This window comes from Pholcus phalangioides, unplaced genomic scaffold (genome assembly GCF_987345545.1).
Source record: "Pholcus phalangioides strain wild (caught in Gottingen) unplaced genomic scaffold, Ppha-v1.0 ptg000022l_1, whole genome shotgun sequence".
NCBI lineage: Eukaryota > Metazoa > Arthropoda > Arachnida > Araneae > Pholcidae > Pholcus > Pholcus phalangioides.
Window position 1 is genome coordinate 11688529 of NW_028301615.1, and position 267092 is coordinate 11955620.

Genomic DNA, 267092 nt, shown 5'->3' on the forward strand with positions numbered 1-267092 from the left:
AGAAATGAAAATATGTATTGAAAATTTTAATTTCATTTGCCAGAGCCCATAAAAAGGGACAATTTCCCTGTTAAATTTCTTCGTATCATGGTCCAATATTTTTCAGTCAGCAAGCATGTTTGTTGACATACAAGAATACCACAATGAATGTATGAAACAGTATAGCTTTTTAGAGTTTTCAAACACGTGGCCATTTTGCATTTGCCATCGAGTAGCGACTGAATCTCTCTTGTTCATGTGTCCCGTAGAAGGAATCTATGGAATCCTTTCTATTATACAGCAATATAGTTCCATTTTAAATAGGACTCGAAAATGTGCCCTCGTTTGTACCGCACTTATTGAAAATGAGATGAAGAGTTTTCAGAATCCATTCATCAGAAGCTGTGTAATCCCCTAAATCTGATTCTCCACCTCTAAAATCAAATCAAATATCTTATAGACAATTTCAGAATAGTACGTCCCTCCATCAATCATGTAAGTCATATTATGAACTTCAAAAAATTTCTTTTATATATATATTTTTCGAATCCACTTTCTGTCTGAGCTGAAAGAATTTGAAATGCCGATTGCTTATCGCTCTATATTCGGATTCCACGAAAGGATACCTACTCCCTTCCGCGTATATTCCTCTCATATTCAATATACAATATGCATTACCAAATCTTAGTCATAGACACAGAACCGCTCGGTAAAAAGTGCCTTTTGTTGCTGTTGTATGAGTTGTGGTGTAATTGATCGTAGTACTGACGCAAATTACAGGTTTTGGTTTTTTGCTACCCCGCTGCCTTCCGAGCATGTTCCAATGTTTTTTTTTTTTTTCTTCTCTTTTTTTTTAGAAGCCCGGTGTCAGTCGATCGACTCTGTAATTCATTAATCAAAATTTGGTTTCCCGTAGGGTGATTATCGATACGATTAATAAGATTCAATTACTAAAAGATGTAAGGGGGTTTCTTTTTTGGATGTCAGGCATCTTCTTTTTTATATATATATGAGAAAATAAATATTTGACCATTCTGAACGAATAAAATTTTATTCTTAAAAATTTCTGCAACTTATCGATTTAAACTATATTGCTCGAAGAAATGTCTAAAACGGAAATAAATTTTTTAATGTATTTCCTTTACTTGGTTCCCATAATGGCATGTTTATGGCATTGATTGATGGGAGAAAACTTGGAACAAGATACTAGAGTTCGTGGCGAGTGTGTTCGGGTAATAAATTGATCGGTTTAAAAGCCGATCAGTTATTCATTGCTCTGTCAAACAACTCTGTTATACTTGTGCACTTATATACACGTTCGGTATCCTATATGACTTTTTAAATCTAATCGATTTTTGATGCAACAAATGTGAAAGTTTGAGAAATCTGCAGTACTGCGCTGAATTAGTACCTTTGTTATATAATACAGTACAGTATGCAATTATAATCATTCACGGAATTTTTATCCCATCACGAAAAAAGAAAGAAAAAAAAAATCAATGAAAATAAAAAGAAATCAGTTTTCATCCGAAACCATCCACATAGGCTAGAGAACTAGAGAACAAGGTCCCAACCGGGGGTGCGAGATGGGAAAGAACATGATGACTGATTATTCAGAAAAATTAAAATGAGGTAAAAATCGAATTTTTTAGTTCCTAAAAAAATGTGAATCATACCAATATTTTGACGCCTCATTTTCTTCTGACTTCTGCTCACAGAAATGTGTCATACGAATTTTGTGTTGTAAAAGCTTCGTTTTCGATTAGCGAATTTACTATTTGTTTCCCGTATTTTGGTTCAGAAAAAATATTAGCATGTTGCGCTTAGATTTGATACTGTCGTGAATATGACTCAGGAAAAAAGTCAAATAATTCAGGTAAGTGTCAAAGAAACATTAATTTATAGTTGTTGTAGCGGGAATCAATATAAGTGAATTCAATGAATATTTTTTTCTTCCAAATGTTAGAAATAGTAAATTTTTTTAGTTTCGTTTTTAAATTAATTTTCAAAGAAAATGAAGCCAAAATTCAATGTTAGGGCTGTTCAAGTATTACGTCAGCAAATTTTTAGCCATTTTTCACCCCCCCCCTTGGAGGAGTACATGGGGGGAGGGAGGATAGGAGGGCATGACCCCACCCCGACTATCAAAAATTTATTTTTTTAATGCAAAAAATATTTTTGTTAATTAAAATTTCGGAAGAAAATACCTTTATATGTTATTGTAATCAATTTCTGTAAATTTCAATGCTATTTGAAGAACTCCAAATTTATTTTTAAGAAATTCATTGCAACCCACCCTCTAAGCCATATATAAAAGGGTGGGTGACGACGTAAGCATCATCCACACCCCCCCCCCTCCCCCCTTGTCAAAAGTCAGGAAATCGGTAACCCCCCGATGCTGACGTAATACTTGAATTAACCCTTAGCCGTAGCCGAAAAGACAGTAAACAATAAATAAAAGAATTCACAGAAATTAATCATTGGATAATTAATAGTTAATCAACTGCAGAAAAAAAACCCCGAATTTTCCAACCGATAAAAAAATGTATTATCCAAAGTAGGCTGCGAGAAGGAAAAAAGGTTGGGAACCACTACTCTAGAGAAAAACTCCTCCCTACAGCACCACAACAAGGAGTTGTCCCTTACTAAACGATACTGGTGTCCCCTTGTCGAAGCAGTCGATTGACGGTGTATAAATAACTCGTAGTTCATCCTATCCATTCCGTTGAAAAATTTAAACACTTCGATCATATCCCCCTCCCCCGACACCTGCGTTCTTCCAGTGGAGGCATATTAAAGAAATCAAGTCTCTTTTCATAGCTCAAGCCTTGTGTATTAACAAGAGCACGCGTAGATCTTCTCTGCATCTCCCCTCCCCCAACCAAGTCTATGTTCCTCTGTAAGTAGGTTCTCCAAAATCTTACGGCACACTCCAGTCCAGGACGAACTAAGCCTCGGAAAAGCGAAAGAATGAATTTAGGAGAACGCGAAGAGACCTTTTAAGAATAAAACCGAGCATTCTATGAGATTTTTTGGCCACCGCTGAGCAATGTTCAGAAAACCTAAGCCGCTCGTCAATTAGAATGCAATGAATTTAGGCATCAGCAGGAAAACATTCATATTGCAACTCTAACATATTCGTATGTTTAAACGTTCACCTAAAACGACCAGCTAATGTAGATTCGTGATTGCAACTTGAATAGGATGCTTTCATTGAATCACCGATCAATAACAAGCAAGCATGAAATTGGGCACAAGTATCAAGCCCTTTTGGGTGTTCCGGTGAAAAAGTGCTAAGGTTTCGCTCCCGCGAAAAACAGGCTAAGATGCCGCCTGCCTTACGGGACCCATTTTTGGAAACGTCGCAGTATGTGGCCAGACGGTGAGTCCTGTGAGACGGGCCGCAACGTACGACCTCTGATCGGGAACTGCCAGGACTAATGAGAGGAGGAAGGACCCACAACAGCTATCTGATGCAGGGTTTTTTCACTTTCAGGCGTGGATCCAAAGGTGAGTGGTCTTACTCCCTTCCTCCTCCAAACCAAGCATTAATATTAGAAATAGTATAGTTCCGAATGACTTTTACACCCATTAATTGCCCCCTGCTCGTGTTTGATGGAATTTTTTAGAGCAGGCATCTTCAGCCACTTGTTTGAGAGCATAGCTCTGCTTATTGTAGAAAACTGAGAGGATTCAATTCTTGTGCGCGTTTTTGTGTACTCACGAGGTATAAAGTCAAGTCGACACATTAAATACCTCCTTCAAAATGATTCGAGTTTGAGCGTTATCTCAGAGTTGCAATACGACTGTTGTTTTTTCCAGTGATGGGCATATATGGTACTCTCAACGGGAAAAGTTTGAAGAGCTTTTGTAGAGGATACTATTGACTTTAAATTGACCGATATCACGTCAAGTCAATCTATTAAGGATGCCATTTTAACCAGTAAACCAATATCTCATCCTCGAGCTCTACTTAAAGCCATAGTTTATTTAGAAATACCCGTCTTTTGTTTTCGAACTAGTGACCAAAGAGACTGTCTGTCGATCTATTTCTCACCCTGAACATTAATGAGAAATGAAAGATACTGTAAGGACACTATAAGAATACTATATAATAAGGATATTAGTTTATTTTTTTTTCCGTTACAGAAGTGCCAACATAATAGCTCAACAAAAAAAGAGGGAGAGGAGAAGAAGAAAAAAATGTATGTATCACATGAAATCGACGTGCTTGCCGAGTTATGCAAAGCCAATTAAGTGATTAGTGTATTTATTCTGTTTTATATAGAGACCTTTCTCAAGCCTCGAGTGTCATATTTCAAAAAGGAACACCGATCGAAATAAAAGGCTAAGGCAAATAAATACCCTTCCGTACAATGAAGCTGAAACCTATTCATTTTGATGAGAAAATGTAATTAGTAAATGAAGCTGTTTTTTCTCGGGGGATACCATTTTTTTAATTAACCACGATCTCGGTAAACGAAAAGGGGAAAAAAATACTACGATTGATGTAAAAGGAATAATAAAAAAAAAGAATTGTAGGAAGATTATAATGAGGATTTCGTGAGCATATAAATACGAACTTGTTTACCGACAATCACGTTGCACGCCTTCATTTCTACTGAAGAGAAAATGATGATAATAATGCGAACAATCCACGGTAAATCTGGATCAAGCGCATTTTCTATTACGAATGTCAGGTGCAGGTAAACGTTGGCCTTGATGTTATTAGAATGGCCAGACATCGAGTTGGACAAAAGAACAGCCGTTGATTCAACGTCGTCTCGACATTATCTCTACTTCGATCGCAGCAGCAGCTTAAATTGTTTGACATCGCAGAATTTTAACACCAAGTCAAGCATGAAAATGTCAAGCTCACAAAAAAGCCAAGCATATTATGGAGTTCTCTTCGTCTACTCCAGGAAAGGAGGGAGGGGACAAATCTTCAATTTTTCTTGAGTGGCAAGCACCGTCTATGCCCATCTTCGGAAAAAGAGCACCCATATGGCAATTCTAACATATGCTCGAACTCAGATCCGCATTGACATAGGCGGATATAGACTTGGAAGTCTGGGGAGGGCACGGTCATTATTTCTGGGGGAGGGGCACGATGATGATGATGTAAATTCATATATGCACCATTAGATCAGTCAACTTCACCTTTGATGCCGTATCTCCGCCCATGCGCATTGAAAACACTGCTCAACAAAAAAGAAATTTTTTAATATCCTTAAGAAAATTTTAATGATTTTAGGGTATATTGGACTGCTGATTTCAAAACTGATGTTGGTTTAGCCGAATTGGCACTAGTTTATGAGATAATGATACTCTCATCAATGTGATTTGTATGCTGCTTACGTATCACTATCGAAATTTAATTTTCACTTTATCTCAAAAACTAGAGCTAATCTACCAAAACCAGTCCCAGATTCGAAATCAGCGCCCCAAAATCACCCTAAAATATCTTCGAGAACAGAATCAGTGTTGAGCAGTGTGATTAATTTTTGAATGTTGAATTAGATGTTTGATTTTGAGGCGTCCCGGACATTTAAAATCTATCTCAAGCATCGAGTCTTCTTGGAGGAGCTCCAGTGGATAATGCGTTGCTCGCAAGCAAAAGATTGAAGCATAGTTAAGGGAGCTGGCTTCAAGTCTAACTATAATATGCGAAACATTTGATTGAGTAACATAACAAAATAAAACAAGAGTTCCAGGGGTTCCAGGAGAGCAGGGACATGTGCATAGATTCGGTACAATGTAAACAACCAACAGCATAGACCCGGATGGCTCTGACTTGGAGATTTCTGTGGTGTTGCCACAAGGAGAAAAGTAAACAAATTATCAAATTATATATGCTGGTGGTGTAACACCACATTACTCCTTCCCTCTAATGAACAAAAGAGAGCGATATATAACGACAACGAAGTTTGACTGAAACGTGTCTGCCGTGGAAGCATTGGTTCATCGAAGTTAGCCACTGTCGTGGAAAAATGGACCCTTTCCTTTGGATGAGACGCCTGTTTGTCATCAGGAGCTCCAGTGAGTTGAGGTGTGTTGTAGTCAGAGTTTAATTTGGCGTTCACTATATGAGATGTAATACTTCTCTGTCCTTTTGATGGGAATTCTCATTGGCTTAGATTTTATGAACATTGTTCAGGTCGTCAAAAAATCGAATAGACTGCTCAGTTTTATTCTTAACAAAATGTCTTCGCGTTCTCCTAAAGTGATCCTTCCACTTTTCAGGGGCTTAGTTCGTCCTGGACTTGAGTATGCTGTACGGTTTTGGAGAACATACTTGCAGAGAGACAGAGTTGATTGAGGGGGTACTGACAAGGGATACAGGTGCTCTTCACTGAATCATTATTATTTATGTCTCTCAAGGCCACAAATCGCCAATGCCAGGAAATTGATGTCTACTGCCAAGTCACAAAAATGTGAATAACTAAATAACTAACTAACTAATAACTAACAATGAGCAAAAATGTGAATAACTAAAAAGAAGTATATGTTTGAAAAATCTTGTGAGATGAATACAGTATTTGTATGATTATAAATTTTTTATGATAGTCATAATAATATCATAATATAATTTATAAGCCATGAAAATATTCTTAATTCTTGATTTTAAAATTAAAGTTTGCCTGTGTGGTTGAAAATAAAAGGAAAAAAGCAGAACTTTTTGTAAAAAAAATGTCCTAACGACTCAAAATTATGGGAATGCCTCATTAAACACGGGTCACATGGTCACCCACTTTTTTCAATTTTCTGGCCAGCGAGTGGCAGAAATATCTGATAGCATATCTGACCGGAGGACTAAAAAGGTGGTTTGTCAGATCTATTCTAACCTCCCGGGTAAAAAAATTATCAGCAGTATATAAACCGCATATAGAGAAATTCCTCCGAACGTAGGCCTGTCATTCGCGGATTAGTAAAATACAGTGTTTTAAATTTTCGGAGACTTTTTTTCGGAAAACTTTCATATTTCAGTTTATTTCAGTTCTCAAAGAAAAACCATTTGTATTGAAACATCATATTCTGCAATCTTTTGACTGATATTTCTATAGCCATATGAATATTTAAATTTTATTGTACTACGTATTATGCAAGAAAGAAGTATTAAACAGGATATAAATGCCTGTGCAAATTTGGAATTCAAAAAAAAAAGGTGATAATCAAGTCTCAAGTTTCCGTGCAAACATTCATTTCTTAGATTCTTTCTCTCCATTGTGATAAAACAGGCATTTCAGACATCCAATAAACAGCTATATAAAAGTTTTCAATTACGTCTGGGTGTCTATAATATGTGACTGTGTGCCAATTCAATCATCTCCTGCCTCTTTCTTGCAGTCTTCATTATTTATTTTCTTTTACATAACTCTGCGTAATTGCTCAATAACAGTATATAACGCCATTTCACCCCTAACTCCAATTATGCCGCGACGGCATTTGTGTACATGTGAACAAAAATTGTGATATTAAGAAAAAAGCCAATTTTAAACATCGTGAAAACTTCGCCTCGTATATTATATCGCTGCCGGGGAATTGAACTTCCAAATTCGCAGATGGATACGTACGCGGAACAGACATGTTTATGAACTCGGCGAATAAGCTGAATCAAAACACCTCTGACCTTCGATATACGGATCCAAAATGAAGAACTGGTCATTGTATTTATTGAATTCCTCCGGTATCGAAAGAAGAATGGGCAGAAATCAATTCACACCAATGGTGTGATTGAATTTTACTCCGTCCCGAAAAGAGTAATCAAACAATAAAAATTCAATTATTAAAAATGGAACTTATTTTTTGACGCACATCTTAATCAATTCATCCGTTATTTAACAGCATCCTGGTCAAAAAACTAAGCGAATCACTTGGAATATAAACTTGAGAACCTGTCCTGTTCTCCAATGTCATAATTCTATCTGTTTTGGAAAAACGCACTTCCTGGTTGTACCGTTGATTCAACTATTTTATGCTTAGAATTTCTCATGTACCAAATTTAAGAGCAAGCTATTCAATAATAATAGCCTTTTAAAGTGAACGTACACTATGTTATACCGAGCAGGTCCTTTTAATTCATCTTCAGAGAGGAAACTGAAAATAAATAATAAACACCCCGTAATTATTATACGTGCTAGGCTAAAACAACAGCCCATGGCACGCGGGTCAAATGTGGCCCGCCGTCCATTTTGAGGAAATGGCTACTTTACATATAATAACGATTAAATTACCAAAACAAAAATATCGTTAAAGAAGAACCCACTGAAATCTGTACTGCTTTATTTAAAACTGTGAGAGACTTTCCAGAATCGATAGTGATGCTATGCGTTAAATACATTGAAAGGGCCGCTGTAATGAATTCGGGGGACCTGGAGCCCTTTTTGAAACCTATGATTTCATATACAGTAAAAGACCGTTGTAACGAATATGGCTTATAATGAGAATCCGGATATAACGAGTGATTTACAGGTGATTGTCAAAGAGCTAATGTTGCAATAAACATCCGCTTATAACGAGAATTCCGTTATAACGATGACTTTTCCCGTGATTGTGAGCTGTCGTTATAACAGACTTCTACTGTATTTCGAGAAGCAAAATTCAGCATCCCAAAGAAAAACATAATTACGGAATTTACAGAAATGCTGAAAAATACCTTAATGAAAGAAATAATTTCGTAATTAATGAAAATTTAAAATTATTGAAAAATAATTTCAGAATTAATAAAAGAAATAAAATTAATATAGAATAATTAATTAAAAAATCTTAATCGGTGAAAGAAGCTGTATGAAAAAAAATAAAAACTATATGAAATTTTTTTAATGAAAAAGAGCAATCATTTTTTCAGAGAAAATAACAGTATTTAATAATTTCGGGATCCCTGTTTAATAACAGGTAATATGTTTATAACCTGTTTAATAGCACTGCATAATTTGATGGAACGCGGACTTCGTGGAAAGTTTAAATTTGGCCCGCAATGTCTGAAAGGTTGAAGACCCCTGGGCTAAAATTTATTTTTTTCGAGGGAAAATATATATATTTTTAAAACTAAGATTTTTAATTAATAATTTCCTGATCGTTAGTTGACAACCCTATTGGTAAAAAACGCCCTGCGACCCCACAACCTGGTAAAGTGATTGATGATCATATGTGTAATAACGGAGTCTAGTGCGGCTTGATAAAACATAGAAACTCAGGTTGGCTTATGCCATCTTTGTGTGAATTGTGACGTCAGTATTATCGCTACAGCCAATCTGTGTTACCCTATTCTGCTCATTTTCAACGATTAGACATAATTTTGAACAAAAACCTGGTTTAGCCGTTCTAAGATGGAGGACGATGAGTCGGGTCAGTTACATAAGCATCTTAGGGAAGAGACTTCCTTTCTTTTTGACCGAGCACAACTCCAGTCTATCGCCAAGGGCAATTCACTACCGAATGAGTTGTGCCATACGTGTGCACCTAACAGTTTGAGTACGCGTGTAGTATGAATTTCTGCAACCATCTATTTCTCAAGCTATGAGTAAAGTGTAATGTTTGGATATATGTAGGCTTTTTTGTTGCTCTCTGTGGCGACACTTTATAACGGAGAGATCAGCTCGCATTCGCACCTCGAAATGGTGAACCATAGAAACCCAACTCGATCGACCCCCACTGTGCTGTTGCTGAGATTCGAACCCAGGTCCTCGTGATGCGAGTCCGTCACCATAACCACACGACTTTAGAATAGGCAAAATTTCGGCAAGTACAATGCATATAGGGAAAGGGTGGTGTGAGTGGTCATGAGGGAGGGAAAATTTACTCCATTCTCTCTCATCGTCCCGTCCCCCCATCTGAAGTCAACGCGATTCTAGAATATGCACTATTGGAACTTTTGTGTGTCAATACAGTCGTCCCGGATAACGTTATAAACGGATATCCCGCTAAAATGGATGAAACCTCCACCACTGATATTTCTCCCATGGAGGCAATGTCAAAGTTTCCCGCTTACTATGATAAGTTCAACGACTCTCCCCCGCTTAATCGAATATTACGCTTCTCACGTCAACTGTTAATACACATCAACCACTATACACATAATGTTCTCATTGAATGAAACATTTTTGGAATTAATGGAAAATATGTTACTGGGTTTAAGATAAATACATTTGAGAGCAGGTACTGACCTCTAAGAATTGTATTCAAGTTGTTCTTAATACGTATATTTAACTATTTTATTTTTATTCTCTGTTGAGCCAATAGACGGCGCTAACTTTTCTGACGAAAAGTAAAAATCTAGAATATTGTGATCATTGTAATTAAATACAATTTTCATGTCATTGTTTTCATGTCTGATTTGTTCGAGAAGCTTCATTAGCACTGTTTCTTCATCCGTTTTGAATTTACAAACTTGAATATACAAACTATAATAATGTCGTAAAATGGCAATCGAATTGTTCCCCTTAAAATTGGATACCCCGCTTAATCGGATATTGTGTGTTGAAATCGTTGATATCCGATTAAGCGGGGCCGACTGTATTTGCTTCTAGATCGTCTTAATGACTTCAAATGCACGTCACTCAGAAAAATTTTAGCTTTTTTTTCACATCTATATGTTCCACCCACCCCGAGTAAAACTATTGAATTGTGAAAAATGGAATGAATTATTGGGGGAAATATAAATTGATTAAAAAAAATTAATATTGAAGAATGAGCTTCTTCAATGATTTAGGGGACCTTTGTGTTTGGCTCACGGATGAACGCGGGCCTGGGCTACGTTGTTCCACCTATTAAAACGCCATTGCTTGTCCTGTCTCATTATAATGCTATAGAAGTAGTCATAAATGCATTTACAATTAAATTTTCAATGCTTCCGCAAACAAAGATATTTTTGATCGGTTTGGATGGAAATTAATCGATTTCGTTCTGGATGAAAAGAATGATTTTTGATCAGATGTTACCTTACGCAGAAAACGGATAATTTGCATAATTATTCGCACAATAACAATAATGGCCACTCGAATGAGCATATTAATTGCCATCGAACTGCCGTCGGACTCATTCCAAGGAAATAACTGTCTATAAATAATATGAAAGAGCCAAAGAAAATAAAATGCAAGTGAAGGGAGCCACAAATTTTTTTTCCCACGTGATGATGGGGTGGTGTCTTGAGGGTGGGGGCGTTGCCACAGAGTTGTTGTGTTTCTTTAGTAGTAGACTGGCTGACCCAGCACGACCTGACCCTTCGCATACTAGTCGTGACCCCGTTGGGCACCTTTTTTGTGGACGCATCTTCTCACAGAGAGAGAGAGAGAGAGCGACCCTGCGAGGCACATTCTTTCTCGAACGCATGACACTTTACTGTGGAACATGAAGATGGAACTCTCTCTGTCTCTGTCTCTTTTATTCTACAATATTTCCATATTTATCTGTAGCCTTCGTATTGATGCATTATTCAAGCATATGTGCACGTCACTCTTGTGTTATACGAATATCTTAAATTTGGGTTGAATCGATCCTTGATACCAGAAGTTAGGAAGTTAATTTTAAAACGAGATATTCTCATATTTGTGGGAGATAGAGGAAAAAAAAAAGAGTGATATTTTTTCTTCTTGTTTCGAATAAAAAATGTTTTCTAGCACTTTCAAGACAAGAGTGGAACCTTCATTTATAGCCAATATCAGGTGGTGTAAACTCTAGGGTTGCAAATTTTTCCCGGGGAAGAGGCAAGAACTTCCGTAATTTTAAAATCACTCAGTAAAAATGTTTCCTTCCTAAGTGCAATTCACGAGACAAACTTAGAGGTTATATCAGACTCCTAAACAAACATTTTCGGTCACAGAATGTGCGGTCGAATCAGCTACCGGAATAGCAAAGGCGTTAAAGGGTGTTTTTAAAGAGTGCAGAACAGCACTTCATCAGAAGCAAATACAATATTTTTCTGACGGTTGTGCTGCAATAAGTGCATTCAACCATTCGAAGTTGCAGGCTATTGGAATGTGATAGGTCTTCTCGCAAATTCTATCACAAGTCATTATACCGCTCGATCATTGTTTGGCGCACATAGCCTTGATGGTCCTTACGCCAATAAAAAACAAACTACAAGACACTCTCAATTTTTATTTTTTTGCAGGATCTCTTGCCAATGGATTCTACACAAGAGCTATTTTGGTGAGTTCAATGGGAATTGAATTGGCCCACTAGCTTTTCATCAATTAGGCTCAAAAACATTATAGCTCGAAAATATTTTAAACCTACATTGTAATGCTGGAAAAATGTGCAAAAAGTATTAGACAAAAGTTTCCCTTTAATATAGAAATACAGTCGGCCCCGCTTAATATGATAATTTCAATTACTTTTTCCCGCTTAATCAAGTATTATGCTTCACACATCAACTGTTAATGCACACACTACCACTATACACATAATGTTTTTATTGAATGAAACATTTGGAAAATATGTTACTAAGTTAAGATTTAAAGAATAAAAACAAATTTGAGAGTAGGTGCTGGTCATTTTTGACCCCCCCCCCCCCTCCCGTCGGCAATAGTCAGCAGCGTTTCGTCAGCTCTGCCCCTTACTTCATAACGCATATTGGTGGGATCAGAGACGTACGCGGGAGGACGGGGCATAGGAGGGTTCGGGCCCTCCCCCCTCCCCGAAAATCAAAATTTATTTTTTAATGCAGAAAATATTTTGAAAAGTTTAAAATTGCGAAAGAGAAAATACCTATATATATATGTTATTATAATCAATTTCTGTCAAGTTCAATGATATTTGAAGGCAAAGAACTCTCAAAATTTCTTTTTAAGAAATTCATTGCGACCCACCCTCTAAGTGATATATCACCCACCTCACCACCTTTGGCCAGCGAACCAAATGTGGCCTGCACCCTAAAACCTAATTTTGTGAAAATTAACTAAGTGGCACACTTACAGATTGTGGCACATTTCAGATCACTCAAGTAGGCCCATGGCACATTCACAGATCACTTAAGTGACCCTTGACACAATTCCAGAACACTTAAGTGATCTGTGGCACATTTAAAGATCGTTTGAGCATGATCGTTGTAGCATGTGGCGCAGTTGTAAAGCACTTAAGCTGCTCCCAGTGCGGTTGTAAATCACTCAAGTTACCAGCTGCACATTCCCAGGTTACTTAAGTGGTCCGAGGCATAATTGGATCACTTGAGTGATGTGTGGCACAGCTCCAGAGCACTTAAGCGGCCCGAACATATTGCCAGGTTACTTGGATCCGGGAAACATTTAGAGATCACTAAAAGAAGGGGACTTATCAATAGGGAAAATGTTAGTTCATGTACCCACAAACTAGCGAAAGGTTTTGCTCGTTTTTAGCGTACCGAGTAAAATTTCATTAATTTCATTTCATTTGGATATTTTGATGTGGGATTTATTCGAAAATCTTTATTAATATTGATCATTCATCGATTCTCAATATACAAATTGTACTAACATTGTAAAATGACAGTCTACTTGTTCCCCCACATAATCGGATACCCAGCTTAAATCAGATATTGTGTGTTAGAATCACTGATATCCGATTAAGCGGGGCCAACCGTAATGGTATTTTTGGGCTGAATACTCATAAATAATAAATTAAACGAGTATGTTTAGATTGAGTTCCAAGGAGTTTCGGTTTCTTTTTTTTTTTTTTTTTTGCATCCCGAAACTTTCAGTGACCTACGTACCTAATTAATACAAGTTCCTACCCATAAAAAATTTGAAAAATGTCTTAAATAAATATAAAAAATGAAGAGAGATAGTCTCTTGACGTGCAACTGCTTTAACATGTTCACATCATCTTCACACGTGAGTCTCCCTCGTCTTCACCCTCACGAGACAAGGGGCGTGTGAGACTTGTGGCTTCTCGTCACATCTTTTCATCGTCACGGCAATTTGATCAGGTAAAAAGAAAATGTGTTATTTATCCCTTTGATTCTATTTTTTACCCTCCGCGATTGCTTTAACAAGCCAATTGTGTGTCTTTCTTTAGCCGGACACCCTCGCCTTACCATTGTTCTTCATTTTACAAGATCAATGGACATTGAGAAGAAATGATCGTTTTCTTTTCTCTCGCTAACCCCGTCTCAGTACCAAAAAATCAACCTCTCTCGTAAACAAGAAGTTGGTTAACTTTTTTTAAATTTTTTTCATTCCGAACAACTGTTACAAATGTTTTTTGCTAATAGGCTTGATTACAGTTGCTGAACGTATGTGTTACGATAAATGTGATAAATCCGGTTATTATGCACAATAACATGTTACTATATAATATAATAGCCAGTTTTTATGCATAATCGCCGACTATTTTCGTCGGAGACTATTCATAACACCCAAGTGACGCTCAGTGGGGTGTTCTGCGGAAAACATGGCCGAAATCTTTACTCGCCTTGAAATACGTTGCATATTCTTGAACGTGTGGGCGCGGTAGCCCGGTCGATAAGATACTCGCCTAAAGTACCAAAGGATGTTTAGAGGTGTCGCGAGTTCGATACCCGGTTCGTCCTTGTCAGAAAACTTTCCTGACACAGGGGTACAACAAAAAAACGGCGACTTGACCGCAGCAAAAAATTGCTACCGCAGGGAGTTCCCCCATCGAGGGGTTAGCGCACCAACCTCTCGACGAGTATAAAAAACAAGCCTGCCGTTCGGAATCGGCAATAAATTGTAGGTCCCGGTCTAATTAGCCCTCGTGTGCAGAAAATGACCGTGGTGCGACAAAAATGATCAAATGATCTTGAACGTGTTTGGAACAAGAAATATGCTTTTTTAACGGCAGCGTGCAGATTATGGGATAAAGGGATTTTAAGAAAGCGAAATGAATAAAAAATGATGTGTTTGTGTTATGGTCATTGATAGAATTGCGAAAAAAACATAGCATGGATATGTTCATGATATATCCCATCGTAGCTTATATAATATTTGAATTGGTAACATGTTAGAATACCGCCGACATGGCATTAAAAAACCTATAATAACAAAAGTTCTGCATAAAAAAAAATTAATAAAGAATTCGAAAAGATTTTGCATTTAAAAAAAGAAGTAAAAACAGGAAGTCACAAAGCAAAAAACGGATTTTAAGCGCAGAAAGTAGTTTGTAATGCATGGAAAAATATTTGTGGTCTTGGTGTGAAATCAGTCACAACTATTAATGTATATCTTAATAATATCATCATCATAATTATGATTTATTAACAGTATCACTCAAATAGTCAAAACTAGTTTCGTGTTATTGAAGACGTTTTGCGGTAATCTTACTTTTTTCTTTCTTCGCTGCTTATCCATGCTCTAGGTATGAATGGACCAGAAAAAATTAATAATTTATGCAGCACATCTTGAGAATTTTTGCAAGAAATTTTTTCGAATTTATTTAAGTTTTTGAGGCATTTGTGTGTGTGTGTGTGTGTTGTTTCCTTAATGAATCAGTTGTTTTCCTTCTTTTTGTTCTCGTATTACTTTAAGCAAATTCTGATATGTTTGCGCCATCGATTCCTTGTGCGTACTTCGCAGAAAATAAGAACGTTTGTTTAGACCAGTCGAGATTTGCAATTTGTTCTTTTTGGCGTTTTCTGAGCATCTCTTAGTTTTAAATGCTTTATTTAAGAATTTGAAACTTCGTTTTGTGTTAATATTTTAAGCGATTTTATAAATCGATGCATTTTCTGCTTAAAATTTGAGCTACGATCCTTTATAAATATTTCGGTCAAATCTCTTTTTTTTTAAGAGTGAAGCACTTAGAATTTGAAACTAAAAAGAAAATCTGAAACATGTATTGCAGTTTTCAATTTTAAAGCTCTGATCAATAATTTGCCATTTTTGAAAAAAAACTTTTTTAATTCAAATCTATTCTGCATTCATTTAGGTAAGTCTCCATGGCTATGGTATGTTGAACAAAAATCGCTGCGGAGTAACAGATATCAGCAGCTAATTTCACTTTTTTAATAAACTAAACATGCTGAAGTATGTTGAGAAATAAATTTCAAGGTGACATATCAGGACATTTTTTTTCTACCTCTACTCGTGGCGGTAAAAATTGGTGAATTTGATGTCGACTGCATCAAATTCACCAGGTGCGCTTGAGTATTATGTATAATCATTGGTAAAGTGCTTAAAAAATTTTATTTTTCAAATTTCAGTGTAATGCATAATCGCCGGTAAAAATGATAAATTTATCAAACTTACCGAGATGATTGGCGATTATGCATAACAACTGGATTGATCACATTTACCATGCATTACACCATTTGTCTCTAATGAAGTGTCACGCACATAAGTAGTTAAAAACGTTTTGTGGCCATGTGAATTATCAATCCACTGTCATGAATGGCAATAAACGCCAGAACTTTGCCACTGGACTTATCCCGTTGCCGAGATCTTTTCCAGCCCAGCTTCGTGGCAGAGTCCGGAACACTTTATTTTGTGTCAATAAAAAAAAAATATAGCATACAAGATTTTTAAATGGCAACCCTCGCGCCAGCCAATATCATTTCGCCGATGGAGAGAGAGGGGGAGAGAGAGAGAGAGAAAGAGAATAAGAATAATAATATCCCGATATAGCGTTTCGATACGGCTGTTGGCCACCTTCTCGTCCACCTGAAGAATAAATGTGACCACGGCAGTCAGTGACCAGAGAGAGACCACCTTCCACACACCCGCTTCGGTAAACAATGGAGAGGGCAACCGTTCGGGTTGTGGGAAAGGGCCATGTAAGGCCCCGCTCTGCAAACGCCATCGTCAACTTATCACTCTTCACTACGTTTCAAATGGAACAACAAGTTGTCTGATCTCCGTCCGGAGGTCAAAGGCGCGGTTTCTCGACTCTGATGAAGGAAAGAATAATGTCCTGTCCCTATCTTTCTTCGTCCTCTTTTTATTTGGTACTTGTGATGATCATGAATGTAGGAAGTTGACTTTTCTCTAGTCACGTTAGTAAACAGCAATTGGGAAAAGCTTACAGCATAAAATTCATCGATGCTCATTCTGCATTAGGTAATACAATCAAACCTCATTAATGGGTCACTCATGGGAAAGCAAAAATATCAACTCGAAAGCGGAGTGACCCGATAAACGGAGTAAGTCATTCCTCACTACTTCCTATACCCCCATTGATGCATTCATGTGCACAAAACCACATATTAGTACTTCAAATGTGTCCATTCATGTAAATTTATTAATTTAAGTTTAACTACAGTGAAACCTCGATATAACGATACTCCGCGGACTTAAAAAAAAATATCGTTGTAGAGGGATTACTGTTCTCTCTCGTAATATCGAGAGGCAGCAATTTAACATTTTAGTATATATATGGACATTCCCAAACGAGACGTCAATAGCTTAAGTAGATGTTTAATAGTTTTAATGCAAATTGCACTTATGACCGATGCCCTTTTAGTGAGAGTTGCACCGCTGACCAGTTAGTTATTATAACATAAACCACAATTCTCACCTAGTCTAGCACATCCATATTTGTTATGGGCATCTTTTCTTCAACAGCCCTCTGTTGTGGTCTTGTATTTGTATTTGCTGTGTTGGATTGCTGTTGCACATACGTCAATCCTCATAATATTTTGTATATGCCTCAACGGGCGGGACAGTACTGCTACGCATTCTGCCGAAAAAACGAGCCGAAAAAATATCATTGTGAGCAGCGTTTCTCATAGTGTGCTTTGCGGCTCTTAGGGGCGTCGCCAACTTTTGTCAGAGGCGTAAGCTGGAGATTTTGATTTGTGTGCCTATTCATGCTTTGAAGTGATTCTTTTACGAGTGAAAATATTTACTAAACTGTACTGGGCAAGGGAGCCACGGTTGACAAAAATTTGAGAACCACTGTTGTAAAGGGATTTTGAGTATCGTTGTACAGAGTTTCACTGTACATTAATTTATATTATTCAACTCTACTATGCCTTCCATTCCAAAATCGTAAAATTCCGCAAAATGCCAAGGTAGGTTCATTTTGATTGCAGTAGACTTTTAATATTTTTCTGTTTAAAAACTACCCCAATAATAATAATAGTTTAAGTACATCAAAATGTATTGAAAAAAAAATAAAAATAGCATTAAATTTTTACCAGTACTTATTAATTAAAATTACAATTGAAACTACACACTGTTTACTAAAAAACACAAAGAACTTAAAACTAATTTGCTTGCATTTTTTCGAAGATTTTGAATGGATACGCTCTGGTATTCTGTTCCTAATGATTCGAGAGGAAAAAAGTTGAACATTGGGATCGTACTTTCTGAGCCCTCAAAACGCATGCTTAAACCTGGGTATGGTCTGGAGGCCCAAGGTGCAGAGAGGGAAATCGTATTAATGAGACTAAAAAATTCTATAACAACGTACAAGGTTCTAAATTATCAGTGACCAACTTTTGCACTTTGGTAGGATGATGCATGAACATGAAAATCGAAGGTCCATGTCGCCGGGCTTCTTTCTATCTTGGAGCCGGGTGGTTGAATTGAACAACCAAGCCTTCCTTATACAGGGTGATTCTAAATTCATAGGACGAACTTCGAGAGGTGATATCAGACCCTTAAACAAGCATTTTTGGTCATAGAATGCGCGGTCGAATCGCAATAGCGAAGGTGGTAGACGTTATTTTAAACAGAGTGCCCTTATATTAAAGTCACCAAAAGATCAAATATCATATTTTTCTGTCGGGTTCACTGCAATAAATGCAATCAACCATTCGAGGGGTATTGCAATGTGATAGGCCTTCTCATGGTGCAACTTGGGTAATGCAAATTCTACCACAAGTCATTATACCGCTTGTTTGATCGTTGTTTCGCGAAGCGAAAGTTTAGCAAGGTTAGCGTAACGTAACCTTGATGGTCCTTGCACCAATAAAAAACAAACTACAATACAATCTGAAGGTGCATATGCATCCTTGAATGGTTAAGGGCACATATCGCAGCAAATCCGTTGGGAATATCCACCTGATATTGCGTCACCCTGTGAAAAAAAAATCGTATTGGCTAAGATATTTAAGATTCGCTGTATACAGAAGGATGCTTATTGGAATTCGTACGGATGAATAGTACTGCATATGTTATAAAGATTGTAGCAGGGATCAAAATAATTAAAGGATACACGGAAAACTGGCTATATATAGAGATGCTGATTTTTTGGAAAGAAAAATTCATCTCTACCTCCACGGGCATTCAAATCCTCGTCTCTAATATGTCGGACGAGTGCTCTGCCACTAAGCTATGGGTGCAGGTAAAATATTTCTCCCTTGGAGCGTATATATGCTGAACGGTGCGTGCGATAAACACTCGCAATGAGCAGCTAATTGTTCGTAAATGGCATCAAGACCATCGGATAGCGACATATATGTTCAGAAAGATGCATATCAGTGTTCAGCATATATACTCTCCAAGGAACAAGTATTCCACTTGCTTTCACAGCTTAGTAGAAGAGCACTCGTCTGGCATATGAGAGACCCTGGGTCAGATTCCCTCGTGGGGGCATAGATGACTTTTTTCCCCCAAAAACCAGCATCCCCATATATAGTCAGTTTTCCGTATATCTTGCACTAACAAGAGTGGAGAGAACATCTTTCTATGCATAGCAAAATAATTATTTAATTTGGATGTCGCTGACCTCCCATGTTGCTCGTACGAATGATAACGTTTGAACGAATCGTTTCGTGATTTGAAGCAAAGGTGAATTTTTTTGCTGGCCGACCGAAAAAACGAATTCAAATTCGTCAGACCACGCCACAGTTCCTGGTAATTCGCATGCTATCGTGACTCTATAAATCATCTCGATTATATAACGGCGCTGTCCCTTCTCGATCTATCTGGCAGAAACGACCCAAAGTTTCTGCTCTATCCCTTGCCCTTATCCAACAAGTAAGTGCACACACATTGCGTGTTCACCCTCCCCTTTTATTTTGTTCTCTTTCTTTTTATGAATGATTGGCTTCTTTCCTAGGAAAACCATCTCGTGACCATGTGAAGCTCTCGCTTTTCTTCTCCCCGAACTGAAAAAAACAGCACCGATTGGGATAGTCTATGCATATTTGAGGGGTGGGGCCCTTCATTGCGAATGCACATTGGGTCGGCCGAAGGGATTCATTAAATGTATTCATCAATTTCAAATGCTAAATATACATTCTACAAACCTTTCATGTTATTCCGTAGCTACGAAGAAATGAATACTTACTTTCGCATTAGTTTTGGCAATACAGTACCGACGCTTGATGCACGAATATTGATATGGGAGAAAAATAAGAAAGATTACCACTGAATATCATTCAAAACATAAGTATGATTGTATATACATGTTGTGATGCATTATACAAAATTTAATTTCCGCCAAATTACAATCGGAAGATGGTCTCAACCGAATACTACCCTATTTTTCCACACATTTAAGTTATCCGACTGCGTTCAGAACGTCATTTTGAAAGAAAAAAATATTTTTTATTTTATTTTTATGAAAGCCCCATTTTTTTTTTGTGATTCCAAAGCAGTCCTTGTTTTGTTTATATGACGCTTAGAACCAGAAGTTAAGTCCACTTCAGTGTTGCGTTTTTAAGTACAATTAATAAAAACTTGAAATTTTGTTTTAGGGAAGAAGGCTATTTTTTTTTTTTTTAATTAATAATAACGTGATCTTAACGTATTCAAAAGGGATCAGCATGATCCGTCTAGGGAATTTGTTACTGTTAGTAGACGTCCATGCCCGAACCGGGATTCGAACCCAGATCGGCTAGTTCCCTAACCACTCGACTGACTGACGGCGACATTTTTTACATTTTACTTAAGTAGGAAACATGATTTATAAAAATCTATTGAGTATTACGAAATTATAATATGATATTCTGCGTATATTGTCAAGGTTTGTACCGAAATCTGAGGTCTATCACATATATTTGTCCAATTACAGTGTTTTATACACGATGAATGGAATTTCAAAAAATTCACACGTACATCAAAAGATTTGGATTTAACTTCCGAGCATATCATACAATCCTTTAAATTTGGTTTTGCACAACCTGCATTTAGTTTTTATAAAAATTAAAATTTTGTAAATTTTTTATTAACATATTATTTTTATTCGAAAAGCATTTAAAATGATGGTGACATTATTTGAAACATTTGTTCTAATTGAAAAGTTTTCTCTAAACCCAACGGTTCAGGATATAGCGATTGGTCAACGACAAAAGTGGACTCCTTGTAAACTTCTGCGTCTTTCTCTTTCTCTATTGCCTTATTTTTTTCCTGGGAGGTTGTATTAGAAATAAATTTTTAAAAAAAAGAATGTCTTCAAAGTTTCATTCATGGCGTATAGGTGTGAGTAGAAACGCCAATTTTTCTACTCTACAAAAACGCGTGCGCGTGTGGTCATCACCACCTTCCATTCTTTAAGATTGCTGATGAATGTAATTTTCACATATGGATTATACGCTACTGTGGGCTACAGAAGCCCGGGGGGGGGGGGGTCAGCTCAAGTGCAGAGGGGCTTCCTGATAATGAGATCCAATTAAGAATTTCGAGATTAAGCTCGTGAATTGGTAGGCAGAGACATTTCTAGTCATTTGGGGAGCCTTAGAAAATTTTTTTCCCGGGGACATATGCTTTTAAGACGGCCGTATTTTTTATTTTTCTCAAAGTAGTGAAATTCACAGTCTCGTAGGTTATATGCCGTGTACGTCTAGATGTGTAGTCAGTACTTTGGATGGGACAAACATCCCAGTAGATCTCCTGAAATCGGTTTTTGATGACAGAAAAAAAAATAGGAGAGTTAAAAATGGGTTCTTCTGTCACTGTAAAAAAAACTAAGATAAAAAAATTGTTATTCTTAGTCTGAGATTGTCACACTGAAATATCGAGATCCATCCATACAGTTTTTTTATGAAAAGTTTCACGAAAAGTTTTATCAACGTTCAGAGTAATTGCCAAGTTTTGAGTGGTTAAGCTTACCTAAATGTTCTGATTTCTTGGTCCGATTCATTTCATCTCATTTACACTCACATCTGTTAATTCGCTAATATCTGTTTATTATATTTATTGACTTTTTTGTTGAGTGTCAAGAGATTTTAATTTTATATCTTTGTGAGAAAAAGCCTTTTTAATTTAATTATAAAATTATAAAATATCAACCATAGTTATCATTAATGAATTTCCATCAGTTTTGCTCGAGAGAATCATTACTTCACAATTAATATTTCCAATTTCTATGTAGTGGCATTACTGCATTCGTAAATCTCATTTCCATAAAAACGGTTTGCATTTTTCTTATTTTGAACGGAATTTAACGAATAGTGCACGTACTCTGCGTAACCATATGCCATAATCTGTAGTTATTAATAAATAATAATTATCTGAAAACTACATTTTTTACCATTCGCCCCTCTGAAAATTAAATATTTTTTAGTGAGCCCCTAATTTCATCGCCATGTGTGCTCGTATGGGATATATGGTCAGGGTGCCCTCTACTTTAAAACACGCTGTCGGTCCCGCTTAATCGGATATCAACGATTCCAGCGCACGATATCCGATTAAAGGGGCTATCCGATTATGCGGGAAACAATTCAATTGTCGTATCAAAAACAGTTAGTATAGTTTTTATATTGAAAACTAATGAAGGATCAATATTGATAAAGCTTCTCGAATAAATCAAACATCAAGAATGAAATGAAAATTTTATTTAATTACAATGTGTGATCACACAATACCTAAAATTTTTACTTTTCATATGGAGAGTTATCGCCCTGTATTTGCTTAACAGACAACAAAAATAAAAGAGTTAAATGTACGTATTAAAGACAACTTAAATACCTGGAGGCCAATATCTTGTAACATATTTTCCATTAATTCCAAGTGTTCAATAAAAACATTGTGTGTATAGTGGTTGATGCGTAAACCCATTTTTGACTGACGTTGCATTTGCGCGTAAGGCCGGTATTACACTATAAAAGTTTGATAAAATCCCTTGTATAAAACTCATTAAATTCAACCAATAAAGTTCATAGGTTACATTCGAGCAAATGAAACTGATAATCTTATTGGTGGCATTTTACAAGTTTTATGAAATTACTTTTATCAAACTTTTATAGTGTAATCCCGGCCTAACACTCTTTGTTTAAAAAAAATTTTACATACTTTTCATTCAATTTTTTTTACAGATGAAACATGATTTTTTATTATTTTTCGAAAATTAAATTTCCAGAAATTTTATTTCGACTTTCGACCTGAATTTGTTTTCCCTGACCATAAACAGAAATAAATTTTTTAAAAATAGAAAAAAAAATTTTCCTCAAATTAATTTCTCATGGTCCAAAATTATAATTATCAATTATTTTGATTAAACTAAGATAATTAATTTACATTGATTAGAAAGTTAATTAATTGAAAACTTACATTAATTACAAAGAAATACCTGCTAAATTGATGTCCAATTTTGCGAAACTTAAAAAATATATTTATTTAAGTAGCCAGTCATCAAAATAAAACAATTGTGCGATTTTTGTGAGACGAATTGTAAGATCGGTCAAAAATGGGTTAACAGTTGACGTGTGAAGCGTAATATTTGATTTAGAGGGGAAAAGCCGTTCAAATCATATCATATTAAGCGGGGAACTTCAACATTGTCTCTCTCTAGGAGAAATTTTGGTGCCGGAGAATTTTATCCGTTTATAAGCGGGATATTTTCACACATTTATTCGTTATCCGATTGAAAGGGGCCGACTGTTCTGTATGCTGACTTCCTAATCGTCTGGTACGAGAGAGTTCTAAATCATTAGAAATTTTCTCTGAAGACATTTGTTTTGTTCACATCTCGAATTGGTGCTATTCTCCTCTGCCGACGTGTTAAAAAAATGGCTTAACTGTCCTTTCATACCCAGAATAAAATTAGCTGTTCTGTTCTTTTGGAAATTGTTAATCATACATATAAATTAGATATATTAAAATTCCATTCAGGTTTTCGAGAAATTAATATAGACTTTTTTAAAACAAGGATCTTACCTTTTTCTATAAGAGCTATCCTGTTGCCAAATCCCATCTTTACGAATCGAGCTCTTCGCGGAAAACAACCCCATCAAAATATTCGAGGACCCGGAATGATGACTCCCGGAAATGATGTCTAGCCATAAGGATATGCAAATAAGGTAAAAAGACGCGAGTAAATAGGAGTGGCCTTATGGTTTTTCCCACCTCCCATTTGCATTTTATTTGAAAAAAAAACTATTTAGTGAAAAAAGTATTGCTTATTTTTGAGTAAGTTGATATTATTTTCCACCGAAGGAAAAGTTTTGGAAAATTCTGAAGGCTACTGCGTGTGTTTTCAATCATCATTTTTCATTGTGACAGTGTTACCCGAAAAAAAAATTTTTAAGAGTAATTTCACTCCTCTACAAAATTTTAAAGTTTGTAAAAAAAAGGGGTATTTTTTTTAGAATGAAAAACAAATAAATTATAACTATTGACAAAAAAAAAAAAAAAAAAACTGAAATTTGAAGGAGAAAAATTGAGTTTTGATGCTTAAATCACGCATTTAGATGCGTATTGACGAACTCTGGGTGTGTGTTTGTGATAAGGTTGATATGTTTTTATAAGCTGCTTACACACACACACCTTAATTATCGACGAATAAAATTTTCACATGTGGACAGAAGCGGATTTTGGTCGGTTCGGGACCAAGACGCAGAAGAAAATATTGGGCCCATACATTAGAAAAAGTGTAAAGTTGGGGTTTTTCGGGGTCCGGTGCACCCGCCGTTAAACCCGCCTCTGCATGTGGATTTATATGCAGGAAATAACGTCACGGAATTTTTTCATTCAATGCGAACAATATGATGATAACGTGATCAAGATCGTATTAATGAGTTCAAGGGTTAGCCCAATTTAAGCATATAAATTTTGTTTTTGCTTTACAATGAAAATTCCCAAGAATTCGGAGACGCCACTGAAAGCGATTTTGGAATCTTATCGAAGAGTTCTTCCTGATTCGAGCCCCTCCGCCTCGTTGTTACGGCGATGGGCGTTTCGACTGGAAACCAACCACCTTCGAAGTAGTTACGAGCGAACGCACGGCATCAATGCCTCCACCCCAGTAAGCAAGCAAGCAGCAGCGCCTGCCTCATCAGACCCGACCAGCAGCTACTTTGCTACGAGTCCCGTAACCGCGAGGACGACTCTCTCTCTCTCCCTTGCTTTTTGGCACCAAAACCTTTTTTTTTTATTCTTTTCTTTCTTTTTTTTACTCTGTTGTTTGTTTTCCTTCCTGTCGGTGGTGGAGCGCACCTGAATCCGATGCCGTCACCGGGACGTACACTTGCCGGCTCTAGTAACAGCGGATTAGTTTGAAAGATGTCGGCCGATCTGTGTTGGATTTTACAAGCAAAAGTTAGTGTGAACTGACCGATCAACGACTCTTGTTATTGACAAGTGGACGAGTGCAAATATATTGATATTTATATTGCATCCCCGTGTTTCATCACCGTGAACTCAAATTTCCAACGACGTAGCGCATGGTGCTGGTAAGAAACATTCTTTTATATACTCTTAAATCGTAATTGTATGTTTTATGTTTTAATTTACATCGTGTGAAAAAAATATATTATTTGATACGTGAAATACCCGTGTGTAGCTCTTCTCGTGTACCGTCAGATTTTGATTGGAATGTTGAACGCTTATAATTCATTAATCTTCGACATAACGAGTGCGTTTGAAGAAGAATGCTCTCTTCAAACAAATTTCAAGTTTGAAGAAATTTCATTTATGCTCTTGCACGACGTCAGAATATATTCGCGTCTATTTTCATATATGTTCATATCTGTTACAGTATTGAAATAAATTGGGTGAGATTATAATCACCAGTTATTACGCATAATCACCGACCACTTTGGTACGCTTAAAATATTATGCGAATTTGTCACATTTACCGGTGATGATGTGCAATCTCAAGTTCGTATTGGTAAATGTGATAAATCTTTACAGAATTTCAAATTTACATCATGTACAGACTTTAGTCTAGTATGACAAATTTTATAAGTTCTCGGATATGATAAATTTTATAGGTTGTTTATACTTTTATCGGATTTTTGTGCACATGTTGATACATGTGAAGAAAGTCAACATTGCAAGACTGATAATTTTTTTCTTTCTAACTTCTTTATACTTATTTAAATTTAATTTTTATGGTATATCACGTGTATTACGCCTATCACGTGCTGGACAAATTGGTGAATGGTTGAATTTAATTGATATTTCCGAATGATTTTTCCATATCTATCAAACTTACCAACCTCATTTGGGAATTCGATAAAAGCAAAATTCATTATCACCGGTAAGAGCGATAATGTAATCAAATTTATCAAACTTACTGATATGATCGGTGATTATGTGTAGTAACCGGCAATTTTTCACAATCACTGATTTATCATGTTTACTATAACATATGGAGGTTACACAGTATTCATATGAACAAAAGCATTTGGGGGAATTAAAATCACCACACTAGGCAGTGCTGTGTTATCGCCATGCTATATTGACGCAGTGGCCTCGGAGTCGGGGTGCTGGAACACCAACAGCAATTAGTGGCACGGGTCTGAGCATCTCCCAGAATTGATTCAGAAATCGAAGTTTCCTATAGGAAGCTCAGAACGAGCACCCATAGGTTCTAAACACTTCCGACACGTCGTCCTTCTTAACGGGTAGACCCAGAACCCATCTTGACCCAGGAATCTAAGTTTCATTCCGTCTGAGTATTTATTTTTATTTATTTCTATTCATCTGCCCATATTTTTGAGTGTGTGCCGAATGGATTTATTTACCCTCAGCATTTTTGTTGGATCGGTGGATCAAAGAGGCTCGAAAAATGTTTGGTCCTCGAGTCTATGAACTCGTCAAGCCATGGGACTAGATGCAGTGGTATTCGAACTGTCCATATTATGATATTATAGCGTAGGTTTTAGTGCCAATTACTCTAACTCTAAGACCACAATTTTGCTCAATTGCCAAACGATTTGAATAGAAAAAAAGAAAGAGAGAAAAGTAATAAATGACTTAATAACAAAAATAATAATAAAGAAAAATGAATAAGTGAAATAAATAAAAAAATTAAATTAAGGAACGAAAAGAAATATTATCAGAAAGTAAAACCCATAACAAACATCGATGTCCACAATACGAAATACAGCAACCCGAACTTAATAATAAGAGGGAAAATAACCAGAAATAAGTAAAACAATTGAAGAAAAGAACTCACATAAAAATATGGTTTTCATGTTGTCATCATCTAGGTATGGAGAGCGTCTCCATCTTATTCACCATAAATATTATATTCCTTTATTAAACATTTTTTTTATGGTAGACTTTGTATTAGAAAGTTTTTTTTTGCATTCAGCAATGTTTTTACGACCTTGAGGAGAGGGGGAACCCCTTTGCGGCACCACAACCTGGAATTATCCCCTAATCGGCAGATGCTGTTCTGGTGTCCCCGTGAAAGCAATCGTTTGACGGTGTACTAATTATCATATAAGTAATTTTTATCAATAATTTACATGCATATTTAAAATCAATTTAAAGAATATATATATATTTGTGATTAATTTTCTTCTTTTTGAGTAAAATAAAATTGTTCTGGGGAAAATAATGTCTTTGCAAGTCAGTGTCTGAAGTTTGAGAAATGTGTAATGTGGCCGGAGACTTCGTAAAGATGATATAGTGGACCGTAACAAATATATTTTATAAATGCAGCTGGTCAAGTCTAGAAGAGAGCAATTAAAAATATATATAATTTTATTTATTTTGCGACTGACTGAATTTCAATAGTCCATTTGAGTATTTCTTCGTAGCGTCATCTTATGAACACATGATACGAATTTTCATGAATAAATGAGACGTAAAACTCTCTGTAGAGAAATATGTTTCAAGGTAGATTTGTGTTTTTACGTTTGTTTAAAAGAAAGCGAACATTAACGTCAATCAAATGCAGTAATTTATCTCATCCAGTAATTTTATATATCTGTTGAATTCTGATATTTCCACTTTCATTTCCTGTGAATAATGAATCATTTTCAGAAATAATGATAGGAGAAGGGTACTTTGTGTGACGGGGAATGAATATGATCCCTTCAAAAAGAATGAAATAATATATTATATCCGATAATATATATATATATATATATATATATATATTATAACGATGTACTGCAAAATCAGCTCAATTTGCCGCAAAATATTTTACAGATAAATTACGTAAGAATTATTTAGTAATCAAGATAACGATTTCCCACCGATATGTTACGGTGCTTAAGAGTCAATCTCCATTTCCTAATCTCATTTCCTAAGGCTGGCCACGATGATATGAAATATGTAAATTCTTTTCGCGTTATATCATAGTTTCCCAAACTTTTTGTTCCATCCCCCGTTTCTTCAATTTTTCCTTCTCTTTCATCGCCCCTCTTTCATAGCCACCCCATAGAATCCTATACTATACCCAAAGTTTCAATCCCCCTCCCGGATCATTTCATTGCTCCCGGGGGGTATTACCTACTTTGGGATACACTGGTTTATATCGTAGTTTTTGGAACCAAATGTACAGTATCTCATTTCCAGAAAGCGAACTAACGGTGTCATATGAAAAAAAAAGTATTTTAGTTTTTTTATAATGGGGCGTATGAACTATTCAAGAATCGATTCATCAGAATCAAAATTATTGATGTCATCTGTGTAAGCCAGTGTTTCTCAAGTGGGGCTCCCTGTTATCATGAATATTAATGAAATCATTAGCCTTTGTCAGTGGACAGTTTAGTTACAGTAGGCACGTTCTTCAGGCCTTTTTCGGTATAGGGGACTCCCCACACAAAATATAGATATAATTTCAAAGGTTCCACTGGAATTTTTTTAGAGTAAAAAAGTTGAGAAACGCTGCTCTTTGGGATACTTCATCAATCAATCGATCGGTTTACCGTCTCATTTCTTTTAATTAAAATCCTCTGATTTCCTAACAACTGAATTTGCAAAAGACATGATATATTTAATCCGGTAATTAAAATATTAATGAAGCGTTTAATCGAGGAGTTTCCTCACAAATTACAATCGAAGCCTTCCGAAAGTGCATCGTTGAAAAAACAGCTGGTATTTCCTAATCTCTTGGAATTTCCTTTCCATTTAGAAACTTTGCTACTTTGCTTGCTGCCACGGCGGGTGAGGTATCGTTGAACTTGTCTTGAAGAGAGTCATCCATATCATAGGGAATTTGTCAATATTCACTGTCTACACGGATTTCAGTTTTATTGAAAAACAGAAGACTATAAGACACTAGCATTGTAAGGCTTTTAACATTTATTTCCATTTGAAAGGACTCGCAGTTCATAGGCCACAACTACGACAGATAACAGAATGGACCGAAAAAGTTTTTTTTCCAAAAATATCGTGCGGAATCTCTATAAGGGTTGCAGGTCTTTATCAGTTTCCACCACATAATATACGTGTGATCTTTGTGTATGTAATGATACACCAGGAGTCTATTTGCTCTAATAAGTCTACGAAATATTTGTGAGATAAAAAACTCGCTTATTTAATGTGTCACTGTTTTTTTTTGTAAGTTTCCCCGATTTAGATTTCTGTAATAAAAGATGCATTTTTGTGTAGAAACATCCTTCATGTAGATTCAGTTTTACTTTTACTCTTTGACAGTTCTTAGAGAAAGAGGTTAAAATTCTTTACACGCACACACAATTTTCTAACCAATAAACTCGCAAAAGACATCTATATTATGAATATGAAAAAAAAAACATATTTTCTCTGAAAAAAAATTCTGGAACATAAAGTATCACAAATACAAAGACCGCAACAGGTTGGCTAAAAAAAAATATGCCCATAAAAATATCGATGACAAATACAGTATATCTAAAACACCGAAATCCAAAATAATAACAATTATCACGGCAAAAATAATAATTAGGATAAAATATAATACACTGCCCATAAAGAATTATGGTTGTCTTATCTAAGTATGGATAACTTCTCGATTAATCCCAATATGAATATCGCTTTTCTTTTCAAATGTGTCAATTCTGGTGGAATCAACGACACCAGGGGATAAGCTATTTCATTCATTCACAACCCTGTTAGAGAAAAACTCCCTGCAACACGACAACCCTTACCAAACAGTGCTTTACTTTACTTTAACAAGGCCCAGACTCTATTGCCAATTAGCAATTTCAGCCATCGCCCACGAAGAGCAACGAGACCATGTCGAACTTTTTCAAAGACAAAATTTACAGGTATAAAATATGATCTCAATAAATTTAAAATCGTCGATACAATCGACAACCCAAGACGTTACAAGACAAAATCGTTACTGTTCAAGTCCTCTTGGGAGACAGAGCAGGGATCATGTTCTGGTCTGGTGTGTGGTGTGTAAAAATTCTAAACACGTCGATCATATCCCACCCGAGTTCTACTGCAAGCACATTTAAAAAAATCGCTCTTCTCGACCGATTTCTATCACCATAAAGAAATAACGGAGAGAGGAAACATTTCAAAATCATTACCGGTGTATTCCAAATTTATAGAATAAACATTTTTTATGACATTCACCATAAAAAAGTTTTAGAAACACTTTATTAACCGAAAATGCTCAGATCTTTATAATACTCAAGTACGGGGTGATTATAAAAAAAACTATCCCGACATATGGGCCCCTAACTATCATACCATTCACAGAAACTGAATGAAATTTTGGCATAAGGTATTTTGAGGTATGCGCTCAAGAATGATATGGAAAACAAGTGTCACTCTAACAGTTACGGTTACAGTGAGAAAATTTCGAAAATATCAAATGGCAACACCAAGTTTTTTTGTATTGGAATGCGATCTCCATACTGAAAAACACTAAATAGCGTTAGAATGGCACCTGTAGCACGAAAATCCCCGGAGCTAGGCAAGGAAAAAGTAAAAAGGACTTTGCCGTGCACCAGAGCATTAATGTTTGTTTCATTCGTCACACCGTTTCTTCGGCTGAGATCCCAGCCTGATTAGTCCTCCACAAGGTCATGTGGAAAACACAATAAAATTCTTTATTTTATGCTGCTTCTCTGTCCTTATTGGTTGTCATCACTTTTAGTCTATCTACCGCCGGTGATTTTCGTGCTACAGTTGCCGTTCGAACGCTATTTAGGGTTTCTCACAATGGAGATCACATTCCAATACAAAAAACTTGGTGTTGCCATTTGATATTTTCGAAATTTTCTCACTGTAACCGTAACTGTTAGAGTGGCACTGTTGTTTTCCATATTATTCTTGAGCGCATACCTCAAAATACCTTATGCCAAAATTTCATTCAGTTTCTGTGAATGGTATGATAGTTAGGGGCCCATAATGTCGGGATAGTTTTTTTATAATCACCCTGCACATCCGAAATGACACGATTCCAGCTCTTCTTCAGCAAAATAAACTCCATATGCAAAATTTAGTGAAGAACCTGATTATGCATTTTATATAAGCAATGTTTTGTCTCTCACCAAAGAAAAACTGAATCTCAAAGCTGCATTGCCCCATCATTTCTCATCCCCTCAGGAATCAAGCTGACCCGATAAACTAAAAATGGTCGAGAATCATTCTACATTATCTAATATACGTATTTTGAAAATTATGTCAATTTTCCTGACCCTAAATGCGTTGAAGCACTTAAATTTTAAAGATATTGTCGCTCAAGATTGCGTTTAGTGGTTGAGGCTTCAAACTACTGACATCATTTTGGTAAATGGTTCGGGTTTTTCAATCACAGAGAATTTTATAGTTTTCGCGTAATGGTCATAAAATTTGCTTTAATCTGTCATTTATAATGTTAACAAAATAGCAGAAAATAATAGAAATAAATAAATAAAAATGATCAGAGAAAAATTCGAGAGTTAGAGGAAAAGCGTGTTGCGACGTGACTTTCTGAAGAAGAAAAAGAAGCGATCGAATCTTTTCTTAATTTGTCAGTTTTCTGAATAAATCGATAATAAAGTACTTTGACGTTATCTACTAGTAGCATCAAAAGTTCAGAATGATTTTATCAAAGGCTTTTGAGCAAAAAAAACTTCAGAAATTTGCCTCCTATTCTTCTTCTTCTTCGAGAGAGAGAGAATTATAGCTATAAAAAGTATTTTTTTTCTTACAGCATTTAGCTATTTTTAGTACTCCCCGGATTCCGTTATTTTTAGAATTTAACTTCCTCGGAATCAAAACTATATATTTAAGGAACTTATTTTTTAAAAAGGATTTTGTGTGTGTGTGTGTGAGAGAGAGAGAGAGAGAGGAGAGATATATATATATTTCCACTTTTTTCCGCAATGCACTTTTCAATAGTTTCTGAATCTTTTTGGATGAGATTTATTGCATTGTATGCAACACTGTTTATTCAAACGGTAATATTTTTGGTTAAAACCTCAATGTAAAGTTAGTCGTACCAAAAGGGATTTTTGGTAGAAAAAGGGATTTCATAGCAGAAATTTTTCGGTATTTTTCATTCAAATGGGAACTTAACAATGCAGTCTTCCTATTTACGTTAAGGGATATTTTTTTTTTCTTTTAAAACGGCACATTTTTCAAAAACGCTTTCAAAGTCGCATTCTACACTAGAACCTGTCGATAGCGGGCACCCATGGGACCGAAAATCCACTAACGAGGAGTGTCCGTTAATGAATAGTAAAATACATTGGGTCCCATCGATGTAATTCAAGAAAACGTTCGTTAGTGGAGTTCTCCGCTAACGGGAGTGTCCATTGTACAAGGGTCCACTGAAAATGATCGTGTTTCTTAAGGATCGGTCCCACGAGAGTGGGCTAGGGGACCCTTGGTAAGATAATTAAAGTTAATAAAAGTCTAAAGATAATAAAAGTCTTTGTTGAACATAACAGCAAAAACCACAGCCGGCGTGAAGCAATCCCTACTTGTTCGGTTATTCACAAAGGAAGACGCTCGTTCCGCTGCCTTTGTATTGAAAGCCATAAAAATTATTGCTTCCCCGAGGCCCGAGACGATCGCGAATCCTGACAAAGACTTTTATTATCTTTAACTTTAATCATCTTACCAAGGGTTCCCTAGCCCACTTTCGTGGGACTGAGGCCTTATGTTTCTCACAAGAGAGTAATAAAGATATCTTCCTTGTCTAGGTGAAACCTTCTGGAATCAACGAGTGGAGTAGAAATTTTCAATTTTTCTGACTTAACCAGGTTCAGTTTTGATCGACAGAGTAATATTTTCACTAATTTCTTTTCAAAACGGAGCATTTCCAAAATTTAAATGTAGGTAATCCCCTTGATTGTTGATCGAGAAGTACAATATTTAAAGATTTTTGTACCACTCTGGTTTGCTGCCACCTTTTGGGCCATTTCCCACTATTGTAAAGCAGTCCATTGCGGGTAAAAAGGTTTTTTTTACTTCTACTATAAATTTAGTAATTGTGGGAATGTTCCCTTTTGACAATAAGGTCCTCATTTGACTTTTGACGGTATCTTTGACGTAAAGAATTTGAAGGAAGTGAGATAAAAAAAAAAAGGAAAATAATGTGGTGAGAGAGATGTATGGTCACATAGCCTTAAAGTTATTGGAAATATTGTGGGATTGCTCAAAAACCTAATATTTCTACGGGTATGCTACAAATATTGAGAAGTGGGACTTGAACACATGAGCCCAATATAAGCTTGCACATATGTCTGGTCATCATGGTGCATGTACAGGCAAACAATCCCAATGCGGTATATAATGCAGAATTTGTTTTGGGTGATCAAAGAAAAATGACGCTTCAAAAATAGGTAATTTTTACTGATATACCAAAAAAGCATGTCACTCAATGAAAATCGATCCGTACAGTTTTTTCCGGCAATGTTTTTTTCACCGAATATTCGTGGACCGTATTTTAAGAATGTTAGGACAGGGGGTTTTCAATGCATGGCCACTAGTGATCCACCGAGCTCTTTTGCTAATATGTCTATGTTAGTATACCTAAGTGACCCATAGACTCACACACACACATCAAAATGATTGATTCATATAAAAAATAAACTCTATGGACTTAGAAGTATTTTCAGAACTCTCTTTGATCATCATTCCTTCCATTTTTTTGTTCAAACTATATCTGGTGCTTGAAGTGCAACTCTTTTGATCACCCATATTAACTCATACTCCACGAAAATACTGAAAATACAGGGTGGACACATTTTAAAAATTAATCACAACTCAACCAATTGACATAAAAAGGGGGGCAGTTTGCATTACAGTTGGCCCACTGCACTTACCATGACTTTGAGTTTTCTTTTTTTAATTGATTAAAAAAAGTTCAAATTTCACCCGCAATGACGCTGTAAAACGAAAAAATACGTATGGAAAAAAAAAACGAATAAAATACAACACAAACAGTGCATAATCGATGTTTATGAAATTTTCGTTATAAATAATCCCATTTAATTGAATTACGTTAAAACTATCACATTTCAATATGAGTGCCCTTTCTAGCTCGGGCTACATCTAAACGGGTGAACGGGTGCTCAAGTTGAAATATGGTAGTTTTATGCAACGCGCAAATTGTCGTAAACATTAATTATGCACTGTTTGTTTTAGTACATTTAATGTATTATGTCGATTATGTATAATGTATTATGTTTTTAAATTTATCAAAAGTATATATAAACATGAAATTTGGTCAGTGGTTTTACTTCATGACGTACTCACAAAGAAGGGGTTTTTCAAAATTCCATCCCTAAAGGAGGGTCATAGGGGGTGTATAGGTTATATGCCGTCATCACAGAGCTGATACCGCTGAAACTATAAATATGGAATTCGGTTAGTATTTTTATTTTGTAATGTAGGGACTCACTGGAAAGGGATTTTCCAAAATTCAACCCCCCAAGGGAGTTTAAAGGTTATATGGAACAATATGTGGATCATCGCTGAGCCGAAATCGCTGAAGCTATAAATATGAAATTTTGTCAGTCGTTTTATTTGATGGTGTGATACTTAGTGAATCTTCACTAAGGTTTCAAATTTCAACCCCCAAAGAAATCATAGCTGGGTTCAAGGGCAACATATAGAAATCAGGACGAGCCGAAACCTCTGCAGCTAGAAATATGAAATTTGGTCAGTAGTTTCATTTGAAAAAGATTTGAACAAGAATTGAAAAAAATATCGTTGTAGAAGGATTTATCATTATATCGACTATCGTTCTAGCGAAATTTCACCGTACATGCACTTGCTGAAAACGCCTAGAATTTTCGAGACTTACTAATGGTAACGAATGAATTGGAGAAATCGAAGGATTGTGACGTGACAAGCGGTTTCACACGTTTACTTGAATTAGAAAGCATCAAATTTGTAGTTTTTTAGTTGTAACATTAAGAATATCATTACAACAATCATTGAACAAGTGATTGATTCGAATTTCTAATGAAAAATTTGCTTGAGATAAGATGAAAAGTGAAAATAAGATTTTCATCTTGAGGTTGCAATGCTATTTTGTCGAGTTTTGTTGATGTGTCATCGAAGGTGGGTCTAAAATTTTGGAAGACAGACCCAATTTTTTTTAATCGCTTTACGAGAAGGGAGCATGTGCACAAACGGACACGGACAAAAGGACTTCTCAGACAAGGGTGGAGGGAATCTTAACGGATGGTTATTCCTCGACAGAGGGATAAGGCAAGGAGGAGTCTACTCAACAATAGGGACAGGTGTTGCCGTCCAAAACCACCCCATGTATGCATAGAGATACGTATACATGCTCATGCGCATACGAAGGCTGGGCTCGTGCAACAGATGGTGAGAGCTCTTTTCTGTTATGGGGGGGGGGGGGCTCCACCACCAACTCCTGCTCAGGTAGGCTCACATCTGCGCCTCAGCTCAGAAGATGAAGCTGATCCTGAAAGATGCAACGGTATTCATTGTAAGCAACGATGCGTGCTTGAGCGTCGCTATTGAAGGACTCCTCCCTTTTCCTGAGCATCCCTCGTTTCTTTTCATAACTGTTTCCGTATAAAAGACGGCAAAAAAAAAAATCTTTTCGTGCATTAGCTAAGACGTTAGGCGAGCCCATGCTTTATCGGGGGTGGTGGAACAAGTTCGGTATCTCGATATAGCATATGCCACAGCCCCGTACAATGTAAAAAAAAAATCATACGTACACACCCGGTAGACGTAAAGAAATCGGTGCCCGCGATTGTGACTGACGTTGTGGTGTAATTGTATGAAAGCTGTACGGATGCATTTATATCAGGCGTGTTAGGCAATCACTCAGAATTACTCCCTGACCTTGCCTTTGAGGGCTACGCTGGGTTGGGGAAGTTCGGTCGAGACTAGCAGCCCCACCCAAGTACATTTACAGCATTTTTACTATGCTAAAAGTGTTGAAACATTGAATTTAAAAACAACTACTTTTCCAATATATTTACCCAAAAGTTAAAAAACATTCAAGAGAGATTTTGCTTCAAAGAATGCGCAGAAGTCACTTGTAGCACTTGTCAGCTTTTTCTCAACACAAAACACCAAGAAATTATACATTTTTCTGGATATTATGCCGAAGTGAACTCGGAAAGAAAAATCTTTCAACATATTCTACTACTAGCTTTACTTGAGCGCTTCACGTCACGTTGCATGGAGGCAGGGTCGTGTCTCCGGTGGTGTATATGATAGAGCGTTTGCCAATAGAGTTGCCACGGAGTTTACGTTTGCAAGAGAAATGATGGACGTGGGTTTTACCCGCATTTACATATACAATGCTATTTTCCCCAATTTTCCTTAGTGTTTCGAATTCCAATATCCCAGTAAATATTGCACTTAGAAAAGTGTAATTTTTTTTTTGGCATCAGGAGAGACGGCAACAACTTTCTAATTGGGTTTTTGAAGACATGTTGTCCTTGTAAGAAGTTAATTGTTTTTTTATTTTAATAACTATACAACCCCTTTGCAATATGAATGGCGTGTATCTGGTCTTATCAGATATACGTCAAATATCTACACATTATTTGGATACTTTTATAACTGGAAGCACGCCTCTAGAATCAACGGTTTGACAGTAAAATGTCATTCACCCTGTTACCTATGCACCCTGTATAGTCTATAGCATAGTTTCCCAAACTTTTTGTTTCATCACCCCCTTCTTCAGAAATGTTTTCATCTCATCACTCCCCAACTCAAGCGAACCCATAGGGTCCCATGTTATACCCGTAGCTTCTATCACCCCCCCCCCCCACACTTGGACCATTTTGGGAAACACTAGTATACAGAACGTAGGAGTAAATCCATATCATACAAAAATAAATCATTATTGCCCCCCCCCCAATTAGAAGAAAAATGACGTATGAAAAATTATTACAGCTCTTTAAACTAATTATTGCATTAATAGTAACAGTAAATGTCCAATTACATGTAAAATGGGATCTTGAACCTCTCAATTGATACATCGTGCTGCGTAGTAACTTCAGATCCAGATCAGTGATGTGTGGATGAAACACCTTTGTCAAATAATACAGATTTCAAACATAAAAGATTATAAAAGATGGAATATAAAAAAAAAGATTTATATCAGAAGGATAGATTATGTGCCTTGAAAATTAATGAGAGAGCGCGAATTCTATTCCCCTTTCCCCCTTGTTACGATTTTTTTTTATTTCATTTATTTTTTTTTTTTTTTTGTGTAGAAGAAAAATACGCATAAATATTGCTTGAAATAGAGAAGATTTACATTGTGAAATTTGCTGCCACGTATCAAATCAAAACTATTTGTGATCGATTGTTTAAGTAAAGTTGACTGTCGGTAACGTCAGTTGCTTCATACTAACATACCGTTTTAAAACGGTATAGAGCATGAAAACTATTAGGATAGTATACAGTAATATGTGGTATAAGATACTATATATATTTTTTTTTTCGACGTACCAATAAAAATTTTATACGTCAAAGTACGTGTTACTACGTTTTTATAGTTGATGCAAAATCACTTTTTATAAGCACCGCCGGCAAACGTTATACAGTTGAGCTTGGTTAGACTATTTTGCTGTCTCAAGGAGACAGTAAAATAGTTCGAGTTATCCAATTCATCCATGTAAGATAACCAGACTTTCATAAAAAACCTCTTAATATAAAATGTATTGAATACTATAACTTTCTATGCCGATTTTCACGTTTTCTTTTTTATTTTCAAAGACGCTTACTTGAACTTTCCAAATCAAGAATTTTAAGATTTTTTTCATGTCGTTTTGTTTGGTGAATTATAAATTTTCACCCGCTGCGTTTTGTATAAGCTCCCTACTTCCCGCCATTGGTGATTTTTCAGCTATTTTAGCGATAGTTGGCAACTTTACTTGCCTTTGACAACTTGGAATAAAACTTCTATAGCGATGTAAAAGCGAAAGGGTCATAAGAGTGAAAGTCTGTGAGGGAAAGAAAACTATCACAAAAAGTGTGAAACGATTTCTTTTTCCTGAAAACCCATTCCGTAAAATAACTGATTTTGTGATGAAGTTCCGAGAAGCATAAGGGTTTACGGTGTCCATTCAAACATTTTTTTTTCTCTTCGCATTTTCTGTCAAATATTGTAAAATATGTAATTTAATTGTAAACTCTAATTTGTATAGTATTATTGAAATTGACTGGGGACAAATAAATTATGTTATGTTATGTTGTTGTGGTGGTGGTGGAGGGGGATGTCAGTAGACATTCGGCCATGTAAGAAAATAAAATTGTTGGGCGAGTGGTTTGAACGGTTTTTGTCGGAAAAACACAGTTTATTACTTTTCCCTACCCCCTCCCCGTGACGCTGCACCCCATGGCCACACGAGAGTATATTTCACACGAGAATTCAAGTTTTATGATGTCATAGTGCCAGCTTCTAATTGGCTGCACTGTCCATCTAGAACGGAGTGAAAGGTTACTCAGTTAGAGGTTCTACGTTAATCGTTAGAGGTTCTTCTGCATATTAACGTGGAGGTGCGTCTGGTTGTTCTGTCTATCTAGAACAGTGATTCCCAACGTGGGCGTTAACACCCCCTTGGGGGCAGTGGGAAGTTCCGGGGGGGCGGTAGAAGCTACGGGTATAACATATGATCCTATGATTTAGATTGCGTTGGGGGGCGATGGGAGAAAAAAATTCTTAAGGAGGGGGCAAAATGGAATAGATCAATTTCCCAACATTTTTTGTCCCACCCCTCGCCCCCCTCTTCAGAATTTTTTTCTCCCATCGCTCCCAACGCAGTCTAACCCATAGGATCATATGTTATACCCGTAGGTTCTACCGCCCCCCCCCCCCGGGGGGGGGCGTTAACGCCCACATTGGGAACCACGTTCTAGAGCAGCCCGTTTTTTTGCCCATGGCCCCCTTTGAAGCATATTTTTTTCTCGTGGCTCCCCTGCCTTACCCAGAGTCTTCGACCCTCATCTAGAAGCAAGATCCTTTATACGTATTGAATTGATTTTTGATTTTTTTCAGTGAATAATTTATACTGAATGAAAATTTCGCAAATGAGATTGGACTCCAGACCACTGGCATAGATTATATTGAGCTCTCCGCTAATCCAGGACCATCTCAACATCATGCCCCCCCCCCCCCTAGACAAAGTAATGCTATGGTAGTACCATACTTAGCTGGAAATAAACAGCCTACATATATCCTACTTATTTTCAAAATTTATTGCTCTATACAAAATATCATAAGGTGGGGTCACTTATGGACATGAGACCCCCGGGCATGACTCCTCGCAAAAGTGGGACTGACAGAGCTGTAGCCCGGGGCCTGATATGGTTTTCATCATTTTTTTTGTTTTTCACACTGTAAATTTAATATAGAGGAGGGGTCTGTGAAAAATCTAGCCGAGGGCCCACGAAAAACCCTATCCTAGGGAACCTTCTGCAAAATATAGTCGCTGAGGCCCGGGTAGGTCCATGTCCTAAGACGGCCCTGGTTTTGTGGGTGGTTTTGTTGGATTCAGTAAGTGCATAATCACTAACAAACAAGCATTATTTCTTCACACCTTAATTTTTCTTTTCAGCTTTCTGCAGCCCTCCAAACCCCCTGCCATGGCCCCTTTCTAAATTTTCTTCCGTGGCACCCTCGAAGTATCCCAGTACCACTAGGGGGCCATATGGCCCCCTGTTGAGAACCACTGTTCTAGAGCATAGTTCCCTAAACTTTCTGTTCCATCGCCCCCCTTCTTCAGAATTTTTTTCCCTCATCCTGCCCGACTCAAGCGAACCCATAGGATCCTATGTTATACTCGTAGTTTCTATTCCCCCGGACAGTTTCATCGCCCACTGAAAGGATGATATTGCCCACTTAGGTAAACATTGATCTTTCTAGAGCGCTTCACTTTTTCTTTTTCCTCTTTTTTCTTACTCTCCACTCCTGTACTTATATTTCAGTCCCGATAAAAAGCCCCTCCCCCCCGACTTATAGCCAACTTCGATTATCCAGAAATTTTAGTGAACAAATCCACCACACATGGGATTATTAAGGCATTTAATTAAATTCAATATTTTCCATGTTCAATTTTAAATAATTAAAATTTAAATTGAATTGGGTTGAATCTAGTCATGCCAAACCTAAAGTCTCACTTCTATTACGCGAGATTCTCACGCGGTTTACTGTAATTGATAACTTTATTTGCCTATGAAATTTGTTTGGCCAATGCCACTTGTACTTGACAATTTTCTGGAGATAATTTTGTGATATCCCGTATGGATCCCGATTTCTATTTCCCTTATTTGTATGAAGGTAATATGGTCAGCATACATAATTATTGTGTGTGCGTATTGATATTGTTCTACCGAAACACCTTTGATGGACCACATCTGGCCTACGGGCCGTATAGTTTGCCCATCACTACTATAAACATTTTAGAAAATCTTCAGGTTGATTTGGAGAATTAATTTTTTAATTAATTAATTAATTAAATTAATTTTTTCTAACATCGCCGTAGTCTCTGCAAATAGTAGAGACCTCTGTTACTTTCTTAATTTCGTTTTTGTCCTTTTCATGAGAAGCTTTAACGTGACTTTTTATTTTCTATATTTTACCGTATTCTAAGTACATAGCAGCAAATGCATTTGCCATGGGCAAGTGCTTATAAAATAGTCATCCAGAATATGCGTAACTGGTAGCGAAATCATTGCTCCTTACTTCGAAGGTAAAAACGGGGGGGGGGGGAGAGGGCATTTATATTTACTTACTTTACTTAAAACGTTTTTCCCTCAATCAATGCTGTTCTGTCCCAAAGTTCCTCCGTTTTTCAAATTCGAATATTGCTGTGAATATTGCTCTTAGAAACATGGATTTTATTTTTCTTGCGGGCATCAGGAGATCAGGAGAGACAGGGCAGCAACTTCCTAATTGGAAGTTAGAGCACAGGGAGACCTTATAAAAATTTAGATTTTTTATTTTGTTACACGCTGTATTTTCAAAACTGGTATAGGGTAATTTTTGAGGATTTTTTTTTATATTATAACAAGAAGAATCGTACGCAGTGGGGTGCACAGGAGGTCCCCCACAAGCCGAACAAAATTAGAAAAGAAAATTAGTATTTCAGAAAAAAAATTAATATATGTTTTTATCGGAAGGAAATACCTTGTAAATGCTATTTTAACCAATATCTGTTAATTTAAATTTTTTTAAGGGTGATAACTCGAAATTTCGCGAGAAGAAAAACTTTGTACTCCTTTCTCCCCCCCCCCCCCCCCCGAAAAAGAAAAGCTTTTGTGCCTCTCCAAAGGTCGATTCTGCTTGCGCCTCTGATAACAAGTATAATATAACGAGCAATTTTATATCGTATTTAGCCCTTTATTAGCTTCAAAGTCCTCTTTTTTGAGCCCTTTGGATAAAGATATTCAGTGTCATATCCGATTCCTTTTTCTTATTTCAAATGGGTTCAGACCCTCTCATTTCGGATAAGAGAAGTCCTATGATTAATTCAACGTCATGAGAAATAGTCCAACCAATTATAGAAATATATGTTTTTCATTTCAGAAGTCTCATTTCCATGTTCCGAACTTCCGATTAAAATACAGTATTTGCTATAGATAACTAGCATATAATTTATAAGATCGAAACTGAGGATCAAACTAGGATTCCCCCACCATTAAGAACTCTTGTAAGATGCCCCGTAATTGATAGTAAAAAAATGTCAGTACTAACAAAGTAAAGATTGATTTCTTTTTCGTTTATTCTGTCTTGAATTTTTCTACCTTTCGTCTTACGGTAGATGAAGAGTGATGACCCGAAAGACGTACTCCGAAAAGCATCGTCTCATTTCTTTTATACTTCTTTTTCCACAAGCAACAATATTTGAGAAATGCCAGCGCAACAGGGTCACGCCATCACGTGTATTTAGAATGTAATGCATTCGTAAAGGAAATTGAAATAATGTCCGAAACGAGATTGATAAGATGAATTGGTGTCTCATCGGCCAGTTAATGCGAATCTTTCTTTTTAAAAAAAAAGGAAATACGTAGTAATAATAAATTAATAACAGATATTTCTAAGGAACGCGAAGTAAGAGAAATTAGCAATCTCAATTTAAGGAAGAAAAATTTTTTGCACGAGATTTGGGTTTTTGTTTTGGTTTCTTTACCCTCGTGTTACCCTTTTCTTCGTGAGGCGGATTCTTATTTAAAGAGGCAACAACAATCTCCAGACTCACGTCGTAGTGTGTTTCGGTAATTACTTAAACTGGTAAAAAGAAGAAGAAAATACTTTTTTTTTTTTTCCTGCTATTTCCCATTTTGCTGTTTAGCTGTTCCTCGTACATATTTTTTTGCAGCTTTTGTGATCTGCAGGTCGCGAATTCACAAGCCGCAATTATTTTCCTCTGAAAGAAGCCGCCTTTCTTGTAAAAGTTTTTCCGAACGCAAAATAGTCGCTGGCCTCTTATCCGCTTTCTCTCAAAAAATGTGCCAAAGATCTCTAATTGCTCGATCTTCTTTTGGCCAACAGAAAAGTGGTCCCGAACCGGCCAAAATTTGAGCTCTCTCTCTGTGTAGTTTTTTTTTTAATTGCTATGTCACGAAATCTTATGAGATGGAAAAAGGAGCCGTAAGTACAGCAGGATACGTCATTGATGTTGACGGCCGACACTCTTTTTCTTTTTGGTTTGCTACTTAGGCAGCGATATTTTAAAGTTCGGAGTGATTCAGCTAATAAAAGAAAAATCCGCTAACTGTATATTTTTGTAATAATCTGCTGTTCGAAATTATCTCTTTCGAAGTCGTATTTTCGTCTTTCAAGTAGTTATTACTCTGTCTTAAGAGAAACCGCGAATGAATATTTTAAAAAAGAATTATCAGCCATCATCTGTTAAATCGATGTCATGTTCCCGTTTGGGTTGTTTATCATTTCGGTGATTTTTGGTTTAGCGCGATTGTTTTTCGTTTTACTTGGATTTTGCCTTGAAAAATGATGCATCGTGTGTTTTGTTCTTTTTCCCATTGAACTTGTAAAAAGTAAATTTTTCCATTGAATTACTTCATATCCCTTTTCTACGAATCTAAATTCAAAGCCAACTTCGAGTTTCATATTACACGCAATTTTATTCAGCGGGATTTTTTCAGTGAAAATTGCTCAATGGATGCCGGGATCACCTTTAGGTCAGGGCTTGACAAGTAGAGAAAAAAAATTCAGGCACCAGTCAGATTTTTCTTTCAGGAGCCAAACAATTCCGCGGAAAGAAGTGCAAAATACATTCTTTCCCCCCCCCCCCCAGACTTTTCAAGGTTTTGGTGACCTTTTTGGTTGACACACTGACACGTGTTCCGAATATTTTCAGAGAGAGCAAGTAGGCCTTCAACAATATGCAACACGAAAATTTCGGGAATTTGTCATTTTCACTTCAAACTATGGAAGACAGATGGCAGCACTGATGACAGAACACTAATCACATAAAACTCTGGCAACATGAATACGTTAGGACATGCTCGTGCATGTATCAATTCGTTAGAAATTCCACAGAAATATATTTAGGCGTCTTACGTAGCTTGCCACGTCGTATCACTTCCAAGAAGACGACCAGCCTGACATGTAGGTGCTATTTTCACTTGCAGATGGTGAGGCCAAAACACCACCAAGACAATCGCTAAATGATATGGCTGCTGCATAGAAATCATTTTTTACATGATGAACTTTCTAAGTCAACAATTTCTAAGTAAAAAATGGTAAAATCAAAAACTTTGATTATCAGTATCCCGGCGAAAGATTTTCAAATACTGAATCGGTAAGTTTCTTTGGAAAAAACAGAGCGAGGTTTTACCGATTCAGGGCCACACATTAAATATTTTTAATTTTATATTGCTTCCTATATTCTTACTTGGGACAGAAGGGCTGCAAATATCTCAGCTGAATTTCGTTCTTTCCCTGACCATTTTTCATATTCTACTTAAATGCTATGTCAAATATGTGTTTAGTATCAGTCGGGTAGAAGTTTTTATTTCTTTAGGACAGGGTTCTCACACACACAATCTTTGGAAGCCTAGCCCACGGCCCAGTCGATTTGTTTTTGGCTTGACTAATAGAAAATGAATGGGTAAAAATTAAACGGTGAACCCGACGGTTGAGAAACACTGCTTTAGGGCACTGTTGGTAAAACACCGTATATATACAGGGTGTCCTGTAAGTGCTAGCACGGCTTTTCTCTCATGAACCGTCCGTCGTAGAAGTATGATACAATTTAATGCTCAACAGGAGTTCCAAAATTACCCTGTACCAGTTTTGAGAGTGAAAATACAGTGTTTCACAAAACAAAAAAATTCGCAATTTTTTTATGGCACCCGCCACTCCCCCCCCCCCCCGTTCCAACTTTCAATTAAAAAGCTGTTACCCTGTATCTCCTGATGCCAATATTCACAGAGATATTCGAGTTTGAAAAATGGAGGAAATTTGAGAAAGAAAGGCGTTAAATGCGGGTAAAACAGTTTTTCCGCATTTAACTCTGTGCTTTCTCAAACTCCCTCCGTTTTTCGAATTCGAATATCTCCCTCGCGTTTCTACGTCATCTTAGCTCGTTACAGCGTCATAGAAATGAAAAATTTAATTCACGTGCAGATCTTGAAAGATTCAATAAAGGTTGTTTTACTGTACCGATTGAATTCATTCCAGTATGGAAATGAAGTTCTTATTTTTATAGATTTTTTCCTTTTTATGGAATAACTGTTAAACAAAGCTTTTGGACGTATCCAGTCGTCGATTTTGATTGTCACGAGTGAAAATTGTTCTGTTGAATGCGAATTTTCTTTGTGAATTCGTGAATAACGTAACATTAATTTCCCGCATATAATCCGCAGAAGGACTCACTTTCACTGCTTTGCGAGAAAAAAAATGTCATCGTACAATCCTCAGTGGCGTGTATTGTGCATATGCATCATAGTGAATTTTTTAGGAATAGAAATTCTTTTTGTAGGAGGAAGTAGTTTTTTTTTTCGCTCAACATCTTTCAAAAGATATGTTTTATAAATTAATTTTTAAAAAATGTTTATTTCTATATATATATTCAAACTTCACGAGAAAAAAAACTGCAAATAGTAGGGAGCGGTAACACTGAGCTATTCCGATTTTTCATATGAATTATCTACGTATTTATTGTACGCAGAGAAATACGGTATTTTAACCTGCCTGAAAGCTTTGTTAGACAAAGCGGTGTTTATTTTCTTATTATGAGAGAATTGGTATTAGAAGCTGCGATGACTTTTTCAACTTATTTTAAATGAAGAAGTTTTATTGATGAAGTTATAGTGATGTTTATTTATGTGATAGCTGATGATATTGCTCTTGTGTCAAAAGTTCATCCTTCATACTAATATTTCGGTTAGTAATAATTAGAGCCCGGAGGTTTAGGCAAAATGCCATAAATGCCTTTTTTCTTTGCCTATTTTAAAATTATTTTAGTAAAACTGGTTTTTTTTAATTATCGGGCCATAAATGTTTATTTAAACATAGTTTTAAGTTCATTAGTGAATTTGAGACGCCATAATGTATAAAACTTGGATATTTTGAGCATTGAGAACTTCAAAAGAATTGAAGTTCTACCCTTTTTAAAATTTTCTAACTCTCGGTATTATTTATCGTCAGAAAGTCCCCCTCCGCTTTAACACCCACTTATACGTAAATAAGTGATCTGAGATAATGGTTTTACCATCCAATAACTTAGCTTTGACCGGATGGCGTTAGACGTGAATGATTTTGTTTCAGATCAACAAAGCCCGTGTTAGAAAAAAAAGCAGAGGAAAATTAATTTTTTTTCTCCACATGCTTCACCACGTCTCTCTCAGGCATTGGACTGCGCGTTGTATATGTATAGCTGACCGATGACTGTCCCAAGAGATCATGAATTGACGTCACGGCTCACACAAGGCGGGGTAGGACCAGACAGGGCTCTGGGAGCCCATGTTGTTTTGATTTTATACTTTTACACCATTAATACTCTGCAAACAACCTCGGCTATTTATTAAACATACATATTTAGTATTGGATAAAATTGAACAGAGTCGCTCTCAGGGGCTGTGTGACAGATGCGACCACACAGGGCCCCGCACGTGAAGGGTGTCCCGCATACGAGGTAATATAAAAAATAAAATAAAAATTTCCCATAAAAATAGAACAAGACAGCCATGTTTCAACTATAGAAATGGTAATGATTATTCATAATAATAGAACAAATAAACGAAGATTATTTCTAACTCGAAGGAGCCCCACAGATCATTTTCTTCACCGGCTCCGCGTCTGATAGTGGTGGTCCTGAAATTGGCCTGATCCTCAGGGTCTACTAATATTTTATTTCGGGATGGAATCAATTTAACTTGGATAATACTGCAGTTATTATAAACTATAATTGAAACAATAGACGGATTAAGTGCAATCGATTTTTCAGCTAGTTTTAGGACTCCTAATATACCTTAATTTTTAGTTATTTTTCTTCCTTCCAAAAATTATAAGTGCCTTTTTTCCACTAATTTTCGTGTCTTTAGTGCCTATTTCGACCATTTTTAGTGTCTATACTTCCGGTCTCTAGTAACTAAGATAATGTTCAAAAATTTTCCAAGTTCACCCTTAAGTATGAGATTAGAATTTTAACTATTTCGCGGCACCAGGAGCGAATCCAGTGAGGAAGGAAACGATCGCCCTCCCCTCAATAGCAGAATAATATGGGAGAGGTTTGCTTTTCCCGTAAAATACGGAAAGATCACAACGCGAATATATTCAATAAAACTCTCCACTTAGACACATAGCCCAGGAATCGTGTAACCTATGTTGGATCGTTTCAAAACAGTGTTTGGAACTTGGGAATCACTGCCTTGTTTACTGCATTTCTTTTAGAATATATCTCCGATCCACGATACTTTCGCAGGCCGAGAACACTATATATATATATAATATACAGGGTGATTCAAAACTCAACATACAAACTTTTAGGGGAGGTAGAAAACACAAAATGGAAAACAGAATCACATAGGACCGTATGACCGAAAACCCCCAACCTGATCAGCGGGGGAATAAACGAAGATGCAGAAATGACTAGCCAATAATGAGTGGGGAAAACTATTTATTTAGCGATACTTTTACACGAGGACAGTACGTGTACACGTTAAGTTTCGCAACAAGTGCTCAAAGTTCTTATCATCCACAGTTATGCACGCAATGAAACTTTGAAAGAGTTTTTCCACCCATTATTGACTTGTGATTTCGGCATCTTCGTTTATCCTCCAGCTCATCAGGTTGGGGGTTTCCGGTCATACATTCCTATGCGATTCTATTTTGTTGTTTTTGTGTTTTCTACCTCCCCTAAAAGTTTGAACGTTGCGTTTTGAATCAGCCTGTGTACATATATTGTTACGAACTATAGATGATACGACCAGAGCTATAAATAGTGAGGCGATCACAAGAGGAGAGATTCCAGATTAGAGAGACTGGATGAAAAGTCAGTTGTAACTGAACTTTGCGAGAAAGTTTTTTGCTCTCTGATTATCTTGTAAATACGTGTATATAAATTGCTGTTCTGTAAATAAATCTGTGTTTGTTTGTCGAACCGCTTCTTGGTTTGCAATCTCGAAGTCTTATGATAGGGAAAAATTATCCGGAACAATATATTGTTCCGGTTAATTTTTAATATAGGCTATATGTACTTTTTTTTTTAACATATAGAATATGACACCGACTCTGTGGGTCTTTTCCAGGATGTAAGAACATTTTACGGAGAGGAAAAATAAAAAAATAAACGTCAAAACTGTCAACCGTTTGGAAGAAGTCACTGGTCTGCAATCTTCACCTAGAAGTTGCCCTTTGTTTAAGACGTACAAAGCATAGGTGCGGGCTATTTGAGCCCGTCCTCCTAATAAATTTTGTGAGGGGCTGTGCCCCTCCCTAATAATTAATGAATATACTACCATACAGACGATTGTATAAGAGACGAATGCTAATTTTCAGCCCCCCACCCAAATGCTTTTTTTTTCATGTCGGCGCCTCTGGTACAAAGCGATAGACATCCATGTCCGGTAGAGTGCAACTTCAAGTCTGATCCAGACTTATGCAGTAAATTTCTGTGTTACAGATTATATGCATAGTCGCTCTTTAGCTCTGATTTGCCTTATACCCGTATTTAAAAGGATGCTATTCTGACACGAAAGCAGTGAATGAGTAAAAAATCGCACTTTGAATTCGATTGCACAACCACTCTACTGGATACAGAAAGCAATAAGATATATTAGATGGGTGTGGACTCGTCTTCATTTCATCCTTCAGTGAAATTTTCCTTCCTGTTGGGCTTAATGCGAGAATCTCGAAGGTTAAAAAGGGATGGGGTGATAATCGGGTTGTGAGGTTTTTCTTTTTTACTAGATGGGCATTGCGAAATATAGCTAGTAGTAATTCTACTCTAACCATCATTGTTCATCGTCATGTAAAAAAATAGTACATAAATAGGCCTACAGTGGTTATAAGAGAATATATGAGACATTGATCGGCGCCTAAGCAGCTTGCCTTTCATCAATCCTTTCGTGTCTCCGGGGCAAGAGGCGACTCGGGTTATTTTGAAATCTTGTTAAAACATCGATAAAAAAGAAGTCGACTTTCCGTGACCGAAAAAAAAAGGCAGTACCGAGGCCACCGTGAGAAATATTTATGTATATATTTTATTTTTAAAATTGATGAAGTGCCATTATGTAAATTTAAGATCGAAGCAAGGAAATGTTACGATCCCGCCACAGGCGCGAATCGTACCTGCGCATTACCTGTTGTTGCTAAAGATGTTGGCCCACCCCCGCCAAAGAATCGAACCTCGTGAGGATTTTATCGGCTTCAAAACCTGTAATTACTTCATCAAGGCAAAGAACGAAACGACAATTAGAGTTGAGAAGAGAAAAAATACAAGATGTGGAAGAACCGAATTCCAAAACTTGTTTTCATTGATTATAGAGTTTTTCTTTTAACATTAAAAAAAAAGTCATTTTGTTTCCCTTTCTGTAGCTATGCATTGCTTCGGCACTTTTTTCGAAGACCGAATCCAGGTTCTTGGTTCGAGGACCTTGTGCAGTAACATGCTATTACTAAATTTGTCCTATAACCATAAACAAGCATTTAACAAACGAAAATGTATCAAGAGATTGTCATTATCTTGAACATTAGAGTCAATGATTATTAGATTAAATTCGTCATTTACAAGGGTTCAACAAATTAAACCCATTTGAGTGAAGACGAATGAAAAATATTTCTTATGGTGTAGGAGAGAGAGAGAGAGAAGAGGAGAATATATATATACTAAACAGAGCACACAATCGATTTATAAGGAAAGCAGAACGCATAGCCATTCAGATAGACATCTGACGTCTTGAGGCGAAGTCAGATAATGTTCGTGAATCCTGTGAAACTTGGTTAAATTACTACAATGACAGATTAGGCAAACTGCAAAAGCCATCATGACTGAACGACCCCACGTGATGTTATTTTTTTGCACACGCGAAGTGCTTGTTGTCATTACGTCGTTCTAATATCTAGTGTCTCATTAGAGCGGTTTTCGAAGGTAGAACAAGTGTATCCCTAATATTGCTGCCCCGTGGAAGATGAAATTTATTAGGGTGGGTAGAAGCTACAGATACAACATGTGATCCTATGGGGTTTTTTTCTGGGATTAATTACGACTAGACGGTTGAAGAACTGCTCTAATTGAATGAGCCCAGGTTGATAAAATATTCGCTTGAAGTAAAGGGATGTTTAGAGATGTCGCGAGTTTGATCCCCTATTTGTCCTTGTCAGAAAATGTCTTTACACGGAGGTACAATAGAAACGGTGGCAACATAACCACAGAAAAGATTGCTACCGCAGGGATTGGTGTGTTAACTACCAAGGAGGTTAGCACACTAATCTCTCGGTCAATAAAATAAAAAAAAGCAAAATGACGAACCTCTGCTATTCGGAATCAGCAATAAATTGTAGATTCCGGTGTAATTAGCGATCGTGTGCAAAAAATGTCTGTATTGCGACAAAAATTATCAAATGGTCTAAACTAGTGACGGGCAAACTTTTTTAGCAGCGGGACTGCACTTGTGGTGGCCGAGTGGTTCATAGTGACGGGCTCTAGTCTATATTACTTCCAGTAGAACAAGGGAACTCTAGTTCCCTTATGGTTTGCTCTGCCACACCATCAGACATACCTTTTCGTCTACTACTACACCAAACACCAATTCTGGCCGCGCTATATTGTATAGAAAGTTAAGAAACACTATATATTCTCGCTATATTGCAATTTATTGCCATTAGTGAGGTGGAAGTGAAGGTGCTGTCTATCGGTGGTTGCCTCGAGTTCGTTAGGGAAAATATATTATCTATATCCTCCCTTGGGTTCGAACCCGGGACCCTGACAACAACCTTCACGATGGTAGACGAGCATCTTACCACCATGCCACTCGGGCACTACCTTTTCGTCTGTCTCAGTAAATTCATTCATTTGGGAGGGGGGGGGGAATTAACCACCAACCATTTCATTGGTTAACCCCTTGACTGCCATGACGTACTCATAAGTCCTCTCATTTAGATATTTAGTGACGAGGACGTACGCGTAATTCTTCAAATAAAATGCCCGAGTGTTTAGACCTGATTAATCGATGATATGCAATTCAAATAACATACGGTCCTGGTCGAAAGTACGTTGTATTTATGTATAAGTATGATATTAAAAAAATTTAAACATATTGCGATGCCGTAAGACGTTTGAAAATAATGTTGCGGAAACATTTTCTCCCCACACAGCCACACACCTGAGATATATAGCCTAGGAGAGAAGGGATTAAGATCTCATGAATGGTGATACAGATAACCACCAGATAAAAGCGTTTGCGGAGTATACGCCACAATGGCAGGAAATTTTAGCAGTTTGATTTAAATCACGACCAAAAGGGGGAAAAATTAAGATTTTTTTTTCTTGATATACTAATTATTTTGTTGTGTTAATGTGAATTTGTTGTTTCAGCGCGAAGATATTCTTGCGGGTGATCGAAGACTCGTTCCTTATCCAATCCTGGCTACTTTGGCGCTTCCTCACTTCTCGCCAGGTGCGCCTCATCAGCCCATCATCTTACAGGCGATGACCTCCAAAGAGGTAAGTTTCTCTTCCTCACAAACCGCTATTTTCAAAACATCACATTCTCTTTCCCTCCGACAGTTTAGCACCAAATCGTATATAAGTTAGTACAAGGAAAAACATTTACGTTTTGAAAACCAAAAAATAATTTCACAATAAACAGGCGATTTCAAATTCGCGAAGCATTTGCTATCAATCATCGTTCGTAACGAGAAATATGTTTCTTCATTTGAAAAACCAGTGTGGAGAGAGCGGTAATCTGAGTGTGTATGATGTGACGGAGTAGTTGCATTGACCGATTTCTGAGTACTGTTAACAAACAAGTACTGTAACGTTGTGGAAATTTGAGGATTCCCCCCCCCCCCGGTAATAAGCTCACTTATAGGGCCCGCACGTACTCACATATCAATCACACGCCTTGCTCTGGACAAGGTGTGCGACTTAAGCAAACTTCAGGAAGGGAGATGAGCTGGAAAATATTCTTTGGCACGAGCTACAACTTACATGTTTAGAATCGTCGTAAGTTCCAGCATAATGGTGCTCGTCTTGAGCTTCATGCAGAAAATTTTGATTACTTAATCACTTCTGGTGATTCACCTATTGATCGGCCCCACGCTAAAAACATACTGTGCACATTCGAGCATCTACAGCACTCTCCGTCTTCACTATCGATGTTGATTTCACTCGTGTTTATCTATATTTTTGATTGTATCTCAACTTCTGCGATTAATCAGACGAACTCAAACTCCATTTCGCTTTCATCTTTATACTGTGAAGGATAACATAGAAGTGGCCAATGCTTTTATTGCTTTATCAGGGAAAATTATTTTACTAAACTGGAAACTTTAACATTGTCTTTATTAAGAAGTTATGGGTTACGTAAGGTTTTTTCCCCTATTCGTTCATCCGTTACTCGATTAAACGGAACTGATTGTACCTCTGTTTTACTCATTTATCTAACGAAAAGAGCAAAATTTTGGGATTCTCAGGGAAGACAATGATTTTTCTTAATTTGACACTGACTGTGGAGTCGTAAAAGAATTAGACAAAATCAATGCATATCTTAACGGTCCTTTCTTGGTCTTAGTACTTGAAAGGTGATCAGCAACTCCTTGATTTTACCACCGAATTCTGATTTCTCAAGGAAGTGCTATTTGTGGAATTACGAGCAGTACATGCTCCCGCCTGCCATGCCTTCAGCATCAAAATTCAGAACGAAAATACAGTATGCTTACAAGACTCAGGCTCTTCTCTTTTAATCCTTTCATGTGGGTCATGAGTTCTATATTTCCCACTCATATCCTTCTTGTTATACTCATTCCTTATCTTTCTTCTTCCTCTTGCTTCTCTTTTTGGAAAGGGTAGGTGATTTCATTCTTCGACGAGTGAACAAAAGAAACAACGATTTCCACCAGTTCACATATATTAATAAGCTTATGAAAACTATTTCCATAAATGGTAAAGAATTGTAATAATCGTAAAAAAACCAATTGTTTGAAAGGGGAAAATGTCCGTGAAAAAAGGGTTGAACAAGATACAAACAGTAAGCACAGGGGCGTACGCAGGATTGACTTTTGGAGGGGGCACAAAGAATTTCCAGAGATTTTTGAGTTACTAACCTTCAAAAAGCATTTTAAATTAATTGAGATTCATTAATATGGTATATAAAGGTGTGTTTTCTTTCAATATTTTAATTCTTTTACAAAATATTAAAAAAAATTGGGGGGCCTCCTGGCGTACGCCTCTGAGTACGCACGTGTATGACAAAAGGGAGTGAAAGTATTAAAATTAAGCATGAAGGAAAGTGATAATTTTTATAGAGTATGTGAAAGGGAAGGAAATGTCGGAATCGTGAAATATAGCATTTTCATGAAAGTAAAAAGAGAAAGATTTTGACTAAACGACCGACGTAATATAGAAATGAATACTATCGGCAGTCAGCGCTTAAATTACATCAGGCAGAAAGAATTACCAATGAGATTAGGATGGAAACGCTAATCCTCAAAGAGACCGCCCCGAATAATTCTTAAACAAAAAAATAGAATGTGGAAAGAAATTTCTCAGAACTAAAATATCATTAAGTGTGGTGTGTGTGTGTTTCTTCCAGACTGGAATGATGACGTTGCCAGTGTATATTACATACATACATGTGCAGTGACATTAATTCCTTTGATGATTTCATTTCTTTTTAATCCTTCGTGGGAATTTTATGACGAGCCCTCTGCGGTCGTTTCATAATAATTAGGAGATCTGAAACATTTTCGAACCGTAGTTAACAGTTTATTAACTCGGCGGACGCATTACTTCCCTAATTATCACTTTAGCCTGAAGTAAGGAAATCTCTTCTCTTCTCTATTTTCATAATTATGCTTAAAAAAACGGAACAGTGTAGTGAACTCAATAAAACAGAAAGTTCTACTCCTATACATAGGGGAATTCGGGATCAAGCTTTTATGCCTTTATCATCATTTATCTGCCTTAACGTTGTTGGTTACGAAGCAAATAACTGGAATCCCGATGACATGCGATACTACCTTACGCCACTTCTTTTGACTTACACCGTCGAATCGAACAATTAAATTGATTTGAGCGTATGGAATAAGGTTTCCGACTCCACAAACGGAAAGTTTTTCCCCGCCTGGTGTCTCGTTGTTTGGATTTCGACAGCGTTACGTCTATTTATAAAGTATAGGTGGGCTACGTTCGGAGACACCCACAACACAACCATTATACACACTGAGGGGCAATTTTATTATGACTGCCTGACAGTTTTAAGCAAATGAGCTATGACGTCACACTGTTCTGTTATTTCGGGCATGTAAACATAAGCCCATGTCCATACTCATACAATAAATCGTTCGATTTGTCTAGTGACAAGTCGCAGAACACGTGTTGCGCGATTTTGTATATGAGTGTGGACGTGTTCTGCGACTTAGACTTGCGACTTTTCATAGATAAAAGTCGCAGAATATCCAATTTGTCGCGGAACACATGTTCTGCGACTTTGTATATGAGTGTGGGCGTACCCTCAAGCTTTCCAGTGCAGATGCGGTCGCGGTTTATAATGTTTCTAATTACATTTTTAATTGGATTGCTTTATTTTTGAAATGTATCACATCCATATTTGTTATGCGCATCTTTTTCTCAGCCACCTCGCTGGGCATTTTGCCTGTTGTGATGTTGTTGTATTTGTATTTGAATGTTTCTAGGGTACCGAAAAAAACTTTAAAAGAAAAAAAATAATTTTGATCAACTCTGTGCCGTAAAAAGCTGCAAATCATTTGTAATTTCGCAGAATATTTTACTTGCTTTGTGCAATACTTTTATGTATTTTGGCGTAAAAATAGCATGTATATTTACGAAGAAAAATGTTTTTTATATGTTGTGAAACTACAACAACTACAAACTAAAAAAATCGTGGTCAATGCCGTCCGTCTGTGGATGTTTACCTTTTTATTTCTCTGGCCACGATGTTTTAGCCGTTCTGACGATGACCGCATTTAATTCATTTAACACAATAGTTTTTGTTACTAATAAAGCATGTTATTTTTCTACAATATGCCTGATCAATGTAATTCAGCCTAAGGCTCCCACCGCTTCGTAAAAATACAACATTATAAAAAAAATTCCAATTCGCATTGCATGTTTCTTTTCTTATAACGTGTAGTTTTCAATTAATTTTTATGAAATTTAACAAAAATTTGACACTACACATGAGACACAAAAGTAAAGAAATCTAAAACAATGAGACTTTAGTATTCGATGAGGTGTATGAAAATTTCAAGTAAATGTTATTTTTAATCGCGAATACGCAGAAAACGTCAATTTTATTTTCTCATAATTTGGTTTCCAAATATATACTGCAACCTATATAAAAATTTCAGTTGAATAACGTGAAGTTGCACTATATATTTGGAAACCAAATTAAGAGAAAATAAAGTTGACGTTTTTCTGCAAATGCGTGATTAAAAAGCATCTACTTAAAAAATGATCATATTTTATCGAATACTATATCCTTACATTTTAAATTTCTTTACAGTATAGTTCACATAAAGTGTCAAATTTTCTGAAAGTTTCGTAAAAATAAGAAAACTCCGCATATTTTAATAAACAGAAGAAGCATTTATATCTTCGTGAATGAACATGATATTTTCACGAAAATGCGTACAAATATTACTCACAACAGGAAAAATATTCTGTGAAAGTTGAAAATCATTTGTAGCATTTTTATGGTACAGGATTGATCAAATATCTCTTTTTCTGTTTTAATTTTTTTGTCCGTCCTCTAAAAGCATTCGTGACCGAAATTGCACTGGAAAGTGCGAGTTCGAGTATTATGTTTACATGTCCGATATTACAGAACAGTGTGACGTGTCATAACTTATCTGCTTGAAATTGGCACGTGGTCATAATAAAGTGACCGCTGAGTGTATAAGAACATTTTTCCTCGGTCTGTGTCTATAGATATGCGATTTGGATAAAACAAACGCAGAGGCTTCTCAACGGGTGAGCCAAAGGAGGCCAGAGTACAAATTATCGAAGACTCCTTCATATATGAGATTTTTTCAGATCAAAAGAACCCAAAACGTAACGAACTTATAAGATGGTCCCATAGGCACTCATTTATATTTATCGTGAAAGTTTGTACTTCGCAGAAAATTAGCAAAAGGTGTTTTCCCCGGTTGATGACGTAAGATACGATTAACTTTTAGCTGCGGCGCGATGCCCCGAGTCATTATTTCCTGTGATTAGTCTAGGTTGATAGCACAATAATAACTTTTTTTTTTGCGTCTGTGACTTCATTTACGGTTTTGAAGTTAAAGATGTGTTCTCGTTAAAAATAACGGGAGCAGCGATGGGTCACCGTATGGACATCAACATCCAATCAGGAAGTTCAGGAATCGGCTCGGCTCATGAAAAATTTCTTTCTATCCTTTTTAAAATGGATGAAAAACACTTCTCTTTCTAAATAAACTTTATTCCGCCCACACACACATACACAACTATCGATTTTTCGATGGATTTAGGTTTCGTTTCGGACGGAACGTGAGATAATTATCCGTTGTAGTATTACTGATTCGTGAAATGAAAAAGGAAAAATGCGTGCGTGTGTAATATGTAAACGACGTGAGAGGGAGGAATTAGGACGTCGTCGCATTGATTGTGGTTGTGGGAGCATTTTTTTTCCTACGGCCTGTGGCCAAATATGAATTAAGTACACGTATTCGTGGACCTCTTTCTCCGTCTACATTGGTGGTCTCGCGTTTAGCTTCTTTTGAAGTTATCTTTTTGCTTAAATCTCTGTTAACTTGCTGAAAATTATGTTACAAATGACAAGCGATTTTCGTTATCGGTGTAAACACGAGTTATGCATACCGTTGTTTGTGTTCGTTTACTTTTTTTTCCCCTAAAAATGAAAAGGAAGAATAAAAATTATTATTATCAGTGTGTTCTAATCGTGTCGTAAAATGCGATTTAGAAAGCAATGCGCGACTCCTTCGAATGTGGCACACATATTTATTTCCTAGTGTAGATAAAACAAAAAATTCAGTTTGAATCAGAATGCAAGAAAACGTGCGAGTTTTATAAAGGTCGCGAAAGCAATTAACCAATTTTTTTTATCATTTATTTTTCCAGAATTGTCAGTTTCTTAATTTCCCGTACATTCATATGCAACTTTTCCAGTTGATTTTTATTGAGTTTGGAAAAGAATAGTTGGTTTTCTACATCGATGTTTGCTGAAGAAAGAAACCTTCCGGATATAATTCTGTGCTCAGATGGCAAAATGTTATGTCACTTCTTCCAAAAAATTGAGTATTTGACATTCCAGAGTCTCGTTAGTTAATGTTTAGAAGGTGGCAAAATGTCCATCGTATCTGTTTCTTTCAGTTTATGAATAAAACAATTGAGATAAATTGTTATAAGTCATTTTTATTTGCTTCGTCATTGCACACAAAGCAATTCCTAAAAATTATTCAAAATATTTTGATGAAATTTCTTAACAGTGTTCCAGAAAAACTAGGGACTCGGCTATTTTTTATGGATTTTCTTATTTTATACTGAATTATGATAAAAATCACTCATGCTTTATAAAAACCTGTGCTATAAAAAAACGCCTCGAAGGTAGTCAGTCGCTTTTAAAAAATTTCATAATAAAATAATGACAAAAAAATATTGTGTAATAACCATCCCGTGGGATTTCGACTGCTGGAATTCTGACCAATTTGTACGAGAATGTGGAAAATTATTTTATTTCGCCCCGTCCCTTTGTAAAACAAAAACGTTACAGCCTATATGTCTGTCGCGTTCAGAAGTTACAAAGCTCAGGAAAAAGGCAAGCACTTATGGAGAAAACTTTTCGTAAGCATTCTGAAGTACAGATAAAGAACAAAAAAGAAAGAATAATCGGCTGGACATTGATTGAAAAGGTGAAGTTTTCGTCCACGTCAGTGAAGAAGTTTCCGTAAAGAGACAAAAATTCTTCTCCTACATTCGGCAGTTTCGATTGGACGACGGTCCAATGAACTCTTGTATCAACGTTGGACATACAATTATTTTCCATTAGTGAGAAGACAATTGCATTGTTATTATTATTATTTCTAGAAAAGTTTACCGAATTCGAAGCAGTCAAAGCTGGAAAATGTTTCCACTAATCGTTCACATTAGCGGGAAGAGATAAAGAAGTGCATACATTCCTCGCAACACTTATATTGTCTGAGAAAAAGACAAAACTGAAAATGTGTTTATGGAAAAATATAATAGCTCTCCAAGAGCACGTTTCATTTATACGGTGGAACCTCGTTTATACGACATTGTTGAGGCAGGGTCAGAACGTCGTACGAATGCGTAAGTCGTGCATAATTCGGCTATATAATCCGCCATAATAATATTTGCCATATAATTCGGCTCTCTTGGGAGGGATGACCACCCTCCCCCTCCTTCCTTCTGGATCAGTGCCTGACCCTAGGTTCTAGAGATCGATTTTATTTATTAAACTTTTGTATATTATAAATTTACTTTTGAATGCATTCAGCTCATTAAGTAGAAAAGGTCTCGCTCCTAAATGAGGGTGGGGTAAGACAGAGGGGGGGGGGGCACGAGAAGAAAATGGAGTCTAAAAGGGAGCTATAAAAATGTTGAGAAGCACTGCTCTAACCAATAAGTCGTTCAACAGCGTATAAGGAAGTACCCAGCTGGCATTATAGACATAAATACTTCTTTTAAATAAAAAAACTAACTAAGCTAACATAATTTCTTAAGCGTTTTAACACGTTAACACGGGAAAAGAGAACCAACGCGTAACACGTCAGATCGCCATCATAAAACTGACTGACACCTCTGACTCGAAAGATCAAATAAATCCTATAACTAGTCTCAAAATCCCACCTATTTATTGTCGTCCAGCCAAAAGAAAGTAATAAAAAAATTGTTCTTTTGTAGCTAAAAACACCGCCAAGCATCCCTTTATTCAGTAGCTAGAAATCTGGTTTGTTATATATGTGTATCGTACCTATGGTACACGCATACGTGTATAAATTTAAGAAAGAAGTCTTTCAAAAGGTATAGAAGCAATCGCCGGCTACCGTTGACGGCTAAATCCTTTGCTCCTAGACTAACTCACAATAGTATCAGGAAAAATAAAGGTTGCAAATGTTCACGAGAGAGCTAACAATGACATCCACATAATAATAATAATGAGGGGAAAAAACCACAAGCGAGAGAAGAAATAATAATAATAATAAAAAATGAAACAAGGAGAGAGACTCTTTTAATATACTTTTCTTAGAAGTGTGCGTGTGTGAAAATGGGGTGGGTTCCCCCCCCCCCCCCTCACACCCATCATTTCTTTCTCGTATTGTTATTATCGTGATGTAAACCTTACGGCGCCACCGTTTCTTCCAACATTGAAAAGTAGACAGGTAAGCGCAGTGTGTCAAATATGATGCTAGAACGTAAAAATCATCCATGGTCATGATTGAATATGTTTATTCTAGCCGTGTGATTATAGCGCTGAATGTACGTCTTGTTCGAATCCCGATAAGACGCATACGCATAACATTCGATATCGATTTCAAATACCTTATGCGCAATAAAATTACAGTACCCTGGCTAGAAATGACCAAAAACTAATCCATGGGCACCATGGTCCCCACATCCGAGAGCAGAGCCCCTAGGCTAGGATCTTTGGCAGGCCCCTAAGCCAGACTTTTCATGGGCCCTTCTATAATGAATTTATATCATGAAAAAAAAATTATTATAATTATTCCGGGCCTCGGGGCTGGAGACCTGTCAGCCTCACCTTTGTGGGAGGGGGCATGATGGGCACCATATCCTTGAGAAAGGGGCGCTCTTAAGCAAGGATTTTTGGCAAGTTCAGACTAGTGGGGACCCTTGCATTGATTTTTTTCATGCGGAAGTTTAAAAATGAAGTTAAAAAATTACCAGCCCTGTCAGCCTCGCAATGCCATGGGACCTAGGGGAGGATCTAGAAAGGGCAATGAAGGGGGATTGCCCCTCCCAAGAACCAGAAATGGGATGTAGCATAATGGCTCTATCCCTTAAATTGCGTGATTCACCGTTCGCCCTTTACTCTCACTACTGCGCCTTCTCGGACACATAGACTTGAGCCCAATAGGTAGCAGCATACGGGAGTGGTATGTAAAACTATCCAAATAATATATTTCTTGATCAACATTCAAGGGAGTTATCTACATTTAAATTTTGCTCCGTTTTAAAAGAAAATTAGTGGAAATGTTACATTTTCATTAAAATTGGAGCTTTTTAAGACTGAAAAATTGGACGCCACCGTTGATTCCAGAAAGTTTCACCTAGCCATGTAAGGTATATATCTCCTTACTTCTCTCTCTCGTGAATAACATAAACAACACTATCATTTTAACAGTGGAACCTCCCATATCGGACAGTCCCGTTAGCAGACGCCTCTACCAACGGACACTTTTTAATTATGTACACGGGACGCAATGTATTTTATTATCCATTATCGGACACTCCTCGTTAGTAGACAAAGTTTTTGGTTTAGCGAGCACCATGGTGCTCACTGAAGCACACGTGTGCTTGAGTTATATATTCATTTTAATCAAACACGCAATTCAGGGAGAATTCAAATATGAATATTATCGTAATTTTCAGTTAAAAAGTGAATGCATTGTCAGAATTGTGTTCTCTTCTGCTGATGACGGTGGTGCATAAATATGCTCGTGGCCTGAAAACGGTCGAAGACCGTCGCGCCAAATAATGCGAATTCCGTTTTGTCTGAACTCCGCCATTTCCATCGTTATCATCATCATCTCTCTCTGTACGTTGCCATCTGGGGATATTCGCTGAATTGGGAAGTTGTCCATTGCACAGTCCCGTCCAATGTTCATAAATGCTTTAAGAACGGGAAATATCATTGCTTCTGTTGCGTAGTTGTCTAGCGCAGTGTTTCTTAACTTTTTTATAGCTCATGGGGGGCCATTTTTGGGCCATATTTTCTTCTCGTATTCTCTCCGTCTCATCCAGGGCCCCGAACCCTCATCCGAGACCCTTTCCACTTACCGAATTGAATTTAATCAAGCCTAACTTTATCTTAAACAAAAGTTTTATGAGTAAGATCGATCTATGAGGCCCCGGACCAAGCGCGGATCCAGAAGGTGAATGATTATCTCTCCCAACAGCCGAATTAGATGTGGAAAATAGGTCTGCTTAAAATATTAGGATGAACCTATAATTGACGCTCCCACCACATCACCCTGGGTCTACGCCAGTTCAGTGAGTTCAGTGAGCTTCCTTCTGAGGGGGATTTTGTGCATGGCCGTCTCAACATCATGGGTCTCGGGCAAAGTGACGTTCTGGAGGGGGCACATACTTAGCTGGAAGTAACAGCTTACATAGTTACATTCGATCTCAGATCTCATCATGTAACCCCCCAAAAAGTCTTCCGTTAAAAAAGTTCCCCGTTAAAAAGTCTCGCCACAGAACCGCAAGTGGTGAAGGTTCTAATTCTTCACAGAGAGCTGTGAGGAATTAGAGCTTTCAAATGAAATATGGTCGGTGAAAATGTTACTATTAACATAGTTCCAATAGAACTGTCGCAATTCCAATAGAACTCCACTTGCGCCAAGAACTACAGGTTTGCCTACAACGCGATAAAATCTTCAATCATTACACTTCACTCACAGTTAGAAAAATTTATGGCAGATGACAGCACTACACTTAACAAACATTACACAGAAACAAACTTCACGTTAGATTTACTACCTGTATATCCCCATTTTAACATGTACCAATTCGTTAGAAGTTCCGCAGAGGAATATGGACGAGGTGCATGTGTGGTTTAGTAGTAGTAGCCACCCACCCCCCCCCTCTCCCCGTATGAACCTCGGGCCATGCCCACAAGGTCCCGTGGGTTTTGTGGACAGTTCTATTGGAACTATGTTAATAGTAACATTTTCACCGACCATATTTCATTTGAAAGCTCTAATTCTTCACAGAGAGCTGTGAAGAATTAGAACCTTCACCACTTGCGGCTCCCCCTTTCATCTGATTCTCACCGTGTGTACTCCCAAAAGCGAGCCATATGGTCCCAGGTTGAGAACCACTGGTGTACAGAACTGATTGAGAGGGTACGGTGGTTCGCTTTTCCACCTTTGGCATGTCGAATTTTCCTTCCAAAGCAGGTTGAAGGTCTATTGTAGTCTACACGATGAACCCTGATCATGTGATAACCATGACTCCCAAAAAATATATGATTATTTCATGTAAAGAATGAATCAAGAATTGCCGTTCCGTAAAGCGTTACATTATATACGCCAGATTGTGCACCGGGTTTTTGTCTCAGTATCTTAAATTCTGGATTAATAACCGGCCTTGTCAAAACTGACGGACTCGTAAAAATTATAGACCGTTATTTCAATGAGTCGAACCGATTATGAAATTAGAGCCTTCATTTTCTTCTCTTGTCGGATCAATAAAATATAAATGTAATATAAAAATATAGTTGTTTTTCCTCTAATAACTCGTCCCTTTGCTGCACTGAACTTGAGCGATTTATGGTTTCACGTCTTGCGAATCGCGTTCTTGATATCGTAGTATTTTTTTTTTTTTGTTTAATATACATATATAGTATTTGTATCGTTCTTTATATCGTGGAGCGTACGTTCGAGTGATGAAGTGTTTGAGGAAACTTACTTTCATATTCCTCACACCCAGCGAACTCCCACCGAGTCTAAAATACAAAAGCTCAATAAACCACGCAATATGAACGCTGGTGCCACGAAAGACTTTCGCCTTCAAAGATGTCAAGGCTAATCACGATTGGGCAGATGCTCGTTTATTACGGTTTACTTCTCCACGGGGGTTCTCAGCATCATCTCGTCCGTCGGGCCCCTCCCTCATTTCTATGATGGCACAAGAAATGCTCGTGAGGGGGTGTTTGCGAGGAAAACATCCCAAAGAAAAATAATAGTAATATTCTCCTTCTCCAGTAAAATAAAGAATGTGCTGTAATCACGACTGCTTTTTACCACAGCTCGCACGTAACTAACTGCCGAGCGAGTGCAGCAGCAGCAAGTGTAACCGGGCGCGTTCGAAACTCTGCCAAGCCGCAATTAACCTATGAATTGCGCAGGTGAACGAACAAGTGAATTTGTACCGATTTCAAACGCGGTGAGTGAGTGAAACACATGATAGGGTAAGGGTTTCCGCTTTTTGGTGTGGTGTCTTTCCCGAGCTTCTAAAATCAGAACGCGCCTTCTCTCCATGCTCTATTCCATATCTGTCGCTCGTGGGCTATTTTGTTACTTATCTACTGCGGTCCCTACATACATGTTCTGTGCCCCCAGCATAGCAGTCTCTCTCAATCGTAAATATGTTACACTTTTTTTCTCTGAGATCATGGCAGTCTCTGTGTAATGGCAACCATAATTGAATAAGTGTTTTTCTGTGGCCCTTGCAATATGTTGCTATGTTAACGGCTATTCTTCCGCTTCAACTCACTCCCATGGGGTAACCAATACCTCCAAGAGATGTCTATATCTATCTATAATAGATATTGAATTATACAACAGCAGGGAATCGCTTGACGATAAGCCCGAGTTATTATCGGTTCGTCCATGTCCGTGTTGCTCGTGAACAATATGGAAGCTCAATTTTTTAGTCAAATTTTGTATTCAAGAATATTAATATAGATAATACACGATTAAACACCCCTATTGAATTTGCAATCTAGTATCAAAATTACGCTGAATCCTTTGACCTTTGTTTCAATGTTAACGAGGAATGTCATGCATGCATACATACAGGCTAACAAGATATCTTGTTGCGGTAGTAGATGCTCTTTTTCCAACGATAAGCATAGACTAGGGGGTGTCCAAATTTTTTGAGTCGAGATCACCAGAGTCGCATAGACAAGTGGCCTCCAAAATTATAGGTGTAGCACATATTTACTGACAAATCAAACATCTTCGACCTTATATGCATTGTTCCCATAATTATGGTTTTTGCGCTTGCTCCTCGTGCCGAATTCGAGCCCTGGAGAGCGCCGTCTATACTCATCAGTAGTAGAAGAGCACCCATCTGAGCAATATCTGTTCGAACTCTAATCGGCATAATGCTAATTCTTGAATGGGGCGTATAATTGTGATATACATTCATATCTTGCGAGTAATAAATCGAAAACAAACATCGAACATATTTATGTTCTCTTGAGTAACTGGGTTGGGAATGCTTGTGATGATGGTTCTCGTGACTCGTAGTTGTTGAAGCGTATTACTACGCTATAGTGCTGAACAAAAAGAGGGTAGGGTATCTGAAGTCGATGAGATGCTGCTCGGTCACCGTATCAAAAGATGTCCAGAGGTGTTACGAGTTGAAGTTGTTTACACGCGTCAAGTATTTTACTATTTAACTGAAATTCAAGTCACCAAGTGCTGAAAAAAACTACTCCAACGCAGGGGTGATCAAGTAGTTAGTCAATGTTCATTGGATAATACGCATGGCCCCTACTTAATTTAAAAAAATAGAATCCGGGTCATTGGATATATATATTTTAATTTATTTACTCTTTCGTCTAAACAACCAAACTGTGTGTAAACAGTCCTCAACGGCACTCATACATTTTACATACATTAGCTGACGACTTAAAATTTAGTCAACCACTAAATTACTCGACGCGTTTAAACGGGCCTTCAAGACACCCACTCAAAAAAAAAAAAAAAATATATATATATATATATATATATATATATATAGGCTATGTATATGTATATATATGTATTACTAAATAGCCATATAAAGTCGGAAGTTCTCGCGTCTTCCCCGAAAAACTTCGGCGCCTCATAGTTTAGAAACTACTGAGCCATAAAATTCACACTAGCAACAGAACATCTTGACAAGTTGAGACTTTGTTCTTAGAGTTGAGTTCTTTGTTCGGGCGGGACGTCGCAGTGCTCTCGAAATGATTCATATGCAATTCACATTACCACAACACTGAGAAAATTAACAAACCCGATAGCGAGGAAACACCATAATGTTTCTTGTTAAAAAACATTGCGGAATCATCATGATGAATGCTGCGATGTTTTACTCTTTTTATGGTCATTTTATGTAATGAATCTTCTGAACCGACCTCACACACATTGAAAGAAAAGGGTGAGGCAATGCTTTTTTAATATTGCCTCAATTATGAGCTATAAAAATGTCTCTGAGCTACTTTTACTTTTTTTGAAAGTCTGAAATCGGTTGTTATAAATGTAGTGGTGATGTATGATATCAATCTTCCATGCCCATTAACAAATGTTCCTATGATTTGGCGATTCCGAATGTTCGCACTTCTATTTTCGTTACGTTCGAGCTTTTGAAATCCGAAGAGGTGCAAACAAGAAAATTGTCGGGCATTGTGGGTGAAAAGGACTTGTTTACGTCGTCGTGTAATCACAGCCGCCCTTAGAGGTGTGCGACAGGTGCGGTGGCGCCGCACCGGCCTCCGCGGTTGGGCAGGGGGGGAATACGCACTTACGGTAATAGAAGTGGGGAAAAAAATTCATATATCAAAAAAAAATAATTTTATATAGCAGGCAAGTTTTGTCTGACCATCAATTGATTTGATTATGGAATTTTCATCAATTCTGGGATTTTTTCTATCGTCAATTCTGGATTTTTTCTCTTTAATTATTCTGAATTTTCAGCATTTCCGTATATTCTGTGTCAATGCATGAGTCTTTAGATGCCGATTCCTCTTCTCCCTACAAAATATATAAAATCGGGGATAAGGAGCCCCGAAATTGTTTTCGCACTAGGCCCCGCGTCTGATATGGGCGGCCTGCGTGTACCAAGGCGAGGTGCGATAATTTGAATAACTTTTGTCAGGTCGGGTTCAAAGCAGCCGCGAACCTAATAATAATAGTAATAAATAAATAAAATCGGCGAAAATTGGATAACTACTGCGTTAGGGCGCATTCAGCGGCGCATCACCATCTAAAAATTTTTTTTATGTTCATTTTGTTCTCATTTTCATGCCTATCTCGTGTGCTACAATGGTTTTTTATTTTTATTTCTATTATTATTATTATTATTACTATTATTTTTATTTTCATTTCCATTCGGCCATTTCTTTTCTCTTTCGATTCATTCTTTAAAGAAAAGGTCCCCAATAGGTTCCGCCTTTACAAGTTCGCACAAAGACCGCTTTCATGTTCTCCCTAATTATTCTGTCAATAAACTAATCTAAATCCACACGATTCATCCGCCCCTTTGACGTTCTATTCAAAAGATTGAGATGAAGTCTTCTTCAAAAAGTTCTGTGCAAACAAGATTCCTTTTCTTTTTATATATATATATATTTTCTTTCCTCCTTTTCTTTTAGCCCCTCGTCTGGCCATTTTTTTGCACGTGAAAAATCTCGTAGCAATTACGGATGATCGCCTAATTGGTTGTTAAACAGTTCCCACCGTACGCATTCATTGAGAGCCTGTTGAACAGTTATGGAACCGAGTTCTATTCTATTCAATTTCGATGTTATTTCTTAAGCGGATTCGTACGAAATGCTCGTCAATTCAAACACGTTGTTGGCCACTCACTTCTTCGCCGCTTGTAAGAAATGCATCAGGACTTGCGTCATTACGAGTGATGATTTGTTTGAAAAGTCATCGATTGACGGCGTTAAAAAAAAAAAATACGATTAATTCGGTGTCGAATATTTTTTCATTTATCGACATGAAGGAATCAACACGCAGGAGGGGGGGACCTTCCTGGTACCATGGTATTGTGATCATTGCTCAAACTACCAATAATTAAAATAAAAAGCATTTCTATCAAATAGTATTTTTTTTTACACGGAAAATAAAATTTTCGACAGAAAATAGAGATCATCAGGGATATACAATTTATTCAGTCCGCGGGCCAGATATTGTTGCCACTCGTGGACCAGAAACCGAAATATATACAACGACCATATGACCCGTAATTTGCGGGACATTCCTGTAATTTTGATCGTCCTGACTTTCCTATATGTCCCATTTTCCCGGTTTTTAACGAATCTTACTTCAATTCCTTTTTTTTACTGAAATCACGGATTGAGATAAAATTGTATTATGATAATTATAGCTCGAATTATCATACTTAATTAATTTTGTGAATTGCATTTCAATCAATTTTGAGTTGCAGCAGACCTTTATTTCCTGCCATTGGTGGTTTTTCAGCAATTTCAACGATAGTTGGCGCATTTGACAATTTCTGTGGCTAATTAACAACATTACTTTCCCTTGACAATTTTTTTGGCTGTAATTCAAAACTTTACTTTCCCTTGGCAATTTTTTGGGCTATAATTCGCAACTTTTTACCAACTTCGAAAATTTTTTTAGGTATATTTAACAACTTTGCATATTTTTGACAATTTCATTGGTGATAATTATGGTGAATGATTTTTTCGGTGATGGCCCGTATGGATCCAGAGATTTCCCGTATTTTTATGAGAGAAATATACTCAGACTTTCACTACTGATAACTTTTTTACCAGAACACCTTTTTCGGAGAGGGGGCCGGATGAACCCCTTGGCGGGCTGGATATTGTGCACCCCTGCTGAACATCAACGGTGCTAAACCTTTTGAAGTAGTGTGCGGGGCCATTGAGTGATTTCAAAAACTGTCGACGGCCACTCAAAATATTTACTAATCTGTCGCTGGTTACTTGAGTGATTTGCAGTGATTTCGTGGGACACTTAGTGATTTAGACAAACGTTCAAGTTCCGCAATCGAATAAGAAAATTTATGATTTCGAAATTTTTTTTACATTACATACAGACTGAGTCAGAAAACATGGGAAAAACTTTAAGAGGTGGTAGTACACACAAAAACAAACAAACAAACAAAAATAATGAAAAAATTAAAGAAATATTATTTGCAGTTGCATTTTTTTTTTCTGTGTGTACTATTTTTTCTGTGTTCTGTGTTTTTTCTATGTTCCTGTGTTGTCTCACTATCACCTCTTAAAGAGTTTTCCCATCTTTCCTGAATCACCCTGTATAGATTGCATGGCTGAACATTTTAAAACTAAAGACAACATTTTTTTTAACACGGAGGGTGATGCTCTCTGGATGATGATGCAATTTTAATAACAGACTACTTGGAATCCAGAGTGGAAGTTAGAATAGAAGAGCGCCACAATGTTGGATAACTACTATCTTAATCATCATTACATAAAAAAAAGGCAAAAGAATACAAGTATGAAAAATCACTCAGTTTATGTTTACAAAAGTAGGTACGAGATCGTGAGCATGTTTGAATAAGTTGTACATCATACATGCTTAACCCTTTAATTTTCACTACGTAAAACAACATCGTTCGTGTGTGTGTGTGTGGTTTTTTTTTTTTTTTTTGCAAAATCTTTATTTCTACATGCTCCATGACAAGAAGTCGTATTACATGTATTGTACGGACTGAAATACATATATATATTTTTTCCTCCGACAAATAGAGCGTATAAAATACGTGTATACATATATATATTGAGTATAATATGTGAACACAAATTAATAGTGATTATATAACATATGGGACATTAATAAAAATATATACAATATTTACAAAAATAAAAAGTGTGTGTGTGTGTGTGTTAGGGACCATTCAAGTATTACGTCAGAAAATGTTTAGTCATTTTTGAACCTCCCCCCCCCCCCTTGTCAGCAAAATTTCGTCACCTCCGCCCCCCTACCTCCTAACACATATTGGTGGGATCAGAGACGTACACGGAAGGGGGGGGGGTAGGAAGGCTCGTGCCCCAGACGACCAAAAATTTATTTTTCTAATGCAAAAAATATTTTTTAAACGAATTAAAATTTTTTGGAACAAAATACCTTGATATGTTAATATAATCGATTTCTGTCAATTTCAATGCTATTTGAAGGCTAAGAAGTCAAAATTCATTTTTAAGAAATTCATTGCGACCCACCCTCTAAGCCATATATGGTATACCCTTCGCCCGCGGACCAAATATGGCCCCGGGGGTTATCTGACGTGGCACGCCACCTCAAACATAATTTTGTAAAAATAAACTAAGTGTCACATTTACAGATCAATTAGGTCACCCATGGCACAGTTCTAGATCATTTAAGCCATCCGTGGCATATTTCCAGATCACTCAAGTAGACCCGTGGCACATTCACAGATTACTTAAGGGACCCGCGACACAGTTCCAGAACACTTAAGCGATCCGTGGCACATTTAGAGATTCCTTGAGTGGCATGTGGCAGAGTTTTAGAGCACTTAAGCGGCCCCATTGCGGTTCTACATCACTCGAGTTACCCACGGTACATTCCTAGATTGCTTAAGTGTGATCCGTGTCATAATTACGTAACACTTGAATGATGCGTGGCACACTTCGAGAGTACTTAAGCGGCCCGGACACATTTCCAGATGTGATTTGGATCCGCGAAACATATTTTTCAATAGGAAGAATGTTAGTTCAGGTGCCCACAAACTAGCGTAAGTTTTTTCTCGTTCTGGCACACCGAGTAAGATGCCATTAAGAATATTTCATATTTTTATGAAGGGTGGTTGATGACGTAAGCATTTCATCCAAACCTCCCTCTCTTATCATCAAAAGTTAGCAAATCGGAATCCTCCCGATGCTGGCATAATACTTGAATGACCTCTTACTGAATTATTTGAGTGGCCTGCAACATAATCGGGATCAAGTTTAATTTTTGTTATGATTCTTATTTGACTTAATTAATTCAAATTAGCGTAGATATTTCACTGCATTGAATATATTTTTTTCCTTTTTTTCACTCAGGCTGAATGTCCTCCGATCCAAATGGAACCAGTGGACTTATCAGTGAATAAAAAATCCACTTACAGCAGCAGCAACAATAGCGGCTCCAGCATCCCTAGTTCCCCTTCGCATAGTCCGAGGCTAGGGCTGGCGTTTCCTTCACCAGCCAGCTCTCCATCTTCCTGTATAGACCTGCGCCTCAATTCCAACAACACTAGCAATAGCAGCAATAGTAGCGGCCACAACAACAACCACCGCAATTTGACCATCGGAATTCAAAGCTCTTTTGCTGATGGTATGTGAGTTATTTTCATGATTTGAATTACACATTTCTCTTAGTTATTTATCTACCAGTGAGATGCATACCGCTTCTTTTTACACAATAAGCTGTACTATCACGATGTTATCTTATTTGACGATGTTATCTTATTTGACGATGTTATCTTATTTGATGATGTTATCTTATTTGGTTCTTATTCTTCTAAACTTATCCAAATAATTCATTTTCTGCCTTTTTCCTTGTAAATCCCATAATTCATCTTTTTATGCTGTCCTGTACTGTCTTCCCAGGCCTTTTTATTGTTTTGTTTTCAAATTGCTTTAAAGCAGAAGTTCCCAACCGAAGCCTCGTGCGCGGGACGGACCTAAGTATTTTGCGGTCCGGTGCAAAAACCGCTTTGAGGGCCCCCCCCCCCTTGAAACGGGGTTTCCAATTTCCCCAGTGACAGACACTTCAAAGTTGAGGCTAGAGATCCGACTATCTGCCCAGGGTGCAACTAGATACTCATTCAGCCGAGCGAACATGCATTATGCCTCGTGCAATTTAGAACAATTTTTAAAGATGAATTTAGCGCCTCCACTGGTTCAACGCCCGAGGCACTGTATCCCCTGGCATCCTTCTCGTGGCTTTGAGGGGAGGGTGAAAACCTGAGGCCAGAGGGTTCGATGTCTAGATTTTATAGGTATGAGCACAATTTTAAGCTATTTGCTTTGATAACATTACGTCAAACATTCAGAACGTTAAATTCAAAATGTAATCAAAGTATTTTTATTCCGTTTTTTGTTTTTATGACTCCTAAAATTTAGCGGCCCGGTGTGGCCGCACCCTTCGCCCCTGCCTAAGTCCGGCCCTGCTCGTGTGTGTGTGCGGCCCAACAAACAATTTCAAACTAACGCGATAATGTCTTATGATGTAGTTTCGGGCACATTTTTGAAGTGCTTTTTGTCACCAAAGGTAGGAGGTAAGAGAGAGCTTGACCATTTTTTTTTCTCATAACGATAAATCAGCTATCGTGTGAATTACTACTGTTTTTAAAACAGCTTTTTTCTTTCTTTCGAAGCAACTTAGGAAAGCCAAAAGGTTGGATTAATAGGGTTTTGGATTATAATGCTCCACGCTGGACGTGATTCTGTGGAAGAAATCATTGGCCGGATATAAAATTACGCGATTTCGTTCCTTATTAGACTATACTTACGTTAGAAAGTATCTGAATTTCTAACTAAGATTATAGACCATTGCGCATTTTATCTACAGCTTTTTTTTCCTTCTGCGGTCGGAATAGTTTCTTTTCATAATTTACAAAAAATAATTTTCCCAAAAACAAAAATTGTTTATACAAGAGTGACTAAAAAAATTCTTATAAAAGCCATAACCTACGAAACCCCTTCTATTTCTTAGGATTTTATTAATGTTGATACAATCCACACCACCAGAACGCTAACACCAAAATCTAATGGAGATTAAGGCAAGCATAATAAATGAAGGCTGGAGGACCTTCTGGAAGTGAATTTCGTGCGAGAATCGGAAGGTGGAAGGCGTATAAAACTCTCTGAAAAGTGTACTCAACTTCTTTTCTTTTCTCCACTAAAAATTAACAAAGAATATATTATCGGGAAATTCGTAGAGAGGGTTTCTTTCACGTGGCAGGATGAAATGTAATGATTTCCTGAACATTGTCAGGTTGTTGTAACTCAACACCGACTCAGAGTATAAAACTTGTTATAATATTCAGAGTCCTCCTCTGAAAACGACTGTGAAACTTCTTCCAAAGGTGTTTTCGTGAATCATTTTCAATACTTGAAAGGATTTCCTCTCTTCGATCCTCCTTAATTCAACCCTGAATGCGTGTCTGACTGTCTGTGTCTGCTTTTTATATATATATATATATATATATATATATATATATATATATATATATATATATATATATATATATATATATATATATATATATATATATATTCGTTTGTTGTCTTTGCCATTATTAACCACAGAAGCCGGACCATCTTGCAAGTTCTCTCTCTGAAACCCTTTTGTTTGTATGACACGAGGTCATATCGGAAAAAGACAAACATTTTTTTTTTCTTTTTTTCTGGAATATATTATTCCATCTTATTTTATTGCGGGAGGAATATTTTTCTTTACGTTTTTTCTTGCTATCGCAACTCGTAGCATTCATTGACGTGTCCGACTCCTCGTTCTTCGTGATCTTTTTTTAGTGCATCCTTCTTCTTTTTTTCATTTTATTTTATTTACATACGGTATATCTGAGGTTCTATTTCTCCCTCTTTCTCGGACGCTATTGTTGTGGTCTTTAGTGTGAAACGATGTCGGCGAATTTATTATTTACGTTTCCTGTGTGAATGTGGCTGAGATTTTAGCCCCGTGGGTCTGGCTCATTCATTCGAGTTTTCCATCCACTACATCTCGAAACCTTGATAACCCTTGGTAGCTTTGTCATTTGTTCACCTCTCATGTGGGGAAAAAAACGGAGTTGTCTCATTTCCACACGTCTCGTCTCACCAAACGGTACTTATGGTCATCGCTCTTACAACCGAGATTTTTTTCAGATATAGTTGTCAATCGCTTATTGTTATCAGAAACCCGGAGTCCCGATGCGATCACATTAAGTGGCGTGCACTGTATTTATTAAGTGCTCATACTATGTTTAATCATTCATTGTTTTGCAAATTTTTTGGCGTTTCTCTAACCTTCTCACCGGCATTGACGGAATATCTCGCTTTCATAAAAACATTTTTTTCCATCAATGACAAGCCCAGATAATTTGTAAAGCTGATTGTTTTCTCAGTGAAAAGCATTTTCCTATCCCCCTTACTTTTTTTCTCCACCTACTAAAATTAGGAAGACGGTCTATTTCATAGAAAAAAATATATGGCGCTATACGGGTGGTTAAGTGATTTCTTTCTGCCGATTGTTAAAGAGTTAATTAATTTTTTTGATAATTCTTATTACATTAATGACAATTTTTTTGATATATAATTCTGTATTAATGATAGTATAATATACTGCATGAGCCTGTATTGAACCAGAACGTACATTTTCAACGTACGATCGTGAAACAGAAACTAATTTTATTCCTGACTTTTATTGTTTATCTGTATGGATCTTGTACAGTAATGCACAGTGTTCCTTCTTTATAAATTATATAAGAATACACATACCCGAACCCCGCTGTGGGATTTGAAGTATCGATAAATTCTTACTGGGAGTGAAGACGTTGCTCGCGTGAGCATTTTCGGTCGTGCAACGACCTGGACATCGGCCGTCTTTCATTTTAATGCGATAGTGCAGAAATGTATATATATATATTATACCTCCTCCGCGAGTCTTTTTAATTGGGAAAAATTGCGCGATAACGATCTCATATGTCCACTGCCCGTTCGTTACATTTTATAGCGTATATAACATTCGGGCCGGGACAGAAAATGACAATATTGTTGACTCCTCGAACGACCGGTTTGTAATTTACTGCGGTGGCAATACGCTGTCCACGTGCCCAACTAGGACATAAACGATGATTTACTCCCTGATCGTTAATTTTAAAATCTGTCCTTGTATAAAAAGAGAATTGTCCTTTAATGGCGGTGACATAAGGACGTGAAGTGTGTGTGTGTGTGTGTGTGTGTGTGTGTGTGTGTGTGTGTGTGTGTGTGCGTGCGTGCGTGCGCGCGCGCGCGCGCACAGAAGGGATATATAGAAAATCCCTTCGAATCAAGAAAAAAACAATAAGGTAGGATTCTTGGACTGAAGAATATCAATAATAAAGTCATATAAGAAAAGTTAATCACTGTAAGTTCTTGCAATATATAACCCACACATATAATTCTTTTTCCACATTGAGAAAGGGAATTACCCTGTAGTCAGCATATGCAAATGTCTCGTAGCAATCTGTATCACCACGAACTAAATTTTAAGGAAAGGAATGTTGGCCATACTTTTTTAGAAAAAGTATAATATTCTCCTATTCATATTATGTGTGCGTTATCCCATTATATTTAGAAACGAATTTTTATTGTAGTGTGGTTAAAATACTCTTCAATAAGAAACTTAGATGCTTTTTGTAACGTATAATCCATGGCTTTTTCGTAGAAATCACGGTACAAACTTAACACTCGAAACATGCAATCAATCATACTAGTATCTCCGAAGAGCCAATTCAAATACAGTAGCTTACCTGTATAAAATAATGCTATAAAACCCAGTATGCTATAATTCAATCAATTTTGAATTGAAAATCTGCAAATGTAAACCAGCCAAAGAACGATGTTCGGACCTTATCTTATCTAAGGCCAGGATTACACTATAAAAGTTTGATAAAAGATGTTTTATAGAGCTTGAAAAAACTAACCAATAAGCCTATTGGTTACATTACATTTGTTCGAATGTAACCGATATGCCGATGGTTGAATTTTTCATGTTGTATTTAAGAGCTTTTATTAAACTTTTATAGTGTAATAATACCCGGCCTTACACCGGGATTACACTATAAAAGTGGGTTCAACATGCATGGTGTGACCCAAGGGGCCTAGATTCCTACAGTGCAGGGGTTCACAAATTTTTGTCTCTCTTGCCCAATTATCTACAGCTCATCTGCTGGCCCCCGGAGTAGTATATGGTTGATATTTTCCCTTATAAAAGAACCGCTTCAAAGCATAAACAATAATTACAAATCAATATCTCCAGCTCGCCGTGACGCTCCTAGGAGCAGTGACGCACACTATGAGAAACACTGCTATAGTGTGTAACGGAAAGATCCTTGGATAAGCAAATTAATTCTATGACAGTGCTGTAATCTCGAATGAAATAGTTCACAAATTGTAGAAAAGGTGCAGTATCTTCGACTCACAAAAAATTCATCTTTTCTCCCTAAATGGTCTCTCCTCCTTTTTTAAAAATTATTTTTATACTTTTTTTCACTTCAGACAAAATGTCTCTCTCCCGTAGATGTGCCTCTTCTTTTCTGTGTGTGTGTATTGTATGTACGGTCTGCGCTTATACGTGATGGTGCTTCTCTGCCTCCCCTCAAATGTTAGTTTATCTGGAAGCAGCAGGGCTTAAAAATTTTCGGCGTGTCTCGCCGGTTAACGGTGCATAAATCTTAGCGCTGAGCCCACGCGATAAAAGGAGACAGTCGTCAAAGCAAAAAAAAAAAAAAAACGCATACTACCTGAGATGTGAGGGGCGAATTCCCTCTCTTTATGTCGTAATGAATAGCTCCATGTCCAGGTGTGCAAGAGGCTCTGTCATAGGGTGTGCGGCGGAGAAACCTACCTTGAAGAAACCCGTAGCGAGAGTGTTGGGCGCATTTCATCACGCTGATAACTCCATATTTTTCGTTATCCTCTCGGCCGGATAACTGCTGTACGTGTGATTAATTATGCTTGTCTTTTTACTATTAAAGTAGACAAGAGTCTGACATGTCCCGTATACATATGCGTTCACGTGGCTCAAGTCCATTTGTTCGAATTCATAGAGGAGGCCCATCTTCTTACTGATATTCACGAAAAGAGAGATTAGACCTCTCCGACTGAAGCTGTTGCGTAGGTGTTTGTGAATTCCGTTACGTAGTTACTCTACAAATTGAATATGTATCATCGTTTCTCTACCTACAAAATTTTGGAATTCCGAAGCTGATACAAGGATTCCATGCGCATATTTTATCTAAATTCAAAATATAATGCGAAAATAATGTCCTTCTTTTCGGTGAAACCTCGATATAACGATACTCTGTCGACCAAGAAAAAATATCGTCCTAGAGGGGTTATCGTTATATCGAGAGGTAGCATTATCATCAGTCACCGCCAAATTTAAGTTGTTGTTTGCATCTCTCCTGGATTAGCGTTGTTAGTACCACCACAAAATGCATTTGTTAGTATTCATTCACATCGCCGCAGAGAGCTACATGCTTACAACGGTATACTATTCAATCATTACACTTCGTGCATAGTTGGAAAATTTGATGGCAGATGGCAGCACTACACATAACAAACATTACACGGAAACAAATTTCACGGAAGGTTCTCTACACGCGCACACACACACACACACACACACATTCCAACATGTACCAATTCGTTAGAAGTTCCGCAGAGGAATATGGATGAGGTGTATGTCTGGTTTAGTAGTATTCATTCACAACAAAAAATTCTAATTGACTCGTTGATTAATAAAATTCAGTTAGTTGTTTAACACTATTAAGTCGGTTACCGAACACCTCTTATGTTTACTACGCAGAAAATAGCTTCACGGTGACTTTATAAACCCTTTCGGAGCGTAGATACTATACCGATGTTATTAACATTCTCGAAAAAACAAAAATTGGGGAGGAACTTTAAAAAACATTTATGGTGATTTTGAATTAACTATAAAAAATGTCGTTCTAGAGCAGTTTCAAAATCTCAAAATATCTTTGTAAAGAAATTTATCGTAGGGCGCGGTAACCCAGGTCGGTAAGATACTCGCCTAAAGTACCAAAGGATGCTTAGAGGTGTCGTGAGTTCGATACCCGGTTCGTCCTTGTCAGAAAACTTTCCTGTCACAAAGGTACAACAGAACGGCGACTTGACCGCAGAAAAATATTGCTACCGCAGGGAGTACCCAATCGAGGGGTTAGCGCACCAACCCATCGATAGTATAGAAACGATCCTGCCGTTCGGAATCGGCAATAAATTGTAGGTCCCGGTCTAATTATCCCTCGTGTGCAGAAAATGACCGTGGTGCGACAAAAATGATGAAATTTATCGTAGTATGACATGAATGTCGCTCTCCACTTGTTAATACAAGATATACAGAAGACTGGATGTTGTGAAGATATTTATTATTTTTTTTAGATGTTAATTTTTTAAGGAAGGCAATCGAGGGACCCGGGTTCGACTCCCGGTAGAGGCAGAGATGAGTTTTTTCCTTCCTTAAAAAATTAACATCTAAAAAAAATAATAAATATCTTCACAACATCCAGTCTTCTGTATATCTTTTATCGTAGTAAATTATATCGTTGTATATCCAGAGGATTTTATTAGAGACTATATTCGATTCCAAACAAGATTTGAAAAATATCTTTAGTATCTCGTTATAGTGAGATCCATTGACTGCATTTTGCTGACGAACCGTTGATCCCAGAAGCATACTTTGAATTGGAAAAAATATTCAAATAACGTGTAAACTTCAGATACGTCATTCATATTGCAAGAGGTTGTTATTAAACGGTAGGGGTTGATAGAACACCATGCGAAGTATAGAATGAACTTAAGGAGGTTTTTAACAGCTCGAAGATATATTTAGGAAAGAGAGAAAATTCAACTGTCCTTATACGGGGAATCGAACCCACGTCCTCTTACTCATCCGGTATTACTTACTCACTCGGTCACTCCAATGTTACTCACTACTTCACCAAACACCAACTCTGGCCATATCGCTATATTGCAATTTAACACCATTAATGAGATGGATTGGAAATGAAGGTGCTGTCTAGCCTCACGTTCGTTAGAGAAAATATCTTATCTATATCCTCTTTTGGGTTCGAACCCGGGACCGTGACAGTATCTCACCACCACGCCACTCGGGCATATCGCATAGCAATGTTACTCATTAACTCACACATTCAGTCACTAATTTCCTCAATTGGTCAATCAGTCGGGCACTCACACAGTGGTGACGCACTTTTGTCGGTGAATTGTTTGTTGATGAATATTCCCAGTGGTGGTTTTTCCGCCGGTGAATTTTCCCGTCGGTGAATTGCGTGATGGTGTATTTTCCGTAAATCCGTTATCTCAATCTGCTTCTGGGCTATGTCGAAAAAAAAAAAAAGCTGAACTTGGTAAGTGAACAAAATCATGATATTAATTTTATTAATCGCGTAATAACAAGCAATTTGATATTTAAAAAAAATGTTTGGAAGAAATTTAATCGAATATTGTGTATGAGTTATTGGGTTCTTCTTCAAAGCAAAAATCTGGTCCATAAAATCACAGTCAGGAGCAACAAAAGAAAGGGACGGCACTCCTTTTTCAGTTACTTCGAGGAGAAACTTGAAAAAAAAAAAAAAATTCCACTAAAAGGTGTTTTAGCTTTTTTTGAAAATATACGCTATAAAGTAGGAAACGTGAAAAACGGGGCAAGACTCCCCTCTTTTCTTAGAAAAATGGGAGCTTAGATGAAAGAAGACGGAGAAACGAATCGCCTCATAATGTTCCTGCTGGTGATTTTGCACCGGGGCGAGGTTTTGATTTCACGTTGTTACTTTTTCATCATAACCCACCGTTTTTATTCATTTCTTCTCATTCCACCCCATAAGAAAAAATGAAATAGGAAGGTGACTCCCCCCTTCCATCCTGCTGCTGCTGTTGTTGTGTGTTGTGGTTTGCTCTGCCCCACCCATTATAAAGTCATATATACGTATGTACATAGTATTGCCGACGCAAATCTTCCCACCCAGAAATCGCGGGTCAACACGAGAATAATAATACGTACCACCACCACTGAAAATATAATGTCTGGTCCCCGCGATATCGTTTTTATTTGACGACATCCATCGTTATAATTTTACGATCACAGGCCTCTTACAGAGCAAGCATGATTCCTATGAAATGCATTCGCACGAATGATCGGATTTTCGAGAGAATGACATTTCTTTAATGTTCCTCCAGCCGAGGCTACTGTTGAAACGTCGTTACTCAAAATTAGTTTTTGATTTATTTGTCGCAATAAAATAAAACGGTATCTCGGTCGTTTTTTTTAAATAGGAGTGCCACTTAATTAGGATTTAGATGAACAATTTGCGAATGGTCTTTTTCCTTTCTTTCTTTCTTTTTTTTGCTCACCTGTTTATCTGTTGATCGTTAAAAAAGTTCGTCGCATGTCATTTCATGTCGGGAAACTTCGCAAACAAATGTGTTTTACATACCAGAGTTTTTTGTTTTTCTTTTCCAACGTATTGATAAATTCTGTTAAATTTTTATCACCATCATAAACTTTGTACACGTTAACGCATTCCCGTTGATGAAATTTTGTTCTCGGAAAAGAATCAAATACTGTAGGTCCTTCCTCCCTAAAGGAAACAGTCAGTTGACCAACCGTGTTGGAGGATTTCTGACCCTTGAAGATCTTCGAAATGGTGTTGACGGTATCACTTCCTCTCTCACAATTGTTGTCTTCATTCATCTTTGATTACTTCATTTCGTCACCCTGCCCAGAAACTGAAGAAGCACTGATAGAAATCGTGAAATCGGGGTGTAAACAACAGAGGATATATGAAGAACCCACGCGCTTAGCCAACCCCCCCCCCCTCCTTCATAGATACACCTCTGTCTTTAAGTTACACTGTTGGCTTTCACACTAACTTGATCACTCTTTCCGTCGGTCACTCTTGTGGTTGTTTACTCACCAGGTTCCACACTGTCTAAGGTCACCCTTGGATGTGCTTGCAGTCTCTAGGTTATTCTTTTGATTATTCACTGGCTTGTTCCCTTTTTGGTGTTTTCTCAAGTTCTCATTTCACAGATTCGCGCTGAGATGAAATTCGAAAATAATCATTAAATCGTGAAATTCATTAAATAGGAGTTCCTTATATCGGGGTCGACGATATTTATCAAACATACACTACCGAGACTCAGTTAGGAATTTTTTCATGTTTATCAAATTCCCAATTACACTGGGTATTATGCATATTATCCCTAGTGTACAATATTTTTAGTGTAGAATACAATTCAACAATTCATCAAATTCATCAGATATACGCTAGGGTTTTATGTATAATTCACCGTTAAAAGTGATAAATTTATCAAACTTATCGAGACGATTGGCGATTATGCATAATAACTGATTTATCGCATTTACCGTAACAAGTATATTATTATACATGCATAGTACAGTGACAGTACATTAGGGTGACCATACGTCCCATATTTGGCGGACAGTCCCGGTTTTTTCTGTTTTTTGGCCGTCCAGACCTTTTTGTAAAAATGTTCCGGTTTTTCATGTATTTCCAACGAAGCCAAATTGACTTTTTATTCTTCAAATCAACGGTTAAAACTATCTTCCCAATTCTCAAATTGAATTACGATAATTACGACTTCAATAAAAATATTCATCTAGTCATGTTTTTTTTTAATTCACTGCAATTTTCCGTAGCACTTCATTTCCCGCGATTGCGACTTTTCTTTGATTTTTGCAATTGTTCTTTGCTTTTTTGGCATCATTCTTGGCATTAATTGGCCGTGTCTCGTATTTCCCCGTATTTGGAAGCCCAATATCCCGTATTTTTCTCAAGTGAATATGGTTAGCTTACTGTACATAGAAATTTTAAATTTAGGTTTATTTTCTGTTGATTTCGAATAATGAAGTGTGGTAAATGTCACGACGATGAACGATTGCCGCCGAGTTGTCTGTACGACTTCTCCCCTTCCATGAATTTTCTTTCCGATAATTTGTGTGCTATTGAATTGTCGGTGAATTTATTTATCGGACACGAATAACAGTATTCAGCATCGACACAATATGCTCTTGGATGGTCTCACCTGTCCCCGAAAACCTTGCGATTCTATTGGTTACCCTGTTGGCAACAACAGCAGCAGCAGGGGAAGTATTAAAAAAGGGAAAAAAAACCGTTTCCAGACTTCACTTGACTGGTGAAGGCATCCCATCTTGCCTTGAAATTACGAGAAAGGGTTCTTTTTGGTTAGCCCTGCCTTGTTATACTACAAAGTACAGTATTTGCATCTTGATGTACGTGTACACACACCAACAGCTGCTCTGCGCTGCTCCCCTACTTCCTCTTTTCAAAAAGTAAAATAAAAACTTAGTGAGTACCCCCACCCCATATAATAGAAAATGGGAGTGCAAAGTGTACAGACCAGGCAGATGGCTGCTTCCTGTTTTTTGCTCCTGGAATTAGTGGGTGTGTTTTTACCCTCCTATAGGCTTGTTTATTTACTTTCCAACAGGCTTTCCTTTCTATGTGTATTTCATTTTCGAATCATCTTTGAAATGCGCACGTTCTCACGAAGAATTCATGATTCAACTTAAAAACACTTGTAAAACCTACATTCTCTGCAAGATCGTCCTTTAGGTCAAATTTATAACATAATAATTCATATACCTTCAGAAAAAAAATTGAAGATCATTCTAGGCTCAGTGCAAAGTACTGAATGATTAAATATACTCTCGATGAGGGATTAATGAACTTTCTATCTTCGCGGTACTCTTGATAGATGATTTAAAATTTCATCGATCAATTCAATCCATAGAAGACTGCTTGGCTCTTCAAAATTATATTTTCCGTCTGAAGGATTGGTGTCGCAACAATAATCTAAGTCTGAATGTTTCCAAGCGCAGTGTCGTTTCATTCGCATGAAAATATTGCATCCGTTGCTTTAAGAGTACACGGTAGATGCAACAGCTATAGAAAGAAAAAGCATGGTAGTGAATTCAGGTGTAATTTTCAAGAAACTTCATTTTCCTTTGAACTTCAACGCTCACGTGGAAGTCATTTGGATTTATCGTTAGGTCGGCTGGACCATTCACCTGTGTTCCAGCGATGGCACGACTGTATTTCGCACATGTCTTATCCTCACTTGAGTATGACTCAGTAACATGGGGGCCATATTCCTACAGCGATGGAGTTGAACGGGTGCAGAAAAAGTTTTTGCGGTCATTAGTCAGGAAGGATTTTGGTGCGCACGTTCCAGATGCACCTATTTCGGATCTTTTTTTCCAAGATGTCATCTCTCGATAGCAGATATGCGAGAACTATTATTTCTTCACAAAGTTCTTCACGGCAGAATCGATTACTCTTATTTGACGAGTCTAATTAAAATCTCCGTGTCATCTCGCGAGCGAACATTTGGATGCTTCACACATTTTGCGAGCATGTAAAAATTATAATACGAGTGAATTCCCAGATATTTTTCATAGAAATTCCTCATTCCACTGGGCACTGTACATATTTCTCATTAATTTTTCTTCTTATCTCTAAGCGTACTTTTGGCATCATTATTTTTTTTCTCTTGTTTTCATTTTTGTTCTTCATATTAATTTCCTTCTGTTTACTTTTCTTTGTACTTTCTATTTTTGTTCAATATATCTATTTTTCGGGATTTTTTTTTTTTTTTTTTTTTGAGTAGACGTGGCTTTGTCTTCCTTGTATCGAATTATCAATTTGTATTTTCATTACGTATCACCCCAGTTGCCAAGAAATTAGGAACACCCTGCTACTCACCACTAATATCGTGTGGGACCTCCTCTGGCTTTGATGACAGCAGATATTCTTATAGGCATAGACATTATAGGTTGCTGAAACCGTTGAGGAGGAATATCAGCTCATGCTAAAAAAATGAAATAGCAGCTCTTAATTCCCTCAGATTAGAAGGTAATGAATGCTTCGGAGCTTTTAACAGACCTTTCAACCTCTCCCACAAATGCTCAATTGGGTTGAGATCGGATGACTGGTGGAATCATTGAAGCAATTAAAACTCTGAATCATGTTCCTCAAACCAATCAGAGATAATTCCATCCCCTTGGGAGGGTGCATTGTCCTGCTGGAAATAACCATCATCATCATCAAGAAACATAATGGCCATAAAAAGGTGCACGTGGTCAGTAACGATTTGAAGGTAGGCGCTGGCTCTGACGGATGTTTCAATGGAAATAAAGGACCAAGAGTATACAGAAAAATGCTCCCGAGACCTTGATTCCTCCGCTACCCGCCTGAACAGTTGTCGTGTGGCATGCCGGATCCATGGCTTCGTGCTGCTTGCGCCACACACGGATCCTGCCATCAACGTCATGGAGAAGACAGCTTGACCCGTCAGACCAAACAGCCTTCTTCCATTTATCAAGTGTCCGATGTCGGCGTTCTCTAGCCCACAAAAGTCGTTTTCTGTGGTGTTGCAGCGAAATCAAAGGGACTTGTTGGTCGTCGGCTATTGAAACCAATTCGTTTTAAAATCTGTCTTGCAGAGCGTACGGATATGCTTTGCGATGATCCTGAGTTGGATTGCGCTGCAATTTGTTGCGCTATAGCTCTTCTGTTGCTGCACACAATGCGGGTTAGTCGCCTGACACCTCTTTCGTTCATAAGCGACTTCCGCTTGAAGTTTTTTGGCTTAGTTACCATTCTTTTTGAAGACTCGAGATACTGTTATACGAGAGAGGCCGAGAACGATAGTGGCTTCGGAGATACTGAAATCGCCTCTTCTGGCGCCCACAATCATACCGCGTTCAAAGTCAATCTTAACTCTTGTTTTCCCCCTGTGAAAAGGCAAATTTAAATGTTAACTAGTGCTTCTGACTAGGAGAAAGCTTTTTATCTGCAAATCCGATTTATTACGCCAGCGCACGTGCTGCACGGACGAGTCGAAGTTTGAATGAGGGGTTTTCATAATTTTTTGGATACTGAGTGTATATATTTGTATTAGGTGTTTGTTTGACGGTATAATTTTTAACGCGTAAATTTGATGAATTATGATTGTTATCATTTTACTTTTGTTTTACATTTTCATTAACTTATTGTATTTTTATGTCCTTGGTGGTTTTCCGTCTGTGTAATTGGGATTTGCCTGTTGAGATGTGCAAATGAATAAATAAATGATAATGAGATTAGCATATTAAGTGGTACGTTGTACCCATTCCTTATCTCGAAGCTTATCGGTGGTTCTAGTGACGCGATTAACTGTTTGGAAATCACACTCTATTGTTACGCTCAATTTATTCTTGAAATACAGTAAAATCTGTCTGGGTAGGACACGACCGGCTCCATTAAAATCCAAGTAGGTACCTAAGATATTGAGATACAGTATTGTGGGCATTCTGTATGAAAGTGTTATGATTGGCTTCTATTCAAAACTACCCGATGTAGGCGCGGGGGGGGGGGTGTTCGTGGTGCAGAGTTACTGTGTTCAGAAGTCACTGTGTCTCGTGGAACTCAAACGGATCTCTGTCTAACTTTTGGAAATCACTACTCTAATATTTATGGCCATGGATCTCCACCATAAGGTTAACAGGGCTCTAACATGGGGTTGGGGACCCGGGGGTCGTACTTATATATATTTTTAGTTTTTTTGCATAACAAATTTACTAGAAAACAGATATAAGGGAAATATGATAATATCGGTAATAAAAATAATGTTTTAAACTGTCACGTCAAAAACCTGAAATATTTTACATATAGAAATTCCCACTAGAAATGCACGGGTTAATTTTTTTGACTGTTCTAATACTGAGTTGGTTTCTGAAGTCAAAAACCTAACCCTCTGATGGCTCATCATACATATTTTGAAAAAAAAAACAGCTCTATTTTGCTTAGTAGGCCTAAATTGAACACATGTAATCAGTAGTTTCGGTTAAATGAACCATAAAATCATATTTTGTATGACCATTTTTGTTGATTCTTTGTATGTCGAAAAATTCAAAATTGCAAATTATAATTAATATTTTGTTTTAATTATTGTAATAAATTATTGTTTAAAAATAAAACATTGTAATGTGAAAAAAAAGTTTCTCATCATGTTATTACCCCTAATGTTCAAAACATTATCCAAAAGCATTCAATTAGGTTTTTGACGTTTTTATATCAGTTTTAGACGCTTGTCCCAACCCTCTATAGGGTGCATGGCTATATGGAACCGTCTCCTCTATTTAGTTTCTCCGTTCGATTTGAGTCACTGCGCGAACGTTCTTTATTAATGATGACATTCTCTGCCACATATATTAATAATCTTTTGATGCTCATTAAACTCGGTACAGAAATCCTTTGATGGGAAGTTTTGGGTTTTTTCTCGTTTATTTATGCACTGACTCGTTCTTTTACCTCGTACATTCGAGAGGGAAAACTCGGAAAATTTAGAGACAGAGTGGAATAAATTGTCTCTTCTTTCCCCCCCCCCCCTTTTTTTCAACGTGGAAGCGACCGCCGCATACGTGGGCACTCTCGAGTGCAAAGGTACAAAGCCATATACATGTCCTTGTTTGCGGCCCAACTGTAATTGCCGGCAGATTTCGCTTTTAATTATAGGCGTATGCTTCCGAGTCATCTGGATTTTCAGCACTTTAATTACCGATTTACTGGGATGGCTCACCCGGCCGGTCGCGATTATTAGCCTGGGTGCAACGGGGTCACTATAATTTATACTTCCGAAAAGAAATCTGGCCGTCGTCGTTCGGAATAGGTACTGAAAGATGAAACAAAAAATGAATTAAAAGCTTCTCTATCTCGCCTTTATCAGTGGTTTCGGAGAAGGCGAATGTATTGATTTAGGATCCTAATTACAAACTCTTAAAAATCAGGAATTTCCTCTTAGAGTATCTCGAGTGGCTAAAAATTGACTCTGACGACCTAAACGTAAAAAAAAAAATATTTATTTGTTTATTTCTAGGAAATAAACCGAGGACAGAGAAATCATTGAGGGGATTCACTTGAAAAAATTCGAAGATCATCGACCTTGAACATAAATCCTACATCTTATATCCGTTGTTTATAGTTTTTTGATCCCATAAAAGAAAGAAAATGTATATTAATGAAATGTGTCGAAATTCGGAAAAGAAACAAATACATTAAGTAATCTTAACAGAGAGAGACGATCTCTTAAATGAATCAACATGGTCTGAAGTGAATCAAAATTAAAGTTCAATATTCGAACTGGCTATTTGTTGCTAATGAAACATACTTGGCGATGAAGAATGTGAAAAAATTGATTAAGCATGCAGAATCGACTTTCTTTCTTCTTTTATCGCACTTCTGGCATAATTTGGCCCGCCAAGGAGTTCCATCTGGCCCGCGAAAGTTGTTGCGGTAGAAAAGTACATTAATACACCCAACACGATAAATACCTAGGCTGACAAAATTACGGAATATCACCAAAACATTTGTCAAGGCAAATGAAATTTCCAATTAGAACAGAAAAAAATTGACAAAGGCAAGTAAAGTTTTTTCTCATTATCAGTGAATTTTGAATGCAAATGTCTCAGCGAATGTTGCTGTTGAAACCATGGATTTTTATTTATTTATTTTTTTTTTTGTTGGGCTTCGGAGAGACTGGGCAACAAGTTTATAATTGAGGTTGTTTTTAAGACAGGGTGACCAAAAATAAAAAGTTAATTTAATTAACATTAATTAATGAGGTCTACACCTTATTTTGATGTTTTTTCGAATATGAAGTATGCCTCTAGAATCAACGCTTCTTTAGTTATTCCAGGATAAAGGAACTTTCCTGGGCACCCTGTATACTTGAGGATTAAATGAATGAAATATTTTGCTAGATGCTGCCCTTCTCATATATCTCTTTTGATAATTTATATCATCTACTCATTAGTTGTTTGAAGTGGGTAATCGTGAAAATCGATTGATTCTCTATTTTTAGTTTAAGAAGTCATAAGTACTTACCTAATTGAATAGAGTGCAGTGGAACTTCGGTTAACGAGCTTAATTCGTTCCAACAACGTGCTAGTTATCCGAATCGTTCGTTATGCAAATCAAACTTCCTCATAGGAAATAATGGAAACTTGGATAATTCGTTCCACAGTTATTCTTTCACATGAAAATGACTAATAAAAACGTCATTCATTCATTAATGCAACTCAATAATAGTATAATAAATAATACAATAAAATATTTAAAAAATAATAACACCATAAATAAATATACAATACGATAATGTTTAGAAATTAAATTACTCTAAACGACCTGAGAAAGGACGACTTATGCAATGCGCTCACCGTCTGTAAACTTATTCTTTTTTGTGTGACTTTAAAATTGAATCCTATCTATGACGCTTGCTTTTGCCTCTTGTTTTGATTTTTTCGGAAATGAGAAAACTCACTTTCGTTTCGTTGGACAGATTTATTGTTCACACTGCTACAGCTTTGTTTGGGGTGGTTCTCTTCTACAAAGTTTTGCACATATTCCCACGTTCTACACATCTCTTAATCTTATTTGTTAAGTGAATTTAATTGAAGTGAAGGGACTTCTCATTTCTATTTTCGTCTTCCTCAGACGAGATCATAATAATCTCTTGCTATTGCGTGCAATGGAGATCCATCGGGTTGTCTGTGGATATGACCATGTTCCTCCACTAGTTCTCGAATGTAGGGCTCATGCACCTCCAGTCTCATGGTCTTCCCCAAGGACACAATCTTTTCGGAAATGGTGGTTCTTGTTCATAAGCTAGTAACTCAGTGACGGTCAATAATGCAATCAGCCCAAAGTTCTTCTCCAAACAGAATTTAAAAAACTTCAAGCGCACATACGCGTGGTTACAATGCTACATCGTAAGTATAGTCTACGCTATTTCATGTGGTAAATAGTGACATTCGTACGAAAGTTTATTTTTTCGAGTTTGGTACGCGGACTTGTGTTGATGAAAGCGAAAAACCATAACCTCAGTTGTGATAACGTGAAAATAAATAAAGTACAAAATTTTGCTCGTAATTCGAATCATCGCTCGTTAATCGAATCAAAATTTTATCACAAAAATTAGAAACTTTGCCTGGTTTTAATTTATACAAAAATTGCCACGTTTTCAAGACAAATAAGTTCAATTGGTCGAATGGTCGACGCGTTTTGGCTCTTCAATGAGAGCCGTCATCAGGACCTCGTGGTCAGAATTCACACGAATCAGTCGTAGAGGGGTGATGTTTATGTCTGGCCGTCCGGAGAGTTCGCCTTTGTATTTGCTGCGTCCGAGATGGCTCCCCAATTCGCATCCAAAGACCACTCGGACGCAGCAAATACAAAGGCGAACTCTCCGGACGACCAGACATAAACATCACCCCTCCACGACTGATTCCTGTGAATTCTGACCACGAGGTCCTGATGACGGCTCTCCATTGAAGAGCCGAAACGCGTCGACCATTCGGCCAATTGAACTTATTTGTCTTGAAAACGTGGCAATTTTTGTATAAAAATGAATCAAAATTTGTTCAAAATTTTTGCTCGTTATGCGAATTGCTCGTTAACCAAAGTTCCATTTTATTTGATTAGAGTTACCTATTTGAATAAACTTCATTTTCTTCGGAAAATTTGATTCCATGTTAAATTTTATTTTTCCTACCCACCCCTCAGCTTTTAAGAAATATTGTTGTTTTGAAACTCATCCAAATGAGAAAATAATACCTATGTTCATTTAGAACAAGTTTTCAATAACATTCAGTTCATAATTCAAGGCGATAAAAATTTCAAAGTTATTTCTCAAATAGTCTGTAATATATTGACGGTTCATTAGAATTCTTAAGATTCTAAATAAATAGTATCAATTATGAATGTTGTTTGATGCCATTCAATCTTTTATCTGTTTTCTAAATGATCCGCAGAAAAAAAAAAGTGGATTTTCCCCCACATCTCTTCAGTTTTCATTGAGGCTGTCAAAGTAAATGGGCGGAGAAGTATTCGGTACAATTTGTGTGAAATAAGTTTGCACACGCTTTGCGTGACCCGCAAGTCCTTGTTACGAGAAACAAGCGAAATAATGAAATAATTATGCATCACTACTGTAAGAACCGTAATAATAATAAGTAAGGGGAACGAAAAATAATTATAGCGTTAGGAGAGAGAGAGAGAGAGAGAGTCAACTCCTTCGCCTCTTGTAACTACTTACATACTACATGAAGTGTTTCGGCTTAGCTCCGGGACACAAAAGATTAAGCCACGGCTCTTAATAACCGGCAATTAAGCTCTTTTAGTTAAGCTTTCTTTCTTCCACCCCGGGCCACAACCTACAGGCTGCGAACGCACTAATGAAATATACATGACGGAATTAGTATGCATGGTGGTAAAAATTAAGGAGAGGAAAAAAAGGGAACCTAACACACAAGACTTCATGCAGAACACACGCCACAACAAAATGCAAATAAATTTACGCGGCAATTACCATAAATTATTTAAAAATTTTAAAAACTGTTCGGTTTTATGTCGAACATTTTTCTTTTTAAAAACGCTATATAATCAGATCCAAATAAACTACAGGTTTTCAACAAAAATTTTTTTTAGAACTAAGGATGTATTAATTGCATTACAGGATAAAATAATACACTGTACACAATGATACATAATCTTGCTGCAGTATACCTTTCTTCGCCCTCGACCTATTACTATGGTGCAATTTATTACCATTTACAGCGAAAAAGTGAGTTACGAAGGAACATTTCGTTGGTGGAATTCAACAGTTTGCGTGTGTGTGTTGTTTTGTGTACAGTATGTTGTACTGCTGCCATTGCAATAGGCAATGTGCTTCCAATATTTTCTGTCACACACACACACGCACGCACACATTCCCAGTGTGCAGTTATTTCTTGTAATGTTGTGCGCCTACCACACACTTTTGCGATGAAGTTTTTTTACTGAAGAAGTCGACTGTCGTTTTTTCTCGAAGTTTGAAATTTGCCAACTGCCACATGCACCTCGTAAACATCCCTCTTGGAAATTTCTATCGAATCGGTACATGCCGGAACGTGTGTTCTGAGCGTATGGGTGGCTCTAACTTATGTCGTAAAAGTTTTGCGCGCTTTGCCTTCTAGTGGTACTGCCCTGTTCCTTCCATATTTTGAAGTGAACATGACAGATGCCTGAATTTTCGTGTTATCTAAGCAAACTTACGCCCTTCCCAAGGGAATTTTAAATATTTTTGGTAATTTCTGTAAAAGAAAATTAAATATCGAAAGAAAATATCTTTATACGTTACCTTATCAACTTGTGTTAATTAAAAAGGATTTTCAAAGGTTAGTATACAACTCAATATTTCACTGGGGATCCTTTGTGCCCCAACCAAAACCCCACCCCTTCAAATGTCGATCCTACATGTGAATATCGTGTTGAATGTCTGCCTGCTCTCTGTGCAGCGACTTTGGCAAATGAGAGACCAGCTCACACACATTCGATTTCGTTGGTCCCTGGTCTTTGTGTTGCAAAGCCATCACGGAACCACTCGCACAGTTACTAATTCTCGTTCACATAATACCAAAAGTACAGAAAGTGTGTGACTTCTTCTAAATTCACATAATGTACCAAACTATCAGCATAGAAGATAGTGGAGAATTTTAGGTGCAAATGCATGCGTAACATTTCTTCTACCCTTTGCATCTTGGGAAAAAATAACCACTGGCAACAAAGATAAGACATTCAACTCAAAGTGACACTCACATAACAATAAAAATCTTAATCGTTTCTTTTTTTTTTTCATTAACACTGGTTCAAGTGAATTGCTCACTCTCCTCCAAGAATTAAACTTTTTTTTTTGCCTTTGTCTTTAAATGATTTTTGTAAATATTGTATTATGAATGTAAAGTATTAATTTCCTGGTATTCTGTATTCAGATATGATGAATACAGAATATATACAATACAATACAATACTTCATTTGCTGTTGTGCAAATAAATAAAAGGTGAAAAATCAAATTGAATTTTATTAATTAACATATTTCGAGAACTACTTGTCCCACACTTCTGCTGTCATCTGATAATCGTAAAATGGTTAGACAGCCATGGGCGGAGATACGGGCACTGCCCCCCCCCCCCCAGCATCAATGGCTGAGCGGACTGGTCTAATGTATATGAATTGACATCATCATCCTGCCCCCAGCATCATCTTCGTACCCCTTCCCCAGCTTTTGAAGTCTATCTCTGCCTACGTAAACACCCTTTATTCTCAAAATACAAACACCGAACAACGTATGTAAGGGGTTAAGGGATGTTACGAGGATTACGAGGACAGTACTAGTCTTCTTCATGTATAGTTATAATTAATTACATTTTAATGAACCCGTGATTTTTACATTAAATATGGCGGAGCATACCCATAATGTATTTACTTCCCGAAATCTTTTTGAAAAATTATTTTCCCAGATATTTTGGTTGTCAACTGCAAGGGAAAAAAATCGAATCTGTGAGGGCAAGAAAAGGAAGCAAGCGTTTTCCGTGTTCACCGAGACTGCCCACTCCAAATCGAGTTGCATGTCGACAAGACTCACACTCACATAACATGCAGATAGCAAATATTTAACTATCGTTGTTCTCACCGATTTTCGTCAAGTATTTGTTCGGCTCTTCTTTTTTTCTTTTCTTTTAAAGCTATCGTGTCTCATCTCGGAACACTTTTCTCTCATATATAAGTACTTGTACATTATTATTATTATATTTTACTTTCTTCTGCCTCCGCCCTTGATATGCGAACACAATGGGGGGAACCGCATGGGAATGGGGTTAAGAGAAATTTAGGATTAAATAAAAGATCGTTGATGGTTTCGGTCTTTCTACTTGTGTGTGCGCGTTTTAGAAGAAGAAAAAAAAGTGCCGCAAAGGGAAGATAAAAACAATCGACAGATGTAAATACGTCACGAATGAAAAGGCAAAAAAAGAAAACAAAAATAAAGGATTGTTTTCGAAGGCGTGGGTAAATTAGACTCTTTGGTATATGTATGTGAAGAAGAACAAAGTAAGCGGCATCTCGTTCGTATGTTTTGACATGAAGTCGAGAGACAATATTCACATCGTTTCCAGTTGTTTCGAAATGGCTTTGTGAGTGAAATATCGGAAATATATCTCCAAAGCATCAACCGACTAAAAATCAACCTTCTATTCCATCGGAACTTGCTTCTCTTTCAATGGTAATAGTCTCACCATTGGATTAAACAACATTGAAACTGAGAAATACAGGGTGTCCTATAAATTCATTAATAGTTAAAAAATTCATAAAAATTGAAGGAATTGGTATATTTTAATGCTGTTTGCGAAAAAGGTAGTCTCATGAAGTGATTTCTTTTTCTTTTGGTACAAAAAATTTAAATTTTTGACGGTAGGGGGTGCTGCACGATAGCAAGACTCCTATAAAATGCAAAGTGTACGATCAACAGCTTTTTCTGAATTCACCCACTCCCGTGTTGCTGGCTCTTACATAAGATTTTTATTGTGATGTTTTGGCATTGGTGGATGAAGCACTATTGGTGAAGCCGTTTTACTTCAGCCACGAATCTATGGCTGAAACTTTACGAACGTTTTGTACACAGGATAGATTGAAGAAAGATTCAGATAAAATAACTCCTGATTTGATTTCTTACAATACCTTCTATCGAGAAAAATTTGAACCATTTTTTTTTCTGTACCAAACAAAGAGTCCTCCTTCGTGAGAATAACTTTTTCGAAAACTACGTTCAAATATACCAGTTTCTGTGATTTTTATGATTTTTTACAATTTAAGGATTTCTGGAACAAACTGTGCATTCATTACACATCGTGTCCGGTGAATTCACCAACAAAAATTCATCGATTCGCAAATCCCCTGTTCCCAAAGAAAGATTAATCGACGAGATTAAATCATACTTATCTAATTATTCTTGGTTGTAAAAAAATTAACGTTGAAATGATTGTAAAAAAAATTCATTTGACTTTTTTCCCCCCTTGGATTATAAAAAGGATGAAATTTCTCTTAGGCCGAGATTACACTATAAAAGTTTCATAAAGGTTTCATCGATTACATTCGAATGAATGCAACTGATGCCCTTGTTGGATGCATTTTTCAAGTTTCATAAATGAACTTTTATAGTGTAATCCCGGCCTTAGGAATATGATGGAGAATTTGTTATCATGATCATTAATCGGTATTTTGTATCACAACAGATCCATGATAGCAAAGTTAAATGAAGCCACATGTAAAAAGAAACCGAAAAATAATTACTTGAACTGAAGCCATTGAATTTTTCTTAGATTCCATAGTTTTCATGATTTTCCCAGAAAAATCTAAGTTGTCTTCTTGATGATTTTTGTCTTTTTAAATCTCTTTTTTATGAATAAAAAAAATTTTAATTGAAAAAAATTTCAATGTTACAATATTAGAAAATTAAACTGCGGTGTGGACGACCCCAATTTTACAAGTGATAATAATAAATATAAGGTATAATAATAAATCGAGATAATTTAAGAGGTAAAGAAGAAATTATCCATAAAAATACCATTAAAATAATTATATTACAAGTTACCAAATATGATGAAGCATACCAATATTGTATGAACAATATGAAAATTATTAATAATTTATTAATAATTTTATTTGCATAATAACATTAATAACATTATTTTTCACTAATGTTTCTACATATGCATTTTATGTTTCACTGTTTCTACATATGCATTTAGTTTCACTAATGTTTCTACACACACACATATCCATTTAATATTTCACTAATTTTTCTACATGTTCATCATGTTCAATGAGTTTTATTTAATTTCAATAATTTTTATATAAATCTTTTAATTTGAAAATTTTGAATTTTTCGCTGGATTTTGAACAGGAAATGAGAATTATATACTCTTGATGAGCACTTCCAAAAATGTGTTTTGTTAGGAATCGAAATTATATGCAGTGAATGCGTATTCATCGTAGAGAGTAAGAGAGAGCAAAGAGTTTATTTCGTGGTAAAAGGTCTATGAATATTTTTTACAGTTAAAATAATACGTTCAGAAAATTATTCCCGAAAGTAGTTCGAAAGGAATAAATATTCCATGGTTGGTTACTGAATATCAAATTTAAGCAAAATATGAAAAATAATCAGTAAAAAGTATAAAATTGTGCTATAATAGTTTCACTCCCTAAAATGATAATTGGGGGCAAAAAAACGTTGAAATTTTGATCCGTCCTTCAATGAAAAGAAACATTTTTGCCCCTCTCTACTAAACCAATGGAAATTTACCACGCATTCTTGATTTGCGCTGCTTTTTACGACCATATCCATATTCCTTTTTTGAAAGGGCTCTTTGAAAGTGACAGAAATCGAGTATTTTAATCAACGATATCTCGACGAATTTTCAGTCAAATATAAATTCATTTTTGAATAAAAAAAAAAAGAGATACAAATTTCACAATTTTGCGTTTTGTTTGTTTGGAGGCGGTATGAAAATTTTAATTCTTAAATTCGTTTTTAGGTGATACAAATGTACTAGGGGGGGGGGGGTACCTTTCGGGTACTTTTATACGCTTCATTTTGATCATCAAATTCGCTATTGTTAAATTTTCATATTTTCCTTTTGCTCTAAAATTAAGCGCGAAATTTTGATTATTTTTTGACACTCTTCGTGAAAGAAACACTGTATATTTCTTTCATCTTTTATCCTGAGACAGAAAGAGATTCAGATGTTAACGTCTTATCTTTCAGATACGAGTAGCAGCACAGACGAGCATTCCCCTGTTCCGTTGGACGTCATCCCCAGGACGAGCAATTCGCCGCTCCTATCACTGCAGAGGATAAAACAAGCTTCCTTGTGAGTAGCAAACTAAATTATCCACAATATTCCATTACTATCAGATTTCCCATCTGAATTGTGCATTGATATAGAGTGTATATCACAGAAATGTTATGTTTCTGTTTAAAATTCACTATCAATAACATGTACCTTAAAACTCGGCTATAACAACCTCGGTTGCAATGACACCTTGGTTACAATGCAAATTCTTGACGGAATGGGTTGATTCCCACAAAGAATAATGTTCAGGAACCTTGCTTATAACGTCGGTGAAATCACGAACTTGGATATAACGACACATTTTTTTCGTCGCTCTTGCTTTTTTTATATGGTTTTTTTGCATGAAATTTCTAGAATTTGATCTCATCACATTCAGGTAATGTCTGTCTGCTGTTTTATTAATGTTAAAGTAAAAATAAAAGCATTCGTTACACGTTTATGCTCCAACTTGCTCCTCATTTACATGAGCCGTACATAGAACGTGCTTTCCCGTAATTTTGCCCTTTCAGACATGTAAAAATTCCCTTTTTCCTGATTTTTTGAATGATTCTAACACTGATTCTTCATTATTACTTGGATCGGGTATGAAGGTGATTTTCATAATTTATAAATATGACTGAAAACATTCATCTCCCATATTTGACATGATAAATTTTTCCCCCCGTGAAATATATTTGAAATCACTGCAGATTTGGTGTACCACGGCAATGTCAGTGGCGTCGGAGTGGGAGGTGCTGTCGGTGCTCGAGCACCATCTGAAATTTGTAGAGCTTGTCCAAGCACCCCCCTAAATTGATTCAAAAATTTGAATTTCCTTCATGAAACTCAAGACGAGCATCCACGGGTTCGAAATACTTCCGACGCCCCTGATCACTGTATTTTCGTATATTTTCACAAGGGTTTATAAGCAATATTTAGTGATTTCATCAACAATTGCCACTATTTTTTAGCAACAATTGGTGGTGTCTCGTACCCAATATGTCTATCCCAATTTCTCGTATTTTCTAGATCAATTATGGTCAGCGTAACAACAATGAAATAACAACAGTATTTGTTTGCATCTGATTATATTTTTTTTGGCAGAAAAGGTCTTGAAAACATCAACCTCGATTGCAACGACGAAATTTCGCAGACTCTCCGATGTCGCTGTAACCGGGTTTGAGTGTAGGGATTAAGAGATTTCTAAACGACTGATTTTTTTTTCAAATTTGCTTTATGTGGATATTTTTATGGTTGCTTCAAATACACCGGTGTTGGTGAAAAGAGGTGCAATGATCTTACTTGAGTCTTGCCGTGAATATCAAATTCCTATCAAAAGGTGAGCAGAGCACATTCTATGATGCTCTTTCTGTCAACGTGAACGTCACACATGTGTATGTGTGAACGAGAACATTTTCTAGGAGAAAGAGAGAGACAAGGTGAATTGCGCAAGAGGACGTCGACGACAACGGCAAGAAGAAGCGCGTGGGCGTCCGGAACAATGAGGAGAATATAAGAAAAAGAAAGAGCCGCCCCTCTCTCTGCGCGTTATAATATACCGTTTGTAGCATTGCATTGTCTTTTCCCTAATCATCGTAAGTAATGTTGTTGTAATGCGGGGGATCGTTACACATATTCTCTGCCTTCGGGAAGGTGTTTATTGTGGGAAAGACATGGCCTGATGACCCGGTGGGTGTACCTGCTTGACTTTACCGTTTTGGATGCTGTTTCTTCCTATAGTTCTTCAACCGAATCAACCACCCTCGTTGCTTTTGCTGCTTACGGGCGTATAGGCCTCTCTTGGGAAAATTTCTTATCGTACTTGTTCCTCTCTTCTTCCACCCCTTTAGTATGCATGGCTACAGAGATACAATTCAAATTCCGTTTCCATATATTTTACGAAAGAAAAGACAAAGAGTTCAGTTTTTTGCAGTTATTCGACATTATAGACCGACCGTCCACGCTGAAAGCTCAAGCACTTCTTTTCTCTCCCCATTCGCGATACGTGCATACTTGAAAGAATCATGTAATGGTATCAGTGTTGAATTTTTTTTCCGTCTGAAAATTCAGGCCACAAAGTATCCACAGGCTTTTGTGTTTCTCCCATTGCAAGTATTACTTTCGAGATCTTTATCGGCAATTAATATGCGTGCATGTGGCTGGAAAACAACTTTTCAAGTTTCCTCGGTAAATTATACCAAGTATGGTATTCAGAAATTGTGATTGGTCAATTTAAAAAAATAAATGAAAATAGAATAGAGGAGATATTCCCAAACTATTCAGGTCCGTGACACTTTAAGGAATGAGGTTATGATTTTTATTATCTCGTGGCACACCTGTCTGATATTGGGACACTTCGATGACAGCCTAAAGTTCCGTGACATATTGGGGCTGAGAATCATAACCTTATTAATATTTTGCTATAATTTTTTCCCCAAAATTATATCCTAATTAGGATCCTAACCGATCCGTGTCTGGAAAATTTAACGAAATTCATCCACGAAAAATTACTGACATACGCCAATCGCATTCGTTGAATTTTTGCGCAATTAGATGATAATCAATTATAAATAGTCTCACAATAATCAAAATATATCTAGTATCTCGGTAGCGCTTCAGCTTCGCAATAGCCGATCTCCCCGTTGAAAAGTTTCGCCGCAGAGAGCAACAGGCCTACAACGGTATATAATTATTCATTCAGTACACTTCACTCACTATGAGCTGAGAAAAAACTCATAGTTTAAAAAATTGATTATAGATGGCAACTGATTCAACTCATTAATTATTATTATTTTTACAGAAACGAATGTAAACTAGTAGCACTAGTATATTTTTAATCGAAACAATATATCAACACAGCAATTTAATTATTTATAGTTTTTTTTTTATTAGTCAAAATGGTTAATTAAAGGTAAAATGTAAGGTATGCCTAGATTTTAATGTTATCTATAAACAGACAAAATCTTGGTTGGCAAAGCTGAATAGTTGTTTCATTGATTTTTTATTTCCAATCCCCCTCAGTTTTTTTGGTGTGTTTTTATAAATTTCTGAACACGTAAAATTTCAGCAGCTCTCAAAAAATGACACCAACATGGAATCAACTCTTTCTAGGTAAAAAAAATTTTACTCATATAACCGTATTTTGTACTGGAATGGCACTAAAAGATGTACTTTCTAAAATACCGAGAAAATCGGGAAAATATTATTAGTATAATGGTTTTTACCATGTATTTACTATGTATATTTGTTGCGGTAAATATAAATAGGGTATTATACATAATAACCGGTTATTATGCATACTTAGCAATCGTCTTGGAAAGTTTGATAAATTTATCACTTTTACCTGCATAATATGTATAATACCCTAGTGTAATTGGTGAATTTGATAAATATAGAGGAAAAAATGCAAACGAAACTAGTATGTGTGTGATGAATATAGTCGGATCCCGATATAATGATACAGAATTCATTATGTAAACTATAATTTGCAGTATATCTTATACATCATATTTATTCATCATGTTTACCAACGATGCGCGACGCCAGTAAAAGTGATAATTTTTTTAATACTTATTAATTTCGCTACAACGTTTTGATACTATGCATAATCACGATAAAAGTGATTAATTTGGAGAAATTTATCTAATTTACCAATGACGCTTGGGTATAAAATAAAGGGATAAATTTTTAGTGAAATTTATCAAACTTACCAAAATGCTCGGCGATTATGCATAATAACTGGTTATTATGTATAATCAGATTTATCACATTTACCGTAATAAATTCATAAATACGGGACCATACAGGCTGGGCCGTAACTAGGGAAGAGGGCACGGAGGCAACTGATTCGGGCGGCAAAAGTTAGGTGGTTAATCATTGAGGACGGCAAATTTTAGGTGGGAACAAAAAACACAGTTGTAAAATTATCGAATTTTAAAGTGTTGGGGCGGCAAAATCATGTTCACCCCAGGCGGAAGAACAACATAAAAATCCAATTTCCGGCCCTGCATACATGATGAAGATGAAATATTATTTTTTTTTCTGGCATAGTTTTCGGCATATCATGTCATCATATTGAATCAACTGCGAATGTTTTGGATATATGTAGTTTTTTTGCCGTTAATCCCTAGTGTAGCAGCACTCAATCACTTCAAAGAGAGAAAGTTATGGTTTGCTATTATTTTTCGGACTTCTAGTCTTAATCCAAGGAGTAATAAAAATGTGAAAAAGGAGCCGTAAAAAAAGAAGGGGGGGGGAGGGGGAAAGGTAAGAGAAAACGCGTGTCGATTGAAAGTGCGTCCTTTTATTGCATCATCATTTCTTTTTTCTCCTTGGGAGAATTCGTATCCGATTCGGCACATTTCACACCTTCGAGTTTAGGGCGTCAACTGTTATCCGAGGCGTCATATGAGATGAAGTTATAGGATTTTTGCTTTCGTTCTTATAGTAATAAGGAGTGGCTAATCCTAATAATGCTCAACGTCATCTTTTCTTTCTTCGCAGTCATTCTAAGATTTGTTTCTCCGAGTTCTTTTTTTTCCAAATACAGTATATTCTTTGCTTTGGCATCTCTTTTGGTAATTATCCCTGCGCAGGACACGAGCCTATGGGTTACCCGCTGAGACTTAAATCACTCCCTGCCGTGTTTTGAATTGATGCCCATGGGTCGAGGGTTGTTTAGCCTTTTTAAAAGGAAGACTAGGGAGTAAAAGGAGGACAAGAGAGGAGCGCTTTTATAAGTACAGTATATCTCTGTTTTCAGATGATGTATTTAATTTTCAAGGGGAAAGAAGGAAGTGGAAACAAATCATTTTGCAACGCGATGACGTTTAGTGCGAGGTTTTAAAGACTTTCGTACAAGATACGAAATGCAGTAAAACCTCTTTGAAGGGCCACCTCTGTAAAGGAGCCAATTCCCTCAAGGAACACTTTTCTTCTTTTTTTTCTGGCCCGAAATTCACCGCTACAGATTTGATTGTTCATTTCCCATGCATTATAAATCATTTTTTAAGTGAGAGAAGGCGGTTTAATTTTCTTTTAGGCCTGACTTCACATTTGTTTGACAAACACGGGAGGCGGAAGTCCACGCCGTATTGCTAAAACTTTATTGTATACATTCAACTGTGTACCTTCGCACCTGTGAAATGCAGTTGTTATATGCCGTATTACTCACATATAGAACGAAGTGTGATTTTAAAGATCTAAATAAGGAAAACTAGATATATTAAATCAACTCATTTCGTTTATTCACGGATGCGATTTTTAGGGCGAAACGAAATAAATGCAGAGTGACGTGAGTCCGAATATTAATTGTATAAAGGATATCTGAATATATATATTTTTTGTGGGGGGGGGGGGATGCTGAGATTGATGGGATCCCTGTGTCTGGCCCAAGGCCCTGAATCAAACAGTGGACGACCATAACTATTAAAAACTGTCACAAATTCTTAAATTACGCCTTTCATGAATTCAGGATTTTTATTAAAATTCTGGAACTATTTCTCTTATTAGTTTTCGATTATTTCTCTTATTAGTTTTCGATTATTTCTCTTATTAGTTTTCGATTATTTCTCTTATTAGTTTTCGATTATTTCTCTTATTAGTTTTCGATTATTTCTCTTATTAGTTTTCGATTATTTCTTTAATCAATTTTCGATTATTTTTGTTAATTAATTTATAAACTTATCATAAATATACTTTACTCTCCGACTGACTGTTTTTTTTTTACATTAGCATTTAATTTTGGGGAAACGGTAGCTCGATTCCCACAAAGGCAGTTGAATTTTCTTTCCTGAATTCATCTTTGCCTAAAGCCAGTTGCTAAAACTCTTGTATGAATTGCGGAGATTCACATGATCTTCATGTTTTGGAATTGTCTAAAATTTCTGCTCAACTTGCACAATTGAGATAAAGCTTTAATACAGTACATATATAAGGTCAGGGGTGATCAATCTTCGAAGAAAAGTTTGTGTCGCACGAGAGGTAGTCACCTCGCATTTCTGGTCCGCGGACTGAAAAGGTGTATTATGTTTCGTTTGCAAAGATTTACCATGATTTTTTTTTCTATAAATTATACACCAAAACCTTTCTAAGTTGAACACCTACGTTTCTATTAAAATGTGTTTTGTTCAAGTTAGAGATGTGTCAAAGATATAGAGGTGTCCAAACTGACAGGTTTTACTACTCAACCGTACATGCACTTCGTAAGCATTTCTTTCAGGAATTCCCACTAAACTGATACATGCAAGAAAGCGTGTTCTGTCTGTGTGTCAATGAGAGGCCCTAACGTACCTATGATGTCAGAGTTATGCTCATTTCGTGTTATAGCTGATGCTGCCTTCTGGTTTCCATATTTTGAAGTGAAGATGGCAATAATTGTCTGAATTTTCCTGTTATGAAACGTATCTAGAAGAAGGTCTGCCTTTTCTCTACGCAGGGATTTTTTCAAATTGAAGACTGGCTCACATTCGCACCTTGACGTTGTAAACCTGCAGAAAACCAACTTCAGCTGACCACCACTGTAACGTGTCATTCGGCGTGAAGAATTCAATTAGGGCGGTATTCACCGACATGGTTTATACTACAGTCACAATTTTTTGATAAGAGATCGATCCGCGGATTGGTTAAATTCAGGTTTTTAACCAATGTATGTTGATCTTTTATCCAAAAACTGTGACTACAGTTTAAACCATGTCGGTGAATACGGCCCTTAGACGACCAACCAAGTATTTAAGACTTTCCGGTCTTCGAGGTTCGAATGCAAGCCGATCTCCTCATTAAAAAGTGAGAGCAACAGGTCTGCAACGGTAAAATCATCGAACATTACACTTCATAGTTCGAAAAATATGTGGTAGATAGCAGCACTATAACAAGCATTATACAGAAACAAGCTTTACGTTAGGTTCACAACACGGACACGCACGTTCCAACATGTACCAATTCGTTAGAAGTTCCACAGAGGGATATGGCGAGGTACATGTGTGGTTCAGTAGTAGACCTTCAAATCTGACTTTTAAGAGCGTCACTTTATCATTTCAAGTCCGACTTTCAAGAGCAGCACTTTATTAATTTCTTCTTCCACTTAAGTAACGTTAAATGATGAAAATAACGTTTTTATTCTGTGATTTTTTTTTCCGGAAACACAATTTTTCCCCCGTTTACCGATATTAAAGGGCCACCTATCGGGTGATAGATTCACTTATCTTAAGATGGTCTTGTTGTTCAGAATTCATCCTTCCTCTGGACATCAATTTATCCTCCATTTCCCACCACATGAACGCTTTGCTCAGTATGTATTTAGGAGAAAGATGATGCGACTGATAGCTATTAGTGAAAACAATGATATTGCAGGAGAAAACAGCATTTCCATCTCGGGTGGTTGATGAATCTCTCCCCCCCCCCTTTTGATTTGAAGCATTTTAAATGCGACAGCGTTATTTCTGTACGTGCGTGTAGTGTATGTGTGTTAATTCCATGGAATATATTTTATATATATATGGCTTAAGAAAGCGCGTGTGTACATTCCGACGTGAATCATCATCATCCAGCAGTGGTTGGGGCGTGCCGGGACATGCCGCTTGCGCGTGACGTCTCGTGACCCACAGGGAGGCTGGGACATCCTGGAGCAAAAGAGCATAGGTCAAAGATACTCCCTCCCGAGGCGTTGGCTTCATATTGTTCCAACGATCAAGTGAGAGAGAAAAAGAATTCTGCTTGTTGTGCCTATATTCTTCTCCTTCAAACGAAAACCAGCCAATTGCTGGTACAAAAGAAAACAAAATGAGAATTCTCTCCCCTTCACTATCCCTTTTTTTATTCTTGGTTATTTTATTTTTAAGCGACAGAATTAGTAATGAGGCAGATTCTTACTTCTTTTTTTTTACCCTCTTCTAATTCAAAAGCAAAGAAACTTTCTGTGAAACGTGTTTCTGGAAATCTGTATTCATAAAAAATGTTTTATCTTTGACGGTAAAAGATAAGAAGAAGAAAAAATATATATATTGTGTGTGCATATAATTCCTGCCGTAATGGCGGAAGAAATTACCGATAAATCATTTGTTATTAAAAACAAGATGGTGAAACGGAAGTGACAAACGCACAGGATGGAGAACATCACGTGAGTAGACACAGCCTGTTCGGCTATCTACGTACGAGCTCAACCTATTATTTGTGTGTGAGTTTTTGAAAATTTCTTCGGTCCTTTAAAGGGCAGTAGTTTTTAAAACCCCCGTAACATCCCTTACATACATTGCTGGGTGTTGGTATGTTGAAGTACAGCATAAAGACTATGCAGGGGGATTCAAATTGTTTGTCCATAGTACTATATTTGCAACCGTTGACTTCTGAAATATACTTTCGGTTATAAAAAGTTTTCAAGCGACATGCGGTTTCTCAAAAACCTAATTAGAAAGTTGTTGCCACCAAAAAAAAGTATCATGTTTCCAAGTGCAATATTCGCTGAGATATTTGAGTTCAAAAAACGGAGAAAAGTTGGAAAAGAACATCATAAATGAGGGATATAAGCATTTTTCGTTAGTTCATGCTATTCTTTCTCAACTTTTCTGTGATTTTGAATTAAAATATCTTAGCGAATATTGCACTTGGAAACGTAGAATGTTTTTGTTGGCCTCAGGAAAAACAAGACAACAACTTTCTAATTGGATTTTTTAGCATAGAGGAACTGTATAAAAAGTTAATTTCTTTATTTTTTATGTGTCGAACCCCCTCAAATTCTGAAAATCAGTATGGTTTCCTCCCAAATAAAAACACTGAATCTGCCATCCTTAAATCAACTTCCCCTTTTGTTCATGATCTTGATACATCAATAAAGCCTCTTGCAGCTTTTTTAGATATAAGAAAAGCATTTGATAGCATTTAAATCATGAAATCCATCTTCACAAACTTCGAAAACTCGGTATTGGAGATAATGCACTTAATCTTTTTAAATCTTATTCGCAAAATAGAACACAATCTGTTAAATGTATTACAAGCATTAGTGATCCCATGAACATAATGAAAGGTATTCCTCAGGGCTCAGTACACAGCCCACTTCATTTTACTATCTTCATTAATGACTTTTGTAAACTTGACATTGAAGGTGAAATAATTGCGTTCGCGGAAGACACGGTTCTTCTCTTTTCTGCTTCTGTTTACCAATCTCTCCAAAATATTATTAATAATGATCTCCTAAAAGTAAGAAATTGGTTCCACGCTAATGACCTACAAATTAACGTTACTAAAACCAAGAGTTTATAAATTTTTCTTTACTTCCCACTAACCAATCTAGCGTAAGCATTATTTTCCATGACATCAACTGCAATAATGATTTTTCTTGCACTTGTCAAGATCTAGAGCAAGTCAGTACAATAAAATATTTAGGTTTGCATATTGACCAAGATATGAAATGGAAATCGCGTGTCAAATATTTATTAAATAAACTTAGATTTATGCTTTACAAATTCTATTACCTAAAACAATGTTCAACTAACACCTTTTTATTAACACTTTACTATGCTTTTTTTCATTCCCATCTAATGTACGGTCTTCTTGCTTTGGGAGAAGCGACTACCTTACTAATCTTCAACCAATCATTTCTATTCAAAATAGAGTTTTACGGTTTATTACTAATTATTATCACTCGCCTACATTTGCCCTTTATAACCGCCTACAAATATTACCTCTTCGACATCTTTATTTTTACAAATCACTATTGCTCATTCACAAAAATCAGTTTTCCATCAACACTCGCTCGTCCTCAAGAATAAATAGTACTTACACTCTACCACTAATTCACAAATCAATAGCTACAAAACACTTCACATATATTATTCCAAAGTTCTATAATTCATTTCCTTTAAATTTCGATACAAATGTCTCTCTGCCTACCTACAAAAAATTAATTAACTCTTATCTGAGACTAACATAGAAAAACACTTTTGAAATTTTTTTTTTTAATTATGTATATATATATACATATTTTTTCCCCTCTGAATTTATTTATGTGTATATTCTTTTTTTCTCTCCACCTAGAGCTGACACGTCCTCAGCACTTTTTCTTTTTTTTACCTTGTAATTTTTTCCTCCATGTTAATTACTCAAAGCACCACCGCTATGGTTGTCACTGTTTAATGATATATTTTGTAAACATCCCCCTTCCTTTTTTTCCCTTTCCTATAATTATTTTATTGTGTATCATTAATACTTTACGTTAGTCGATTTGTCTATGTATTAAATATCCAGTATGAGCCTTCCCTGGCTCCTTGGGTGTAACTCCTTCAATTGTATATGTACCTTTTATGCTTGAATTAAAAAAATGATAATAAAAATAAATTATGGCATTTTAAGAAACCTCACGTCATATTTGAAAAATGTTTGTAATTAAAAGTAAACTTCTAAAGTCAACTGTTGCAGAGACTGTCCTATGAACAATATTGACAAACAATTTGAATCACTCTCTGTAACTTCTTTATGATTACCAGGTGACGGGAAAAGAGTGGGACAACTAGTTTTTTTAAATATGTTAATCAATAAAATTCAGTTAGATGTTTCGCCCCTGTAAAAGTTTTTAATGCATTACTCTTTTGTGTGATGCAGTAAAATACTACTTTTCTCTCAAGAATCCTCATTCTAGTGGATAAAAAATTTCCAAAAACATCGTTTTTACAACGTATAATTTTCCTGGTGGAACGAGAAAATGACATTCATGAACTTCTGGAGATTTAGTTTCGAACATCCGATGTGAAAAAATGCAATGTCACTGTCTGTTTCTAAGTTGTTTTGTCATCCAAGTAGTCTGGATCATTTTAAACGCTACACTATCTCGTTGAAATTAAAATAAAGAACAGCTTCAATAAGCTGTTCTTTATACGAGTATTAATTATAAGAACGTCGAAAGCTCTCCGGGTTAAGGGATTTTTGAGTTCCGTGGTGTTTGATCATGAGGAACACCAAAATAGCTTTCATGGAACCCCAGGGTTCCACGGAACACCAGTTGGAAACCCGTGTTCTTTAATTAAATTCTAGTAGGGGAAATTTTTACACCAAAATAGTTTTATTTACCCCTGATTTCAATAATTTTGTCTATAAATTAATGCATTTTGTTTGGTGCAATGCTAATCGTACGGGAATTTTTCCGCTTTTAGTGGCAGGTTTTTTCACGGGAGCTTGGATTTAACGAGTAATTACAAAACGAAACTTGAAAAGAATGAATACAAAATTGAAAGAATGAAAAAATAAATGCAAAGAAAACCACAGCAAACCAAGCAACTATTTCAGTTGCTTTTGCCAGTCTCATAATATGGAGATAATACAATTGGAGATGAGGGACATAAATGTCAATCAAATAATTCAACGAAAGACCTATCACCCCATAAGATTTGTTTTGGGTGTCCAGGAACAGTAACGCTTCGTCTAGAAATGAGATATTATATAAAATCAGAAATGAAGATAATAAAAACCAAATAATTATAATTTTAAAAAAAGGCTGATTCAGCCCTCGTTGAACTCCGTGCGTTTGAGTGTGAGACAAGCATTATCAATCTGTGTTTATTCCAATATTTTGTTGTGCTATAAAAGGTCCACACATTGAACATTTGTAACTGAAAAAAAAATACATCTTGTAATGTTTTTCTTTATTTTTATACATCAATAATTACAGTATATTATGTGTAATAGTTTCGAAAATATAAATTTTTAAAATCCAGTCATTCATTTATGCTAACCCCATATATTGCACGATATGGATATTAGACATGTAAAATATTTTCTTTCACCTTTCCTCTAGCAACACACTTTATGAATTATATTTTATTTTTGTCAGATAAAACTTTGCTTTATCAACATTTTTCCCCCCAAAAAATGAAGAACACAACATGCGGGAAAGGAAAAATTCCACTAATGATCCTCACTCAAAAACATGGAGTGTACATACTTTGCAGTTTTACGCTGTCAGTGGTTCTTAATTCTTTCGTTTCTCAACTGTTAATGGTTTAAATGCGTTCTTCGGTTCATTGAGTGTTTTCTGTAATGATGGTTTATAAACAATGAACTCAATGAACGCATCATGCTGCATTAAGAACCATTGAAAAACCAGTGTAAAACTGCAAAATGTGTCGAATGAACTTGACTACAGATCAGAAGTCATGTTACGAAAAATTCACGTATTGAACATTTGTAACTGAGAAAAAGAAAAAAAACTTGGTGTACGTTCTTTTTATTTTTCTGTCTTACTGATTATATTGGTTTAAGGAAATTTCGTTCCTGAAAATTTCGATCCGGACATTTCGCTTGCCCTGGCCGTGTGAGTGACGAAGTGAGAGGGTGAGTGACAGTATGAGTGGCGAAGTGAGAGGGTGAGTGACTGTATGAGGGACGAAGTGAGAGGGTGAGTGACTGTATGAGTGACGAAGTGAGAGGGTGAGTGACAAAGTGAGTGACCATATAAGTGACCGAAAGCGTGACCATATGAGTGACCAATTGAAAGGGTGAGTGACCGTATGAGAAAACAAGTCAGTGGGTGGACGATCGTATGAGGTGGCAGTATGTGACCGCATGAGAGTGTGAGTGTGAGTGTGATCGGTCCTACGGTCACTCATGTGGTCACTGTCTTGATCACCCATACGGTCACTCATGTGGTCACTGGCTTGATCACCCATACGGTCACTCATGTGGTCACTAGTTTGATCCTAAAAGGGTCACTCACTCATACAGTCAATTACACACTCACTTGGTCACTCATATAGTCCCTCACTCATCACTTCATAAGGTCACCCACTTATATGGGCACTCATACGGTCACTTGCTCACTTATATGGTCGCGCATACGGTCACTCACTCACCCAATCACTCACACAGTCAGTCATGCATACGATTAGGACAGGCAAAACGTCTGGGATGAAATATCCGGGGCAAAATTTCCCGATTATATTGTGTGTAATAGTTTTGAAAATATTTCATTGATGCTTCTTACTAAGCACTCAATTTCCGAAATTTCAATTTTTTTTTACTTGAATGGATTTAGCGAGTGACAGGATTTACAAGCATTTTCGCTGAAAACGAGCACTTTGTTATAAGCGGGTCCGACTGCGTATCGAGTAAATCCGGGTTTTTAAACCCAGCTAGTTTATTAAAAAACTGAGGAATTTAGAAGACATTGCGATGATATTGAACAATTTTCGAGAAAAGAGCAGTGGGAATGGAATTGCACCTAAAAGTGATTCTAGATTAAATAAAAAAGAAGAGTTTCACGCCTCTCCTCACTGATATATACAACATGCAAGCATGTGTAAATATGTAAACAATTGCCACCGGTTGGAAAATTCTTCTCGAAAATTGTTTCCTAGTTGTTTTGCCTCGTTAATGAGCTTCTGATTACTTTTTTTTATTTATCATTTTGGCGCTATGAATTGTCATATGTTTTGTATCCATCGAATTGCAAAAACTAGTTTATATCGAGGAAAACGAAACAAAAATCAATCAATCCGCGTTCTCTCTTCGTTGAATAATATTCCATTCCGAGTTTTTCTTCATAAAGTCAGTACGCGTAAAATTAACAAACTGCGATTTCTGAAAACCGGGCGAAACAATAATAATAACAGTAATAAAAAAGTAATAACCACATGCGTGTGTGGCGTTTACGGTACGTAACTCAAACCTCAAAAGAGAGATGAGTTTTTTTACTCTTATTTTTCGGCTTTAGTATTACGGTTCACTTTTTTTTCCACGCATTGTCTATCAAATTAGCTGTCCGTCATGGACGGGCCTTGTTTGGTTACTACTTGGCATCTAATGGCGAATCTTTGAATATGGAAGAATGAGAAAGAAAATAAAATGAGCTCCATCTCTTTGAGAAATTGTGTTCTGGTGGCAAACTCTGATGATGATTCGCCCTCCCTTAATATCATCGCGCAAAGTTCTTCACCTTCTAGCTCATAGCCATGGTCAATCGTGACGTTGCCATTTTTTTTATTTTTTTTATTATTATTATTTTCTCTTCGAGCTCTATTTCCGTAATCGTGGTTCAGCATTCATTGATTTCGCGAGGCCAGTAGCCGGCTACCAGTTGTACGCTGCTTCGATATATTCTAAATTGTTTCTCACGCCTACCCAGTTTAGGGGCAACTTCTTGGTGCTTTTTAATGCCCGGCTTCTTTTTTTTTTTTTTTCTCTCCTTCTCTCCCTTCTCTCATTTTCTCATTATGGCTAGAATGGGGTAGCTAGTAGTAGCTCGTCAATATCCGATAAAGTATCGGGGAGGAGGAAAAACAGTCGGAGATATCTTTTAGGTTCGAAGAGATCTCTCCTCCGCTTCTGAAAAAAAAGATTATTTCGGTAGATTGAGAAGTGAGATAAATAGAGAGGGAAAAACACATTCGTATATGTTGAAATTCATGATCGAAGGCGCTCTACTTCGCACTCTCCCGATTTTATTTCATTAATTATTTCATTGTTTTTGTTCCATAAGAAGGTCGTGATATTAACCTCGTACATATCAATCAATTATACTTTAGCCACTTCCAACTGAATTTCCTTCTCGGAGATATGCATCGATAAACAGCCAGTGAATTACCGAAACTCTAGTGTTGTTCTTGCTCAAGTGGTTTTTTCTTTCTTTTTTTTGTGGCCGTGTATTTTATTTTTTCTTAACACAGCACCACCTTCAAAAAAATGAAAATATTATTTATTGTTTATCATATTATGTTTGTTTTCATTTAAAATATTTTCACGTTGAAAAAGAAACTGTAAAGATTAATTTCTCAAACGCAGTTCTTCCAGTATACAGTAAATACAGGATGATTCTTATAGAACCGAACTTCCCATGAATATGCTAATAATTCCGCAGTGGATGCATGATGTAATAGCTTTGCATTGAGACACATTAATCTGTGGGCTTTGTTAATAATTTTCGGATGGCGAATCTTGTGTAACATGTCAAAGGGTCTCGAAGAAAGCGAGGATTCGTCCGTGAAAGATCACGGAAGATTTTTACTGAGATCAGTTCAATCTCCGAAAGTACACTGCAACACGTCAAGGAGAAGATAAACATCGAATATCCACGTGCCTTCGAGAAAACGGCACCCACGTTAAACAACCGCTCTGATCGCAACTAATGCCACTCGAACGTACAGCGCACAATACCAGGCCAGTTACATATCAAATATATAATTATTAAGTATGATATCTTTTATAATACACCTCAGGCCGGTTCTATGTGAATCACCCTGTAGTACTCGTCAGATTTCCTATTCACTAATACAGGCAATTTTCAGCTGAGTTGAATGAAGTGCTCTGTTCGGCAAGGATTTCATTTCAGGATTCACGGATTCTAAGATTCTCTACTCACCCGGGATTTCCCGTATCATTGGTAGAGATGACTCGAGCAAAAAATATCGAAATTAGGAATGAATAGAACTGTTTGGGTGTAAAAACCTTTGCGTTCCCTAACTAAAATTTAATTAGAGAACACCCGACAATGTTTTTCTAGTCTAGAACATAGATAATCTGTATTTTGTACATTTGTGTAATGAAACATGTGTGTACCATACTTCAAGGGTTCCTTACGACATGGATATTTCTTCAAGGGTTCCTTTCAACGCATCTTCAACCCGTTGCTGTTGAAACCCGAAAGAACTTACACCAAGGTGCTGCTCCCTGAATCACCCAGAGTGCTCGATGCTCGTGTCCGATTTGGTGCTAGCGAACACTTGATCAAAGTTCCAATTAAACACCTTGTGCAAATTGCATTCAACGATTGAAGTCATCTGGAATTCCCCCATTCGAATGTCAAACTTGAACATCGCTAAATGGAAAAAAAAAAATTCCATCTCATTCACGGACCTCAAAGTTGCATCTTCAAGAAACGCTACACCATAGTTTTTATTGTTAAAGTAGCGTCAGTGAGTAATTCATTCAATGATAAGGGTAAAATATCTTTCAATCCTGTGTTGGATTACTAAGTAAGTAGCGATGCCCACCCAACCCCGTAAGGTCGGGGCTGACAGGACTCAAGCCCGGGACGATTCCTTTCATTTTTTACTTTTCAAACTATAAAGAGGCGCGTAAAAAGTCTTTCCTGGGGACCCTCCAAAGATCCCAGCCTAGGGGCCCCCTGCTGCCGGATTTAGTGGCTATGCTTAAAACTGAGATAATCCGTAAAAAATAATAAAGTTCAGCATATTTCTGACTAGTTATCCGAATACTTTCAAGTATTCCACCATGTTCAAGAAATTCTTTATGATGTAGGTCAGCGGTTCTCAAATTGGCGTCGGACACCACAATTTTTATATTTTTCTCTCCTTTTTTTCTGGGAGTCCACGGACCAATTGTAGAATTATAAAAAAATTAATACTAAGTTGTGAAAAAATAAATAAACAATGTATAAATAAATTACTTGAAAAGAAATGTTTTAATTAAATTTACACGCAAAAGCGCTGTAACGTTGATTTACTGCAGCAGTAATATTATTATGATTTGACAAAAAATTGTTCTTGTAGTGACGGCTCTCGATAGGGATATCAAATGTTGTTTTCGTTCTTTTGCAGTCCAGTAGATTGCATTTCTATCCCATCACATTTACTAGTTTTTGATTAAAAAGTCACGTTTAAAAAGAAATACGATAACATGTTGAGGTAAATCGAGAAGCTATCCATACTTAGAATCAGGCCGGGATTACACTATAAAATTTTGATAAAAGATCTTTTATAAAACGGAAAAAATTCAACCAATAAGCGCATCGGTTACATTCGAGAAAATGCAACCGGTGATCTTATTGTTTGAATTTCTCGTGTTTTATCAACGAGCTTTGACAAAACTCTTATAGTGTAATCCCGGCCTCAGACAACTATAAGTATTCTTTATGGGCATTGTATAATATTTCATCATGTATATATATTGTTTGTAATTGCATTTTCAATTACGTTGCTGTATTTTTGAAATATATAACATCCATATTTGTTATGGGCATCTTTTTCTCAGCCACCTCGTTGAGCATTTTGCCTGCTGTGTCCTTGTATTTGTATTTGTATAAAATTTCCTTCATTGTTCGAGAACATTCTAGCTCAGCGGTTCTCAACCTTTTTTGACTCGCTGAGCCCTATCCAGTATATAAGTTCTATGGCGGAGCCCTGTTTGATTCGAAGAGCCCTTTTTTGCACATAAATTTCGTGGCAGAACCTTGTAGGCCTCTTTTATTTATTTATCTATCAAATTTATTGATTTATATTATTTTTCTCGAGTCGCCGCGGAGCCCCCGCCCTTGGAGCACCGGTTGAGAACCCCTGTCCCAGCTGATTCATTCTTGCAGACACCAAATTTTTGGGGGTCCACCAAGGTGTAGGTAAATCATACCGTATATGAACTGTCATTTGCATCGTAGAATCTGGTGTTTTATTTACGTCGCACCCTTTCCTTTCTTTCCTTTTAAATATCTCCGAATATTTTTCTTCTTTTTTAAATCGTTATATTTTGACAGCTTGTTCCACAACTCTGAACATTTAAATTTGCACATTGATTTCTCTGGAATTAATTACGCGTGCGCGATTGAATATTAAAACCAGATTCAATCTGTGACCTCAATAGAAAGAGAGATAGAAACAATAAACAAAAATACTCGACCGTCGGAAAAGAAGCAAAAATGAAAGAGATTTCGAAGACTTCGCACCTTTTGCATTTCTTTTCTATTTGTTATCTTTTCTTTTTAAGAAGTTATTCAATTGGTTGAGCAACGACGGGCTGCCAATCCCTGGAGAAAGAAAGAGAAATGATAGACATTTGGAAAGCCCAATCCACGCATTCGATATTTATTTCCTGAAGCAAAGAATGTTGCTGTTATCATCAACCATATTGGCAAAGACATATGTAAAAGAAAAAAAAGTAAAAAGAATTGTGAAAGAGAACAGGTTCCCCTCCCATTCTGTAGATTTCTCTTTATATTACTCGCACGCGAATAGTCCGTTTCGAGAATATTAAACGAACCCAAAGATAAGGGAAACCTCACTTATCTCTTTCTCTAAAAGCTATGTATGCGAAAGAAAAGAAAAAAAAAAGAACTAGACGAGACCACGTTTAATCAACGCCTTCATAAGTTGCATTTAGCCTATCCGCTAACACGGGAAAACCTTTGATCATGCTGGAAATTTCCAGCTTCTTCTCCATATATTTTCAATTTCATTTTTTTTCCTTTCTAATTTTAGCTGGTGTTTCCCAACCTGTGATACACGTACCCATGACTCTTCAGGGCCGGAGTGACCCATGTGAAGCCCCTAAACACTCAAGTGTTTTTGGTGTCCTTCCCCCGTCCCCTTTTTCTTTTAACATTAACGAGGCATCGTAACAATTATTAGATCTGTTTACAATTATTGAGAATAAGTATGTAAATTGGTAAGCAGATATTTTCAGGGGGGGGGGGGGTTCAGACAAAAATCATTTCGGGTGAGACCTAACCTATGATGGCACGGCTTCGGAGCCTCAAATGCCGGGGAGGCTTCATGACAATTTGATATGGTTAAAATTTAAAATTTTGGAGAGAGTAAGTATGTAAATTAGAAGGGCAGAAAGGTATTTATATCTAGGTACGGGGCCTCAGAAAATTTTGTTTTGCCCAGGGTGGGGACTGTGTTGCTGTTGAGATGGCTCTGGGCTTACTTTATGAAAATTCAGCGAAATCTTAACACAAAAACTGAGAATTCACACGAGTTCTTGTTCGCAATTAACTTAGTTTCTCGACTTTTGTGTCACACTCAGGGCCGCAACTAGAAACGGAAATTTACTCTGTCACTTGTGGAATCTCTATCCATTTCAGCGCCTCTCCCCATAATTTTTAACGGAAAAAAAATTAAACTCAGCACCCTACCTGGTCTAGCTCCCGGGACACCAGGACCCCCCGCCCTCCATTAGTTGCAGCCCTGTCAACCTTTTGATAAATATCTTCAATCAAGTGCTCTTAATATTTACAATTTCTACCGGATAGTTGATGCTGGGAAAAAGAATTGCGTTAAAGAAAATGCATTGTTGATCATTGTAATATTAATTGTAATATTAATGTAACATTTGATCATTTTTGTGGTGCCCCCCATTCTCCTGGTGCACTAAGCACGTGCTTATTTTGCTTAATGCTTAATCCGGCCCTGATGGCACAATTTTGTAAGGAGCAGTAAGCAAAGCTTCTTACATATTTTGTGTGTGTGAGTACTTCAGACACATTTCCAGGAGCATGAACTTCTTACATATCCTACACATGTGTCTGGGTACACAAGACTTCTACGTATTTGTAGGGGTTCAAACACCTTCTAGGTTAGAAACCCAATGGTACCCGAGTCTACTAAGCATTTCGACTATAACCACTGATACAGGCAACCGGATTCGCCCTGACAGCGGCACACACACACACAAAATGACGAGATATCTCACCTCCTTAAAACCCTCTTATACTCATAGTTTGAAAAATAGATGGCAGATGGCAGCACTATAACAAGCATTACACAGAAGCAAAACTTCACGTTTATTTCACAACATGTTCATGCCAATCAATATGGGGCCATTCAAGTATTACGTAAGCAGATTTTCCGGCATTCTGACCCCCCCCCCCCGTCAGCAAAATTCCGTCAGCAGCTTAGAATATTTCATATCTTCAAAAAGGGGTGGTTGATGACGTAAGCAACCTTCAAACCCCCCCCCCCCCTTGTCATCAAAAGTCAGCAAATCCGAAACCCCCTACCCCTTCGATGCTGACGTAATACTTGAATGACCACTATGTACCAATTCATTAGAAGTTCCACAGAGGAATATGGACGAGGTTCACGCATGGTTTAGTAGTGGTAGCAGTATAAATAATAGAAAAACCCCGAGTATTTTTTTCTTTCTCGGTTTTTTATTATTACTCTTAGTGTTAGGGGAAAAACACAAAATCGGAAAAAACACGCAAAAAAAAATCGCAATTTGCAGAGGGTTTAGTAATTTCCACTGTGACAGTTATAATGCGGATCAGTGAAATTTTAAAAACCACTTAAAGGATTAAGACAGAATGACAGCGTAAAACTGGGACGACTGAGATCGCAGATCAATCTTGTCTTTGACTAAAATTTAAAACTCTTTCTTCAGCTGTAGAATGTCAAATGACAAATGTGAAATTCTTTGTCACATTTTGAAAGCGGGGGAAAAAAGTGGCGTTCGAATTAGATCATTTTTTTCTTCGTTTTCCTTGTCTAATTCAAATTGGTAAAGCCATATGCGTACGTACGGTATATAGTAGATAAAGATGAAGTAAAAACCTCTTCTGGTTTTAGCAAAGGGAGGAAAACAAAGCAAGAACGAGATGAGGGTGTGTGTGTGTATGGAATAATCTGGTCTTCGACAGGTTTGCAATATCGTGCCAATGATGCGCCTAGAAGAAACGATAAAATAATTTTACTCTTACAGCTGAAAATCACCGGCATAAGAATTTATAACTTATTTTGCTAAAAATATCTATGTGGAGAAATATTCATGTTTTGCTTGGGTTCCGTCACTAGTCTCATCACCATAACGGGCTTTTCTCTAAGTGTAACGTTTGAAACCTCTGCTCTAGCATAGGGAGCCAGGTCAACTTTTTTTCAATTCTTTGGCTTCAGTCCTAGTTTGAGCGCTCATCTAAAGCCCTGGCTTAGGTCGCCTATGCCTCTCTGCATGTATAATCATTAGGAATACGTAAATTTCGTAAAAAAAAAATTTTTAAATCATAAATTTCGCATTTATTCGCAAAAAAATTCAAGTCAGAAATTTCGTATAAAAAAAATATATATATATCATAGTCCCTCGGCTAAAATGATTTTTCTGAGGCTCTCTCCCCCTACCTTGCTAGAAATGCTTACTCTCAATAATTTGAACCAGATCTGATTTTCATGAGGCCTCTCTGCACTTGAGGTTTCTGGGCCGTGCCCGGTCGGACCCATGCATTAAGACGGCACTGGTTGGATGTCATGTGTAAAGTCAATTTATTTTAACTTTTTCTGCTGCTGTGTCTTCAGCCGAATACCACGCTGTTCGTCAATTCCAACATATAGTAAGTAGAGTCTGGTTTATCCGACCTTCCGTTCGACGTCCCCACCGCAAAAAAAAAAAGAAAAAGATCAAACGCCAACTGTTGATCTTTTCAGAATTTCACATAACGACGGAGTTAATCCTCTAGAAACTGCAATTAAATACCTTCAGCAACAAGAAGCTACGGGAATCGACATAATGATGCTGCAAAGATGGCGAGATTTGGCAGCGAAGAAACGGCACTCGTCAGGAAAGCAGACTACGATCAAAATTTTTTTTTAAATCATCGTAGGACTGAATTTTTTTAAGTACTGTTTCTAACTTCAAAATATTCTGTAACTGTAAGTTCATTTTCTTACTTAATTTTTTCTGTTGTTTTGCTGTAAACATGATTATTAGCTTAGCAATGTGCAAAATTATAACATAGTTTGACGTTTAATAGGCCTTTCCTTAACACCTCCGTATTATCCGACATTCTGCTGGCCCGTTTATGTCGGATAAGTCAGACTCTACAGTACTCATTTGTCGATTTTTTCTAGTAAAAATGCCCTTGAAATTTGAGCCCAAAAGATTTCAAATCTACTAACTTACTCCATAAAATATGTGCGAATGGAAAGTTTGAACCTTTCAAAATTGTCGATTAGCAGGATTTTCCTACAGACCTCGGAAACAAAAGTCAACTGAACCCGTATTTTAGGAGCTAGAATTCCATTGTCAAGACTTATTTTTAAGAAACTTACGGAGTTATCTTCGTCTTGGACACAACAGTTAATTCTGTCTTTGAATTCTTTAATGCGTCGTCACCCACAAGATTCACACTCACTTTATGCGCCCAGCATTGGTAGTGCAAAATGTTTTCACCAAGATGTGTTTTTAATAATTTGAAGCACGCAGCCATATAACACGCGGAGTCTGATACTAGATCATTTATTTTCGTATTCTTTTAAGGTGTCAATTATAACTTGAAAACACTCGAAAGAATTAATGATAAAATTTAAATTATCGAAATTTCGTAAAAAATTGGTAGAAATTTAAATTTTTTCGTTAAAATTGGCAAATTTCGCATTTATCGCGGTTATTTCGTAAATACGAAATTTACGTATCCCTAATAACCATCAATAAGACATGAGAAAAATATTTCTCATATTTGGTATATCTATAAACTTATAGAATTTAACTTTATCCAGCAGTTGAAGTTTCGTAGATATACGTAGTCAATATTTTTGACCCCGTTTTACGGCACCAAATATTTTGCTGTCTGCTCTACCTCATTACGAAATTATATGACAATATAATTTCGTAAAATCCTCATTTCGTAATCCTCGAACATATGACATCCATATTTTTATGGGCATCTTTTTATCAGCCACCTCGTTGGGCATTTTGCCTGTTGTGGCGTTGTATTTGTATTTGTATTTGTATTATAATACACTTTTTCTATATTTTGTGTATGTATATGTTTTTCATACTGTGATCCCCCCTCGTTAGCCGATATACCGCAAAAATCGAGGTACACCAACATTTTGAATGATGGAGCCTGATCCATTACCAGCATGCTAGGAAAAAAGTCTAATGAGGATCACAGAATAAATTCGGAAGACCGATTTCAATTTATATTGAATGTTTAATATATAAGGGAATCAGAATAAAATAGTAAATTTTTATTCGTAATATGATATCAAATCTGATTTTTGCTCCCGTTTCGATTGTTCTTCGTGAGAAAAATAATGTGTGTGTGGGAAGGGGGTGGCGTTATGGAATGGAAGAAGGTGCTGCAGCATGAGATTCTTCTCTGCACGCCAATTATTATCATTACTTGTCTACATGATGGAAAAAGTTTTCGGAATTGTAGAGTTGTGTGCGTATATGTATGCATGTTCGACCCGGTTTCTGCACAGTTTCGACCTCAATAAGTAGCGCATCACTGTCGGGTCAAGGGGTCGAAATGACGTTACCGGCCGTTTCTCAACCTCTCCCTTGCCCAAGGCCTGTTTTTATTTCTTTTATAGTAGTACGAGTACATGCTCTTTGTGGCTACACGTCTCTTCTCTAGCGATATCTTTCTTTTTCTTCGTCCGTGCGCTCACACCTAACGATTTCTTCGAGGATTCCCACCCTTAATATTAAAAAGAAGAAGCGTAAGAACAAACAAAAAAAATCATTTCCTCATTGAGCATTTTCCCCGTTCGGACAGCATCTCGGTCACTCATTCTTGTTACAACCGGAAAAAAAAAACCAACTTTTTTATTCACCTCTTATAGTCTCTGCTGTCCAAGCGTGGTGGTGATAATGATGGTGGCTTTCAAAGATGCACCACGGCCTTACATTGTAATTTCTTGATGGGAACTCTTTGGTCCGTGTTCCTCATGCGACCGACTAATAAAAGAAAAAAAAAATAGACAAAAAAAAACCACACACAATCGATATATATCACAGACCTCAAGTCACAAAAACTACCTAAACCTAGCCTGAATATTAGCTGTTCCGGATGTATTTTTAGCCAATGATTTCTAATATCACTTTGATTTTCCTCTATCACAGTGGTTCTCAACCTTTTTGAGACTGAGGCCCGGTGAACTAAAGTTAAGAAGATATATAATTTTTCCATTTTCCATTTGCACACTATTCATGTTTTTTTTAAAATAAAATCACATTAACCCATGGAATCACCACCATGGAAACGAATAAAATTTTTGAAAAAAAATTACAAAAATGAATGCAAATTGGTGCTGTTAACATATTTTTAATTGAAAAAGTACATCAACACGGCCATAGGCGTACGCCGAAATTTCTCGAGGCGGAAGGGGGGGGGGTTCAGATTTTTTTCCCCTTTTAAGGGGGGTTACGTTTTTTCCTGCAAAATAACACTATAATCTTGGCTCAAGGGGGGGGGGGAACCAACATTACCCCCCCCCCCCCAACTTTGCGTACGCCAATGAACACGGCAAGGCTGGACAAAACTAAAAAGTGTACATGGCGGAGAAAAAAATACATGCACGAAAAACATCGCTTAGTTTTTCCTTTTCGGCAATTTTTGCCCACGCATTCAGAACGAATGTGCTGCTATCTGTTGGTGAAAATATGCAGATAATATGTAAAATTAAGACCATTGCATTACATTAAAAAAAATTCAAATTATTCCTTTGTTTGATGAAATTTCGAAACTTTCTACAACACTAAGAAATTTCCCACACGGACCAATTTTGGACAATTTTCTCTCGAGTTTTGATCAAGGACCTGAAAACCCCCTCCTATTTTTTTTTTGGATTTCTCACAAGCCCGCGTTGGGCATGTATGTGGTCGAAAAAAATACATGTCGAGCAATAGATTCGTCCAGCCCTGCAACACAGCAATTTAATTAATTGGACTGGACTTTTATAATTAGCAGAAATGGTTAATTACTTGTAAAATTTATGGTTTGCTTTGATAATAATAGATAAAATCTTGCTTAATAAAGTTGAATAGTTTACCCCGAATTTTTTTTATTTCCAATTCCCTCAGTGTTTGGTGCGTTTTTATAAATCTCTAAACACTGATAATTTCAGAAGCTTTCAGAAAATGACAGACAAAGAATCAACTCCTTCTAGATTTAAAAAAAAAAGTGCTATCTCTTTATATAGCCGTATTTTGTACTGCAATGACACTCTAAAAGGTTACTTTCTAAAATACCATTAAAATTAAGGAAACAAATTTTATAATGGGTATTTCGACTATGTATTTGTCATGTATATTCAAATATACATGGGACCAGAGGATTAATGTGGTGCGTTCAGGAAACGAGCTGCACGTTCCGAGACCTGGAGCTTATTTTTCGAGAAAATCGATAGAAAATGGAAACTTGATGATTGATTTTTTTTTTTTTTATTACCTTCTTCATCAATAATAATAGTTGTGATTTGCAAAAACTCGTAGCCGTATATCGATATGGTGCACGTATATCTATCCATCTATCTTTGTGAGTCTGTCATACCGGGTTTTCCAAGATACCTCCGAACAGCATTATGACGATCACCTTGACCTCCTTAATTTTTTTTCTTTTTGGTTAAGAAGATAGAGGAAAAACAGTTCATCTTGTTTGATTGGTGAATAGCAGGGTGAGAGCTTCTCGCCCGATCCTAAGCATTATTAGTTCACAGATCTGTTTGGTGAATCTCCTCCACGTGTTATATTGTTATTATATATTTCGTGTTTTTCCCCAAGGATACACTAAATACGTATAGTCATCGCGAGATCCATGCTCGATTGGATTAGTTTGGACAATCAGATGACCTTGCTAGAGTAGCAAACGAGATAAACTTTTCCGTATTCTGAAAATAACAAGTAATATGTGTAACTCGTATACCTTATACCTGCCAATAAACGACAATCATTCCATGATATACAGTATTTTACTTCAAAATAATTTTACTCGATGATTTCAAGCACAATCTTGTCAGCCAAAAAATACAACATGGAATATATGAAATATTATTATTATTATTTTAATAGCGTTATGCTCACGTATTCCCAAGGGATGAACATGATCCGTCCAAGTAATTTAGAAAGAAGCTTCTAAAAATTTTTCCCCTGTATTTTTATATAAAGCTTAATTTATTTTCACGATAATTTTTGCATATATCTGCACCTTAGAACTGTATGTCCATACGATAGTATGGTTCTGAGGTACAGATTCAGTGAATCGCAATCATTTCAATGTATTGCCGTCATTTTTTCATATGAATTTCATTCTATAAAATTCGGGAATACCCGGGCTATATGCGAATTTTAGGAACTCGTACTAAATTTTCAGAAAGCAGACAATTGGGAATCGGGCTGTTTGGACATTTCAAATTCTTAAGTTTTTGACATAGTCGGTATTTCAGGTTCTCAGAATTTTGGCATTGTCGGTGATTTAGATTCCCGGGATTTTGGCCTTTTCGGTATTTCAGGTTCTCGGGATTCCAGCATTGTCGGTATTTCGGGATTTTCAGGACTTTTTGGCAAGAATTGTTAGTATTTCGAGTTCTAGAAATTTTGGCATTGTCCTTATTTCGTCTTATTTGGATTCTTATCCGGATTCCGGTTAAGAAACAATTTGAAGTCAGCTAAAAAAATTTCACTCATGTTTGATTGAAAAAAAATATATAGATATATATATACACACACACACATATATATATACATACATAACATACATACATATAATAGCATAGGGTTACCTAAGTGGGAGAGGTAGGACAGTGTTTTGAAGTGGCTGAATGCAAATCATCAGGATTAACAAATAATCGCGGCTGACCAGAACATGTTAAACAGCCCCGAATGTTGCTCTCACGAATTTTCCATCTACGCGAATCGAACGTTCACGGTCCAGAAAACAATTCAATCCACTTTTGTCTACGCCTTGAATCCATCAAGTGTTTGCAAGGGCATCATATGTGTACGCAGAGAGTAAGAAAGGAAGTAAAGATATACAAAAACATACGTAGAGAAAAAAAACAATAGGGGTGTGTACCCTGCACACGAAAATTCGTGACTCCGCTAGGATATACAGTTTATATTGCGACCCGCCCTCCGACAGTAGACAATTTGGTACAGAATTCGAATTCAGTGTATTCACTAATACCTACACGATACAAGGCAAATAAATAAATAAAAGATTACGGTTACAAATGTGGCTCTAAAAATTCTTGCGAGGCAGCAGCAGCCCCTCAAAGTAAAGAAAATTGGTTATAATTATTTTTCAATGCCGATTGTGCAAATAATAGAAGAATCAGGAGAAACTTCACGGAAGCTTTTCTTGAACTGATCTCTCTCTCTCTATTCTATTTTCTTTGTAATGATAACAATAATGTAATTACTATTACTCGGTTCTGTAAGATTCGAAGAATTAACTTTGTCTATACAACTAAATTTATACGTAGTCGTACATAGAAAAATTCTCAACTTTAATAGCTCACAGGAAATTTTTATGATGCATAGCGCGTTCGGCATAGTTTTTCTTCAAGCATTATTTTTCTGGTCACCATTCTTTGATTCGTCCTGAATTACTATTTCCCCTCTGAGAACGTTTGGGTCAGCTTATTAGCTCTCTGCGTGTACGAAATGTTTCGCGAAAGAAAATTATCAAAATTATTATAATCAATTGAAAAACCACGATAACACTTCTGATCTTTCGAAAAACATAATGTATCGTTAGCAATAATTATTAATAAACAGAAGTATATTATATCAGTGTTTTTCAACCTGTGGTCCGTGGACCCCTGAAGGTCCTTTGTAAGGGGTCCGTGTGATAATTTTCATTGACGACCATTGCAGGAATGACACATTTTGTGCTTTGAAATTGTAATTTATTCAATTTTTTGCGATATTCAAATTATAAAAAACAGTACATTTTAGACTTTATGGGAGGGCGAGCGTCAAATCTGACATCCTTGCGCTGCAGGGGGTCTGCATCCTACGGGGATTCGCGACATTAAAAAGTTGGGAAAACGCCGCGTTTCATGAGATACCGTATATATTCGTGTATAAGCCGAGTTGTTTTGCACTCGAATTCGTTCCTATATTGGAGGTGTTGTCTTTACTATAGTCAATTTTTGAGGAGAAAAAATTCAACTCGAGTTTGCCAAAATTTCCTTTCCTATTGGAGGAGTGCACTAATTCCGGTCCACAAAGTGAGTTTCATCCGGCCCAAGAAAGCAGAACCATATTCTTTTCAGCATCATGGGGGTGCCTGGGCCGAGCAATGCACCGGACTGCTTACAAATTCGATACCTCTAACAGGCCTCTCATGCACTAAAAGGCTCCCAGTAAGCTCATTCATTATGAAAGTCCTGCGTAAAAGGCGTTTCCAAAAAAAAGAAAATCTTTCACACAACACTATAAATAAGTAAAAAGTATAAAACACTGTACTTTTATATAAAATACACACAAAACTATAACACTATGTATACCAGTTTGTATCCCGCAAACGATAGTCATCTCGTCAACCCTTGCCTACCATTGATGCGATCTACTAATTGCTGTCCGGCCGAATAAATGGGAGGAGGAAAAAGATATTGACGATTTTGATTTTCTTCATTGCAACTTTAACATTTTTTCTCTGAAATGTGTCAAAATTTTTTTTTTTTTTTTTGGGTTGGCTTACAAACGGGTTTTCGTTTTATTGCTGCCCCCCCCCCTCTCAAGTGGGACGAGATGTCGAAATATTCACGAACGGGCTTATACACGAGTATTTACGGTACTTTTCACTACGGCCACTATACAATCTCAGTTTACCATTGAACAATTTTTATTTTTCCTACTTTGTCACATTTGCCTAAATCATTCTGCCAAAAAATGTATAGTTTTCTTTCAAATAATGTTTTTTCCACGCTGGCAGTACGAGAGATCGCCATAGAAGAAGGAAAAAAAAGACTAACAGTGCCAGGCCCATTATTATATGCAGCGGGTCCTCTGAATTTCATCAAGAAATAAATCCGTTACTAGAATGTTTTATGGTAATCTCAGTGGAGAGCATATAAATCGCATATTCGCAAAAGGCGCGATGTAAACCCCGTCCATGACCCCCCCCCCCTCTCCCCACACTTCTTCAACGTAGAAAAGTAGATGCGGGTGGCATTTTACAATGCCAGAGCCTCCTTTTGTTACCGGCATCGAATACACAGTATAACATGAGGGGGAAAAAAATGGAAACATCTTAGCACTCTTTTATTACATAGTTGTTACCGCGCCTTGTTTCTTATGCGAATAGTTTGGTGAGCACTTTAGAGGAAGAGCGCCGAATGATGCATAAAAATTTGGCGAGAGGAGGAAGAAGCGATCGCTGCGTGACGAGCATGCACAAACCGAAATAAAAACACAAAAATTATTTTACAAAATGCTTTAATTTTCGGGCGGATATCTGTATGCATTAAAGAAATAGCTCTGAAAATATTATAGTGAGGCTTGTTTCGAGTTGGGATAACTCTTTTCTGTGGTCGCGAATTACCCCCCTTGTACTTACTTCCTCTTCGAGGGAATAATAATACCGAAATAATAATAAAAAAAGTTGGCTTGTTCCTCCTAGCTATGGCTATTGTATGCACGCGAACGGAAGAGGAGTGGCCATCACTATTACAATCATGGTTACGTGATCTTTTTCCTCGTACAAAAACATTTCTGCCGCATCTCTATGTGATATCCACAATACACGAAAATTATAGGCAGGGGAGGGTGCCTATAGCTCTTTTATGTACTATGGGATTATATGTAGAGCAAGACACATTGTATCCTGGATGACGTTGTAAATATATTTAAACGGTTTCGACTTGAATGCAATAGAAATAGCATGTTGGCCCGGTGTGTTAAGATATGCGGCAACTTCTGTGTTGTTGATGACTTATTTTGTTGCACACCAAGTTTATTTCTTTTGAAAAAATACTCTTTCACGAAGAAAAATATGATATGTATCCTGTAACTTATTTCGTAGAGCCCGGAAGTTCAAGCAAAACGCCACAAGTGCCTTTTTTTCTGCTTGTTTTCGAACATTTGTGTAAAAAAAAACCCTTTTTCTTCCTGCCATAAATGCCTATTTCCACATTTTTTTTATCTTTATCCGTGAATATTACATTTTTTTTGTATAACTTGAATATTTTAGGCGTTAAGAACTTCAAAACAGTTGCTCTTTTTTTAATGCGAATCGATGTAAGTGCCTGAGTAATAGACGTCTGACAGTGTCGTCAGGCATAGATGTGACAAAGATTATTCATCTCTGCTACACAAATTTTTCAGATAGCAATCAACAGCATACAGTCAAGCTCACGTCGATATTGTAAAAGTTCTAATTAGAATAGGATTGCAATAATTCCCTAATTGTTATTCTTTCATTTTAGCTAGCATTATTTTGCATGTTATCTAATTACATACTTCGTATTTGATTCGATCGCCTCCGACCAAAGCGCTTGACAGATCACACTACGACTGTATCTGCATTTTAAAGATTCACTTTTTATCGAACTCAATAGAGGTCAGCTCGGGTTAAATTGCAGTAGCAGAGGCATTTTCCACCGTTCTCATGACGTGCGTAACTCAAAAATGCAATTTTATGAGTTGCCTTTTGAACTGGACCTTCGACTTTGAATGTTAGTATCAACTTTGCTTAACTAATAATGCAGTTATCATAATAATAACTATAGTTATTATAATTATAACTATAATTATTATAATTATAACTATAATTATAAAGTAATATGGAACAATAGACGGAGTATGAGCAGTCAATTTTTTGACTTGTCGTTTTAGGCCTGGATTACACTATAAATGTTTGATAAAAGATCTTTTACAAAACCTGAAAAAAAAAACAATCAATAAGCCTATTGGTTACATTCGCTCGAATGTAACCGATACCCTTATTGGTTGCATCTTTCAAGTTTTATAAAAGAATCTTTCTAAAACTTTTGTAGTGTAACCACGGCCTCAGCTTTTAGTTAATTTTTTCCATTAATTATAAATGCTTTTTAGTGCTTATTTTATGAATTTTTAGTGCCTTTTTGACTGCCCATTTTTACAATTTTTAGTGCCTTAAGTTCCGGTCTCTTCTAATTTAACAAGCAGATATTTATATATATAAATTGTAGATATTGCGCTAGTATAATTGCACTGTATAATTAGTTGAGGAAACGTACAGTCTTTTTACGAACATTTAAAAAAATCATAGGCGCATTCATTGAATACCGCAATTTCCTGCGTTTAATGCACATATGAAAATTTCATATGTGTACGATTTACCATGTTTACCTACGACGCAACGCTTGGGTACTATGCATAATCGCCAGCCGGTAAATGTGATTAATAGGGAAATTTATCAAACTTACCAAAGCTCTCGGCGATTATGTATAATAACCTGATTTATCACATTTACCGTAACAGTCATATTGCTTATTGAGGTTGTTATATTTTGGTTTGAAGAAAATATGTATTTATTTTTCTTTTTTGTTCAGTATAAAATACAAATAACCAAGAAAAAAAACAAACAAGGAGATGTAAGATCCCACAAAAAAAGATCCAAACAAAAAAGTTACAATAAGTTGCAGTAAGTTTAAAAATTAAGATTACCTGTCAAAGTAAAGGTAACGAAGTGGGAGTATTTGACAAAAAGGTCAGAAAATAAATTCTTTTCTGACCATTTTGTCACCATTATTCATATATTACAGGAATATATAAGTATGATTGTGTAAATTTTCTTCCTAACAATCTTGAAGTGTAGCATGCGAATGTGTCATGCACCAGTTAGCAAAAAAAAGATTTGCCTTTCTCATTCAAATGATTTCATCACGTGTAGAAGCCGAAACTCTTAACAAATTATTTTCTCCCGCATCGAGATAATCACAAAATATACTCATCCATATGTTAAAAATACATAAAAATGGCAAAACAAATGCCAAAAGTAATTCAAAACTTATACATCCATAATGTATATTTTATTCACAACATGCGAAGTATCTCATTTCCTAGGAAATTGATGTGGAATTATGTTTACAAAATGTTCGAGTTATGTTTACTTTTAGAAACAGGGAAAGGGGGCTTCCAATCTTCATATAATTTACGTAAATTTTCAATTGTTAGAATTTTTTTTTTCGTTTTCCAATTTCACATTTGTTATGCTTAAGTCTCTTTTCCCAATTATTTGGAGCATCTAGAAATGCTTTGAGGGGAAACATATACGGGGAGTTTTATGAAAGGTCGTGAACTCAGAGTCATTTGAAAGATGCTAGGAGTGGATTTTCTTTTCGAAAAAGCATCCACACTTTGAAGTTTCAAACACATGTTGTTACAACCGTTTATCTGGAGTCGGTTCGAGTTTTTGAAGTGATTTTGACTCTTTATTCGACAGTGTTGCTTTCAAGAAACATAGTTTTCTTATATTTCTGAAATAAAGGCATTATGCAGGTGAATAGGTAACAGGACGTTTTACTGACGAACCATTGATCCTAGAGGGCATGCTTCTAATTAGAAACAGAGTCCAAATAACGTGTAGTAGTGAGATATGTCATTCATGTTGCAAGGGGTTGTGTAGTTATCGAAATAAAAATGTAAAATTGTTATACGGACACCCTGTACTTAAGAATCCAATCAGAAAGTTGCTGCCCCATCTCTCCTGATCTCAACAAAAAAAATTCCACGTTCCGAAGTGCGATATTGTTTGAGATATTTGAATTGAAAAAACGGAGGAAAATTGGGAAAAAAACAGATTTAAATGTTTAACAGATCAAAATGGTTTACCCGTATTTAACGCTGTTTTTTTTTTTCCAAACTTATCGTTGTTTTCATTCCCCCCCCCCCAACTAAACACTGAGGTGCAGAACCTCAGAACACTCCCATTAAACTTGGAGCTATCAATACAAGAAGCATAACCAATAAAATGCATTCTTTCGAATCCATATTGTTAGTTTATAATCCCAATTTTCTAGTTGTCACTGAAATTTGGATATATAGCAATATTTGCAATTCCGAATTTTTAACACCCAATTACCTTGCGTTTGGTGAAGGTAGAAATACCCGTGAGGGAGCGTTACCCTCGACTCCATCCCTCTTCTTGAAATTCCTTGGCTCCAGTTTTGAAATCGTTGGTGCCGAGTGGCGTGGCCCGAACTGCACGCCTATTGCAATATTTTCTCTTTGCTTACCCCCCCCCCCCCATCTTCCGATTTTCACTGTTTCGTTGAATTGGAACCAATTTTAGATAGATTTTATAATTCACACCTCTTCTTGCAAAACTCAACTTTAACAAGGCCGACTTTCCCCTTACGCAAAATATCCTTCGCACCCATTTCCCTGATTTCATCAACTTCCTCAAATGATGTTCATATTCTCTGGAGTAAATTCAAAGTTGTTATCGAAAAAATGCAAAGCCTTTGTTCCGAACAAAAATACCTCCTCAAAATGTCTCTTTAACTATGGATCAACCATGATATTATCCATTTAAAAAGAAAAATTCGCCGAAACGTCTCCAAACCCAAATTCAATAACTCCCTCAGAAATAAGATCTGTCTCTACGCATAGCTTTAAAGATCTCATTTTCCGCCATAAAACAAATATTATCTTACCTCACTACCTTAAAACTAACCCCTCAAAATTTTGGAATTTTCTTCGCCCTAAATCAGCTCTTTGGTGGTGACGATTGGCCCTGTAGTATTTGGGTTTATCAGAATTGACCCTTTATCATCGATCTGTAGTTTCGACGTGGCTTTGCCGAGCGTCTTAATCAGAATTTTGATGGCCGTTTTCTATTGCCGCATGGCTGGCAGACTACACGCTTAGCCAGGTGGATCGTCAACAATCCAAATGGCATGTACACAGGGAACATCGGACGGGAACCACTCGCCCTAAATCTCTCTCAGCTGGTCCTCCTTCCCTTAAAATTGATAACATTGACCTAACTTTTCACCTTGATATCGCCACAGAATTTAATCGGGCTTTTTCATCCGTTTTTTCCTCTGACCCCACGACTTCACTCCCTCTCAGCACTCCTTTTCCGATTCACTATTCAACTCTAGTCCCGTCTATTTCACTAAAGTAGGCCTTCTGAATCTTTTAAAAAAAATTGAAATCCCACTCCACTGGGCCCTGATGGGATCCCAAATCATATTCTCAAATTGTGCGCTGATGAAATTTCTAATAATCTTCAGCGTCTCATTGAACACATCTAACTTGCCCTCCGATTGGAAAATTAATAAGATTATCCCAATTCATAAATCAGGTCCTCTTTCACATCCTCTTAATTTCAGACCAGTCGGTATCATTTCTACATGCTGCAAGTTTTTAGAGCACATAGTTGCCAAGGAAATCCGCTTACACCTTGATTCAATAAACATCTTTTTCCCTAATCAACACGGCTTCCGATCATCTTTAACAGTAACTACCCAATTAGCTCTTTCATACATGATTTTTCAAGCAGTATCGACAAAAACGTCAAACTGATACAGTTTTCTTGGATTTTTCTAAAGCTTTTGACAGGGTGCTCCATAATAAACTTCTACTTAAACGCCAAAACCTTGGCCTTTGTGTTCAACTGCTTGAATGGGTGGAAGCCTTCCTCAACCATTCGCAGTCAGTTTGTCTTCTTCAAGGGCCAGAACTCCCCATTTTTCCAGGTTAAGTCTGGCATACTCCAGGGTTCGGTCCTCTCGTCTCTTTCTCTATTCTATTTTTAATATTCTCCTCTATTCTATTTTTAATATTCTCCTCTATTCTATTTTTAATATTCTCCTCTATTCTATTTTTAATATTCTCCTCTATTCTATTTTTAATATTCTCCTCTATTCTATTTTTAATATTCTCCTCTATTCTATTTTTAATATTCTCCTCTATTCTATTTTTAATATTCTCCTCTATTCTATTTTTAATATTCTCCTCTATTCTATTTTTAATATTCTCCTCTATTCTATTTTTAATATTCTCCTCTATTCTATTTTTAATATTCTCCTCTATTCTATTTTTAATATTCTCCTCTATTCTATTTTTAATATTCTCCTCTATTCCAATTTTAATATTCTCCTCTATTCTATTTTTTATATTCTCCTCTATTCTATTTTTAATATTCTCCACTATTCTATTTTTAATTTATATAAACGATCTTCCAAATTCCATCAATTACCATATCAGACTCCTCTTTGCAGACCATTGCGTCATCTACCGAACAGTACACAACGAGTCCGACCAAGCATCTCTCTAAAATAACATCAACATTATATTAGAATGGTGCTCGTGCTGGCAATTACTCCTAAACTCTTCAAAAACTGTTTTTAATGAAACTTACTCGCACAAAAGACTTCCCCTTGATTCTTCTTACTCCATCAATAACTCTTTAATCACTTATGTTTCCTATTATAGATATCTGAGTGTAATTATTTCTGCCGACCTCCGTTGGAACCTCCATGTCGATTACATCTTTCATAAGTGTCTCCAAAAACTTTTTTTTCCTCGTCGTATTTTATTTTAATAACTATAACATGAATGATAGATATATCTAAGTGCTACAAGTTATTTGGATGATTTTTGTAATTGGTAGAATGTCTCTGGGATAAACGGTTCGCCAGTAAAATGTCATACGCCCTGTTACCTATGCATCCTATATATTTTGAGCTCGTTTCGTCATTGATGATTCTAAGCGCGGACTCCTAATCATAATTAGGAGCTTTATAATAATTCCTAAGCTTGTTTAGGAGTTATCAAGCATTGACGATGGTAACTCCTAAGCATTCGATTTATACTTGCGAGTTGTTTATGTAGAAGTGAAATAGCATGTATACGGAGGAGAAATACTGCTGTGCATTCTTCACCAATGGTAAAGAAAAGCAAGTTGGCAATCATTTAATGACATTTTTCTATGTCCATAGTAGGAGATTGGGGCCACAGAAACAGACGATAATAATATGCCATTTATTGATTTGAATCCGTTCTCATCATGAAGTGGATGAATTACCTGTGATTCCATGAGCGGTGATTTTTTTCGTTTTGTTCCGAATTTGCAGAAAATTCACGGGCAACAATTCACCGATAGGATAGTTCACCGCTAGGAAAATTCACCGTCAAACAATTACAATTCATCTACAACAGTCCGTCACCAGTGATTGAACAAGTGAGTGACCGAATGAATTGGTGAATGAGTGAGTGAGTGGCAAGCTTACTTGCTCACTCCCTCATTTTCTCAACTGCTTACTCACTCGCTCATTTTCTCAACTGCTTACTCACTCGCTCATTTTCTCAACTGCTTACTCACTCGCTCATTTTCTCAACTGCTTACTCACTCGCTCATTTTCTCAACTGCTTACTCACTCGCTCATTTTCTCAACTGCTTACTCACTCGCTCATTTTCTCAACTGCTTACTCACTCGCTCATTTTCTCAACTGCTTACTCACTCGCTCATTTTCTCAACTGCTTACTACTCGCTCATTTTCTCACCTGTCTCTCACTCGATCATTTTCTCAACTGCTCACTCACTAACTCCTTGGCTCCCTTGATCAATCACTTACTTGTCCATTTACCCACTCACTTGCTCACTGCCTCACTCTCACCTGCTCATCCACTTACTCATTATGTCAATTTGTCGATGATTTAATTGCTTGTCGACGAGTTTCCCTAATGATGAAATGTTAGTGAATTCCGTGGCCGTGAATTGTTGGCGATGAATTTTCCACATAAAGCATAGTATCCCGGCATTTTTTCTCTCATTTTATGGCTTATTGGAAATATGAGAAACTAAAACGGGATATATTCACTCATAACCAGTCTGACCCCCCCCCCCCCCATCTCTGTCTGTCAAAACAACCCGAAGGAAGAAACTTCTCGGTACCGTGAATTTCGAAGCTGCCACGGGAACCCCAGAACGGCCCGATTTTCATTGCGTCGATTAACTTCCCTGAACCCATATAAGTTTCATGCGGCTTTAATAACAAGCCTCACTATGAAAAAAAAAGCATGAGTGCGCAAAAAAGGACCTAAATACGACCTTTCCTCACAGTTCTCGGCAGTGTTGCACCCACAACCCCCTTCCCTTCCATTTATGCCAGATTCCATAGGACTCGAGGCCCTTTTTTTGCACATCAGGTACACCCCTCACGCATTCTCCTTACGTGCAAAGGGGTGTACCAATAGGAGGAGGAGTGATAATTTAATTACGTCAAATTAAGATGCTGAGGGTATTAGATAGGAGGGTGGCTTAATAACTACCTGGCAAAATCCAGAACACATTAATCATGCCAGAGACGGATACACCGTATATACACGTCGATCTCTCTCTCTCTCTCCCTCACGCACCCACGTCCTTTCCTTCCGGATATATTAGAGAAATGATTTGAAAATCGTGTAGTCATCATTTTTGAAAGCTTTCCCAATGTTAATTTAATAAATAACAATAATAATAATATATAAAAAAAATATTAATAATAATGACGGGGGAAACACAGTAACAAGAAGAATTTTTTGGTTGTATACAAGAAGTTGTTACGAGAATTATTTCGATCACGATTGGTAACACCGATCGATTGATCGATCGTCACGAGCACAAAAGACGTCGTTACTGATTATAAATCCTGATGGTTACTCGCAGATTCTGACCTTCGTCTATCCTAACTCTACGACTTTGTGCATACGACGGTTTTCAATCATTTCGAACACATCTCCTCGTTATCTTTTTTTTTCCTATTATGCATAGGGTTTTTCAATATCTTCAGAGTTGTTGTTATAGGCCTTTGCAGGGACAAAATAACGATAATAAACACCGAAAAATACAACAACACGCTTATGAATCATATCAACGCGTGCCTATCAATCACACAATCAATGATATATTTCCCTCTTTTTTTTTTTGTTCTGGGTAATCACCCAGCCGAATCCGAAGATTATCATTACTTTTTACTTTCGAAGGAAATCGCTTTTTTTTTAATGTCCTGTAAACTAGTTTGCAAATATCTTCAAGGGCAAAACATGTTACATGTATGAAATGAACGTTTATAATATATATATATATATTATATGTGTATTATTTGATTTTTTCTCACCTTATTTGGATGTGAATATTACTTTTTCTTCTATAGTAAGCCGCAATAAGAATAATAAGAATTTTCCGAAATTCTTTGTGATCTTATGTATTTTGTTTCTTTTGTGCGTCAATTATTTTTTCAATTATGAAATAAAGAAAAATCAACACTTCGAAAAAATTATTTTGTTCCACGTAAAGGAATGTATAAAATCGTGTTGAATTTGTTTCACGATGAATTGACAGATATTTCTTTGATTTCGGTAAACACATTCATGTGATCGCTCAGTATTACAGTCAAACTTGATTATAACGACCTCGGCTGTAACGACACCTCGGTTTTAACGTCAATAATTGGCGGTTCAAACTGTTTCCCATGGAGAATAATATTGATGAACTTTGCTTATAATGTTAATGACGTGCAACCTCCTCTCACATAACGACAACTATTTTCCAATTTTTCTTCCGTTTCAATTACGTATTCCCGAAAAATTCATAAGATTAGAGCTTATGACATCCAGGGAATGTTCCTCTGTTGTTCTATTTGATACCTAATGTTGAAAAAAAGATTTAAGATTTATTGCATTTTTTTTACACGTTCCGACGTGCTCATTGACATGACCACTATACGAAACATTTCTGTATTTTGCCCATCCCAACTATTCTTTATAAAAATGTTCTTTTTTTTTTTAAACGAAAAAGCCTGCTCTATAAATCTTTACTGGAATCAGGAATGAAGGTAATTTACATAATTTATAAATTGTGTTACAATGAGAAAGAATGTGACTCTAATAATCATCTCACATATTTGCCACTCTCTCAAGTTCATTTTTTTTCCCGTGAAATACATTTCAGCAGACTTGCCGTAACATTTTTTGTTCTCGCCAATTATACAAAATATTTGGTAATTTCTTCGACATTGGGCAATATGTTTGAACCGTATCTTATCTCACTTTCCAATATGTATTTGATTGCATCTGATTATATTTTTTTCTAAAAAGGTCTTGAAAACATCAACTTTGGTTGTAACGGCACCTCAGTTATAACGACAGAATTTTGTGTAATCTCCGATGTCGTTATAACCGAGTTAGTATTTTATTCAAATCAACATATTAGATTTCGCGATTTCTTCTTGAAAAAGTCCGGAACAGACGCAGATCCAGGAAAATGTGCCTGGAGGGACGACTAATTTTGTACGGTCGTCGGATGATCCGATGCGAAAAATTTTTCTCACATTATTTATAGTTTCCTGTTTGATTCTTACCAGTGTAAGTGCATCTGCTTACTGGGTTGTGTGATAAATAAATAAATTACCCGGCTCTCTTTTGGGATCGACCCGATTGCTTTTCATACCTCCGGAAAGAACCTGGTTCAGAATCGGCTTTACACTTTCGGTCTGATTAACGCTCGTGTAATAACCGTGGCTTAACGACTTGATGCGTCTGAATAATGAAAACCCTTTCCCAAAAAAACTCCATTAGTAGAGCTACAGGTAGCTCCCGCAACGTGACGGATGTCTGCAGTCTAGAGTGGGCACTCTAAGAGTAATACCGACAAATTCACTCTATAGTACCTACTGCAAAATAGAGTGCAACCTCATGAGCTCATTTAAATATTAAACATCTCGCACATGCATATTAAGGAGAAAAATTCAATAATTTTGCACCTATGGGGTTCTGTGGGATTGGTCCGGGTCCATATCACTATCCTCCTCCTTTTTGACCATAAAGCTTGTGGTAATTTCATAAGCCTTTCGATCGAGCAGATCTTGTCTTTGTAAATAAAATAATCGCATTCAATAATGATTTCGTTCAATTTATCGCATAGACGAATATTCGAAACTTTTTCCCTTCTCTCTTTCCTAAGCATGCAATATCGCGCTTGGTTCTCAGCATTAACAGTTCACTTCACTGTCTCTGTTGAAGAGTTATGGCCGAATTCAAATTCGGGTTCAAACTTGGCGGCAGTCAATTACTCCGTCCCATTAGGAATGCCACGAAATCCCTAGAAGATGCGAAACAATATATTGCTAGTCAAAGGGAAGGAAAGGGGTTGAGAAGAAACAGAAAGAAAAAAAAAAAAAGAGGACCATTACGTTTCCTTTTAATTATCTTCTCGAGTTAAAATCGTGCGTAGCCTGGTGGTCACACGTGATCGGCAGTAAATCAGTTTCGAGACCCAGGAAAAGAAAGGTTTCGAACCCTGGAACGGAAGGGTCATGTGATCGAACGACTCGTGGACTAGCTCGAGATCGAGGCACAGCAGAATTGGAGCAAATTACGAACATCGCGTTGCCTATACCGGACATGCCTCGTGAACGTGATTCGACCTCGGAATGCTATGATATCAATAAGTGTAACTGAAATGACAAAACACGCTTCAACTCAATCATTCCGCCGGTCACGATCGGTCTGCCTTCGTTGCAGAGCACGCACAACATCTTCCTTAATACACATCATGTTTATTCCAACCGGAGGGTGGCCCTTTCTTTGCATTTTTTTTTTTTTAATTTAGGCGGCCAACACACGGAAATGTTTTATTCACCACCGATTGTCTCTCGACTTAATTAACGAGAAATTAGATTTTCATTTTACTTCACCTTATTAGTCAGACGTTTCGCTCCATCGTCTACTCTCTCGCCTTGGGCTGTTGCAGTGATTATGAAAAATTAATTAACTTATCAAATCGGTAGACATTTTCTCTTCTCTCGTTCTACCCGTGGTTCTTTTCTCTTCCCTTCCATCAGTATGAAATCATTGTTAAGACAACTGACGACTTCCGAGGCACTTCTTTTACAAACAACGAGGTTTCTACAAAGCGTGTAGTTTTAATCATAATTCATTATAAAATTTCAGTAAAATTTCCCCCAGCATGAGGTGATCGCCGATAGATGGCGCCTTTTCCAACCAAACTCGTTCGGTAGTAAATTGCTGTATGGTAACGTGACCGAAGTTCGTGCGTGGTAAAGTAGTAGTAAAATTTCCGAGATATTTCGATAACTTTTTGAGATATTACACATTATATCCTCGAAATTAGCTCATTATTGCGCCAGACATTGTGCATTACTACTACCGTGCATACACTTTGTACACATTCTTATACGGCAGTGTTTCTCAAAGAGAGCGTCGCCAACTTTCGTCTGGGGCATCGATATAGCCACGATCCTGGTTTATTGTACAGCTACAATCAACTGAAACACTGCTAAAAAATTTCTCTAAAATGTCATGCATACATTTTCAGAAATTAAGTTTTGCATGCAATAAAATGACTAAAAAAACAAGTATCCTTTTATAAAACACCTTTGACATTTATTTGTTGCCTTTGAAACCATTGCTCCAGATGAATTTTCTACTTCTTCCATGTGTAATAATAAAATAGTTTTGGATTTTGGGAACGACATTATTTCAAATATAATATAAATGAAAAAAAAGTTCGACAATTCCCACAAAATTTGTCATTTGAAGGTAGTCAGTTGCATTAACGCGTTTCTGAAACAGTTTAACTTTGAAATAAATGTATTTGTCGGATAGTTTGTCGTTCAAGGACGTCAGAGGTACAGGGTGTCCCAAAATTGCCCATTTGAAAAGTTAATTTTAAAAAGATCGGGAAGCGATAGAGAGAGAAAAAGGAAAAACGCGCACACACATACAGTAAATTTTGTCAGATTATCATTTCAAAATTGGTTGTGAAGTTCGGCAATAAATGGTGCTGCGATCTAAAGAAAGTAAAATACGATATTTCCAAATCATCCGCCATTTGCAATAACAACAACATGATATAGTCTCAGAGCAAAATTCGCTGAAGCCCGTGCAAACATCTGTCTAAATGGATGGGATGACCTGAACTGAATTCAGACAAAATTTCGAGATTAGTTACAAAGTTCGACAATAGATGCCGCTGCTGGGAAAAAATTTAATCTGAAAGAACTGGAATACGATATTGTCGAAATACCACCATTTGTGTTGCAGAGATATGCTACTTCTATGTACAAAAAAATTGCCGATGGCGTACGATAAAATTTCCAGCAGTATCTGAATTGCGGCACTAACTTCACATACAACACTACATACGCACGCACACAATTGAGAACTCGCACTTCCGGCACAACTCACCCCGAAAGGAGGAAATTGTCTGTAATGGTGATATACCGGAAATGTGCTAGGTTTATAACGAGAAGAAATATCTAGATTGGCATACCGGCTTTCTCAACGTTTCTTCAGATACTAGAAAAAGTAAGCTTACTAGTTTTGACCGTAGGGTAATAAATAAAGACGCAGGACATTTGTCTTTCTCATTTTCTTCTCCCCCCCCCCCCACCCTCGCTATATAATATTCAAGAGGCGCAACTCAAGTCTCTTTGATGAACCGACGGTCCGTGTGTTCCCCCAAGTTTGACGTTCTTCTAGTGTGCGTCCCTTGGTTTGCAGTAAAATATTTCATGACAACCGTTTACATTGATAGGACATTCCATCAAAACACTCAAGGGCAACGCATAGCACACGGATGTGAAGCACCTTTAAGTTCCCACTAGAAAAACATTCTTGCGTGGCACTTCTTCGGGGAATGAAATAGTAATTTGTAATAGATACGGGTAGTCTCAATGGCAATCACTGAACATGATTTTGACAATGGAAGCGGAGCATTCAAACATGGCTCCGAATTTAAACAAAATATCTACACTATTCACTAACTAGCATCTCTGATTTGACCATTTAGTCGTGGCCTAATGTCTGCTTTTACCAGTGCCTCCATTGAATCCAAGTCAGGCCTTGTTTTTGGTCAGTCATTTCACCGGTTATTGTCAATATATATATATATATATCGACTGGGCTCTCTATCCTGTACAAGAGTTCTTGGAATTCGGTGTTAAACTGATTGAAAAATAATTGTTCTTAATGACGGCTTTCCCACAATCTTAGTGAACTGAGCAGGTTCTCTGCCCTCAAACCGTCAGTTTCGAGCTAAAAGTGGGTCCGGTAGGATAAGAAAGAAAAAAATGCTTGCCAACAAAAGGAAACGCACGACCACTGACCTATGCCTGTGGTATTTTTCTCTGTGAGAACTAGTCTCTTTCATTAAGCTGGGAGTATTAGACGGCACTCCAAAACCACGCATGTGCTGTCTGTCCCGAAGTACTGTATCAATGTCGTTATTTCCAATCTGTCACAGAATGATAGGTTATATAATAACGTCTGTTATTCAGCAATTATAACTTTTTAATTGTAACTTTTTTACATACTGTATAATGTCTGTCACATTAATGTTACTTGAAAAACGGTCCAAAGTGATTTAAGAAAAACTGATTTTTTTTTTTTTTTTTTGTACATTTCCGGGGCCTCATTAAAATGCTTTTTCTTTCTTGCAAACAGTGTACAGACAAAATTTACTGTTATTTTATCTCCGAAGAGGTGACTGATGGTCTGGAAGTCTAAAAATGCTGGAAGACATCTTATTGCCGAATGCTATTGTATTTATCTAAATCAGTTTTCAAATCTTATTTGTCTTATCTCGTGCCCCCTTCTCAGAATTTTTTTTTTCCGCTTTACTTTCTAAGCCATCCCAACATATCCATGTTGTAAATGTAGCTTATAGTTCTACTCCACCCCCTCCCTCCCAGTTGATTGCATGGCCATCCCAGGGGCTATATTGCCCAGTTTGAGAAACACTAATCTAAATCGTGGGTGCACAAACTATGACTTCTAGGCCATATTTCGCCCAGGATTATTTTTGCGGATCGTATAAGAGTTTAATTACTTTTTTTTTCGCGGGTTTAATAGCGATAAATATCATTTGTCTAGTTGCGGCGCACACAAATGATACTGGCAGGCCCATATATCAGAGAACGCTTAGCTTCCAGACATAGTGTGTGCAACGGCTACTGTGCAACGGCTAACACATTTTCAAAATTCTTACATTTTGTCTTATATTCACATGAAACCAGCTCGTTACTTTTTTAGAAAGTTGAAAACTTCCGTAAAGTGGAAAAATTCACAAACTGCTAAAATCGGAACCACGTTGCAGCCTAGTGCACTAGTGTGCCACGCTGCGTGAAATGCATCAAGCCACACGCCTCAAAAGCTTGTGGCAGTGTGAGAAATTCCAAACTATTCCACACAAAGAGCTTCCATGGGTATAAACTGTCATCAGATTTCAAAGACGAAAATATGCAAAACAAGCTCAAAATATCTAGTCCAACACCAAGGAGATGGAATTTCCATTAAGTCAACGCACTCCAGTATCAGTGACCGAGAGGGCCGAACCATATCCCCATTCCAATGCACAGACAAACCAACATCTGGACTTCGAGACTTCACTGTCGGACAATGATAGACTTTGGTCTCGTGAAGAATTTAAAAACATCAGGAAATACTTCGTCAATAAAATTCTACTTCATGGCAAAATATTTAACTAGGCAAGACCGTAGCCATCACATGATTCACTCCATGAAGAAAATGATAATTCTTAAATGTTTCCACGACTTCAGAATATCTCTAATTTACTAAAATGACTAACAACGAGGTTGGCACTGGCATTTTACTTGAAAAACATCGATGAAGAAATCATTTTTCCCGGACTTGTTGAAATTTTTTCTTCTCATGCAAGCACTTATATGCACTAACATATACGTATATTATAAATCGGTTATTATGCATAATCACCAATTGTCTCGGTAAGTTTGATAAATTTATCACTTCTACCGAATTTACCACTTCTATCACTTTTACTTCTTCATACCCAAGCATCATTGGTAAATTTGATAAATGCTAAAAAAGTTATCAATTTTCCTGCGATTTACGTAATACCCTAGTGTAATTGGTGAATTCGATAAATATGAAAGTTAATCCCAATTAGTATGATAAATTAGTCAGACCCAGATATAATGAACTCTCATTTAATGAATTCCATTATCTAATGTTTAAAACCGTAATTTCATGATCAAAAATTCGTTAAATCAAAGAGTTTCTTGTATCGGAGTACTATCGTAAAATTTAATAAATGAGAGTTCATTATATCGGGATACGATCGTGAAGTTTGTTAAATTAAATACGATTTCGTTACATCGAAGACCGATTTCAGAATTCGTCAAATAGGAGTACATTGGTACATTGGAGGTACATTACTGGAGAAACTTATACTTCGCGGATGTTCGAAAACATTCGTTAAATCAGAGTTCATTATATCCTGTTCAGACTCTGGTTCACAACTACAATCATCTAAATTATAAATCTTATCACGGCAATGGGATCGATTCGTATAATATTTACCAAAACGAAATGGTGATTATGCATGATAACCGGCAAATGTGATGAATTTAGCAAAATTTATCATGTTTGCCAACTATGTTTGGGCATTAATCGTCGGTAAAAGTAATAATTTTTTTAGCATTCATGAAATTCACCAACGACGCTTGGGTATTTGGTTATTAATCAACGGTAAAAGTGATGAATTTAGAGAAATTTTTCAAACTTGCCAAAGTCAGTTATTATGCATAATAACCGGATTTATCACATTTAGCGTAACATATACACTGTCACAGAGAGAACACGGTCTTATCTCTCATTTTTATTTCTATACACTATGAAAACTTTAAAGTTAGTCTGTAATCCGCACTTATGGCATGTTTGCCACAAGTCGGGAGATATAGTCAGCGTATGTTGGCCAAATTAAACATTTGAATCACCGTAGAACATTACTAATAGCAGTTATATATACAAAATTGAATAATTTTCGTTTAATTAAACAACCAAATTTTCAAGACCGCTTGCCGACCACCTCCGGTCTGCGGACCATAGGTTGAGGAACCTCTGATCTAGACTCAAGTTACAGTTCATGTGATGTAGAGACAGATCCCGCCTTTTTTTATGTGGAATCGTTGCTTTCGGGTTTTTCCGGCAGCAAAGGACGATACCGTGAAATCGTGATTGGTTTGGGCGAACGTGCGCTTACGCAACCAACACAACCGAAAATAAACGGGTTCGGTTTGGTATAAGAAGCCGATCACGCGCTGGATCAAGGAATTACCCACTCACTAACTCACAGGGGAGGAGGGAAGGCAGAAAAACAACACATAACTCGCACATTTACGACAATGGGGAGAATTTTAACGCAAATTAATAATAGCGATGTTGCCGCAAACTATTAATTAGATCAGGACGACCTGTGACCAGACCGAGAGCTCCGAATACTAAATAGGGTTGTCACGGAATTTTGGCAGGGCTGGGCTCACGGGGGATCGGCTATAAACTAAATTGCCGTAGAGTAATGATAGATTGTTGTGATCATTCTAAGAACTAATCGCAAATCATGTATCTCCCCGGTGGAGGAGTTTCTTGAATAACTATGCATAATCGCAGGTTATCGGTAACGTTTTTGTTTCATGATCGAATTATCGGTTAACTTTCATCCCCATCGATTAATGCGTGTAGTTTTTTGCTTCGTATTTCCAGATCAGCACTTCTCAACATTTTTTTTTTTTGCCCATGGGTGTCTTTGGTCCATATTACCTTTTCGTGTGTCCCCCCTTCCCCCGCCCGCGTCTTATCCACAGCCTCCCAACCTCATCAAAGAGCAGGACCCTTTCTACTTATTGAACTGATTTTTGATGAAATTTATAATGAATAAATTTTTTCATGAATAAGTTTGATTTCTAAACGGTGTGCTAGATCTCAATGAGCTTCCCTCTTGTGGTGGTTGTATGCATTGCCGTCTCAACACTATGACGCCCTCGGGAAAGGTTATGTTCTGCGGCCCCTTAGCTGAAAACAGCAACTTCCATATATGTTACGGTTGCATGTGAACAGAAAAATCGACATTTCTTTCAACGTAACAAAAAAAAAAAAACAACCCCTTCCATTTCTTAAGATATCATTACACAGGGTGATCCAGAAAAATATCGCCAAACGTGAAGGACAATTCAGGCATACGATAACAATCCAAAATAACATAGGAACATAGATACACAAACACCATCTGGAGCTGCTGCAGGGAGTTGCTGCGTCACATACTTTTAAAGCAATCTTGAACTCAGCAAGCATGAAGTCGCAATTCTGAAAGCATAAATTCGGAATACACATATAATACACTGAGAACACACATTCCGGCATGTACGAATTCACTGAAAATTCCTCTTGGTACTACTACTACTTAAACGTGCGTGCACCCCCGTACAAATGGTGATTGATTTCTAGCGAATCAGTACATGCCAGAATGTGTGTTCTGAGTGTATGTGTGGCTCCTAACTTTTTTTATCAAACCGAGCACAACTCAGGTCTATCGCCATGGGCAATTTACTACCTAGTGAGTTGTGCTGGAAACGTAAGTGTGTGTACATAACAGTCTGAGTGCGTATCCAGTGTTGTGTCGGATTTTTCAGTGCCGCCATCTACATTTCAGAAGTAAAATGAGTGAAGTGTAATGATTGAATATTTGTACTTTTTGTAAATCTGTTGCTGTCAGTGGCGAGACTTTTTGGAGAGATCTCTCTCTCGGCTCGCATTCGCGCGTCGAAGTTGGGAACCACAGAAAACCAACTTCAGCCGACCATCACTGTGACAACGGTAGGGTTCGAACCCTGAACTTACGTTCCGATGCGAGTCCGTCACTATGACCACTCGACCACCACAGCGGCCGTATTTATGTTGTCATAATTGTGACTTCATGCTTGCGTGTGCTCGGGATTGCATTAAAAGTGCAACACACACGTTCTGTAGAAAAAAGAATGCCGATATTTTTCACATCTATACGCCATCTGTAAAGATTTTTTAAAAGTATATTTTTTACAAATATCTCTCTCTTGTAAAAAATATACTTTTAAAAAAGCTTTACAGATGGCGTATAGATGTGAAAAGAAAAATCGGCATTCTTTTTTGTACAGAACATGTCTGTTACGCATAACTCTTCCCATTTCTCAAGATTTCATTATTGATGAATAAAATTTTCGCATGTAAACATGCAATCCGGATTTTTTTTTCTACTCTACTGCATACTATACGATAATATTAAATTCGCATCTGCGGGTTATACGGAGGAAAATACGTTACACATGAATGTAAACCGTTCGAAAAGGCTGGTGCGACGAAACATGTTACTGAACAATATGCTGGTCCGAATTTTCATCCTTGAAAATACGTGATTTTTCTAATTGCGATTTAATCATTAAACGACTAATCACGAATTTTCATTCTTTTTCCCACGAACAGCCGATTCCCTATTGTTTTCTAACGCAAAAATTAGTTGCTTATCTTTTCTTAATAATGAAATTACGATTAGTTTACACTATGGATTTTGAAACGAAATTGCTTTTGCACCAAAAATAGTTTCGATTACTCTCTCTATTATTGTGTACAAATACACCAACCGTATGATTACTAACATTACGTGGCTTCATGTAGCTCAACCGGAATGTGAAGATTACCAAATACTGTAACTTTTTATTTTACCTCAGAGACATTTCGCGTAGAAAATTATATTGAACGTAGTGATAGGGTCGTGATTCCTAATCAGTATATAACGGTAAATAACGGTGTCACTGGAATTTCTTGAGATTGGGAGGGAAGGGGTGTGTGTGTGTGCCACGAAATATTTACCTTTCTAATTTCACTCCCAAGGTGGCCGCGAACGTTAAATTCAAGAAATACTGTCCCTGGTCTTTCGGACATAACTTATATTTATTTTTTTTATTTTTTTGTTTTTTAATTCTTCGGGGTATTAGGATCGATACTAGACTGTGAGAGTACTATTACTGCTTGACCGTACATGCACCTTGTACACATTCCTCTGGGAATTGATTCTTTTAACGAACTGGTACATGACAAGATGTGTGTTCTTAGTTATATACGTGGCCCTCAACGTATTTATGCTGTCAGAGTTCTGTTTGTTTCGTGTTCTTGCTGGTGTTGTCACGTGACTTCTTCATCTTGAAGTGAAGATTATAAATGCTTTGATTTTCATGTTATGTATCATGTTGAAGGTTTGGCTGCTCTCTCTGCGTAGATTTTTTCGAAAATGGGGGAATGGCTCGCATTCCCGCTTTGAAACTGGAAACCCGCAGAAAACTAGCTTCAGCCAATACGCCGCAAACAGGGTTCGAGTCCAATACGATGCTGAACACTCTGTGTGATGCTGAAGCACCAAAAACATTATAAACTTGCTAATGCTCGTCAACTGAAGCACTGGTTTTCAACAAAAGGCCGTATTTCCCAATGATTCTATTATCCTGGGATATTCTGAATGACTTCGGGGAAGCTGAGCCGTGACAGGTGGTTGAAAAAGCCGCAGAGAGTTATGAAAAAAATTCCGATGTGAAGAAATAAAGCTTTTAAATTATTAAAAGCTTTATTTTAGGTAGTTGAGATTGATGAAACAGACGGAACCCAGGCTCTCTTCCTTGATAAGTCACATAAGCGATGTCAGCATTTTGTTGGGGCTCCGCCATAGAATTTTTTTACTATAAAGGGCTCTGCGAGCCAAAAAAAGGTTGAGAACCGCTGCACTATAAAGTCTTGTAAAAGTTGTTTTATAAAATTTGAAAAATAAAACTAATAAGTGTACCGGTTACATTCGCGCGAATGTAACCAATAGACATATTGGTTGCATTTTTCGAGTTTTATAAAAGAACTTTAATAGAACTTTTACACTGTTTTTCTTCCAGGTACCGAGGTGTTTCTTCTTCCCCCCCCCCTCTCTCTCTTTAAATCTGCAATCTTCGGCCACCTTTGAAAACTTCAATGAATTTGCAATTCATTTGAAAACGAATCAAAACAATCAATTCCAAACTATCCTGTTGGTTGATTGTGGACGGCGAATTTCCATCTTTTAAAAATTAACCTGACAGTGAACCGCGGGTCGATGAATTTTCTGCGAATCCTGAACGTTAGTGATATATTCATTTCATCGTCAAGTTTATCGAATGTACGTATGTGCATACAATCTTCGAGGAAGATCTATGAATAAAATATAAAAAATGAATCTTTTTTTTTTTTTGTCTTTCTCGTGGGAACCTCATATCGAATGCACGCTGGAATTAAAAGAGGTTATATGTGTTACAGGAGGATGAACATTTTTTTTCTCGAAAAATGAAACAAGCGATCACTCACCTGACTTCGGAAGTGACGCCGAGGGCGGCGCAGGAGGTGCAAATTTCCTACGTGATTCGAGAGCCCAAAAGGCGCCAAAGGTGCGATCGTCTTTAAAAAAATACTCGAGATGATGAATTCATCCCGAAGCTTCCCTGCAGGAAAGATAAGAAGAAGGAGTTACGAGAAAGCGGTCGGGTTGTCGATTAATATTTCGATCCAACGCTTTAAGCTGGACGCTCAAACCCCCCATCAATCATCATTTACACGATGCCGCTTTAAACGGGGTTCCTTGTACACTCCCCAAGCTCACACACAAAAATAATAAATAAATAAAACGGCAATACTTTTCTTTCTTGCCTGCAGCATCATGATCGGGGGTGGCTTCTAAGATTCCTCGTTTTTTTTAAGGCTCGTTTTTTCCGTGCTCACTTTGGCAATGGCGGGACTTTTTTTCCTTGGGACATTTGCAATGAAATGGTACATGACTTGAAATCGAAAAAAGGTAAACGAGAGACGGGACCGAACGTGATTTACCTCTTTTATTTTATTTTTATTTATTTATATTTTTTTTTGCTCATTTCGGAGCTCAACATATTTTTCATTTGCGTCTGTCTCGCCTCGTTCGAAAATTTGTTTTTTCTTCAACAGCATGACCAGAACGACTGTTGTACGATATGATATATCATCGAGTTGTTCTCTTTTTCTTTTTCTCAACATCCAGGGATCTCTACGGAGCTCTTTTCTGCGTATCTGGGATGAGTTACTTTTTTTTACAATAATAGCCCAAAGAAAAAGATATACGGGAAAGAAAAAATGATCACGGTAATTATACATGGACGTGCTTTCAATGAGTTGTAATTTTTTAAAGGAAAAATATATGCGTATGATATATGCGAATGTCAATTCCACTCGATCGTTTGACTTTGGCTTTCGTTTTATGCATGTTAACCTAATTTCATAAACGTTTCATCATGACACAGGTATGAGGTCATTCAAATGAGCCTCTTGATTTAAATTGATTTACTGCTGCTCTCTTCTTGGAGGGGGAGGAGTATTTATTGCACCGCGTAATTTTTTGTTGTGACACTTGCACCAATCCCCTTCAGGTCATTGATTCCTCCTAAAACTGTTTTTTAATGTATTCTAAGTCTCAGACTACACCCCTTGCCCTATGTTTTGGTTAGGAAGCCGATTCAAACTTGAAATTTCTTGAAAATCGGGATGAAATTCGAAACAGTGAGTTTTCTTTCATTATACGGTGTAATCTCCCATAACAGGCACTTCCTCTTAGCGGATACTTTCCGTTAAAGACACGTTTCAAGGAACGGGGGTTCAATGTATTTCGCTATATATTAACGGATATTTTCCCGTAAACGGACAAAAATTTCGGTTTCATGGCAATTTCCATCGTAATCGAGAGAGTTCCACGGTATCTTTTTTCTTCTTTTTTCGTGAGCACTACGCTACTCACTGAAGCTTCCAAAAGTGCTCGGGACTTGTGATCTATTTCGCACGCACAAGTTATAAATAGTCATACCAATTAGAAATACCTATTCATCGTTGAAATTGAAATCATGCACAGTGGTTCCCAAACTGCGATTCTCCAAAGATTTATTGGTGCTCCGTGAAGATATTGGTAATTGAATACCAGAACTTTTTATTTCTCTCAATATGATTGAATGGAGAATCAGAGAAAACACGAAACTGGCGCATTTACGTAAGAAACTTGCTTGTATCTCTACAAACACAGCTTACGTATAATGTCTTTTAATTTCAGCTTTGAGTATGTATTTGGAGAATTTTCATTTTTTTTGCACGGCATTCCACACTACTAGAATCAATGTACTTTTGCATTTTTTGCAACAACTTCCTGAAAACATTTTGAAGCTCTTCAAGTTATATACTATTCAAAATGTCATTCAGCCCATGGAGCGCTGCTTTTGCGTCATCAGATCCAGTGCCCTGAAGGTACCTCTTGATTTGGCAAAAAAAAGTTAAAAGTTCTTCAAGAGAATTGTGGGGGGGGGGGGGCTAGTTTTGTCACAATGCCAAAAAAAATAGACCTTGCAAACTTGCCTTGTAAGGTCGCAGTGCCCACATGATAACCGTTTTCTGTGCAGCTTTTCAAATTTTTCTTTTTTTGGTAGAAGATTGTTGCGATCACCGTTAACCTCTCTCTCCACCAAAAGCAGACAGACTTTCAGCATGGCTGTTCAGCACATACTTACACGAAATCAACTTACAAAGACTGAAAAACTAATGAATAATCAGCAAATTACCGAGTAATGATTACGCGCCTAACTTAAATGTACTAATTTTTTCTATGTCATAAATATTTCCTCTTAACTAAGTATGTTCGTCATTTTCTGAACGCCATTCTGCGATCCAGTGCCTGAATCCTACGACCTGGTTGTTGAAATTTTTCGTTTATCTTGCTTAGATTTCAAGATAGCATCCAAAACTTCCTTAATTTGCCACCAGGTGGTGTTCTAACCTCTCTCATCATTTGGCACGTACTGGTATTGCTATACCACTATGCTACTTTCATGATTCTATCTGTCATATTTCAGGGGTTATTGAAGATTATGTGAAATTTCTCTCTCTCTCTTCATCTCAAATAATTATCCTTTTCGCTCCCGAACATCCCAAAATGATTTTTAGAGGTAAAAAATGATTCTAAAAGGCTGCACATATGTCACTGCATCTTCAATTGGTCATAACTTTTGAATGGATGAAGATAGAGCGCTGGAAAAAGTGTCTAGGTACACTAAATCGGACATGCGTTACACCATAATGTTAACCAAAACGCCCCCTGGTGGCAAGTTTATAAACTTTTTCATCTAGTCTTGGTGAATATGCATGCTTTAGTTTTTCCATTATCAAATTTGTCGACTGTTGGTTGTTGAAGCTTTCATGTGAAAATAGTGGTAGGTATCGAGTACTGAAGAGTTTTTCAGAATCGGCCATTTTAGCACGTGAAAACTGTGAAATTAAGTATTTCAATCAGTATACCTCGAAATTTTCTTTCAAATGTTATGAGTTGAATTTCTTTCGATGTAAAATAGGGAGTTCCAAATTTAAAAATTTACTTTTTTTTGCTGTTGACCGTGTAAATTATTTGATTTCTACGTTTCCCCACATTATTATTCTACAGTGGTAAGAGGTGTACGACTATTTATTAAACTGAATTCGGGCTGGTTTCCGTATGTAACTTGAAATGGTTCCGTTAACCTGAAATGGACCGCAGAATTTTCTTTCTTTTTTTTCTTGGCCACCATTTTAAGTATATATATATATAAACGGGAGAATCGATTTTTTCCCCTCTACCTCAGTATTCTTCTCTCCCTTGTTCGCGTTTCAAGCGTAAGAAAATAAATACGGTATTACATATGCAGGAGAAAGCTCACTGCGGAGGGGGGGGGGGGGGGGACAATGGAAAAGCTGCTCTTCTCATATTTTACCCTTTATTTCCTGAACGTTAACAAACATACTGAATTCAAAGTTTTATCGCTGGTACTTCAACTATGCATCGTCCAATAGTTTGTTGTAAAAAGCCTATATGTGACGGAGTTGATTAACAATGGCACAGATACATGCAGGTGGTAGTGCTAAAAGATATCCATGTTATTTTGTATCCCTAATTCCGTAGCACTTCACTGCATTACGATCGCATAAGTTTTTTCAAAATTAGTGGTGCTCCATGATGAAATTTTCTCCTTAAGAGTACTCCATGACGTAAAAAGTTTGGAAGTCACACTAGATTAGTTTCATCATGCTGATTTGAGTTTGGGTATGTGCCAAAGTTGTCATAGGAGAGCTCTTTTTTTTTTTCTGAAGATGATGGTTATCATAGCCACTATTTCCCGATGTGGGCGATATTGTCCCATCTCCCTCATGGTACAGAAACTAACCAGGGGAACGGTAAAATCTAGGGATACAATATAGGATGCTATGAGCTATGACTCACGATGGATGAAGGATTTCTAAGAAGGGATGTAAGACAAATAAGTTTGGAAAGCTCTGGGGTTAAATGGTGCTCATAACTCAAATAAGTTAAAAACAACCCCCCCCCCTTTTCAAATGCATTGTAGGATCCACAAACATTCAATATTTTATCACAAAAAGGACGACCTCTTCGGACGACCAGACGTAAACATCACTCTTCATTCGTGTGAGTTCTGACCACGAGGTCCTGATGACGGCTCTCCATTGAAGAGCCGAAACGCGTCGACCATTCGACCAGTGTAATTTATTTGTCTTAAAAACGTGGCAATTTTTGTATAAATTCAATATTTTTTTCACTAACTACAGTATTCAAACGTGTGTTGGTAAAAATTCTGATAACTTTTTGAAACTTTATGTTAATACGGGATGGAAGTTCGTTTCTCAAAGGAAATGGATCGACACAAAAACGTGTAAAACTTCACGGTTAACAATTTCAATATTAATTGGTTATAACATTGATTGCAATTTATCTTAAAGGGCTCCTGATCGGTGGATCAAAATAAATCTAAGAAAGACTAAGATTCGAAGGATTATGTGGTTCCACGACGGATGTCGATCATTCCGTAATTGAACGTGGAAAGTATGTTGCTGGTGGATAAAAATGATGCAAAATCGAACATAAATATGCAGTGAAATGATTTACTCGAAGATACTGAAATGCAGTGATGTTCACATTTTATGCTCTACCTGGCTGCTTTTTAATCCCGCCGTCGTTTTTATTTTCATTTTAGATCAATGCCGTCACATATTCATCACCAACTACACAAAAATCACCACCACGCTACAGTAACGTCGTCGAGTTGTACACCGTCGCTGCATTTTCCGAACGGGTCACCACCGACCAATGGCCTTCTCGCTCAGGGTCTATACAGCAGGCTGTCCACGTCGTCCACTTCACCGACGATGGTACCTCAGCTGGGTATGCATTCGGCATCCCTGCTCAACGGCTGCTCCATGTCGTTGACTTACTCCACGTCACCAGACCTTTACTCCGAAAACCTGAAGCGAAGAAAAGTTCACAGGTGCGACTTTGAAGGATGTGAAAAAGTTTACACGAAGAGTTCCCATCTCAAGGCGCATAAAAGAACGCATACAGGTAAGATTGACCACTGATGAGCTTGCCTTTCACAGAGCCGTAACTAGAATTTTTTCTGCCCTGGGCAAACATTATTTTGCCGCCGTCCCCCCTCCCAACTTTAAAATTCGATAATATAACAGTGTTCTTTGTTCCCACCTAAAACTTTCACCCCCTAAATATTGCTGTCCGGGGCAGTTGCCCAACCCCCGCCTCGTAGTTCCGGCCCAGCCTTTCATCATCGATTGCATCGATATTATTTGAGAGCCTGAAGTATATCATTTAGTACATACTATTCAAATCTGCTACCAATATAAAAGTTTGGCTAATAAAATTAATAATGACTATCTCGGTAGCGTTAAAGTCTATGAATATAAAACTGTTCCTCTCGAAATTTTGGGGTTGTCTGTTTGAACAAAGAATAATTTTCCATCAGCAACTCGAACCGGAACTTATGGTTTGAAGCCTATTCCGAACGATTGAAAAATAATCATACATTCCCCAGCTGGAACTAGCTAAACTATTGAAATGAGGGTTGATACACTAACCACTCGGCCGCCAAGAAACAACTCTACAATGCCTTTCTCATCTAGGAGGCTTTTGACTAGTGCAGCGGTTCTCAACTGGTGCTCCGCGGAGCCCCAAGGGCTCCGTGTGCACCTGGGATCATATAGACACCCCTTGTGGTGCTGGAATACGGGGGAAATCAAAGGAGACCACGGGTAAAATCAAAGAGAAGGAAAGCTATGAGACCTGTGAGTTGTGAAAAAAATAAATTCAGTCTTGAATAAATAAACCTTTTTCTAATTAAGAAAAAGTGTGGCTACTTTGCCATTCCAGCAAAACTACCCATACAACCGGAAAATCTCAACTCATGTTCCCCCATACTAACACGGCCTTCAAATCCATTGTGGGGGGGGAAGGAGATTTAAGATGAAATCTCGTGCTACGATTTTCGAGAGCCAGGACAAATCGGGTGATACGAGCTGTTAGTTCCATCTAGAACATCAGTTTGTCTACTACTAAACCACACATGCACCTCATCCATATTCCTCTGCGGAACATCTAAACGAACAGGTACATGTTGGAATGTGCGTGTCCATGTTGTGAACCTAATGTGAAGCTTGTTTCTGTGTAATGCTTGTTATAGTGTTGTCATCTGCGTCCTATTTTTCGAACTATGAGATAAGTCTGATAAGTCTAGCCCCTATATGAGAGTCAACACTACTTTAGACCAAGCCCTTCTCTCCTAACCAAAATTTTTTCACTTTCTCCAGTTCTAAGTGGAACTGAAACCTTAGACTCTATACGTATTTTTTTATTTGAGGAGGGTTGTCCCTTACGGGAGGGGGACATTGATCCACCGGGCATGTGTGACGTCCAATAGTTCTCCTGTCTCTGTAAGGAGGCAAATCGTCCAAGAAACGATCCGGAAGAATATTTGGTCGGTCGTTATTGTTAGACTGGTCCTACTCAATGTCGGGTATAGTCGCTCGAGTTGTTAGTTGCACGTAGTCGCTTTCAGTGGATGCCAGCCTTATAGTTGTTGATTTGGAGTTTTTTACCCGAAAATATTTCTTCTTTTTTTCAATTTCTCTGGAAATGGAAGTAAATTTGTCCTCCCGATTACGTATTAGCATAATTTACAAAAAAAATCCCATCAAGGAAATGCAAACATAGCGGGGGTGTAAGCAATAGAATATAAAATATTTTTTTAGGTAACTCGTCTTTTTTTTTTCTCCCTTTGAAGTAATAAGTGAATTCAATAGACGATCCTTGAAGTTTATCCTTGTGTAATTTTCTTTTTAAATTTTATTCCTGACCCTAGAGACCGGACAACGCCCCAAAATGCCACTCCCTTTACAATTAAGGATTTGAAACATAAGCGAGAATACAAAAAAGAACCAACGTTAGGAAAAAAAAAAAGCGATACAACAACAATAATATTCTGCAGCACGTGCTGCTTCAACAAAAAATAATACATATAAAAAACCCCCCTTTACCAAAGTTCCGTTTGGGTGCGGTGTGTGTATTCCTTTTTTTTTAATAATAACAATAATAATATTATTATTATTCTCGTTTCTTTGAAACCACGACTCTGTTATATCCTAACGACGATCACCAAAATGAAAAAAAAAGAAGAAGAGCGGGAGTCGTTAAAAGTGAACAAATATAAGCGAAATTGTAATTTAACAGTTTGCTCGTGAAACGTGCAAAAAAATTGCCGTGAAATAAGTTACGCGTTTGAGGTACGTAGCATTATTTGTTTTCACCGGAGCGGTCGATAAATCAATTTCAACCTAACGAGGAAACACGTATGCTCGTGATGATGATGATGGTGATAATAATAATAATACACACACATGATTCCGAAAGGAATAAAAACCTAGAAGGTCAAGCTCTAAAAAAAAGATAAATAAAATTGAAACCCCTTAAATTGAGGACCGTTAAGTTTCGAAATATTTCAAGGTTAACGGGTTATCCTAATCATAATCAAACCAAAAATGCCCTTAAAACATATACAGCCCCATATGTGTGTGTGTGTGTGTGGTTTTTCTTTATCCGACCATCTTATTCAAAGCTCAATTTTAACCTTTTCTTGACTATTACAGTGAAAACCAATTAAGACGTTTCCGAATGAATCGTTTTCTGACTAGTTGTTCATTTTAATGCACGTAGTTATTCAATCTTAGAAGATTTCTTTCCCTCTTTTTTTTCCCCCTGTTTCAGTCGTTTATAATGGTGTTGAATGTTTGAAAATTAAGTGCTTATAAAGAATTTTTCTCTGCATTGTCATATTCAATTCCCTCGTTTTGAATTGAATGTAAGAACAAAAACCTATACCTAATTAGGTTGTCCTAATTAGGAAATTTCTTAATTATGTCCTAATTAAGAAATCGGTCTATTTCAATCTAGTTTTTCAGAAAAAGTTATTCTCAAGGAGGGGAATTTTTTTAACAGAAAAAAAAATCAAATTTTTGTCGATGGGCGGGAGCTGCACGAAAGCAAATCAGTAGACATGGAAATCGGAGTCCTATAAAATACAGGGTGTACGATTAACCCCCCCCCCCCTCCAACTCCAAGGACAATAAACCGAGGAAGAGAAATAACTATATTTTTTTATTATTTAATAGTGTACGCATATCCCTATACTACCCCAAATGAAAGGAGGGGGAAGGATATATTTTAACACCGTCTTTTCTTTCCCTCCTTCTGTTTCCAAAACGGGAAGAATAGCTGGATGGGTAACATGTTTTATGGAGAAGCAGAATTCATATTTGGGCTCGTCATAACGAGAATAAATAGTCATTATCTGAAATTAGAGGGTTTTGTTCGTAATTGCCAAAATACGAAGTATTAGGCGAAAAATCGTAGAAATGCCGCTGAGAAGGTTAACTTATAATCCGCTGATTATATGGCAATTAAAAGTGTCTATTGAAAATTTTGGTATTTTAAGAATTAAAAAGAGAAATTAAATCGCTCGAGCGTGAAGATTGCACAGCTGACGTCACGATTAAATTTTTCACATCCATGAAAAAAAAAAAACTTTTCAACTGAATTCTTCAATTTTTTTGAGCGGAGCGCATTTAATTCATGTACTTGTTGCAAATTAGAAAAAAAAAGCCTCATAAAATGTTCTCATATTCATTTCGAGAATGACGCTTTTTTTTTTTTTGTATTATGACAAAAGTGTGACTTTATTGACATGAAATTTTTATAGGTGAGAAGCCATACACTTGCACATGGGAGGGCTGTACGTGGAAATTTGCGAGATCGGACGAACTGACTCGACACTACAGGAAACACACCGGTCAGAAACCTTTCAAATGCCAGTTGTGTCAAAGGTCGTTCTCGCGGTCAGATCACCTGTCACTGCACATGAAGCGACATTGACCACGGGAGAAGCTGGACGCTGGACGGCATCGACCGGAAGCATACAGATAAAAAGTAAGGAAATATTCCGTTTGCTTGGTGCTCGCATGTTATGTGTATAGAATTTTTTTTTTCTTTTTTTTTGTACATACACACATATCTTATATTCCGTAATATAGTGGATAAGCAATCCAGTAATAGACGGAACAAGCGTAAACACTGTGAAAATCGAAAATTTCAATTTCTCAATTACATTGATTATCGTCGTAATCATAACCAACTCTTTCTATCGCTGAATCATTCCGTAATACTGTACAGGTTGGTCAGGAGAGTCTTACAAAAACTTCAAGATATCTGACAAACAAAAACAATTTTTTTTGCATGATAATATGTGACAACAAAAGCAACCCTTTTAAGGTGCTGCAAATACAAGAAGCGACGGGGAAGGAAAGCAGACAGACACGTATTTATTTAATTTGGCAGAGCCAATTTTAAAGGTAACAGTACCATGGGGAAGGAAAGCAGATAAGGTGCACAAGAGATAGGTTGATTATGCATTACAATTCACAAATACACACACAAGCACAAAAGCCACAACAAACAAAATGCCCAATGAGCTGGCTGAATGAGCTCCATAAAAATATGGATGTCAAATATAACAAAATACAGCAACCCAATATAAAAGCATATACTATCACGAAAGAACTAATAATTAATGCTATGTAATACAATGCCCATAAAAAAAAGATTATGGTTGCCTTATTCTAATTATGATATTTTTTATTAGAATTAGAATTATTATGTGTTGAAATTATTATTATATTTATTGGATTCGTTATTATTTACTAGAATTAGAATTACTGGAATCAATTTCAATTGATGAGGAGATAGTTCGAGCTAAGAAAGTCGTAATCAATATAAGTTTGACCTGCTAGACTTTTCGACCAAAGCTGCTGGATACATCTTCAGGAGTGACGTAAGCGAGTCTCTCCAGATGAGAACGAAACTGTTAATAAAAGCCCTTTTCTATGAGTTTATGACCCCCTCCCCCTCTCCGTTACAACTGAAGATTCCCGCATAAATGGACGAAGCGACTGAAGGCTCGATGCTGATCGAGCTTTCAGTCGAGCTTTCTTGCTGATCCTTAAAGATAATAGCTTTTTTTTCTTTTTTTATATGCCCCTGACCCACCCATAGAGTTCATGGATCATATTTTAGGCCGCTCTGTATATAAGGGTACGCTAGATTATAAATACACATTAGAACTCCATACATTGAGGTGTTAATCGAAATTATTTGGGTATCAATAAATACGGAAGTGGAAGTGATTTATGATTTTAGATTCCTTATATAAAGTTTTATTCACTTAATTCATTTATTTTTTTTACATTTTGCAGAAATGAAACATAAGAAACAAGTATTTTCAACGTGCCAGTAAAAAGGACAACAAAGAGATCGTGTTCGTTTGAGAGACGGTGTTTGTGTGTGTGTTACTTACTCTGTGTTACGAAAAAAATACGCGTTGCCTTATAATATTATTTTCCTGGAACAATCAACAAACAAGAACTGTTTCTTTGTTCGTCAGTTAACGTAGCTGTGATCATCATCCCGCGAGACGACTACAAATTTTTTATATATATAAATAATCTATACACATAGAAATATATATACCGCTCATACAAGATTTATTTCTTTCCCTGTTTCTGTGTGTGTTAACACTCCCCCCTTCGACCTATTTGTGCCCTCACGTTACGACAACGACGACGCTGTACAACTGCGATCAATAAGAAGCATGTTACAACCATTGCCCATGCAATTTAGACATTGTACTGTCTTTAAAGTAAATTTTTAAAAAATCAAATATTCTGAAAAAAGTGTGTTCAAAATTTCCATATTTTATGAGGTTTTTTTAAAGAATCCAGAAATTAGAAAGAAGCTAACATTTTTGCATATATTTTAGAATTTGAATCATATTGTTTGGAGAAGTGTTTTGCTTATCTTTACATGGTGTCAACTGACCTTAACGGTACACGAAATATATTCATAGCACTAATCCCTATCATTATATGTGAATATGTTTATTGAGAATAAAAGAGTAAACACATGTTTCACCAGTTAGAATTATCTTACAAGGAAAGGGTCCCAAGGTGTCATCCTCAAAAAATTATGAAAAAATTCAAGTTCTGGGAAAAATTCATCTCACCCAGAAATGCATACGCAGAAAAATTAGCGGCGGAGTGCAATTATCGAAGAAACAAAAAATGATTAAAAATGACAACAGTCGGCTATTCATCTCCTCTCGTGCTTCTTGGCGACACATCTATTAAACTTCTTCTCACTTACTTTTCCTTTTTTCCTCCTTCTATTCTCCTCTTCTCTTCTAGAATTGCTGTCTCTCTAGTTACTGTGTGTGTGTATATATTTCTTTTTTTTCTCTTTCTTTATTTATGCTATACATTATCATGCGTTGTTTGAATGACATCACCCTAACACTCTAGGGTTGCGGGATTTTGAATCCATTTTTGGCTTCTATTGGCGTTCAAAATATTAATATATACAATTTTTATTTTGATTTTTGAGTGACTCATAATAATTTCTCCGGATTTTTTTTTATTTTTCTGCGCATTTGACTAAGTAGAGTCAGTGAAAATTTCTTTAAAAACTTTTTGAAGACGTCACCTTGGGACCCTTTCCTTGTTAGAATTATTATTATTTAGTAGGGTCGGTGCACGAAAATTTTCCAAATCGCCAAATTTTGAATGTTTGAATTTTTAAATGCTTTGAACTTTTCTGTGTCTAACTGCGTACAAAATTTTATTCTACCTGCCCAAAAAGTGTATTTATAGTATATTTTAATATATAAGATTCCAGAGCAAACATTAATTATTCTAAGCTTTCGATTATACTGCTCTTTTTTCTTAAAACTATGTTTTTTGCCAGATAAGGAACATTTTTTTTAAACATTAGTCGTTCAAATGTCTTGAAAACTTTGTCTCTTCTCTCTGTAGTATTACATGATTGTCTCTGTAGTATTACAATTTCTTATGAAAATGATTTTAAGAAAATGTTTGGCGTAAAATACAGTAGCCGCTACTCATAAGCATCACGTTTTGTATACTCATTTTGATTCTTATTATCGGTTGACTCTTATAACCGATGATCTTCTTGCGTTGAAACAGCGTGTTGTCTTGCTTATTTGATTCTTATAAATGGTCGATTCTTATTACCAATGGCTCTTATAAGAGGTAGGTAGGCACTGTATTAGTAAATTTTGGTTATTTTTTGAAGAAATTGATGTTTTTGAAGTTAAATTTCGAGAAAAAAATATTACTAACAATTGAAATCTTCAACGCTCTCATTAAAGCGTATAAAATATCTACCGAATTTGAGGGAAACAAATTGAATGCCTTAAAGGGAATAGCAAATTTTTAAATATTTCTTAAAGGCAGGTAATCGCCATTCAGATGTTTTCAATCAATTCTCTTAAGAAATTAATTGTTAATTTTTTTTCAAACTTTTGATATAATGACCTCCCAATGTAACGTTTCTCGTGGAACGATGGAGATCCTTACAATGAACATCGATTGTATATTTGTTATTTTTTTGTATGAAACAACTTTTAATTCACGACAAATTTTCTCAGTGATTTTGCTCTGGCAGGTCTAAATTAAAATTTCAGTTAACGAGATGCTGTGACGTATTTTTGAAGTTGGTTGTGTTGTGATACCACCACATGAATTTCCCTGTACATTACGCTGAGTACAACAACAGTCAACGCCGCTAATTATAATCACGGATAATGTTATCGTACGGGTATTGTTATCACTTTTGCAAAGAATGGATCAGACCAACATCACACATGGGAAAAATTCGTTCACAGTTATCAGGACTTCGGATGATGTTATCTTTTTTTTCGGTTGAAAACTTTTTTTGCGCATTCTGAAGCTAAGGTTCAACCAAACTTATTTTTTCCCTATAAGTTATCGTTATCAGGCTGCAAGACAGTGTAGGAGACTAAATCTGTTATCACATTAAGCGGCGTGCACTGTACTTCAATCACGAAAAAATTTACAGCACACGAATTCTGAGAAATATCTTTCGTGTTGTGTTATATGACGTAGTGTCGTAGAAAAATCCGATTTCCGTGTTGTTATGAATTTCTCCAAACTCTATATATATATATATACACATAAAAGTGCCTTTTAAAAGCAGTAAAAAGTGCCTTCGGTAAAAATGCCTTTTAATTCCTCAATGTAAAAATAATTGATATTTTATACATAAAATTATTAATTAAATAATCTCTAGAACAATATAATTCTCAATAAATGTGCCTTGAGATCGGTCAGAAGTGCCATCAGATATTTTGAAGACAAAATTATAAATCATTGTAATTTGGATAATGACTCGTAACCGGTGTGTCGCGGCTCTTGGAAGTGCCATTAAAAAGAACCTCGAGATCAGAGAATTGCAGTTTAGGGGTTATAAGTCATAATCCTACCAAAATAAGTGCCGTGAACGTTAAAATTTGCCAAAATTACTGCTTTAGAACAAAAGTAATATCCCCCTCGAATAGAAAACATAGATTCGATTTTTTAGAGAAGTATTTAAAATGTTTTTACTATAAAGATTTACCATTTATATGAAATTTATATCGAAAATAAATCCCAAACATGCTTCCTATACAGAATTTCATTTTTCATTCCTGTCGTTGACGTGTTTTACAATGTGAAATTTATATGAGAGACACTATATACTGGTGCCAAAAGAAGATATAGTAAATTTAGATTGATCTGTACTTTTCTATGTGTTTTTTAGTTTTTTTTTATTGCTGTACGTAATTGTATTATGTGTGTCCAAATGTAATATTTGTATGTTAATATATTTGCTGAAAAGTTGGAGGAAACTTCATCGTTATGTAAATTAAGAACAGAATACTAGAAGTACTTAACGTGAGAGGAGGGGGGTTCTTTTGTGGAAAAAGTAGGGTGTTGTGAAGTTTCTCCACCTTGAAACCCCCCGAGAATTATTTAAGGAAAAAATAATGCTTATATTTTTACTTGAGGATTTCAACCCGTATCTTGTTAAACGTCTCGGATAATGTAGTCGACGCCACTTATTAGAATCACGGATAATGTTGTCATTCGGGTATTATCACTTTTGCAAGGAACGCAACGCACCAATATCATAGCCTAGCAAAAAATTCGTTTATTGTAATCGGTACTTCAGATAATGTTATCTTTTTATCCCGTCGAAAGTTTTTTTGCGCATTCTGAATCTAAAGTTTAACATTAATTTTTTTCCTGTAAGTTATCATTATCAGGCAGCAAGACTATGTAGGAGGCTAGAAGGTATTCCCTCCCCCATCCCTCACTGACAAACATTTCCGTACATAATGTCGTAATCGGTTCATAGAATATTCGCTGCGATCAATGTATGTGTGGAGCTGCTTTTACAACGGCCTTCCTATAGTGAAGGAAAACGAATGACGAAAGAAAACGCTTTTTTCAGTTCTTGATCAGTTTCTTTCAGTTGACCAGATTCGAATTATTTTTCCAGAGAGACTTTCTCAAGGGATCTATGAAACGTATTGTGCACATTAAAAAATATCGCAATTTTTGTGGTAAACATTAGATGGTCCCATTCTAACACCTCACAATAGCTGAATAACAAAAATGTAGAATTTTCGCTTAAAGGGAAAAAAGGGATTCCGTTTTAGAATTTAAGATTTAAAAAAAATGGAACGATTGAACATTTTGCAACCAATTATGTGTAAAAGAAAAATAATTGTCTCATTTTACCAATAAACTTTTATCATACGTCCCGTTCAACCAAACGTTATGTATGGTCACCGTACTTGCGAACGAGACCTTCTTTCGTATAGTTATCACACATTTGGTTTTTGCCATCCGAAACCTCGAGTTTCCGATGTGATCACATTAAGTGGCGTGGACATCATTACAAAAATAATATTGTCTTAGTTTTTCCGGATATTCTGTGGTTATTTTTTTAATCAAATATCTCTAAGTATGCAGGCCAGTGTATGTGGGTTCCTTTTAGAAAATTATTTGTCTCCATAATTCTACAATGTTGTTTATTATACTGTCATAAATGTCTGGTTTTTCTCCTTTTACAAAAGCCTTTACTTTTTTATTGCAGTTTCCTACCGATTCTTGTCTTTTGACAAGTTTAGCCAGTACATGCAGCCAGTATTCTTTGTTAGAAAAAAAATTTTCTCCTCGTTAAATGTAGTATGAACAAATTGGTCAGTAGTGGTCAGGATTCCTTTTTACCGTGTACAAGCCAGTTAAAGCCAATCTTTACATAGAACGAGATATCTTACTATTACAACTTTTCGAAATTGACGGGCTTGCATGAAGAAGGGGGTTTCAACTGCTTAATTTTTTAACATTTTTTTGAGTTAACACTTTAAACGGCACGGCAAAAATCAATAAACCCTTTTCAAAATATAATTTCTTTTTCCCTTTTTTTATGAAGTAGGCTTTCTCTCGAGTTTCATCAGGTGCAAAGTAAGGGGAATAGGAAAATGTTTTTCATTGAGAAATCAGCTTCACGAAATATCTGGGCTTGTCAATGCTAAAATTAGAGGCTTTCAAGGAAGCGAGATATCTCGTTAGTGCCTTGAAAGTAACTCAGTAACTCCAACAGTTATCTGGGTGATTATACGTCCCGTATTTCAAGGGACAATTTCGGTCATCCCCGACTTTTTTGTAAAAACATCCTGTTTTTTCATGTATTTTCAACGAAGCTACATAAATTATATTATGATAATTACGACTATAAATAAGAATATTCATCTCACATGTTTGTTGTGTTGAACAACACCTACCTCCCTGGTAGGTTTTAATCTATTGCAATTTCCAGTAGTACTTCATTTCCCGCCATTGGCATCTTTTCAGTGATTTTGGCGATATTTGGCAATTTCGTTTACTTTTTCGCTACTTTTTGGCGTTAGTTGACCAATTGCCATATTGTGAATCTCAATATTCCCGTACTTTTCCCGAGGAAACATGATCAGATTGAGCACTTATAATATTATTTCCTTCGTTTCTTATTAGATAAAGCTAACACCAACGCAACGTTGGATAAAGAAATTATTACTTCCTAGAGCTGACTCCTTCTTGGCCCAATGGAAGAAAAATGGAGCTAACCCCCTTCTTGCCGCAAACCCTTCAATTGCCTTAGAAGGAAATGAATTTCATAAACTCGACATAGAATGAGAAGCGTCAATAAATTACGTAACACAATTTCGCAATCTTAAACTGAACAAAAGAAATTTCTCACCATGTCTCAGCAATCTCAAAAATGCATTCGTTTCTACATCACTTTCACTCGTTGCTGATTCGAGAGCACCTATATTAGCATATCTCTCTAGACACGTTCACTTCCATACTGCAAAAATTATGACGCACTTGATAATGCGACATCAGCTGCTTTTACCTATTTACCATGGTTTTCATCTTACTTACACAACGTTTATCTTCTTGAACAAAACTTTTACTCAAACATTCCAGATTCAAATATGTGATACAACCATACTGTGTCAGTGTACATTCCAATTCAACGTAACCTACATGCACATGATTCGTTGTTAAAACATGTTCCTCGTAACAGGCTATGCGCATCATAGTCACATCCATTAATGGGAAATATGTATCACGAAATTCATTTATTTTTATGGCCAGTTTCGAGCTCGTAGACTCGAATTTATACTCATAAGTTATACTGAATGTGTGTATACTGTGTGTGAAAATAACTTGTGTGTCAAGCAGTTCCTATTGATTCTGATACGAAAGAAAATTACTTGATGTTGAGAATTTTTCTTCGTTTATTAAAACCGTTGGTAATTTTTTTTTATTAAAAACTATATTCACAAGGTTACAGAAATCAGAGAACCAGCTATAGGAATGCCTTCCCGGTTGAAAGAAATTGTACTCAAGTTATCGAATTGAAATCAATGTTTCTTTTTTTTAACATTTCTACACTCACGGATCCCTTGGGAAAATACCTAATGTTTCACGGTCTTCATAAAATTACTACAGTTAAAAGTAGAGTTTCTTAACCTAAAGGTCGCATAGGTTGTTCAAGTTCCACTAACAGTCGCGGGGACTCCAGCTATGGGTCTCAACCCAAACTTGATTCGCAGAGAGTTCTGTAGAAATCCGCTTACAGCCAGGGATTCCTAAGCCATGGGTCATGACCCAAAGTCTCCGAGACTGGTCGTACAAATGCACTCACCGAAAAAGATTCTTAATACAAATACAAATACAAATACAACGCCACAACAGGCAAAATGCCCAACGAGGTGGCTGATAAAAAGATGCCCATAAAAATATGGTTGTCATATGTTTCAAAAATACAGCAACCCAATTAAAAATGCAATTAACACAAATTACAAACAATATATACACATGATAACAATATATACACATGATAACAATATATACACATGATAACAATATATACACATGATTAAGCCACTACTAAATCACACACATGCACCTCTTCCATATTCCCTAATGGAACCTCTAACGAATTGGTACATGTTGGAACGTGCGTGTCCGTGTTCGGTACCTGCCATGAAATTTGTTTCTGCGTAATGCTTGTTATAGTGGATTCTTGAGATTGCCCAAATTGGGTCACGACTCAGACTTGAGCTTCCGAGATGGGTCGTATGAATCCACTTAAAGCCAAGTTTTTTGGGTCGCCAACCGAACTTGATTCGCAGTGGTTTGCGAGATGGATTACACATCCACACTTACAGTCCTGTTAAAATGCTCTTATCACTGGCTACACTAATTTTGAAAAAAAAAAAAAGAGTCCCAGGGGTCGCGAAGCTGATCTTGTTGATTTTGGTTCAACCAGGATTGAAAGACACAGGTTGAGAAATGCTGATTTCCGAATGATGAGACTTAATATGCTTTCTTATAATCCAAGACAGGGGTTCTCAACCTCGGGTCGCTGGAGCTCCAAAAATTGGTCGTTCAAATCCATTTTACAATCTGGTTATAAATCCATATGTTTCGGTACTGGTTTCAGAGGGCCAGTATGATCCCCGATTTCATATATTGCAATATTTTTGGGGTAGAAGTCGACACCCGAAAGTGCATCACATCATTCCAGAATTACAAAGAATAATACTATATGTATATAGAAATATGACATGATTCATTTACCACCAACAAGAACACGAAAGAAGCCCACAACTCTGACAACATAAATACGCTAGGGCTATGCATGTGCATACACGAGGGATCTTCAACGTATGGCCCTCGGGCCACATTCGGCTTTTGGACCTTTTTGTTGTGGCACAAGCTAATCATTTTCATAAAATTTTTGAAGACATCGAAAAACGATTAATTCTAGAATGAATGAAAGAAACAAAACAATTCCGGAACAAATTGATAAAAACTGAATTTAATGAAAAAAATAATATTCAAACAAATAATTTCAGAATCAGTGAAAAAAAATAACTCATAAATCAATGACAGAAAGGAATTCGTAATTTTTGATAGAAATTATTTCACAATCTATTAAATAATAATTGCATAATTATTGGAAGTAATCATTTCCAAATGTATTGAGAGGGAAAATAATTTTAGAATCGCAGAAATAAATAATTAAAGAATGCTTTAAAGTGATTTCAGATTAAAATTAATTTAATTAGTAATTAATCAAAAACTTTTTCATAATTAGTGATTCCAGAACTAATGAAGATTGATAATTAAAAAAAAGAAATAATTCCAGAATAAATAAAAGTCTTCAGTTACTTTTGTCCCTGTTTAAGTCGATGCTCAATTGGTCCCTTCTATTGAAATGTTTCATAAATTACATGAGTTGGTGGCCCGTGGGCTTCGTGGGAAGTTTCTATTTGGTGAACCGTGTCTGAAAGGTTGAGGACCCCTAATATAACTGACTTGTATGTCAGGGGTGACATATATTGACCCTATATAGGCCCTGACATATGTTGTGTGCCCCCACACAACATATTCCGACATGTATCGATTCGTTAGAAATTCCTCAAAGGAATGCGTACGAGGTGCATGTATGGTTAAATAGTAACAGTACAGTATTTTCCTCTGATATAATCCCGAACACATTCCAGCATCTCTCTTATCCACTATCTCCTACCAACGAAAAACCTCGAATGAAAACTACTGTAAATTGATTTCATGTCAGAATGTCATCGTAATTTTACCACCTTCGAAATTCTATTTACATTTTGTTACCATCGGATTTGATTGATGTTTGATGTTATACACACATTCCACACTGTATCTATAATATACCTATACATGTACATCACAACTTACCTATACATTTCAGATCAGAATTGCTCACTCAAAAAAACATGATAATAATCAAAGCGAATGCCTCATTCCATGTATGAAAAACTAACAAAGAAATTACACATTCCTACGAGACGTACCTTATTTTTGTACAGAATGATTTTTTTTTTGTACATGTATAATGTATGTATGTGTTCTGTAATACTGTAAATGTGTGTCTTGCTTAAATTTAATAACAGTTTTAGAGAGAGATCACTTCGGTGCTTTATAACTGCGTTTTTATCAAAGTGCGGTTAATATACAGAGTAATTTATACATCTTATGTGGAGAAATATATTTCTTTTATCTGACATTTTAAATATTATACATGTTTCATATAAAATAAAAAAAGAGTCGAATGTGTTCATTTGTGTTTATTTTCTTATTGCATTCCTTTCATATATACAGGGTCTCCTGTAAATCCTAATTCGGCTTGTATCTCCTGAACCGTTTGCCTCAGAGGTATGGCTCTAATTAAGAGAATGCTCATAATGTGTTCGGAAATCATTCTCTACTAGTTTAGGGAGTAAAAATACAGTTTGTCATAAAATAAAGAAATTAAATTTTCATACGGTACCCGCCTCCCCGTCCTCTAACTTCCAATAGGAAAGTAGGTCAACAAATAAAATTTCATTGTTTCTGGATGAAATATTCGCCGAGATATTTAAATTAAAAAATCTGAGAATAGTTGGGCAAGTATAGCATAAATAAAGGAAAGGACCGTTGTCCGTTAGTTAATGCTATTTTTGCCCAACTTTTCTCCGATTTTTCAATTCAAATCTCAGGGAATATTGCACTAAAAAAAAATTTTTTTTGCCTCAAGAGAAACAGAACTTTCTAATTAGAAGTTACAATACAAGGGAACCGTTTAAAATTTTTGATGTTTTGTTTCATTTTATGACACACTATATTGTCACTATATTTGAAACTAGGTACAGAGTGATTCCTGAACACATTTTGAGCATTTTTTAAATTATAAGTATACCTCTACAACGAACGGTTGATGAGATAAAGGCCGCATTAGGACTTATAGGACACCTTGTATACAGTATAATCATTATATTTGAGACATACCAAATGTTTGAGTATGAATCGATCAGGTGTACCCACTAGCAGCATGCGTGCCATTTTTGTCACGCAGTTGTATCGAAAGTTGCAAGCGAAAGTTTTCCTCGAAAATTATTGGAAAAATCTTCTGAAGCTAAACACTACTACTAAACCATACACAGGCATCGTGTTCATATTCCTCTGAAACTTTAGCAGGTCAAACTGCGGAACGTCTAACGCATTGGTACATGTTGGAATGTACTTGTGCGTGTTGTGAACCAAGTTTGTTGATTCTCTGTATATAATGCTTGTCATAGTGCTGCTATAACAAGCATTACAGAGGAAACAAACTTGGTTGTTATGTTATAGTGTGCTGTGATCAGCCATTCATTTTTCGAACTATGAGTAAAGTGTAATGATTGAAGCATCGTTTTAGGCCTGTTGCTTTCTGTGGCGAGACTTTTTTTACAGGTTCGCATTTGCGTCTCGAAGTTGGGAACCAAAGAAAACCAATTTCAGCCTACCACCACTATGGCGCCTGTGGGGTTCGAACGCACCCTAGTAGGAGGGGCAGCGGCGGATTAAAGTCGGTCGAGGTCCCTTGCACGAAAGAAAATATTGGGCCCCTTAAATTACAAGAAAATGGGAAGTTTGGGTTTTTCGGGGCTTTTTAGAAGCTGGGGTCCCGGGCGTGCGCCCGCCGTAAAATCCGCCTCTGACGAGGGGGGTTCGATGATACTGTTAAAAGGCCTGTCCCACGATTGCTTGGTTCGCGACGCAGGGTAGGATAATTAAACTAAAAGATAATAAAAGTCTTTGTCAGGATCCGCGGTCGTCTCGGGCCTCGGGGAAGCAATAATTTTTATGGCTTTCAATACAAAGGCCACGGAACAAGCGTCTTCCTTTAAAATGTCCGAACAAGTACGGACAAGACGGCGCTGCTCTTGGGCTAAAAAAAAAACAAAAAAACTCATCTCCATGCTGATTTAAGTTTTGGGTGCACGCAAATTTGCAAAAAATACATTTTTCAATTTTTCAGCACTATAAAATTTGTAGCGTTGGAATTTTTGTCTTGCTTGCACCGAGAGTATTTTTTAATATCCTAATATGAACTGCTGAGAGGCATTATACAGTCGATGCTCGTTGTAACGTCCCGCTCGTTCCACGAAAATGAACGTGGTATCGGACGTTCCAAAAAAATCATAAAATTCAGTTTCTCCACTTTTTCCAACTGTTGGAATTTCAATTCACGTGATGGACTTACGCGAAAAAAGGCAAGTAAAGTTGTACAGTTTTTCATGGGCAGTATTATTCATATTTTTTCATAATTATTGGTTTTTATTGCTCTTATTGGGTTGCTGTATTTTTGATATAGTTTTCGTATATATTCACCATCCATATTTTTTATGGGCATCTTTTTTCAGCCATCTAGTTGGGCATTTTTTCTGTTATGGCATTTGTAGCCTATTTGTATAAAGATGGGGGGGTTGTAAGTTGAGTTCGGTCGTTGTAATGGATTGAATGATATTTACTGGTCATTATATTGAATAAAAATAGCATGGTGGTGATAGGAAAAAATTGGGACATGTCGTATCAATCGTTATAATGGAACGGTCGTTATAACGAGCGTCCACCGCATGTGCTAATGCTTTCTATTAAAATAGTTTTCCTCAAACTATGCTTTTTGATAGATAAAAATTTTGATTTTCAAACAGATAAGGAACATTTTTTGAAACACCGACTTGCGCAACTCCCAGCACTTAAGTGTTACATGTTTTAACAAAGGATTTCGCATTAAAATTGTTTACAAAAAATTTTAGAATAAAGTATTTTAACAAATTTTGGTGATTTTTGAAAGAATTGTAAGTTGTTCAAGTGAAAATTTGAAAAAAAATTACCAACTTATATTTCAAAAGCTCTCGCTACATTTTGTAAAAATATCCACAGAATATAAGAAAAAAAATGAGTGCCTGAAGTATAAATAGGAAATTTTCCAAATGTTCCCTTGAAGCATGGGATTTTCCCCGTAGCAAAGCATGCGAAGCCAAGATTGTGCATCTACCCCCTTGAATTTTGTTAAGCAATTTACAAAATTTGAGTACACGTAAAAATAATTTTTACGGTTATAAAACATTTTAGAATGAAACATGCATATTGCAATCATATAATATGTATATATGAAATAATGCATATATATCACATCTTTTTTTATAGAATAACTCGTATTTGTGCACTGATGTTACGAAAGTTCGGAAAGCGGAAGAACATTCGGAAAAATTCACTTGAGGCAAAAGACTTTTGAACCTGACGCGATGCTTCTCAATGGAACCTGTACTCCCATCTACCGTCTTGTTGGCGAAACTGAATTATTCGAATCTATCAATAGATGGCATCATTGTAACATTCAAATACTGTTTTTTGTTTTTATTTTTGCTCTTGATTCCCATACGTCCCGTATTTTATGAGCCAGTCCCGATTTTTCATGTATTTTCAAATAATCCAACTTGACTTTTTTTTATTTTATAATTCAAACCAACGATTAAAATTATCTTCCCAAAGCTCAGAAGTTTCATTACGACTTATAATCACGACTATAAATCTTAGAAATCACACATATTTGTGACATGTTTTTTTTCATTCGTTGCAGTTTGTAGTCTAATCCCGTTCTAACGAATACCGTTATAGCGAAAATCCCGTTTTAACGAGCACTTTTGAAATCCCCCAGATAAGTTTACATAGGAACAATTCAAAATTTTGAAATTCCTTTATACAGGAATTTCGTTTTAACCAAGTGATTTCTCCGGTTTCTTGGACTTCGTTATAACGGGATTCGACTGTATTAGCGCTTCATTCCCCTCGATTGGCAACTTTTCTCGTATTTCAGCACGAGTTGGCATTTTTGCAAACTTTTGGCGATAGCTGCCAATGTCCCGTATTTTCCGGTGTTATATCCCGTATTTATAATTAAAGCTCAATATCCCGTATTTTACTTGAGCAAATATGGTCAGCTTATACTTCATAGGAAAAAGTCAGAAACATTTTGCTTTTAAAAAAATGCGCTAGATAGCAGCACCATCTCTCGAATATAGAGAGGCCGGCAAAAAAACAGAACTTCTGTGAGTGCCGTGACCATAGTCATTCCCGTATTTTCCTTTAACTTTAGCCATCCCGAGTTTTTGATAAAAGTGGCCCGTCCCACATTTTCAACGTAGTCTACGTGAATTGCATTATTATCCTTTACTGAAATCGAAGATTAAAAGTACATCCCTCACTTGCAAATATTATGATAATTTGGCGTTTGAGTGAGAGAATATTCTTCTCGCTCACATTTATCATACTAACCGCTTTTTTTCGTAGAATTCATTTTAACTCGCTGCGACGCGTAGGCTGCGACTTGGAAGTCTGGGGGGGGGGCAATGGTCATTATTACTGAGGGGGGGCACGATGATGATGATGTCAATTCATATGCGTATATACATTAGATCAGTCGACTCCACCTTTGACGCTGGGGGGGGCATTGCTCCTCCCCCCCCCCCCCCCCCGTATATCCACCAATGCTGCGACGGCCAATTGGCGATCTTTCAATTGCGTTGAAGTGAACGCCATTTGCCAATCAAAATATTTAAACTTCTGAAATTGCATATAGACAAAATATTCTCATTTTAAATATAGAGAAACACGCTTTCTCTTCGCTTTCACGTAATCCTCCCTTGCTTGTCACTTTTTCCACGTGCATGACAAAAACTGGTGCTCCAAGACTTGGCACTCTGAATGGCACTCACACATAAAAACATACGTGCAAATATTATTCCATTCCCACGGTCTAATCAAATTAGAATTTTTTTTTCAGTAGTATGTCGTGTAAACACACACATATTAACTTTTAATCAAACTGTAAGCCTTTCAAAATGCATTAAAGATCATTAATATAACATAATAAAACAAACATTTTAAACGGGGATGAGCTGTATTTAAATTCAATTAATTAATAACATGGTTCACAATAATTAAAGAATAGATTCTCCGATTTCCACACACACAAAACTATATGGTACTGACCAATGTAATGCTCATCTCCACTGACTCCCTTGCGGCCAAGGGACGGCCAACAGCCACTGAATACTATACTACATTTTCAATATTTTAAGGAGGTACTCTGCTCAAGAATTATGAGCACCCCAGGGAGCTACGTAATACAAAAACCCTCACGCAAAATGGCCGTAAAGAAAGTGAGGGTAACTTATAGATACTTCTAGGTTATACAAAAAGAAAAAAAAAGTTCTAATTTGATTGGTTAATTGAACCGTTGGAATGGAATGATATTTGCGCCTATGCTTTGATATCTAGGCGCCATTCAGTATAAACTAAGTCGTGGAGCACCAGTTTTTGCCATGTACATGAAAAAAAAAGTAAGAAAGAGAAGACTGCGTGAAGGCGAAGAAAGTGTATTTCTCTGTGATTAAAATAAGAACAATTTTGCCCATGCAATTTCAGAAGTTTAAATATTTTGATGGGAAGAACGTTTCGTTCGCGACAATTTCAGGGATAATTGGCAATTATGGCATCATTTTTGGTGCATACAGGTGATTTCCAACAAAGCCGTAGCGGGGGGGGCATTGGAGGGTCTGGTTCCCCCCCCCCCCAAAATGTGAGAAAATGACCGAAAAAAAAGGGGAAAAGATGGCCAAATCTATTGTACTATCATTTTGCCCCCCCCCCCCCCGAAATGAAAAATGAAAGTGGTTCCCCCCGAACGAAATTTCTGGCACGGGCCTGATTTCCAGAATTTTTTTCGTGTTTGGGGGATCCCAGTTTACCGTTTTTTTTCCTCGAGGAAATATCGTCAGCCTAAGTATGAGTCTAACAATTTTAATTCCAAAATTGATCAAAATTTACAGGTTTAATTATATTAAGTTTCATTCTTAAACTTTCTCAACGTAAGATAATTTGATAGAGTAACGTGTGCAGATTTCTAAAATAAATATGTGGGACCGGTATTTCTTGTACAGCTGATTAGTTAAAGAACAGCGGTCCTTTCTCTTTAAAGCGCGATTTCAGGGGGTACGTGAGCTTGGATAAGAAATTTTAGCATCCAAAAATTATTACTTGAATGTAGTTTTGGAAAGGGGTCAGTGTGTCGCTTTCATTTCCCTCGCAGGGAAGACGGGGTTTATGGACTTCATCAGTCCACGGCACGCAAACGGGGTAATCTCGCATGAAATGTGTAGATGACAGCATAGCACCATGCATAATGGCACGTGATGGCGAGGAAATTTCTCAAAGTTCACTTATACTTATTTTCAACACATGCACAAATTTTCAGTCTACCTCACCTATGAACAGATGGTGTCACATACGAAGAAAAGACATTTCGGCAGACCATTACTCCATTGAGAAAAATACGGGAGAGAGTGGTCATTGGGGAAGGATTTATAATACGGGATAATTGAGCCCTAAGCCAAGATTTCAGCTAGGAGCCCCGGAAAATATTTCTTGATTTTATACTGAATTTACTGTGTTAAAATTGATATGAAAATAGTGTGATATGAAATAGATTCCAATTGACCATATTTCCTCGAAAAAAATAGAAGAAATTGGGATTTCAAATACGGAAAAATATGGGATTTCGCGGATTATATGGCAAAGGTTAGCAAAGTTGCCAACTACTGCTAAAATCATTTACAACTCATCAGTGGTGGAAAATGCAGCACTACTGCGAATTGCAGTTGGGATGGTCAAAATTACCCTAACCTTTATCCATGTGACTCTTGTGATGGTCATGCTGCTCAAAGCCATCATGTAAAAAGAGTAATACTGCCGATGTACTTTAACTTGTTCTGCGCAATGGCGATTATGACCAACTGAAAAATACATCGCATGCATGTACGAATAGTGTACGATAATGATTCTGTAAATGATGTAGTCAGAAATATATTGATCCCGTTTAGAGCAACGCAGTACCTACAAGGTCAAATCTAATAGGTTATCGACTGGCCGGGCTTCATACTGCGGTCTGAAATGCGGCACGCTGCGCTGTTTTCAGCATAAAAAGACCTTCCATTTCGCGTTACAGTATATCGGTTTCTTTTCTACGTCGATCGAAAGAACCATCATTTCCATATGAAAAACGCTGCAGTCAGACTCACTTATAACAACATTTAAGTAGCGCAAAATTGTATCGTTACAACCGAAGTTCGGATACTGGTTTCAAATGTATAACAAGTTTCAGGTATATTCCAATACTGGTTTCGAATTATACAGGGTGTCCATTGTTATTACTATCCGATAACTAAATCCCAAAAAAAAAACCATTAATCTAGAGCTAGACACATATTGAGACGTTCTAAGCCAACCTATTGGAGAGTGCGGGCCACTTCATTGATTTGAAAACGTATCGCGGGCCCTTTAAGTAAATGTGTCAAGGGTCACTTAAGTGATCTGTAAATTTTCTGCGGGGCTGCTTAACAAGTAATCTGGAAATATGTCACGGACCACTTAATTGAAGTGGGAATATGTTGCGAGTATTAAGAATTTGAATATGTGAGTGATCTGAAACAGTGCCCCAGGTGATGTCTAACTGCACCGCGGGTCACTTGAGTGATCTGTAAATGTGCTGTGGATCACTCAAGAGATCTGGGAATGTGCTGCTTAGTTTATTTTTCCAAAATTACGTTTTAGGTAGTTTGGCCCGTGGGTCTGGGTTGAACATGTACGTTCTGAAACACTGAAGGCTCACACCACAGCATCTTTTTTTGTGGGAATCGGCCGAAACCGCGCTGCTTACTGACGTTAAATCCGAAGTAGTGCCACGCTTTGAATCTTAATAAAATGTTATTCAATATCTTTTAAATGAGAACACCATCAAACATTAAAAAGCCCATTTTTTTATCATTCACGTGACCTTTATTGTGCAAAATAAGTAGATATGCGGAGAAAATAAAATATTTAATTTGTTTTATTTACAGCTATATACAGCATCAACATATGCGGAAAAAAAGGGAGTATTAGTACGCAATAACAAAAGATGCACAGACCGTATAAAAAGACATAGGAATAATCATAAAAAAGTAGCTCTTGTCTCTCTCACTCTTCCTTCACGTAATGATTCAAAAACATGAGAGTGTGTCGAATGGCCTTTACAGCTTGTGATACACTTCGTGTAATATCTCGAATATCTCGTCGTATATTTAGCACATTATACACATTACATATATAACACATCATATTTACAAAATATTTACATATCCAAGACTATGAACTCCATAGGAGCGGGTACCTAATAGTAACATCATCACACGAAACTAGGGAAATACGTAGTAAGTAATCGCTTGCACATTCTATATCTTCAGGGATGCATTATTTTGATAAGTTGTAGTAAAGCGCAGAATGTGGAGTATAAATTGTGCGATGGCACCACGTTACAAATGATTAGATAAGTTTAAAGCAGAGGGAGCACAACCTTTTGAGTCCGCGAGCCGGACATGCGATATTTCTGCCAGTCGCGGGCTAGAAACCTGCGTATATAGGGTGACCATATGACCCGTATTGTACGGGCATTCCCGTAATTTTGGTCGTCCTAATTTTTTCACAAAATTTCCCGTTTTTTATCACAAATTTTCAATGCGGCTTCCTTTAATTTTTTAAATCAACAATTGAGATTATTTTTATGATATAAATTAATGCCTTTGAAAAGGTTTTTTGGTCATGATTTGCAACTTCACTTGCCTTTGACAATTTTTCTTTATCTCTTTTTTTTTGCGATTTTTTGATTTTCGGTATCCCGTATGGGTTCCGATTTCACGTATTTTTAAAAGGAAATATAGTCAGTAGACTTTTTATCGTGTTGTCATGTATACTTTTCTACCAGAGCACCTCTCGCAGGCCAATGGAACCTCTAGCGGACCGCATTTATCCCGCGGGCCAAAAGTTGTGCACCCCTGGTTTAATCGTTTTGAAATGACGTGAATGTCGTCAGAAAAAGTCTATTTTTCCATCAGATATTTATAGTGTATATGACTGACTGAGAATGGCAACTAACAAGTTATAACTATTTTAATGTACCTGACTGTCTGTTATTGATGTGTTAGATTTCTCAGTGCTGTATGATATGATGCGTGTTTTTCGTCATCGAAGCTCAAAGTCCAGTTTCACGATGAGGTAAATTCAATTGGAGCCCACCCGACGTTGACAAGTCGCTGCATCTACTTTCGTTGTCGTCGCATATGGCATCGGGATCGTAGTTAGGAATCGTCAAAGGAACCAGCGAATCGGTGTGTTTCGGACAATATGTCTCCATGCGATGTAACTGGAGCTTCGGTCCCCAAGCAGCTGTCGGTTTGGTCAGAATCGAAATTCTCTGTAAGAGACGAGAAATGATTCAGATTGGAAATTTATAATGATAAATAATAAAATTTAAATATAAAACTGAATATCATACAAATGAATCAAGATAAAAAGCATCATCGTCAACAGCTTAAACAACAGGTTTTCAACACGCTTTTTTTGGCTGGATACAGTAGGTCTCCAAATTTCCCCATTTTTTTTCCGTCTGATGTTCAGTCCAGTGGTTCTCAAACTTTTGTTACCCTCTTATCGCCATACAAATAGATATCTCCAGCTCGCCGCGACGCCCAACAAAGGTAAGCGACATCCTAAGGAGCCACTACGCACACTTTGGAAGACACTGTTTTAGTCATATGCAGCAGACGTCATCATCCTCTGGTCCATCCCAGAGATTCTAACCGCCTCTTTACGTCTTACGTCACTCACTTTTCTCATGTATGTCTTGGCTGTTACTGCTGCAACCAAGAATAATTGCTGGGGATGGGGAACTACTGCTAAACCGAACATGAACCTCGTATACATTCCTCTGAGGAATTTCTAACGAATTGGTTCGTGTAGGAATATGTTGTGTGTGTTTGTATATTCGGAGCCCTAACGTATTTATGTTCTCAGAGTTATGCTCTTCTTTCGTGTTATACTGGTACGGTTATGGGGATGGGGACTAAAAGTCTTTCAAGCTGGGCGCACACTGGTAAGACACGACTAGACAAGACAGATTTTTGACAAGCTCAGTCATTTTTGTTCACATTGATTTGTATGACGCTACGTTTCCATTTGTCTGACTAAAACCGATGCGCGTTCACCATGCAAATGAACAATGACTAAGCTTGTCTAAATCTGTCTAGTTTAGTCGTGCTTAACCGGTGTGTGCCCAGCTTTAGCGGTCGAGTTCTTGTTGCTTTGTAGACAGTTTTTGGCCATAATCATCCATGCTGGCCAAAGCGGGTTAAATATAAACAAACCTATCCGTGTCTGTTCACCACGAGCTAGATGTGGTTACTTACGGTCTGCACTACGAGGACTTAGACAGAGGACCTTACCTCTTAGTCGGAGAGCAAAAATGTGATAGAACACTGCACATAAGGCTGCTGTATGTAATACAGTAGGGCAGGCATCTTCAACCCGTTTCCCGTGAGAACCACGGTGCCCCCTGGAGTATTCAGAGTGCTCGATGCTCATGTCCGAGTGCGTGCCCACAAGCACTTGGTCAATGTTCCAAATAAACACCTTGTACAAATTGCTTTCAAGGATTGAAATCGATCCTTATTTCATGCATTCGTATGACAAATTTGCCGTGAGGGTGCTCTTTTGATGATCGGTACCGGCAGTGCTCGCGACGAGGAAAAGGTTGAAGACCTCTACAGTACAGTCTTGAAAATTCGAGCCCCGGAAGTTCGAGTTTCCGGATAAACCGAGGCACTGAAAATTTTCGAATTTCCTTCGTAGAAACTTTAAACATTCATAAAAACCGGAAAAATAACCGGAATAAAAAACGATTTGCAGGGTTAGCATCGCTAGGTCACGGGAATTTTTTTAAGACAGGAAAAAAAATACCTAAAAAATCAGCTGATAGGTGGTGCTGACGTACACAAGTAAAAAAAAAAGATACGCAAATAACGAACAGAATGCCTCCCATTGGTTTAAGCCGTATGTGTTCCACATGACCACCACCACCACAGGGGATAATACATTGCAGGCGAGTCACAAACCCAGCAACGGTAGACTGCAGCAGGTCCGGATCGATATACCCAGGACAGTACCACTCGTACCAGCGCCACCTATCGGCTGTTTTGAGGTTTTTCCTGTCTTAAAAAATTCCCGTGACCCTGCAAACCGTTTTTTATTTCGGTTATTTTTCCGGTTTTTATGAATTTTTAGTCTCTACTGACTTTTTGCTCCCCCTCCCCTCCCGTATATCTTATTTCCAGAATAAAAATACATTAAGTATGGACTTTAGCTTGTGTCCTTTGTTTTCAGTAAAACCAACATTTAAAGCATTTTTATTGTTTTTCGAATAATTCGAGTTTTTCGATAATCCGAGGTGGCCTCGGTCCCCTCCACCTCAGATTATCAAAACTCTACTGTAACTATAACTATAGTAACTAGTTATAGTAGTAATAGTAAGTATAGTAACTAGTTACTCACACTCACACTAACCGTGAGCCTTGGTTCGTATCCTACGGGATTTCGAACCGCAACAGCCACCGCCAGGAAAAAACAATTGCTGCATAAAGGGTCATTCAAGTATTACGTCAGCATCGGGGGGGGGGGGGGGGGGGGTTCCGGATTTGCTAACTTTTGTTGACAGGGGGGGGGGTCTGAAGGTTGCTTACGTCATCAACCACCCTTTTTTGAAGATATTAAATATTCTAAGCTGCTGACGAAATTTTGCTGATAAGCGGGAGTGGGGGGGGGGTGTCAGTGTCTTGCTGACTTTTGCTGATAGGGGAGGGGGGTCACAAATGGCTAAAAATCTGCTTACATAATACTTGAATGGCCTCTAACGAAAAAATGACCGTTCGGAACCGGTAATAAATTGTTTGCTCCAGTCTAATAATATATTGTGCCCTGTGTCGAAAATGGTTATCGCACGGTACCTATAAGCCCTCATGGACAGAGAATGACCGTGGTGCGACAAAAGCGAGGAATCTGAAGATTTACAGATGGTCAAATAGGATCGTTTAACAGCGTTGAGCGAGCTCTAGGGCGATTGCCAAGAGCGTTAATGTTGAAATTTCTTTTTAGTAATATAACAATGTATTTACCTGGATGATAGGTCCATCCGCTTGATACACTTTAATAAAGCCAACGATAGGAATAGCGATAACTGAAGCGAGTGAGATCATCCAACCAAGAACTGTTGCCCATTCGGGAAATACATATTCTCCATACTGAGTTGGTCTCATATCCAGCCACGAAAATACAAGAATGAACTGCAAAACACGTGCAATAGCAAGTTTTATTGTTGGGAATGAAATGCATACCTTACATCGTATATCAGTCAAGAGAAAAAAAATGGTGTTAAACAATAAATAATATTTTTAGAATGAGCGTGTATCTAGGTGGGTTCTTTTTTCTTTTTCTTTTTTGCGTGATATTTTTCCCTTTACTATCTCTTACGATACCTCTTATTGACCATCTCTCACAAATAAGTTTTTAGACATATGATATTGTTATATATATACTCACAATTATCAGTAAAGGTACTACGTAAGCCCAAATTATTTTCCAATACAGATAATGGAAAGGATATTTCCCAAGCATCACTTTGATATCACCCAGAAATCGGTCGATTCCTAATTAGAGACGAAGGAAAAGAAGACAAGTTCAATTAATAAAACTGAAATAATTATATATTGATAGGACACATTACCGGTATAATATCGAACAAAATTGTAATTGTTACCGCTATGTTGACAGGAAACATAACGACCCGTAACATTTGGAATTACAATTGAACCTTGATTTAACACACCATTTGTTTCGCCGAATTCTGGCACTTTTACTAGTTTGGCGAATCACAAATTATCCCGCGTGATCTTTGTTATTTTGTAGATTTATTTAGCGAAAATTTCTAGCGCTAAACGGGTTTGGCGCGACACTTTTTCCGCTTTAACGGGATTTGACTGTAGATCACTGTTTACATCAATATACCAATTGCGACCGAAGCCAAAGGTATTTAAATTCTTTTGTCTTGGGTCAAAGATTTTCGAATAACCAGAAATCTTTCATCATACGCGGATACGCAAAGGGAAGCAGGGGGTTGAAGAATCGAAACCGCCCTAGTTCGAAGAGCCTGCATCTTTGTATCTTAGGGTTCTTCGGACCCACTGTGCCTGTGAAGTGAAGGCCAAGGATTTCACACCATTTACACCAAGGATTTAACCCCCCTTACAAAATTAATATTCAATGCATACTACTACTACTAAACCACACACGTACCTCGTCCATATTCCTCTTCGGAATTTCTAACTAATGAATACATGCTGGAATGTGCGCGTATGTCTTGTGAACCTAATGTAAAGCTTGTATCTTAAGATTGCTTGTTTATGTGTTCAAATAGTGCTGCCGCGATTCAGTGCATAGCCAAACAACCGCTGTGCAGTCGTGTGGTCATAGTGACGAGAACCGGTGTTTTCAGCATGGTATGGCCGTTGGTCATTGTGACCCCCAACACCAGACATGGCCCCCACTCTGTCCCTTGCGAGATAGGTCATTGTGACGAACTCGCATAGCAAGGGGTCGCCACCAGTAATGTGAGCCGATACCTCTGTTAAAGAGTCTCGCCACAGAGAGCAACTGACCTGCAACGGTTCAAATTTCAATGATTATACTTTAAAAAACAGATGGCAGTACTATAAATTCAAGCACGACACTAGATGCGCACTCAAACCGTAAGGCACACTTACGACACAACTCATTCGGTGGCTTTATCCGTGGCTCAGTTTAAAAGAAATTACACAAAAACGTAAAACAATGTTTTCTCATCCAATCTCATAGAACCCCGTGGAACACTGGTTAAGAACCACTGCTGCATCCGCTTATGTCTTTGACCCTGGTGGAGGGGAAGATGTGCGCTTTGCCCAGATCCCAGGGTCCCCTCGAGTTAAAGTCAGACTTTAGTTAAGATGATCAATCGGTATGAATACAATATGAATGTACGTACCATAAATCCAAGCGATCACCACTACTTCAACCAATCCAATGAACAGAGCAGAGAAACTTGCAGCGAAATTATCCATAAGCTGTAGAACATACATACCGCCCTAAAAAATAATCATTAGTATAATTATTCGGATATGATTGCAACAGAACACGATACACCAGTTCCAAGTATTTATCACAAACACAGTCTACGGAACTTATTATCAGTGTAAGTGCACGTTTGTTTCCGATGATTCTCGGCGCCGTTGCTGAGTGGTTAAAAAACATGAATTCCAGGTTTTCTAACCAATCCGTAACGGCGCTAACTCACAGAATCGGAAGCCAGCATGCACTATGTTCGTACCCTTATGGTACTTTCACAAATCGTTCAAAATGTACACAATTTTTGCTTTCAAGTTAAAAACTTTTCACTCATTACTGTTATTTATTGTTTTTCGACTTATAGACAGACCTCCGCGGATTAGAAAATTTGTAAGTTTTCGTTTTGCTTTTTTAATTGTGTTCGATTTTGTTATCAATGGAGGAGAAAAGCAATTCTTTCTGGTATTCATACCTTTGTGCAAATTAGCAGTCCTATAGAGAACATACAAGAGCAGGCAGCGCATAACACTTTCCCTTTGTGTCTTCGAAGCCTCTCGGGAAAGGTATCCACAATCGTCGTCACGACCGTTTCAATTATCGTGAACTGAAAATGAATATATAGAAACATATCTTCAAACATTTTTTTCAATAAAATCTGTCGTGGAAACATATTGCGATGCATGTTAGTCGTTACTTTATGCTAGAACGAGTTAGAAGAAACGAGTTAATAAGCAGTACGAATGGGCTGCGTTTCGTACACTTTCATAACTTCAGCTGGTACTCTTCCGTTATAACCACACCACTTGGCGCCTTGTTTGTTTTGGCGATTTTTCTTCGAATTTATGCTTCCTGTTCATTACTAAATAATTTCATGTCTATAAATTTGTTCTTTTTTAAAACAAGGTGCGTGAAAAGAAACAATTCAAAATGAGCCGAAAAGTTTTGGTGCGAAAATGTGTGGCATGGTTATAACGGCACATTTACTCTTCAGCTTGTTTATCTACATAAAAGTTTTTAAAAAAAGGAACAATATCTTCCCTTGGGGAGCGATAATAGGTAACCAATCTTCCCGCCAAATTCTTCTGAATATCGAAACATCCACGCTACAGTCCGAATTTGTCACCTATGGCTCTTACTTATTTGGTCACCTCAAAAAGCATATGAAAGTACAGATCTTAGCCTCAGACGGGAAGGTAAAAGGCATTGTGAATGAGTGAATGATTAGTTGCACTCACAGGCCAAGAATTCTCAATGGCTTCAGAAATAATAGGATCTTTGTCTTCACTGCAAAGGCGAAGTTTCTTCTAACTGGTACAGTAATCCGGGGTTGCTTTGCACCAACAACGTTGACTTCGCGCCACTCCTGAAAAAAGGGTTCAACATTACCTAGCAGCTATTCTAAGTAGCATTTACAAACAATTTCGATTCTACCCGACAGGACACATTAACGGTCAACTTATGTATTTGAGTTACTTATGCGTTAGCCATTTTTTGTGACCGAAAGTTTTCATTTTTCTTAATAATAGTTCCAGCTGAAACCAGGCAGCGCAAATAAATGATATAAATCGAATAATATGAATTGACCGATAACGTCTGGTGTAGGGCAGAATCAAAACTGTTTGGAAATATTCATTAAATAGCAGCTAGGTCCCGTTGAATCCTTTTTCTCAGGAGTGGTGCAAAGTAGCCCTTCTCCTAACTAGATCACGTCCCGCCGCTCTGTCTCAATGAAAAGATTTTAGCAGATCTAGGTCGAAGACCTGGGCCATGCTGGGAAATATGTGTGTATGTGTTGTGAACTTAAACGTGAAGCTTGTTTATGCGCAATGCTTGTTATAGTGCCTCCATCTGTCATCGATCTTTTTAACTATGAGTTAGGTGTAATGATTGAACAAGTGTATCGTTTTAGGCCTGTTGTTTTCTGTGGCGGGACTTTTGTATGGGAAGTTCAGCTCTCATTCGCTCCGCGAAGTTGGGAACCACAGAAAGCCAACTTCAGCCGACCACCACTGTTGTGACGGTGGGATACAAAGTAGCCTCGGATTACGGTACCTCCATTTTACTATCGGGACTTCCCCTTCACCCTTTCATTCGACCGACCTTAATACAGTGAAAACTCACTACAACAATATTCGATATAACGATAAATCCCTCTACAACGATATTTTTTCAAGACTGGCTTGGAAATTGCTAGTCTAGTGTTAAACTACCGCCTCTCGATATAACGATAACCCCTCTACAATAATGTTTTTTCTTGGTCCCCAGAGTACCGTTATATCGAGATTTCACTGTATGTGTCTTTTTTTCGAGACAACTTACTTGGGTGCCGAGTCCCAAAGTCAGTAACATGAAGAAAAACAAGAACGACCACAGAGGAGAAATCGGAAGTCTAGACACGGCTTCAGGATAAGCTATAAATGCGAGTCCTGCACCTGTTAAGTTAAGAAAAAAACATTTGAATTTAGAGATAATACATGACTCACAATCTCATTTGATCGTAAAAGATAAATTTATTCTCTGATGCATTTCATACACAGTCGATTCTATCAATTCGTACTTCCTTTGATTGTAATACGTGTAAATATAAAAATTTTAAATTATATTGCAATTAAATTATAACTGCACGTGCTTTAACATGAATAAAAATATATAGATGAAAATCATCAGATATGGACACAAAGAAAATAAAAAGTAGAAAAAAAATCTATGAATAAATGAATCGATTAATTACCCTGCGCCGCTACATCAGACACGGGGACGCCAATTTCATGAGCCATAAAACCCACTATGCTGAATATGACAAATCCGGCGAAAAAGCTCGTCAAACAGTTCCCAAGCGAGACAAATAGAGCATCTCTACGGAAAGAATGTACACATGCATGAGAAATGCAATAGAGTGAAATGGCGTGTGAGCTCAATTAATTTTACACCACTGATTAAGTTATTGAGAAAAATAAATATGAAAAGAACGAATACACAAGCGAGGCATGTTTACCTGAAGCAGTTGTTGTGAAATCGGTTGTAACTGGCCAGAGTGATGAGCCCACCCCAACATGGCGACAGCGAGAAAAATATTTGCATCGCAGCATCACCCCAAACCTGAAAAATATGATTGTATGATAATATTGTCTTCATTAAATTGCGTTCTTATAACACGTCAAGGCGAGAAGACAAATTAACATAATTTAAAATTCAAATATTCCATTCGATAAACAGGATATATTGAGTGAGTAGGGGGTACCAGATCAGGGGTCTTCAACACATGGCCCTCCGAGCTTTTTGCTGTGGCCCGCCGACCATTTTTTGGAAAATAGCTGCTTTACATAGGAAAAACTGTTAAATTCCAAAAATAAAGTTGAAGAGGGCACCGGCCACTGGAATCTGTACTGCTGCTGTATTTAGAACTGTGAAATACTTTCTAGATTCAATAGTAACGTGTGCATTCGATACGTTAAAAGGATCGTCATTACGAATTCGGGTGGGGGGGGGGGGGGAAGAGACCCCGAGCCAAAACAGTTTTTGAGGCCTACGATTTCTTATAGGTTACATATTTCGAGAGGCCAAATCGAATTCGGCATCCAATTCGGCGTAATTAAAGAATTTACAGAAATGTACTAAAAACACTTTAATGAAAGAAGTAATTTTAGAATTATTGAAAAAAAACAATTTCACTCGAGGAGAACTTGTAATTTATGAAAAAACAGATACAGAATTACTGAAAGAAATAATTGAAGAACTGTTGATAGAAACAATTTCATCATTATTGAGAATAATTTCAGAATTGTCAAAAGTAATATTGTCCGTGAAAAAAAATTAATAATTTTTGAAAGAAATAGTTCCACAGTTAATGAAAATTTAAAATGAGTGAAAAAATAATTTCAAAATTATCGGGACCAATTTCACATTTAATAAAATAAATAATTAATAAATAATAAATAAATAATAAAGTTATTGGCAAATAAATGAAAATTCAAAATCAATGAACAAAATAAATTCCAAGTAAATAAAAGTGTAACCGAGAATACCATGGTGCAGGGGGAGGGGGGAGCACTGTGTGGCCCACCATCTGTCGCACACCACTGAGGGCGACTCTGGTCAATTTAATCGAATACCAAAAAATATGTATGTAAAATAAATAGCCGTGGTCGTTTTTGCAGCGCATTTGTAGTATAAAAAACAAAATCAAAACAACATGAGCTCCGTCTTCTCCCACCCCGGCTTGTGTGAGCCATGACGTCGACTGATGACCCCTTGGGACAGCCATCGGTCAGCTATACATGTACAATGCAGTCCAATGACTGGGCGAGACATAATGTGATATAACCATCTGAAACACCACATCTAACACCATCCGATCAAAGCAAAGTTAACTCATGGCAACACCAAGTTCCCCGTCTCTCGGAACACTTATCCGCGTTTAAATAGCGGTGGGGAGAACTTTCTGATGAAAATTAATACTGAAAATTGGAAATTAAAAAAAAGATACATTTCTTTTGTTCTCAAAGCTCAAAATAGCAAAGTTTTACATATTATGGTCTCTGAAATGTACCCCAGTAAACTTTAAACTATGTTAAAATAGGCATTTATGGAAGAAAAATTTCAAAAAAGGCATTTTTACAGAAAGGCTTAAAAATAGGCATTTATGGCCCTGAACTTCCGGGCTGTAGTTATGAACATAGGAAATCTAGTACAGGGTTCTTCAACTTTTCAGACATTATGGGCCAAATTAAATTTTCCACGAAGCCCGCGGGCCATCCGGTCATACCGTGGTATTCTCGGTTACACTTTTATTTACTTGGAATTTATTTCGTTCATTGATTTTGAATTTTTATTTATTTGCAAACTTTATTATTTATTTATTTATTATTTATTTTATTAAATGTGAAATTTGTCCCGATAATTTTGAAATTATTTTTTCACTCATTTCAAATTTTCATTAACTATGAAACTATTTCTTTCAAAAATTATTAATTTTTTTTCACGAACAATATTACTTTTGACAATTCTGAAATTATTCTCAATAATGATGAAATTGTTTCTATCAACAGTTCTTCAATTATTTCTTTCAGTAATTCTGTATCTATTTTTTTCATAATGCGGGAATATAAGAAAAACGGGTTTTTTTTTAAACAATAGAACAAGGTAGATATGTTTCAACTACAGAAATGATAATGATTACTCCACATAATACATCAAATAAACGAGAATTATTCGTAACTCGAAGGAGCAACACATATCAATTTCTGGTAATGGTGGCCCTGGATTTGACCTGAGGGACCTCAAATACTTCATTTTGGGCTTAAAATAGATTTTACTTGTGTATAATAATGCAGTTATTATAAACTCTAATTGAAAGAGTGAACGAATTAAGTGCAACTAATTTTTCAGCTTGTTTTTGGGACCTTAATACTTAGTTTTTAGTTATATTTCCTTCCTTCCATAAATTATAAATGCCTTTTTAGTGCCTATTTTATGTATTTTTAGTCCTTTTTTTTTAGTACTTATTTTAGGTATTTTAGTGCCTTTTCTACTATTTTTCGTGCCTAAACTTCCGGGCTCTATTCATAACTCTCAAACACACTTGGTTTTTTTGTGTATACAGTCGATTCCCGTTTTAATGAATACCGTAATAGCGAAAATCCCTCTTTTACGAAAATTTCTCCAATTCCTCAGATATGTTTACATAGGAAGAATGTGAACATATGGAATTCCTTTATAAGGAAATTTCGTTACTGCGAAGTAATTTCTCCAGTCTCCTGAGTTCGTTATAACGGGATTCGACTGTATAAACGTCCATGAAAAAGAATCGAACCGAACTTACACTAGCTTGTGTAAGTCTCTCCCACTGCGGTGTCAGATAAAACATGATGCCATCGGAAGCTCCTTCGAGTGTAGTCCCTCTGATCAAAAGAATCGTTAGCACAAGGTATGGAAAAATGGCAGTGAAATACACAACCTGAAGAGCATAAAAAATACTAAATTACACTCAAAATTATTCTCATTCTTGTTAATACATCACGAATATGGAAAGTTTTTATAAGAGACATTTCTTGCAGTATACATATTCGATACAACGAGCATGTTACAGAATTACTGCCCGTTTCATGGCAATAGTTCGATTAATCTATATATATATATATATATATATAATTGATTTTGTGGGTGTGTGTGTGTGTCCGGGTATAGCTAGTATACAAATAAAAACAAAATTTTTCTTTCAATTGCAATCAACTGATTTCACAAGACCCACGGATGAACCCGCACTTGAAGAAGCGACGACATGTGGAGTCTCACCATGTGAAGCAACAGGATCATAATACCGGGGAAGGCCTTCAAACTATTAGAAACATTATTGAGAGATTTATATCTCACGGTTAATGTGATGAATCGGTTATTATGCGTACTTACCTTAGTAAGTTTAATAATTTATTAACTTCTACCGGTAAATATGCATAATACCCAAGTGTCGTTGGTAAATTTGATAAATACTACAAAAACCATCACTTTTATTAGCGATTATGCATAATAACCACGTGTCGTTGGTAAATTTAATAGATACTTAGAATTTATCGCCTTTATCTTTGATTATGCATAATACCCTAGTGTAGGAGTTTTCAAACTTTTTTTTCCACCCGCGGCGACCCTTTCCCTAATCAACGCTTATCCGTAGCTCTCCAGAGCAGTTTAACAAAGAATCTCTTCTAAAAACGCTTGTCAAGGGGGCAACCGCCGTTGCTCCGCGGTGCCCCTGACAAAATTTGGCGGTGCACAGTTTGAAAACCCCTGCCCTAATGTAATTGGTGAATTTGATAAATATGAAAAAAATTACAAATGAGTCTAGTATGTGTGATGAATATAGTCCGACCCCCCCCCCCCCGATACAATGATAACAAATTTTACGATCGTACCCCGATATAATGATACAATACATGCATGAATCACGTATGTATAGTACATCATATAATACGATTTATCTTGTTCGCTAACGACGGGACGCTTGGGTATTACGCTAAATCACCGGTAAAGGTGATGATTTTTTCTTAGTACGTATTAAATTTACCAACGACGCTTGGGTACTGTGCATAATCGCCGGTAAAAGTGATAAATTTATGGAAATTTATCAAACTTGCTTAAATGCTTGGTAAGTATGAAAAATAAGCGGTCATTATGTGTAATATCCACATTTATCACGTTTACCGTAACATATATACACCAGGGATTATCAAACAATGTAGTTCACCTTCCTGATGAGACACCGAAGTTTCCCGAGACAGGTGCGAGAACCTTCCAATTTTTTAAAATATTCAGTAATGATTTTTTTTTCGCTACCTTGATTCAAATAGAGCAAAGGTTCTCAAACTTTTGTCACCGCACCATGGATCCCTTGCCCCATCCAACTTCTTTACACGGCTCTCCACAATATTCTGACAAAGAATCGCTTCAAAGCACCGCACTGGCACAAAACAATATCGGCAACTAGCCACAATGCTTCTAGGAGCCGCAACGCACACTTTAAGAACCATTGGAATAGGGGGGTAGAGAGAGAGACATGCGATGCCTCAAGGTAAGCAACACCATCACAAAAATTGAAAACTTCGGATATCCGCGAGAATATTTTTTTTATCTACGAAATTTTCCTGAAGTGGTCTCAAAAAATTTTCAGGGACCTGGCTCCCCCCCCCCCCCCCCAACGCATAAAAATGACGGCAAATAACGTACAAATTGAATTTTTTTTCCGAATCTCTGTCTCTTTTTTCCTTCAGAAAAACTCTGTCAAGGTTATTCTAAAAACAAAGAGCAACGGACGACCGACCGCTAACACGAACGCGAACAGGAAATTCGTCCGGTTGCTAAATCAGGAACTCTTCGAATAGCCATCTCGATAAAGCAGCCTGACAGCCTGGAGCCGACGCTTCCAACCCAGAGAGCGCCTTACTGTAGCGTTAGAATTGAAAAATAAAAGTCACTTGTTCCCACGGACGAGCGAATACGAAAACCTACTGGTCCGCATACATCATGAGTGGTCCGCTAAACGAAAAATCTCTTCTGAATAATAATAATTCCTTTTTCTAAATATATTGCCATTTAGAAGAGTCATATACTACCAAGGGGTGCAAAAACGAATAAAAAATAATTATAAACCCACCAATGTTGATTCTGTGGCTGTATCGATAAACAAATGGGGAGGTTCGCGAAGAGGCATTCCTTTCTAAATTACATCAGCGAACACTTTGCAAAGGACATTTGCTACTAAGAAAGTACAATATACTGAATAGTTTTCTTTTGTCAAGATTCAAACACTAACATTGATTACGAAATAATTAATACAAAATATCTTCACGTAAATGCACGTGTTTTCTTTTAGCATATTCAGCAAAAAACAAGACATTTTCAGGTGTCAAACTGACTGGCGACGTTTTTAGCTACTGGTCCTGCGGACCCACCACAATTTTTTTCTGGGTGGTTCGATTGCTTAATCACTGTGTCTCGGACCAACGGACTACCAATCATTTTGAACGCTGCTTACTGTGGCAGAAAATTCAGCCTAACGTTTCGTTAATCAGTTATCGACAACGTATTTATCTCAAAATTTATTGCTTATTGCATGCACGAATTTTATACCCACAAATAACAGATGAAGCGTTGATTCCTGCCAAATTTTCCAGCTCCTAGCCTGTACGATCACACAATCCTAGTTTAGCTTGATGCAGACTCTTCTTCAACTGTTGATACAGAGTGAGTCGCATTCGACATTTTTGTGACTCGCTGGCCACTACTGCACACGTTTAACCAAAGAGCTCGGCACGCTGCAAGTGGCTGACGGTTCAAGCGTTGAAGATCATTACTGCCTTAACACTTTGCGGTCCAGAGGTTATTTTTTGGTACTTTGCCCGTACAGTTTCTAGCCTTTCTCCCCCCCACCCCAATCACGATTGCAGGAAGGCACCTAGATGTTAGCTTCTGTGTTTCATAGCTATCACAGTGGTTTCTCAAAGTGTGCGTCGCGGATCCTAGAAGAGTTGTCAACCTTTGTCAGGGACATCGCAGCGATCTGTTTGCCTACTTATGTGCTTCCAAGTGGTTCGTTTATAAGAGAGAAAATACCTACTAAACTATTCGTGACGGGACGTGATGCATATGAATCATGAATTGGTCAAGGGAACCGCGGGTGACAAAAGTTCGAAACCACTGAGCTATGCTATTCTACTTATAAGCTATCCAAAAAACACAAAAGTGGACATCTAGGGAAGCCTTCCTGTAATCCTAAGGGAACATTATAACAATGAAATACTGTTTCTTTCCGGGGATGTTGATTCCACCTCAAAAATCTGATCTTTTGTTTCAAGCCTACGAGAAAATCAAAATCAAAATTGAACTTTGAATTCGAATCACGTTTTTTTACTGCTTTACGATGCTTTTTCCATGATTTCTTACAATTGAAATAGATGCTGCGAAAAAAATCCCATTGGAAAATCATTATACTGTACGGCACAAATGAAAAAAAAAAACAATTTAATTTTGTTTTGAGCTTCCAGGGAAACTTTCCAACAAACATGCGCCTTAAAAGCAGGACCGCAACTAGGAGGGAAAGAAGGAGCAGTCGGTTCTCGTGCCCGGGCGCTGGCCCGGGGAAGGGGGTGTACAATTACTCCTTCTGCATTACAGGGGGGCGCCAGAAACCGTGCTTGCCCTTGATGACAAAGTATCTAGTTGCGGCCTGGCGTAAAAGATGATAAAATCATGTTAGCGTTATATAGTATCCCCTCCCTTCTCCCCATAATATTCGTCCTTGCCCTAGGCACTGATCAATAAAGATCACGGCAAATTCACGCGCATGTCGCGGCAGTAGGCCAATCGAAATAGTGGGCCGAATCTGCATTTGCCTCGTTGCCGTGAGCGTTCACGTGATAGCTCACTAAATATAGAACCCAGCTTTGACAATCGACCTTAAGAGTCTATCATCATCCGAGTTCGTATGTAAAATCACCATGGCAGTATTTCGTTTGTCTCGCTGATACGACTGAAAAAGAACAGTAATGATGTCTTTAAACATTTACTGCCAGTTTCGGAGCAAGACTTTTCCACGAATTCCAAGAGAATTTGAGCTAAAATTATTTTTTATTAACTGTGCTGCACACGCTCATCTGTAAGCTGTTCATGTTTAAATCGAGTATGATGAGACGAAAGGAAGCAATCGCAAGATTCCAATACCTATATTAATTTTTGAACGTAAAAAAAGTTGAAGAATTGAAAAAAATATATATATCGATCACCGAAAGAAATCGCGAAATATGGGACATGACTTGCGACTCACCTTCCCCATGCTCTTTACTCCCTTGAGCAAGCACAAAAACACCACGGTCCAGCACGCAAAAAGACACAGCGCCAACTCCCACTTCACACCTCCGAGATCGTGAAGACCTTCAGTGATATCTAGCACAAAGTTGCTGAAGATAAGAAAACATTTATAAGGTAAATATCACACCTATTATGAACAGCGAAGGCTTATTTAGCATGAGTTACGTATACAATATTGAGTGCATGTTATAGAGAGGAAAGACATTTATAAAATACCTACAGTGGATCCCACTCGTAACGTTCCCGCTCACAACGTTTTCCCGCTTAGTACGACGTATTTTCGTGATCCCAACTCTTGCTACTTCTTAACCGCACATGCAGCTCGTAAACATTCCTCTGTAAAATTTTGATGGGATGTGTGTGTATGTGCAGCCCTAACGTATTGTATTTATTTTGTCGGAGTTGGCTTGTTTGTGTTCTACTAGTGCTGCCATGCGTCTTCCATATTTTGAAATGAAAATGTTTGAATTTCCGTGAAATGTAAGTATCGTGGGTTGAAGTTCTGCCTGCTCTCTGTGGAGAGGTTTCTTCAAATGGGAAACTGGCTCGACCTCGCGCCTCGTAGTTGAAAAACCGCAGAAAACCAACCTCAGCCGACTATCACTGTACCACCAACGGGGTTCGAACCTGGATCCTCACGATGAGAGTCCAGCACGATGTCCACACGACCGCACAGCGGATCCCAACTCGTACTAATACTCATCGAGATTTCCCGCTTCCCACATTTTTTCCTATGACTTCGGGAAACATTATAAGTGGAATCCACAGTTTATTCATTTCTTAATTTAGGTACATTCCTTTCATGTTCAATATATTTTGAAAAAAAATCCAATCAACAAGTAATTGAATTAATTTATTACTACTATGATCTTGGTTCACTCACTGGAAATATTCATCACTAGGCATTTTCTTCTGAGAGATTGAAGATTCGAGTCCCTCCCACGTTTCTTGAGAGACGTCGTTCCTGAAAAGGCAGGTTCCGTTGTCCGTCATAATTCCATCATGAGAGGAACAGTTCCTTGAATCGAATTTTCGACAAGCTGAAAGCAGATAAACATATCGTTTTGCATTCAAATAGTTTCATTGCGCACTCGCGCATCTCAATCGAATGCATTTAATCACGCATATATTCGCATGCACTATACCATGAAAAATGTCATCTAATTAATAGCTTCATACCAACTGTGTTCCACCAATTATCGCACGAGCTCCATGGAAGAATAGTGTTGAAAGATGACACGAGATAGAAAAGGGCCCAAGCCAAAATCATATTGTAATATATACCGACCAGGAAGGATATCAGGAACATCGCGTATCCAACACCTAAAGAGAAATTTAACAGCAAATTTAAAAATTATAGAAATAGATTCACCACAGTTTTTAAAATGGGGTACATGGATTACTTTATTTTTATCCCAGCCTATGGATCTTTGCCCTGAGTTTAGGTTTTCTTACCGAACGATCTCACTATTTCACGGATTTATTGAAGCTCAATTTCATATCGATCGAAACTATCATCGAGTAATTCGCATGTTTACGGTACGCACCTTGAAACAAAGGCGATATTTTCCAGATGGTGATGGGGCCTTCGCTAGCGTATTGACCGAAAGCCAACTCCAAGAAGAACATCGGCAATCCCACGAAAATCAACATGATTACATATGGTATCAAGAACGCACCTGTGAAACAGATAATTCGTCAAAACAATTTGCATTTGCAGCGGGTGTTAAAACAGACATGGGTTAAGGTTTGTAAGTGAAAGAGAATGAATCTCACCTCCGCCATTCCTATAGCACAAGTAAGGGAACCTCCAAATATTGCCAAGACCCACGGCGTAGCTTAGACAGGACAGAAGAAATTCTACGGCGCTGGACCAGTTGCCGCGTTCTTTATTTTCGTCCACCTCCGAGTCAGAGTTCTGCAGACCTTCCAAAATAATTTCTGGGATCTCCATAGGAGGCGTTGGAACTGCAACCGATCTGTTCTCCTGCAGAATTGGAAATAATGCTATGCGTTAACATACAATATGAAAATTTCAATTGATTCTCGAATGATGCTGCGATAAATGTTATGTCTTTCGATATATACTAAAAACATTTAACAAAAAATTAATTTGCACGCATGTTGCGCATTTTTTTTTTTCATAAGAAATCTTTTTTAGAGAGAACAAACCAATCAATAAGCCAACCACAATCACAATCCCAGCCGTAAAACTTATGAGCCTTGTTGATATGCATACATCCTGCATATTCTGTAAGGCCGACATTACACTATAAAAGTGTGATAAAAGTTCTTTTATAAAACTTAAAAAATGCAACCAAGAAGCATATCGGTTACATTCAAGCGAATGTAACAACAGACTTATTGGTTTGTTTTTTTAAGTTGTGTAAAAGATCTTTTATCAAACTTTTATAGTGCCTATATAACACGCAGAAAAGTGAGCGAGACACGTAAATAACACTAATGAAGAAAATTTTTGGCAGGTTTTTCAATGAAATCAACAAATGGAAATAGAAACTTCGCAAGAATCATTGATTTCATTTGCCCAATATAATCATTTGACAACAGCGAATAGCATGATATTATCCGCTCAAACCAGGAGGGTGATTATCCCTTTCAGATCCGAGCATTATTTTTTTGGCATTTTCAATATATTTTTGCATTTTTGATACTCAAAAAACACATTAAAAACATAAATGTCATCAAATCTTTATTTTTCAAATTTTTTTTTCTCTTTTTTTGTGGGGAAATAATTCATTTCATTCAATTTTTTTCAGCGAAGATGATGCAGGGTATACTCATCTTCACATACAATTTTTTCTAGAATTTTATTGCTAAATTTTATGAAATAAATCACACTTTTCCGAAGCACTTTCTCCTAGAAGCCATCTTAGAAACTCCGACTGCAAGTGCTGCCCTCTAATGAAAGCCCTCAAAGTTCTTATTCACCATATTTCTAACTCAAAACTTATACAATCCTTTCAGTCAGGGTTTAACTCACTGAGGTCAAAAGAAAAAACTCTATAGTGAGAAAAGCAACCCACACATTTGTGGCACCAGGGTCTGAAAGCATTAAACGTACCTTCAATGGTAAAAAATGAGAAGTGTTACGCCAAGTTGAAAAATTATTTTTCAGGCAGGACCATATACATATCTGTCAAGAATGTAGAATGTGATGAGGCATTAAGTGTAACCGATATATACAGTATAATTGTCTATCTTCTTTCTTTTTTTCCAGAAGAAGGGTGAAGAATAACAACAATCTTTGAGAAAAACGGACGAGTCCAAGAGAAAGAGAAATCAAAACGAGCCAAAGCATATCGGCTGAGGCTTAAGACCTTAGAAGGACAAATTAAGCGATTTTGCTTTCGGAGAGATGAAGTCGCCAGAGATATATGTATCTGTCTGCATCATTGCCAGAAGGAGGTTAACAGCCGTCTGGTCAAGAGAACGTGACTGGATTTCTAACATTCGATCTCTGCTCTTTCGTTCTTGTTGTAATCTTCAAAGATCTCGAGGAGCGATCGACACTGAAATGTGAAGACTTAATCTGCGTTAAGGTTAGTTAGAAATCCGAAAAATACTATAATTCATATAAATATGTATTACGTACAGAAGAACTTGTCAACTTGGACACCCTCTTTATCCTGGACACCTCCCTACATTTCACGATTTTCAATGGAACCGGCCATAATCCTTTAACACAGAATGTACCTCAATATCTTTTAGGCCGGGATTACACTATAAAAGTTTCACGAAAATTAATTTGTAAAACTTGAAAAAAGGAACTAATGTGGGCATCGGTTGCATTTGCTGGAATGCAACCGATAATCTTATTGGTTGAATTTTTAAAGTTTTATAAATGAACTTTTATTAAACTTTTATAGTGTAATCCCGGCCTTACACAGACAATACCTAAATATCTTGGAGACCTATCTAACAGGTACAGTTTTTAATGGAACCGCAGTTGTCTTGAACTTGGACAGATTTTACTGTATAATCAGTAATGTGTGATTTATGCGTGACACGCTCGCATCACGAGGACCCGGGTTCAAACTTTGGTTGAAGTTGGTTTTCTGTGGTCGAAAGAAAGAAAGTAATACTTTACGTGTATTATATATGTGAGCATCGGTCTTAAAAGTGAATTTTTACATAAGGATAGCGCTGTTTCAACAACTCTAGACACAAAAAAAAAATTGGTAAGCCTTTTTATGTCCTCTGAATAATGTCTTGCGGCGGTGAAATACGTCATCGAATAGCAAAACAAAATGAAATATTAAAGAAGTAATAATAATAAGTAATAAGTAATGAAAACGTAAATGAATATAAGGATTAAATATTTTCAATGATTTTTATTTCATTTGGAGGCCCTGGACACAGTTCGTATTCGCTTCTTCATAACGATAAATATCTCAACGGATAAAACAGTTATGAAAACGTATTTTTTTTCCTTTCGTCTATATTATCCCCGATTCCTTCTAGCCTAACCATTCAATGTGGGAACACATCAATAACCTCAACTCAAAAAGATGCCCTTCACAAAGTTTAAAGATGCCTCTGAGAGCCACAACGCCCACTTTGGGAACCATCGTTCCAGGGTCTAAAGCATGTGGCGCATGTCATACAGTTTGTTTCACTGAAATGAAAATTTTCTTTTTATGACTTATCTTCCCTTTTTTCTTCACTATCTGTCTATTTATCTGTTCATGTATCCATTTATCTATTTATCTATCTCTGTGACCATAAAAGGAACCCCCCACAGCTCCCCATCTCTCTTCTTCCCTACATATATATCCGCAAAGGTCAAGCTGAAACATCAACATACCTAACAAGGAAATAATGATTTGTCGGAGCTTCTGGAAATCTCGTTTGGATCTCGAAATTTCTTCTCTACATTTTTAAAAACTCATCGCCATTCTGAGTTTTAAAAAAAAAATGTGTTTATGAACTTCGATCATCCGATAATCAAATCCGTCGTGTTTGCATCATTGGAATCTCGCGAAATATAAATTCATAATTCTTGTACAGAAAAAAAAAAACCGTCTCGTAAAAGATGGTGAAAATGAAATGTTCTTTTAAGAAAGATTCTCTTTTGAGCTTAAGCTTCACAAATTCGATATCACTAAAGGGGAACAACGAACTCGGGAAAAATACGAAATTCTTAATGCATTAAGAATTTCGTAATGCATTTCAACACATTATGGGTGCCGTCTTCAGAGGATAAATAAAACCACTATCACGCTGACCGGTGATCCCACTAGATTGGTTGCCAAATTTTAACTCCCGATTGCTCAGCGGAAAAAAAAAAATGTCTATCCAAGTCAAATCAAGAATGAGGCTAAGCGCCTGCATGCAAGCACCGTTCTGATTGGCTGTTTGCGAAATGGAGCTATTTGAGATTTGTCAATTCGAATTTTCCATCAATTCCGCTCGTAATAAACCTATTCCAATATGAGACGGTTGCGTGAGTTACACTTTAAGACGGACATGCATTTTATAGTACACGAAGGGACGCACTTTATTTACACAATATATTATGTACAGGACGAGAAAACGAACTGACAATGAGTGATAACTACAATAATCACACGATGGCGCTTCGAGCGCGTACATCAATAACCGCTCTGAGGGTGCGGCTTTCTCTTCCCACACGTGTCAGCGGCGATGCCACAAACCTAAGCCATGTCGCCGAGATTTATTATCGTTTAGTAATGTGTTCTTTGATTTATTACCATTTTGCAAGCAACCAATCAGAACGCTGCATTAGACTCATATGCAGACGCCGATCTGCATTTTGGACACGACGTTTCACTTGGACAGATGTATTTTTTCTGCTGAGCAACCGGAAGCTAAGATTCGGCAACCAATCCAAATGGGATCCCTCAATCAGCGTGATAGTGGGTTATATTTATCCTCTGAAAACGGCACCCACAGTGTGTCGAAATGCATAAGGAATTCCGTATTTTTCCGCATATTTGCTCTTCTTTTCTGTTGAAATCAGGCAAAAGAATATTTTACTCTTCCAAATTCGATTTCGTTGCCCATAAAATTCATAAAAATCAAATTGTGTGTCTGTACTCTGCTAAATTGTTTATTAACTTCTAACCAAAATTGTTCAAATCAAAGGGGAAAAAAGGATAAAATTAATCTCGTAAACGATGCCAAGAGTCAATCAGAACAGATTTCCGCGAATATACTGCACTTTATTTATGATAAAGAAGAATCAAGAAGAGAATAGCGCGCGTTTCATTGCATGTGCAATTGGATTACACAAACGCTTAAGAATTTCTGGTCTTTTTTCTTGATTTGTTACATTTTCTTTTTTCACCCACACGAACGCGTTTTAACTTGTGGCTTTGCAGAGATTTCGTCAGGAAAAAAAAAAAGAACTCTTTCTGCCCTAAATATCGCCTCACAAGAACTTGAGTGATTTCTTTCTGAAATCCAACAGAGCATGCACGGGAACGTTTCCTTCAAATATTTGAAGGTCTCGCGAGCCACAAATATTTCATTTACGGCACATTCCTTAGCGATATCGGCATCTATAACATCTCTCTCTGCGCGTGGCTTTTTTTTTTCTTGGAAAGTATAACTTCTTTTTTGATCTGGCGTGTTTTTTGTTTTTTTTTTCTGGAGTGTCTGGACTAACGCATGCCAAGTCAAAAATCAAGTTGCAAACTCTTTGTTGGCTCTCCTTTAAAACGAATTAAGGACCTGTCCAATCGAGAACCTGCAATTAATTAGGGGCCGTTCAAGTATTACGTAAGCAAATTTTTAGCCATTTTTGACCCCCCCCCCTTGTCATCAAAAGTCAGCAAATCGGAAACGCCCTTTCCCCCCCTTCCCCCATCGATGATGACGTAATACTTGAACGGCTCCTTATGAACAAAATCTCAACGATAAAATTAATAAAAATGTGTTTCATTAACTGTATCATTGAGATTTTGTTCATAATTAATTACAGGTTCTCGATTTTGGATTTAGGTAGAGACTTGGCAGCTGACAATCCAGTTCGAGTCTAATGTATTTTGTCATCGTGATTCTATAGCACGCCATTGTCTCTCTCGTGATTCTATAGCCAGTTGGGAAGAAACTGTTTACAAATGGGTAAATATGGTTTTCAAATGCACTGAAATACTCTCAGCCGACTTTATTTCTTCACCAGAACAACAGAAACATCATTTTAACTAGCAATGCTTCTTCCTGGGGAAGGAGGGTCACGGGTAGGTACAATAGAATATACAGTCGGCGCTCGTTACAACTAATGTCCGTTATAACGACCAGTACGACCCAAACATTTTCCTATTTCCACCATGACATTTTTTACCAATATAATAACCGGTAAATGTCATTCAATCCATTACAACGACCGCACTCGACTCCCTCCTTCAATTTTTGTTGTATCGGAAGTCGATATAACGACCTCCTAATATAACGTCCATTTTCCGTAGAACGAAGGGGGGGTCGTTATAACGAGCGCCGACTGTATTTAAATTTTTTGTGGCCAGTCACTGTACATGTACTTATTCAGTGTTTTATTTAAATTTATGTTTAACGTTTAAAATCAAAATTTTCTTTCACTGCACTGCGATTATTTTTATGGTCCAACACGGCCATCACGACTCGGACCGTGCGACTTGCGCATCCGCACGATTCACTACTCACTGTAGGAGGGCACCAAATCAGAGTTTAAAGGGCAAAAAAAATCTTTATCGACCAAAGAAAATGTAGGGGGGGGAGGGTTGTAAAAAATAGGTTCCACACGGGTGGAGATTTTTTTTTTTCTCGAGCCACCCCTTGCCATCAGCCAGGGTCTATAATTGAGTGGGTTAAAGAGTTAAAGTGTCAGAGTGGTGTAAGTCGATTAATCCTCACTTAGAAGAAAAAGAGGGTTTTACTACAATTGTTTTCATAGAGGCCCATGTTAAAAATTTCGTGATTTCACAATCTAAGTGGTGAACTATCGAAACTGAGATGGTTCATTTTCTCTTTCAAAATTTTAGTACTTCTAGATTGCATTTCTGGACTTGAGTCAGAATTGTTAAAAGTGTGACAAACTCGGACTTTAAGCCCCTAAATTAGTAAAAAAAATTACCGAAGGCAAAACAAATCCTTCCATGAAGGAACTAGAATTCGAACCTAGTTCTGCTCTATCGGAAATCAATACTGCAGTCACGCGGCATGCATATAATTTTTGCATTACACAACTTTACCGTTCTAATTGCTTCACTTCATCTGTGTACTACTACGAATTCAACAAAATTTACTTCTGAACCATGACTCGCTGCCACTTTTCTTACAATTTTCAGAATTTTCCTTTCCTACTCAATTGGGTACGTCACCGCTTAAAACCTATTTTGCTGTAGGGAATTATTTAAACGAAAAAAAAACGAATTTTTTCAAGAAAATTTCAGGAGGATAATTTTATTATTTCGCTTAAATCCACAGAGAATATTATCTGTGATGATAAATTTTAAAATATTTGACATTTTGCACTAGGTAAATTCCGCAATGAAATGAATAAATTTGGCAAAAAAAAATCATTTTAAACCCTCGAGGTTTAAACACGAGGACCAACCAAATGTCTGAAACAGTTCACAAATCACCAGCTTCTAGAAATACGGGTCTAATCAGTAGTTCTGCAATTACTTCTTCCAGTAATTCTGTAACTATTTTGTCATAAATTATTAATTACCATCAATCATGAAATTATTTTCAATAATTCTCAAATTATACTTTCATTAAAGTGTTTTTTAGTACTTTTGTAAATTCTGTGATTATATATCCTTTTTGTAGGTCGAATTTGGCCTCTAAATATATAGCCCGTAAGAAATCATAGGCCTCAAAAACTGTTTTGGCTCAGGCAGGGTCCCTCCCTTCCCCCCCCCCCCGAATTCATTACAGCCCTTTCAACGAATCACATGTACAGCATCACTATTGAATATGGAAAGTATCTCACAGTTCAGTGTCTAAACACAGCAACAGTAGTTGATTAATTTAGATTTCAATGGCCGAAGCTCTCTTCAACTTCTTTTTTGTAATTCAATTCTTTTGTCTATGTAAAGTAGCTATTTTATAAAAAACTTTCCTGACACAGGGGTACAACAAAAAACGACGACTTGACCCCAACAAAAATTGCTACCGCAGGGAGTCCCCCATCGAGGGGTTAGCGCACCAACCTCTCGATGAGTATGAAAAACAAGCCTGCCGTTCGGAATCGGCAATAAATTGTAGGTCCCGGTCTAATTAGCCCTCGTGTGCAGAAAATGACCGTGGTGCGACAAAAATGATCTAGTGATCAAATGACATTTTATAAAAATGATCGGGGGACACAGCAAAAAGCTAAGAGGGCCATGGGTTGAAGACCCTTGGTCTAATCTTTTCTTTAAACCAATGTGATTACCATAAAAACGTATTTATAACGAGCATATGTAGGGATGCGTAGGTGGATACAGAGGGGTCGATAGAGGCGATCGCTGCCCGCCCCATTCAGTAAAACTTTTTGATTACTGACGTTTGTGGAAGGGTGGATGTGGACCTTTGTCCAAATTCGGCATCCAAAAGATATGTGCATAATTTCAGAATTTACAAAAATACTAAAAAACACCCTAATGAAAGAAATAAGTTTAAAATTATTGAAAAAAAATTTCATAAATTGATGAAAATTTATAATTTATGAAAAAATAGTTACAGAACTAATGATAGAAATAATTTTAGAATTATCAAGAGTAATTTCGGAATTTTTAAGAATAATTTCGGAATTTTTAAGAATAATTTCGGAATTTTTAAGAATAATTTCGGAATTTTTAAGAATAATTTCGGAATTTTTAAGAATAATTTCGGAATTTTTAAGAATAATTTCAGGAATTGTGTAAAAAGTCAGTATACTTTCCAACTTAGTCTTTAAGATTAATTACAATACAGTCCACACCACCTAATGTGATCACATTGGGACGTAGTTTTTGATAATTATCGAATAAGTACGATAAAGTCTTGTTTGCAAGCACGGTGACCATACATCCCATTTGGTCGAATGAGATGGGTGTAAACGAGTATTGATGGAACGAAACAACTTTTTTCCCCCACATAATTGGTTGCAAAATATCTAATCGTTCCATTTTGTTTTCCCACATTCAAAAATATACCTTTTTTTTTTTCCTTCGAGCTGAAATTCTGCATTTTTGTTATTCAGCCATGGTGAGACGTTAGACTGGACCAGTCTAATTTATGTTACGAATAACGATATTTTTTAAAAGTACAATACGTTTCATAGATCTCTTAAAATAGTCTGTCGGAAAAAGAAATGTGAATTTAGACTCCTGAGACTGATCAAGAACTGGAGGAAAATGCAAAACGCATTTGTCTGCACTACAGGAAGGCCTAAAGAACGGAAATGTTTGTCAACAAGGGAGGAGGAGAAAGAATACCTTCCAGCCTCCTACATAGTCTTGCAGTCTGATAATGGCAACTTTATGGGAAAAAAAATTAAGTTTGTTTAAACCTTCGCCATGGTTAAAATGCGCAAAAAAAACAAAAAAAAAAACTTACGCCGGAAAAAAATTTGCCAACAATATTCGAAGTCTCGATAACTGCAAACGAATTTTTTCTCATGTAATAATATTGGTCCGTTCCTTGCAAAAGTGACAACAATATCCGAATGATAGCATAATCTGTGACTGTAATAAGTGACATCGACTGTATTTGACTATTTTGACCGAAGGAAAATATATCTCGTAGAATTTTTCAGACAACTACTCCGCTTTTACTTTTTACCATGAACCAAAAAATTCTCCCCCCCCCCCCCTCCCCTTTAAATTCGAATTGTCCAAAACTCAATTCAATTCAAATTCGATTAAAAAAATAATTTGAACATAAAATTGCGCAAAGAAAACTCAATGAGAGATTCATAAAAACTCTAATCAAGTTAGCCAAGCTCCTGTGTATGTTCTAATTGTATGTTTGTAATTTTTTTTAGGTGTGGGAGAGTATTCCGAATTGAATCACTAATTTTACATTTATTTCGAAAATATTTGCGCCACTTCGTCTAAGAAAAGCTTACCTTAATGAATTTGATGAGAGCCCAATTCGGATTCATCATGTCCATCTTGTCGGACAGTTTGTCTTTGGCGACCATGGCCAATTCCTTGTACTCTTTTTTTTTTTTTTTCCTCCGATATCGGCAGAAATGTTTCCCGAGAAAGGCGAAAACGCGTCGACTTCTTTTTTAAGGATCACTAAACAAATGTTTGGAACGCAGAGCGCGTAAAAATATTTATAAGCGTAAATGCGCGCGCGGACGTTCTTGTTGTGAATGGCGCCGTGAGATGGCCAATGGCAAAGTGCAAGCCTTTCGTTACGTCACGGGCGCCGCTCCGTAATAAGCTGTCTGTCTCCGAGGCCACGGAAAAGAAATAAAAATAAATAAATGGACTTAGGGGGGAAAGGAAACATCACGTGGACAGAGATGACCAGGCAATAAATTAATCCACTGAAGGATTGAGATGTTATCCAAAGATTTACAGAAAAAAGAGGGAAAAAAACATAACTTTCACTACTAATGACAGATTTTTAAGCTCCAATAAATCATAGGTATAATAGCAATCGTGTGTAAGAAGTATTTTCAGTTATACATCATCACGTGTTATTTTATTTATTCATTTTTATGGCCTTTTTTTTTGTGCAAACTATTTTCCATTATTGTGTTGCGGCAAAGAAATAATAACGAAAAAAAATTAATGTCTTCATAAAATATAAGAGGGAAGATGAAATTGTGTGTGTTCTCAAAATCTGATATGATTACTTGGGTTCCAAGAATCAGTTAATTTTCGTTTACATGAGCAGTATATCACTTGATCGCGATAAGAAAAATATTAGTCTGTAATCCACTTCAAAAGGAAATATTTTCGGTTCCTTAATAAATCGTTACAATTTTTTGGCAAACTTACATACAGTAGGCAATGAGCCAGACTCACCAGTTCTCATCACCTAGAGTTCTTCCGATCAGCGGGAGAACAAAAGAAGGCCCAGGACTGACTTAACCTTCACTAACCTGGCACAGGATAAATCTTCCTATTAGCTTTCAAAAAAAAATTTAATTTGCAGAAATGAATTATAAAGCAGCTTAATGATATTTTTCTTCGCTATTTTAGTTTTTTACAAAAATATTTTAAATTCAATTTTCATCTCTTGGGGGTGCACGTGGCCTCCTGGGCCCCCGTCTCTCCTCCGTGCCCTTCTGGCGTACAGCCGAAGGCTACTTGATTGACACCAGTATCAGTCTAGGAGGCTTTGGCCAAGCTTACTTAATTTTGCTGACAAGCGGGAGAGGGTCACAGTTTTGCTTACTTTTGTTGACAATAGGGATTTGGAAGGGGAAGAGCCAAAAATGACCAAAATAATTCTGCTAACGAAAAAAAAACAACCCACGTGTTACAATTTGCATCGATTTTACAATATGCCTCGAATTTGCGTTTGTCTTCTCCAGAGATTTTTTCGAGCATATCCGCGACAAGAATCAATTTATGGCATGAATCCAAAAAAAAATTGGCTAAATTTACTTTTTGACGTTTCCCATTCCAGTATATGCTTTTACGTGTCGTCATATGTCAAAAGGGCGTCATTTGATGGTGCCTGGTAGAAGATATCCATAGCTAAAGTTTTGAAATCGATGCAGAAAAGGCAAAAAACCGTTTTTGCGGTTTTCGGGACCGAATTCCCTTTTTGCATGAAGCAATTTACTAATAAGTTGCATGCTGTGAATTGAATGTCCCCTTCCTCTCCCCCATACCCTAAAATTTCAGAAAATTTTTACCTTTGTTTCGAAAAAATCCCAAAACTAATCCTATCAAATTTTTAAAACTTCTGGATGAAATTGTATTATTGCACAAATATTTTTCGTGAAAATGGGCATCAACTTATTAGGATAAGTGTTTCACGTTTTTCCTTAGTTACGTACGAGATTTGTTCAAAAAGTATCCGTGCATAATTTTTCGTGCGTAAACCATAAAACTAGGGAGGCGTGATTTGGCTCACATATGTAGGCGATCCTAGTGCTCTTGGTTGATTTTTTTCCTTACTGCAGAAGCTGCTTGTTGGCTGCCCGCCGATAAGTGAGCGCCGTCGCATTTTCAGTTTTTGACAAAATGACAGGAAAACTTGAACTTGCTGCTTAAAATTTTGTGAGAAGCTTGGGGATTCGAGCGGAAACAATCGGCAAGATTCAACAGGCCCCCGGAGATGAAACAATGGACACCACACAAAGATGGCCGCATATCAGTGGAGAGAGAATATCATCATATATCGATTGCCGCTGTGGTGGTCAAGTGGTCATAGTGACGGACTCGCATCGCGAGGTTGCCACACTGGTGGTCGACTGAAGTTTCTGTGGTCCACAACTTCGAGGAACCAATGAGAGCCAATCTCTCCGTTAGAAAGTGTCGCCAGATAGAGCAACAGGCCTTCAGCAATACAAATCTTCGATCATTACACTTCACTCATAGTTCAAAAAATAGATTGCAAATGGCAGTACTATAACAACCATTACTTCACGTTATGTTCACACGTACACGCACATTCCAACGTGTACCAATTCGTTATTAGTTCCTCAGGGAATATGGACGAGGTGCATGTAGTTTCTAGTAGTAGTAGTAGTAGTGGGGAGTGAAGAACGTTCTGGTAGGTCCTCAACATCCAGAAATAAGATCTGATGATGCAGAATCGTCGAATCAAGATCAGAAAATTTGCAGACAAGGCGAGAATCAGCATTAGATTCGCTTATTCCTTTCTGACTGACGATTTGGGCTTCAGGCATATCTCGGCGAAGTTCACGCCAAAGCTGCTAGAAACAACGTTTGGAGATCGCGCACAAGACTTGCTAAAATACTCATCACACAGCACAACCATCACTAAGGAATACTACCAAATGGTTCTGCATCGCAATTGGCATCTCCATCACGATTAATGCAGTTGCGTTGTTCGGATTTTTCTGCCATTTTGTGAAAAACCGAAAACGTAACACGACGTTCACTTACACTCAACAACTCATCAGCGGTCTGCCGGTGACTGGCAGCTTCTGCAAACAAAAAAAATTCAAACGAGGATCGCCTACATACATGCTCCAAACTACATTACGTTCACACGTACACGCACATTCCAACATGTACCAATTCGTTATTAGTTCCTCAGGGAATATGGACGAGGTGCATGTAGGTTCTAGTAGTAGTAGTGCAGAGTGAAGAACGTTCTGGTAGGCCCTCGTTAAGGGTATACCTAACGTTAGGAAGAACGTTAGGTATACCCTAGCTTCATTGGTTTACTCACAGAAAATTATTTTCCACTAATTTTTGAACAAACTTCGTATATGTCAGAGGTCTTCAACCTTTTTCTAGGCTCGAGCATTGCTTTGTACCCGTCATCAAAAGAAGAACATCCTTGCGGCAAGTTTGACATACTAATAATGCGTGAAATCAATGATTTCAATCCTTCAATGCAATTCGTACAAGGTGTTTGCTTGGAGCGTTGATCAAGTGCTCGCTAGCACAGAATTGGGCACGAGCATCGAGCACTCTCCGTGCTCCAGTGATCACCGTGGTGCTCGCGAGCAATGGGCTGAAGATGCCTGTCGTATGTAAACTTAGAATCCGTCCATCCTAAAGCCGGGTATTCCTAGGAGTAGGATTTCTGCTCCGTGTACAGCGTGATGGAAGGGATTGATTAAAAATCTGAAATTCAGGATTTTTTACCAATCACCGTTTTCGCACCACACGCGGCGTGGAAAACCTAGTTTTAGGGAAAACCCGGGGCTTAAGGCAGGTTTTCCTAGGAGCAGGTTTCTACAGCGCGTGCAGCGTGAAAACGCTGATTGGTCAAAAAACCTGATTTTCAGGTTTTTAACCAATCAGCATTTTCACGCCGCACACGACGCAGAAATTCTACTCCTAGGAAAACTCGGCTTTACCGTTACGGGCGAGAGACATAAAACTACGCATATTTGTTAGTTGTGGAAAACGCATGGCATAGCTGCCAACTTTTGAAAATGAAAATTAGGGAGATTTTCGCGCGGAGCCGTATTTTATACTAAAACTACTCCCTAATAAATACAAAAGGGATTTTTCTCCACATAAAAGTTAGGGAATAAACTATAATAAACTATACTAAATAACATAGGGAATAAAATCCCTACGCAAAAAACGAGTGAAATTGGAGGCCAAAACTTTAATGGTGATCTAAAAAAAATATTGTGTTCAATCAGAAACGATGTGAACAAACATTCTGGGCGAATGACCCCAAAATCATCGGAAGATGAAGGGAAAAAAGCGTCAATTTTTGAAGAACATTGACTTTTTGTGACACTTGTTTGATGTTTTTTGATTTCACATGGGTGATGATGTCAGTCTTTCCACCATGTTTGTCCTTAACACAACTTGTACAAAAGAAAAAGTTGGCCTTTTTCTGGAACGCTTGATGAAAGGAAATTCATCGGGGAATAAGTATCTTTAAAATTAATTAAATAATTTTTTGCTTATCAGTATTCATGTTTTGTCATCGCACGTACGTAACTTCAACAAAAGAGGAAATTTTGATCACATGCGCGTCACTATAATCTTCAATTATTATCCAGGACTATTGGCTGCTAAGCTATTTCCCTGCACGATAAGACAAACAACTTCTCTTGTTACCATCAGAGGGTTTGTAAAACTTCCTTAAAAAAAGGAATTTCCCACTATTCATCCATTTACGACGTGTCGCGTCATTTCGAAAGTGGGAAAAAAGAGAGGCAAAAGACTTTTTGTCCCACAAGAAATTCCTTAGGGATTGTTTTCAGAAGCGGGGATTCTTTTAAAATGAAGTAGGGAATTTTTAGAAACCATCAGGGATTTTTCGTGATTTTCGTAAAAATTCCATGGATTAAAGAACTTTTCGAGAGGTCGAGAGATGAAGCTAAAATTCGGGAGACTTGGCAGCTATGTCATGCTGTGATACCCGGTTACACACATTGGATAACACACAGATTAATCTGAATGCAGATACTCATGTTTCTCTCTGCTTTCTGAAAACCAGAAAAGTAAGAGGAAACACTGCTCTAGAGCAGTCAAGCTTTGTCTTCCGTAGCTCCCTTGCCCAGTAGGCCGACTCCCCAAAATAGTCTAACAAAGAACCGTTTCATGGTATTGAATAGACATACATTAATAAGGACAGCTCACAGCGGTGCTCCTGACAATGGTTAGCGGTTCCTCAAGGAACCGCGATTCACACTTTGAGAACCACTGCCGTAGAGGATTCTCTGAAAATGGAGTGCGATTTAAGATCATTCGATCATATTTGTTGCATTTCACGGTCATTTTTAGGCACGTGAAAGATATCTAGACCCCGGAAATATTCTTCAAGACGTTTTCGAATGGGTATTCTATCATGAACCTAATCCAGACCTATTTCACCAGCAGAAGTAGGTCTGCTGACTACTCGGCTGTGTGACATACAATGGCAAGGGCGTAGCCAGAAATTTCGTTCGGGGGGGGGGCCACTTTCATTTCGGGGGGGGGACCAAAGTGACAGAACAATGGATTTGGCCATCTTTTTCCCTTTTTTTGGTCATTTTCTCACATTTCGGGGGAGGACCAGACCCCCAAGCCTTCCCCCCTCGCTACGCCCTTGCACAATAGCCCTTTCAGACCTGATGCGCACAAACTTGGGTGTTCCTTTTCTCGCTGTAAATGTTAATTTTTCAACCTCACGGAGTTCAGCCCTTACTTCAACGATAAAACCCCCACAATCCTTGAAGTCAAGACTGAACTCCCTGTATGAATGAAAGTATGTTTTTAACCAACGGTTCCCAAATGGTAAAGGGTTTGTAACAGGGGTTCACAACCTCTCTTGTTCGCGAATCAGGTATGCAGTATTTCTTCCGCTCGACGGCCAGAAAGTTACATACATAAGCTCCGTTCACATGGGAAATAGAAAGAGCGCGGTTAAAACGGGCTTCAAGGATTTTTTCTAAAACCCGTTCACATGGACAAGCATTTTCACCCCGCTTTACAGAAGTCGTCAGAAGTCACGTGGGTCGACAGGAAGTCTGTTAGCTAGGGTGACAATACGACCTTACACGACATTGGTTGTCATCGGCCACTTTACTTTCTTTTGACAACTTTCCCGGCTGTATTTGACAACTCTACTTAGTTTTAACTTTTTTTTTCTTTTTGTCTGCAATTGGGAACTTTATTTATCTTCGACAATTTTTTGGATGTTATTGGCAACGTCAGTTGATTTCGGCCCTTTTTTTTGCTGTAATTGTAAACTTTACTTGCTTTCGACAATTTCAATTACTTTTGACAACTCCGACTGTTACTGACAACTGTACTTGCTTTTGGCAATTTTTTGGCTGTAATTGGCAACTTTACATGCGTTTGACAGATTCGACTGTAATTGTAATTGACATCTCTCTACATTCATTTGACAAATTTTGACTGTAATTGTAATTGACATCTCTCTACATGCATTTGACAAATTTTGACTGTAATTGACAACTCTCTACTTGCCTGTAATTGACAACTCTTTACTTGCCTGTAATTGACAACTCTCTACTTGCCTGTGACAATTTTTTGGCGTTAACTGGCGATGTCCCATATGGATAACAATTTCCGGTATTTTTATAATAGGAAAAATTGTCATGCTAGGTATTTATCATGTTCTGTGTATTATAATTTTCTACCAGAACACCTTTCGTGGACCGCATGGAACCCCTTGGAGAACCGCATTTGGCCCAAAGGCAGGAGGTTGTGCACCCTTCCTACTGTATAAGGACTTGACCTTGTTTACACCCTGTACACATTGCATGGTGTGAAAGATTTATTCCGGTTATCATTTTAATATGAAAACTACCTTTAAAAGATCGCCCCTGAAAAAGTGGAATTTCTCGAAGAAACGAAACAGCAAAAACCGAACACGAAACCTGATCCAGACCACTCAAGGAGCGATTTGTCGCCCTCAGAACAGTATAAATCCGTGGCGGAATTTTATTTAACAAGAAAGAAACAAGGACTAAAAATCAATCAAAATGAAACAAAGTTAAAGAAACATTTGAGAACAATCAACAATAACTCGAAATTTTGTTTGCTCCGATTGGAAAATGTTTTTAGTTCAACCACGATCCCGACGACACCTTGATTTCCCGTCGAGCCGCCATCTTTTCAAGGTGAAATAATTATTCATTCGGATAGAAGACAGTCCTTGACATGCTATCCTTATTTAGTTTTTGTTTTTTTTAATGAAAAGTATTATGAGATTTCGAATTCCTTCGGCGAATTAAATTCGAATGGATGTCCTGTTTTTCGGATGACCGGTGCGAAAATAACGACCCAGACCTTATTTAAGTTATCTGCATTTCTTTCGTCTTTAGCGTAAAAATAATGGTTATTCTAAACCCGGAGGAGTCGAGTAGGCCTAATCAATGCAACTCATCCGCTTTACATTATATTTTTCGAAAAGAAGTAAAGGCGAAGATGTAAAAGTAAAAAAGGGGGAAGTGTAACATGCTCTTTAACTCCTGGACTGAACTTATGAGATGAGATATTTCATTTCTAAGAATAGCTACAACCAATTTCACCTAAAAAGTGATTCGATAACAATTCATTTGCTGCCTCTGTGCTGGTTAAAATGTTTGCTGCGCTTTACAAATACACAGTCGACACTCCACTAATTTCACTTTCGCTAAGTGCAGAACGGACCAACATCGTGAGAATAAATTCTTTATAGTTATCAGGACTTCGGTTTATGTTATCAGTTTTTTTCGTCGATTTTTTTTACACATTTTGAGGCTAAGGTTAGACCACTCTCATTTCTTTTTTATAAGTCATAGTTATCAATCTGCATGATTTATGTAGACGATGAGAAATAGTCAGTTAACTGGGAAAAATTTCCTTACTTTGGTTCACAATGTCATAAGGCGTGAAAAAAGTCCCTTTCTTCCGTTCTTGGTATACATTTCATTTTTGGTTTGATACATTAAGAAAAAATCACCAAAAAATGCATCATTTTTAAATACGTAGCTCGAAGAGATTCGTCCAGATATCTTAATTAATTTAATTCAATCTTCATTAATATTTTTCAAAACGATGCTTCGTTAATGATTTAAATACATCTTAACATATGTGCAGTGGATCCCGCTTTAACGTGTTTTTCAAAAACACCGTCATGGAAAAAACGTCATTAGCGGGAAAACGCATTAAACGAGCAAAAAATCTTCATGAATATCATGAAGAGTTGGGTCCACTAAAACAAGTCGTACTAAGCGGGATCCACTGTAATTGAAAAAGAGTGGATTCACATCTACAGACAATCACCGTGTCGTGTCAGACACAGCAAACATTCTTTAATATAAAACAACCAATGAAAGCATTCATATCTACCGTGTCGTAGCTGCGCAGGTGCAGTCAGACATTTTTATGTAAAAGAATGGTTACCGAGTCTGACACAACACGATGAGTGTCTGTAGATGTGAATCCACCAAAATGGTTATGATAATCATTCGCACTCAATGGAGCATTTGATGAAGCATCGAAATGTTTCGGGTTTTTTCTCCTTTATTTAAATAAAAGTGGATTTAAAACTTTTAATAGAATTTCTTTAAAAAAAATTTGTATGATCATGGTGATTTTATAGGAGCCATTCAAGTATTACGTCAGCATCGATAGGGAGGGAAAGGGTTTCGGGTTTGCTGACTTTTGATGACAAATGGAGGAGGGGGAGGTTTGAATGATGCTTACGTCATCAACCACCCTTTATAAAATTATGAAATATTCTTATATCTTACTCGGTGCTTCAAAAACAAGGAAAAACCTTCCGCTAGTTTGAGGGCACCTGAACTAGCATTATCCCTATTGATAAGTCCTCTACAGAACCACTTTAGTGATCTCTAAATGTTCCACGGATCCTTGAAGTGATCTGGAAATGTGTCTGGGCGTTAAAGTTTAAATTCGATGAATTTCTTGAAGATAAATTTTGAGTTCTTAGTCTTTGAATAGCATTGAAATATTAACAGATATCCATTATAATAACAAATACATGTATTTTCTTCCGAAATTTTCATTTTCGCTAAATATTTTATTTTTTTACATAAAAAAAAAGATCGTGATGAGGGAAAGCATAGGAAGCTCACGTCCACTCCTCCCTTCCTGCATACGTATTTGATCCCAATATGCATTAGGACGTAGGGAGCACAGCTGACGGGAAGTGGGTCAGAGTGTGCTGACTTTTGCTGATAGGAGGGCAAAAATGGCTAAGAATGGTTCTGCTGACGTAATACTTGAATGGCCCCCATAGACCATAGCCTATTATTAATTTAATTTTTTTAAATATCAATTTTTTTGAATTGTTGGCTGCGATACCCAAGATCGCTTCCAAGCGATTTCTTGAAAAAAAAAAAAAGAGATAACCCCAATACTTTTGTTTTTGGTCAGTTTCCTTCAACTGACTACATTCACAGTTTTTCGGCCGAAAGACATCCACCAGGGAATCTACGGTACGTACCGTACATTATAAAAAGTAACGTAGTTCGTAATACACATTAGACAGTTCCATTCTATGGAAGAGTGGATCAAGCTTTGCCCAAGAATATTAAGAAGTCACCAACGAATAACGCGTTTGCCTTATTCGTTGGTGACTTCTTAATAATTTCATTCTAATTCCCCAAAATTTCTGAATAATAAAAAATGTATTTTTTAGAATGAAAGGAGCAAAAAATCCTGTTTTAGAACAATTGAAGAAGAGGTTTAACATTTTAAAACCTGTTATGTGGGGAAGAAAAACGGAGTTGTCTCTTTTCCATACGTTTCGTTCGACCCAACGAGACGTATACGGTCATCGGACTTACAACCGGGATTTTTTTTTTTTTTTGGATATAATTATCAATTCAATGAATGTGAAACTGAGGCTATAGAATTTGTAAAAGAGAAAGAAATTATAAAAAATACTAATAAGAGCGATATATTGGAGCAAAATTAATGTGTTTCAAAATACAAAATTACAGTAGAACTTCCATTATAGCGCCAATCCTTCTTAGAGCCAAAAATTTTCTGTAAATGAATCTTCCATACATAGGCGGAGATAGACTTGGAGAAGTACAAATATTTGTAATCAAATTATTATACACACACAAAACCGAAACAAATGCATAAAGTTTAAACACAAAGAATATGCATACATTATTATACAGTCTCGAATCCAAATAAATAGATTGATGGATAAATACAAAGTTAGAAAAATAATGTTACCTGGGCGCATGGTCAGAGATGGGGAGCAAACGAAAACAGAAAGGGATGAGGGGGGGGGGCGTGAAAATTGTTGTTGCAAGAAAAATACAATTTTTGGTATGTCCTCGATAAATCGGAAGAAATTCAAACATATAGAAGGAGAGGAATTGTAAAAAATTAGATAAAAGTTTGATCGGGAATAGGTACGGCGAAGGTATTTAGAAATATGAGTATGTCTTTGAAGGGCAAAGAATACGCATTCCTTAAGCAGGTGATAAAGATCATTGTGGCTATTTAGTTAATTGCAAAACTGGCAAGGTTCATCAGGGTTAAATTTGTGTAATATACCTTTGTGTAAAGTATAAAAAGGATAAAGGCGAAGCCTGGCCATATTCCTACGAACCGCCAAGGGGAGATTGAAGAGAAGGTAAGATTGCAGGGACAGCGTAAATTCAAAATTATCGGCGAAATGAAATAATATTGAAGCGGTCAGTCGAGATCTGTCTTCTTGGAGGGAGATATCAGTATAGTTTTTAGCAATAGATGTTAAAACTACTGGAGTGAGGTAAAGAGGGAGTGTGCACCAGATATCAGATCGACCGTAGTTATTCAAAAGGGACTTGAGTGAATTTGCCCAGTTTTCCGAGTCTGTGCCGGCAGAGTTCGAGAAAACAAATTTTTGGTAGAAGGTTTTCATCTATTTTTAGAAGCCTAATCCAATACGTGATGAGTTGGTTAAATATTTGAGAAGCAATTGGGCAACGATCAAGCTCAAGTCTAATAAGATAACCAGGACAATATTTGCTTATATTTTATAAGTTCATAAATCTGTAAAAACTTATCAGTGGATAAATAATGTAATTTATTGCAAAGAAAAAAAAAATTCTAACAAATAGGAAACTTTATCCAACGGGGTGCAGGAAGGTGAATTGAATTGTGGTGGGGGGAATGGAAAAAAGATTAAGAACCCCACTGATACAGAACTTGGCAGGCAGGTACTTGGCTATGTGGGGGGGGGGGGGGGACATCGGACATAAATTTTTCCTGGGGCTGATGATTCTGTTAACCCTTTTAGACTCTGGTGCTACAAATGTGTGGGTTGCTTTTTCTCACTGAAGAATTATTTCTTCTGATCTCAGGGAGTTGAGCGCTGGCTTAAAGGATTCTGTAAGTTTCGAGTTAAAAATGTGGTGAACATAAACTTTGGGGACTTTCATAAGAGGGCAGCACTTGAAGTGGAACTTTCAGGGGTTTTTAAGATGGCTTCCAGGAGAAAGTGTCTCCGGGAAAAGTGTCATTTATCACATAAAATTTAAGAACAAAATTCTGGAAAAAAATTTTGTGTGAAGATGAATACACCCTGCATCATGAATTTAAAGTGCCACATAATATACGTGATCTAGTGTTCAAGTACACGTGTATAAAAGTATCGTGAAAAATCAAACACAAATTGCAGTTGGGAAGATGCGAAACTCTTCGAGTGGAGAAGAAAAACTAAAAATTATTTCTTAATTCATTTTTATTTTTCCAGCAGAACGCAAGTCTGCACATAAAAAGTAGCATGACACGGCACATATATATTTACAAACAAACAAGAACCTGTGATATACGCTGATTCAGGTAATTATGTATTCACCTTTGCTCGGTTGATTGGAGTTCCAAGCTGTTGCATGCGCGCGTTCGCGTTTGTTGTATGCAAATATATTTATTTATTTACCTTCTTCCTCTGCAGTACTTAACCAATGATATATTTTTGAAAGGGAGGAAAAATAAAACTGCATTTTTTTATAAGAAATTATCGTGCTAATTACTTCTCAACCGTCACAAATGGGAATCGCGGGTAATGTCTCAACACAACAGATCTAATTAATTTCGCTGTGTAGGTGCATTACGTAAGCGCTTCGAAGCGTTTAGGTCATAGTTTCCCAAACTTTTTTTGGTCCATCGCTTCAAAAAATATTTCTTCTAATCGCCCCCAACTTATAGAATTCTATAAGCCCAAAGCTTCTATCGCCTCCTGGACATTTCCATTAACCGCCCGGGGGGCGATATTGCCCACTTTGAGAAACGATGGTTTAGGTAATCCGAATTCAAGAATTTCTCACAAAATAACTTTTTACTTTTTTTATTTCTATTTTTCAGTTGCTTATTGCTTTGGCGTTCGGGCGACGTTCATGAAATCGTATGTTATGGTAGAAAATGAAATGGCAAAAATTAGCAAATATTGTGGAAATGTCTTGAAATACAGTCGGTGTCGACTGTATTTTAAGACATATTATAACCACGTATAATGTTATTATTTGGGTAGTTATTATATTTACAAGAAATGGAACAATATCATAACATGGGAATTAGGATAATGTTATCTTTTTTTCCGTCGAAAGTTTTTTTTTCTTTTTGAACATTCTGAAGCTAAAAGGTCAGGCTGCAATAGTCAAGGCAAATGAATGACGAATAAAACCCGCGTTGCTTCAGTTCTTGATTCAGTTTTTTCCAATTGACCATATTCACGTTTTTTTTCCTAAAAGACTTTCTGAGAGGATCTATGAAACGTATTGTGTACATTTAAAAGATATCGTAATTTGTGGTAACCATTAGACAGTTACATTCCAACGCCTCGCAATGGTTGAATAACAAAAATGCAGAATTATAACTTAAAGGGAAAACGGGGGTCCCGTGTTAGAACAGAATAAAACAAAATAGAAACAAACAAACATTTTACAACCAATTATGTGGAAAAGAAAACTAGAGTCGACTCGTTTTATCAATATCCGTTTACCATACAACCCGTTCGACAAAACGGAATGTATGGTCACCGTACGTGCAAAAGGGACTTTTCGGATTTTGTCATCATTCGGTTATTGCTATCAGAAAACTCAAGTCCCGGTGGGATCACATTGAGCGGTGTATCAGATAACCCAAGTGCTTCAGGCTGTCCCAAATAGTTTTTAAAGCACATACAACGTATCTTTGCAATACACTTTCAATTGCAAAAAGTTTTCAAATATGACGGGTAGTTACTTAAAATCTCAAAATTTGTTTTCATATACATGAAAAATAAAAAAATTAACTTTTTCATACAGTCGCAGTGTGCAATTATTGAAATGTTGATCTCGTGCTTCGAAAAGCCATTTTCAAAAATTTCATATTTTTAAATACGATATTTATCGAAATATTGAATACGGGGTTATCGAGAAGTTCCCCACTTCAGAGAGCTCTGAAGTGCGTTCTACTGATCCAAATGGATATTTCCCTGAATATTTCGGCGGACTCACTACGTTCAGCTGAGAAAAATATGGTTTTGATGATTATGATTTGAGCAGATTTTGTTCAAAATGAAGGGGTATATATTGAGCAGTGTCAGTGACACACATTAAATATTTAAATCTGTTAGCATTTCAATATTTATATGTGTGTACTTCAGCTCCACCTATCGAATGATTTTTGTAATATTTTTTAAATTTAATAAATCTTCAATTTATATTTCCAGTACAATTTTTGTCTCGTTTGGAGCAATAGAACGCGCTAAAGAACTCTCTGAAGTGGGAAACATTTCTCTCTAGCCCTACATATAAAATCACTGTTTTGGAAACTTATCACTGTGTTGGCAAGTATTCATTGGCTCAAAATTTTCCATTTTTAGGGACTCTACACAAATTGAATGAACTCAATCATTTCATTTTTTTTACTCACAAGAAATAGCAATGAAATTTTTGACAATTACAGAATTTTTACAACTTCGAATTTAACTCACGTTTCGCAATTTGTGAACCACACCCTTAGTCATGGGTGATATAAAAATATGCAATTATATAGAGCGTTTGCGTTTCATGTTAGACCATGCATTCTTTGATGACGATTGTTTGCATTGGTGTGTACTATCGCCTCTTAAAATTTTCCCCATCTTTTCTAAATCACCCTGCGTATATATATAGATTGAGAGAGGGTCGTGTACATTTAGTAAAATTTGGACGTTTACTAAACATGCTCAGGCAAACGCCGGATGAGCAAGAGTCCCGAACGCTAGACGTATCCACACACACCGTTTTCGTCCGGACGGAAAAATGTCCTCCGGTGGTTGTCTTTGTCAGTCATTCTTAGCCTTTGGGGCCATTCAAGTATTACGTAAGGAGATTTGCAGCCATTTTTGAAACTCCCCCCCCCCCTCTTGTCAGCAAAAGTCGGCAAAACACTGACCCCCCCCCCCCTCCCTCTCAACAAAATTTCGTCAGCAGCTTAGAATATTTCATATCATCAAAAAGGGGTCGTTGATGACGTAAGCAACCTTCAAACCCCCTCACCCTTTAACATCAAAATTCAGCAAATCCGAAACCCCCCTCCCACTCGATGCTGACGTAATACTTGAATGACCCCTTTTGTTAATCGTTTGGCTGGCTTCATCAGCGTAACACCAGCTGTAGTAGTCTACTATAGCCGATCAGCGCCGTCGGACGGTTGTGATGTCGCAGGGAGTTTTTCTCTAATAGGGTCAATAAATGGAATACCACAAGCATATAGCGATGCTTGTGCTTATTAATTTGTTGAATGGCACCATCAACTAAATCACCCCATCAAGTTGTATTCAAGGATGCCGTATGGATGCTATTCTTCGTCACATAAACGGTTCTCTCGATTTAAGGTATCCGACTACCTCTCATGTCCCTTTTCTATAAAATAATACTAGAGTGAACTTTAATAATATTTTTCATAGAAAGTGTCCCAAAATAGTGAAAACAATAATAAATTTCGGACTGCCTGTGTTTCAAACATGAAATCATGTTTTAAACTCAGTATGATGTCAAAAATAGCATTTTTCGTAAAACGGCGTTTAGTTTTTATTTACTGTTCACTTGTATGTAAAAACGCAACATTAAAGTGGACGTAACTTCAGTTCTACGCGTCATATAAACAAAACATGGCCTGTTTGGAATCACAAATACTAGGGCTTTCGAAAAAAAATGGAAATCGATATTTTCTTCCAAAATGACGTTTTCAATAATCGAATATCTCAAAAAAAAGAGGTTGCAGACCTCTTCTCTTATATAACCAAAACTTGCAATAGCTTAATCAAATATCCATTTTTTTTTAAAGACTTAATGACATAGAAAAGAGCTAACGAAAATTGGAGGGAAAAATAAAATTGCATGAGCTTTGGCATTTCACTGCCGATCATCCGTTAGCAGAAAAGACATTTAATCATCGTCCGATCACTACTTTATTCTCGCTTATGATAGATAAATAACGTAACTTCATCTCTGGTCGCTGCAACATTTTTCGGAAATTGCATAACCCTCGTAATATTTTCTCCCTCTGTGTTCATACGCACACGTCGTGAGTTTGTGTCTCGAGCGACATTTCGTTAATGAGGTCGAAAAATCACTTAGATTTCTCGGTAATTTCTTTACCGTTCTTCCAATAGAGATAATAAACGGAGTGGAATTTGCTTTTGATTTGCCACGCAATCCATTGGGAATGTTATTCCCTTGCGAAAATTTTGCCGCGCGCAATACTTGCCGACTAAAACCGCTCTTTATCAGATGGCACGTGCTGGTGATGGTTGGTTCTCATATATCCATCCATATATCATCGCTTCGTCACGATGACTTTATAAACACTTTATGGACCGTTCTGGGGCTTTCCCCACTTCCCTTTCTTTTGCTATATACATCCCGCTACGTCTTGCGTTAAAACTGCAGAAAGTTATTTGACCTTTTTTCGATCGTTTCACACCCGAAGCTTAGAATCTTCTTTTGTTTATTTCTCGAAGCTCGATTTCAGAAAATTTTCAACGATTTGTTTCTACAATAATGAGTGAGTAGCTTGACGTAATCCAGAGACATTTTTCTTTCGAAAGAATATTTTAAATATTGCTTCCGATGTGAAATATCTGCATCTAATAAATATGCATATTTAGTTGTAATCGAGGGAAAACAAAATGTATCTTATGAATTAACCCTTCAAGTACAGGCTTTGGCAACAAATGTGGATGATCTGTATTCGAAGCATTGGAAATGAAACTGATTTCCTTGTTCGCATGTTAAAAAATAGAGGGTGGGGAGAAGATTAGTGGAAGTACAGATTTCACTTTCGTTCTCATCTCCCTTCCCCTCTCTCTCTTATATACCATATAGGCCTATAGAAGAAAGATACTGACATTATACGGGGGAGGGGGGCATCCCTAAACTGGAATATACAAAGAGCGGGGAGAAAAACAAAAAAAAACTTCCGTTGATAGGATTACAACGACGTCGACGATGAGAAAAGAGGTAAAAAAAAGACAGGGAGAGCTTTAATGAATTTCTTCCATTTACATTTGGACGAGGTACCTCGTCCGTGATTGTTGAGGGGGGTTTGATCAGTGAATGCTTTCCTGGGTGGATTTTGTTTCGTTTCTTTGACACTTTTTATGAGGAGATTTTCAGCTGTGACGCTATAAGTGTTTTATCCTTTCTTCTAAGCTCAACACTGGTGCGATATTACAACCCTTATCAAAGCGGTGACTCATCTCAACATTACACACATAACTCATAGTTAGAAAAATTTATTGCACAGTGCAGCGCACACATACCAAGCTTCAAACAGCAGCAAACTTCACGTTAGGTTCACAACACGTACATTCCGGCATATACCAAATCGTTTGAAATTTCGCAGAGAAATGTGTGTACGAGGTGCATGTACGGTTAAATAGTAGTAGTCGTCACTCATCTCAGGTGTTCCAGGGGTACCAATGTCTGTAAGGGCAATGGCCGATATCGCCATAAGGTGATGTGGTCTGTGCGTGTGAGTGTGTGTCGGCTGCACACAGATGAAAAGAACGAGTTTTATACAGTCGAATCCCGTTTTAACGAATGCCGTTATAGCGAAAATCTCGTTTTAACGAACACTTTTCCAATCCGTCAAATAAGTTTACATAGAAACAATGCAAACGACCTGGAATTCCTTTATAACGAAATTTCGTTATAACGAAATGATATCTCCGGTCTCTTGGAGTTCGTTATAACGTGATTCGACTATATTCCACTCAGACGAAGATTGACTGAGAATCTCAGTGCGCTTGCGATGTGTTAATATCGGTGCCGAATGTGATGTTTATGCGGATTTTTATTTTTATTTTTTGGGTTGGAGAAATTGTGACGATCGTACCTGCCTTTGCTCTGAAGGTAGAGATCCATAGCGGGCCGTTACTGGGATTTTTGTCAGGAGGGGGCAATACAGAACGAAGTACGCGTCAGACGTACTACGCGAACGATATTGTACATTTGCGTTCGTGTGTATTTTTGTGGTGTTTCTATGTATTTGTGTAGTTTTCTACCTAGTGTCCCACAAAGGACTGACGGTTTTCAAATGGGGTAACAAGAAAACGGTGACAAATATTAAATTCATTCTTGCGGAATATAGATGTGCGAAGTCAGGAATTTCAGATACGCCATTCATATTTCAAGGGGTTGCAAAGTTATTGAAAGAAAAAAAATAACTTCTTATACCGTCCTCGTGTGCTCGAAACCCCAGTTAGAAAATTATTGCTCTATCTCTGTCTTGATGCCAACAAAAAAATTCCACGTTTCCAAGTTCGCTGAGATATTAAAATTTTAAAAACGGAAGAAAGTTGAGAAAGAACAGCAAAAACCAACGGACAACGCTTCTTTCCCACCTTTTCTCCGTTTTTTGAATTTTAATATCTCAGGGAATATTTTAATTAGAAACATTGAATTTCTTTTCGTTGGAATAAGGTCTAAACTGGGTAACTTTCAGGATAAACTTTCTAATTGGGTTTTCGAGCACACGAGGACGGTATAAGAAGTTATTTTTTTTCTTTCAATAACTTTGCCACCCCTTGAAATATGAATGGCGTATCTGAAATTCCTGATTTCGCACAGTTATATTCCGCAAGAATGAATTTAATATTTCTCACCGTTTTCTTGTTATCCCATTTTGAAAACCATCAGTCCTTTGTGGGATACAAGGTATGTATATTAATGTTGTACCTCTATATATTGGTGAAGTTATTTTGTTGTTGTTTGTGTACATTTATCTTGTTTTTTTTACATAATTACGTTGCGTTTCAATGAATTGTATGACGTTGTTATCTGTGAATTAAATGTGCAGTTTTAGGGAAAACCACAGATTTTATATGGCTAAATCCGTGTCCAGCACACTGAATTACATAACAAATTGTTATTTTTGTTTCGGGCTCAGAAACTTTGCCGAAATTCATTGTTCAGTTTTACAATAAGATAAAAATTCAATACCAACTGCTAAACTATCTGATACTAAAAGACAGTTCACACTACATTCACCCGTTCGGCATGAATATGAAAGGATTGGCATGAATATGAAGGTTTTAATTCAAATAGAATATGAATCTTATTTTTTAAAAGAAATTGGGTTAAATCCTGATCATCACCCATATCTCAATCGATCACATTCGATTCCTAAATAAATCATGGTTTATCAATATTGATGTAAAAATTCTTTGAATCAAGGCTGAAAAATATATGTGAGGGTAATAAGAATATATGAGATCAACCGGGAATTTCGTAATGCGTGTATTATTACTTCTGTTTTATAGTCCTATAAAACGGAGAGTGACGTGAACGACAGGAAAATCAATCTTGATCAAGAAAATATGTCTAGGGACTTTGTGACGCGATTCTGCGTTTTCCATCAAATTTTACTGGCTTCACCTTGACATTTAGGGCATTCTCTCTTATACCAGTAAATAATCTATATCGTGATACTCCTAATAAGTGTATCATATTCAAGGAATTCCCGGACAGACATCGCCTCTCTAATCACGACGATAGTAATTACCACTTTTATGTGATCATCTAATCTTTTTTCCCCCGTTATGAATTTAGATGCACGAAAAATATCTAATAACCATTAAACCAAATTGAATATTCGTAGCAATCAGCTTTCATGACGTCTCCGGCATATTATATTCACATAATTTTTTCGATATTTCTCGTAATAATCTCCCCCTCCCCTGAATTAGGCATATAAATCATCGGATAGCGCGTGGCACATTTTATGTCCGTGGCCGTTTATCGAATATCCGATAAATTATAGAGCAGGGGTGCACAACCTTCGGCACAAATGCGACCCTCCATGAAATTCCATCTGACTAGCAAAAAGTGTTCCCGCAGAAAAGTATGAATATAAGTAAATCAAACCAATATAAATATCAAACAAAATACTGTTGTATTCAAACAAAATTCGAGTTATGTAAGATGTACACAACTCGATAAAAATTCGATAAAGATTTCTTACATAAAAATATGGAAAATCGGGATTCACACGGGATATACTTGTTACGGTAAATGTGATAAATCTGCTATATTACACATAATAACCAGTTACTGTGCATAATACCGAAGCGTCGTTCGTAAGTTTGATTAATACTAAAAAAAATATCATTTTTACCGGAGATTATGCATAATACCAAAGTGTCGTTGGTAAATTTAATGTATCACTTTTTACCGGCGATTGCGCATAATACCCAAGTATAATTGGTGAATTTCACAAATATGAAAAAAATTCCAAATGAGTCTAATATGTGATATGAATATAAAATACAAAATGATAAGAAATTTTGCGATCGTACCTCGATATATGAATTATCATGTATAGTATGTTACATATTACGATTTATCCTGTTTACCAACGACGCGACGCTTGGGTATATGATACCATAATCACCGGTAAAAGTGATAAATTACGGAAATTTATCAAATTTACCGAAATGCTTGGTATGCATAATAGCCGGTTAGTATGTATAATAACTGATTTATCAGATTTACTATAACATAGTCAATTATTACCAAAACAAATGTCAAATACAAGTAAAGCTGCCCAATTATAGACAAAAAATTGTCAAAGGCCAGTGAAGTAGCCAATTTTAGCGAATAAAAGATTTTCAAGATCAAGTGATTCACCGAAAAACGTTATGTTTGGCAAATATGTAGCATGAATATAGTTGCAGTATGACTATAATTAATTATGATAGAGTAATGATTATCATAATATATTTTATATAAGTTATGAAAATAATGATAATTTATTTATTTCAAAAATTCACGTAAAGTCACGTTGAAAAAAAAGGGACTGAAATTACGGAAAATGCCCCGTAAAATACGGGTCGTATGGTCACCCTATGTAAACAAATTTCTGGCCCGAGAGCGGCAGAAATACCACATATCTGGCCCGCGGACTATGAAGGTTGTGCAACCCTGTTTTAGAACAAATACTTGGTGGCACCTATTCAGTGAAGGTACACCTATTCTAAACCTTAGTCGATGAGGCAGAGATGAATTTTCTTTCTAAAATCATCATTGCCAAATATAACAAGTCTTTCGAGGAATCTTGTATCAACAAGTGGATAGAGCATCTTTCTCTACACCTATTCAGTTGTTATGTTTCCAAATGAGCGAACCTAACAATACTCGACGTGTGACAGTGGGATGACAACTCTAAAATAAATAGACACTCAAACAGAAAAAGGAATTCGAGAGATTGCAATTGGGTGTCGGGTGGGTGAAAGAAGAGGCGCGAATGAATGAACTTCTTACCTGACGCAACAATCTTCTTGAGTGAATTCGCCAGGACGATGCATTCGACATTCGGTGTTACGCACTTGGAGTAAAAAGAAAGGCAGCTGTACAACTCGTATGCAGGACTCGGTGGGGAAGGATCTACACTCGCGAAAGAACAAGAATAAGATGATGATCCTGAAGATCCAACAGGTGTTTGCTCAGTCGTCCCTGAACAAATAGCGCGTCATTGATGAGGGATTTAAAACGAAGGTTCTGTCACCGCTTGTTATGATGCTTACGAGGATAATTCTTCGTGGAATGGCGTCACTTGTCTTCCAGCACATTTCTCTTGAAATTTATGTGAGGATTTCAAACGCTTTGATAACGATCGAATCGCGAAAATCTCGAGCCGTTTTATCCCAACTTGTGACTGGTTTTGCTGATGTCGTCACAGGCATACATACATTTCAAAGTCTTTATTCCCATTAGTTAAATAAATTTATTCACATGTTGTCTTTGTGTGTGTGCTGGCAAATGCAAACTGGTAAGAATTTTGCCATGCGCGACGCAAAGAATCCTAGTAAAGCAACTAATGAGTATTTTCCTTCTTACTATGTGGAAACTGCCTGAACAGACTTGCTATGTCTTCACTAGTTTACCGCACACCAACCCCAGTCATATATCGCCATATGGCAATTTCCAACTAGTGGAGTTGGGTGGGAAATGAAGACGCCATCTATCGGTGGTCGCATTAGGCTCGATCGGTAAAGAACTTTTTCTGATGTTCTTCATGATATTCTTTTTATTTTATGAACCCATGGACCTTGACGGCAACCTTCATAGTGGAAGACGAGCATCTTACCACTACGCCACTCGATCACCAGCTCAGTCATCACTGGCTTTGAGCTCCAACGGTACGAACATAGTGCACGCTATACGAAGTTAGATGACTGGATACAAAGCGAAGATGAAAAAAATATCGGAAGGAAATAAATCACATTAAGCAAACAAAAATATTTTTCAATCCCTCGGAGTCCACCACTGATAGGCACATTAGTCATCATGAATAGTCAATTGAAGGATATTTGATAGTACCCAACTCTTGAAAAATATAGCTTCAAAATGCAGAATCTGTCTTATTCAAATGAAAATTAGCCGTCGCATTCCGTACTTTTGAATCTCCAGTAGCGATTCAAAATCGATAGATTACATAAAGATTCTCTACGTTCGGTTTTTCTTGGTACGTGAAGCTTTACTGTTTCTTCAATACAAGGAGTAATTTTCGGGTTGCTTCTGAGTCTGACGGGCATTTTTTGAACGAGGAAAATATCACATATTTTCATATTTGTATAGCTATCACAAAAAATTACTGAGAGAACGAGCGTTAGCGAAAGTGTAATTATTACTAAATGAATCCTGATTTCACGCAGGATAAAAATAATCCGTTCTATGGGAATTCGGTTTTTACTAGAGTTGGTCAAACACGAAGTTCCTCAGTACGATTCAATTTCATTGCCTAACCACTGTAGAGTCTTCCCATTACCCTCTACAGAGGTTCTTAACCGGGGTTGCGCGCACTCCTAGGGGTGCGGGCAAGCATATTTGGGGATGCGAAATGGAGAAAAAATTACACGTTGACTGATTATTCAGGGAAATTTAAATGATGATAAAAATTTAATTCTTCAATTCTTAAAAAAATATGAATCCTATCAATATTTCAACATATAATCTCTTGTCTTGAAATGTGAGATTAAAAGCTTAAACGCAAACTTTCAGAAGTTTCTTTTTCGATTGGCGATCGCATATTGAAAGAAATAGTATCATATTATATTGCTCAAAAAAAAAAAAATCATCTAAAAGAAATTTAAGTGGTTTTACGGTATATTGAGGTTGCTAATTCCAAATCTGACATTGGTTTTGTCAGATTGGCTCTAGTTTTAGAGATAAAGTTAAAATCAAATTTCAATGGTAATACATAAGCAGCATACAAATCACATTGTCGAGAGTATGCATTATCGCAAAAACTAGAGCCAATTTGGCAAAACCAACGCCAGATTCTGAATCAGCACCACAAAATGACCCTAAAACCCCTGAAATATCATTGCCAATGATATACTGTATTTATTTATAACGCACTGTTTCAACGTGATTTGTACGCTGCTCTTTGTCTTACTATTTAAATATAATTTTCACTTTAACCCAAAATTATCCTAAAATCACAAACTAAAATAACTAAATCAGTGTTGAGCAGTGCGAAATAGTTTAGGTAAATAATTATTTTCCTAAACTATTTCGCGGTTTATTTATATTGGTACCTCGGGTTTTTAGCGTGTGGTGCTTAGATTTGATATTGTCGTGAACATGACTCAGGAAAACGTCAAAAATTTAGTCAAGTGTCAAAGAAACATTAATTTATAGTTGTTGCGGCTGAAATCAATAAGTAAAGAAGTATCCAATGAATCTTTCTTGCCGAAATGTTAAAAAATAGTAACTTTTTTTTAGTTTCGGTTTTGAAATTAATTTAAAAAATAAAAAAGCCGAAATCAAGTATTAGCCATTGCCGTAAAGGACGTAAAATAATAAGTAAAGGAATTCGTGAAAATTAATTAATGGGTGTAATAAATTACAGGAAAAAAACAATTTTTTAACAGATAAAAGACGCATCGTCCAAGGGGAGTGGCGGGAAGGAAAAAAGATTAAGAACCACTGCGGTAGAGCCAGAAAATTTTTTACTGCGTTAACATGTTATAACCTACCTCATTAAAATAGAACAAAAATTACTAGAGTTTATACGTATAACTTTTTCTCAATGCTTGGAGAGATGCTTATCTATTGAAAACGGTTCAGCAGATTATTTCTTGATATACAGTATTTTGCAATTAGGTAGGTGGTCACCAAATTAGTTTTTTTCCTGTAGTTATAGGCGAACCCCAAGAGCATGAAACGCAAGGAGGAAAATACTCCGTGATTTCGAAAACACCGTAAAATTGATCGGAAGAGAACGTGACAGGCGTTCTGTTCCGATTCCCCGAGGAATCAATGCTTCGTTTCCGATTGCTTTTGTGTTGTTGAGATAGATAATCCTTTGTTTTGGAAATTAGCATGCAAACAAATTTGTTGGTGAATGTCAAGGACATGGAACATAATCACCAATCACACATTTCCTTAAAATCCGTTTCTAATGCTTTGGATTCATGGGTTCGAGACATACTTTGTAGAACATCGTATATCATTTCCTATGAATGGATGAAATAGCTAATGTTCCAATGATTTATTTATTTACTAATAACAGAATATTTTCGATTCATAATCGGTCTAAGCATGTTGAAAATGAGATCATATAATTCATCAAAATCATTCTCGTGAAAATGAGCATTTTACAAGCATTTTTTTAATCATTTGATTCAAACTAAGTGATATGCAGTATATCCGTTTTTAATTTTATGTAATCGTAGTTGTCTCGAAGAGAAATCAACTCAGTTTACTAAACGATTTGTTCCCTATCATCTAATCTCTAAAAGCATCTTTTTTTCTCTCTCCTGATGGAAATCTTATCTGTCGTGGCATGACATTTAGCATCAAAAGCTTGTTAGTAAACCAAGACGTAAAATTGACCTTGAATTGTGTGTGAGTTTATATCAACATAGAGCATGTGTGGAAGCTGAAGAGAAAAAAGAAAACAAGCATCGCACATTACCCGACTCATGTGCGTATCTGAGGTTTATTGCGACGTCAACTGATTCTATCCGATGAATCATCTCGTTATGTCTTATTAAATCAATAAATTTCTAAAATAAACATTTCTAATTTTAGGTAATTGCATGGTCGAATGAGAGAACACTAATTGATCCAAAGCAAGTTGGTCATTTTCTGCAAACAAATATTGATTTACCCGGTTGAAATTTTGTGAAAATGACTTTAGAAAATGTGAGATAAAATTTTGTGAACGCCTTCAGAGAATTTGAGGTGAAATTTTGTGAATGTCTTCACAGAGAAAATTAGAGATAAATTTTTTAGTGATATCTCCTGGGGATATTTCATTGCAAAGAAAATAACTGTTTCACTGAGCTATGCTGAATAATACTTGCTGGGGAAAAAAAGGTTCGTGGATTGAAGGAGAATAATTTTTTTTTTTCCATTTCCATATTCAGTTCTTAAACATATTTATATACTCAGGTTATGTCGGAAAAAAATGGTCAGTGAATATGTTGGGGAGAAATACATTAAAAAAAATCGGTTTACCCCCTGATGTAAGGAAAAAGTTTCAAGACGAGTTTTTGGTTCCGAATTCTTGTTTTATTTCGGATAATGCATAAAAGAAAGGCAAATTTTGCTTCTCCAAGTTCGTTCGAATTATTTGACCCAGTTCAAAACTAAAAACCTATAGAATGTGAAGGTACTGCCGACCTATTTTTCGCGATTGAAAGGTCTCAGAAATGTAAGGAGGCCTATCCACGTGGATATCGGTGCCCGATAACGTTCATTGGCCTAAAGAATTTTTTTTAATATTTTACCACAGAAAAACTCTGTCTTTAATACACTTAGATATAATGACCTCCATTTTGGAGGGTGTAGAATCAGTCTATTCTATCAGATAAGATATAGCCTCTATACAAAATAAAAATGGTCACCGTAATCAGGCCGGTACTAAGGGTATACTATGCCTGTTTGCGAGATACGCTCAACCCTACTACAGGGTGTTTGTAAACTGTTCAGAAGAAGTTATAGGGATGATAGATTACCCATCACGACGAATAATATTTACAATGAAACTTATGGTCGCAATTCACTGAGAATATCAGAAAAGCGTAAAGTAAATTGTTCACGTTGAAGTTTCAACAGTGAGCAACAGGCCTACAACAATACAATTATTCAATCATTACACTTCACTTATAGTTAGAAAAATTGGTGGCAGATGGAAGCACTACATACAACAAGCATTACACAGAAACAAACTTCACGTCAGGTTCACTACACATACATACACACACATTCCATCATGTACTAATTCGTTATAAGTTCCGCAGAGGAATATGGACGAGGTGCATGCGTGGTTTAGTGGTTTCAACAGTGAAAAAAAAGACATAACGAAATCATAAATTCCACAACCCCGTGCAGATAAATGAAGGACTCAAAGAAGATACTCAGTGACGTCCAAGGTTGTCATTGCAGAGTTCACGTTGGCAAAAGAAAGACTGGCACACCCTCTTGTGGGTACAAGACAGGGCCGGAACTAGAGGGGGTTAACTGCCCCGATTGGCGAAATTTATAGGGCGGCAATTTTAGGTGGGAACAAAGAACACCGTTATAAAATTATCGAATTTCAAAGTTGTGGGAGTGGCAAAAATCCTAGTTACAGCCCTGGTACGAGCACATGCCAAATTTGTGGGGGGGGGGGGGGGGATGTGGATTGCAACCATAGATTCCATTGTAAATATTGTTCTTCTTGATGGGTGCTATTACCTTTCCAATCTTTTCTAAAAATTTTACGAACACCAGAAAACATTTAAACTGAAATTTGTCTTCTACTCAAATTTTGCCACCTGCTGCAGTTAGCTATACATGTTCGACATGCAGGCGCGGATGCAGGGCGATGTATCGGGAGTGGCGATTCATTGTGTACGTTAGTAGGATCCCGTATATTAAGGGATAGACCAATTATCCCCCTTATTATCCGGCTCTTGCTCATGCGCAAAAAACAGCCATAACCTTAAGTCGAGTAAAATTAGTAAGATTATTTTTTTTAGATCAAGTTCCAATGGCGACAGCCCGGGCCAGTTTCTCATAAAGTTCGGGTCCTGGAAAATATGAATTTTGGGGGCACCTTACACTGTATTATAGTGTTCTTTGAAGCAGAGGCAGAAGGGGGAGGGAGCTTGAGGCAACAAACTTCGGGGTTCTGAAAATTTGTGGGCCCTGCGCACGTATCTCGTTCGTTCATCCCTGAAACTGGCCCAGGTTTCAAGACAAAATAGTGTTCGGGGTGATGGTTTTTACATTACTTTATTTTGCACTTTATGTACAGGATGTTTCAAAAAGAACCACCCAATTTGAAATGCGTATATTACGAAAAATATTCAACATTAGGCACTTAAGATTAATTTCATATTACATGGCTAATCATAATTTTTTTTTACAAACCTAATTAGAGGTGCTCAATATGTCTACCTTGGGATGCTTGACATATGTCTATATGGTAGTTAATTCGTCCTAAACTTTTGCGAGCATGTTTGCATCCACTGTGAGTGGATTTCTGTAGACTACGTGCTAAACTATGTCGGATGTGCTCCACATTTTCATCTAACATGCGGGACGGCCAGGGAATTTCCCTTTACACAGACAACCCGTGTCTCGGAATTGTTTTTACCATCGCCTAATGCTCTGAACGGTAGGAAGTTCAACACTAGGGTATTGCCGACGAAAAGCACAATGAACAGTTGTTACGGACTCACACTTCGCGAAGCTTAGAACACAAAACGATTTCTGTTGTGCAGTCGTTATTTTAACAAATACTGAAGAGGCGGCGTTAGCGTTACCTGTCGGCAACTGCGTGAAACTCGAGATTTCCCTCTTTCTACCTATACATTATTCGACCAAAACCAAAACGATAAAGCTGAATAGTTATGACTTTTTTAAATCGGATGATTCTTTTTGAAAAACCCGTATTGATTTTATTCACCTTTTTGAAATTGGACAAGTATAACAAAAGAAGTTATTTTAGTGGTTCCCAAAGTGTGGTTAGCGATCTACCTTGGGGGGGGTCAAGTCAAAAAATTAAGGGGATCGGGAGAGATTATCCAAAATAAAAACGTCCAAATAAGACATTTATTTTCATTTTTATCCACGTAAATAAAAATACGTCAATACTAAAAAATGCCTTCACCCAGCTGAAGTACATAATCAGAGCCACCCTTGGGAAGGGGTTGTGCGACAGATATGGTCGCACCGGGCACCGGGTTTGGGATAAGTGAAGAAAATATGCATATATCAAATGTATTTTCTTTTCTATATATAGGATTTTTTTTTCTCTCATTAACTATGTATTTTAATAAATATTGGGATACTTCTTTTCCCATTAACTCACAATTTTCGTCAATTCTGGAATTATTTATATCATTAATTCTCAGGGTACGCCGATTTAAATCAGATTGATTTAGTCGTGATTAAAATTATGATTTAATCATTAAATTAACGATTTAAATCACTTTATTTTTAAGAAAAATCATTGATTTAAATCACAAAATTTAAATTTTGTTTTTTCTTTACATAACTTCAATGATATGGAAGTAAAAGTGACCTGGTATGGTATGCATGTTATTAATATGTGGTAAAGTTCCTGTGATTAAAAGGAATATAGATCTTTGAGGTAAATACAGACTCGCACTTAATCCCAAGATATAATGCAGAAATAATGCTGCTCTACCTCTACATTTTGTGCATGGAAAAAGTTGCAGAAAATACAGCATACAGTATAATATAGTACTTGTATATATATGTAACACTCTCTCTCTCTCTCTCTCTCTTAGCTAAATTGCACAAAGTATTTTCAATGCATCAGAGTGTAACACTAGGATTCCCCTGATTAGAAAACTGAGGAATTATTTATTGTACATAAAGCCTTTCATTCTATGCCCTAATTGCGAGATGTTGTACCAACATAAATATTGAGCTTTCGACTCAACTTTTTGTATTAAAATTTTGAGTTTGCTCGTTTTTTTTTTTGCAAAAAATCACCAAATCTGTGAAAGAATAAAAACGTGTAAACCATTAATAAACAAGAAAACAAATTCACTAATTGTGCAAGAAACAATCTTATCAATAGAATTTGTTTTATTTAATTAATGTTGAATGGCCCATCGAGTGGATTGAGATACCTGCACCATATGTGTGATTCTGAGTTACCACCACGCAGTCACTTTAATGGGGGGAGGCTCATGAATAAAAGCACTTTTTTCTACAAGAAAAATGTTAATCTATGGAGTTAATTTAGACTCAATGACCTTTCATGTTACATAAATACAGATTTTTGGTGTTCGTATTTTTGCTTGTAGTTCGTTTGTAGTTTATTCATTAATGCTGAATAAAATTTGAGCGATTAGGAGTTAGATGATATGGAAATGTGCATTCTTAATGATTAACAAGATTTGTGTGTGTTTTAATTAATAAGCAATCAGTTAATTTTAATTAAAAAAATCCGATTTTTGTTTATCAGGATTTTTTCATACCCTGTTAATTCCGAATTTCCAACTATATTCTGGGATTTTTCCTCATTAATTCTGAATTTTCATCAATTGGTATTTTTTTTCTTTCATTAATTCTGAATTTTCATTGATGAGTAGATATTTTTCAGCATTTCTGCTTATTCTGTGATAATGCATGAATCTTTGGATTCCAATTCCCCCCCCCCCTCCCAAAAATATATAATATCGGGGCTAAGCACTCCCGAAATTATTTTCTCACCGGACCCCGCGTCTGATAAGGGTGGCCCTGTAGATACACATACAATGTAATTTTATCGAATTTTACTCGTGTACAATCAATCCATATATCAAATTAATTCTTATACGGGGGGTGACTCAGAGAGAATCATCCGATTTCAAAATGTTTAGGAAGCACTGTATTACTTGAAAAAAAGGGAACTTTCGCAATCACATGTAAGTACCAAAAAAATGTATGGAAACCTTGAAAAGACGTAAAAACGATCAAGACTGACTGACGCTAAAGGTCAGGAAGAAAGTCCAGGAAACGTCCATTTTACCATTAGATAGTAACTTGATTTCCCTGTAAATCATCTTTTTATACATCTTCTTACCCCGCCCAAGAAAATGCTTTCTCATCCATATTAATCTAAAGAGACCCGGCGTGTTTTTTTATTATTAAGGAGGATATTTGGAAAGGAACATCAAAAGAATTAGACAGACTGTTTGGCGTCATTTGTATCAGTCGATGTGGCAACTGATGTCGCAGTTGCCCTCCTTTCTACATCGAAATCTGCCAACTTCGTTTCAGATTGAATCATTGTTATATCATTTCGAGTAGACATTTTTCATAATATAATGGCGATGTTCAGCTTTCTCTTTAAAAATTTTAGTTCATGAAATTCTGCTTTTTTTTCTGTTTTTTTAAATCTTTCTCTTTTTCAAGTTCTTCACAGCTTTCACACGTTCGAACTTTTTCTTTTTTAACACGCATAGATTTTTTCGGTTTTTTCGAAAGTTCTAATTTTTTAAGGTGTTACTTAACCCCCTTCACGTACAGGATTTTGGCAACAAATTTGGATGATCTGTTTTTGAAGTATCTGCGGTAAAACTCAAAAAGCTGGTTCGTTCACATGTTAGAAATAGAAGGGAAAAGAAAAATTAGTGCACTAGATTTCACTCTTTTCCGCGCTCACCTTCGCTCATAAATATATATATAGTGATCTCAACAATAGTGATTTCCATGATGAAAGAGATGTTGGCCATAAATAATCTTGGGTCTGGCGCTCTACATCGCAGTTCACGGTCACGGTCATAAATATATACAGTCAACGTCGCTTATTAGAATCACAGTAATGTTATCATCTGGGTATTTTTGTCACTTTTGCAAGGACCAATATCGGACCATAATATGGGAGAAAATTCGGTAATATTTATAGGAACTTCGGATAATGTTATCTCCTTCCCCCGCTCCCGAAAGTTTCTTTTATATAATCTGAAGCAAGTTGCAACTTTTATCCTGTAAGTCAGTGATTCCCAACGTGGGCGTTAACGCCCCCTGGAGGAGCGATAGTATGTTCCAGGGGGGCGGTAGAAGATACGGGTATGACATAGGATCCTATGGGTTAGATTGCGTTGGAGGCGATGGGAGAAAAAATTTCTGAAGAAGGAGGCGATGGGACAAAAAAGGTTGTGAAACTATGCTGTAAGTTATCGTTAAGAGACGGCAAGATTATAAAGGATTCTAGAAGGTGTTCTCTCCCTCTCTTCCTTGTTGACAAACATTTCCCATACTTAATGTCGAAATCGGTTCCTTGTGATCCGGTCCATGTACGCGTGGAGCTGCTTTCGCAATGGCGTTCCCACAGTGAAGACAAATTTATCACACAAAAAAACGCTCTTTCCTTCTTGATCAATTTCTTTTTCAGAGAGACTTTCTCAAGGAATCAACGAAACATTTTTACATTAAAAAAATATCGTACTTCGTGATTTAAATTCGATAGTTCCATTCTAACGGTTAACAATGTCTTAACAACAAAATGCATGATTTTAGTTTAAAAAGGAAAACAAGTAAGTACAGTTTTAGAAAAAAATGGAATGATTAAACATTTTGCAACCAATTATGTGGGGAAAAACAGTTGCCCCGGTTTACCAATACCCGTTTACCACACGTCCCGCCCACCAAACGGAATGTGTGACTACTGTACTTGCAAACGGGACTTCCTTCGTATATAGTTATCATTCTGTTATTGTTATCAGACACCCCGAGTCCCGAAGTGATCACATTAAGTGACATGGACTGTAATATACATGAAATGGGGGGGGGGGAGAGAGATCACTAAACAGAAGTATAGAAAGAATGGGAAGGAAAACAATAACTTCCGTTCATCGGGTTACAATGAAGCTTCCCGATGATGAGAAAAGAGGTAAAAAAAGAGGGAGAGCTGGAATGAATTTCTTTCATTTGCGTTTGGGCGAGATATCTAGTCCCTGATTGGGATGGGGGTTAAAATTTGATTACCGTGCTTGTTGCTTCAAACTGATGATACGCTAAAGTATTTTATATCCTCCAATCGTTGCAGTGCTCATAAATTTCATATAGTATTTGAACATTTGACAATAAATTATAGCAAAAAATATGAAATTTGCATCATTCAAAATGGCTGCTAACAATTGTTCTGTTGAAAACCATTTGCTCCAAACTCTGCCACGAAGCTGGACTGAAGGAGATTTCGGCAACGGGATAAGTCCGGTGGTAGAGTTCTGGCGTACCGATTTACCGATCTTTTTACCGATTCGTTGGGGGTTCCGCGTGGGGGGGGGGGGTGCAGCAGTAGTAGGGAGGGCCTCCAAAAAATGGCTCGGGGATCCATGATGTTCTTAAGTCAGCCACCTCGTTGGGCAATTTGCCTGTTGTGGTGTTGTATTTGTATTGTATTGTATTGTATTCATTCATTCATGTGAAAAACCATTGGGGCTATTACAAAAATTTTCTATTGTCTAGTCAATCCACTTCGGTTTGACACGAATTGGGTATAACCTTGATTAATTATTGCCCAAGAAGAATGAAGAATTTTTCACATGAAATTTTCGCCCATTCCATTATGATCGCAGTTTTTAAGACATCAACGATAACAATTGAATAGGCCAATAAGTATCCATCCTCTATTAAAAAATAAACCATTTTTGATTTACCAAAAAAATGGCATCCCTCTTTTCATAATAGCTTTGATTGCAGGGGCAGCTCAAGCTTACCTTCTGTCCGGGTGCGAGGTCTCATGTGGCTCTCATAAAAGTGACATTGGTGGGAGGCTGGCAGGACTCGTTTCTTAACCGCCGGGCCCTGGCATCGGTCAAACCGGGACGTGAATGATTCACTGTCTCATTTCTTCCCACTTGTTCCCTATTAGTCATGCGTATGTGATAGGGCCTTCCCCTCACAAAAAAATAAATCAACCGGGCCCACGGGCTTCCGGAGGTTGAGAACCACTAGTCTAGGGGACCTCGAAAATAAACCTGATTCTTTTTTACAGAAGAAAACCACACACCATTGTTTAGCGTGCAAAACATTCGTGATCATACGTATCTCTTTTAAAGCAGATTTTTCTGTGTCCCCCCCCCCCCCCAGAATTATTTCATCATTCTTAGTAATGCCACATAACTTAATCCTCAAAACAACACTTATTGGCGAACCATAATCACTTACATTTATCCTTTAAAGATGAGTGACCATGGTACCATGGTCCCAGGCCCTCAAGTTTTCTCAACATCTCCTTGTCGAGGAATGGCTCAAAAGCCTGATGTCACGTGAATTTTTAAAAATTTTGAAGTCTGGTTATAGACCTAAACATTTTTTGGTCTTCGATGCTGCCCCTTACAACCTGCTTCCCGGGTGCACTGCATCCCTTGCACCTTCGCTTAAGCCGTCCACCGTTTGATTCAAAGTTTAGAACTTTCAGACAAACAATTTTTCCGCTCTTCTTTTTTCTTATTTTTTTATTCGGACACAATCGGCTTTTCCACGATTTAATACGTTAAAAAAACCACATTATGCGCTACCTGCATGTTCAGCCATTTTCTCTCTGAAACAAACCGTTGAAATGTAATTGCTAAGCTCACCATATTCACTTCGGCTCTTCAGAGAGCCAGACTTGTTCGCATTTATGTCTCGAAGTTGGAAAATCAAATTCAGCCGGACACGGGTTTTCACGACTCGAAGCTACAATGATAGCCACATGATAGCACAGCTGCTAAAAATTAATTTCAGGTACCGATCTCCACAGTTTTAATGCCTTGGAAATCCGTTCCCGTAGTTGGAAACTCCCGGGGGCAAAGTCAATTTTTTCTGGACAGGAATTTTACCAAATTAAATCATCTCTATTAAGAAGTCACCGCTCCAAAGGGTCGGTTTTCTAAGGAACAGGTATGGTGGCTCCTCTTAGAGAAGTTTTACTGTCTCAGAAAAGACTTTGCGAAATCGGCACTGCAGAGATATTTTATATCATAACGAACAAAAACGTCGCATTTGAGTATACGCTTGTAAAAAAAAAAAGTGAAGTAAAGAATTGGGTAAAAAGCAACGCTGATTTCTGAGATATTCGCGAGTTTCCCTCTCATTAAATTTTATTTCTTGAAATGTTAGAAGAGAAGAGAGTTAAAAAGAAATTGGCTGAGCTAAAATAAACATTAGCATCCAGTCATAACATAGGATTTCCTTTTCCTCCTGCGTGATCTCTATTTCTAGACAGACTTGGTATCTAAGGTCAACTCCTGTCACGAGTTTTTCCCTTTCAGTTGAAAGCGACAATTTGAGGTGTTCTCGCATGACGATGATGCCCTAAAATAGGAAAGGGCCGTTGCTCTCGTCAAAATAACCCTTATGAAGAAGCATCACACACCCATAACATACAACAACAACAACAAAAATGGAAATAATAACAATAAATAAAAAAAATAGATAAAAACTAGGTTGGCCCCAAAACGTGTAACTGGAGTTTTGTTTGCAAACACCAGTGGCAGGTTTGTCAACTCCGTCCGGTCAATCAGTGGTCTCTCATCCACGCATTTGGTTATTGGTGTTATCAAAGTTGAACAAAAACAGAACCAGACGAACAAAAGAAAGAATCGGGAACGAAATTTGAAACTAGGCTAGGGGTTTTCAACCTCAGGTCCGCAGACCCCTTGGGAGTCTATGGAGAGATTTCAAGGCGTTCATAAGCTTGGCTGGAAAACAATAAACTTTTCGCATTATATGTATACAGGGTGCATAGCTAACACCTGGCACCGCAAATTACTAACGAACCGTTGATCCTAGAATCATAGTTTCAATTAGAAAAAAGTATACAAATTACGTGTGGACCTCAAATACATCATTCATATCACGTATGTATAGTTATATTTTTTATCTACTGTAGTTATTAAAATAAAATAAAAATTAACTTTTTATACGGTCACCTTATGCTCAAGAACCCAGTTAGAAAGTTGTTGCCCTGCCTCTCCCGAGGCCAAAAAAAGAGAAGAAAAATCCCACGTTTTCAAATGCATATTCGCTAAAATATTTTAATTCAAAAATCGAAGAAAAGTTAGAAAAAAGCGTTTTCCGTTAGTTTTGTGCTGTTTTTCCCCAACTTTTCTCCGATTTTTTAATTCAAATATTTCAGCGAATATTGCGTGTATAGAGACGCATAATTTCTTTTGTTGGTCTCAGTAGAGAGAGAGAAACAACTTCCTAATTGGGTTTTTGAGAACAGTGTGTCTGTATAAAAAGTTATTTTTTTATTTTATTTTAATAACTATACAACCCCTCGCATTATGAATAACGTTACGGAAATTCACACATTATTTGGATACCTTTTCTAATTGGAAGTATGCCCCTAAGATCAACGGTTCACCAGTAATTTGCGGTGTTAGCTATGCACCCTGTGTATTTTACTGAATATTATTCTGTAAAGAAGGAAATTTTGTCGGCACAAAAAGTGTCCATGGCCACGATTTTCTTGGCACAGGGGTTCCGGAGAACACAAAAAGGTAAGAACCACTGAAGTAGACGAACGAGAAACATGAGGCCGTATGGCCACATTTTTACATATGTGAGCAAATTTAGGAAATAGCACATAATTTATTCGAAACGGCCACACACGGAACTGCGAGCTTGACAAGCTTTCATGAGCAATGTTTTTGTACAAGCACGCGCAATTTCCCTTTCGACACCACATGGCTGCCTTTACCCTTGTGTACGGAAGCAAAACGAAAACGCTAACAAAAAACAACAATAAATTGTTATTTAATAATATTGTTGTTACAAAAAATAACAATACCAAGCAGAGCTCACTGAAGAGTGAAGACTGATGCACAAGCTTATACAAGCTACCTATATGGTACACACCTTCAGTTTCGCTTGCGCAAGCGTGGCTTCGAGTATACATGATCAAAATTGATTCAATCTTCAAACTGCTTGTATAATCAGAAGATTGAGCATGCTTGTTGAGCTTGTAGTTACGTGTGTAGCCGTCTTCGGCAAACTGCTATGACGCAAATATGCGTAAAACAAAGAAAAAGTCATTCATTAAAATTGGGGAAAGTGTCATACACAACAACTTTCAGTGACACTTTTTAAATGTGGACACTCTTTACTCTTAAAAGAAAGGAACCAGGTATAAAATTCATATTCTCATCGATTAAGCTTGAAATTTGTTAGTAATCCACACAAAAAGTGCATCTAGAATCTAGATTTTTCATGGCAGAAATAATATATATATATTTTTTTTAATCTTAAAAATCTCAAGCATCTTTCAATATCTGCACATTATATCGCTCATCTGTAGTTCCCGCACTTGCAAAAATCAAGAAAGTGGGCGATCGATGTCAAATCACTTAATTTTAGATTGAGATTTGCATGTCCAGTCGCCCCCCCGTATTCACGGGAGTTACGTTCCAGGGGTGACCGCGAATAACACAAACCCTAAAATTTTTTTCTTAGGCATCTCATTTTTATAGTATCTGCTTTGTGTGGAAGAAGGAGGTGTTCAAGGTGATGTGTGTGTGCTTTCTGGAAAGAACAACATAATGTCTGTCAATCATTTCTTCTAAATTCCAGTTAATTTGTTAGAGTATATTAACAAAGCTTCCATTTTTCTACATGCGAAAAAACGTACCACAGATAGGTATATTTCATGAAACAATCCATTGCCGATTTAAACTTACTAATCCTTTTCTATGTTACTCATGATGAGAACTTGGCTATAAATTATCAGGATTTGCAGATTAAATAATGACGTCTATAATGTGTCATATCCAGGGCCGCCACTATGGAGGTGCAGGCGGGTCTGGTGTCCTGGGTGCCGGACTAGAGGGGACGCAAATTTCACTCTTTAACCTCTCCTTCGACATTATGAGGGGGGCCCCAAAGTACATGCTTGCCCCGGCTGACCAAGCATCTAGTTGCGGCCCTGGTCATATCCTTTTTATCGCACCCGCAGAAAAACAGCGGTTTCTACGTGAGAGACATGTGGCTATATAGTGCAGGCGTGGCTACAGCAACGGCTGATTGAATTTTACGTTTTTATTTCTTGATATATTTGACTGTAGACTCATTGTTGCTGTAATAACGGGCTAACCTTTGTCAATATTTCGAATTTTCCTTTCAAGTTTTTCACTTTTAGAAACATTCAAACAACAGTCTTGTATAAATATTTTCAGAAGCACCAGAGAAAAATCTTTAAAAGTAATTTTTTAACAACGTATATTGAACGTAATGAACGTATATATCAACGTAACTGAATATAAGTTTTGCAACTTATATTCTGTTCCGATACGAGAATTATTACATCAACAGTATTTTCCAAAAAAACTGGGAAAAAGACCGTGAATACCAAAGGACGACTGTATGTAATTCAGTTGCATATATTAATCATGCAGGAATACATCAGTGCATGATATGTTTATAGTGCATGTATCACTATAATTTTGGAAAAAGACGTTAAAAATGACAGTGGAAAATCACTTACCGTTGATGAGAGTCTATTGAAAAATGCCTTGAATTTTCTCTCCGGTTCCATCACTCCAGGTGTTTGAGGCTGTAATTTACAAAGAAGAAAAAAGTTCAATAAAAACTCTTTTTGGTATTCAGACTTTTTCTTTTAAATTCTTACTTTTAAAAACGAAGTTTTTTTAAGACTCGAAGACTTTCGTTTAAAACCGAAATCGAGAACCTCCAGCCGTGAGGAAGGTACCTTGGGAAACTTCTTATTTATTCTTTTGCTTAACACCCGTTTGGGAGTGAGTGTGTGTGTGTGTTCACTGTCTTTTTTGCCAACAGAATGAATAGTGGATTCGCAGCTGGATACTGAGTGAGCGAGTGAGGTTGGTTTGAATGAAGTGAGATTCCAAAAAGAGCTTCTGCTTGCCTAAGAAGAAGGAAGGAAGCAACCGCTCGCTCTTGCGCGTCTCTGAGAAAAAAAAGAGAGAGAGAAAGAGACCCTACCTATATAAATCTTTCTTTCTTTTTTTCCTCATCGTTTGGATGCGTATGCAAATAGGCTCACACAATATATGCTTATTCAGTCAACTAAACGGTCATCGAAATTTGAATATTCAAAATGAGTACAGATGGACGACATTGACAAAGAATTGAGACCATCTTTTTTTTCCGATAGCAAATGGGACGCGATTTACCAATTATGTAACCTATCCATATACCAGCGGTTCTCAACCTTTTCTGACACGCAAAGCCCTTTTCAGTGTATAATTTCTATGGCGGAGCCCTCTTTAGTATATTATTTATATGACGGTACCCTTTAGGCCTCTTTCTTTTTTGTTTGTTTATCAAATTTATTGATTTATTTTATTATTCTCGAGGGGCCGCGGAGCCCCTGGGAAGTGCACAAAAAGCCCCAAGGGCTCCGTTGAGAACCACTCCCACAGACGAATACAGAGGGGAAAACGATGGGGGTAGATCGCGTTCCGTTCAGTGAAAAAGTTGTTATTGGCATAGGTGGAGGTGAACATACGCATCTTCCCCCCTCCCGTTCACTATACATATACACACACTCTGTGACCCCCCCCCCCCCGTTCGAGGAGTGTCTGTATCCGCTTATGAGCATATCATCTGATCATCTTAACCCTTTAAGCGGTTTTTAAAATTTCGCTGATCTGCACTAACTGCCACAGCAAAAACACTCCCTACAGCAAAAGTCCACGCCCTTTTCCCGAATTTGGTTAACTAATAGTGTCCCCCCCCCCCAATTCTAGAATGACAAAAAAAAAAAGAAGTGAAAGAGAAATCCTCTGGCTTTTTCTATTAATTATACTGTACACATATTCCTATACTACCCGACGGTTTGGTAAAAAGACCTAGACCACTACACTACAAAAGCAACGAATATTTCGATCTTTCCTTGGAGCTTGTGTGCTCTGAACGGGACCGTACACGAACAGTCGGACCTAATTCAGTCCAAAGCTCACAATTGCTGACACTGCCGCCAGATGTCCGACCGTCCATCTACGATCCCGTTCAGTGCACACGAGCTCCAAGGAAAGATCGAGATATTCGTTGCTTTTTGTAGTCTAGTGATCTGCCGCTGTGGTGGTCGAGTGGTCATAGTGACGGACTCGCATCGCGAGGATCCGAGTTCAAATATTACCGTCGCCACAGTGGTGGTCGGCTGAAGTTGGTTTTCTGCGGTTCTCAACTTCGAGTAGCGAATGTGAGCCGATCTCCCCGTTAAAAAATCCCGGCGCAGAGAGCAACAGGTCTGCAACAATATAATTATTCATTCATTACACTTCACTCACTATGAGTTGAGAAAAAAACTCATAGTTTAAAAAAACTGATTGCAGATGGCAGCACTACACAGAAACAAACTTCACGGAAGGTTCGGTATACGTACACATATTCCAACATGCACCAATTCGTCGGAAGTTCCGCAGAGGAATATGGACGAGGTGCATGTTTGGTTTAGTAGTAGTCTAGCGTGCTCACCCGACAAGTAAGAGGACGTGGGTTCAATTCCCCGCAAGGACACAGAGGAATTTTCTCTCTGTCCTAAATATATCTTCGCATCAGAGAGCTGTTAAAAAACCTTCGTATAGATAGCGGACATCATCCTCGGAGTTGAGTTCGTAACCGCGAATTACACCGTGGCAATGCTGAAGGAATTTCGAGTGACAGAGCCATTTATAAAACATTATAGCCACCAAGCTCTTCGGATCTGACTAGTTCACCCTCATTTTTGTGGGGATACTACAGCACAGACTCCACACGAAAAAAAATCCCCACACCTTGGAAGATGATCAACATTTTGATCATCAACATTGGTGTCCAGAGATGGAAAGTACTGTAACAGCATGCTTTATGAGGTCGCGAAAGACATGGTGAAGCGTGTGGGTGAATTCATTAACGCTTTAAGGGGTTCTTAAAATTTTCCTGGTCCGCATTATAACTGCCACAGTGGAAATTGCCAACCTTTTAGAAATTGCCATCTTATTTTTAAAGAAAAATATTTTTTTCCGATCTCGTGAGCACAGATAAATGATTTCCGCCATCACAAAATAATAATAAAACAAGGAAGAGAAAAACTATTGGTTTCTGTTATCTATGTTACAAGCATAATCGTTAGGGATACGTAAATTTAGCAAAAAAAATTTTTAAAAATCGTAAATTTCGCTTTTATTCGCAAAAAAAAGTTATTTTGTCACAAAAAATAAAAATTTAAAAAAATAAATAAAATATATTAAAAAAAGTATCATATATCGTAGGTCCTCGGCTATAAAGTGATTTTTCTGAGCCCCCCCCCCCCTTCCCCCATCTTGCCATAAATGCTTACTCTCCATAATTTGAACCAGATCTCATTTTCCCTCTGCACTTGAGGTTTCTGGGCCGTGTTCGGTCGGACCCATGCATTAAGACGACACTGGTTGGAAGTCATGCGTCAAGTCAATTTATTCTAACTCTTTTCGGCTGCTGTGTCTTCAGCAGAATACTATGCCTTTCATCAATTCCAACATACAGTAGAGTCTCGTTTATCCGACGTCCCACCGCAAAAAAAAATGATCAAGCACCAACTGTTGATCTTTTCAGAATTCCACATAACGACGGAGTTAAGGCTCTAGAAACTGCAATTAAATACATTGAGCAACAAGAAGCTACAGGAATCGACATAATGATGCTGCAAAGATGCCGAGATTTGGCAGCGAAGAAACGGCACTCGTCAGGAAAGCAGACTACGATCAAATTTTTTTTAAATCTCTCTCTCATCACAGGACTGAACTTTTTTAAGTACTGTATCTAACTTCAAATATTCTGTAAATGTAAGTTCATTTTCTTACTTAATTTTTTCTGTTGTTTTGCTGTAAACATGATTATTAGGTTCGTGATGAGCAAAATTATAACATAGTTTGTCGTTTAATGGGCTTTTCCTTAACACCTCCGTATTATCCGACGTTCTGCCGATCCGTTTATGTCGGATAAGCGAGACTACTGTACCTCATTTGTGAATTTTTTTTTCCGTAAAAATGCCCTTGAAATTTGAGCCCAAAAGATTTCAAATCTATTAACTTACTCCACAAAACATGTGCGAATAGAAAGTTTGATCCTTTCAAATTGTCGATTAGCATAATTAGCTCGGAAACGAAAGTCAATTGAACCCGTATCTTAGGAGCTAGAATTTCATTGTTAAAACTTATTTTTAAGAAACTTATGCTGGAGTAATCATCTTCATATTTATGGAGAAAAGCAGCAATATATGATATCTTTGAACACGAATTCTGCCTGGTTACTACAGGCGTCATAGTTTATTTTATAAGCCCATGTTATTTTGAATTTGTGCTGTATGATGTTTTCGCATATTTTGGATAATACGCATCTGTAACATTTATGTCTTGTGATATTCGTAATATGAAGTTTGATTATATATTAGCAAATTAGCATAGTATATAGGTTGTACATGTTATTAGAAATGTGATCTGGATGGTACTGCAGTTGTATTATATGTATTATGTTTTGTATAATGTATATGTTTAGCGGTTATTAACAAGCCCTTTCCTGTTGAATATTGAATCTGTGTTGCATCACGTATTCTTAAGTTTTAAAAAATACCCATTTATATTTTATAATATCCATGACATGATGCCTGATTTTATATTTACAAATGTATATGGTATTGAAGTTGTGCGTGTCACTACAGATGTGTTCTGGACGGAATTGTATTTGTATTTTTTGCATGTATTATTATCCAACGTGGACATTGATGTTCACAGATTCCCTCTGACACGCTGTCTATATGTGTATATGCTTGTAAATGTATATATAAGCTTGTTATATACTCATAATAACTTGTATAACTCTTTTTCGTGAGCCCAATTCGTGGCCTGCAGGCGATGTGCGTCTGTGCACCTGCCCAAGTTTCCCCCATATCTTTGTATTTAATGTCATTTTTTGTACGGTGAATGGGGGGGGGGGGGAATTGTGGAAGGAGTCCTGCTGCTGGTTGGCTTGGGGCTGTCCGGCCTGCTGCGGGTGGTTTGCCGGTCTTGGATGTCGGATTTTCCACCATGGCCCACGTCTCCTGAGACGAACCAGCTTATATCCCCTAGGGGGACAGAGCGGGGGCCATGGTTGGTCTGGAGGTTACTACAGGCGTCGGGAGGATTTTGCTGTCGGTAATAGCCTACTTATACAGTGATACTTTTTTTCTTTTCGGTAGCTAAAATACGCACTGCTCATTTTTCTTCAGTGCAAAAAAAGTTATCTTCGTCTTGGCCACAACAGAATTAAATTCTTTGAATTCTTTAATGAATGCGTCACTCACAAGATTCACTTTATGCGCACCAGCATTGGAAGTGTTTTTAATAATTTGAAGCACGCAGTCATGTAACGCGCGGAGTCTGATACTATATCCTTTATTTTCGTATTCTTTTAAGGTGTCAATTATAGCTTGGAAACACGGAAGAATTAAGGATAAAATTTAAAGTATCGAGATTTTACAGAAAAGTAGTAAAAATTCAATTTTTGCATTTATTCATCAAAATTGGGAAAAATTTCGCATTTATCGCATTTATTTCGTGAATTTCGCATTTATCGCATTTATTTTGTGAATTTCGCATTTATCGCTGTTATTTCGTAAATACGAAATTTACGTTTCCGTAATAATCGTATATAACCTGTTTATATATTTTCTCTTCCCCCATCACCCCTGTTATCAGACTTTGAACAAAAGCTCACTCCGCCCACTGGCGGTTGATTGACAGGACGGGGGAAAAAACATTATCAGGAGAAGAAAAGTTACAATGGCGTCTGGGCTCAGCGTTGCCGATGTGAGAGAGTTTTAAGAACCTGAGATATTTCAGGATTGCCGGAATGAGAGGGGTTTTAAGAACCCGATATATCTTGGGATTGCCGCTGTAAGGGTTGAAAAATGTAGGGCATTGTTTCCAACATTTATTGCAGCCAAGGTATGTATGTATGCATACTTCTACATGTATCCACATTAATACTTACTCCCGTGATACATTTCTGGTGGGTACAATTTTAGATATTTCATATTTTATACTTCTCTTAGTTCAAGTGCGAGATTCGAAAGCTGGTCAAGTACTACTCACAAAAGAATTAAATGCACTGTGCCGCAGTGTTTTGCGAAATAGCTTTCAAGGACACGGAACTTGATTATTAGCATTTTTTGCAGATTGTATCGCTCAATAATATATACATGGGGAAATATAGTGTATATAATATTGCTATTAGGAACCTATCTGGTTACTGGCGTAAATGAAAATGTTATCATACATGCAAGTTTTCATAACAAAGCACACGTGGTAACGATACTTAAACCTTCACGTGCTTTTTGATGATGGCACCGAATCCCAAGGAAATCGTGATCATGCACTTTTTTTTTTCTGCGCATAGAAAGAAAGCTCATAATGTAAACCTTTACGAATGTTTGGTAGCAATCCAGCGACGTAGCCTTGGGAGGACGTCAGCCTCGATCGAAGAAAACGATTTTAATGCCCACACTCGAAGCTTGAAACCTCGCCAGTATGCTAGTAGATATCGAGTGTTTACTAAGGCAATTATATCAATAAGCTATGGTATGACGCATATATTTGTACATTACCATTCCCGAATTATTTCATTAATTAAAAGACTTAAAATAGATCCGATTTTTCAAGGGATATTTTTTTTCCAGTGAAAAAAAATATCCCGAATCATGATACAAACTGCTAGTCAGTAGCTGAGGTAGCAACCGTACGTGACATTTCGAATGACATCTTTTCTGGTGTCTTTTCGAATGATATTTTTTCTGATGTCATTGTGTAGATATAAATCCGTATAATGTCGAATATTTAATAAATTTTGTTTTTTTATCTATTCTATCGATAATAAAGCAAAAATAAAAAATGAGGCTAAAATGAGTTTGGAGTGATTCGGTATCGCTTTCCTAAATACTGGTCAGCGCTCTTGCTGCTGCCTCAGCTTTGCCATGACCTTTACCAAAATACAGTGACGAAAACAAAGACGTTGAGAGGTGATGTTAAGGAGAATCGGGTTGTATTTTAAGGCCGGGATGACACTACAAAGAACTTTTTAAACCTTTATACATATTTATTTTATAAAATGTCTTTTAAGACATATTTTACTGTGTTAAAGATTTATAACATTTTTTTAAAGTTTTGATCAGTTTCAGTTTACTTGTGTAGTTATCGATAGTAGCTGTGGATCAAGTTTTTTTTAGATCATGGGAATTGCTCAAAGAGAAATTCAAATCTCTCTGATATTCATATACAAGATATTTGTTTCTCCCCCTGACCCCCCTCACTCACTTTTTAATTATTCGATCAAGTCACAAAGTATGTATGTAGTCTTCAGCGGTTGAAACTACGGGATAGAAAACAAACCATAAGATTAAAAAAAACGACCGAACCCCCGAAAAAAAAAATTCTGAAATTTTGCAGTAATGTTTATTCGACTTGTGTTAGTAAAATAGACCTCAAACTTAAATATCTGACGATTCGTAAGAATTTTGCGAATTTTTAAAATTTAAAAAATATATAAATTCAACATTTTTTTAAAAGTACTTCCTATTAGTCAATTGCTAAATCCGAGGTCTATTTTACTAACACATTTTTGAAGTCATTTTTGAAAACTCGACTTTAGGGGTTCTCACGACCCTTAAAGTGGTTAAATTTATCAAAATTTAGTTGATGATTAACTCTTTGTCAATATTTTATCAATAAAAATGTTCAAAAATTACAATTAAGAAAAACTAAATTTCCCTAATTGTTTTGAGCAGTGTACTATACTCTGGGCCGGTATTACACTATTATATTTTTCTGTCAAACTTATTTTAAAAAAAGATATTTATCAAAGAAGTTTTATAGTGTAATACCGGCCTCAAAAACGTTTAAAATTTGAACTTATCCTGTTTGGACTTTAGAAAATAATTTAGTTAATTTCCCTTGAAATTTTTCGCGGCACATTTTCAGCTGCTCCACAACTGCTAAGCAACAAAACTATAATTAAGGCATACGAAATTCAGACAAAAAAAACACTTTAGCACCTTTAATTCTCAATCATTGCCTCACAATTTCTACAGATTATACACACACATATGCATAAATTATAAGTACGGTACATATGCCTGGAAAACAACATATAATAGCAGCAAAGTAATGAGCGGTTACCGAATATAAAACTATATACATGCAAACGATGTGCCTGAAAATTTCCCAGACATGAAAAATGTTTTACATTATGAGCATTTGGGGGAAAATATATATTTACCACACATGAATATATGTTTTATTGCAATTTAATATCTATTGCATAATGATTCAGAAAAATAAAAGATATACCATTATTTTATCATCTTCCTATGCCTTTAAAATACAGTGGTCACCGGATAACTTCCATCGAAGGAAAAAAATTACAAAAATTCTAGTATACTCTCAGATATGAGATACATAATACGCTTTCAATATTGAAGAAACGAAAAAATTTTATTGAATTTTATCACTTTTATTGTTACAAGCTTCTATATAAGATTTAAAAGCCTACAATGTAATTCAAGATATAATCGGTGAGTAAACAGGAATTATTATTTGTGTAATTTAGATCAAAATTTCGAATTTAATTTCAATATTCACTATGATAGATTTTAGTAGACAGTTACCGAACTTGATACGCATTATGATGGTTGATGAAATAAAAAAATGACTAGATTTCTTTGTGATAGAATGTACGCCTACGTACCTTTCAGAAACAGTTGCTTACAGCCGTAAAAATCCCATTGTCTCACAAGCCGAGTTGTCCCAAGCAAGCCTTTCTCAAAAGACGCTTTGGCCTTTGGAAAGAATAACCAATCCTTTCCACCAGCGGGTCTTTATCTCTCACTTATCTCATCCATTACGTGCCTACCACCCTGACTTAATGGACTCCCAGAATGCAAGATAGAAAATTATTGATTCCAACAGAAAATTAAATATAGAACTTCGTAAACCCCCTACAAATACCCTAATAGAGTCTGCGGACCAGTTTAAGAAACTCTGCCCTACTCTACAGCCCAAAACAGAGTATACCAACAACAGTGACGTATATGACTGAACAATCTCTGGAAGAATTTTAACAAAAAGAAAGGTAACTCTTCTGCGTAGAAAAAAAAAATATCGTTGTGGGTATTTGGGAGTTCTTACTGCAGAACATTTTCAGTCAGCTGAGCCAATACCAGCTAGAACGGCAGTGTTGGCTGAGCGCTCACTGCAAAACAATACCCAACATCTTTCACCTAGACTAGCGAGCTTCTAAGGTTCCATCCTTTCACGTGCTTTTCGAATGGGGGTAGTACAAACAAGGAAGAATCACAAGGTGACAGTTCCAGGCAGTAGTATATAGGACGAACATATACTTCATTCTAATACAGTACTCTCCAGCAAAATTTTGACGAGAAGATAGGTTAATGCATGTATACTTCTAAAAGGGCATTATCATGCAAAAACACAACACCCGCACCCAATATTTCCAGAATGCCTGCTCTTATGGTACAATGTAGATGTTACAATGCCTGACTGTTAACTGTGGCTTCGCTTTGTAAGGGTTCGGCAGTGGTCGTTGGTTATAGAAAATGATAACCAAGGTACAAGGCTCCAATGAATAAAGGTATGAGACTGAATTAGACGGTAATCCCCTCTTTAAATAATGCTGACAAGCTTGCGTAATGACCTACTGGTGTAGTGTGCACATAACATCACCACATCCTTTATTTTTTCTCTATTTTTTGAGGCGAAACTTTTTTAGAGATATAGTGAAATTTTGAGGGGGGGGGGGGAAACACAAAAGGGGGTTCCATGCAAAATCTGACTTGGGGGCCCACGAAACACTCCAGCCTAGGGGCCCTTATGCAGGATGTGGGGTCATGGGGAGGGGATAGGCAGGAAGCGCAAAAAATAAGTCCCACATGGATAGAGATTGTCTCGAGCCACCCTGGTAGATTACATTCTTGTTTCTGGTATCACGGTTCCAGGCGTTTTACCTTGCCTATTCCCTCAAGTTTTCTCAACATCCTCAATATCGAATTGTCTCGAGCCACCCTGGTAGATTACATTCTTGTTTCTGGTATCACGGTTCCAGGCGTTTTACCTTGCCTATTCCCTCAAGTTTTCTCAACATCCTCATTATCGAAGTATGGCTCAAACGTGTGATGTCATGTTAATTTTTAGTGTGTGAAACTTTTAAAAATTTTGGAGTCTAACTAACGTTTACGCTGCCACCCCTTGCTTAAGTCACCCCTGGTTCCAAAAACATTAAATACCTGTTTCACCTGTAAATGATGCGATATTGGAAATCAAAAATTTTTATTCCCATTTCAGCTAGCACAAACAAACTAGTTTAGACTATAATTGTTGGATTCAACATGAGAAGTTCACTTCTATCGCGCAAGATTCTCATGCAGTTTTTTTTTTTTTTGAAAAACATACTATGTATTTTGTCTACAGCACTCATCACTTTTTCATTTCATCACACTTAATATTCCATAGGTGAATATACTCATACATGATATTATTCAAGTACATAATTGCCATTTCAACTTTTTTTGCAGCATTATCTGAATCAATTGCAGATACTAATAATAACAATGATTGCCGCAAGAGATATTAAACAAAAAAAATTAATTTCTTATCGTTATAGGGATTACTTTAGTTAAAGGAATTTCATAATTTTATCATATAATGTGTAGTAAACATTTATGATATTTCAATAATTGCGTGAATTTCATTAAAAATGTATTGACAAGCATAGAACATTGAACAATGCCACCAAGATAAAATAAACCAAAGCATTATTACATTTGTTGTTACACGTTCATATATATACACACACACACATATATATATTAGAAGTATTCTACAATTTGTATTATTTGTCCGCCTTGCTCTATAATTTCTCTAGCACAAATTCATTACTGAAAGCATTGAAATATATTACGTCAATATAATAACTAGACATTCATTTTAAAAAATTCTGAGAAAATGACTACCCTGTAAATAGTAATTAATGGAGGCACTACTGAATTGAAACAAAATTAATCAAACAGCATTTAATTAACTGCATTAATAGACCAATCTTCCGAACCCATTTTTGCTGTACAACTATAAAAAATACTTAAGTTCCTGTATCTGTGACAAGAGTAGAGATTAAAGGGACTCTACATACAAATACACAAAGAGAGAACTCTGTGCACTGTGTCATTTGGAAGTTTGACATTTTACACAAAAATATATTAAGTTTATTAGACATGTCTGTGATCAAATGAAGCCCAAAATATTTACGCTATATGATAGCTACATCATGTTCCAAATCGTCCAACCTAAACCATTTCATGAGTTTCTATCATGGAAAACTGATGTACCCCTCGTTGAGTATATATATATATATATATATACAGAGTTGTAAAATATTCAATCCAATCAGAGCTAGGAGAAAGTTAATAATTATTACAACATCTAACAGATTCAAAAATAAGCATAAAAATAACATAATTTGATCTGAATTTCTCCATCCCAGCATTTAGGAAGCCAAACGGGGGTTACTTTCACAACTGCAGTAATAAAGTAAGATTTTTGCATACTATGATATAAAAAAGAAGTCAATTCAGATGCAGAGAAAATATGGAAATTTTGCCATAAATGGCATCTGCGATCATTTTCTCATATACATATTGATATAATAAACAAGTGTATTATCAAAAATTACAGAAAAGAAAAAAAATCTTATAATCAATTATTTCCCTCCATTAACCTCAAAGTTGGTGTTTGATCATGACATTTCGATTGGCGATAGTTAGATAAGTCTATGTATTACACAGTGTAATGCCAGTTAAGGTCGTAAACTTACTTACACAGACCCAACCTTACGGTAGATTTTGTAAAAATCTCAGTTATTTACTTTACATGATTAAACACAAAGCTGCTCACTCTCATCATTATTATTTGAAACAGTGAATACAATATAATTACTGTACTTTTTCATCACGATTCTCACACTTGGAATCAAAAATTTGATAAGTTAATGATATTGAAGGCATTTCTCATTTTCTTAACTGAAACAAAATAGCTCAATACATATAAAATGTCATAATACTGAACTAAATAAACTTATATCTAGTATAAGACATAGCTTGCCTTTTAATATTCCTTCCTTTGATATTTACATTGTTATATTAATATAACTGACAAAATATTATTTTCATATTCATGGATTATGAAGAAATTGTGCATACAATTTGATAAATGGGGCTATCTCCCATTTTTAAATACTTCAATTCAAATATGGTATCGATTATTATTATTCATGAATCTCTACATACTCATGCTAAATATTAATTGCAGTTAATTGATTCAAAATTTATCCTTGATTAAAATTCAGCAGAAGCAAACAGAGCTAATTAGCTTAAATAGCATTCATATGCTTAAAACCTCATGTCACAACTACAAATTCACATTCTATACAGCTTGCTACAACCTTTGGTCTATTGGAAAACAGGAGGAAAAAAAACACAGTTTCCAGCACATATAAAATAGTTTTCAACCATAGTGAATTCTCCTAAATTTGCATTGTGTGTTGTAATAAATTGAATATCGCAACAGCAAACACACACATCATATTTGCAAAATGACACCCATGACAATTACAAATGTGACCTACACATGCGATTTCATTGATTTATTGCAGATAATAATCTTTGTTTAGGAGAGGTTAGATTTTTTGTATTTTAAATTACAATCACATTTTTTTTACATTGACAGATATGAAAATACAAATGGGGGAAAAAAGGCAAATATTACAGATGCTCTTGTATATAAGTGAAAATATGGTTAAAGAAGTTATATAAGAACCCAGATATGTGTTTTAGCCTTTTACCCACACGGGTAAAAGTCTTACATCCCGGAAGGGACAGAGCCTGGGTCGTGTCTGGTCTGACAGATATGTTTTAGGCAATGTTAAGGTGAAACATGGAAAAGTGAACCGTACTTGAATAACAAATTGACTTGATAAATTTTGTAATTAGTTGCAAAAAGAAAAAAAAACTATAAAAATTACAAATTCTAGACTAGCACGAGAATCAAAAATCCTCAATGGTCGCACATGATATCTACCAAGCAGATTTAACATATATTTTCAATAAACCTTTCCCTCTTTATATCAGACATCTTCAACCTGTTGCTTGTGGCTGCAGTGCTCCATGAAGCACCAAACAGTACTTGAAGCCTATGTCCGATTCTATACTCGCAAAGTATTAATCTCAACTCCCAAATTGAACAATTCAAGTTACACTCAAGAATAAGTATTTTACTACTTGAATGAGGTTGCCATATGTGTGTGGGTGTTCTTGTTTTGGATTACATCAATGATTTATAACTACCAAAATATGAATTAAAATACATTACAAAATACATACCGATACATATACAGCTTATATGAAAAGTTTGAAACATATTTGGTATTGTATGTATATTAACCTCTTCACAAAGGTATTTTTGACAACAAATTTGAGTGATCTGCATTTGAGTTGTCAGCAATAACTATCAAAAACTGGTTTCCTTGTTCATATGTTATAAATAAAAGAGGGGAAAAAAGATGAGTGCCAGTAGATTTATCTTTCATCATTTGAGGGGAAAAAATGTCACACAGGAGAGAAGAAAAATAATTGCACAGCTCCACAAAAAAAGATGATAAAAGAGGGAGGGGAAATGCTGAGGTGAACAAAAAGCTACAATGAAGCTTCAGAATGATGCAAAGGTCAGGAAAACAGGGAGAGATGGAATGAATTTCTTCCATTTGTGTTGGAATGAGATATCTCATCCCTGATTGTTAAGGAGTTAATTATACATACACACAAATCGATCAGTTATGAGTAAAATAAGATTAAATTTTCTTTCCTTGCAATTATAAAAATTTTCTCCGCAACATCGCAGCAAAGTAGTACTGTAGTACAGTGGTTCCCAAAGTGTGAATAAAATAGGGGATCATGCGAGAGCTTATAAAAAATGAAAATGTCCAAACAAGAAATTGATTTTTATTTTAACGCAAGTAAAAATATTTCCAAACTAGTGGATGCATCAGCTCTCTCTATGTATCATCTCTACTTACCATGCATGTATCATATAATGTAATTTTATCAAATTCTACAATGATCAATAGATCAAGTTAATAGTTATATAAGAGGAATAGAGAGGATGCATAAGAGGAATATATATAAGAGGATTCAGAGAAAGAATCAACTGATTTCGAGATATTTTTGTGTTTTTAAAAAAATTAAAAACACAGAATGTGGATCAGGGGAAATTTCTACATTTTAGGTTCATGCAAGATTCAGAGATAAAAAGCATGTGGCTAGTTCAAATCCCATAATAACAGTTCTGCCAAATAAATATCGAAAAATAATTTGATTTCATTCATTATTGATTATAGAAATTAAAGCACATTCATTAACAAAAATATCAAGAGTGTCCTGGAAAACGGTACATATCTGTCATCGTTTACAAGCAGTCTTAAACAACCATTCTTTTTCAGCAGACTTTTGTCATAGCTTAGCAGTGATCTTACTTAACCATCATTTACCAATGACTTTAAACAATCATTGTTTCCCAGCTGCCTTACTTAACCATTGTTTACCAACAGAGCCTTAAACAGTCATCATTAGGTAGTGGTTTTACTAAGCCATCATTTTACTGAACATGAAAATGATGACTGTCATAATTTATTAGCAGCTCTGTTGAAATACTTATCCAACATTTACCAGCAGCATCCTCACTTTAGTTATCATTTAGCAGCCCCCCCCCCTCTTAATATTCATATATTGCACTTGCAATACTTTCATGAAAATTGTGCAATTGGTTGGGTACCATCCAGCTAACCATTACATTGGCAGACATCATTACAATCCTAGACTTAGTTCAATGCTCTTGACAAAGTTTAGCAATGCCCCAAGGAGCCACGGCGCACACTTTGAAAACCACTTACTTAAACCAGGGCTTGACAAATCGAAAAAATATTTAGGTGCCACCCCAATTTTTTTTAGGAGTATGGTATTTGCTCAAGAAAAATTGTCCTATAAATAATGGGTGTTTTTTTTACTTTTCTCATGTTAAAAGGCATAGCATAATGAAATCAGAAAATTTTGTTTCACCATTAGACTCCAATTTAGAAATGTACTCTAATTCAGCAACAATATTTAGAAAAGTTCAGGTCTAGTCACCATGGCGATTTGGGATTTGTCCAGCCCTGACTTAAACATTTTCTAAAAAATTTAAACACTTCTTGTTACTGGAAGTTTTCTATAAGACTAACAGTTTTGAAATTAAGTATTGGACAGTAATAAGAGTATTCATTATTCATTTATGTATTTAGTTTTCAGTCAGTTATGGTCAGATCGATAGGGTTTTACTAAAACAGATTGTTAATATTACCATTTTACAAAAGACGTACACATGTACAAAGTGGCAATTTCTGACACCTGATTCAAATGCAATAAATAAGAATTAATGATATTGATCCCTGTTCATGATTCTTTGTATTATGTACAAACTACTTTCTGATATGATATTCTGAAGCTGTGTACCAAAAGGAGAAGAAAAGAATAATAACATTATCAATAAAAGAGTCATCGTTTCCCTATGAGAGACTAGATGATTTATTTATCCTCCTCTCCAGTCTTCTTCATTTGATGACTACAAGAAGCTTGACCTTCTAGCATACCATAGGTATATGGCGAAGGATGCGACAGGCATTTCAGTTGACGAACCTGTTTCTGCGACGACTTTATCAATCTATTTGATTGCAACTTCTCTCCCTGCAAATAGAATACATACCATCAAGTTTAAAATTTTAAATATCAATAAATAGTAAGTTTAATTAATAAATACAGTGAAACTCCTCCGATATGGTCACTGGGAATTCTTTAAAAAAAAAGTGGCCATCTGAAGAGGTGACTGCCAAATAGAAGTTGCATGATGTTAGGCAGGTAGAAAACATTTTTGGGGGATGTCAAAATAACAGTTTTCTATGTCACGAAAAAAAATCTAATGCTCAATTTATTTAAGTCAAGAATTTTTGGTTGCATCATTTTTCTGAATTCTTTTTTCTCAATTTCGTTTTCAATTCTTAAGCTAAGGTTTTCCAACACATCTATGGAGAAAGAGTCTGGGGCCCCCGATTCTCAGTAGAATTTGTCTATGAATTTTAATTTCATTGTATGAATCTTATAAGCTATGGTTTGACACGTGTATCATTTTGATAAGACACACAGTGGTGCTTCGAATATGGAAGGCATTTGGCAGCAATTCTCAAACATGAAACCAAATGAGTTTGGCATCATTACATTAGGGTCTTGAATATACATGCTTACAATACTTTTTTGGCATGCACCAATTCATTAGAAATTCCTCAGAGAAATGCAATGAAAGTTATTTTTTCTCAGCCCACAATACATTAATAAGTGAGACTTTTTCTGGAGATCATGCCAACGTGAGCTTGTACAGAAAAATTTCACTAGTCTTTGCTCTGGGAATCGAACTTCAGTTATTTGGCACCCCAGACAAGTGTCCTGTGGTGTGCACAGTAAAGTGATGTGATATAAAGTTTTAGAGACTTTGCAGCCTCCATTAACTTTGGCAAACGGCTCTTAAATGGCAACATTACGGAAAATCTCCAGAGAAATGTTAGCAAGGTGAATGTACAGTTCAATAGGTTGATGGTCTAGTTGCTCTGATTTCTGTCCAAGGCCTCATATAAGGTTCTGAAGTAAAAGACATACTTACGTCAATATTGGATTGTGCCAAAGGGGTCAATCTACATTTACCTCTTTTGGCACTTTATCTGGCACAATTCATCCAGCAGATTCATCAACCAAGTTTTTGATGGTGCTGGATGGAATGTTACAGGTAGAAAGTCCATTAAACATCAAAGTAGGCATAAAGGTTTGTAGTAAAGCATAGCCTGTGATTTGCCTTTTATTCCTTCATTGATTCTACATAAACCAATGCCATATCATACTCTTGGGTTATGTACAGTATTTTTCCCATCTCAGTAGCTTTTTGATGCATGCACCGTGTTTCGTTGTAAAACATACATCCTGTTTGTCATTTTTTATTTTTTCTCATTGATCCTTCGTAAACCTTTGCGGCACCGTGTCATGTACTTGTGTCTCGTGTACAGCTTCTCATTTTCGATGCATAGTAGTGTTGCAAACCATCTTCATAGAAACAACACTGCTGGCAGTCGTGTTGTGCATGATTTTTTTTTATTCATTCTTCGTAAACCAATGCTGGGGTAACCTATAGTGCTCTTCTCTTTTTATGGTTCTTTTGTAAATCTTTACTGTTCAGTGTCATGTTGTAAAGCTTTGCATATATTCATGTAATTCCGCACCTGTCTCTGTATGTTGGTTGCGCTTAGCCAGCAGCATCAAGCACATACCTGAATGCAGAGGATGTACGCCATTTTATTGGTCAACCATTGTTCCTAGAGACATACTTCCAACTAGAAAAAGTATCCAAATAACATGTAGTGCTTAGATGAGTCATTCATGTTGCAAGACAGGCCTGTCATTTAGGGGGGGGGGGGCAGGAAGGGCCATTGCCTCCACCCCCCTGGCTTTTGAAAATACACTAAAAATGGTATATATATATATATACATACATTGAGTACATGTGCTTTGCCCCCCCCCCTTGGAAAAAGTTGAAATGATGGCCTTGTGTTGCAAGAAGTTGTACAGTTATTAATAAAAAACTAGCGTGTTATACCATTACTGTGTACTTAAAAATAATTAGAAAGTTGTTGCCTTGTCTCTCTTGATACAGACAAAAAAAATCCACATTTTTAAGTGCAATATTCACTAAGATATTCAAATTCAAAAATCAGAGGAAATTTGGGGCGGAAAAAATACTGAACGCAGGTAAAATACTTATTCTAAGTTGAAGTACATCGCTAGGATCAACGGTTTGCTAATCACATATATCATGCATCCTGCTACCTATATACCTTGTATAATGTGTATATATCACACACATATTTTATTAAATTTTATTCTCTTGAAAATTATTTTTTAAATATGCAACAAAAGCCCTGTAATAGCCCCCCCCCCCCCCCGGGAAAGATTCAGCAGTAAATTGTCCCCAGATGATCTGCCAATGAATCCGACAATCTGTTGTCGATGAGTTGCGTTGTAAGTCAGTAAGTAGAAAAACAGTGGCTGTAATACATGGACAGAGGCACAGCTCACATATCTATCTACAGCTATAACGCAACTTCGCGCGTAATGTGTAACTTCATGCAACATGCATGCAGCCAATTCCTAAATTATGAAGAATGGGAAAGAGATGCGAATGCTTACATGACCAATGTCAGCAGCATTCAAGAGCGTTGTCCTGTGTCTGTTGATGACTGTGGAACGACGATGAAGGCGATGATGATGGTCATGCGATGAGCTGCTGCCACTGCCAGACTTCGCACGTGAAACGACGTGTTTCAGCAACAGACGCTGGTGGCTACTGCTATCAGACGCTGCCGTGGTGGCATCTACGCCTCTGCGTCTCGACTCGGCAGAACCTTTCTTCTTGACGCAGCAGTTCATACTCGCAGAGGCCGCAGCAGCAGCCGAAGAAGCTTGTTGCATCTTCATCATTCTCTCTTTCTGTTCGACTTCCAGCTTCTTGATGGCTTGAGTCAACACGTTGATGTTGTTGCCGTCCTCGTCATCCCCTCCTCCCTGAGCAGCAGCGGCGTCGGGGCGAAAATCTGAACTTGTTCTGACGCGAGGCAACGGGCTGTCGCAGTAAGGCGAATTCAACGGCGTCACATCAGTTATGGATTCGGATTCCGACAGTTCGAGAGAATCCTCTTCACTTTCTTGGGAAGACGTCGGGTCTGAATCTGTGAGAGACAGACTCGAGGACTGTCGATCGCTGCTGTCATCGTCGTCTTTCGCCTCCATTTCTAGCTCATATTGCATGATAAGACCAAGTATCTTCCGCGACTCATCCGAAATTCCATTCGATCGAGGATGGCCGCGAGTACAAAATGGATTTGGGCATAATCCAAAAAAAAAATGTCTGCCACCGGTTGTCAAAATATGTAAACAAACAACGGGAACGGGCAGTGTAAGGCGTGACTTTGAAACGGCTGTGCACAACTTTTCAAAATTTCTGTGTTAAACGTCATAAACACTGTTGTGTTGTCAAGGTACCTAAAGAAGAGCGGACTCATTGATCTCCATCTTTGAACAAAGAACTGGTTTGCTGCTCCAAGTGACATCTAATCAAAGCTGAATAAAGATCTTAAGGCGCGTATACACTAGCGCGCGGATCATGCAATGAAAGCATTCGCAACTGGTTGTTCAGTAATTTGTACGGTGTTGTGAACAATTCTTGAGCTGTTTTCACTGGACCTACCTGGAATCGGTTTTTTCAACGAACACAAAGGAAAAAAAGGAACACAAAGGAAGTTTGTGTACCCACGAGCGGATTCGCGCCTTTAGCCGCTGTCTTGAGCCGATTTGCATCTAACCGTTGAAAAAAAAAAAGAAGATATGGGGGAATACGGATATATTTAGCGTTGGCGCTCTTTGACAACCCCATTCTGGCTCATCCACCAAATTCGAGCGATGTGTGATATCAGTATTATCGCTATGGCTCCTGCAAAGCCGAGCTGACTTATCCATCATCTTTGTGCAAAGTGCGACGCCAGCGTTATCGCCACAACCAGAGGCACCGAGATAAAGAAAACATTCGGGGGAAGGTGCTGAAACTTGCTGAAAGTTGTTAGAATTCGCTTCAGATACCCCACTGAAGATCGTCTTCAATGACGGAATGGTGAACCTAGTCAGTTTTTGGGCTTGCTGCGGTAAGGAATACGTTGAACTTTCTAGAAAAGCCATAATGTTTTTGTTGGCGATGGTTAGCACGGAGCTTGTTGAACGGGCGTTTTCTTCATATGCATACATAAAAAATAACTACAGAAGCAAATTGGACGAATTTAAGTTTGCATTGATCCTCTTTGAGCTTAATTTTTCAAAACTTTGTAATTCAACGTAGTTCCAAACATCACATTAATTTTTTTCCCAATCTTTGTGTTAATTTGTTTGCTTACTTGAAAAATAAAAAAGCTAAATAATGAAAAAATAGACCATTTAATTCAACATGTAACTTTTTTTGAAGTTTTCGAAATCTGTAATGGGTGAAACAGATACGGGAATTCTGGAGGATTCAGGGTTGGGGGTACCTTAGAGGAGAAATAGGGTAAAAACTATTTATATTTCTTCCATGGCCCCCACATCCTGAAGCAGGGCCCCTAGGCCGGGATCTTTCACGGGCCCCTTTATGATGAATTTATAGCGAGAAAAAACAAAAAATGATGAAAATCATCGTGGGCCCCAGGGCTGGAGCCTTGTCAGCCCACCCCTTGTGGGGGCCATGATTTCTTCTCAATGCGGGGTACGCGGAAAGGAACCGAGCCAGCTGGGGGTACGCGGACTGAAGGAGGTTGGGAACCGCTGGTCTAGGGCGTTCAAACGGAAAGTGAAAGACGTGGGTTCGATTCCCCGCAAAGGGAGTTGAATTTTATCTCTTCCCAAAATTCATCTTCGCAACAGCCAGTAGTTAAAAACCTTCGTATGTATAGTGAAGAGTGATGTCATACTTTCAAGAGATAAAATAGTCGTTACCAAGGCAACTTGATAAGGACCTTATTCGATAGTCGTTACCAAGGCAACAGAAGCATGCGCGTCTTCATTCTGTAGTTTCCAAACCTTGTAATCCTAACGTTATAATTAACATTTTTGCTTGTTTTTGGCATAATTTTTGGTGGCAATTGACAACACTCTACGTTTAGTATGTCAAGTCATGACTTTTCTTTAGAAGGTATGGTCAATGAATTTACAAAAGTTTGTTTCCATGTCCGAGAGATAGGGTCATTTATGCTTCACCAATCACTATCATCGTCAACACCTTTGTTTGTTTATTTATTTATTTAGAGCACGTAAAAGCGTCTGCTGCGAATTGATGGGAAAGTTTTTTTCTTTTAAATCAAATAACGATTATGTGTTGATGGAATGCGCCGATGTCGTATCGTATTAAGACGGCAAGCTATGCGCGCTGCTAACATTTTTTTGATGCTCCAAGGAAGGAACCCCAAGCGCAGGACTAGAATATTTCTGCTCTGCTCGCTCTTTGGCTTTGTAGCGCTTTTTTACGTTTTCGGTGTGTTTACCCACTTGTTCGAGAAAGACTATTACAGTGAATTTGCTTATCCGCTCGACGTGAGAATCGACGAAATACCGACTCTACTTGAGTCCAGCGATGACACAGCGGTAAAACCTCTAAACACCTTTGATTACATGCTGAGAATTAAGAACTCAAATAAATGCAAGGGTTCGAAGACCGGGCAACACGAAAATGTTGTCATATTATTCGTCATCAAATCCGCAATACCTAACAAACTTCAGAGAGACGCTATTCGTAGATCATGGGGTTATGAGAAAAGATTCTCCGATGTTGTTATACGTAGGATATTTGTGCTGGGTTCAGCTCCGTCAGACCCCAAAGTACAAGATGCCATCGACGACGAATATCATGAAAACTATGACATTGTCCAGGCTGATTTCGTGGACACTTATTACAACAATACAATCAAAACTATGATAGGATTCAAGTGGGCTTTCCAAAATTGTCCTCGAGCACAGTTTGTGATGTTTTCCGATGACGACATGTACATTTCTACGAAGAATCTACTGAAGTTCCTCCGTAACCCGCTGAATGAGAATTTAGATTTCCAAAAACCTGTTTACTTTGCTGCAAATTATGGCCCAATAAAAGATGGTTCAGCCGTGGGTGGATTCGATAACAGGCTGTTAGCTGGATATGTATTTTTTTCTTCTCCTATGAGGCACATATTCAGTAAATGGTATGTGGATCTCAAAGAGTATCCATTTTCGATGTATCCACCTTACGTAACTGCTGGAGCTTATGTTATGACTTTCCCAGTTCTTAAAGACATGTATTATATGAGTATGTACACAAAAATGTTCAGGTTTGATGATGTATTTTTAGGAATTATTGCAAAGAAATGTAGTATTAAACCTAGACATAATGAGAATTTCTATTTTTGGAGGAAGCCGTATGACAGAAACTCTTACTCCGATGTTATAGCCTCTCACGGTTTTCATGATCCTCAAGAACTTGTCAAAATATGGGAAGAACAAAAGAGTTCCGGACATGCTTAACTTTGATACATGTCTATCTTACCTATAAAATACAAAGAATATTGTGTATATGATGAAAATCCTACTGCTATGTTCAAAAATTTCCAAAACTTATTCTATCACAGACGAATGTATACAGATAGAACCTGTTTATTTGGTGTTTCCTTCAAAGTAACTAACCTGTGCAATTATGCATTTTTGCCATTGTTCATACAAAGATGCTAATGTGGATTGCAAGTCTTCTTTTGCCACATCCTCCAGTGCCTTTGTTGCTGTACTTTTTTGGAACTTGAGCATCACTGCCCCTTAAGAAAATTCTTTGTTCTAGGAAAAAGTCACATGGGGCAAGATCAGGGAAATAAGCTGGTTGTAAAAGTACCGGAATGCAGGGGTTTTTACTGGTAAAACCTGACATGATTAATAACAATCATGATTCTGCGAGATGCAAGTAACCTGATCTTTGGAAGGCCAAGTCGTGGGTGCTCCATCATGATAATGCGCTGGCTCACAGGTTCCTCCTTGTGTTAAAACATTGTATTCCAATACTTCTACAACCAATTTATTCTCCTAAACTTGCCCCAAAAGTGTATACATACACTGGCAGCATTAAAGAAGTGACAAACTATTGTAAAGGCTTATACACGTCTGAAACGCATTGCTAGGGAACCAAAGTAAACGTTCCGAAAGTGATTGTTGAGGCCCAGAAACCATTGTTGCATGACAGTTTTTTGCCCATTTGGGGCATTTGCCCGGCTCTGATGAAATTTTAAAGTAGCCTATCGTTTAAGTCGGGTCCCATTTGGTATATATGCAAAATTTGGCGACGATCGATCTAAAATTGTAGATTTGTATAGAGAACACACACATACACAGAAAATCAATTATATATATATATATATATATATATATATATATATATATATATATATATATATATAGATTATCAGATAATTTGAGTTGGTCTGGACCACCTTGATCTATGGCCACTACTATACCATTTTTCCTACAACTGAATTAGGTTTTTTTATGGTTGTAATTGGAATGTTTCATTTAGGGTATGAAAAATGAAATAATCCTAAGAGTAATAAACTTTATTTCGACATAAATATCGATAAAAGTGTGATACTAAAGATGAGAAGTTCACAATAATAAATACATAAACAAAATTACTGTATTTATAATCGTTTGCAGTTTCACACAAGTCTAAATTCAAGCAATTTAAAGTACAGTAGGACCCCTGATTATCCACGCTAATGTGGACTGAACATGAATAATACATACCTTATAGAATTTTGTGGTTGAAGCTGTAAATGGTTCAACTATAAGTTATTTTTGCTTGTTAGATAATGCTTGCAAATTATTATAGTTACCTGAAATACTGTAATATATTTAGGGTTAACGACATTTCAAAAATTACATACTTTTGATTTCGAAAGATTGATCAATGACAGAAGACTGTCTTGAATACTTCCCATGGTCAATTATTTTGAAACACTCGCATAGGCGTTCTGTGAACCAGTTCGTCAATGCACAAGGTGTTTCACAAGTCATTTTACTGCCTCTAATTTTTAAAATAAATGTTTGAGAAGTACCTCGGTTAATTAAAGCTTGAATAATCAGGATCCTACTGTCAACTGATTCACAAAGGGAAAAAAACTATCATGTCCTATGCATAATTACTTAACCAGTTGTCATTAACTTTGATAATGAATAATATAGACTTTCTGTTAAGAAATACAAATGCTTTCAGACTGCAAGAATTATGCCTGTACAGAGAAAGGGAAATAATAAACACCAGCTATAGCATAATTGGAGATTGGTGAATGAAATCTTATTTAAATGTTCAATGAGTGAATTTACTTCTTATTGTAGCACATCTGTATATCAGTGAATTCTAACCCAGCAAATCCTACCCTGATGTGTTGTTGCATATTTGTGTGTTTATCACAAGATTTTTAAAAGAAGACAGAGAGAAGCAAAAAATCACTACCATAAATACAACTGAAGCTGCCGCCGCCACAGACAGCCATAACTGACCATATTTTTGAGACAAAAGTGGGGCATCCAGCAAATCGTCACCGATTGATACCCAACAATAGGTTTAGCTATGCAGGTCATTTTATGAGATATTTAAACAAGTAGGCCACTTGTATTTAAAAAAGGGAGATATTTAAAGTAACATCACGCTTTAGCGTCTTAGAGAAAATTAGTGGTCTATAGAGATGGCTAATTAATGATTAAAAAAAGCCCCGAAATTTTAACATTCAAAGCAAAAAATTGCCAACTTAAGACTAAAAAGCAGACAAATAGATAACCTAGGTATAAATAAAACTCGTAGCCTTCATTTGTTTAGATTTGGGTTCTGCAATGTTACAGTTTGCATTGTAATTTTTTTTACTTCTGAGTTCCCATTTCAAATTGATTGCTGTGATTTTTTTTAATACAGACACATTTCACTCATTTAATTGAAGTAAGGTAGAGATGGAACCTTTCTAAAATATAGACTTTCTGATAGCCTTATTATATAATGCAACCTTTACTTTTACCAAATACAAACTGGTCATATCATGTCACAAGTTTGTACATCTAAAAAATAATTTTTGTAACGAGCTCGGAGAAGTTTTTTTTTTTAACCTATTAATTTAATTTTGCCATTTTAAATACAAAAATTGATTTTAATGTCAAACTGATTTAGTAAAAAAAATGATTTTTTTTTTAATTTCACCATAGAAATTGCCAATCTTTTTTTCCTATTTAACATCTGAATTAAAACAAAATGGCATTAGAATCATTTTAGAAAATGTGTGCATCACTTCTCAGAATTGATGATTCAACTAAATATTTCATGATCCATCATAGTTGATTTAATTCAGGGTTGGGTTTTCGCAAGCAGAAAGTGGAAAAAACCAGGCAAAAATAGAGAAAAACTTGAAAATACATGTTGCATCATGGCTGTCATGCAACTATCGCGTTAGAGATGGATAGTTTCCAATATATTTTTCACCTTCCCATTAATATTATTGAAGAGATATATTGCTTGTGAGAACGTTTCGAGCAAGTGGTGTGTACCTTAAGCAGGGCTCCCACTCAAAAAATTAGAAAAAGTAGGATGGGGGAGGGTAACCCCTTAGACAACAATCATAGCATAATGAAAAAAATCCCTAAAAAAAATTTTTTTTTCCTAGCACTATTTCAGTATCCTATAAGATTTACTCAAGCCAAAGCAAAATGACTTGGTTACTAAACCAATTTTTGGCTAAAACAGTGTACTACCAACCACAGATAATTCTTTGTGCGCTCGCTCTCTCTCCTCATATATATTACTTTTTTTGTAGTCTTCCAAAGTGCAGAGTTTGCCAACTCTCTTCAACAATGCATAGCAAATTTTGAAGACATACGTTTTTTAAGAATGACGCTCCTTCGAGACCACTTTCAAAAGCACAGTGCAAAATGTGTAAATTACAAGATCCAATCTAAATAAGGCAAGGAGACCCAGATAGTTTTACTACATTGTCTGTCCTTTTTTAAAGGGGATTTGCTTGCATTTTACTGTTCAATGCCAGTGTAATCATTTTTGACAAATGAAGCACTTTAATTTCTAACTCTTTGCTGAGCACATTGCAAATATCGTTTATGCCTCTTTTCATGCCTGAAAAATACAGAAAACAACTGAATGCTATTGGGTAGCATCAGAATCACTGAATCTAGAATATAGGCCTATGTATGTATCTGCTTTGTAATGCAAACATGTTGTTTCACCTATTTGCACCATAATTTTGAATGTTAGTTACTGTCCAAGACCAGGAAGTAATAAATACAAAATTATTTTTCCCATCCAGACAGACATTTTTAATGACTACTATACTTGTTAAACCCTCAAACTAAGCAAATGATAAAATTAATAAACCAAATGGTCCACATACAACCTCTCCCCCCCCCCCCCCACCCCAAATAACTTTAAAAAAGATACAATTTCTGCTTTGGCAGAAATCATTAATTGCAATCTCGAACATTTGTAATATTCGCCAATATATCAATGATTCCCTGCTCAATTAAAATCAATTACACAAATTTCATTGATAGGATTTGGTGGAAAAGTAGGACATTTTTTTTTTACCGAATAGTAGGACGAGTGGGAGCCCTGCTTAAGGAATATGTACAAGCATATTTAACAAGCTAATTTTTCTTAGCAATTAAAAAAAAGAGAAATCTCCCAAAGAAAAAGACTGTTACTGTGTACTGTTTAATGATAGTGATCTCTCAGTTCTTTAAAATGCAATAAACACTAACAATGCAAACATTATCAAAACTAACGAAATGAGCAGAGGGTTTTCCACTCTCATTCCTGTTCGCGCTATTTTTTATTTCACTGGTTTTAAAAAGGTTGTCTACAAGATGTGTTTTAGAATAAAGCAGAAATTATAGACTGAAAATAAAAGCAACTGAGGCATAGTCTGAATTCTTAGTTCCCTCTGTTTTACCAAGAGGGTATTCAGTTAAGAGCTAGGTAGAAAATACTGCTATATTCCTTGCACTCCTGCATTATCACTCATGTCAGTGGGCTTCATTAAGAAAAAGCATTTGATGATTGAGAAATTAGGTACAGCCAACCTGCTGGGAAGAAATGTTTTTATTCATATTTATCTTGACTCTTTTGTCTGATTAGAAAGAGGAAAAACTCTAATTTAAAATATTGCACTTTTGTAGAGAAAGTTAAGATTCTCTGAACATGTCACAAAAAAGTTTAAATTTTAATTTCTATGCCATTCAAATTTAAATTCTTTGACAAAAAACACTTTTGCAGAGGCAGTTTTTTTCCACATGGCAAAAACCAACCCTGACTGAATTTGAATGATAGGAAAAGTATCTGTTACCACTGAATGTGAAAATACAACAAGAATTTACTTATTCTATTTATTTTTATATGATTGCTTTTATTTATGTGAAGAGCTTGAGAGCTTTTCATTTTAATAAATTCTAGAAAAATTGAATTTACCAATTTAAAAGATAAATTTGTCAAAATTCTTTCTTTCCATTTAACCTGTTAAATCAAGCACTTTTGATTTACGAACTAGCGGTCTAGGATATATACACAGCTTCACTTTTTGTTTTAAACTGATCTGCATATATATAAATAAGGAAAAATTTATACTCCCAAAAAGTAATGTGTAAAAATGTTAGATTACACATAATGAAGTTTGATATTCAGCGATTATGAGGAAGAAGAATTTAGTTGAGAGACAAAAAGCATTTTTTAAATTAGTTTTACGACACACACTGAACCTTCAAGAACATTTTCATCAGACCTATGGACTGCTGATTGATTAATAACTATGAGATGTGCTCTATAAAAAACTAATGAACATTCATGAAACAGCAGAAATACTGAGTTTTGACTAACATCAGAAGAGCAATAGAACCATTATCTAAAATTGATATGCATCAACATTTTGTCAAGTCATTGTATTTAAAAAAATTATAAATACAAGATCTTCCACTGAAATTTAAAGGTCATGCCATTGATTACAACAATTTGATTTAGAATCTAAACATGAAAAAATTTATTGATCAATCGGTATATACACAGTATACACAACTGCAAACACATTTATAATTTGGAAAAGTATTACAGAATATACAAGGTGTGTTCCATAAAAACTTACGAGTAAACTCATAAAAAAATCAAGAAATATATGTACAGCAAAAAATAATTTATTTATTTTTTAAATTATCTTTCCTCAGATGATATGCAATGGCCCAATCATTCAATCCACTTTTCAAAGCAAGTAGAGAAGTCTTTCTCTGAAAGCTGCCTCCGTGAACCCTGCACAGCTTAAATTTCTCCCACTTCATAAACGCTTTTTTTTTGTTGTTACAAACTTTTCAAAACTGAAACATAATATGTGAATGCAATATTAAAATCATACCACAATCCCTATGTAGTCCTGATCTCGTACCATATGATTTCTAGCTGTTTGACATAGAAGCTCTGTGGGAGAATTATTGGTTATTTCAGCTGTGTAGGGTTCACCGAGGCTACTTCAGAAAAAACCTTCTCTACTTACTTTGAAAAGTGGATTAAATGATGGTACCATTGCATATGATCTGAGGGAAGATATTTTAAAAAGGAATAAATTATTTTTTGCTGTACCTATATTTCTTAATTATGATTTCTTGATTGCTTTCAAAGTTCTTATGGAATGCATCGCGTATTTTGTCTCCTGATTGTTATGTGTCTAAAATTTTCTAGTAAGACAATTTACTTTGATCACTAAACATAATGTTCAAACAACATATAACTGTGGTCCATATTAATAATACCGTGAAAACCTATACACTGTAAGTTTTGTTATACACTGTTTTGTTTCGTTTGTTTTGCTACATTAAAAAATAACTTTTAAAAACATTTCGGTGATACATCCTTCGTTCATAATTTAGCATCCAGTGCTTTAAACTGCTTTTTAACACTCATTTATTGCTATCACAAATAAAATAAACAATTATTTGACTGCCAAAAATTAATTTTAGAGTGCTAAATGATAATTGTACGCAATAAAATTTCCCCATGAGAAGATAGAAAAAACAAACACTAGAGTAAAACAAAGAGTAAAAACATCTGAAATAGAATTGAAACACTATATGAAAGTCTGAGTAAGACAATACGGCGGTAGAAAATACAATTCATGATTTACCTGAGTAAAACATTTTCTCTCAGACCAAAATAAATTCAATTTCGATGGACCGAACCCTTCTGATATGAACTGAACCCCCTCCCACTTCCAGTGGAGCTAATAACTAACAAGAACAACTGAGTAGAATACATTCGTCTATGCCAAGTTGTGAATCATGATTATCTTTTTTTGCTCCAGTAATCTCAAGTTTCACCAGTATCATACATATTATGCAGAGTTGCACTCGAATGTATCTCATCGTGACACATATATCAATGCTAATGTCTTTATATACACATGCTATATAATTTTTTAAACTTTTTATTTGAAAAATAAATTTAAATGTTTGTTCTTCACTTTTGTTCATTGCAAATTGACGGCAGAAACTAACTAATATCATTATTTAACACTATTTCTTAGAGAGGAAAAAAACACAAAAACAGCACATAAACTGAAGTTATCATGCCATCATCACACACAGGAAATTATATCTAGAGCCACCATTGCATTAACTGAATCAAGACTGGTATAAATTGATAACATAATACAGGAAAGATTGTTTTATTGCAAAATAATTTCATCATGGGTTTTTTTTTTTTTTGCATTATAATGCAAAATAACGAAAGGAAAACCATAAATGAGGTAACCACGAAAGAAATGTATGGATATAGCTTTTGGGGGGGTAAAGAAATGTGAATATTGGGTCAACAGAATAATATTCGCTTTATATACACACACACACACACACAGTAGAACCTCTCATATCTGAAAAAAAAATAGGCTGGAAATATTTTGCAACTAAATATATCTCAGTGCATTTCCAAAAAGACTAAAATAATATAGTGATACCTTGGCTTACAAATTTTTTAGCTAGCAAAAAAAAATTGTGGTTTTTCAGCCGAACGTTTCTTCTAACGAACGCTTTCTTTGATATGGATGCACACACTAATATAACAACCCATAATGAGCTTAATTTTTGCTCCCATCATAACCAGAATTACTACATTTTAGTCTTAGTCAAAAGGCTGAGACGTGATTATTACTAATCAGAATTACTGTCATTCAAGCCGAAATAATTTATGTCCATCTAAGAATCACTTTATACCAATAGGTACAGATATATATCACCAGAATATTTGTATTTCTCTATTTCTGTTTTAGAAAATTTGAGCCATTTCATGCAAAATTAGAGACTAAGGAAAATAAAAAAGACATTAAAAAAACCTTGAGTTTAATGTTTTCAGTGCACAAATGCTTTCAATGAAAGACATAGCATCAAACTAAACAATCTAGACACTATAAGAGCATGTCTTTTCTATCTGCATATTGTGAGACAGAAACAAAAAATACTTCCTACAGACAACTAGGAACCAAACTGGGTTATGTACATAGTGTAAAATAAAAATATCTTATGTAAGTCATCTTCCTATAAATTCTCTTTCATCAAATATTGAAGCTATTAATTTAAGTCTTTAATCAGTTTTTGTCTTTTTACAGTGCTTCTTAGTATTTTATAAAAACTTACCTTCAAATTTAAAGCAATAACTGGAACAAATTAAACAATTTTACACAAAAACCTATAGAAAATCATGTTTGGACAAACAAATACAATGCCACAACAGGCAAATTGCCCAACGAGGTGGCTGACTTAAGAACATCATGGATTCCCGAGCCATTTTTTGGAGGCCCTACCTACTACTGCTACACCACACATGCACCCCCCCCCCCAGCGGAACCCCCCAACGAATCGGTACATGCGGGAATGTGCATGTACGTGTAGTGAAACCTGACGTGAAGTTTTGTTGTTTCTCTGCAATGCTTGTTATGTTGTAGTGCTGCCATCTGCCACTAGTTTTTCTAACTATGAGTGAAGTGTTATGATTGAATGATTTATCATTGTAGGACTGTTGCTCTCTGTGGCGAGACTTTTTAACGGGGAGATCGGCTCGCATTTGCACCTTGAAGTTGGGAACCACAGAAAACCAACTTTAGCCGACCACCACTGTGGGGTTCGAACCCGGATCCTTGCATCGCGAGTCCGTCACTCGCACACAAATCACAAATGTGATTCTAGAATGAATTATCAATATCAACCAAGGTATCACTATACAGTCGTCGTCCACCGTATTCGCGGAAGTGAGCGTGAATACAGGAAATTCGAGAATAACCGAAACCATAGGTTTTTTCCCGTACATCTCATTTATTGAACATCATGAGAAAGAGCAGGGTGATGCAGAGGTAGAAGAGAATGTAGAAAAGACTGCAGTGATCGTTGGCGATGTTTTCTGAAAGAACATTGTAATTTCTGTTTGCAGTTTTTCTTCATATCATCATATGTTTACAAGGCTTCCTCTATTAATTTTTATACACATGAAGAATGTACCATAGAGGGATCTATGTCGTGAAAATAATCTATTGCTGATTTGGACTTGCGAAGCCCTTCACTGTTACTTGTGGTGTGAACTTGTCTTCTACTTCTTTATTTTTATCTTCATCTGGTAGGTACTGCTTTCAGAACCAGTCAGCTGCATTAATTCCTCCTCGGTCAATCCAGTATCAAAACAACTTTAAATGGCATGTATTCACTCTCAAGGTACCTCCTGACATCCAGAATGAAACACCATTTAAACTAATCCAGGAAAAGTGTTTTCGTAGTCCAATCCTTTTTATTGTTCATCCGAAATACTGGGAGCTTAGGCTTATCCATCTCTCCAATGCTCACAGATTCGCAGATTTGAAAATGACTGCGGGCTTTATTATGTACCCGTATGCATTTGCAAAAAAAAAACAAAATAGTAAGTCTATCTCTACTTGCTTTAAATTTAAAACCAGGAGTTCGCTTTTCTTCTCTCGCTTAATTTCTTTGCGGAATTTTCTTCCAAAATAGTGTAGTTTTGTCAGCATTAAACACTTCCTGAGGTGCGTAACCCCTCTCTTCAATAATTTTCTAGAAATTTTTTAGCTGCTTCCTGGTTGGCAGAGGCTTGATCACCAGCGATTTTTACATTGCATGATCTGAATCCTTTCTTAAACCAATG

The 267092-nt window shown here is 36.9% G+C and overlaps 4 protein-coding genes across 6 annotated transcripts; 2 read left to right on the forward strand and 2 right to left on the reverse strand.

Moving 5' to 3' along the window:
• The first annotated feature begins 25055 nt into the window (after positions 1–25055).
• LOC149069468 (uncharacterized) lies at positions 25056–163517 on the forward strand. The gene is made up of 7 exons (XM_089249940.1): positions 25056–25468; positions 51410–51538; positions 69810–70083; positions 94219–94324; positions 148607–148971; positions 152672–152898; positions 154221–163517. The coding sequence occupies exons 1-6, from the start codon at positions 25460–25462 to the stop codon at positions 152842–152844; spliced, it is 1056 nt and encodes a 351-aa protein (XP_089106066.1). The 5' UTR covers positions 25056–25459; the 3' UTR covers positions 152845–152898; positions 154221–163517.
• A 7636-nt stretch (positions 163518–171153) lies between these two features.
• On the reverse strand, positions 171154–236029 carry LOC149069469 (sodium- and chloride-dependent glycine transporter 1-like). 3 transcript variants are annotated; one of them, XM_089249211.1, is made up of 16 exons: positions 235871–236029; positions 235646–235714; positions 189441–189651; positions 189212–189343; positions 188844–188987; positions 188548–188704; positions 187621–187753; positions 183127–183261; positions 180301–180404; positions 180037–180161; positions 179625–179737; positions 177778–177909; positions 177226–177325; positions 175749–175855; positions 175325–175492; positions 171154–172572 (listed from the first exon to the last, which is right to left on the reverse strand). In XM_089249211.1, exons 2-16 carry the CDS (start codon positions 235694–235696, stop codon positions 172351–172353), a joined length of 2034 nt encoding a protein of 677 aa, XP_089105337.1. In that variant the 5' UTR covers positions 235697–235714; positions 235871–236029; the 3' UTR covers positions 171154–172350. The 3 variants fall into 3 exon arrangements, with proteins under 3 accessions (XP_089105337.1, XP_089105335.1, XP_089105334.1); XM_089249209.1 differs by lacking the exons at positions 235646–235714; positions 235871–236029 and adding an exon at positions 219478–219617; XM_089249208.1 differs by lacking the exons at positions 235646–235714; positions 235871–236029 and adding an exon at positions 198724–198977.
• A 14672-nt stretch (positions 236030–250701) lies between these two features.
• On the reverse strand, positions 250702–254266 carry LOC149069470 (uncharacterized). The gene is made up of 2 exons (XM_089249615.1): positions 253520–254266; positions 250702–250978 (listed from the first exon to the last, which is right to left on the reverse strand). The coding sequence occupies exons 1-2, from the start codon at positions 254135–254137 to the stop codon at positions 250820–250822; spliced, it is 777 nt and encodes a 258-aa protein (XP_089105741.1). The 5' UTR covers positions 254138–254266; the 3' UTR covers positions 250702–250819.
• Positions 254267–255910: 1644 nt separating this feature from the next.
• Positions 255911–259192, forward strand: brn (beta-1,3-galactosyltransferase brn). The gene has a single exon (XM_089249444.1). It carries the CDS (start codon positions 256235–256237, stop codon positions 257402–257404), a length of 1170 nt encoding a protein of 389 aa, XP_089105570.1. The 5' UTR covers positions 255911–256234; the 3' UTR covers positions 257405–259192.
• Positions 259193–267092: the final 7900 nt, after the last annotated feature.

Coding starts and splice junctions, on each gene's coding strand:
- LOC149069468 (XM_089249940.1), top strand. Junction 51,539..69,809: donor AGGCGATGACCTCCAAAGAG/GTAAGTTTCTCT, acceptor TTTTTCACTCAG/GCTGAATGTCCTCCGATCCA. Junction 148,972..152,671: donor GCATAAAAGAACGCATACAG/GTAAGATTGACC, acceptor AAATTTTTATAG/GTGAGAAGCCATACACTTGC.
- brn (XM_089249444.1), top strand. CDS start 256,235: ATGCGCCGATGTCGTATCGTATTAAGACGGCAAGCTATGCGCGCTGCT.
- LOC149069469 (XM_089249208.1), bottom strand. CDS start 198,798: ATGGTCGCCAAAGACAAACTGTCCGACAAGATGGACATGATGAATCCG. Junction 189,344..189,440: donor GTGCTATAGGAATGGCGGAG/GTGAGATTCATT, acceptor TCTGTTTCACAG/GTGCGTTCTTGATACCATAT. Junction 180,162..180,300: donor TTTCACAACAACTGCTTCAG/GTAAACATGCCT, acceptor TTCTTTCCGTAG/AGATGCTCTATTTGTCTCGC.
- LOC149069470 (XM_089249615.1), bottom strand. CDS start 254,137: ATGCAATATGAGCTAGAAATGGAGGCGAAAGACGACGATGACAGCAGC. Junction 250,979..253,519: donor ATGCTGCTGACATTGGTCAT/GTAAGCATTCGC, acceptor TTCTATTTGCAG/GGAGAGAAGTTGCAATCAAA.